Source organism: Crotalus tigris, unplaced genomic scaffold (genome assembly GCF_016545835.1).
Source record: "Crotalus tigris isolate CLP2741 ecotype Arizona unplaced genomic scaffold, ASM1654583v1 scf7180000018142.649072, whole genome shotgun sequence".
NCBI classification, from domain to species: domain Eukaryota; kingdom Metazoa; phylum Chordata; class Lepidosauria; order Squamata; family Viperidae; genus Crotalus; species Crotalus tigris.
The window spans coordinates 174,107-457,030 of record NW_024096844.1 but is presented as its reverse complement, the minus strand read 5'-3'; the positions used below and the strand labels follow the sequence as shown (position 1 = coordinate 457,030).

The 282,924-nt window shown below is 50.4% G+C and overlaps 4 protein-coding genes and 1 non-coding gene across 12 annotated transcripts; 3 read left to right on the top strand and 2 right to left on the bottom strand.

Moving 5' to 3' along the window:
• Positions 1–14,279: 14,279 nt before the first annotated feature.
• BRD3OS (BRD3 opposite strand) lies at positions 14,280–15,327 on the top strand. Its single transcript, XM_039348349.1, has 2 exons — positions 14,280–14,368; positions 14,529–15,327. Exon 2 carries the CDS (start codon positions 14,604–14,606, stop codon positions 14,859–14,861), a length of 258 nt encoding a protein of 85 aa, XP_039204283.1. The 5' UTR covers positions 14,280–14,368; positions 14,529–14,603; the 3' UTR covers positions 14,862–15,327.
• A 1,413-nt stretch (positions 15,328–16,740) lies between these two features.
• BRD3 (bromodomain containing 3) lies at positions 16,741–51,020 on the bottom strand. Of its 3 annotated transcripts, none has more exons than XM_039348347.1 (13): positions 50,871–51,020; positions 43,518–43,849; positions 41,552–41,689; positions 41,163–41,310; positions 32,843–33,075; positions 32,237–32,608; positions 30,283–30,411; positions 28,892–29,083; positions 28,313–28,378; positions 25,957–26,186; positions 25,348–25,640; positions 19,886–20,014; positions 16,741–18,553 (listed from the first exon to the last, which is right to left on the bottom strand). In XM_039348347.1, exons 2-13 carry the CDS (start codon positions 43,716–43,718, stop codon positions 18,435–18,437), a joined length of 2,250 nt encoding a protein of 749 aa, XP_039204281.1. In that variant the 5' UTR covers positions 43,719–43,849; positions 50,871–51,020; the 3' UTR covers positions 16,741–18,434. The 3 variants fall into 3 exon arrangements, with proteins under 3 accessions (XP_039204281.1, XP_039204280.1, XP_039204282.1); XM_039348346.1 differs by having other exon boundaries at positions 50,782–50,930; XM_039348348.1 differs by lacking the exon at positions 28,313–28,378 and having other exon boundaries at positions 50,782–50,930.
• Positions 51,021–55,319: 4,299 nt separating this feature from the next.
• Positions 55,320–75,752, top strand: WDR5 (WD repeat domain 5). The gene is made up of 14 exons (XM_039348345.1): positions 55,320–55,477; positions 56,330–56,467; positions 60,125–60,233; positions 61,629–61,702; positions 62,379–62,468; positions 67,355–67,444; positions 68,263–68,346; positions 68,510–68,565; positions 71,787–71,833; positions 71,931–72,006; positions 72,707–72,740; positions 73,063–73,137; positions 73,891–73,978; positions 74,884–75,752. Exons 2-14 carry the CDS (start codon positions 56,387–56,389, stop codon positions 74,982–74,984), a joined length of 1,005 nt encoding a protein of 334 aa, XP_039204279.1. The 5' UTR covers positions 55,320–55,477; positions 56,330–56,386; the 3' UTR covers positions 74,985–75,752.
• A 1,002-nt stretch (positions 75,753–76,754) lies between these two features.
• On the bottom strand, positions 76,755–76,879 carry LOC120310205. Its single transcript, XR_005557295.1, has one exon. It is a non-coding gene; the product is annotated as a U6atac minor spliceosomal RNA (small nuclear RNA).
• Positions 76,880–122,299: 45,420 nt separating this feature from the next.
• RXRA (retinoid X receptor alpha) lies at positions 122,300–216,509 on the top strand. Of its 6 annotated transcripts, XM_039348341.1 has the most exons (12): positions 123,576–124,063; positions 164,829–165,193; positions 181,118–181,365; positions 190,338–190,488; positions 191,021–191,200; positions 199,352–199,408; positions 202,851–203,020; positions 205,511–205,640; positions 208,376–208,508; positions 209,350–209,441; positions 210,834–210,939; positions 213,487–216,509. In XM_039348341.1, exons 3-12 carry the CDS (start codon positions 181,177–181,179, stop codon positions 213,632–213,634), a joined length of 1,356 nt encoding a protein of 451 aa, XP_039204275.1. In that variant the 5' UTR covers positions 123,576–124,063; positions 164,829–165,193; positions 181,118–181,176; the 3' UTR covers positions 213,635–216,509. The 6 variants fall into 6 exon arrangements, 5 of the variants coding, with proteins under 5 accessions (XP_039204276.1, XP_039204275.1, XP_039204273.1 ...); XM_039348339.1 differs by lacking the exon at positions 164,829–165,193 and having other exon boundaries at positions 123,577–124,063; XM_039348343.1 differs by lacking the exons at positions 164,829–165,193; positions 181,118–181,365 and having other exon boundaries at positions 123,580–124,063.
• The last annotated feature ends 66,415 nt before the right edge of the window (positions 216,510–282,924 follow it).

Genomic DNA, 282,924 nt, shown 5'->3' with positions numbered 1-282,924 from the left:
CTCTTTAACCGGCGTCTCGGCGGCTTTTTTTGCGAAGCAGCTCCGAGTTTCTTGGGACTTCGATAGTGGCAGTTGGGGGGGGGGGTGTTAGGGATTCATGGAGCAGAAGAGGGCAGGACGAAACGAAATAACGGTGGGAAACAAGGAAAGCGACGCGCATCTCCTGTCGGGACGCCCTTCAGACGCGCCCAGAAAAGTTTGGGTTGAGGAGGCCGGTCCGCGACGACTGCCTCTGCATCGCTCTCGCCCCCACATGCAGGTGCGAGATGGGCGGGGCATGGTTTACGATACCACGCCCACTGCATGCAAATACTGATTTCCCCCCCCCCACCCTTTATAAGCAACTTCTTCAGTAGCTGCAAGTGAAAGAACAAGGGAGCTATTGCAGTTTTCATCGGAAGCCAATTCAGAATTCTAATGCGAGACAGCGCCGCAGTACATAAAAGCGTTATTTATTTATATCCCACTTTTATAATTTTACAAATAAGGGGCAAACATATTCAACACACCTTTCTCCTCATATTTTCCCTATAATACATCTGGGAGGTGGGCTGGGCTGGGGGGGGGATGAAGAAAGAGGAGGGGGACCGGCCTAAAGTCTCCCAGCTGGCTTTCTTGGCCAAGGGAGCACCTGAACTTTTAGTCTCTCGCTTTTAGCCATTAAAACAGTCTAATGGAAAACAACAGAATAGGGAGGACCAGAGATCTCTTCAAGAAAATTGGAGATTTGAAGGGAACGTTTCATGCAAAGATGGGCATGATAAAGGACCAAAATGGCAGGGACCTAACACAGGCAGAAGAGATTAAGAAGAGATGGCAAAACTACACAGAAGAACTATACAAGAATGAGCTTAACGTCCAAGATAACCACAATGAGATGACCTCACTGACCTCGAACCAGACATCCTAGAATGTGAAGTGAAATGGGCCTTAGAAAATCTGAGCAACAACAAAGCTAGTGGAGGTGATAGTATTCCAGCTGAGCTATTCAAAATCTTAAAAGACGATGCAGTAAAAGTGCTACACTCAGTTTGCCAGCAAATTTGGAAAACTCAACAGTGGCCACAGGATTGGAAAAGGTCAGTTTACATTCCAATTCCAAAGAAAGGCAATGTCAAAGAATGTTCAAACTATCGCACCATTGCACTCATTTCACATGCTAGTAAAGTTATGCTTAAAATCCTACAAGCTAGACTCCAGCAGTATGTGGATCGAGAACTACCAGAAGTACAGGCAGGATTTCGAAGAGGCAGAGGAACTAGAGATCAAATTGCCAACATACGCTGGATCATGGAGAAAGCTAGGGAGTTCCAGAAAAACATCTACTTCTGCTACATTGACTATGCAAAAGCCTTTGATTGTGTGGATCACAACAAATTGTGGCAAGTTCTTAAAGAGATGGGAGTACCAGACCATCTCATTTGTCTCTTGAGAAACCTATATGTGGGTCAAGAAGCAACAGTGAGAACTGGACACGGAACCACTGATTGGTTCAAAATTGGAAAAGGAGTCCGGCAAGGCTGTATACTGTCGCCCTGCCTATTTAACTTATATGCAGAGCACATCATGAGAAAGGCAGGGCTAGATGAATCAAAAGTTGGAATTAAGATTGCCGGGAGAAATATCAACAACCTAAGATATGCAGATGATACCACTCTAATGGCAGAAAGTGAAGAGGAACTAAAGAGCCTCTTGATGCGGGTGAAGAAGGAGAGTGAAAAAGTTGGCTTGAAACTCAACATTAAGAAAACCAAAATCATGGCATCCGGCCCTCTCAATTCCTGGCAAATAGATGGGGAAGAAATGGAGGTAGTGACAGATTTTATTTTTCTGGGCTCCAAGATCACCTCAGATGGGGACTGCAGCCAAGAAATTAAAAGACGCTTGCTCCTGGGGAGGAAAGCTATGGCAAATCTAGACAGCGTACTAAAAAGCAGAGACATCACCCTGCCAACAAAAGTGCGCATAGTCCAGGCCATGGTTTTCCCCGTTGCAATGTATGGCTGTGAAAGTTGGACCATAAGAAAGGCTGAGCGCCAAAGAATGGAGGCCTTTGAACTATGGTGCTGGAGAAGACTCCTGCGAGTCCCTTGGACTGCAAGGCGTTCAAACCGGTCAGTCCTAGAAGAGATCAACCCCGACTGCTCTTTAGAAGGCCAGATCCTGAAGTTGAAACTCAAGTACTTTGGCCACCTAATGAGAAGGAAGGACTCACTGGAGAAGGGCCTAATGCTGGGAAAGATTGAGGGCAAGAGAAGAACGGGACGACAGAGAATGAGATGGCTGGATGGAGTCACTGAAGCAGTAGGTGTGAACTTAAATGGACTCCAGAAGATGGTAGAGGACAGGAAGACCTGGAGGAACATTGTCCATGGGGTCGCGATGGGTTGGACACGACTTCGCAATTAACAACAACAACAACAATGGAAAACCAACCCAAAAGGTCTGGAAGGGGAATCCCCCTTTCAATGTGGGTGCCAGAAGTCGAGGAAGAGGAGAGTTTCAAGAGGAGCCCAGCTTACCACACGAGTCACTGCCCAGAGATTCACAGGTTCATAAGTGCCAAGGCGAGATGTGGCTTAGATGCTGTGCTAGAAGCAAGCGCTGCGTCTGGCTTGGTGGTTCATCCGCTGCCTGGCAGTCCCTTCCACAAGATGTGACCTGGTCAGAGCCAAGAGGCCCTCTCGGCATGTGACACCCCTCCTGCAGCAGGGCGAGGGCAGCTCCGGACAGACTGGCACCATTCCTGAAGAACTGGGATTGTGGCTTCAACTATAAAACACCACGGCTTGATGCAATATGATCTTTGTCTGCAGTCTCCACCCTGCCTCTAAAGAGTTCTGGATTACTGGCTTGGGGTACTATGGTTGGTCCTAATAAAGACACAACTGGTTTGTGAAAGTTCATATCTTCATTCTTTTAACATACTCTGCTTTGTTTCTACATACTCATCTGTGCAGACATTTTTCAAATATTGTACAGTCTCAAATCTGCTTCCTCCTACTGGTGGCATGTAGTAGTTGCAACTCATCTCTTGGAAGATTTTAAGCCTGGTGCCCATTAATGACTTCTTAGCCTTTTTGAATAAATCGCCCCCTTGAGCCAATGAGGAAATTGTCATCACCCCCTCCCCCAACATAACCTCTCAATCATAGGAAATAATTCTTCAATTTATGCAAACACTTTTTTTGTTTTTTGTTTTTAAATTGTCATCAGGACATACCGATGCAAATAATTTATTTCCAGACTTTTCCCCATATATCCCATATTCTGGCCAATGACGTGCCACTGTATGGGTAGAGGCTGCTGCACAACGCACATGAAGATAAGCGATGGCGTATTCACATATGTACGCCGTTCTGTACTGAAGCTAGGTGGAGGAACATTTGAAAACAATTCAATCCACTAATAGCGAGTGATCTGATGTTTTTGTAAGACAGATATACAGCCATTCACTGTACGAAAAAGTCTCAAAAGTGTCCCCAAAACATCTCGCTCCATCGCCTCCATATCGCCCTGTTTTTGTTCCTTCGCCCTCCTGACACCCCTTTTTGTTCCATTGCCCCCTGAAAAATGAAATCGCCCCCTGGGGGGCAATATCGCCCAGGTTAAGAACCACTGCATTAGAGCTGCTTCCTCTGCAGCTCACCTTCTGGGAGGGGAAATGCTGTCATCTCTTTAGGCACTGTACATTCCCTGTGCCATTCGGATGGATCAGCAATGAACGGGTCACTCAACACGGAGTGAAACCTTCAATCCTGGTTCACAAAATAAAATTGCTGGTTTACTTTTGGAGGAGGTCTTTACAGCCTTTGCTGCCTGTCCACCCAAAAACTGCTGATTTGATATAACATACTGCTCCCAGATAAAACCTTATTACAATTTAACCAGTTGGTCTGGTTGACGTAACATATTAAGGGTCTGGTTGAATTCCCATAACGCATGGAGAAGCTTCCAGGGAGGAATGGCAGACGGATATCCCACAGGGAGTGGAAGACATTTCAGCTGAAAATAGCAGCTGGAGGCTTGATCCAGGCTACCAAAATCCCTGGGAAAAAGAGACATCTTGAGTTCACCCATGCATACTCCGGACAGATATTTTTGTGTGAGTAGACAGCAGAAACTGGTGCTTTTGTGGTCTTTTGCAAACGGCTGAGAGTTGCAAGATTCTACCAAGCTCAATGCCACTAATGTAGTCTTTTTATGGACTTATGGTTTAACCATACTTCGCTATTAAATCACTTTGAAGCTTACTTTTTTTCTTAGTTCTTTTTAAAAATTGAGAACTTTTAGAACTTTACATCGTCATATTTGTTGGGTGAGGTCTTTTTGAATTAATTTTTTTTTAAAAAAATACAAATTTAAGATTTTGCAAAGGTTAATTATAGTGCTGATTTTATAACGTTTTAAATTCATTAAGCTGCCCGGAATTGCTGTGGATAGCAAGATGGGCAGCATATAAATTTAATTTAAAAAAATTAAGGGTTCAGATAGACTTGAATTAGAACTCTGAAATTGGCTATAAGAAATTAGCTTTGAAATCAATTAAATTGTTCCTTCCCATGAGAAATGTTATGTTTATCTTTGGAAACAACTGATAAAAGGACTTTAAACCATGGACACCAGAGGACACAAAGAAAACACAGGCAGTCCTCAACTTACAACAGTTTGTTTAGTGACCACTCAGAGTTACAACAGCACTGAAAAAAGTGACTTATGACCGCTTTTCACACTTAACGACCACTGCAGATCCCCATGGTGATAGGATCAAAACTCAAGAGGCTTGGCCACTGGGTCACACAACGGTCGCAGTGCCCTGGGGTCACGTGATCCCCTCTTGCCACCTTCTGGCGAGGAAAGTCAATGGGGAAGAAGCCAGAGTCACTTAATAACCATGTGACTAACCGAACAACTGCAGCGATTCATTTAACAACTGGCAAGGGAGGTTGTAAAATGGGGCAAAGCTCACTTAACAAATGTCTCGCTTAGCAACATAAATTTTGGGCTCAATTGTGATCATAAGTCGAGGCTACTTTAAGGTAATGGGCTGAATGGGCTAAACAAGACTCAATTATAAATAAGTACAAGAAAGCAGATGTTGGAGGAACTAAAAATTGTTGGGTGAAAGAAGAAATAATACAGAATTGTTGTATTTGATCAAGCTTAATATAAATGGTTGTCATTTTTGGTAATGTTTAATGTATTTTGCTGGCCAGGACTATATGATAAATGCTTTAAAGATTTTATTTATTGTAAGAGAATAAATGGGAGGGATATGCTTAAATAGAAAGGGATATATAAATATGAAAAGATTCAAATTGGATTCAGCAGATATCAGTTTTTTTAATAGTTGCTATTTCAGATAACTCTTAATGGACTTTTGCTGATTAAGATGGAGAGGTAAGATTTTAAAGATTGGCTTGTAGAGAACACAATGAGGATAAGGAATGAAGAGATAGTTGGATTCACTTTCAGAGTCAGTCCCAAAGGTGCTTTTTCAAGAGGCAACTGGACTGTCTTGTTTTTCTTTGAAGAGGTTTCCCTTCTCATCCAAGAAGCTTCTTCAGTTCTGACTGGATGGTGGAGAATGAAAGGATTTATACTCCTTGCAGACAGTTGGTCATTTGCATTCTTTTAGAGAGTCGTTGAGGCCACTTGGAGGCTTATCTGTTTCTCCAGGGTCACCTGAACAGTGCAAACGGGTGTGGAGCCTTCTTGGAACTGTTGAAAGAACTGCGTTGTAGACTAGAGATAGACGATGTCGGATCCCTCCCCCTCTGTTGAGAGAGGGCTGCTTAGTTTGGACACAGATAGCCTCTTTGACTCCTCTTTCAAAGCAGGACCTTGGAGGCTTCCCTCTGCTCTTGCCACATTTTGGACAGAGAGGACCGCTGGTTTGAAAGAGAGGTCAAAGAGGCCATCTATGTCAAAACTGAACAGCCTTTTCTCAACAGAGGGGGAGGGATCTGACATCATCTATCTCCAGTCTACAACACAGTCCTTTCAGCAGTTCCAAGAAGGCTCCACACCTATTTGCATCACTCAGGTGACCTTGAGGACACAGATAAACTTCCAAATGGCCTCAACAACTCTCTAAAAGAATGCAAATGAACAGCTGTCTGCAAGGAGTATAAATCCTTCCATTCTCCACCATCCAGTCAGAGCTGAAGAAGCTTCTTCAAAGAATAAGAAAGTCCAGTTGCCTCTTGAAAAAGCTGTCAAAGCAAGAACATCCGATGTTAGCAGCATTGACATTCATAACCATGACAAAAGCACCTTTAGGACAACCATGAGCTGGATGATTGAGAATCTCTATAGACTTTAGAGCAGTGGTTCTCAACCTTTTTAATGCCACGACCCCCAACCGGTCGTAAGTCGAGGACTACTCAACCGGTCGTAAGTCGAGGACTACTCAACTGGTGCAGCACCGTTTGCAGAACGGGACTTTTGGCGGGCTCAGCAGGGCAGAGACAGCCTGGACAATTCCTATTGGCTTTTGAAAGCCAATAGCATTAGACTCTATTCAAGAGAGTCTATTCTATTGGCTTTCAAAAGCCAATAGAATAAAAGGGAGTAGCACAGCTAAGGAAAAGGGGGGAAAAAATGGCGGTCTGCGTTGTTTGGCGACCCCCGTGAAATGGTCGTTCGACCCCAAATGGGGTCCCGACCCACAGGTTGAGAACCACTTCTTTAGAGACAGTGATAAGTTGTTAGTTTTTATGCTAGCTGGGGTGATGGTGATGAAGGGGGAGGTTTATTTTTCTTTTTCTGCACTTTTGATTTTACAACTTGCATTAGCCCCCAAGGATTCACAGGCTCAGAGACATCTCGATCATCTTGCAAGATTTCTGCCATCTCATTCAGCATCCAAGTAGACATCCGAGAGCATCTGTCCTTGGGGGCTAACTAGCCTGCAGTCTGTAAGAGAAAAGCCCAGTGAGTCTGTGGTGGCAACAACTGCCTCTAATAGCACCTTTTCCAATAGCAAATTTTGTTAGAAGGCCTAAGTTCTTGCAAGCTGCAGCTCATTTCATCAGGCAATACATCTAAAGCCTACAGAGCTCTGATGAAATGAGCAGCAGTCGATTAAAGCTTAGACTTTTTAAAATTGTAGAACATAAAATAACAGGGCTGAAAGGGACCTTGAAGGTCTTCTAGTCTGTCCAAGGCAGGGGTCTTATATCAAGCCAGTCAAATCATTGCCCAGCCTATTTTTGAAAACTTCCAGTGATGGGTACCCACAATTCCGTGAGGTAAGCTCTTCCATTGATTAATTGTTCTCACTGTGAGAAAATTTCTCCTTACTTCTAGGTTGGATCTCTCTTTAACAAACTTCCACCCGTCGTCAGGTGCTTTGGAGAACAAGTCAATCTCCTCTTCTTTACGACAGCCCCTCAAGTATTGGCAGACAGCTATCATGTCCCCCCTCATCCTTCTCTTACATAGGTTATAGAGATACCCATCTTCCTCAACTGTTCTTCATGTGTTTTAGCCTTCAGACTCCTAATCATCTTTGTTGCTCTTCTCTGCACTCTTTCTAGGATCTCAGCATTTGTTTTTGTTTTTTTGTATTGTGTTGACCAGAACTGGACGCTGTATTCCAAGTGTGGCCTTACTATGGAGCTGTATTATCACTTCTCGTAATCTTGATGCTATCCCTCTGTGGATGCACCCCAGGATTGCATTGGTTTTTTTGGTAGCTACATACTTAAGTGGTGGTCCATCAGGACACCTAGATTCCTCTCACGGGCAATATTGTCTAACCAGTCTTCTCTTGTATCTGTGCATGAGACTATTTATTTTATTTTATTTTATTTATTTATTTTATTTATGAGACTTCTATACCGCTTTAAGTGCAAGCACTCTCTAAGCGGCGTACACCAGTAAGCAATGTATATATATATATTTACATTGCCCCCAACAATCTGGGTCCTCATTTTACCTACCCCGGAAGGGTGGAAGGCTGAGTCAACCTTGAGCCGGTGAGATTTGAACCGCTGACCTGCTGAACACAGTCAGCTAAAGTGGCCTGCAGTACTGCACTCTCAACTCTGCCAGGGTCCTTCTGGATCTAAAACTTATCTTCAGGTAGTCCTTGACTTATCATCACAATTAAGCCTAAAATTTATATTGCTAAACAAAACAGTTGGAAAGTGAGTTTTGCCCCATTTACCTTTTCTTGGCACATTAGTTAAGTGACTCACTGCAATTGTTATTAACACAGTTGTTAAGTGAATCCAACTTTTCCATTGATTTTGTTTGTCAGGTCAGAAAACCCCCAGGCTACTGCAACCATCATATGTGTCAATTGCCAAGTGTCTGCATGTTGATCCTGTGACCATGGGGATGCTGCAACATCATAAATCACTTTTTTCAATGCCTCTGTAACTTTGAATGGTCACTAAATGAAAGGTTGTAAGTTCAGGACTACCTGTCTGGCTACTCTCTCCAGTCTGGTGTCACTGCAAATTTGATGAGTTCCCCATCTATCCCCTCGTCCAAATCACTGATGAAGATGTTGAGGTGTCCTGGGCCTAAGTCAGAACGACCCACTGCCTGCCTCCCTCCAAGTAGATGTAGTTCCATTGAGGATATGCTGGGTGTAGCTTGGTCAGCAAATCGTGGATCCATCTGTTAAAAATCATGCAGACCGAGGAAGAACCATCAATCTGCAGATGATACTCCACCCTGCACCATCACTCAGCCCCAGGTGATGGAGGTGACCCTCAGAGCCTGGCCTTAAGATGGCCACAGTTGAGTTTCCTGGCTTTAACCTATAAAACCTGAAATGGCACCTTGGCACTTTCAGCTCTGCCTCCCCCAGCCAGATTCCGCCTGCCTCTCCAGGAGAAAGAGCTGGTAAGGGCCTGTTTGGGGAAAATTAAGGGGGTCAAAATGTGGGTGTTTCTCCTCTAGAATGCCCTTCCCAAGGGTGGGACTGATTCTCCCGAGGCAGCCTTCTGAAAATCAGTTAAGACCGAGTTATTCTGGAGGGCTTATAGAGGAAGCATCACATTTTCAGCTTGTTTCTTGGCTTAATTTAACTTTAATTTACTGTAAGCCTTTACTGTTATATTTTGTTATTGTCAGTGCTTTTTTTCTTTTTTAAAAAAAAAAGGTGCCGGAACTCACACACATCATACAACCCGCCTTGCCTACCCTACAAGGTTCCATCCAAAAAAGGTGCCAGAACTCCGTTCTGGTAAGGTGACCAACTTTTTTTACAAGGAAAAGGAGGACACAAATAAATTGAAGAAAAAAATATCGTAAATAAAAGAAACATTTTATTCATTGCAACAATAATACAGAATACGCTATAATATGATAAATGCATAATAAAAACATTTGTAACAATAAAATTTTATATTGTAATTATGCTTACATGCCTATTAATTATTATTTAAATGAGTACTGCACGGGGTGGGCGGCAGAGGCAGGTGTTGTGGGCCAGGCATGCAGGGAGAGGTGGTGGCAGTGCAGGTCCAGCATTGGATAGACCACCAGCTGGCCTGGCCCACGGAAGGTCAACTGCCCACTGCGCCCCTGCCCGCAGCTGCCCTGCCAGCACCGCTACCCTGTGTAGAGCGGGCCCTGCAGCTCCCAAAGCACCAACTGCGCCAGCTCCGGCCCTGAGAGGCAGCCCACCGCCAACACATCCCACCTGCAGCCACCCCACCAGCAGCACCGCCCACCCTGTGCAGCCCTGTGTAGAGCGGGCTCCGTGGCTCCAACAGCATGGGGAGCAGCCGCCCGCCACCGCCCCTCACACCCCTGCCCGCAGCAGCCCTGCCGCCCCTGCCTCTTGCGCCCGCAGCCATTATTGCCCTAGCAGGGCCGAAGATCAAGAGAAACTTACCATGGTGTCGCTGCTCCAGTCTCCTCCAGGTATCTTCGGGACTAACTAGGAGATGGTGTAGTTGGGTAGCAGGGAGGGGTGCAAAGTTCCTGCCAATTCGCCTTTGCTGCAGACAACTTGCATTTGCCGGCCGGGTGTTTTGGCGTGCTCAGCAGCAATTCCTATTGGCTTTTGAAAGCAGGAGTAGCACAGTTCATGCAAAAGTTGAAAAAAAAAACCATCAAAAAAAGGTGCTGGAACGCCCGTCTGAGCGTTCTGTGAGGGGAAAAAAAGCCCTGCAGATTAGTCTTCAAATATCGAAAAGGAGGACATGAAGGAGGACACTTTTGGAGGGAGGACAGAACTTACAAAAGGAGGACTGTCCTCCCTAAAGGAGAACGGTGGGTCACCTTAGTTCTGGGCGTTCTCTGAGAAAAAAAAGCCCTGGTTATTGTTATAAATCACCAAGGGCAGTATGCTGTGGTGATACATAAAATAAGTAAGTAAAAGTTAAGATGAAACTAATTCGCGAAAAAATGCATTTTCAGGCTGGTCTTAAAAGGGGTGGGTTATCTACCTTTCTAGGCCGGAGAGCCAGAAATCTGAAGGTACCTTAATATGAACCATTTGATCCTCTCCCTATTCTACACCGCTTGAATATTCTTAACATTGTCAATATGGTTTTAGTAAGAAAGTTATGATTTAAAGAGGTTAGTAGTATATGTTGTTAAATCATATTCCCAACATTTACAGTGTATCTATTTATGAAGCATTCTGGCTCTTCCATGCTCAGATTCCTGCAAAAATGTATTCTTGGGAAAGGAAAAGGCCCGTCCCGTCCCAGGTAGAAGGCGGGTGCCAGGAAATGGTCACAATCGGCCTCCGAATTGGCAGCTTGTTCACACAGAGGAAGAAGCAGACAACAGGAGCCCACCTGGCCAAGGGTTAATATGTGGTTAACAACATGAGCTACGTTAATTTGCAAATATATAGAATCGTGGTGTTTTATGTGGCTGTTATCTGCTTTTTTCCATTTCCAGATTATTGCTTTATTACAACAACATTATTGTTTGAATGCCACACAACTGAGCTCAAGCAATTCAGCAAGGCATTTGACAAAGTAGACCATAACCTACTTCTTGGTAAGCTAGAAAAATGTGGGGTAGATAGCATCACCACCAGATGGACTTGTAACTAACAAACCATACTCAACAAGTAGTCCTTAATGGTACTTTTGTTGTTGTTGTTGTTAGTTTCGAAGTCGTGTCCGACCCATCGCGACCCCACGGGCAACGTTCCTCCAGGCCTTCCTGTCCTCTACCATCTTCTGGAGTCCATTTAAGCTCATGCCTACTGCTTCAGTGACTCCACCCAGCCCCCTCATTCTCTGTCGTCCCCTTCTTCTGTTGTCCTTGATCTTTCCCAGCATCAGGCTCTTCTCCAGTGAGTCCTTCCTTCTCATTAGGTGGCCAAAGTACCTGAGTTTCAACTTCAGGATCTGGCCTTCTAAAGAGCAGTCAGGGTTGATCTCCTCTAGGACCGACCGGTTGGATTGCCTTGCAGTCCAAGGGACTCGCAGGAGTCTTCTCCAGCACCATAGTTCAAAGGCCTCCATTCTTTTGCACTCAGCCTTTTTTTATGGTCCAACTTTCACAGCCATACATTGAAAACCATGGCCTGGACTATACGCACTTTTGTTGGCAGGGTGATGTCTCTGCTTTTTAGTATGCTGTCCAGATTTGCCATAGCTTTCCTCCCCAGGAGCAAGCGTCTTTTAATTTCTTGGCTGCAGTCCCCATCTGCGGTGATCTTGGAGCCCAGGAAAATAAAATCTGTCACTACCTCCATTTCTTCCCCATCTATTTGCCAGGAATTGAGAGGGCCGGATGCCATGATTTTGGTTTTCTTAATGTTGAGTTTCAAGCCAACTTTTTCACTCTCCTTCTTCACCCGCATCAAGAGGCTCTTTAGTTCCTCTTCACTTTCTGCCATTAGCGTGGTATCATCTGCATATCTTAGGTTGTTGATATTTCTCCCGGCAATCTTAATTCCAACTTTTGATTCATCTAGCCCTGCCTTTCTCATGATGTGCTCTGCATATAAGTTAAATAGGCAGGGCGACAGAATACAGCCTTGCCGGATTCCTTTCCCAATTTTGAACCAAACAGTGGTTCCATGTCCAGTTCTCACTGTTGCTTCTTGACCGCATATAGGTTTTTCAAGAGACAAATGAGATGGTCTGGTACTCCCATCTCTTTAAGAACTTGCCACAATTTGTTGTGATCCACACAATGAAAGGCTTTAGCGCAGTCAATGAAGCAGAAGTAGATGTTTTTCTGGAACTCCCTAGCTTTCTCCACGATCCAGCATATGTTGGCAATTTGATCTCTAGTTCCTCTGCTTCTTTGAAATCCTGCCTGTACTTCTGGTAGTTCTCGATCCACATACTGCTGGAGTCTAGCTTTGTAGGATTTTAAGCATAACTTTACTTGCATGTGAAATGAGTGCAATGGTGTGACAGTTTGAACAGTCTTTGGCATTGCCTTTCTACATAGAGTGGGGTACCATAAGGTTCCATCTTAGGCCCAGGACTCTTCAATATCTTCATCAATGACTTAGATGAGGGACTTGAAGGGGATCTCATCACATTTGCAGATGACACCAAACTGGCAGGAATAGCCAACATCCCAGAAGGCAAGCTCAGGATCCAAAAAGATCTTGACAGATTTGAACAATGGCCCCTATCCAACAAAATGATATTTAATGTGGAGAAAAGCAAGGTTTTACACCTTGGCAGGAAAAACCAAAAGTACAAGTAGAGATTAGGCAAAACCTGGCTCAAAAACAATAACTGTGAGAGGGACCTTGGAGTCCTAGTGGACAATCACTTAAACATGAGCCAGCAGTGTGCAGCAGCAGCCAAAAAAAGCTAATACAATCCTTGGATGTATGAATAGAGGCATAGAATCAAAATCACGTGAAGTATTAGTACTGCTTTATAAAGCAGTATATCAGGCCACATCTGGAATACTGTATCCAGTTTTGGTCACCATGTTACGAAAAAGATGTTGAAAAAGTGCAGAAAAGAGCAACTAAGATGATTAAAGGCCTGGAGACTAAAACATATGAAGAACAGTTGCAGGATTTGGGTTTGGCCAGTCTAGACAAAAGGACTAGGGAGGACATGATAGCGGTATTCCAGTATTTGCGACGTTGCCACAAAGAAGTGGGGGTCACGTTATTCATCAAAGCACCAGACAGCAGGACAAGAAACAATGGTTGGAAATTGACCAAAGAGAGAAGCAACCCTGGAATTAAGGAGAAACTTCCTGACAGTGAGGACAATTAACCAGTGGAACAGCTTGCCACCAGAAATTCTGGGCGCTCCATTGCTGGAGGTTTTTAAGAAGAGACTGGACAGCCGCTTGTTTGGAATGGTACAGGGTCTCCTGCTTGAGCAGGAGGGCTGGACTAGACCAGGGCTTTTCAACCACTGGTACGGATACCCCCTGTGGTCCATTGGCACCTGGCAGGTGGTACGCAACCATCCTAGAAAAGTGGTAGCGGGGGAGGGGAATGAGCTGAACTGGTGGCAGCATCGCACAAGCCTGAGCGAGAGACGGCTGGAGCTGCAGGGCTGTCAGGGCTCAGCGGAAGCGCCAGGATCAGTGCTGCTTTCCAGCTGATTGGCGCTTCTTCGGGGCTGTCAGGGCTCAGTGGAAGCACCAGGATCAGCGCCAGGCTCCAGCTGGAGCTCAGCGCTGATCCTGGTGCTTCTGCTGAGCCCTGAAGAAGCACCAATCAGCTGGAATGTTGCAACATCTCCAGGGTCTTGTGATTTACATTCAGATCTTGACAACTGATTCATATTTATGACAGTGTCTCAGGGTCATGTGAAGTGACCAAAACCTGCTGCAACCACCCAGCAGACGGAGGGGGGGGGAAGAAACCAAACACCCCCCACCGCCCCCCCCACTGCCAATCCTCAATAGAAATGCTCAAAACAATGGAAACCTCGGAGAGGAGGAAGTGTCTTGCTCGGCTGTGGCTTGGGGGGCACTTTTTTCAGTGCCATCGAACAGTCACTAAGCAAACTGTTGTAAGTCGAGGACTACCTGTACTTCATCACTTTTTTCCTTTTTTTTTGGGTCATGAAGTTTTTGACCCCTGGCTAGGCGACTGGTGGTCCTCGGATGTTGCCATATCCTAAAAGGGCGAAAAGCCCTGGACTAGAAGAACCTCCAAAGTCCTTCCAGCTCTATTCGGATTGATGAAAGGAAAACCGGCCTCCTTCCCAAGCCGCCCGCGGAGACGCCGCGGGGCGCAGAGCCGGGAACACCCGCCTCCACTTCCGCGCGCTTCCAGTGGCCTGGCCGGGGCGGCAACGGCCGGAGTTCCGCCCACTGACGCGCCCCCGGCCCTCTCCGCCCCCGCGTAGCGAGGAGACGCGCCGACGCCGCAGGAGGAGGAGGGCAGGGGGCAGCCGGGCCGGCCGGCGCGTTGCCGCCCGCCGCCGCTTGCCGGAGACCCCAGGTAGGGCGGGGGTCGGAGACGCTCTCGGGCCGGCTGGCCGCGGCTTTGCCGACGGGGCTGCTCCGGCTGTGCGAGGCTGGGTGGGCCGCAGGGGGAGGCGCTGCCGGTCGGAGCTCCGGGACGCTCCGCCACCCCGTCCCCTCTTTCCCCTCCCTTCCAGGCGGCTCGCCGCGCGTTCCCGTCCCCGTCTTGGGGCTCCCCGCCCGGCCCAAGAGAGCGGCGCCGGCCGAGGGCGATGTCGGCCAGGCCCCCGCTGGCCGAGAAGGCGCTGTCCGAGGCTTTCGCCCGCCTGCGCTACCGGGACGCCTCGCTGCTCATCTGGCAGCAGCAGCAGCAGCAGCTGGAGGCCCGCCCGCCGCCCGCCACCTACCTGAGCCGCAGCCGCAGCGCCTGGTACTCGCAGTTCGGCAACCAGGCCGTCCTGGTGCGGGACAGGAACAAGCCGGAGGGCCTCCGCGACGCGGGCCAGTCCCGCTTCTGCGCCCTGATGTGACCCCGCCGCTCGGGGTCTCTGCAGCGCCGGCTTCGCGCTCCGGCTCCCGGACCCAGAGCGGCGTGCAGCATCTCGGAGCCATCTCGACGACTCTTCACGCCTTTGGCCCCTGCTTCAAGTGGCGGGCCGTTCCACCCGCTGACAGCTTGTGGCTCCTGACCTGCCCCTGGCGGTCTTCCGAGGTGGCTGTGCGGCTCCAGGCAGAGGCAGGTTCTGCCGGGGAGTTTCTTTCCCGATGGACCACCAAGGCTAAGGGTGAGCCAAGGGCAGAGGTGCTGGAAGGAAGGAGGGGAGCCCTGTGGGGTAGCAGTCCAGGTCCCTCCCCAGCTTTACAAGCAAAGAGCCCCCTGAAAGGATTCCCAGCCCCCCCCCCTCTTGCATCTGGGCCTTTCCAGGAAATTGGGAGGGGGAGAAAAGGAGGAGGGGCAGAGGCATTCTCTCTAGGCCAGTGGTTCTCAACCTTGACAATTTTAAGGCATGTGGACTTCAACTCCCAGAATTCCACAGCCAGCAATGCTGGCTGTGGAATTCTGGGAGTTGACGTTCACATGCCTTAAAATTGTCAAGGTTGAGAAACACTGCTCTAGGCCCTTCCCCACATCCCTAATGTGCTGGCTGTGGCTGACTGGAGCTGTAGTCCACACAGATTGGGTGAAGCAGAGATGGAAATTTAGCCCCTTTTCTGCAAACTCGGGGGTTGGGGAAGGCTGGACTCCACACAGGAGTTCCCTCTTGGACCACCAGTCGAATCTGGACCCAACCCTGGACCCCAAAGCCGTGCCCTGAAGTTTGTTTTGAACCCAGGGCAAGCTGGGTAATGTTGCTTCTTGGGGTATGTGCAGATTTTGCGCAACTCGGGGGCTCTTCTCTGGCTTCCCCTACTGGGCAGGATGGAGCTATTCCAGAGCGGCCTCCCCAGCTTCCTTCTGGGGACCAGCATGGCAGCGCTCGCTCTGGGCCTGCCTCTTGGCTGCTGGTATGGCTGCTGTGACCCCCCTTGTGCTCCTTGCAGGCCAGGCCAGCTTCTTGGCTGGGGGTGGACAATTGGAGGGTACGGGCAGAGTTCTCTTGCTGAAATCTGGCCTGAAGACTTGGGGCCTGCTCAGGCCAAGGCCTGCCAGGATTCCTCCACGGGTTTCAGTAGCAACATCTCCACATTCTTGGCTTTGGCCACAGCTTGCGCCATTGTCCGATCCGTGGGCTGCTGGTCCAAATCTCAAGCAGGCTTTTGCCTAGCTCAAGACTGCAGGCACACGGCAAGGAGGCCAGCTGGGCATAGAGGCCATGTTCGTACCGACCAGCTGGGGGAAACCTGACTTGCACAGAAAAGCAGACCAAAACCTAGAGCCTTTGGTCCCAATGATGAAGGCAGGTGGCCAAACTCTGCTCCAGGCGACGTGGTCGACAGGGCTGTCCAGGAGCCCCATCCGAGGACTATTTCCACGTTCTGGGCTTTCCAGACGTGTTTCCTTGGCACTGGTGCAGACACAGCGATGATTCTCAGAAACCAGCCTTTGCTCTGCTCTGCGTCTAACTGTACAGCTCAGCATCCGATGGGAGAACCAAGCTGGAATCCCTCCAGTTCTGGGAAGCAGCCGGCCTTCTCTGGCCAACCTCAGAAGCTGCTCTTTGGGCGTATTTGACCTTTGGTAAACAGTGGTCAGTCTCTGCGAGGCCCCAAATGTGATGCCAGTGAGGACCCAGGAGGACTGAATTTTAAAGGTGCAGCGGACAATGTTAAGCACCTTTCCCTTTCAACTGGACTTTGCAGCCAGAGACATGACTTTCAAATTGCATCAGTCAATAAAGAATAACTGCACGCACTTCTGTCCCCAGGCCTGTTACGGTGTCAAGTACAGAAGTGGCATCTGCTCTTAAATGGGTCTTTGTTGCTTTATTTTTTTTTCCAAACTGTTCTACTTTAAAACAAGATACAGAGAAAAAGACGGACGTGGGAGAAGACTAGGAATATACAAATAAAACATGCTTTATCTGGAAGTTACCAATACCTGTAAGTCCAAAGTCTATACAAAAAGAAACCCAAAGAATCCCAAACGATCCCATTCCCCCAAACTGAATCCACGTACAAGGAATAAGCACCAGAACAGGAAACTATCAAAGGTCCATAGCACCTGTTGGTTAAAAAGTCAGATACGTTTAAATTAAAAGGATTCCCAATTTTCTTTCAGAGCTTAGTTTTAAAAACAACACAAACCTACATTTTGTCTGCTGCTCTTCAAAACGCAGGATTCATTTTTAAGTGACCACTGGAGTTAATAAATAAAGTATTTCTATGTACATGAAAAAGATACTCAGTTCCGGGTGTGTCGTGTGCAAAGTGCAGGTCTCCAGGGCAGGCTGGAGAAACAAAATAGCTCCTAAAAAATGGATGATCCTTACAAAAACATTGTTTGCCCACCCTCCCCTTCCCCAAAGCATATTCTCCCACCGTACCTTGAGGTAAACGTTTTGATTATTTGGAAACCTGCACTCGCACAACACACGTGTTCTCCTGGCAAGGACGGAGCCCGGCCCGCAGTTCAGCCAGGGCACCACCTCGGACTGCCTGCTGTCGGGGGCGCCTTGCCCTGGATCTGGCAGCCCCTGCTGCTTGGAGGGGGACAGAGCGAGGGACCCCCCGCCCTTCCAATGCCAGGATGAGAACGGACGCCCAGGCTGCGGGGAGATCCCGAGCAATGGGGCTCCGCAGGCTCCCTCTGCCCAATGGCCAAGGAGCCAGGCCGCACGGCCCTCCTGCCCCCCAGAGGGTGGTGGGCGATGCCGTCCTGCACAGGCAGACCCAAGGCTGGGCAACCGCTTGCTGGGCCCTGGTCGCGTCCACTGCCCTCAACAGGGCAGCCACCTCTGACGAGTTTTTCACAACCAGAGCATGAATCTATATATTGATTAAAAAAGGTAAAAGAAATATCTAAAAAGGTACGCTTTAAAAAACAATCCACAGTACATGAGCTTTTTCCCTCTTATCTATAAAAAAAGATCAGGATCTTCATCCCAGTGGAGAAGGGGAGGTGGCTGCCTGGTGGGGGGCGGGGGGAGTCAGCAGACCAGCAGATTAGAACATGGCCGACCGGCCGGCCTTGCCGCACTGGCCTCCTCCCACTGCAGTACCGTTCACTGAGGTTGCTCCCCCCTCCAAAATCCCCCCCCCCATCGCCTTCCAGGAGAATCGGCTCTCTGGCCTGGCCAAAGGAGCCTGCCAGAAAGGGCAGAATCGCTCCCCCTCCGGGCTTCGGCCATGGTGCAGGCGGGGGGGGGGGGGTAATAGAGTCTCTGTCGAGTTCTTCCTTCCTTCAGCATTTCGGGCTAAAAAAGGGTTTAGAGACTTTAAGTGATGCAAACTGTTTGTCACCAAGTCTAGTCGGGCGTTTGACCTAATAAAAGCAGGAGGAGGAAACTCTTCCGAGGAGGGATCGTTCTGTAACATGGAGTCCTTTAAAATGGCTGCCAAAGAGTGGAAAACGCAGACTTGGTCACGACGGAAGAGAGGAACCGTTAGAAAAATAAAACGGGGGGACGGAGATTCCAGTCCGGACGGGCCAAGAGTCCCCCTGGTCATTCTGAGTCGCTGCTGTCGGAACTGGAGCCGCTGGAGCTGCTGCTCCCCGACTCGGAGCTGCTGCTGCTGCTGAGGTGAGACGGGCCACCGGATGGCGCCGAGGAGCCGGATTTTTCTAGCAAGCAGGAAAAAAAGGAGCAGAGGTGAGCGGTCAGCTGAGCCCCAGCTGCTTGCCCCCCCCCCCCCCGGGCTTTGGCCTGCTCCCCTCCCAGGTCTCAGGCCTGAGATACCTGTCCGTCTGTCCCTGGGGAGGGGGCTTCCCTGCTTCAGCTCAAAGCCCCTACAGAAAGCAGCCTGGGAGTCTGGCCTTGGGGAGGGGGGGGGGTCCTGGTTGATGCTTGAAAAAGCTGGCTCTGCTCAGGAGACCACCAAGAGATCCCAGGGCTGGGAAACCTAAGAGTTGCTGTTGCAAGTCATAGCCCAACTTTGAGGCAGCTTCATGTTTTAACACATTTTTGAAACTCAAGTCTTCTCTCCCACCGTTCCCCCCCCCCCAGCAGATTAATCAGTTATATCCAAGTGGCAGCTCAGACCAGCCCTGCCAATGGCTAACACAATGTGCTAGGATTGGGGGCGGGGTGTTTCTCCACAATGTAGCTTATAGGTCCACCAAGACGCTGAGAAACAGTGAAACAGCCAGGATGTGGCTGCCACGTGAGACTCAGGGAAGAGGGTGGAGGAGACGGGGATGTGAGACTGGGGGGAATCGGGAGATGAACCAGGAAGGTGGCCAACTCTTTCCCACTGGAGACAGGTGGAGGAGAGGGACCGGAGTTTGCCCCAAAACATCAGAAGAACGCAGCCCCCCCCCCGCAGCCCTTCAGAATCCCTGCATCTTTGCCCCCGCTCTGCTGGCCCAGAGCTTCTCCCTGGAGACACCTCGGGTGGGACCCTCTGTCTCCCCCCCCTTTGATGTGAAAGGCTGGGTGCCTCTGCTGTCCGCAGTGTTGGCCTGCTCGCAGCTTTAGCAGGGCCCTCCTTGACCTCTCTGCCCCATGCCCAGGGAGACATCCTGGCGCTCCTGCTGCCACCCCCCAGGCCCTGCGGCTCTTTGGGGAACCACCGGGCAGTCAGTACTGCCTAGCAGGGCTGGCCATGGCAAGGCTGCTTCGGCCTCTTTGGAGACCCCGAGATGCCAGGCAGGTCGAGTCAAGGAACTCGACCTGCCTGGACCTCCAGCTGGACCACTCGTCCCTCCCCAGAGGTTGGGTTCCATAGGTATGCCCTATTTTGATAGCAAGATGGAGGAAATGGAAGTCTAACAATATAAACCCTCTAGCGGGGGGTTAGAGCTGCCTGGGGCCCTTCTGCCTCTTGCGGGAGCCGGCTGGAAAGCCCTGCTCCAGAGCGCCCAGCACTGGCCTTCCCGGGGAGGGGCCTGGGGCCCAGAGCCTTGCCTGCCCTGGCGCTGGAGCAGAGATGAAGGGTGGAGGCGGCCCCCGCTCACCTTTCTTGGCTGGCTTCTTGTTGTTGCTCAGCTGCCCGCTCACGTCCTGCAGGCGCTTCTCCAGCTCCTTCTTCTTCTCCTGAGCCATCTCCTCCTTGGACTTGGCCGCCTGCTTCTTCCCACTCGCGGCTGTGGGGAGGAAAGCGGGAGGGCTCAGACGGGAGGAGAGCCCGGATCCCAATCTCCCGGGGAGGCAAGAACCGGGATGGCCCTGCATCGGAGGGAAGGCTCACCCGCTACAGGCGCTGCATGAGGCGCTGGGCTGAAGGCGATTCCGGACCGTGGTCCAGACGGCCAGGGCTCAGCTGCCCCCCGGGACAAGGCCAGGGCCACGAGGGAGACGGGAGGCCTCCGAAGGGGGGGGGCATACCACAAAGGGTGGGGGACCAGCTCAGGGCAGGGACCATTCGCCAGAAGCCCCTCAGGCTCCCCAGGCCTTCCCGGGGTCTTTCAGAGGCCCAGCCCGAGCGGCCAGCAGGAGATCAGGAGGGGCTGGAATCCGACCCCCCCCCTCCTTCCACGGGAGTTAATGGGGAGGGCCACCCCCTCGACAAAAGAATACAAATTACAGAACCCCCCTCTCCCCATGGAACCCATCCAGCAAAAAGGGAAGCCCCCTTCCCTCAGGATCGGCCCCTCCTGGAAAGAAATTTCCCCAACATCCGGGCGGCAGCTGCTCTCCTCCTGCCACGGAGAGGGTCCTTCCTTCTTCTCAAGCGGGTCCTCACCCCCCCGGGCTTCAGGGCCACAGGGTCTGTTGATGTGTGGAGAAAGGGAACGCTCAAGAAGCCCAAGCTGAATCACAGAATGTGTTGAACAAACTCAGACTTGATAGTTGGTTCTTGGGATGAGATATCCAAGTGGGCCCTGACAACGAGCATGAGAGCAGAACAGTGATATATGAAGGAAATGAAGTGTGTACGACAATCTACATTCCTACTGATTGTCGAACACACTTTACTTCCTTCCCACGCTTAGCCAGCAGAGAGGCAGGCACAGCACCAGGGGTCTCCTTCACTGGTGCTAACCGGCTGGCTGATAACTGACCAGGAATGCTTGGGGTCATTTCAGCCTTATGTGTGGACGTCTGTGTGCAGATGTCCAGCGCTCTGCTGCCCTCTTCTTTCTCCTTTTGGGTGCCCCAGCAGCCTCTTCTTCTGGCCCTTGCCCCAAACCTCTGAACGCGTGCCTCGTCCAAGAAGGCCCTGCCGTCACTTTGCTGTGGCCGAGGAAATGCCCTCGTTGCCGAAACCGTCTCCTAGGGTGAGAAGAGGACCGGCAAGGCCCTGGATCCTCTCTTCAGAAGTCCAGCTGTGCCTCCACTCCCCAAGGGGCACCTGGCATGGTTGAAGGAGGTGTGCAGAGAGAGGAAAAAGCGGCAAGTGCTTGTCTGACCACTTGAGCTCCAGGATGTCTCTGCCATGTTGGCGTTCTCTGCAACTCCAGCGTCCTTAAGCAGGGTACCTGCTTGCTCCAGGTGCCAGCACTGGCAGGGCCCAGGATTGGGGGAGAGGACTTCCAGACACGCTCACTTGGACACCCGTTGAAGGACCATTTCAAGCCCTGGTTCAGGGACCCAAGGCTCAGCTCCCCATTTCCAGGAGGCCACCACAGGACCCTTGGGACACCCCTGAACACTCAGGCTCGACGGCAAATCAAAGGGGAGAGCAGCTTTTGGAACGGGCCACCCAGGTAGTTAAATCTCAGAAGGGTCAACAGGATGGATGGTCCTCTCTCTTGAATTTAAGAAAGCCAGCAATCACTGGATTTGGGGGTAACCTAGACAGACACTGAGATCTTGATGACTGCATGCCCCAGTTGACCTTTTGGAGACCCTGAATGCTATCCAAGCCCCACCAGCGGTAGAAATGGGTAGCACTCTCTGGGAACTCGTGTGTGTAAATCTCTCTCTCAACTTAAGAGAGCAAGTACATGAGGTGGAGGTTCATTCTCCAAGCTTGTGGGTTCGTTTCCAAATGTCTCGTTACCAGGATAGGCAAATTCTTGAGCCAGCAGATGCCCGGCCGACGGATGTGTCTGTGGACTTCTAAGTCTGCCAGGACAAAGTGCAAGAGGGCCATGATGCCAGCCTCAGGATTTGTTGATGTGAAGCACCCATGGATTCAGAATGGTGGAGATGCCGCCTGTCTTCCGTTGGTGGACTTCAGCTTGGGCCTTCCTTCCAGGTCCACCTCTTCTCCTTGATTGGATCAGTAGGGTGGACACCGCCAGGAGCACTGCTTTCCCCTCTTCCCCCGTCTGCTTTAATCCAAATAGTTTCAACAGCTTCACCACGCTGGATTTCTGAGGAGGGCATATTTTGATCACCCCGTGGGACTTCCTCCCCTTCTTTCTCTGCTGGGCCTATTAAACAAATGTGTCCTTCAGCTGCTACAGCCAAATTCCTTTATTATTTATGGAGAGTATCATTTACTCAGAGTATTCCTCTGCTCACTCCATTAAGTGCTCGTCTGTTAAACAATTGCATTTTCCTTCTGATACTATGAATTCACGCTCTCTCTCCCTAATCTCGTCTTTACAGGAAGTCCTCGAATTACAACCATTTGTTTAGTGACTGTTCTAAGTTACAACGGCATTGAAAAAAGAGAATTGTGACTGCTTTTCAGACTTATGACCGTTGCAGCATCCCCATGGATCACATGAACAAAATTTGGGCACTTGCCAACTGGTTCCTATTTATGACGGGTGCAGCGTCCCGGGGTCACATGCTCTTCTTTGGAGACCTTCTGGCAAGCCAAGTCAATGGGGAGCCAGATTCACTTAATGACCACAAGATTCACTTAACGGATGCAGTTATTTGTTTAACAACAGTGGCAAAAAAGGTCATAAAATGGGGCAAAACTCAACAACTGTCTTCCTTAGCAACAGAAATGTCGGGCTCAATTGTGGTCGTGAGTCGAGGACTGACGGTATTTATTTGCTCCTTTGCGGACTTGTGTCCCGCCTTCCGGAGCTCAAGGCAGGGCCGAGTGCTCCCTCAGCAGCAGCCTGTGAGGTGAGGCGGAGGGAGGCGCGGCGATTGGGCCAAAGGGTCCCAGGGAGATGGTGGGGCTGAGGTGGGCCTGGGTCTCCTCAGGGCCTCCCCCTCTGCACCGACAGGCGAGGGGGGGTCTCCCAGGAGCCCACGCAGCTCCTGAGCTTCCACTGAGGGGCCCCAGAAACCTGATTATACCAACCCTGCCATCTTCTGCTGGACAAGACAGGCTCTCCTTGGAGGTTCTCACGTCAGGGTCTCCGTCCCCCAGTCCGACGGGCCTGCTTTAGTCCTTGCCAGATACAGCTGTCCTTGGGCCGGCAGTCTATAATCCATGGGGGAGGGGTGTGTGTCCCAGAATAGCCAATCAATCATTCGCCCCACGGTCACCTTTTCTCTTCCAAGTCCTCTTTCATGGTTGAAGGAAAAGGGTGGGCCAGAATCCCACTGGGGCCCCAGGCTCTTAGCTGCTTCCTAGATCTTCAGGGTGCAGCCGCTGCAGCTGGTCTCACCAAATCCACCTGCTCCAGCAGGAAGCAATGATGGTCAGGGCACTGCTAAGGCCTGAGGGATGTCCGGCCCCATCCCTGGTCCCAGCTTCGGCCTGACCGGCTTTGCTGCTTTGCAGGGGGAGAGGCTGCGTGCCTCTCTCTTCAGGATCTCTTCAGGATCCCATCCCTCTGCCCTCTTTTTTCCCCCTTTTCCAGCGGGGCTGCCTCCTGTGGCAAACTGGAAGCTGCTGCTCCTGAGCTCTGGCGGTGCAGAATCTCTTTTCTGCCTCCTGCGCTGGGCTCGTCTGCTTAATTTTCCTGATGGAGAAAGATTGGCTTCCTCTGAAGTTCCTGCTGTAGCACTTTCCTTCTTTAAGTCTGAAATCTCTCCCCTTCCTTAGCAGGCCAATTCCCTACTCTGGCCCTCTGCGCTCCTGGGCTTCTTTCCCAAGCAACGCCCTAACCCTGGCCCTTGCTGCAAAGATAGGAACACAAGCCCTGCACAAGCATTGCGGCCACCTGCTTATCCATCTTCACTCTCCAAGAGAAATAGCTGCACTTCCTCTGGCTAACCTTTCAGGCTCTCTGTACGGTCCCACCACAGGGAATCTGTCTTTAAGGAGCCCTGCTGAACTCTCTGGGCCAAGGCCGGGGCTCTCCTGCTCTTCTTAAGGACAACCTTCAGAAAAAGATTAAGGCTCAGTTGCATCTAGGAAACTGGCATTCACCCATCATTTAACCATGGGAGCAACTGACTATCATGGTATGAGGGAATGACCGGGGTGGGGGGGGGGAAGGAGAGTGACTAGGGAAGAATCAGATAAGGAGGGGGAGCCCACAGCTGCACAGTGGGCAGAGAAGGAAGTTTAGAAAGGATCCTCCCTAAAGTATCAGGATGTAAAAGGAGACAGCAGGTGACTTGTACCTTCAGACTTCCAAGGTTCTGTTAATGCAGCCTTAGAATAAAGCAGAATTAGCTCATGTTTCATGCTCTATCTGAGAAGGCTGGAACAACACACAACACGGAAAGCAAATCAGAACGGTGAGGGCTCTGGGGCAGCTGCCAGTCAGAAATCAGAAAGACCTTCTCTTCTTCCTGCACGTTGCCTTCTTCTCAAGAGCCTTCCCATTAGCGGGGAAGCAGAAGCCCACTACTCACCACCGGAAGGAGGCACAACAAGGAAGAGGGAAATGAAACCCACCAGGCGGTTAAAAGTAAACCATCCCCCAGCACCACCCGCTCTCACAAAGCACTCTCCCAGCTGGGCCGGTGGGGGGGGGGACCGTGACCCCGCAGCAGACAGGAAACCCTGGCAGGGTTTGGGCTGCCTGGGGCTGGTGGTGGAGACAGAAGAGTCGCCTGAACACGGAGACCAGCGGAGAGGCAAAGAGAACAGCCTATTCTCAGAGCAGGTGTGTTTCCCTGCTCTGGGTGTGTATGGGGGGGGGGGGAGCTCCCCCAAAGTAGCAGCCTGGGCAGTGGGGCTCTTGCTGTGATTTTCCCAGCTCGTTTGAACTCAGCATTTCTTTTGCTGGCCTCTCTCCCACACCAGAATTGCTGCCGATGGACAGAGAGGCCCTTATGAATCGTAAATAGATGAACTGTTTCACGGCTAGGAAAAATATAATTCTGATTTTCCCCCTTGTCCAACTGAAATGGCCGCAGAACCCCCGAGGCTTCAGGAGCCTCGGGAATGTAAGCCTATAGACCAGTGGTTCTCAACCTTCCTAATGCCGCGACCCCATAATACAGTTCCCCATGTTGTGGTGACCCCCAACCCCTTATACATCACCGGGTGCCAGGGCTGTGTCCAAAGAAAAGGGGGAAAAATGGCAAACAGTCTTGTTTGGCGACCCCCGTGAAATGGTCGTTCAACCCCAAATGGGGTCCCGACCCACAGGTTGAGAACCATTGCTTAAGAGGAAGCCGGGAAAGACCCCCCCCCCATTTCTACGGCGCGAGGAATCCCACTTACAAAATGGCTTCCGCTGTTTTTTCTGCAAGCAAGACTTGACGTATCTCTCGAGTTCCCGCAGGGTGGTGGGCTTCAAGGTTTCAAAATCGATCTCGATCTCGTCGGGATTGGAGTCCCTGAGGGAGGGCTCTCGCGACTGGATGATGTGCACCACCCGGCCCAGCTTCTCCCCCGGCAGGCGGTTGATGTCCAGGCTGAGCTGGCGCTTCTCGTCGTAAGTCATGGGGAGGCCTTCTTCCTCCTCCTCCGAGTCGTAGGTGGCTGAGGCCTGCTTCCCGGCCTTCTTCGGCTGCCTGTGGACAGGAGGGGAGCGGTCAAGGCCTGCAGCTCAGAGCCCCCCCCCCCAGCAAGGCCCCTTTAGAACCTCTCCCCAGCCTGGCAGCCTGAGAGAGAGAGAGGGGGGGGGCTCCCACAGACCCTTCTTGCATTCTTCATCCTGCTGGCCCCCGGGCAGCCTTGCCAGAAATGCCCCCGTCCTTTTGGCACCCCTTCTCCAAGGTCACTTGCCACTTTGTGTTGGCCAGCTGCAGAACTTCTTTGGGTGGTCCTGGGTCCTCCTCCCTTGCCCGCCTGCCCCACCCGGCCCCAGCCCCGTCCCGGAGCGCCTACCTGTTCACGGGAAGTGTGCTGTTGGCCTTCTTGGCAGGGGCTTTCTTCTGCTGGGGGGCTTTCGCTGGTGGGGCCGTCTTGGCTTTCTTCTCCTCCTCGACTTTTGCCTTGTGCTTCTCTTTCTCCTTCTCCTTCTTTTTCTTCTCTTTTTCTTTCTTCTCCTTCTTCTTCTTTGGCTTGTTCACCGGTGCTTGCGAGAGGGCAGCCAGCTGCTCGTGGACGGCCTTGAGCTGAGAGGGAAGGCGAAGGAGAGAAGCTCAGTCGATTAAAGACAACCTTGGCCCCGCTCAACCCCGGCCAAGTCCGCGCCCGGCAAGAGGATGGGGAGGGCGGCCGCCGTTCCCATCCCCCTCCCCCCCCCCCCCCGCTGCTCTTGGCCTCAGGCAGGCACCTTCATGGGACCAGCAGCTCCCAGCCTTTCAGGCTGCCAGGCCCGGAGCCTCACCCCAGGCCCAGCCCAGGCTGCAAGGGACTGGCACAAGCCGCTCCTTAGCGGCCTGCATGCGTAAGGCTTTCCCGCTGGGCCACAGCGCGGCTTACTTGCTGGAGCATCGCATGGGAGGTGAACATTGCAACGGCGCATTTTTTTAACCCGGCATGGACTAACTGTGAGCCCAGAGGCAAGTGGAGAAATTTGTTTCCTTTCATTTAATTTCAAGTGGTTATTGATAGTTTGTATATTGATTTTAACTTCTTTTGCTGGATTTGCTATTTTTTAACTTCCGTGAGATGCCCAGAGATGGGCAGTTGTACACATCAAATCATAAATAAATAAATTTAGGCAAATTTAAATCCAATCTCGCTGAAAAGAATCCTCTTCCCCCGAGGATCCAAGGATGGTCCCCTTCGGCCACGGCTCGCTCGGGTTGCCTGCAGCACACGGAGGCAGCCCCCTTCCCCCTGCGGCAGAGGGAGGGGCAGGGCTCAGGGGGGCCTCCCCAGGAGACGCCCACTCGGCAGCTGGCGGCAGCTGGCGGGGAGGAGGCGAGCAGCAGCCCAGGGCAGCCTCTGCTCACTCGAACCTCTTTCTTCTTCACCCAGAGAGGAAGAGGCAAGGCGGGGCGTGTGTGTGTGTGTGTGTGTGTGTGTGTGTGTGTGTGTGTGTGTGTGTGACAGGGAGAGTCTGGGGGGATGGATCTGGTCTCCCGAGAGTGGGTCTTGTCCACCGATCCCACCTCCAAAGACCGGCTTGTGCAGAGGATCGAGCGTGGGGGTGCCAACCTTCTCTTTCGGCTCATAAAGGGTCGCAGGAGCTGTATGGTGCCTCAGGCCAGTGGAACTGGTGACAGCCACAGTCAAGGCTTCTTTTATTAAAGGACCCAGATTCAAATCCTCACTCAGCACTGATACTCACCAGCTTTGGCAAGCTGCCCCCTTGGTCTACCTGCCCGGGCTACGTGCAGAGGCCACGGTGCTCGTGAATCCCCTGGGAGAAGAACAGGCCCTCCTGGCTCCCTTTCCCCCAGGGGTCCCCCAGCAACAGCCCCTCAGCGCTGCCCCCTCAAGCCTCCAATGAAACCCCAGTCTAAAACCTGGCATCCCTTTGAGAGCCAATATTCCTTTGCTTTGGTTTTAATTCAGCCCAACTCTAAAATCTGGATGGAACAGAAACTGAAAAATAAAGCATCTGCTGCACACTGTATATGAATGTTCAAAGAAAGACAAGGCAATTCTGAGGCACCGGGGAGAGAAGGGTCACTACGTTTATCCCCCATATTCATGAGGACTAGGCACTTGTTCACTGAAAACTAAAGCAAATTCCCAGAAAATCTGGTGGCAACCCCAGGCATCCTCAAGGAGCGAAAGCAGCGTTCACCCACAAGGGGTCACGCGACTGGCAGGCCCGATCCTAGCCACCCCCGGAGGAAGGCTGCAACTGGGAAGGGTCTGCCGTCGTGAGCCCCTCCCAAAAGGCGCAGGGCAGACGCTTGGGACGGAGCTCTCCTGCGGGCCAAGAAAAAGCCCTACCTGCCCGGAGCAGCCCACTCCCCTTCTCTGCCCACGGGGGGCTTTCGCAGTCGGTCAGCTTTTGCAGACCCCACACCCGGCCTATCCCGTGGGGGCACTTTCCCCCTCGCCCTTTGGGGGGGACCCGGGAGGGATTCTGTGAGGAGCAGCTGGTGGGGCAGGAAGAGAATCAGCTCCCCCCAAGTCCAGGCACGGGACAGGAACGGGGCTGACCCCCGCCTGCCTTTTATCTACCCACCAAGCCTTCCTGGGCCAGCACCACCAAAGCACCGACTGACTGCTGGGATGAAGCATTTCTGAAAGGCCTTATGAATTTTATGTATCTGCGCACAATACAGAAGGAAAAGCACTTTATAAAAGGGAAAAAAAGGAAAAAATAAACAAATACATTCCATCCATTCCAGTCTCGGGAGTCAATGACCTTGTAGCACTGCCTCAATGATCGGGAACAGTCCTGTGTGAACAAGAAGACAGGCAGGGAAGCAAATCGGGTGTCCACACCGCACCCCGAGTCAGGGGGGAGGGGGGTCCATGGAACCACACTTTGGTTGGGGAAGCCTGGGACACTTTGAGTCTTTGGTTTCAAGTGCCAAGTTTCTAGTCCTCACTGCTGTGACAAATGTACGAAAAGGGAGGGCAGTTGCTTTTCTACGACCGGTCACAGAGGAGGCACGGGAGTTATTTCACACAACCACCAAGGCGCCAGGAGGATCTCGGGGAGGTGTTGTGGCCACGTTTGCATTTCCTCTGCTCGGCATAGAGCGGCCCTGCCTTTTCCGACCGTCTCAATGTCCTCCTTAGCTACGGGAGGCTTTATAAAGAAAGCGGGACCGGCTGATCAGAAGGAGCGTCTCTTCAGGGCCCCGGCTGAGGGTCCCCGCACCGCCAGCGGCCTCCAGGGCCAGGCGCGGCGGCCCCTTCGCGAGCGGCCGAGCCCCCACCTGCTCCAACGGCGGAGGCCACCCACCTGCTCCTGCAGCTCTGCCAGCCGCGTGGCCCGCTCCTCTTCCGAGTCCGAGCTGTCCGAGTCCGAGGAGGTCCCCTCACTGCTGTGGCTGCTCTCCGTGCTTTTGCTGACCACGGGGGCCGTGGGCAGAGGGGGCGGCGGGGGGTCAGCAGGCTCGTCCGGCATCTTGGCAAATCGCATCTCAAAGACGTCCTGCGGGAACAGCCACGTTTGGAGAGGAGGGCAAAGGTGCCCCCAGAGCAGGCAGCTGCCCCAAAAGAGGCAACCTCCCCCCCCAGAACTGACTGGAGAAGGACGCCAAAGGCCGCCCGGGGCTCCTCTTCGGACGCTGGGACCCCCCCCCCCTGGAACCGCCATCTAGCCTTGGAAATGAGAGATTGGCAGGAACCTCTCGGAGATGCAGCCCCAACACAGCTGCGGCAGGCGCCAAGTTTGGGCCAGGTGCCCGACGCCTCTCCAGAAACGTCGTGAGAGGCCCCGGACGTCCTTCACTATCGAGACAAACCCCTTCCCTTGACTCCAGTGTGGTGAAGGAGGCAGGGGGCGGAGGAAGGCCCCCGACCCAGATTAAAGGTAACTTCCTTGAACAGTAAAGGCAGCTCTGATCCGATGTACAAGCAGAACAAATATGGCGGCGTAAATTATAAGCCATCTGTATGCAAATGTGCACAACAGCACATGGATATCCAACGTTGCATAAAACATAACATGCTATTTACAGATTTCACTGCGAGGGGAACTTTTTGGAGATTTGAAACTGCAGAATCCACACATTCTTTGGATAACAGGGTCAGGCCGAGGGTCCAGAGTGGGAGACCCCAGAGGCACACTTTCTCCAGGCACATGGCCATGGAGGAGGAAGCAACGGGGCTGAGTTGAAATCAAGAGCAAAGGGGACAACCCTGCGATTAAAACTGTTTACGCTCAAGACCAGCCCTGGTCATTATTGGCTCCAGGGGGGAGGAAAAGAGCCCGTTAGTCTCCACTGTGAGCATTGCCCGTCAGACACTGTGAATATTTTGTGATGGAGGCTGCAAGGAGCAAGAGGCAGCCGTAGCTGGAAGGGGGCCCCACGGGAGGTCTAGGGGCCAAAGACCCGTCCCCGGAGCTTGATCCAGCAGGGACAACTCTTAAGGCAGCGTCTTCAGGAGGAGAAAAATGGAGACTTAAACCCTGCTGGGTCAGGCAAGGAAGTGGCCTGCTGCATCTCTGCCGGAGTCTGGCCTCTGGACCTGCAAACCGAGGCAGAACTGACCAAACCGAGGCAGAACTGACCAAATCAGACCACAAGCCCTTCATTGACACCACAGACCCACTGCTGGCGACGGAGGCTGCTCTGCTTCACTCTAGCCTCCCCCTCTTTTTTTCTTCCTGCCAGGAAGCCCCCTTACCTGCAGCTTCCTTGCCATCGCCACCACCTCATGGTCAGGCGGATTGTACTTGTAACAATTGGAGAACATTAACCGAATGTCCGCCGCAAAACCTTGGGCGTCCTGATATTCCCGACCGTCCATTTTTTTCTGCAGGGGAACACAGAAAGGGGGCAGGATGAGATGGGGAGGGGCGAGAGACGAGGAGGGAAATGCCCCTCGGGCGAGACAGAGGACCCAGGCCACTTGAGGGCTGACTTCCAAGGAAAGCAGCGGGCAGGAAAACGCCCTGGAAGCCACGCTGGCCACCTATCCTGAAAGCCCCTTGAGGTGTCAGAGGGAGACAGGGAGGCGTGGGCAAAGCCTGAGCAATCAATCCCGCGAGGCATCAATTGCTGGGACGTGCAGAGCGCAGAAAGCCACAGCCTGGCTGGTCTTCCTCTGAGAGAGGTCTGGAGCAGACCTTCAAGGCAGGCTGAGGGCACCAGTCAGAGCCCGGAATCTGCTGCTGCAGCCCCAGACCTCCAGCCCAGAACTCAAGACTGGCAACGGAGGCTGGCTCGGGCCCCTGGGCGTTTCCCACAGGGACTCCAAGGCAGCCTTGCGTGCGTGTGGACGTGTGCTTGGCAACCAGACCCTCCCTCGCCACCCACGGAGCCCACGGAGGGCAGGGCATTGCAGAAGCAACACGGGGAGGCCTTTGGGAGAAGAGCCAGGAAGGCTCAACTCTGCCACCTACGCCCTGGTCCTCTACCGGATGGATTACTGTAACACGCCCTAGGTGGGGCTGCCCTTGAAAAGCATCCGGAATAGAGAGAGTGCAAAACAGGCCGATGAGGGCAGTTACGTGCACCCCAAGATCAGCACATGCTGCACCTCTGTCCTGCCAACTGCACCGATTGCCAGTTTGCTTCCGGATTCAATGCAAGGGGCTGGGAATGGCCTCTAAGGCCCTGCGTGTCCTGGGCCAGGTTATCCGAGGGACATCTCCCCATCCCATCAGCCCAAGGCGTTCCATCTGGCGGGGCCCCGGAGGAGAGCCTTTTCTGTCACAAGACTGACCCTCTGGAAGGACTTTCCCTGAAGTGAGGGTGGCCCAGCCTTATTGGCCTTTGGGAGGGGTCTGAAAACTTGGCTGGGCCGTTCAGGGTCGGGATCTTGAGGACGTCGTCTACAAGCTGTTGCTGCTGCTGCAGCTCTCCCTCGCTGTGATTTTTGGCTTAAATCGTTTTCCACTTGACTTATACAAGTTTATTTTTTGTTGTTTCCATTTGTAAGCTGCCCAGAGTCATGTGAGTGAGTTGGGCAGCTATATCAAACCAATGAATAAAGCCACAGCGGACAGCCCAACCTGGGCTTTTCTTCCCAAGCTGCCAGGGCAGGGCGGCCCCACAGCCCCGCTGCCCTGGCCCTCATCCTGGGGGGGGGGGGGCAAGGGCAGCACTGGTCTCAGGCCTGGCAGGCCAAAGTGTGGCACCTTCCCTCTTCTTGACCTTTGCCCAGCCACTTCGACCTCCTCCAGGGCTCAGGGGTCTCCCCAGGCAGTGGCCAGCAGAGGGGCAGAGCGGAGGCGGGTTGGCAGCGGGTGCAGCATCCTGGCAGAGGGACTCTGGCCAGATGGGCCAATGCAACTTGCTGGGCTCACACATGGCTTCTGGTTTTTACCTTGGTGATCTGGAATTGGAGCTGGCTTAACGATTGCACGATTTACTTAACGACCACAGCAAACTGGCCTCCTTAAAGACTGCCTCGCTTGGTGACAGAATTTCTAGTCCCAGCTGTGATCATAAGTCGAGGACCGCCTGCATCCGGGCAGGGACGAGAGGCAGGAAGGGGGAGCCCGGCTGGCCCAGAGCCCACCTGCAGGTCAGGCGGGGGGGGGGGGAGGCAGGCCAGCTCTTCCCCGGCTGCCTCCCGGGGTCTGCCGGGCAGGGCTGGGGGCCTGGCGGGGGCCCCGGGGGCAAAGGCGACCTGCCTTGACGGTGCTGAGGTCCATGGGGTGCTTGATGATGTCGTGGTAGTCGTGCAGCTCCAGGGCCTCGGCGTCCACCGGCTTGTAGAAGGGCCAGGCGTAGGCCGCGTGCTTCTTGGACAGCATCTCCCTCAGGATGCTGTCGCAGTACTTGAGGTGCTCGGAGAGCTTGCCCTTCTTGCCCGCGTGCTGGGGCACCTCCCCGTCTTCCAGGTCCTTCTTGGGCGGTTTGATGGGCCGGCCACCGCTCTCCCGCCGGGCCACCACTTTGGCCTGCTTCGAGTCCAACAGCTGTGGGGGGGATTCGCTCCGGCTGGCTGTGATGGCCGACGTGGTGGGCGTGGTGGTATCCGCTTTCCGCTTCACCCCCTTTTTCTGAAATCCAAGCACAGCTCATGAGGAGGAGAGGGCGGGTGGGCAGGAGGTCCCCAGGAAGCTGGGCCAGGAGGAACTTAGGGGGGCCCAGAGCAATGGCCATGGTGGCCACTCTACGGCCTGAGACCAACCTCCGCTGAATGAACAAGGAAGGGGTAGCGGGAGCAGCCCCCCATTCCCCCCTGCCCTGGAGGAGAAGCGCCTGCCTCCGCAGAGCGGGGAGGCACCAATTACCTTGACGATGGGTGGAGTGGGGGGAACGACCGCCATGATTGGGGTGGCAGGAGGCGGGGGAGGCGGGGGCACAGGCGTCGCAGGAGGGGCCGTGATGGGGGTGATGTTCGCGGTGATGGTTGGCACAGGCGTGACGGCAATTACAGGCGTCTGAGATACCGACGGAGGGATGCTCTGGAAGGGCGCTGGGGGGGATGCAGAGGAGACGGCTGTGGCTGCTGGGTGCTGGGCCCCTGCCAGGAGGAAAGCAAAGACATCTGAGAGGAAGGCCAGGCAGAATTTATGGCATGGGAATCCTCTGTAAAATTTTATTATATTGCATACGCTTAAAAAGTTCAAAACAGCGAAGAACACAAGCACAACTACAAAAAGAATGAAATTAAAATGTAAAAACGCCATGAAGAATTCAATGACCCATCAGCTGATGCCGAAGCTAGTAAGTTTAGATTCGAAAATGCAGCCCCCAAAATTGGGTTTGGCTTATCTGCAAATGGGCTTCTCTTAGAATATATAAGTGATACTCTTTTAAAAATAACCGCACATACTTATGGATAAGCTGAATCAAAATGCCATAAGAAATGTGCCATCCCATGGATACGCCCATTGAGAAGATTTAAAACCGAATCTATTCCTGGAAAACAATATTTACTGATACAAATTATGAAAACAATTGAAGTCCTTCAGAATATATTGAAAACAACACATTTCTAGGATCAGTTTATCTGAAGGTAGCACATTTGTTACGGTATTTTGGTTAAAAATTTGAGTGTCAGTTCATCTGCGAGTAGAGCCACGGTGGCCCAGTGGCGGTTAGAATGCCGCACTGCAGGAAGTTCAATCCTGGCCGGTTCAAGGTTGACTCAGCCTCCCACCTTTCCGAGGTGGGTAAAATGAGGACCCAGATGGTTGGGGGGGGGGTCAATATGCTGACTCTGTAAATCGCTTAGAGAGGGCTGTAAAGCACTGTGAAGCGATATATAAGTCTAAGGGCTATTGCTGTTGCTATATACAGAACAAACATGCTCTAGTTCAGTGGTTCTCAACCTTTTTAATGCCACGACCCCCAACCGGTCGTAAGTTGAGGACTACTCAACCGGTCGTAAGTCGAGGACTACTCAACTGGTGCAGCACCGTTTGCAGAATGGGACTTTTGGCGGGCTCAGCAGGGCAGAGACAGCCTGGACAATTCCTATTGGCTTTTGAAAGCCAATAGAATTCGACTCTATTCAAGAGAGTCTATTCTATTGGCTTTCCAAAGCCAATAGAATAAAAGGGAGTAGCACAGCTAAGGAAAAGGGGGGAAAAAATGGCGGACTGCGTTGTTTGGCGACCCCCGTGAAATGGTCGTTCGACCCCAAATGGGGTCCCGACCCACAGGTGGAGAACCACTGCTCTAGTTTAAATATTAAATACTAAGCCTTAGAAAGTTTTGCTTCTACTATTTAATATTAAGCGTTTGCATTTTTTGCTTACATCTAAGTCATTTCATCTTTTTAATTAATCTATATTACTCACATTTTCAACGTAGATAATTCCTCATTTACATTAATATAACCTATCACTACCTTCCAAAACTTTTTATATTCATCAGAATGTTCTAATTTTTCAGGATTCTTTTGATATCTTTAAGAAAAGTAGTTTACTACATACTTCTAACTTGTTTTTTAAGAAGTGTGATGGGTAAAAAAACTCCTTTATATATATATAAATTGTGATAATTTTATGATTGTTATTTTTATAAAAATATATATTTTAATGCAGTACATTGCACGGAAATGCAATAAATAAATGGTTAAAATCTTTTAATAAATGAATAAAGTTATCTGAATCACAAAGATTTTGTGTATCTTACAAACTAATTAAATTGTATTGAATATAAATTTTTATTCTACAGAATCAAATGCCTTTTTAGCAGGCAGAAAATATTTCACATTAGCAATATTGCTGTAACAATTTTTAGCATCAGTATTTGAAATGTAATATTTTTACATATTGTTTAATTCAAATGTAATAGTTTTGCAATTGGTCAGCATCAATTAATCTTATTGTACTGCCAAAATCTGAGCGTATGTCATTATGTTGCACCCACCTCTTGGGTTACTGTTAGATTAGAGATCCTAATTTACACACAATAATGTGAATATGCCTTAAGTCACGGGTCCACAACCCCTGGGCTGCAGACCGGTATCAATCTGCGACCTGCTGGGAACCAGGCAATGCAAGCGGCAGGCAAGCATGCGCAGAACTGTGTGCACAAAACCATCCCCTCGCCACCACCCCCATCGCCGCCACCACTACCGGTCCATGGAGCCAGGAAGGTTGGGGACCACTACCTTAGGTAAAACTCCTTTGGGATGCATTTGCAAAATGTGCCCCAAATGGCCAGTTCGGCATCCTTGCCATTAGGAATGAATGCTGCATGCAGCATCAGCAAGACTCAACTTTGTAAGCTCTATATCCTTTAATAAAAATAATGATGCAAATGCCTAAAATGACAAATGGTGGGTAGTGGAAATCCATATCTATGACAAACAGGAGGTATGGAATAGAAGTGAAAAACTAGTAAAGAACATTACGGGGGAGGAGAGGGGGGAAGAAAACTATGTTATGTGCCTGTCAAACTAAAAGAAAAAGAGGGGAAGGATAACAGATGTGAATGAAGATGGCTTGATCTTGTGCAGATGGGGAAAGTGCACATGTGAAATAAAGATTTAACTAAGGATGAAAGAGCCACAATGAGCCTCAGAAGTAGGAACTGGCCTCATGAAAGTTATTCTGATGGCAGACAAGAACAAGAATTGGTGGGTGAGGCAACAGAAGTATGCTACGCTAGACTGAAGGGCCACAGCAAAAGAACCTGCAATCAATTCTAGAAAAAAGCTGCTGGACCCTCTGAATGGAGGCCATCGGAGGAGGTAGCCTGTTCCATTAGACAGATGAGCCAGTGAGGGAGGGAACGAAAGGGAACAGCAGAGGAGAGACGATGGAGCCATTTAGAGACCCAGGAATGAGCCTCTGATTATCAAAAGGCATGTTTCCAAATACACAGTTGGGCCACCACTTTGCACATGGAGAAGGAATGAATTGAAAATCATTACTTGTTAGATTGCTTGTGATAAAAACTAATGAGAAGTGGTGAAGCTGCAAGAGGAAGGAGAAGAACAGAAGCTGGAGGGGGCCTTGCAGGTCTTCTAGTCTAACCCCCTTCTCAAGCAAGAGACCCTATACCAGGGGTGTTCAACCTGTGGGCTGCAGCCTGGTACCGGGCAACAGCCTGTTGGTCACAGGGTTGCAGGAATGGCTGGCAAGTGCATGCACATGTGTGTGCACCACCCACTCACAGTGGCACCATCACACTGGTGCTAGCGGCCCTGTTTGCAGATGCAAGCAGGGGCTAGCGGCCTGTTTGCGCACATGTGGGTGCTAGAGGCCCACTTGCGCATGCACATGGGCTCTAACCCCACCACCATGCACGTGTTTGTTTGCACATGCACATGCGTGCACATTTTCCTGCTCCTCCCTTTCCCTCCAAGTGCCAATCCAGAAAGGTTGGGGAACGCTGTCCCAGACCATCCCAGACAAGTGGCTGTCCACTCTCTTCTTAAAAACCTCCAGTAATGAAGCATCCACAACTTCTGAAGTTCCACTGTTTCTGATTCCGCTGTTTCTGAGATTCTAAACATGGAACCAGCCACTGTTTAGAAATGTGAGTAGATGACTTTGGAGGAAAAAGGGACGCAGATGAAAGAAGGAAAAAGGACTAGAGTGAAAGCAGAAACTTTGTAGGAAGAAAAAGTCCTTTATGGACCTGCATCAGAAGACAGACCATCTGAGACTTCTGGTCCTGCGCGGCAGCGACTGGTTGTGGGCTTGCGGACCGCTGCACCCCCACAGCCAACTTTCGTCCTGCCTGGAGACCCTAATGGGTCCAAGCTGCCCCGGAGAGGCAGTGAAGAAAGAAGGGTGCCCCGGCGACTCTGGAATGACAGCGGTCGTTCTGTTCATCTTGGGGAAAGCCTTCTAACCCGACAAGAGAAGGGCTGTATTTCATCGATCAGCCCAAGCTACTTGCAACCGGAGTTCAAAAGAACTAACCAACACTACAGTAAACAGAGTGCTTGAAACTGGGTGAGGAATCTGATTTTCCCTTTTCTATTTTACATTTAATTTCCTAGAAAAGATCCCCAAGAAACAAAATACCCCCAAGAGTGAAGGAGGGGGACTTCTGCCCCATCCTTATACTAACGGAAGCAGCGAATTAAAATTTCTATGGAAGACCAAAATATATGGCAGTGAAATAAATTTATAAACTTGAAAGCTAAAATTTAACTTTGGACAAGTTTAAGATTGTTGAATGGTTAAGACTCTCATTTTAAAGACCATTGTTCATATTGAAAACTAAATAGATGCTGACACCTAGTGGTGGATGAAAATTATGACAGCTATGATTTTCATAGAGAACTTGCCAAAAGCTGGGAAAAGCTAATCTGTGTTTGTGACCTTCAAAGCTTTAATAATAAAGAACAGCCGTGACAAAAAAAAAAGACAACAATCTGGGCTGCAGACAAAGAGAGAATTATAAACTTTAGAAAAAAAAATATTTTTTGAACTCTTCGGATTACAAATATCTATTTAACCAGGACTGTCGTTAACCGATGACTACCTGCACAGCCTGCTTCAGAGGTGATTGAAACATCCCCACACGCAAAGAAGCATTAATTACTGCTCGTCTCCATCCCCTCACAGGAGATCCTGAAGGGCAGGGATCTGATGGGAAGTGGCAGGACTGGCCCAGCAGAAGGCGCTCTCAGCTTCCTTGAGCTTCCCAGACCCACCTGAGCAGACCTGGAACTGGCCCACTGAGCCCCAATGGCTGCAGGTGAGCGCCTCATCCAACAGACGCTGGGAGAATCCTCCACCGCTGCCCTTCAGGGAGTCTTGGCAAACCTGTTTCCCTAAAAGTAACACCCTGGCTTAAAAAGGGGCCACAGGTGGTCTGCGACAGTTCGTTTAGTGGCTGTTCAAAGTTAGAATGGTACTGAGAAAAGTGACTTGTGACCATTTTTCACACATGACCGTTGTAGTATCCTCATTTTGATCAGGTAATCAGAATTCAGACGCTTGACAACTGACTCCTATTTATGACAGTTGCAATCTCCTGGGATCACGTGATCCCCTTTTGTGACCTTCTGACAGCAAAGTCAAAGGGAAAGCCAGATTCACTTAACAACCCTGTTACTAACTTTAACAAACGCAATGATTCACTTAACAGCCGTGGCAAGAAAGGTCATAAAATGGGGCAAAACTCACTTAACAACTATCTTGATTAGCAACAGAAATTTTGGGCTCAACTGTGGTCGTAAGTCAGGGACTTCCTGTATCTCCTAGAGTCTAGACGGAAAAGCACCATTGCAATAATGTAGTCAAAGTGACTAAGGCAGTCAACTGGCATCAAAAGTGAATAAGTTGACTTCCTGTTCCGGCCAGCAGCGTCATCAGCTGAGAGACTCGGGATGCTGAGCTCTTCAACAGAGTTTCTTCTTGTTTGGGGACCCTAAATTGGCCAGAAGCTGCCCCGGAGAGGTGACAATGAAGGAAGGTACTTCCAGGGACCTAGGAGAGACGGCAGTCTCTCCGATCGGTCCAGGAGAAGCCTCCCAGAAACCAACAGAAGAAAGGCTAGCTAACTCCATTGTCTAGCCCTAGCTGCAAGCAAACGGAAGTCAAGAAGCTCTACCAAAACTGATTGTAAACAGTGTGTTTGAAGCTGGGTAAGAACTAATTTTCTCTATCCTACTTATTTGCCTGGAAAAAAAAAAAGAACTCCCAAGAAGCAAAAATACCTCCGAGAGTGAAAAAGGGGAGGGATTCCCCCCCCTTTGGCTATTGGAAACGGCGAATCTAACTCTTTAAGGAGGAAAAAAGGACTAGAAAAGTGAAAAATGATCCAACACTGACACCTACTGGTAGATGTGGAGCTATAAAGCTTTTGTTTGTGGCCTTCAAAATCTTAGTAAACACGGCTGCTCAGAGAAAGTGATATTTACAGAAACTATGGATGCTTTACAAGATACGCTGCAATCCATTCAAAGGACAATGATTTTAAACCACAAAGAAATACAAAACAACTTTGAAAGTATAAGTCAACTTATCTCCAATTTAAGTTCAAAAAAATCCTCAGGAGAACATAGCAGAGATGATTGAATATAAATCAGAGGAAAAAGACTTAAAGATGGATTTTCACAGAATAGAAGAGTATGATTTAATTCAAGTAGAAGGAAAGACAACTGACACTTCAACATCACAAAACAAATTGGAAGGCAAGAGAAAGGATTTTAATGAAAAGAAGAGGGCAAGTGCTCAGGACAGAGATATCGATTTACTTTCTACATCTACAGGAACACCTACGATCGTATGGGAAAACCTTTGGATCCAGCAAAGTATATTGATCAAGAAAGATTCTAGGCAAAGAAAAGAGATTAAGAAAAAAGATGATGGGACATACCAGAGAGAATACTTAAAAAAGAAACATGTGTTTGAATATGGTTAAAGAAATAGAAAAAATTTGAAACACACCATTCTAAGAGGGATGAAATGTCTTAGATACTTAAACATGACTGAATTCAAGAAAAGTATATATATGGAAGTGAATTAGAGTTGAGGGATTAGATGACTAGATTTATTGAATAGAATGTCTAAAGATTAAATATATTCTTAACTATGATTAAAAGAATAAGAAATTTGAGAAAATAAATACTATTAATCTAGGAGGGACATATATTCTAAGTACTATATTATTTCCTATGCTCTGTTATTACTGCTTTTTTCTCTTCTTTTTTATTTTTTTGTTTCTTTTTCATTCTTTTTTTCCCATTCTTTTTTTATTTTTATATCCATTACTTAAGAAACGTAAAAATGTGAGATGGCTTATATGGAAAAATAGAATTAAGTCTGTCAATATAAATTTAACTAATCGCTGAGAAAACCTTGATAAGGCACAAATGACTGAAAAGAAATGTATTAATATGATGATTATTGTTTAGGAATATTGGAATACTTTAAGAAGGATGAAATGTTTTAGATATTTAAAGGTGACTGAACTCAAGAAAAGCGTGTATATATATATATATATATATATATATATATATATATATATATATATACACACACACATATATATATATATATACACACACACACACACACACATACATATAAAATGCTTTGAATTAGAATTAAGGGATTAGATGACTAGTTTTCTTGAATATAATGTTTAAAGATTAAATATATTCTTAACTATGATTAAAAAGAATAAGAAATTCTAGAAAATAAATACTATTAATCTAGAAGAGATATATATTTTAAGTACTATGTTAGTTCCTATGTTCCGTTATTACTGCTTTCTTCTATTCTTTTTTTATTTTTTACTTCTTCTTCATTTTTTGTCTTTTCCCCTCTCTTTTTACTCTTATATTTAATACTTAAGAAACGTAAAAATGTGAGATGGCTTATATGGAAAAAATAGAATCAAGATTGTCAATGTAAATGTAACTAATCGCTGAGAAAACCTTTATCAGTAAAAATATTTAGAATTTGGTGGGAGAAATAAACTAAAATAAGGGCTGTAACAGGATTGATGATGAGGCAATCCAAATAAATGGAAAGAAATGTATTAATATGATTATTTTTTAGGAATATTGGAAAAATATATACTAAATTGTCATTTATTAAAACAACAAGAATTGTATTAACGCAATGTTTGCAAAAAAGGATATTTCAGGGAAAGAGGAAAGTAAACAAAAAAAATATATGGAATACAGACTATAGAAATCAATTGTTAAGGACTGTTTTTACAAATGTAACCCAGACATCACTCTGTTTACCAACTATTGAATGACTTGTGTAAAAAATTAACAAAAAATATAATAATAAAAAAGTGCATAAATCATTAAAATATTAAATAAGACAAAAGAAATGTGAAAAGGGTGTTGTGAAAAGGAATGAAAAGGTTCAAACAAGAAGCCTGACGCAAAGGGAGTGGAGGGAGGCATAAGGAGGAGGGAGTAAAAAGGAGGGAATGCGGGAGAGCCGCCTTTTAAAGCTCTCGGGGGGGGGACGGGGACCGGGGGGAGCCATGTGTTCAGGAGCACATCCCGAGCGAAAGCTGCAGGTCCCAAAGACAAATGGGATGTGAAGAAGTCCTAAGTGGTGGAAGAATTTTCAGCAATTGGAAGGCGGCAGGCATAGAGGGCATAACTGGAAGATACAAGTGTGATTTGCTTATGACACGGCTGTGCATCTCCCAGCCTTCATCTCTGACCTGGGTTGGGGGTCCCGGCCGCCATCTTCCGAGCTTTGCCTTTAGGCACGGGGGGCAGCAGTTCCACTTCCTCCTGAGGCATCTGGGCCACTTTCTGCAGGAAGATCTTTTCCAAGGCTTGTGCCATGAGGACAATATCGTCCGTGGGCTGGCAGAGAGGCACAGAAAGAGAAGGCAACACGGAATAATACAAGGCAAACCGAAACCCAAATGTCCACACATTCATTGCTAACTTTTGGGACAGAGGCCGTTTGGCCTCAGAGGGTTTGGGTCCAAGGGAGAAAATTCAGAGCCAATACACCCTCTTGGTAGCGGCCAAACAACCTTCTGAACATAGCCTGTAAATGCCATGAGACTCCCCCAGAAAAACAGCAGACTAGATCCTTTACCTTGTTGTAAATGTAACAATTGGTAAACATGGTGTTGAAATCCTGCATGCATTCGCTGGCGCTCCAGTAGTAGTTGTGCTCCAGGCGCTTCTTGATGGTGCCCATGTCCATTGGGTTCTTGATGATTTTGTGGTAATCCTGTTGGGGAGAGGAAGCAGTCAATCTTTCACTGGCATCCCGGAGATGAGAGATGAGAGACTCTGTCAAGGGAAGCCCTAAATTCTGACACTGGTGAGTGATGGATGGAGCAATCAATCGATCAGAACAGTGCTGGAAGGGATCTTGGAGGTCTTCTAGTCTAACCCCCTATACTATAGGAGACCCTATACTATTTCAGACAAGGGGCTATCCAGACTAGGGGAGACACGATAGCAACATTCCCGTATTTGAGAGATTGCCACAAAGAGGAGAGGGTCAGGTTATTCTCCAAAGCACCAGAGGGCAAGACGAGAAGCAATGGATGGAAACTAATCAAGGAGAGAAGCACCCTGGAATTAAGGAGAAACTTCCTAACAGTGAGAACACTTAACCAGTGGAACTGCTTGCCACCAGAGGTTGTGGGTGCTTCATCACTGGAGGCTTTTAAGAAGAAGAGACTGGACAGCCACTTCTCTGAAATGTATAGGGTCTCCTGCTTGAGCGGGGTGTGTGTGTGTGTGTGTGTGTGTGTGTGTGTTAGACTAGAAGACGTTCAAGGTCTCTTCCAGCTCTATTCTGATTATTGTTATTTAATTGGAAAAAATCTTTTTCAAAAAATGGGCAGAAAATTCATAGAAACAGGGGAAGAAATGACACTATAAAATGAAAATATCCCCTTTCCCGAGTGTCATGGATGAAGCAGCAACACCACAAATTATGGAGCTCCAGTGGCGCAGTGGTTAGAATGCAAGTATTGCAGGCTAATTCACTGCTCCCTGCCAGATGTTCAATCCTGACTGGCTCAAAGTTGACTCAGCCTTCCATCCTTCCAAGATCAGTACAAGGAGGACCCAGATGGTCGGGGGCAACATGCTGACTCTGTAAACCACTTAGAGAAGGCTGTAAAGCATTATGAAGCGGTATATAAAGAAGTTGCTATTTTGTGTTTTCCTGCCTTTTATCACAAACAAAACGTTGAGCCCAATGGATAGTCGCTTTTGTTCAATGATGCCTACTTGGCTTTGTTTCATTTGAGAGGAGTATCAAAGGCCCATCGTTCCATGTGATCATGTTTGCCTTGGCTAAAATTCAACAATATTTGGGGAGGGGATTCCTTATTTTCTTCTGGGTTTCAAATAAATAAATAAAATAATTGTGGGAAGAGAAGGAAAGTAGGCTGACTGGCTATTCCGCTTTGGGAATCTGGACAGTTAAGGCAAAATCCTGCAGGATCTGAGCGAGTTATTTTTGCTGTTATGGTGTAGGCGATGCAATATTTGCTCTCCAAGGACGGGGTGGGAATCTCACCATTTAGCAACACGAGCACACAGAGAGTGACTAAAGAATTCTCTTAGGAGGCAGGATGCTGACTGCTGCCTCAAAACTCAAACTCCACATACACAGGGAAACAGTGGCTGTGTTATGGACCGATAACAGGAGACCTGCCCATCAAACACAGTCTTTGGTTGCAACCAGACAGGCAGCAAAACCTCCTGAATCTCGCTTTGCACCTAAGGCAGTGTTTCTCAACCTTGACAATTTTAAGGCATGTGGACTTCAACTCCCAAAATTCCACAGCCAGCAATGCTGGCTGTGGAATTCTGGGAGTTGAAGTCCACATGCCTTAAAATTGTCAAGGTTGAGAAACACTGACCTAAGGTGACACTTAATTTTAACTGTTTGCGGACCGCTTCAAAAGACACCTTCACACAATATGATCTATAGCATGTCCCAATTTTAAATTTAACCACGTTGCAAGTTAAACGTTAAATGTCTTGACGGAGACATAAAAAAGGAGAAAGCCACACACCCAGGAAACGTCACTCACCGGTAAGTTTAACTTAATGGCATCCACTGGTTGATAGAAGGGCCACGCAAACTGGTGCTTCCACAGGGTCTTCACCACCACGTTCTGCATATACTGCAGTTGGTTCGTCTTCCTCCCAGGCTTGCTAGGGTTGGTGACCTCTGGCGGGGGAGGATTGACTGGCCCCTGGGGGGCCTGGATGGCTGATGTAAGGGCAGACATGGTTCCCCGCCTCCCTGCTTCACTGAGGGCAGCAGCAGCAGCAGCACAAGGGGGGAGGAGGACGAGGAGAGCCGCCTTTTATGCTCCCCGCATGGGACGGGCATCCCATTTCCTGGGACCGGCTATGCAGCCTGGAGAGGGCAAAAAGCATGTCAGTTTCTTCTGTGGGAAAAAGATGGTATTATTTATTTATTTATTTATTTATGAGACTTATATACAGCTTTTAAGTGCAAGCACTCTCTAAGCGGTGTACACCAGTAAGCAATGAATATATATATATTTACATTGCCCCCAACAATCTAGGTCCTCATTTTACCTACCCCGGAAGGATGGAAGGCTGAGTCAACCTTGAGCCGGTGAGATTTGAACCGCTGACCTGCTGAACACAGTCAGCTAAAGTGGCCTGCAGTACTGCACCCTAACTGCTGCACCACCTTTATGGAAAACAAGATGTTTTGTGGACAAAGCATCCAACCTCTTTTTCCAGATTCCATGATTACTTGGCGCTCCAGATATAAAGTAAACCATTTGAAGAGTTTTAGTCTCCTATCTTGCATCCCCATCATTCCCTGTCTCTCTCAGAGCAGAGGAAGAGGCAATCAGCTCTGGGACCATAAGCCATCCAGGCTGATGATTCAAATGAACAGCATGACAGACACAGAGCCCTGGTGGCACAGTGGTTAGAGTGCGGTACTTCTGCTGGCTGCCAGCAGTTTGGCAGTTCAAGTCTCACCGGCTCAAGGTTGACTCAGTCTTCCATCCTTCCAAGGTGGTTAAAATGAGGAGCCGAATTGTTGGGGCCCACAGGCTGACTCTGTAAAATACTTAGAGAGGGCTGTAAAGCACCAGGTGAAGCGGTATGTAAGTCTAAGTGCTATTGCTATTACATAAAACAGTGGTTCTCAACCTTTTTAATGCCGCGACCCCCAACCGGTCGTAAGTCGAGGACTACTTGACTGGTGCAGCACCGTTTGCTGAATGGGACTTTTGGCGGGCTCAGCAGGGCAGAGGCAGCCTGGACAATTCCTATTGGCTTTTGAAAGCCAATAGAATTAGACTCTATTCAAGAGAGTCTATTCTCTTGGCTTTCAGAAGCCAATAGAATAAAAGGGAGTAGCACAGCTAAGGAAAAGGGGGAAAAAAATGGCCGACTGCATTGTTTGGCGACCCCCGTGAAATGGTCGTTCGACCCCAAATGGGGTCCCGACCCACAGGTGGAGAACCGCTGACATAAAAGGACACCTGCCGAACAGAACACTCCTAAAGGCATTGAGAGACTCCATCAGCGATATGCTTATTAAGTACAGTAAATTGCCACCTATCAACCACGGGTGACTTGAAGAAAGAGAGAACCTTTATGAACAACTGATAAGATCAGAGATTCCATCGTGACAATTACAAACATCAGGGAAAGGGGGTCTTTCATGGCATCCCCTCTTTCTAAGACCAGGGCTAGTTCTTCCCATGGGCAGAGGGAAAAGTAGCACACATCTGAAGTCTCAAACCCAATTTACTAGAACCTAACAGCTATGCCCCAAAGAATAGGAGGGGCCTTTATGGTTTAATGATGGTGGATTCCCACTACATCCCGAAGCACTTTGTGTTGGCCTCATCTAGTGTGTTATACAAAACCTCAGGTGAAATTTGAACTGGAGCCCTGTCAATTGTGCTTCTTGAAGAAAGAGCAAATAATCCTACAACCATCAATAAAGATAAAGGAATGTCTGCAAGAGAATAGCCAAGCTGAGCACTGAAACTTCCCTAATCATCAATATAACTAATGATATATAGTACAAAATGGCAAACAGGGTCCCATATTTTTGGGTCAGAATTATGGACACAAAGGTTCATAACTGATTTTGTTCAGCTCTTTATCCCTGGAGGGATTCTGGTATATGCAACGGGGTTCAAAGACAGTGGCTTGACCCACATACGTGGCAACCCATACTATGACTTGGTTTTCATTTAACATGCATACGGAAACTAAGCAACAATAGTTGTTCAAAATAGCTAAACATTCTTTTTTAACATTAGACTAATGTGAAGCGAAGTACTAGCAAAAGGACCGTATTAATTTAAAACCACTAACCATAAGCCTCTTGGGGCATTTCCATTCTGACAGTAAAATAAAATGACACAAAGAGCAAAGTGCAAAAATCAATTTCTGTACCATCAGCCATTTCACAGGAATAAAGATTTTATCTTTTCAAGAATTCACATAATAATTCAAGATATAATTTGTTTATCTATGGGAGATGTCCCAAAGAAGGCAACAGATAAAACTATTCCAGGAGTGGCTCTCTTTTTCTCCCAGTAAAAACTGCAAATTCCACCAAAGGCCTCCCATCGCTGGGGAAAGAGAGCTGCCCATATAAAGAAATGAATCACCTAGGAGGGAAAACTTTTCCTGAGGGTGGAGTTTCAGTAAAATAAAAACTTCCAAACAATAAACCACCTCAAACATTTCTGGCTATCCTGTGCCAATCCACCTGGCCAGAAAAGAGTGCAAAGTACCCAGATGGACAAGGCATGGCCTTCTGCCACTGATCTTCCAATCTACAGGGAAACCCACCACTTTGGGGTACATGGATCCACCTAAATGGGGAAAAAATTGGGACAGGTTGCAAAACTTCCCCCTCCCCCCTTATGGACACTCCCCAATTCCACGTTTTTCTGACATTCTGAAGCAGTTTTTCATCACCATAACAGTTTATAATTTGGTGCAAATTCCCAAACTTTGGAATAGATTAAAACAACAAGTTTCCATAGCATAGAATTTACAAGGTTACTTTTGGCTATAAAGGATGGGAAACTATTCAGTAAGTTCTACTGATTGCACACAACCCATCTTCCATTTCTCTGATTCTGTTACAACTACTTGTGTTTTAACAACCCCAAAGTATGTTGTTTTTCTGTTCTTTCCCTCCTGAAGAGGTGCAAGATAATAGGGGAAAAAAATGAAGGGCTCTGGAAAACTCATCCCAGCAGTCCCCCTTTAAATGTTATACAAGCTCAATAATGACATGAGTAATGCAGAAATTATGGAGTCACTTCCTATCGTCCCAGGGCGCCTCCGGGGCACCACTACCTTTCATTATCCAGGTCTCTGCTTCAAAGCAAAGCAAGATGTTGGCTTTCTTCAGTCGTCAGGTGGAGTCCAGATGCCCAGGCTGCTGCTCTTGGATCTAAGCTACAGTGTTAATCCTCTGACTCTCCTAAAGTGCAGTCAGTCCACGCTTTGAAATGTGTCTGAGAACTCAGGAGCTGCCTAGAAGCTCGTCAAAAGCGCCTCAAGGAGGCACTCAGAAAGCTTTTGCAGAAGATGGCTCCTCTGCATCACAGCTCTTAGGGTTCGACCAGGCGCTCTCTCTGCCCTTTGGATTTCAGCTGCCGTGCTGAAGGAAGAGTGGCCTCGCTGGCTGGAAACCAGAGCTGAAGGGTACCAGGAGAAGCCCACCTACTGAGCCCTGGAGCCACAGGACCAGGGACACCCCTGCTGCTGGAGAAGGACTCGCTTTGCCCTCCAACCTGCCAGACCCCTGAGCAGAGATGTGCAGGGAGGCTTCTGCAGCAGGTCACACAGGAAGCTTTGGAAGGCAGCAAAAACCTAGTGGGCTACTGCAAATGTTTCTCAGGTCTTGGCAACTGGGTTTACTTATAGGGTGTTATCCTGCTTTTACTTTTTAATTCAAGGCAGCATACATAACTTACTGCCTTCTGCTTTCTCCACAACAACAATCCTGTGAGATAGGTTGGGGAGAGGGGAGAGAGAGAAAGGGGGAGGAGAGGAATGCCTGCCCCAAAGTCACCCATCCGGCTTTCATCCCGAAGGGAGGACTACAATTTGCCATCTTCTGGTTTCTTTTAACTGCGGCATCAAATTGGTTCTCAATTACTTCGGCAAGAAAAACTTCTGAATCCCATACACACCAAGAAAAGGCTTACTTTTTTCCCAGAATGATACACCCTGCTGCAATTCTGCTGACAATTTTTACTGCTGTATATAAATCAAATAAGAGATAAAGCATAAAGATCAAGCAGCCTCCAAATAACGAGGGGTCTGGCAGGCACAAAGCCTGTGTTATTTTGCTCCTCAAGAAAACTTCCAGAGGCTCCTGCATCCTTTTACAAGATAGCCTTAAATCACACACACACACACACACACACACACACACACACACACACACACACACCCACCCGCTGTCCTCCATCCGGGGCTTCCTTCCACCTTGGGAGTCGGCCAACCACCCTGCTTGGGAGCTGACGCTGCTCTCCTGGCAATTAGGATTTTCATCATCTCTGACATTTGTGACTAGGGGTTATGGGAGTTGTAGTCCAAAACAACCATAGGGAATTGGGTGATTTACTCCGAGTTTCTTTCTCTTCCTTCCACAACCTGATCGTGGGGAAGGCAAGTAATTACAAAGACTGTGATTCCAAAAAGACATTCAGCCAGCCAGCCAGCCATGCGCCTTTATTAGGATCACTCATTCACGCTCCAACTCAGCAGAACTGTTTTTTAAAAAGCCAAAGTGGTGATTTTCTTCTTAGTGGAACTTTTTGCACACTTCCGTGGGATAAGCATAAATGTCCTCATAAATAAGGCTCCCGTAGCACAGAAACCGGCGTTAAGTCCTTCTGCTTTCCTGTGATTCAGGCAGCGGGCTGTTCAAAAACCAAAACTTCCTTCCACCAACCGGTGTGGCACACAAGTTCAGTACCAAACTAGGCTAACAAAGCACACCCTCTCTTCCAAAGTTCACCACAGCTTAGGAAAGGCAGGCCTGGAAAAGGGAGTGCCAGCATCTCTCCTAACATCTTCAACAATGTCTGTGCTGGCTGGGCTTCTCCAAGATACAGTTTAGTATCATCTGGGCAGGAATAGCAAATGTCACTTGATAACCAAAGCAGGGCCATCGCGGTGCCATTGTAATTTTATAGGCAAATGGATTTATTCATAGGTCTGCACTTCAGTATTGATACACGACCCCACCCACTTAGTTGCTAAATTTCTGCTCTTCAAGACCTTCAATCAATTAGTATCATAATCCAAAGACTATCCTCCCAATGTTTAGAATAGATATTAGAAAGTGGGACTTTCCAGAGAGTTACAGGTTAGAAACCAAACTTCAGACCTAGAATTCAGCCGAGGTGGCGCAGCAGTTAGGGTGCAGTACTGCAGGCCACTTTAGCCGACTGTGTTCAGCAGGTCGGCGGTTCAAATCTCACCGGCTCAAGGTTGACTCAGCCTTCCATCCTTCCGGGGTAGGTCAAATGAGGACCCAGATTGTTGGGGGCAATGTAAATATATATATACATTGCTTACTGGTGTACACCGCTTAGAGAGTGCTTGCACTTAAAGCGGTAGATAAGTCTCATAAATAAATAAATAAATAAAGTAACTTGAAGCCTTTAATTCTCTCCTTCGGCAATCTAAAAGCCTCAAACCCCCTCCTGAGAACTGGGTTAGTTAGTTCTGGTGGAGAAGAGAAAGGAAGTTCCTACCTGCTTTTTAAAAAGGCTGAAAGTGGAAAAACCTTCAATAGTGCACCGGCTGCCTTGGGTCAAAGTCCATAAGCACCAAGCAATATCCAGAGAAACACTGGCTCAAACCGTACTCTGCGCTTATCCGTAAGAGTAGCTTTCTTATTGCTCGCTAAATAAGGCAGGATTTACAATGTGCAAAACACGGCATTTATGATGAAAATTGCATCCTGGCCTTCTGCTAATATAAAGCACTCAAGCTGGCTTGCAAGTTAAAAAAAAAAAACCACAAAATATGAAGTCCATCCACCCATAAAATGAAAACCAGTTAAGAGTTCAAAGCCTGATGAAAGAAACGCATTTTCACCATTTCCCTAAAGGACACCTCCTTAGGGGACAGGAAGCCTCCTCTTCTGCTGGAATCATTGACCAGCTTCCCAAGTGCCTTCCTTCCTGCTGATCTGGGCAATCAGGCCCAATCCTGGCTTCACACCTGGGTTTAGGGCAGTGTTTCTCAACCTTGACCATTTTAAGGCCTGTGGACTTCAACTCCCAGAATTCCACAGCCAGCGTTGCTGGCTGTGGAATTCTGGGAGTTGAAGTCCACAGGCCTTAAAATGGTCAAGGTTGAGAAACACTGGTTTAGGGTCTTTCCCCAATCAATTATGGCACATTCAGCATGTTTGGCTAGCATAACTTTCACCCAGGTCTCTGTCTGGCTTCGCCATTTGAACTAATGGAGAGCTGCAGTTTCCACCCCGACTTTTCTGTCCAGCTTGAGAGCCGGGTCACCGGCAGCCGAGCGGAGGCACCCCCCCCACCCGCCTCCCTCAACCGACTCTTCACTTTTGACAGGTGTCATGTAACTTTCTTTGCGGGCTCTTCCAGCCTGCCCATGCCAGCCTTTTTTTATGTATATCAAGGCTAAGGGGCTGCAGTCCTTTGGCGGCTTTTAAGTGTTCGAGGGCGAGAAAAAAGCCCGCCGGGCAAGCACCCGAATGGCTGCCTGCCTCGCCCGGCTCAGCGGGGAACGCATCTGCTTCCTCCATCCCGGCGGCCGGCTGGCACCCGCCCGGCGGCCGGGCCGCGGATGCACCGACTCGGCGGCCCAAGGAGGGCCGCCCTGGCCGAGGCTTCCCCTTCTTGCTGCTGGAAGCCCCCAGCGAGAGCCTCTGCCGCCGCCGCCCCCCGCCCCGGCGCTCCAGGGCTGGCCGAGGCCGCGGGGAAGCCCACCGGGGAGGCCGCCCCAACTTCGGGGGAAGCGCAGCGGCGGAGACCGCGAGGGGCGCACCTTCCGCGGATCCCCGTCGCCCGGCCAGGTCCCGGGAAGAGACCCCCCCGAGCATACTAGGGTACCCCCGCTTGGCGGCCCGGCTTCGGTCCCCCCCGGAGGCGCCCCTCCGCCGGGCCCACCGAATGGCGCCGGCCTTTGTGTGGCCGCCGCGGCGCCGCCGGCGAAGATGGCGCGGAGGGAGTCGCCGCCCCCCGCCCGCCTTTGTCGCCGTCGCGCCCCTCCCCCGCGCGGCGGTTGGGGGGCCCGCGGCGCCCCTCCCCTCCCGGCCTGGGCCCGCCCGCTTACTTGGGCCCGCCGCCCCCGCCGCCGCCGTCCCCGCCTGGCCAGGCCGCCGGGCGGGCGGGCGGGAAGGCTGGCTGGCTGGCGCTGCGTACCAAGCCGCTCCTGCCGCCGCCACCGCCGCCGCTCCGGTCCGCAGGCGCCCGCCGAGGCCAGTCGGGCTGATGCGCGGACGGGGCACAGCGCTGCGCTCATGCGCCGGCCGCGCGGGCCGCCGGGAAGCGTAGTTCGCTGGCGCGGCCTGGCGCGGCGCTCCGCCCGGCGGGGACTACAAGCCCCAGCCTGCGCGCGCCGCCTTTCTTCGCCGCGCCGCCAACAAAGCGCTCGGCGGCCCGGCCAGGTGGGCCTCGGCTCGGGCGCCCGTCGGGGCTGCGTCGCGGGGACGGAGGCTGCCTGGCGGCTGAAGGGAGAGGGCGGCGCAGCCCAGGCACCCGCCGGCCCCGCTTCTGCTCCGGAAGCCTCCGAGGTGTAGGCCGCGAAGGGCTTCGCCAAGCGACCCAGGGCGGCCGGAACGCCTCTCCTCGGGCCCCTCCCCCTTGAAGGAGCGGCGGGGTCTCAGCGAAGACCTTTGCACGGGTCCATTCACACGGTCCCGGGTCGACACGCGGCTGGACTTCTGTCACCCGCCCTGTGTGGGGCTGCCCACGAGGACCACCCAGGAGCTTCGACTGGTCCAGAATGCGGCCTCCCACACGCTCAGTTCAGAACACCCTTGCAACCCCCCTGCCTCAGGAGGAGGTGTGTGTTGCTGGTTTGCTTGCAAGCGAGATACACTGGTGGGGTTGCTGCCTATAAGCCAGTGTTTCTCAACCTTGACCATTTTAAGGTATGTGGACTTCAACTCCCAGAATTCCACAGCCAGCATTGCTGGCTGTGGAATTCTGGGAGATGAAGTCCACATGCCTTAAAATGGTCAAGGTTGAGAAACACTGCTATAAGCCCTCCATTGCCACAGTGCCTGGTTACTTGAGGGACCCCCTGCCTCCCACAGCATCTGCTCAGCTGATTTCTTCCTGCAAGATGGGCACACTCCGTGTTCCGACAAAGCTGGCGAGTGTGCCTTCTCTGCAGCAGCAGCTGCTCTCTGATTCCCCCAGAGATCGGGATGTGCCCAACTCTGCTATTGTTGTGAAAAGCTGGCTCCAAAACTATAAATTCAGGTGGTCCTCATATACTGACCACTTGTTCAGTGACCATTCAAAGTGAACAGTGGTCCTGAGTGGTACTTCAGATGGATCCTCAAAATTCTGGCTGTCCCAGCACCCCTAATGCCACATGACTGCAATCTGGGCAGCAGCTGGCTTAAAACAAACAACAGTTGCAGCATCTCACAGTCAGACGATACCCTTTTGCAATCTTTCCTGGCAGCTTCCCACAGATGAAGTCAGTGGGGAAGCTGCAAGTCATGCTGGTAAGTTACTCTTACTTTCCCCCACACACTCCTTGTGCTCATGCCATGCTGGCCACCCGCATGCCCTCCCCATATGGCAGCAGCCACTTACCTACCTGCCAGCCTGCTTGTGAAATACCTGGGACTCACTATCTGTGCTTAGCAATGGCAACAGAGCATCAGGATCCCTTTGGTAAATGATGTCACACTTTAGGACTGCACCACTTGATGACAAATTCCTCTGAATCATTGTTAACGGAGGACTTCCTCAACTAGTATAATACACTTATTGTAAGGTCACAATAACTGAATCTTGCAAGTCTGAAAGCACTGCTCCCCCTCCTCCACTTTTCAGTGAAGGAGGGCAGGCCCCTTCTGAGATGGTCCCCTCTTTTAGACTCAAGATTTCATTCATCAGATCCTTGTCTAGGCCAGTGGTTCTTAACCTGGGCGATATTGCCCCCCAGGGGGCGATTTCATTTTTCAGGGGGGCAATGGAATGAAAAGGGGGCGATATGGGGGCGATGGAGCGAGAAGTTTTGGGGACACTTTTGAGACTTTTTCGTACAGTGAATCGCTGTATATCTGTCGTACAAAAATATCAGATCGCTCGCTCTTAGTGGATTGAATTGTGTTTTCAAATGTTCCTCCCGCTAGCTTCAGTACAGAACGCCATACATATGTGAATATGCATCGCTTATCTTCAGGCGCGTTGCACAGCAGCCTCTACCCGTACAGTGGCGCACCGTTGGCCAGAATATGGGAGATATGGGAAAAAGACTGGAAATAAATTATTTGCATCGATATGTCCTGATGACAATTTTAAAGAAAACAAAAAAAGGGTTTGCATAAATCGAAGAATTATTTCCTAGGTTGTGATTGAGAGGTTATGTTGGGGGAGGGGGGCGATGACAACTTCCTCATTGGCTCAAGGGGGCGATTCGTTCAAAAAGGTTAAGAACCACTGGTCTAGGCCATGTCTCTTCTTCCAGTCTCCCAGTTATTTTCACACGCCCTTCACACCCCTGGCTTCCTTACACTTGCCAATTTTTATCTTTTATCGTAATAGTAATTACTTTGCTATGAACTGCCCTGAGTTATTGAGTGGCTTACAATTTTAATAAATTATTATCATTGTAGTATACATGGTACACATGATTGTTATTCAACAGTTCAAGTCTACCCAACACTGATTTATTTCCACAATTGCTTCTTGGAAATACTCAGTCACTGTAAAGTAATACAATCAGAAAATTGTTCACTCTTTCAATTTAGGATTATTCACAAGAGGAGAAAATGATTGAATACATGTGAAATTATTACATTAAATGTAATCATTGAGGTAGACAAGTGGCTTAAAATGGAATATTTTAAGTCTGATGAATCAGGGAAGCCCCGCAGCACCAGCTGAACCAAGCACAGGTTGAGATAGAATCAGCCCCTATTAGCCTGACTTGGGTCCTGCCACAATTGCAGAATGCTATACCTATGATTCTCGACTTACAACTGTAACAAAACCTCCCCACTACAATCATACGACAGAGAATGAGATGGCTGGATGGAGTCCCTGAAGCACTAGGTGTGAACTTAAATGGACTCCAGAAGATGGTAGAGGACAGGAAGACCTGGAGGAACGTTGTCCATGGGGTCGCGATGGGTCGGACACGACTTTGCAATTAACAACAACAATCATAAATTGTGATCCTTAAGTGAGTTGCCCACATGGTTGCCTCGCCCAACAACCACTGCTCTGAGCCTCCCAGGTGCTAAGCAAACCGAGTGAAAGAGGCTGGCAGCTCCCCTCCGTGTGCAGAACCTGCACTTTGGGCCAGAGCAGGGGTTCTCAACCTTGGCAACTTTAAGACTTGTGAACTTCAACTCCCAGAATTCCTCAGCCAGCAAAGCTGGCTGAGGAATTCTGGGAATTGAAGTCCACAAGTCTTAAAGTTGCCAAGGTTGAGAACCCCTGGGCCAGAGAAAGGCCCAAAGGATCCATGCTTCCTCCTGCCCAGTGCACCAGGTTGCCTCCCCACCAAGTGGTGGTGGTGATGGTGGCAAACTAGATTAGAGCCCAAGGATGAGCTTCTTCCTTTCTCCAACTCTGCGCACAATCACCCCTGCCCTTTCTGGCCCAGGGCCCTGGTTCTGGGAACCAGGCAATCTGGGCAGGAGAAAGGAAGTGGCTTGTGACCTTCCCTGACGGTCCGTTCAGCAACACTGTCATTTCAAATGGTTGCTGAGCGGTCGTACGTTGAGGACTACCAGCGCTTCAAGTTCCCCCTGAAGACCGTTGAGCAGCATCGTCTGGCCTAGAATGCAGCAGGGCGGTCAGTAATGGACACTTCTGCTTTGTGAACTACCCTGCTGACCAGTTTTCTCCTGGGTGCGTTTCAAGCGACCTGTAAAGCGCTGCTTCGCACAGCGCCTGGTTACTTGAGAGACCACCAGCTCTCCTGGCCGGTCCGATTTGGCAGGACCCTTGGATCAAGCGGCTTCACCTCGAGGGACCCCCTAAGCCTGCCTCCGTCTCCGCTACAGCGCCCGGAAGGACGACCCCCTCCCCGAGATCCAGGCAGCGGGTCCCCTTGCGGGCGGGTAGGGGCCGCGGGCGCGGTTGGACGGATTCCTCTTCCTGTCGCTCAATTCAGACACGGGGGCTTCCCGCTCGGGAGCTCTGGAGTCCGGAGCCACCTGGGCAGAATCAACGCGTGTGCGTGTGAAGAGGTGAACCTCGCCTATGGAAGACTACGCTTCTGCGAACCAGCCTCTGCCGCCGAAGGCTGTCCGCGGTCCTCACGGCTCCTTGCGCGCGATTCAGCTGCAGCGGGAACTGCTCCTGCCGTGCGTGGGGCAAGGAGGGGAGAACCCTTTGCCCTCGCCGGCCTGCGGGCACTGGCCGTGAGGGGCCCGGCTGAGACTCCGGAGCCGCCCCGCCAGCCCCCTCTTCCCGCGAAAGAAACCGGGCAGCCCCGAGCGGCCGGCAGCGGGAATCCCTCCAGCCCTTGGAAGTTCCCGATGAACTCGGCTACGCGCCTGCGCCTCTTGACCCGCTCAGCCCGCCGTAGCCGCGAGAGGCGCTTCCGCCCGGCGTGTCCCGGCACCGCCGTACCGGCAGCCTCTGCGCTTGCGCGAGCAGGGGAAACGGAGCGCAGTCGCGGCCCCGTGCCTGACCGCCCGCAGTGCGCCTGCGCGAGGCCTTGCGCGGCTTCCACTCCCTCTTCCCTCCTCCCTCCCTCCCGCCGGGCGGCCCGCAGGGAGGCGGCGGCGGCGGCGGCGGCAGAGGAGCCCGAGGAGGAGCCCGAGCCGCCCGCGGTGAGTCAGCCGGCGGCCGCAGCCTCCGGGCTCCACGCGGCGGCGCTGGGCGGGCGGTCCGTTTGGGGCCTCCGTCCGCTGGCGGTCCTGCGGAGGCGCACCGCGCGGGGCGGTGTGGCGGGCCCGGAGCGCCGCTGCGGCTGCTCCTTCACGCGAGAAACGCTGCCCTCCCTCGCTCGCCCGCCCGCCCGCCCCAGATGGCGGGCCTCGTTGCGTCGTGGGCCCCGGCCGGGAGGCGTTCCCTGCTGCGATGACCGTGGAAGGGGAGGCCCGGTCCGGGGAACCCCCCAAGAGAGCCCTCCCCGGGCCTGGCCTGAGGACCCTCCCTGCGGCTCCCCCTTCTTCCTCTCCTTCCAGCTGTGGCGGGAGCCCCCCTGCCCCCCCCCCCGTTAGGACTTGGCGGACTTCAACCCCCAGAATTCCCCGCCCTCTGGCTGGGAATTGTGGGAATCGAAATCCACCCTCTTCAGCGCGGGGGGGGGCACTGAGCTGCTGGAAGAGGGCTGTTCTCCCCCCCCCCTTATCTCCTGGGGAGCCTGCAGCCGTTTGGGCTCTCCTGAATAATTTACAGCAGAGAAGTCTGCCACGTCCCCCTCTCGTATTATTGCAGTAAAAAAAAAAAATTCAAATATGCCACATACATGCCCCATGCCTGAAGGCCTGGCCCTGGGTTTGATTTCCTGGGAGGGACCGACAGAAGCTCAGCTGGGGTTGGGTGGCTTCACAATGTCCTGGGATGCATCGCCCCTCCACTTATTTCACGGATGGGTGAAGCTGCAGTGGGTCACGTTGCTGCTCCTAGATGCGTGTAAGTAAAATTCCTGTTCTCTTTCTGCCTCTTTTTCTTCCCAGAGACAGGCAGATCCCTCCTTTGAAACCGCCTAATCCTGGCTTGTGCTTCCCACCGTCATGGCTACGGAAGAGAAGAAACCTGATGCGGAATCAGCCAAACCACAGTCGGCTCCTTCCTCCTCAACCAATCAGAGCAAGGTGAGTGGGAAGCTTCTGGCCCATTGTTCTGCCTGCAGGTCCAAGTAGAGTTCCTTGGGAGTGTCTGAGGAGCATGAAAACCTGCATTTTGCTGAGAGGATGATTCAGAATACTTACCTCTCTTCTTGCTTGTAGGGTTTAGTTGCTCATGGAGCCATCATATTTGAGCATAAACGATATCGGTGCCAGGAGAAGCAGGCTATTGTTCCAGTACATGATAGGTTTAATGGCAACTGCAACTTTGTAATATTGAATTCCCATATTTATATTCTAGTAACGTTTTGCCAGAACTTTATTGATTTCAGCAATATCAAGTAATTATGTTATCATAAATCCAAGATACAAATAAAGAAAAATATGGGAAATATAAAAAATGTTCTATACAATGTAAATAAAGAGATGGATGCTGAGCATCTGAAAATGTGCCATATATAAAAATACACCCTTATTTCTATTCTAACTACTGATCAAACTTTTGAGATGCAGGTAGTTTTCAGGTTATGGCCATTTGCTTAGCAAATGGTACTTAGGATGGGTCCTTGTAGTTCCAATTGTTACAGGGACCTTGTGGTCACATGATCGTGATTCCCAATTGCCTGCTGGCTTCCCACAAGCAAAGTCAATAGGGAAACTAGCAGGAAGTCAGAGGTACGCCTCCTCAATTATCAACTGCAACTGGGACTGCTGGAATTGCCAGTGCTAAGTGACATGGTCACATGATGTCACATTTTATGACTGTCACTTAACGACTGCAGTTCTGGTCCCAATTGCTGTTGACTATCTGTATCTGCAATCAATAGAACAAAGCATAACTTAAATAAAACAACTTATATGTCAACAACTGAGAATAGAACCAGATACAAATGGACATTTTCTAGCAATGCAGCCTGCAATTCTTTTATCCGGAATTCTTCTATCCTCTGCGTTAAGAACTGAGCCCCTACCTGTAACTTCTCGAGTGTGCCTGACTCTAAATGTAGTGTTTTTCTTAAAGAAGTTCTTGGAAAGATGCAAGCTATATTTGAATAGCTTATAAATTTATCTTAATCAGGACAGTAAAATGTTTAAGAGGATACCACAGAGTATTGGATTTCTGACAGTTAATGCTTTGCCAGGTAATCAGAACATGCTGTTGCAAAGGAACTTAGTTCCGGTTAATCCAGCTCTGTTTTCCAGCTGTTTTACTGGGAGGGTACAAATGTCACTGCCTCCCTGCCAGGCAGCCTTTGGCATTTGTAGGTACATGGCTTCTGCACAAAAAGCTTCATTTATAGACATTTACTAAAACTGTCTTATAATTTGTGAAGGAGCAGATTTCAAAGTGACTTGGTACCTGCATTTGCACCATCTTGCTTTCACACACTTCAGTTAATTTGATAAATCCTAATAAAAGGATCCTGGAAGCCAGTTTGGTCTAGCACAGACATGTCAAACACAAAGCCTGTGGGCCGGATGCAGCCTGAGAATTGGTTTCATGTGGCCCGCGAAGCCATCCTGGAAACAGTGAGGGAACGGCCCCCGCTGCCTTGGCCCTGGCCCAGGCCGGCCAGGAGCCAATGAACAATTTTGTGGTGGCCATCTATGCTGAAACGCATTCAGTCTTAGCTCCACAAGGCCGTCCAGAAACAGCGAGGAACCGGCCCCTGCCGTGTCGCCCCCGCCCTCTGGGTGCATGCTGGACAGGTGTCACCCTTTATGAGAAATGAAGAAATGCACCATCACCTGGAAGTGGTCAGCAAATGGCCCTCGCCTACTTCACATATCCAGCTTGATGGGCTCTGGGGGAGGGGTTTCGGCAGGCAGCGGGGCGCTTTCATAGCGCCGAGAGGCTGAGCCGGGCGGCATGAATCAAAAAAAGAAGCGCGATGCCGCCAAGCCCCCAACCTGCCCGGTTTCGGCCTGCAGCGGGGTGCTCTCACAGTGCCAAGAGCTGAGCCGGGCGACGCGAATCTGATGAGAAGTGCAATGCTGCCTAGCCCCCAGCCTGCCCAGTTTCAGCACGCAGCAAGGTGCAAAGCTGGCGAGCTTCCCACTGCCCGGGTCAACCTCTCGGCGCTGTGAGGAAAGCGCCCTGCTGCCTGCCGAAATCGGCAGGTTGGGGGCTGGGTGGCATTGCGCTTCCTTTTGGATTTGCGCCGCCCGGTTCACCCTCTTGGCTCTGTGTGGAATGCGCCCTGCTGCCTGCCGAAAGCAGGCAGGCTGAGGGCTGGGCAGCCTCGTGTTTGTTCTTGGATTCACGCTGCCTGGCTCAGTCTCTCGGCGCTGTGAGTAGAGCGCCCCACTGTCTGCCGAGACCGGGCAGACTGGGCGGCATTGCGCAGGTAACGTTGACTCTCATGCGGCTCATGGCATCCCCTCCCCCAGAGGCCACCAAGCCAGATATGCGAAGTAGGTGAGGGCCATGTGCTGGCCACTTCCAGGCGATGGTGCACTTCTTCATTCCTCACGAAGGGTGACCCCTCCCCAGCTGCCTTTCTTGCCTGTTTTTCTCCCTCCCTCATCTCAAATATTTTCCCACCACTCTGTACTTAGGAAGGAAAGAAGAAGGAGAGGGAGGGTCTGAGAGAAGTCCTGCCTTAGTCCTGCCCTGCTGCCCTTTCACCATCCCCTTGCCCCCTCCTCCTGGCCTGTCCTGGGGTCTCCCATCCTATTGCTAAGGAAGCTTTGGATACAAAGCCGGGTCTCCTCCCGTGGAGATGGAATGGGCCTCTCTCTGACTCTGCCCTCGTACCCATCATGAGCAATCTGGGTAAGGACAGCAAGCATAGCAGCAGCAACCTTGAGAAGGAGGCAAATGCAGCTGGGTGCCCCCTTGGGGAAGTGGGGCTGGGCTTGGTGCTGCGGGTGCTGAAGGGCCAGGCTGGGCATTTGACCTCTGCTGCCTAGGGCTCTAGGCAGCCCACACCACCATCCCCCCCCCCGAATGGTCTGAGAGGAACAGTGAGGCTCCTCCAGTGGACCATGCCTTGGCCCTTGCCCTGGTCCCACCCCCTTCTGCCAGAGACCCTCAGATCTGTCCCACTCCTGCCCAGGCCCCCACAGGCACCCTTGACGTGAATGATGTAGAGCTGGCCACGCCCACCCAATAGGCCACACCCACTCCACGCCCACCCAGTAGGCCACACCCACCCAGGACACACCTACCCGGCCCCCTGAGGGCAACCGCAATGATGATGGGGCTCTCAATGAAATTGAGTTTGACACCCCTGGTCTAGCAGTTATGGGGCTGGATTAGAAGCCAGACTGAGACCCATTTTAATCTCCTCTCGTGTGTGGGAGCTACCTGGATGACTTTAGGCCAGTTGCTCTCCTTCAGAAAAAGGCACTGGCGAGCCATCTGAAAGCATTGCAGGAAAAACTTCAGGGACTTGTCTTTGTGGTCACAAGGCTGATGTGACGGGCCAGGAAATAAAAGATCTCCCAGTTATTGTTTTATTGGGATTATTGGACTTCGTAAAGCCAAGAGCTGTCTGCCAAGAGCCCAGTCCTTGTTCCTTTGCTGCCTGGAGGGAGGTACAAAGGGAGCTGGGCTTGGGGGGATCCTGGACAGTTATGAAGTACCTGGCAAGGGGTGGCCAAAGAACTGCCTAGGCCAGTGATGGCAGTGTGTAAAGAGAACAAGTGATTTCTTCACCTAACATGGTTTTCTTTTGCCAGCCTGCACCTGTGAAACCAAACTATGCCCTGAAATTCACATTGGCAGGACACACCAAAGCCGTATCCTCTGTAAAATTCAGTCCCAACGGAGAGTGGCTGGCTAGTTCTTGTAAGTATCCTTCTGCTCCCTTCTTTCTACAGCAGTGTTTCCCAAACTTGACAATTTTAAGGCATGTGGACTTCAACTCCCAGAATTCCACAGCCAGCGTTGCTGGCTGTGGAATTCTGGGAGTTGAAGTCCTCATGCCTTAAAATTGTCAAGTTTGGGAAACACTGTTCTACAGCATGTAATCCCGGTTGAGGGGGAAGTCAAGTGTGTGATTTTTTTTTTTTTTTACATTTCTGGATATTTGTGTGACAGCGTGGGGGCTTCCTTCTGAGCAAATTGTTATTCAGAACCCCACCAGTGTCCTTGGAAATGCAGGGGTCCGACTGGGGTGGCTCCAGAAAAGGCCCCTGGTGTATCCTCCTCAGATCTTCCGCAATCACCACCGCAGTTGAAGCAGCTGGTAACCTAGTATTTCTCTCCAAGGGCCCCAGTTGTGGAATCTCTCCTCTCTGGGAAGCTGGCTTGGCTTCCCATTTGTTCTCTTTGAGTATCAGGTTCAAATATTTGAATTGTTTACAGCAATATCAATAAGATGCTATATTTTAAAATGCAGGAGTTTGGTCATCTGCTTCTTATTTATATTTTAATTGTGCATTGTGCTTTCTTTTAAGTTATGCGTGACATTTTAACTGAAGCAAAGTTGTTCTTGATACAGTGGGTCAGTGTTTCCCAAACTTGACAATTTTAAGGCATGAGGACTTCAACTCCCAGAATTCCACAGCCAGCAACGCTGGCTGTGGAATTCTGGGAGTTGAAGTCCACATGCCTTAAAATTGTCAAGTTTGGGAAACACTGCAGTAGGTGATCATTTCAGAACATTTGTAAAACTGGCAGAATTGGGATTTCTTAAGGCTGTTTATAATGCTCAGTGTTGTATCACGCAAAGGTAATTTTATGATTGGTGTAAACATTTCATAATTTTGCACAATATATTCTGGTTCTCCATGCTCTGGACTGGGTGAAAGTGAGTGGAAGCCCCTGAATTTTGGAATTCTTTTATCAGCTCACTGTGAACGGATTTGTAGGCTGGACATTTGTAAAGATGAAAGTGAAATTTCTGTGCAGCTGTGTTCACAATACTTCATTGGTGACCCTGCTGGTTGGACCAAGCGTCTCTTGTCCTCCCAGTGGGAAAGACGTTGCTACTGCTGCTGCCCTGCCTTCCCCAACTCTCACTGGGTTGGGTTAATTGAGTGCCAGTTGCCATGTGACTGCAGGGACACTCTGAGGGCCATTATCTGTCACGAGTAGCCCTTTTTCAGCACGATCATAACTTCAGACGATGACTAAACAACATTAGATGAGGACTACTTGTTTTTGCAGCAAACAAAATTATGGGTGGCAGACTGACTTGGCCTTTGTAGTTGGTCATTTTCACTTTTTTTCTTTTTTCAGCGGCTGATAAGCTTATTAAAATTTGGGGTGCTTACGATGGCAAGTTTGAAAAAACAATGTCTGGACACAAACTGGTAAGTATAATACACAGGATGGAGATTTAACTGAGAGAGTCCCAAGATACAGGATCCCCTTCTTAGCAAACTCCTTCCCAAGAAGGCGTTGTAGTAAGCCATGAGGAGGAAGTTACAGTCTGGCTTAATTATTCAGGCCTATCACTGAGGTGGTCTCTGGGTCAGAACACTAGACAGAGGACACTTGAGGACAAAAAAAAAAAAACATTCCCACGGGAAGAGAGATTTCTGGATTAAACAATGTTTGACCACAAACACAGGGAAACACATTTTGAAAGCACTTCCCTAAACCTCTGCTGAGAAATAGTTGGACACATCAGGAGTTATCAAGTGAAGCATTTGCTGGAGGAGTGTGCTGTACAGAAACATCCTTCGGTGTGTGGGAAGATACACCTGTGCACCTGTCCCCTCCTGAGCAAAGGCTTCTGCAGGTCGAGCTGATTCTTTGTGATGTCTGCGTAGGTGTTATAAAGGAGACGACAATTTTGTTTTAAACTTCCAAATGTCACCTGCAGCCCTGAGGTTTCCTAGCAGCCTGACTTCTCATGAGCGTCTCCTGATCACCCAGGCTAGTTGGTAGTGCCAGCTGCTGGGGAGGGATAACATTTTCCAAGATGTTACCCCAAACTTTGGATGAAGGAGAAGTTATTGCAGAGGCACTTTTTCTGTTTTGCAGGGAATCTCTGACGTTGCTTGGTCATCTGATTCTAACCTTCTTGTCTCTGCCTCGGATGACAAAACTCTCAAAATTTGGGATGTCAGCTCGGTAAGACGTTTGTGATTGGGTGATTTCAATGTCCAAGAACTTTACATTTGGAGATGCACTTCATGCCCCGATCCCCAAAAAATCCCCCATTTTTTTTTTTCAGTCAGACTCAATTTCAGTGCTTAATTTTCTCTTCTCTGCCTTAATGAAGCAGAGAAACCTGAAGGGGGTTTCCTCTGGCGGTTCCAAGATCAGTTAACCTTTACCAAGAGACTTGATGATTTCACAGGTGTTTAATCTTATTATGTGTATATATGAAAACACAGAGGGGGAGTTTGCTGGCTGTCCTCCCCCCCCCCCAACCTCTCGTCCAGGAGGAAGTGGGAGAGTGCAGGCAGGAAGAGGCTGCTCCCTCTTGATTTGCTTCTGGCCTTGATTGGTCGGTATGGAAAACTGCTTCAGGAGAGTAAAAAGAGAATTATGAGCCAGGATACAACATCAATATCTGGGAAAACCCTAAAAAAGATACAGTCAGGTCCAGAAATATTGGGACATTGACACAATTCGAACATCTTTGGCTCTATAAATTAAAGCTGACAGTCTGCAGTTAAAGCACATTGTGTTTGTTTCATTCCAACTCTATTGTGGTGGTGTATAGAGCCAAAGATGTTCGAATTGTGTCGATGTCCCAATATTTCTGGACCTGACTGTAAGTAGCGAATTTGTGAGCACCTGGAAATGAATAAGGTGCTTGCTAGAAGCCGGCATGGATTTGTTAAGAACAGATCATGCTAAACAAACCTTACATTCTTCTTTGAAAAAGTGACTAAATTAGCGGATCAGAAATGCTGCGAAGATATTATATTTTGATTTCAGTGAAGCATTTGACAAAGGAGACCACAACCTGTTTCTTGGCAAGATAGAAAAATAGGATAGAAAGCATGACCACCAGATGGATTCTAATAGGCTGACCAACTCCACTCAATGTGTAATCTTTAAGGGAGCTGCATCTACATGGAGGGAAATAAGCAGTGGGTTACCTCAAAAGTTCTGCCTTCTGCCCAGTACTCTTCAACATTTAGATGAAGAGATAGAAGGGGAGTGTATCAAATTTGCAAGTGATAGCAAGTTGAGGGGAATTGCTAACACCTGTGGAAGATAGACTCAAGATTCAGAATGATTTTGAGAGAATTAAGCATTGAGCCCTATTCACTGCCAAAAATGCCAGTGCAGTCCTAGATTATATCAACAGAGGGAGAACTCAAGATTACAAAATAGTAGGTAGTACCACTTTATGCTGCACTGGTACAATTCTGGTCACCACAATACAAAAAAGATGTTGGGACGCTCAAAAGAGTGCAGAGAAGAGCAGCAAAGATTATTAGGGGTATGTAGGCTAGGCTAAATGGTTAAGGGAACTAGGTATGCCTAGCCTGTCGAGAAGAATTAGGGTGACATGATAGGTGTCTTCCAATATTTGAGGAGCTGTCAGAGAGAAGAGGGGATTGACTTATTCTGCAAAAAGCCTGAGGGCAGAATAAGAAGTGATGAGTATAAGCTAGATATCCAACCTGGAACTAAGGAGAAACTTCCTGACAGAACAATTAATAAATGAAACAATTTGCCAAAAAGGCCAACACAGTGCTAGGCTGCATTAACAGAGGGATAGAATCAAGATCACGTAAAATGTTAGTACCACTTTACAGTGCCTTGGTAAGGCCACACTTGGAATACTGCATCCAGTTTTGGTCACCACGATGTAAAAAAGATGTTGAGACTCTAGAAAGAGTACAGAGAAGAGCAACAAAGATGAGTAGGGGACTGGAGGCTAAAACATATAAGGAACGGTTGCTAGAATTGGGTATGTCTAGTTTAACGAAGAGAAGGACAAGGGGGGACATGATAGCAGTATTCCAATATCTCAGGGGCTGCCATAAAGAAGAGGAATTAAGCTATTTTCCAAAGCACCTGAAGGCAGGACAAGAAGCAACGGGTGGAAACTAATCAAGGAGAGACGCAACCTAGAACTAAGGAGAAACTTCCTGACAGTGAGAACAATTAATCAGTGGAACAGCTTGCCTCCAGACGCAGTAAATGCTCCAACACTTGAAGTTTTTAAGAAGAGACTGGACAGCCATTTGTCCGAAATGGTGTAGGGTTTCCTGCCCGAGCAGGGGGTTGGACTAGATGACCTCCAAGGTCCCTTCCAACTTTACTATTATTATTATTATTATTATTATTATTATTATTATTATTATTATTATTATTATTATTATTATCATCATCAGTGGAACAGCCTGCCTCCAGAAGCAGTAAATGCTCCAACACTGGAGGTTTTTAAGAAGAGACTGGACAGCCATTTGCCCGAAATGGTGTAGGGTTTCCTACCTGAGCAGGGGGTTGGACTAGATGACCTCCAAGGTCCCTTCCAACTTTACTACTATTACTATTACTAATTTGTCTTCTGGAGTTGTGGCTGCTCCATTGCTTTTTTAAAAAAATGGACAACCGTTTGTCTGGGATGTTTGAGGAAAACTGCTGGAGGGACCAGAAGAGATAAAACCAGAAATGAGACCATAAGAGAAAGAATTGGCATAGAACCAATCTTAAATTACATGCAAAAATAGCAAACGAGGCTGTTTGCTCACCTGGAGGGGATGTCTTGGGATTCCATACCAAACAAGGCATATACAAAAAGAGAAGGTCAAAGGACACGAGGCAGCCCCCAAAGAAGATGGAGAGACAGCAGCAAAGACACAAAGACAGCAGCATCAGGTAACAAAGGTTGAGGCCGCCAGAAGAGGAAGAGCCAGAACTTTGTTCTCTCTTGACACCTGAAGTGGAAAAAGGAAGAGAAGAAGAGGGAGGAGCAGGTGAAGGGGCAAGGTCTTTTGCCTGGGGCAGGGAATTCCATCCAGGTCCATTTCAGTCCTATGATTCTATGTTTCCCAGTGTAGCTTTTCTTTTCCACTCAGTTCAGATTGCACGTTAGCTAGAGAAGAATGCTGGCAGAGGAGTTTTAGAGATGCAAGTGGATCCTGTCCTTTTGGCAGTTCTAACGTAGCATCTGTTTTCTGCCCAATAGAAAAGGAATTCCGTCCCATTCTCGTGGAAGGTAAAGATTGGAAAGCAACCAGTCCAACCCTTCCTCGGTGTGGGAATCCCCCACTGCAGCATTCTGGTAGGAGGCCCTGCAGCAAACTCTGCTTAAGCCCCTTCAGCCAAGGAGGCAGCTGTTCCATTGATGAACAGCCCATAATTCTGAGAGTTTTTTCCTGATGTCCACCAAAATCAATTTAGTTGCCGCTTAAACCCGTTGTTTCTTGCTTCTACCTTCTGGTGGAGCCTCAAGCAGTTTTCATTTATTTTCTAAATCAGGGGTTCTCAACCTTGGCAACTTTAAGACTTGTGGACTTCAACTCCCAGAATTCCTCAGCCAGCAAAGCTGGCTGAGGAATTCTGGGAGTTGAAGTCCACAAGTCTTAAAGTTGCCAAGGTTGAGAACCCCTGTTCTAAATGATGGCCCCTTGGATACTTCACCACAGCTGTCATGTCTCCCTGTAGAGTTTCTCTTTTCCAATTAAACTTCTTTAAGAACCCCAATTACTCATAAGCTTTTCATTGCCGTCATAGTCTCCTCTGGACACTCCCCCTTCTGTCAATGTCCACCTTAACATTCTCTGAGCTGGGTGCAGCTCTCAGAGAAGACCCCTTGATCTTGAGGCTTGGCTTGTCCTCTGTTAATGTGGCCTATGATTGCATTGGCTTTGGGCTCAGGATGTCATCCACGGAGATATCCAGGTCCTTTGCCCATACAGTGATCCAGAATGGTTCTCCATCTCTGGGCCTTTTGATTTCTCCCACCCAAACATAGGACATCTCCTGTTGGCTTCTGCCACTTATTCCAGCTTGTCAAGTTCTTGAAGAGCACTATTGTCCTAGCATATTTGGTGAACTCTCATCGAAGTGATTGATGAGCCTGCGGAGCACACGGGCCCTGGAGAGAGCTCCTCCTGCCATCACTCCCACTGGGAGCAGCCTTTCTGGGGCTTTTCTGGGATGGGATGATGCAGCCATATCATGGCAGCCCGGCTCAGTTCACATCTCTTGAGTTATTTTTCAGTTTTTGACCAGAGGTGTGCATCAAAGGGAAAATGTATTTTGTTTTGAAATCACTCTGGATTAGCAGAGGTAGAATGAGTGATTGCTAAAATCAGGGAAAGAACTCATCTTCAGAAGTGGGGGGGGCTCCATCGCTGGAGGGCTTTAAGAAGAGACTGGGCAACCATTTGCCCGGCATGGTATAAGGTCTGTTCTGACGGGGGTTTGGACTAGGAGCCCTCCACGGTCCCTCCCAGCCCTGTTATTCCGTTATTCTTCTGTGTTTTGGCAAAAACAAAACCTACAGGGACTTTGGCGTGATTTTTACTGGGTGAAAAGGACAGTTGATGCAGATATTTACAGGTAGGGTTCTGATAGTGTTGCACTAATGCTTGTCCTGTGGGCAAAAAAACAAGATAGACACTAAAGAGTGGTATTCAAGAGGGAGGTGTCTTGCTTGCTTCCCCAGCCAGTCTGGCTAGGTTGGAGGAAGCACAGCCTTGGTTTGTGGTTTATCTGGAAGGGCAGCCTCCTTTATGGGGCCCTGTGGTGTGAGTGCACCAAGCGAAATACCAAATTGTGTGGAAGAAAGATGCCTGTCAAAAGGCCAAGTCAGCTTTATCTGCTAGTTCCTAGTCACAGAGGAGGCCTTTCCCGTCTCCCATTTTTCAGGAGGGAAATTTGGGCAGACCTGGATTTGCTTCACCTTCCAGCCAGAGCTCTGACAAAAGAGCAAAGTGTTTCAGCAGCCCCCTTTCAGCATCACATTATCATCTGAGTCCATTTTGATTCTTTCTGCAAAGAGCTTGGTATAAAAATGCATCTCTCTCTCTCTCTTATTCTAGGGGAAATGCTTAAAAACTCTGAAGGGGCATAGCAACTATGTCTTCTGCTGCAATTTCAACCCTCAGTCAAACCTCATCGTCTCAGGATCGGTAAGCATCTGGCTGGGCAAGACCTCATTTTAGGCAGAAATGCACGGTGACTCTCAGGATCTGCGGCCAGGTGGGCTTCCTTAGCAATCCAGAGCTGCAGCTCTGCCTTCAGAGGTCCCAAAGCGTAGCCCTCCCCGCCCCAGGCCCCTGGATTCTTCTGGGTGGAAGGGTTTCCAGCCTCAGGTGGGCCTTCTGATGCAGGATGAAGGTCTCCTATGAGTTCTGGGGTCATAGGGGATAAAACCTTATTAATTAAATGTAATGTATATGACAAATAGAGTGGGAGATACAAGATACCAGGTTTTACAGCAAAATAACCCTTTTAAAATACTCCATTACCTTCTATCTTATTCCAGTAGAATTTTGATTCGTCCTTTTCTATTTTCCTGAATATTCTAGCTCAAATATTCATTAGTTATAGCCTCACCCCTCCCATTTAGCCGGCAGCCGTTTCGTGCAAAGAAATTAAGCATTTCCACGTGAGCGTCTTCCTCCATGGGGGGAATTTGGCATTTTCAGTTAGTGCCCCCTCCCTAAATGGATGCTACTGGAAGGAAACCCGGGGGTGACCTGCCCTGGGAAGCACTTGGGGGGAAGGGCAGGTCAGTCTCCTGGGCCAGGGGGCGAGTCTGTGTGAAATGGAGGCGCTCTGGGCACCCCGAGTCAGAAGCAGCTGCTTTTTGCTCTTTCTGGGGCCGGGGGAGACAGGCCTCCCCCAGAGCTCTGCCTCAGAGCAGGATGTGCCGAAGCGGAAGCCCTTCCGTGTTTGGGGATCTGCACAACGCAGTTTCTGACCGTCTCCTCTGCTTCGTTTCCAGTTTGACGAAAGCGTCAGGATCTGGGACGTCAAAACGGGGAAGTGCCTGAAGACACTGCCAGCTCACTCGGACCCCGTTTCTGCCGTATGTTCTCTTTGGAGGAAGGGGGTGAACATTTCCTGGGGAGCCTTGGCCGAGAAGAAGGGGGGGGGCTTCCTCCCTCTCTGGGGCAGAAGGGGGAGGGCCCCAGAGCTGGCTCCCTCGCTTCCCTCTGCCCTCCAACAGCAGGGTCTCTCCTTGCCTTCAGGTGCATTTTAACCGGGATGGCTCCCTGATCGTGTCTAGCAGCTACGATGGCCTGTGGTGAGTAGAGAGCCAGGGAAGGCCTGCAGCCTGCAGCGCTGGGCAAAGCAGGTCCTGGGCAGAGCACAAGCCATTCTTCCATTGGGACAGGGCATAGCGGGCCTGGCCTAGGGGTGGGGGGGGGCACACGTTTCTTGAATTAACACGGTGACTCCACCCTTGATTTTAAGAAGGGGTGGCCTTTCTTGCCGTGTGGCGAAAGTCGTTGAAGGCACACAGGCCCGCTTCCCACCTTCAGCCTTCAATTGCGGGCAAAGGAACCCCGTCCTTGAGCCCAGAGAGATCGGACTTCTCCCGCCTGCCACCTGCTACTGCAGAGGTGGATCTCCCTCCCATATATCCTTTAGAATTTAGTTGGGGTCAAGCAACCCTGGCCTCATTTCCGGCTCTGTTTGGCTCTTTGCCCAGACACCAGTGCCCTGGAGATGGTCTGGAGCAGTGTTTCTCAACCTTGACCATTTTAAGGCATGTGGACTTCAACTCCCAGAATCCCACAGCCAGCAATGCTGGCTGTGGAATTCTGGGAGTTGAAGTCCACATGCCTTAAAATGGTCAAGGTTGAGAAACACTGGTCTGGAGAATTGGGGGGGGGGCGAGTCCTTTCGAAGGAGGACTGTCCGTTGTTCTTTTGCGTTGCCTTCCTTTCCCCCATGGGCTGCATGAAGCTGCCTTTTCTGTGCTATGCAGTGAGCCTTGGAAGGACAGCCCTGGGGCCCTGTGGGAAAGGACAGCTTGCTGGGAGGAGCTTTGGGGCCTGCAGTTCAGGTCTTGGCTTGGCCCAAGAGTTCCTTTCCCGAGGCTCAAGCCGTCTATTTGTGCATTCAAAGGCTTTCCCGTCCTTCCTTACCCAACCTGGGCCGGTTTGCTCTTTTGGATAACGGGAACCTGAAGACCTCCAGCCTCCACCGAGCCCCAGATGCATGAAGGCCCCCTCGGCGTCTCCCGCTTGGCCCTCCCCTTCCCACTCTGGGCGGTTCCCCTGGTGGAAAGCAAAACCTTGGCCGTTCTGAAGAGCATTTATTTATTTATTTATTTATGAGACTTATCTACCGCTTTAAGTGCAAGCACTCTCTAAGCGGCGTACACCAGTAAGCAATGTGTATATATATATATATTTACATTGCCCCCAACCATCTGGGTCCTCATTTGACCTACCCCGGAAGGATGGAAGGCTGAGTCAACCTTGAGCCGGTGAGATTTGAACCGTTGACCTGCTGAACACAAGTCAGCTAAAGTGGCCTGCAGTACTGCACCCTAACAGCTGCGCCACCTCGGCTCAGTCAGGCAGGACGAAGGGGGCTTAGGGCGGAGCGGTGGCTGCCCCCACCCCCCAGGATGGGGCCTATTCTTGGCCTGACCCTCTTTTGCCAGCATCTCCCACCACACCAAGGCTCCTCTTCTCTCCCGAATTGGCAGAGCCCCCCCATTCCTTTCTGAGAGCCCGTTGGGAGGGGACCATAAAAAGAAAGCACAGCAGGGTTCCTTTGTTGTGGAGAAAGCTTTAATTTGAAAAGGTCTCTTCACCCTGACGCTGAAGAGAAAACAGTGGTGCAGGGGGAATTTTTGTTATATCCAAAAGGCCTGCACAGAATTAGTAAGAACGTGGAAAAAGAACCAACCCAAACTTGCTCCATTAAAGCCAATGGGACTGGCAGGGTGAGTCGTCCTGCTCCTTGGAGCACCCCAGAAAGCCAGGGAAGCTAGCAGCAGCCGTGCCTCCTGGCCTGAGAATAGAGAGCTGGGCGGGGGGATAGCAATAGCAACAGCACTTGGACTTATATGCCACTTCACAGTGCTTTACAGGCCTCTCTAAGCAGTATATAAGAGTCAGCCTGTGGCCCCCAACCATCTGGGTCCTCCTTTTACCCACCTCGGAAGGATGGAAGGCTGAGTCAACCTTGAGCTGATCAGGATCGAACTGCCAAACTGCTGGCAGCCGGCAGTCAGCAGAAGGAGCCTGCAGTGCTGCCCTCTGACCCCTGCGCCACCCCGGCTCTTGTGAATGACAGCTTTGTGGGTGGGAGTCGGGCCCTGCAGAAGAGCACCTGGCCGCCTTCCTCTGCACTCCTGGGCTGCGCGCTCCTGCGTTCGATGGGTTTCCTCATGAGCGCCTGATCATCTGGTGGAAGGAAGAGGCAACTGGGGGAGACAGGCAGGGCCCATTCCCGAAGTACGGGGGGGGGGGCAGAAACATTTTAGAATTTTGAGAAAGGGGGCCGTGTTCAGAAGGGGCTCAGGCAGAATGATGGGGAGGAGGCCCATCCGACAGACTGCCCAGGTTCTCTCCTTAGAGCCAGCGCCAATGAAAGCAGGGTTGGCCTTCCCGTGGACTGGATCTCCTGGTCTGGTCTACCGCAGAGGGCTGATGTCTGTTGAGGGAAATGAAGACGGAGGGAAGAGGTGAAACTGCCATTGTTTGATGACAAAGGATGTCGTGTCCGTTGTCCCCCTCTTCCAAATCCTGGGCTGGAATCTTGAAAAATCAGAATCTCAGCACCCCTGAAAATCAGCCATGATGGGCTCGATGCCTCCTCCCCCTCCTCCCCCTCCCCCTCCTCCTCCTCCTCCTCCTCCTCCATGGCTTAGTGATAGGAGTGGGAAGAGTGGTGCTCAGGCCACACGGAAGCCTGGAATGTTTTACTGGCTCCTGGTTTCCTCTTGAGAAAAACCCAAAAGAGTCTTAAGGGGGCACCGCATGTACCCGGCCCCCTCCCCTCCCTTCCTGAGCATCAGCCTCAGCCTGCCTGAGCCCCCCCCTCCCTCCCTCCCTGGCCACCTTGCCTCCCTTGGAGCTCAGCCCCTCCCTTCCCCATTCCCTGCTTAGCTACCTTCTGGCCTCCCTTGCACGTGGGAACGTTCCTGGTTTCCATTTCAGAATAAAAGTGTTTCCGGAGGGAAATTCTGAACGCTTACTCTTTTAAAGAAGACCTTCGCTCTAAAATGTGCCCGTGCCTAGAAACCGTTGGTGGTCTTTTTGGTCTGCGTTTCCTGTCAAACCAAACGAAACAAGGCTACCAGACTTCAGGGTCTATTCCATTGCCATTCGGAGTGCCCGAATGGCTGTGTGCTCTCTCTCTCTCTCTCTCTCTCTCTCTCTCTCTCTCTCTCTCTCTCTCTCTCTCTCTCTCTCTCTCTCTGTGTGTGATCCATCCATCTTGTCATCTCTCCCCCCCCCCCCCCAGCTTTTCTGCATGACTAATGTGTCTCCCTTGGCATTGCAGCCGGATCTGGGACACGGCTTCTGGCCAGTGCTTGAAAACGTTGATTGGTGAGTTGGCTTCTCTCCCACCGGAATTGGCTCAGGCAAATCCCCATTTCACCGGGCGGGTACTGAAAACAGGGCTTTCTTTCATTCTCTCTTTCAGATGACGACAATCCCCCCGTGTCATTTGTGAAATTCTCTCCAAATGGCAAATACATTCTAGCAGCAACTCTGGATAAGTAAGAGCCAAAGAATTCCATTCCAAAGAAAAAGGCAGCAGGGAGGAGGGTACGGCTGCCCAAGTGATGTGGGGAAGATCCCAATGGTCTTCTAGCCCTGGATTGCTCCGGGCCAGCCTGGGCCTTGATTTCCTAGGCTGGGTGTAAAAACCTGGGGAGTCGGGTTGCCCCCAAAACCTCCAAAGGGTTTTGCCAAATTGTAATTGTAAAAGTGTCAGAAAGGGAACTATGGTATTTTAAGTGCATGACATGACTGGAGAATGACATTTTAAAAAATAGCTTCAGCTTTTTTCTTGGCGCTGCCGGGTCCTCCTTGAGGAGCAGCCCCTGGCCCAAACTGCCCCGCAGGTCGTAGAGGCCTCCGTCTGCACTTGTCTCCTCCCCTCAGGCAATTTGGTGAGCACTCCCAACTTCACTTCTCTCTTATTTTTCCAACAGCTCTTTATTTAGTTTCCATATTTGGGAGTAGCAGCCTAGGAGCCTCCAAAGTATGAAGGGATTAGGTGAAGAATAAATTCCCAAAAATAAATATTGGGGTGTGGTTTTAAAACTCTTTTTCAAGAAGGGGAAAAACAGGTGGTGTGAACAAACAGGTAGATACAGGAAAAAAATTGAGAGAGCTGGAGGTCAGCCGGGGGGGGGGCGGTTGTGGTGGGTTATTCTGTGGGCCTTTCTAACCAGAGTGTTTCCTTCTCTCCAGCACTCTCAAGCTTTGGGACTACAGCAAAGGGAAGGTGAGTTCCTGTGTTTAACTCAGAAGATGATAAACCCCGGGAAGGCCCTTGTCTGTCTTCAGACTGAGAAAGCACACCGACCGCTGACTTCGTCCCTTGCTGTCCTCCCACGGTAGAAACTTAATTCAACAATAATGTGAAATTAATGCAGCTGTCCAAGTCCAGTTTTTGAATATTCCCAGACTACTAAAATTTGGGAGACTGAAGGGTTGAGGAGGAGGGGGACATTATAAGACTCACCTCTTTGTCCAGAGGTGAGTCTTGGGTGAAAGTCTGTGGCTTTTCAGGTGAGGGAGGATTCTGTGGCGTTCTTTTTTTCCAGTGCCTCAAGACCTACACGGGCCACAAGAATGAGAAGTATTGCATCTTTGCCAACTTTTCTGTTACTGGCGGAAAGGTGAGGGTCTCTTTTCCGAGTTGCCCAGGAGGACCCCGTGTTTTCTTCATCCGTGCAAATGCCCTCTGAGCAACAGTGCAGAGCAGCATTCGAATTCAGGGGCAGGGCCTGGGTGAGGGAACAAGGTCGAGTAAGTGGCTCCACTCCAGGGAACAGGATCTGAGGGGTGGCACCAGGTCTGACATAAGGGAACTGGCCACATAAAGTGGCAGCTACGGAGCGCCTGGGGTTGTGGTGGACTTTGAGGCTGCTGCCCTCTTTGTGATGTGCATCATCCAAGATGAGAATTATTTATTTTATTTATTTATGAGACTTATATACCGCTTTAAGTGCAAGCACTCTCTAAGCGGTGTACACCAGTAAGCAATGTGTGTGTGTGTGTGTGTGTGTGTGTGTGTGTGTGTATGTGTGTGTGTGTGTGTGTATATATATATATATATATATATATATATATATATATATATATATATATATATATATATATATATATATATATATTTTTTACATTGCCCCCAACAATCTGGGTCCTCATTTTACCCACCCCGGAAGGATGGAAGACTGAGGTCTTGCTATTTTAGAAAACCAGCTCTGAAGCCAGATTTCTGACGGGGTGACTGACGGGTGGCTGGTAGATCGGGTGAAGGAGGAGGGGGGAGGAGAGTGAGAAGTGGCCCCTCCAATGGGATCTGCGGTTGATCACCGGGACCCACCCGGGCTCTCCCCTCCTGTTCTGAATGCCTCTCTTTCCTTTAGTGGATCGTGTCAGGTTCGGAGGACAACCTAGTTTACATCTGGAACCTCCAAACAAAAGAGATTGTACAGAAGCTGCAAGGGCACACAGGTAGGAGCGCCTGGGCTCATTGTGGTGCACAAGGCCCCCTCGGGGGCTCTCGGGCCTTGGCCTCAAACAGCTGCGGCTTTGGGGGACAGGTGTTCCCGGCTTTATGCCAAGCACGTATTTAAGGAGCTTCTTCTGGACCTGCTGCTGTAGCCTAGAACTTTGGGGCCCCAATCCTGCATTCCGGCTGCTCCCACTATTTGCCCCCAGGATCCCCTCCCTCCTGCTTGAGGGGTGCCCCAGGAGGAATCCGCCTTCCATCCTAGAGGGAAGGGTGCAGGGCCTTCATGGGCTTGGTTCCCATGGCTGGGGTTAGGGCTGCAAGCAGTCAAGGGGGTCTCCTTGACCCTTGGGCTGGGTGGGAATATTGAGGACTCCTTGAAGTAGTTGTGCCTCCCCCCAGACCCAGGACTGTTGGCATATGATCAAAGTTAGTGTTACTGGTAATAAAAAATGAGATGGTGCCACACACTTTTGTTGACTAGGAACGTAAGAACACAGTGCCCCTAGCCGCAAAAGTAACACACAGTTGGAACTACTGGTCTTATCCAGTCCCGCTCCTTGGTGGCTGTCCACCGCCCACCCACCCCTGGCCAGGGGGAGGATGAGAAGAAGCACCTTCAGGACAGAAGGAAAGCTTTCCTCCCCCTGCAAAGCTGCCTCTTGGTGTCCACGTGACGTGGTTCTTTGCCCCCGGGGAGTCTGGCCATAACAGGGAGGCTAATGCCAGCCAAAGGGGTGAGGCCAGGCCTGGGATTCTCCTAGCCCAAGGAGGGACCCAGCCCTTCAATGGGTATTGGCCTCTCCTCAAGGCTCCTTGAGTTGGCACCCCTGAGTGGGCTTATTCTTGGGGGGAGCCAGGCAGGTGTTGGCTGCTAACGGGCATCTCGGTCCCTCTTTCCCAACAGACGTCGTGATCTCCACGGCTTGCCATCCGACGGAAAACATCATTGCCTCTGCAGCCCTAGAGAACGACAAAACGATTAAACTTTGGAAGAGTGACTGTTAAGTGCTTTTGGCACCGGCATCATGTAGAGACCGTTGGGGTGGTGTCCATAAAATTGGAGGGTATTTTGTGTTTGTGTTTTTTAAAAAAGGAGAAAAAAAAAACCCCACATTTCAGCCGCGTTAGCAGGAAATCTGGAGTGATGTTGCAGCCTCGGCTGATGGAGAATGGAAGGCCCGGCCCTTGTGTTGAGACCCCCTTGGCTTCCTCAGAGAAGGCTATCGTCCCTGCTTGGAGTGGGGGTGTTTGGTTGCCCCCCCCCCAGCTAGAAAGAAGGTGAATCTTTTTAAAGTCCAGCTAAGGCAGAGGAGCTCCGTGCTTAACAATACGCCTCATCAGTGAAGACAAGATAAATGCGACCAAATAAATGTGTCCCTTGTTGCCCCCCCCCCCCGGTTCCAGAGCCTCCCCTCCTGTTTGCTCTGGTAGAGGCTATTGTGGAAAATCTTCCAGGCTTTTTCCCTCTTAGCCTCCCCTCCCCCCTCCCCCCCCCAAAAAAAGAACCAGCTCTTGTGACCCTTTTTTGTTTTTATTTTTTAAAACCATTTGGCAAATTTCACAATATGTGTACAGTTACTTAAGTGTAAAAAATTTTTTTTTACCTGGAAAATTTCTCTGTATGAACTTGTATTGCTAATAGTATGACTGTATCTTTTCCGGTGTCGACACTTCATCCTTTTCCTTTCTCTACGGTACTCTCGGTGTCCTACGCCTCCCGGACGGGGACCCCACGGCAGAATAAAAAGTGGGATTTAATGTGGTTGACAGCAGGATCGCTGCCTGGCGTGAGTGCTTTCAGGGTGGCATCCAACAAGCTTTGCCTGGATGCCAGTCACCTGGTTTGGGTGAACAAGGCAGCCACGGAGCCTGCGTAGGGAGGGTGAGGGCCCGGTCTCAGCTCTCCCCCCCTCCCCCCCACAGATTCCAGAAACCCCCTCCCTCTGGGAATGTTGGCCAAGAAGCAGCAAAGGCTGCAAGGCGGGTGGTGAGTCAAAGCAGCTGCCATGCTTAGAGCACCAGTGGCCTGCCCCCGTTTGGGCTGCCCTCCTCAGGCCCGGGGGGGGTGTGTGGTATGGGGTGGTCATCCCGGTGCTGGAGCAGGGGCTTTGTTTTCCCTTTTCCTCCCATGGGAAAAGCAGCAATGTTTGCAGCTTTTTTAACACAAAAGACGAGAGCAGGCTGCCCCTTCGCTTGCCATCGGGGCCCTTCGACCAGGCTGAGGCTCCAAACCGGCAGGAGCACAGCTAGGAAGGCGAAGCAAGCTAGGAAGGCGATGCAAAGCCACCCGCCAGCTCTTCCTTCTCCCTTTACTTAACACACTGCCTATCTTGCTAAGCAAAGCCGCTGGCTGTTTTTGTGGGTCCTTTTAAAGGGACTCCAGAGCTGTTTTCCTGATTCTCTGATTAGGAAATGAAAATATGGGGAAAGAGTGGAACGGGAGCCCCCAGCTGCCATGGATTTACAGAGGCCCACAGTAGGTTGGCAGCCTTGCTTCTGGTAAGGCTGCTCTGGCATCGCTTGGTAGTCTCCCATCCAGGCCCTGGCAGGCTCCGACCCTGCTCAGCTTTCCAGAGGTCGGGGGGGGGGGGGGGGCGCGTGGGCGTGGCTGATTTCAGAAAGGGAACCAAATGCAAATCCAAAAAGCCGGTATTGCTATACGCCAAGCTACGTCGGAGTAGGAGGGAGTCTTGCAGCTGCCTGCTGCGGCACGGGGCCCTCCGTTGCGGGGGGGGGGGGGGAGGTGTGTGAGGCCGGCGGTGCGGGCCTCTGCCCCAAAAGTGGTTAGATGCCACGACGTAAGTGGCAGCGCCTTAACCATATGCGTGTTGCACAGACCGCAAGGGCCTCTTCCATCCTTATCAAGGGGAGTGCTAACCTTCTCTCCTTTCATACAACACACTTCGAGAAGCCACGCTATGGCTATTTAAACCTCAGAGAAAGCTAAGCCTCCAAGTTACGGTTAGCAAAATGGGATGCAGGCAAAGCAATTCGGCTTTTAGATACTTTCTAATACTATGTGGTTAATCTAGAGCATACCTTCGGTGCAACGTAGCTAATAAATCTGAGGCAATTGGATTCTGTTCTCGTCAGTGACCACTTTCCCATGAAGCCCGTGATAATATATGCACGAGTTTATCCAATCGCAACGCAAAGCGCCTCTTCGCTTTGCCTCTTTTGCAAAACGAGCCAGATGTTGATGGACTCCCCTTCGGGGAGGACGCCTTGCGAGAAGAGAAGTCACCGCCGAGACAAAGGACCCCGGGGGCGTCGGCTTCGCCTACCCTTCTCCAAGATGGCGGCCGAGGAAAATTTAGGGCGCCGGGAACCCCGAGTTCGAATCCCCGCAGCTCTATTTCCTCGCCTCCCCTCCGGGCGGCAGCAGAGAGCGCCGGCGGCCGCTCCCCCCTCCCCGTCCCAAGAGCGGCGACGGGGCGTCCGCTTCGACCGGCGGCCCGTGCCCGCGGGGCCGCTTCGGAAAGGGGCGCCGGCTGGGGGTCCGCGCGAGGGCGAGTCGGGGGGCCCCGGCCTGAATCCAAGCCGACGTGGCTCCTAGAGGCGGCGCGGGGTCGCTGGCTGTCCCGGGGAGGACGCCAGGCGGCCGGGGGCGAAGGCTGCTCCGCTGGGCCCCCGGCCAGAGACCCGGGCCCGGGGAGCTCTCGGACTGGCACCGCCCCGCTGGAGGGGCCCGGCTGCTCCCGCCCACGCCCGGACCAGAGAGGCGGCCGGCGGCCGATCAAAGCGCCTCCCCGTCTTCGAGCCTCAAGGAAGACCGCAGGACCGTCGAGGCCGCTTTGTGCCCCGAGACCTCCTGGCCGCAGCGGGACTCGACTCCCCCGCCCGCCCCGCTGCTTCCCTCCCCCGGAGCCCGCGGCTGCTCCCGGCGCCCCCCCGGAGGAAGGTCGAATTCGGAAAGCAGTTGGGACGCCGCTTTCCTCCCGGCGCGGCTCCTTCGCCGGCGTGGCTGAGCCGCCCCGACTTTCCTCAGCTCTGACCGTCCGGCTGCGCCCCCCCCCCCTCTCGGCCACCCGCGCTCTCGGCCCGCCGCCGGGTCGGGCTGAAAAGCCGCCTTCCCTCTCCGGGCGCCAACGCGACGGTTTGGGGCTTTCTCCTGCTGGTTAGCCGCCAGCCGGGAGCTCCGGAGAGCGCGAGCGGCCTCGTCTAAGCCAGGGGTTCTCAACCTTGGCCACTTTAAGACTTGTGGACTTCAACTCCCAGAATTCCTCAGCCAGCTTTGCTGGCTGAGGAATTCTGGGAGTTGAAGTCCACAAGTCTTAAAGTGGCCAAGGTTGAGAACCCCTGGCCTAAGCCAACCCGAGGGTCTTGAAGGGGAGTTAGAGCCAAACCTCGGCTAAAGAGAATTCCTTTCCCGTTCGCCGGGAATGATCGCGGGAAGGAGGCCAGGGGCAGCAAGTGCTGGGGGGGGGGGAAGGGGCGCCACCCGGCATAGCCAGCCGGCCTCTGCTCGGAAGGCGCAGGCGGACCTCTCGTGGCGCCCGGTAGAAGGGAGGGGGGAGCTGCTAATTCCCTGCCCCCCCTTGGAAAGATCCAGCAGACCCCCCCCCCTTCCCCAAGCGGGCGTCCGGGCATCTGGAACGGGGGGGGGGGGACTCTTGTCCCCGGCCGGCGTGACAGACAGCGGCGCCTCGCGTGGGAAGCCGGCCCGGGCGCTCTTGGCGTGGTCCGACGGCCGTGCTTCGCTGCTGGTCGGATCCCCCTTGTTGACTCTAGTAAGCGCTCGGGGGGGGGGGTCGGTCCCTTCGATCAAGTCAGGCTGGAGAAGTCGGTGGGCTCCGCGGCCCGGCCGGTCCTCGCCACCTTCGGAGGCGGCTCTGAAGAATCCCCTGGTCCCGAGTGACTTAAGCCGAGGCTCCCTCCGACCCCGCAGAGGCGGCTCCCTGTCCGGGCTCAGCTGCTCTTTCCCGGGCTGCCCCTCCGCCGCCCGCTCCAAGCTCTTCCCTCCCTTGACCAGGGGGATCTTTGCGATAAGATCACCTTTATTGTCATTTTTTTTTTTTACGGTGGGCACAATGGCACACATCAAAAATGAAATTTAGTTGCCCGCTCTCAAAGTGAACCATACATAACATCCATACTATGAACAACGTGTGTTCAGACCCACATCCCTACATAGACGTAGCAAATAAATAGTAAATACTGTCCGTCTTGAATATATAGCAGAAGGAGGAAGCTTGAGAGTTCACAAGGTTCATGCTGTTGTTGTTGTTGTTAATTGCGAAGTCGTGTCCAACCCGTCGCGACCCCATGGAGGTTCATGCTGTATGGGATGAAATTATGGCTGAATCTGGATGTTCTGCTACGGGTACCACGAAACCTCCAGATCAGTGGTTCTCAACCTGTGGATTGGGACCCCATTTGGGGTCGAATGACCATTTCACGGGGGTCGCCAAACAACGCAGTCCACCATTTTTTTCTCCCTTTTTCTTAGCTGTGCTACTCCCTTTTATTCTATTGGCTTTTGAAAGCCAATAGAATAGACTCTCTTGAATAGAGTCTCATTCTATTGGCTTTCCAAAGCCAATAGGAATTGTCCAGGCTGTCTCTGCCCTGCTGAGCTCGCCAAAAGTCCCAATCTGCAAACGGTGCTGCCCCAGTTGAGTAGTCCTCGACTTACGACCGGTTGAGTAGTCCTTGACTTATGACCGGTTGGGGGTCGCGGCATTAAAAAGGTTGAGAACCACTGCTCCAGATGGAAAGCGGTGCCCGTCTTCGCTTCTTCCAGGGCTCTGGGCAAGCGGACAGGAGGGACGGCAGAGCTTCCTGGTAATCCGGAGCTGTAGCTGGTGGGGAAAGCAGGTCAGTGGTGCCACTTTGGCCTCTGCAGCTTCAAGAAGGGCACAGCTGCTCCTCCCTGCCCGGATCCACTGCCTGTTTTGCAGTGAGGACGCCCCACAGTAGAACGCAGCACCTTCTGGAAGCAAAACTGTCAGCAGCAGTTACTCCTCTGTGTTTCAGGTGTCAAATTCAAGTCCGTACTCCCAGGAGGAGCTCACTTCTTTCCCTGTTTAGGAGAAAACGTTAAATCCTTCTCACGGCTGGAGGGTTCCAAGCCAGAGAGGTGCTGAGCAGGAGTTGGTCATGAAATCAAAGAGGCAAAGTCCCCATCAAAGTCTCAGAGAGGCTGTCAACACAGCTAACGTGTGGCTCGCAGGTCACTGGAGTGGCTGCCACCCTGAGTTCCCTCCTTGTCCGTCTCTGTCCTTGGCAGCTGGGCTGGGGATCCTTTTGACCAGCAGATGCGCCACCTCCCACCATTGCCAGCAGCAGGAGCTGCCAGGGATCCAGATCCACTGCTGCACAGAGACCTCTACAATGGATCCCCTGCTCGCTCCTCCTCTCCTGGGGAGGGTCCTGCTTTCCTTCCTCCTCTGAGCACAGAGAAGCCAAAGGGCCAGAGCAGGATGGTCCTGCTGCCCGTTGGCCCCGGATCACCTCTTTCACCCATCTTGGTCCCCTGGCAGCCATCAGACGAGGTGGCTTCCCTGGCATTCTTCACTGGGTTTTGTAAGAACTGGCAAGTCCAAATAAAGCATCTGACAAAGTGCTTTCGGGCATGATAACGTTTCTCCCTGGCCTTCATCCCTCTGGCCAGGTCCTTTTTCCCCAGAGGCTCCCAGAGACTTCAGCTCCTCCAGAGTTCCTCAAAGGCCACGGAGTCTCCCCTCCCGATGCCTGCCACTCCAACCTGGGTTTTGTTTCAGGGATCTACACATATTTGTAGATGATAAACTGTCCCTTATTTTGTGTGTGTCTTTGAGTCAATGTTGACTCTGAGCAGCCTTAAGATTTTAGAAGTTGCTTGGCTGCCTTGTAGGCTGAGAGAGAGGGACTGGCCCAAAGACATCCTCCTGGCTGCATGCCTAGGAAGGTCTAGCACCCACGCTGTCACTTTTTCTAGCCTGGTGCCTTAACCATTGCATCAAAGTGGCTCTTGAGATACATTTACCCAGGCTTATGTATTATAGGGCGAAGATCAGGGACTCATAGAATTGAGTGCAGGAATCCTCTGACAGCCCCACTTGCAAAGGTCTCTAGCCAAGAAGAGGTCTCTGAATCCTGAGGCATCTGCTCTCCTCAGGAACAGCTCTTGCTCACATTCTTCCTGATGCCCACCAAAAGCTCGTTTCTGGTCGTTCCCAGTGCTGTTCCTTGCCCGTCTCCTGGAACGCCTCTGCTCTGGGCTGGAGAACTGGCGGCTGGAGGCCTCACCTGGTCATCTTTCCTCACCCCATCCTGCCAGACAAAATCTGCTCTCGGTTCCCAAGGGAAGATGCAGCCGGCACTTCTTCAGGACTGGAGCCATTCTGCCGGCATTTGCGAGACCCTAAGGACATCCTGCACTCCTCCAGGGATTTTGTTCCAGCTCTCCCTTTTGCAAAAGCTGTTACCCTGGGTCAGCCCATCAGCAGGTGATTCCCTCTCCTCCATTTGCACAGCTGCCCTCTTGCACGCTCTGGCCTCATGGTGTCACTGCTGCTCGTGCACGCTCGTCTTCCTGAGGCCAAAGGTGAGAGAAGGCGGGGCTTCCCCAGCTGTCTCAGCCCTGCTTTCTGCTCGGCCTCCTGCACTTGCCAAGGGAGGGAGGCTGCCTGCCTGCCTGCCTGCCTGGTAGTTTCATCAGTTGCCCCCCCCCCCTTTTCTTCCTGCTGCTCCCAGATTGCCAAAGTGCTGCTCTGCTAGCGTACTTTGCGGGAAGTGGTGACAAACACCTACCTGGTGGCCCAGGAGAAAAGAGAACTGGGAAAGGGTGAGGAATGACACCTCAGAAACATAGCTCTGGTTGCAAAGAAGCCCAGGGCCAAGAAGGCATGGTGTAAGGACCTGCCTCAGTTAGCTCTCCCAAGAAAGCAGAACTCTTGAAACTGGCATTGTTTCAAAAGGAACTTTTATTGAGAGAATGACAGCAGGAGAGTAAGGCAGGATCTAAAGTTTTCCTGTGCAAAATGTTACATTAAAAATGCCCTTTCAAAACTCCTCCCCAGTGTCCAACCAGTTGGTTTGATCTAGCCAATTCATAGGTGCTATGTTGTGGGAAACCAGAGATAAGACACCATTCTCAAGGCTGTCAGTTCCTCCGGGGCTCCATCCCACCCGATAAGGCAGATGATAAGGCAGATGGCTGCGGGCACATTCCTCGCTCCTTTCACACCCCAAGAAAGATACTTCAAAGGGGGTAGAACAAAGCAAAGGAAATTCTAGGCTTCTCAAACTGTCCCCCTCTTTGGCACAAACCTCCCCCCTCCCACCAGAATGACAGCCCCCGAAATGAAATGAAATGCGCAGAGAAAGAAATACATTGAGGGCCTGACACATGGAAGAAGCAGACCCTCTAAGGTGGCCAGCGAAGGTCTTCAGAAGATGCCAGGGCTTTTAATTGCTGCAAGCTCACCCCGTTCCCTCCATTCAGAGGAAGCCCTGGGCCTCCAAAACTCCCCCCCCACCCCCAAAGCCAATGGTCAAAATGTTCTTTGGTTTCCTGGTCAGGCGCTGACTTTGGCCCCCCTTGCAGTCCAGACCTAGGGGTGAGCAAGAGTCTTCATCTCACCCAAGTGCAGGAGATCCTCGGACGCTGGGGAAAGAAGGACTTGGCTTCAACTCCTCCACGGTCCCTCGTCTGCCAGCTTGAGGTGGGCTCTCCAAAGCCAAGACCGTTTATCTACCGGAAAGAAACTTGTAAAGCTATTTCCCTCTGCAAGATCGGTATTTCAGTGCATACCTGCGCTCTCGTTCACAGAACGTTGTGGGTCTCTGCACACCTATACACACACCCACACCATAGGAAGCCACAGAAAGGCAGTCCCAGGCCATTCTGCTCCTGGTGCCTTCTACAGGGCTCCTGGTGCTGCTTCTGCACCACCACAGACTCTGCTCCCGTTCTGTCTGGAGGGGCTTCTGCTGGCTGCTCAGGCCAGGACACCCTGAGACTGAGAGCTTCGGGTGGGCCAGCCTGGGGGGGGGGAGTCCCTGCTCTTCTTGCCACAGAAGAGCTGGGCTGAGCGCACCCCAGCAGCTTCCTGAAAGAGCCTCCAGAAAGAGCATGTGGGAAATGGAGATTGTCCAAACACTTCTGGCGGGCTGCTTCCTTGCACCCCGTGGGACCTCTTTGGTTCTCCTGCCCTATTTCTTCATTCTCCCCAAGCTACCCACAGTTTGAAAGGCAGGAAAGAGGGAATGAATGCATTGAAGAGCCCCAGAAATTGGTCCAAACATCTGCATGGTTGGCATGGCAGCCACCCCGCACTGGCAATCGGCAGCTGTCTGAGGGGTGGGGGGCAAGGTGGGCATCTGTCTCTCTCTAAAACTGGCAGGGCTTTAAGGGGAGGGTTGCCATGTGAGTTGCCATGCAGAGAAGCTCACGTACCTGTGCCAAAGCTCAGCACAACTGCATTCTTACATCATTTGCACAATGACATCGTGGTTTGCAAGACACCATTTGGGCGTCACTGAAGCTCAGGAGGGATGACCCTGGTGTCTTATGAAGGCCAGTCTGGTGAAAAGATGAGCAGCTGCCGGGGCAAGAAAAAGCATGGAGGCCTTGGTGTTCTCTGAGCGGCATCATTTGCTTTCAGATGTTTCACCGCCTGACTTGGGCTACCCCACTCGCACTGATGTTCTCTGGTCAGGTAGCCAAGCCTCTGCAAGCCAGCAACCAAGCTCGGAGAGCGCCATGGGCTCCACAGCCCAGCCCTGAGCAAAAGGTTCGCTTCTTTTGCCAAAATAAAACCTGCCAGCATGTCTGCGCCTGGGTTGGGGGTAAGTGAGAAAAGGGGAGGATTAGAATTAGGAGCTTCATCCCCCAATAGAGGAGTGAAGGCTCCTTCGGTGGGAGAATGGAGCAGCTTCTGTCTGAGCAATGCCACTACACAAGTGGGTCCACAGAAATAGTTTTTGTAGAGGGAGAATTTTATGAATTATTTATTCACAGATAAAAGCAAAAACATGTTTAAAAATCATCAACAATATTTAATTCCTGCAATAAAACTATCTCTTGAGAAATTGCTGGGGAAAAGTAATTTCATTAATTTTCAGAAGGGTGGGGTGAGCATGTCAACTCCTGATTTGCAGGAGATCCAAGAGAGGGTGGCAAAGTCTGGGTGTGGGGGGAGGGTGAGCAGGATTCTTGCAGGCTGGTCCTGGGGACTGGGAAGGAAGGGTTTTAGAGCAGTTGTGCCTGACTCCGTGTCTTTTCTAGATTTCCCATACTTTTCAAAACACAAGCTGCATGTTTCTCTTTCCCCAAAACATTTTGCTTTGTATCGTTGATCAGTTCAAAAAGTGGTCCTTGCTCAGGTTTATCATAATTGGTTGGCCCTCCTTTCTTCTACATGTCATCACCAGGCCAAAGAGCAAATCTGGGGAATGGGGTGTGGGGGTGTGCTCCTGGCACGCCCAGGAGGATTTCGTCCATATTCTTTCACAAGAAGCCTCTAATATCTTTGCAGCATATCTAAAACTAGTTCAGTACATTTTGAGAGGAGATACGGTTGACTGAATAGTAATATCTTAGGCTGAAATGGGAGTCCAACCCTTGATATTACTTTCATGCTAGTTTGAACAATTTTTCATAATAATTGAGCATTGTTGGCAGCATTTATGAAAAGATCTGCTCTGCTCATTGTATTTCCAGTCATCTCCTGAAAATTAAACATTCATTTCGGCAATCAAACCAACAATAATACATCTTATATCAGTTCTCTCTGAGTATAATGTTGGGAGTAAATTTAATGTTCTTCCGTTGAAATTCCCATGGTGGCATTTCTAGTGGTATATTAAGTTCTCTATCCTTTTAATCCTCCTGTTCTTGACCTGTTTGGTTTCTAAGTCATTCTTTACCAGCTGTCTTAAATATGGACCACAAATGTTCCAATGCTGGAAGATTCTCAGTCAAAGCTCTCTTTGATAATTATGCTGTGCATTTGAAGGCATTGAAGCTGATCAGATTAACTATTATTTCTATTAGATAAGAATTTCAGGGCATTTTGAGTTTGCCATTTACATCAATTGTTCTCTGCTGAATGAATTTCTTAATTTATAAAAATGATGTTGCAAGAGGGGAGAGATTTGGATGGATTCTTTTGCTGTATTTATCCCAGATGTTCAGTATATTATTTAGCATTGCACAATCTCCTATAGGCTGCTTGTTTCTGCTTGTGTCTACCCAGATAGGAATGCAAAGCATCTCCTGACAATTTTTGACACTCCTGGAGCTCTGGCAAGGAGCTTTCTGCTCCTCGTATGATCCGTCTGTAGACCTGAAACTGGATCCAGGTGGGATCCACAACAAACATCCTTGCAAGTCTATAGGTAGCTCAGGTGGAAAGGTGAATCCCATGTAGCACGCAGTTGAAACTGAGAATGCTATAAAGCTCATGTATTTGGATGAATGTGTGAATGGCTCAAACTGAACTGACACCGTCTCTTGCCTTTTATTCTCCCCATCCTCAACACATCCAGCTTCAAGGAGGGCTTCCTATGGCTTCTCCAGATGATCCAGGTCCTATAAAGACAAGGTCCCAACTCAATGTGTGGATGTTAGGGAGGGTAGGATGGTGGTGTCTGTCAATCCTCTCGAGCTGGACATGCATGTCTTCTGCTGGCTGCAGAGACGCAGCCTTTCACAAATTTCAGCAAGGTCAAGATGACCCCCCCCCCCCAAGGATGTTAGGGATGCTAATGTATTTCAATGGGTGCTTGAGGAATTCCATGGTTCCAGCAAGCATCCTGTTAACCTCTGGAATGAGGAAGTCCCTGGAGAGCCTGATGTGACGGTCCAGAGCATTTTCTCACTCTGCGGATCTCAAGGAGTTCTTGGTTTAGTGAGGCACTCAGGCAGTTGAAGTGATCAGGTTTGCCTTCTGCAATAAAGACCTCTCTGCCCTCCCTGGATCAACATCCTCTTGCAGAGGGGTAGGGAAGAAGATCCACAGACAGGCAAGCTGTTGCACTGTGTTTGCACTGCATTTTGCTGACAAAAGTTGGTCAAATTCTCTCTTTATGAAGGGGAACATGGGAGTGATTCTGTGATTTATTTCAAGCAAAGAACTCTGAAACTGTAGATAAACTGTAGGGCCCTTGTGTGGTTCTCTGCCTCTTTCTTGGCTCCTTGGGTGTTTGAGAGTGAGTATGTGGGGCTGGACCCAGAACATGGTCAATACTTCTGTGGGTAAAGCCTTCCAAGTGGTGGTGGGTGCAGCCTCTCCTGGAGAGGCATCTTGGGATCTGGCTCTTGTCTGTCCCCAACCTTCCCTTTATAGGGAGGAGGGCAAAGGCCATAGAATGCCCTCAAGGAAGCAGATTGTTTTAGTCAGGATTCAGGCATGAACATGGGAGGAAATGACCTGGTTGCTCTGATGGATCACTTTGACTGGACTGGAAGCAGGGAGCAAACTCTTGCTGATCCTACTTGACCTTTTGGCCACGTTTCATACCATCAACCATGGTATCTTTCTGGTTGACCATTGGGACGACAGTTCCAACCTTTCTGTGGAGGCAGTTCCAGCTATTGTGTGTTGGGGAGGGCGAGGCTGGCCTGGCATGTACTCCTTGGTAAGGTGCTGCAGAATATAGTTCTCTTGCTCAGTGGTGGGAGTCAAATATCCACCAGTTCTCTGTGTGGATGCCGCTTCTGGAAGTTCATTCTGGGCTTGGGCAACAAAAAATTAGCTACCAGTTTGGGCGAAGTGGTGCAAACCGGCTGAATCCCACCACTGCTCTTGCTGCTACTTTTAAACATCCACGTCAAACCACTGGATGAGATTATTTTTGATTTGAAATAAGGTAACACTAGGTTAATTCTCAATATGCACCCTGGGCCAGGCTAGAGTCCTGGATCCACCAGCTAAAAGGTCTGGACGGGCTAAAGCAAACTAAAGCCAAATCCTGAAATTGCACCACCTGCTCCATTACTGGCTCTAGGTGGAAAAGCAAAGGTTCCATCAACCAAAATGGTTGTCCCCTCAGCTGTCCCCTCAGAAAAGCAGGACTCTTGAAACAAGCGTTATTCAAAAGGATCTTTTATTGAGAGAAAGTGATTGCAGAGAGGTCAGGCGGAATCTGAAATTCCCGTGCAAAGCGTCAAGCTAAATTTCCCATTGTCCAAACCCCACCCCAATGCCCAAGTCCATCCGGAGCCAATCTGCTGGCATGAAGTTGTTGTGAGAACTTAGAGCCGCAAAGGTGATAACAAATCGTTCTCTGGTGCCGCAATCTTGCTAGCAGGCAGGAGTTAGCGGGAAAGAAGTCAGACCAGATGGCCCAGAGAGCCCATCCCCCCTCCCCCAAATCCCATGCAGATACATCAAAGTGAAAGAGCAAAAAGGAGAAACAAAGTAGGAACATCTTCAACCCCAACTTGTACTCCCCCTCCCTCCAGAATGGTAGCTTTCCGTTAGGGACCTGACATGCTGCCCCCCTAAAGGAAGCAAAGGTCCATCTGGAGAAGAGAAAATAATAAAGAGGGGACAAGAAAACAGTGATTAAATATTCATTTAGACTTATCCAGGTAGCAATCATGGAAACACTTAAGTAATCTAGGGGCTTTTACATGTTTCCTTTGTACCTGTTCATTCTGAGCCTCGGGGATGTTTTTCCATGCAACTAAGTATTGAGTGCCCCCTCTATATATGCATGAATCAAGGATTTTCTTGATTTCAAAGTGTTGCTCTCCTTTCACCATAAGGGATTCGGGCACTGGAGGGAGTGCTGACCTTAGAGAAGAAACCACCTCAGGTTTTAGCTTGGTAGGCAACCTAGCCTCTGCAAGGGCCTTGCATACAATGGGCCAAGTATTTTTTAATTGATCTATCCACTCTTTGAGAAATGGGATAGCTGGGGTTCATGAAAACCCTGCACCTCCTCAAGAGACAGTTCTGGTGCATGTCACTCAAAAAAGACATTGAGAGTTATACAATACAACAGCTCTTATCCCATTGCTACTTGAAAAGGCATGAAGCCTGTGCCGGTGTGTACATTGTTGTTGTACGCTACTTCACCAAATGGCAGGAGATCAGTCCAGTCATCCTGTTGGTAGTTAATGAAGCAATGCAAGTACAGCTCCAAAACTGAGTCTCATCGTTCTGTTCCCCCCACTCATTTGCGGATGGTGACTAAGTCCATGGTCAGTCCCTAGGAGGTCCAAAAAAGCTCTCCAAAACACAGAAGTGAACTGGACCCCTCCATCTGAGATGACGTGTTAGGGTGCTCCATGTAGATGGTAAATGTGGTGCAGGAACATTATTTGTCAGCCCTTTGGCTGTTGGGATCTTCTGGCAGGGAATAAAATGCACCTGTTTGGAGAACAGGTCAGTCATGACCCAAAGCTCTGTATTTCTCACACTTTTGGGAAGCTCCACAATAAAGTCCATGGAGATCTCTCTGCAGGATGCTGACAGCTTAGCTACCATTTGAAGCAGCCCTGACATTTTCCCATCTCCGCTTCACAATTGCAGCTGGAGACATAACTCTCAATGTCTTTTTTGAGTGACATGCACCAGAACTGTCTCTTGAGGAGGTGCAGGGTTTTCATGAACCCCAAGTGCCCCGCTAACTTTGAGTCATGACAGATTTGCATGGTTTTTAGTCTCTGGCTGGCTGGTATATACAACTTCCTACCTGCCCCGGCTAGTCCATCCTGCATGGAGCAGACATTTTTGTGGCTGCCAAACCACTTGTCTTCTTCCAGGACTTTCTTAAAAGCTGTTGTGGTAGCACTGTCCATGGGTGGTTTCTCTTTCTGCTATGCTCTTGTCACCTGGGCTACTAGCTCATGTGAGGGTAGGAGGGGTTTGATTACTTTTTCTTCAGAGCTGTTGTATTGCAGCATCTTTGTCAAAGTGTCTGTCAAGAAATTTTTCCCCCAGTAGGTAGCGTGAGGTGAAGTTAAAACATTGGAAGTTTTGAGCCCATTGTTATTGTTAGGGGACAACTTTTGAGGGGTTTTCAAAGCCTTCAGGTTTTTGTGATCAGTCCAGACCTGGAATGGGATTTTATTCCTCTCTAGGAAATGCCTCCAGCTAAGGAGAGCCCATCTGACTGCATAGGCCTCCTTCTCCCACACTGCCCATCGTTGTTCAGTTTCAGTCAGCTTTCTTGATGTGTAAGTTCATGGTTGTAACTTTCCCTCCTCATTCTCCTGCAGTAGTACCATCCCCACCATGATGTTGCTGGCATCAGCCTGGATGACAAAGTTTTTTGGGGGGTTGGATGTTTTAATACTGCTCGGTGGAAAAAGTCTTTTGAGCTTTTCTAATGCTACCTGGCATTCCATAGTCCATTTCAAAGGTTAGCTGGGTTTTGGCTTACCCCCACTTTTGTCTTTAGCAAATTGGTGATGGCGAGGGCTATGTGAGCAAAAAAGGGGATGAACAGTCGGTAAAAGTTGGCAAATCCCAGGAAACTTTGTAATTATTTCCTGGTTCAGGGAGGTGCCCACTCCAGTACTGCCCATACAATTTCCAGATCCATCTCAATCCCCTCATGAGAAATATAATAGCCCAGGTAGTCAATCTTTTTTATTGTAAAACTCACACTTGGACAATTTGGCACATAGTTTGGCTATGTGGAGCTTTTTCAATATGGCCCTGACCAGTTTTATGTGCTCTGCTTTTTTGTCTGTGTAAATTAGAATGTCATCAAGGTACACTAGGACCCGTTTGTATAAATGCTTATGGAGCACTTTGTTTATCAGCTGCATGAACATTGCTTGGGGTCCTTGCAAGCCAAAGGGGAAGCTTTGAATTGGAAGCAGCCTAACGGGCAGTTAAAAGTAGTCTTCCATTCATCGCCTTCCTTGATCCTGATGTGGTAATAAGCTTCTTGCAAGTCCAATTTTGAAAAAAAAAATCCCTTTGGCTAGGTGGGCTAGCATGTCCTTTGTGAGGGGGAGGAGGTACAGATTCTGCATGCACACTGCATTCAATCATCTATAATCTACACAGAGATTAAGACAGCCATCCTTCATCTCTCAGAATAGGACAGGAGCTACCATCCTAGGTTTGGACAGTTGGATGCATCCCCGGGCTAGGTTTGTATCGTTGAAAGCATGTAGTTCATCTAGCTCCCTAGGGGTCATTGAGTAAAGTTTTGGTTTCAGTTACTTGGTCCCTGGGACAATCTTTGTTGGTGGTCGGTGAGGAGGGAATTCATCTGATCCACACTCACTGAATACATCTTTCAGGTACTGGTATTCTTTCAGTATGTCTGGAACTGGCTCTCCCCTTGCAGCTGCTACTGATTCTCTCTGGGGGGCCCTCACTTGAGGGGTGTGATGCTCAGTGCACTGGGGAGGTTTCCCTCTCACTGGGAATTTTAAGAGCCCTTTCCTCCAGTCCACCTGGGGTTCCACTACTTTAACCAGGCTAGCCTCAGGATGAGAGGCCTTTTCATTCCCGGTGCTACTATGAAGCTTAAAGTCTCTGAATGGGTTCCCATTGTCATCTCCAGGGACACAGTGGGGAAAGTGGCCAGGATGCTTCCTGCGACTGACCCATCTAGTTGGCAGAAGGCAATAGGGGGTTTTAGCCTTCTCAGGTGGACTCCTAGCTTCTCTACTAGAGCAGGGCTGACCAGATACCTGGTACACCTGGAGTTTAGCAGGGCCTTTAGGGAAGCCTCCTGCCCAGTGTCATGGAGGTGCAGTTCTGTGGGCATAGTCACTGGTGCAATCAGCCCACATACCAAGGGATCATCTTCGTAGTCAGTGTCCAAGAACCCATGGTCTTCCTCCAGTCGGTGCTCTTCAGGGCTGTTTCCTTCATGTGAGGCTGCAACTTAATGGGTTTCCCACTTGTTGTGTGTTATCCCTTCTTCACTGGGGTTTTTGCCCTGCATTCGGCTTCTTGGTAACCTTCCTTCTTGCACTTGAAACAGGTGGTGGAACATGCCAACTGGGTTTGGGGTCTCATTTCCTCTTGTGGGGTGCTCTCTTCCAGACTTTGCTGGAGTGGTATTTATTCCAGAGGCTGAAATCATGGTTGATTTCAGCCTTTTTGGCTAGCATGTACCAGTCATGGAGACGTGCTGGAACCCCCCTCACAAGGCAGGTGTTGTACAGGTCATCATTCAGACCTTGAAAAAGCTCACCAGGATATCCTCTGGCCAGTTGAGGTGGCAAGCCAGGTCCTGGAACTCCTCGGTGTACTTAGCGAGCAGGTGATGCCCTTGCCTCACTGTTTTGATGTGATCTCAGGCTTTGCGATCGGCAAGAGGGTCTTCAAATTGCCGTCTCAGTGCTGTCATGAAGCAATTGAAGCTCTGGGGCATTTAGGTTGTGGAGGGTCACCATCCACCTAGCTGCAGCTCCTTCCAGGCTCAGAGTGACGACCCTGACCCTAGCCCCCTCAGCGGACATCTCTCGGCTGTATTCCTGCATGTAGGTGTGGATGTGGGCCAGGAAGAACCCGAGCTGCTGAGGGTCCCCATCAAATTTCACGCAAGGGCAGGAGAAGGTCTTAATGAGAACTCTTTGTATGGCTTCAATAGGCTGCAGTGAAATACAGGGTGAATTTTTCCTAAAAGGGGAAGAAGCTTTAATTCTACTGTGACTGGGTTTATAATCCGCACTATGGGAAAAGGTCCAAGGAACTTTGGTCCCAATTTTTTGCTAGGTAGTTTAAGTCTTAGATATTTTGTAGAGAGGTAAACTTCCCCCCCCCCCACACACAGACATGAAATGACCTCTGGGGAGTCCTCCTCTTGTCTACCTGCTCTTTGTAAATCTTTGAGGCTTTAGTAAGAGCCACTTTCACATTGTCCCACACAGTTTTCCAAGAAGTCATATTGATTTAAAGTCTGAGAAATTGGAGGTCCCGAGGGAATTCAGGCATGGACTCACTCCTATTTTAAAAGGAGTGAGTCCAGTGCTGCTATGTACTGTGTTATTGTAAGCCACCTCAGCAAAGGGGAGGAGGTCAGCCCAAGTAGTCTGTTGGTAGTCCACGTAGCACCTAATATATTGTTCCACCATAGAGTTAGCTTTTTCAGAAGCTCCATTAGTAGACGGATGAAAAGCTGATGACAGTCCCTGTGTGGACCCAATAAGCTTCAGAAAGTCTCTCCAGCAGTGAACTGCACCCCCCATCTGATATAATCCACTTTGGAGCACCATGGAGTCGGTAGATATGTTTGAGAAACATTCTAGCCAACTTCTTAGCGGTGGGAAGACCGGTGCAGGCAATGAAATGAGTTTATTTAGAAAAAAGGTCAATCACAGTCCATCTTGCCATATTTCCCCTACTTTCCGGTAATTCTACAATAAAATCCATGGCAATTTCTTCCCACGGTTAGGAAGGGTCTGCAACTTGCTGTGGCAAACCAGGAGGCTTGCCTGAATGTTTCTTCATTGTTGCGCACATTGCACAGCTTTTCACATAATTCTCAACATCTTTCTTTAGTCCTGCCCACCAGAACTGCCTTCGAGTCAAATGTAAAGTTTTTAGGTAGCCAAAATGACCCGCTTGTTTACTATTGTGGCTATGTCAGAGAGCTTGAACTCTGAGAGTCTATGATAGATACTGTTAGAGAATTTTAATTTCTCTGTTGGTGAAAATAAATCAGAAGCTCTCACAGTTGACTGCATTTAGCTGATTCAAATAACCACTTTATATTCATATCAAAATATTTGCAATACCATACATTCTTCTTTACAACAACATAGCACAAGGAAGACTTCTTACAGAGAGATACAGAGACAGACCTGAGACTAGATAGAAAAAATCCAGCTCCTAACTCAATAACTTTTTTGCACAGACTCAGTAGCACTTTACTCACATTGGCTGACTGAGTTACCACATGACTCTTCCTGCTCATGAATATTCCAACAGATATAGTTTCGATCCCTTCCAGGCTAACCCGTCCCAACAAGTCAGTATGGTCTTATTTGCTAGTAACCAGGGATCGGTTTTCAACCCCTCCTTCAGCTTCTTTGTAATTGGGTTATCAGGTTCAGCTGATTTTGCGTGTGAGGGGATCCCAGTTTTTGCTTGAGAAACCACCTCTGGTTGTGGAATAACGGAATTCACAATCTCCTCTCAATGGCTTTTGTATTGGGGCAGTCTAGATAGCGCATCAGTTAGGAAATTTTTTCCTCCTGGAATATATTTTAGTGTAAAGTTGAAACGGTTAAAATACTGCGCCCATCAGACCTGCTTAGGGGATAATTTGCAAGGGGTTTTTAGTGCCTCTAGATTTTTGTGGTCAGTCTATACCTCAAAAGGCACGTCACTTCCTTCAAGAAAGTGACACCAAGTAAGCAGAGCCCACCTCACAGCTAAAGCCTCTTTCTCCCAGACTTCCCACCTTCACTCAGTGTCCATTAACTTTTTGGAGGTGTAAGCGCAGGTGTCAACGCTGTAACATTGGGTGTTCCTCCTCTGACAACTGATGGAAATTGCAGCCATTTTTACTTTGCTTTTAACATGCTTTTTCTTCTGTTTAGAAATTAGATGTTGAAGGGGGGGTGGGGTGAATGCTTGAGCTCAGCTAGCCATAATAACAATGCAGGTCTGTGGGAAACTCAAGGACACAAACTGATAACGTTTTGGCAGGCTGAGGAGCTGGGAAGAGAGCCCGTGCTCCTGGCTAATTGGAGAATGTGATTTATGACTGCTTTGTGGGTGTGGGACTTGCATTCTGTTACTTTGCATCTGGGGGAAGGGAATCTAGTTTTGGGTTCAACTATGTAGTGCCGATACTTTGTTTCCTGAATAAAATGTTCTTTGAAGAAGAATTCTTGCCTTGATGTTCTTTTGATGAGTTTCATCTATAGGAATCATGACAGCTGTAAATTTCCACTGTCATTCCTTTGCAAAAGAGCAGCCCCCACTGCTACATTGCTGGCGTCGGTTTGGATGGTAAATTGTTTCTCAGAATCGGGATGCTTGAGAATGGGTTCTGCTGCAAACAATCTCTTTAAATTCTCAAAAGCAGTTTGGCATTGAATAGACCATGGGAGTGGTTGACAGGGTCGCAGCTTCCCACCTCTTTTCCCTGTCTTTAACAGTTTGGGGGGTTGCCACTCCAGTACTGCTTTCAATTTAGCTGGGTCCATTTCAATGCCTTCACTGGAAATTCTATATCCTAAGTAATACAGGCGTGTTTGATGGAACTTGCATTTTGAGAGTTTCGCGTAAATTTTAGCATTTAATAGCTTTTTTAGCACTTCGCGTACTAATTTAACATGCTCAGCCATGGTCTCAGTATAGATGAGGATGTCATCAAGGTAAACTAAAAAACCCTTATGTAGGTGATTATGCAGTACTTGATTTATCAATTGCATGAATACAGCAGGAACTCCTTGCAGACCGAAAGGCATGACACTGAATTGGAAGCTGCCTAAGGGGCTATTAAAAGCAGTTTTCCACTCATCTCTTTCCTTGATTCTTACTCGGTAATACGCCTCTCTTAGGTCCAATTTGGTAAAAACTTTTCCTTTCGCCAAATAGGCTAACATGTCCTTCATCAAGGGGAGGGGGTACATATTCTCCACACTAACACAATTTAACCCTTTATAATCCATGCAGAGCCTCATCGACCCATCTTTCTTTTCTTTAAACAGTACTGAGGCAGCTATTCGGGATTTTGCTGGTTGGATAAATCCCCTTATCGATGTATGATCTCTGCTCTTTCAGTTCACGAGGGGCCATTGAATACATTTTTGGTTTGGGTAATTTTGCCCCCGGTAAAATCTCAATGGCACAGTCTGTGGTTCGGTGGGGTGGCAAGATGTCACACTCCACCTCACTGAACACTTCTGCTAAGTCTCTATATTCCCTTGGGATGATTGGCTCTCCCGGCGGGGAATTCACAGCAGACTTCAAGGTTTCCAGATGCTGCACCTGGCTTTCAACTGGGCTAATGATTGGGGTAGGAGGTGACAGTCCAATTGCTAATCTTAAAGTCCTCACTCCGTTCTCCCACCAAATCATAGGGCACCATTTATCAAGCCAGGCGAACCCCAGAATCATTGCTTCAGTTATTTTGGAGATCACCACAAAGTGGATTAACTCCCAATGCTCCCCTATTTCTAGACACACTAGTTCAGTTAGGTGGATAGCCGGGGCTCCCCCTATGAGAAATCCATCAGCCTGCTCAAACCTCATGGGTAGAGGTAGCAATTTTGCTCTAATGCACAGTTTTAGTATGGTAGGGAGGTTGGTACATCCCAAATCAACTAAAATGTTCAAGTCCAACTGAGCCCCTGATTTAAGCACCATTATTTCGGCAGAAAAGGCAAAAGGTGGGACAGGCTGACTCACCATCAGGTCATCTTCCCCCCCCCCCATCATTGCTGTCATATGGATCTGGTGCGGGCAGGCTGGCTCTTTTTGCTTCTCCTGGGAGGAGAGGTGACTTGTACAACTTGCCCCTGGCTGGCCCAATTCAACTTCTCTTGTGTCGGCCGAGGTTGTCTCTTTGGCTTCGCTGGAACTGTGGTTGCACTTTTCGGCGGAGGGAAAGGGACCGGGCACTCTGCAACTTGATATCCAGGTTGTCCATACCTGAAGCACTACATCTGGGGTCCAGCAGAGGCTTAAACGGACCCATGCATTGTGGCAGGTGGAGGCCGTTGCAATGGTTGACACCTCACAGGGTCTCGCTTTGGTTGAGGTCCCGAAGCAGCAGGCTTATCGTAACGTGTCAGCTCAATATCCATGTTTGTAGCTAATCAACTAATCATGGAGTTGATTAAGATTGCCTCTGCAAATGCACATCTGGAATAGGTTGTGATCCAACCCTGCTTTGAAGTAGTGGATCAATAACTGCTCAGGCCATTGCTTGATTCTCCTTGCCAATCTTCGAAACTCTCTCACATATCCTCTTGCTGGCTGACCCCTCTGCTTCACATCATGGAGGTCTTTTTCTGCTTGTATCTCTTGGGATTCATCTTCGAATCTGGCCCTCAATCTATGTGTGAACAGATCGAAATTCCATAGCTCGGGTGCCTGCACTTCTCGTAGACCAGCCACCCACTCCGCAGCCTCCCCCTCCAGATTGATAGCCATGGCATCTATCATCTCAGCTTCATCCAATTATGCCCATTCATAACAATTAACGTGAGACCACACCTGGTTCAGGAAGATAGTCATCTTCTCGGGGTCTCCATCGGTGGGCTTAAGAGGAGGTAGGTCGGCTGGGCAGCAATTCCAAAGAGCCTTCAGTAAGCCAGGGAACTGTGGTTGGGGCTGCTGCAATCCAATGCAATCATTGGAAAACCCCTGGTGGAGGTCTTGGGCTGGGAAGACACCGATGGCGGTCAGGGCTGGCATGATGTCAATAGGGGTCAGGTTCCACTGGGTGCTGGTGGCGATCTGGGCTGGCTGGATGCCAATGGCAGTTGGGGCTAGCATAACACTGATAGCGCTCAGGGCTTGCAGGGCATTGGTAGCGACCGGGACTAGGAGAATGACAGTGCCGTTTTGGGCTAATGGGAGGCCTCCGTCGCTTGGGGTTAGCAGAACGCCTATAATATTCAGGACTAACCTGTTGTTGGGGTTGATTCAGGCTGGCCTGGCATCGGTAGCGGTCGGGGCTTCAGCAGTGGGGAGGTGGCCTGCTCAATTACCACAGGGCTGGGACTCCATTGGGGTGGCGGAGGTTCATGCAACCATTTGTCCTCTCGCCCACCTGAAAACACCTGGCGGGTGGCCTGTCTTCCTTCGCCCATCTCCAGCCGATCGAACTTCTCCTTCAGGTGTTCCATTGAGTTGCTGTGGATGGCCGTCAGATACTGCCACTCACCGGATTTGTCCCGGGCGGTTGGCCACTTTGCTTTCATCATCACAGGTGAAGGGAGATCCCGCAATGAAATCAGTGGGAACTCGACCTCTGCAGCCTTCAGTGTGCTCTTAAGCGGCAGGCCAGCATCGGACCGCCAGATCCCCCTGAGGACGGTTGCTTCCTCCTTCTGAATCCAGGACTTCACGGGCCTTTGGTCTCGCTCAAGTTGACAGGACCACGCTCTCCACGAAAGGAGCTGCCCGTGTTGCATCTGCTGCAGCCGCTCCAAGGCTCAAGATTGATTCCCCTTTCTTTTCCATCTCTGCTTCTTCCCTGAGTCTTTGTCAGCCTCCCAAAAGTTTGGGCAGATGACTGGGGCTCAGGACCCCGTGGATAAATTTGGAGTCTTGGTTTAATGTCATGGTTCCGATAAATGAGACCAGTAGAAAAAAGAACTCAGAGGCAATTACTTTCCTCAAAGAACACTTTTAATGGTTACATAATATCAGCACAAACAAAGGTGAAACCAAGAGTGAAAATTCCCCCCCCCCAAAGGTTACAAACTAAAAGATGAACTCCCCATCCCTTGGTGTGTCATAAATCACAATCCCCATTTAACACCTTTGGCAGGTTATTATTATTTTGACTAAACTATAAGAATGCATCTCCCTGCTCCCATTGTGTGGCAACCGAAAAACGAAGAAACATGGCTGTATTCAGAGTGCTTGAAGATTTGACATATACATTTTTATAGGCAGAAAATAATAATACAAGAAATCAAAACATGGGGAAATGGCAAGGCTAGGAGGCCTGATAACATCTTGGCAGGACTATTTAGACTGATGGGCAAACTGGTATCGGTGATTTAACAGAAATTGGTCAATAAATATTGGATGAAGGGATTATTCCGGAAGGTTATCTTATATTGATGTTTTTTATTCTAACTAAAGCAAATGCAGATAACCAACCAGTAAACTTAGTTTTGTCATGCCTTAAAACAGTGGTTCTCAATCTTTCTAATGCTGCGACCCCATAATACAGTTCCCCATGTTATGGTGACCCCCAACCACTTATACATCACCGGGTGCCAGGAGCGTGGCCAAAGAAAAGGGGGAAAAATGGCGGACAGCCTTGCTTGGCGACCCCCGTGAAATGGTCGTTCGACCCCAAATGGGGTCCCGACCCACAGGTTGGGAACCACTGCCTTAAAAGCTTTTCTTAAAGTGAAGGCCCAGCAGGGGCAGGCCAGCAATGTTAAGCTGTTTTGAATCTAGTTTGGATCCAGGTACTTGAGATGCTCTTTTTGAAAAGACCAAATACAATACAATGGTCAGTTGAAGAGACCCAGCTGTGGGAGTTTGAGCATGTTTCATGACTCTGAAAAGGCATCGGTGGAGTGGAATATGGAAAGTTGCTTCATATATTGAAAACCGTGGGGCTAAATGATGGAAACACACAGTATGTATGCATTTTTATGGATGTATATTACAAGCAAACATCAGCTGTTAAAGTAGAAGGGAAAATAAAAATAATTTGAAATACAAGGTGGAGTGTCCATTTCCTGTCTGACGATTTATCATATATTCTGAAACTGTTTTCAGAAAATCTTTAGATTGTCAGGATGATATACTGTAATCATTAATAGCACAGTAATAAACAACAAAAACTATGCAAATAACTCATTTCTTTTGGCAAAAGGTAGATACAGTTTACAAAGTTTAATCAGGTATATCAACTGAATCACATGTCAACAGAAAAAGGTTGGATTGAATCTTGCGTGCAACAGTCATTGTTGTTGATTCATTCATTTATTTGAGCTTATATGGCATTCCAAGAAAAACATTCTGAGTCTACAGTTGTCAGATTAAAATACAATTAACAAACAATAAGTGCAAAAGGCCTCTATTACATAAGTATAATCCGCTTCATGCTCCTTCACAGTCATCTGGGACAATGTCTCCCACCCACAGAGACCTGAGCTCCATCAGACCTGGCCCTGGGTCTTCCCTCCGTGGTCTCCCACCATGCCTACATGGATCTCTCCAGCCACCTCGTCCCCAGCAGTAACTGGGGGTCCTCAGGCAGGAACCCCAGTGACCCCCCCGGGGGGTGAGGGGTTGAGAAGATTTTGAAACTAAGAAGTACAGAATGGGATAATATGCACTAAATGTTATGGCCCTTCAAGGAAGAGGCAGATAATGTGAAGAAGATAGATAGATAACCTTTATTGTCATTTTTTACTGTGGGCACAATGGCACACATTAAAAATGAAATTTAGTTGCTTGCTCTCAAAGTGTGCACATATGCAACACATATTTAAACATACTATATACAGTACAACATATGTATAGACCTACACCCTTACATATAAGGAGGAGGAGGAGGAGCGAGGAGGAGGAGCGAGGAGGAGAAGGAGGAGGAGGAGGAGGAGGAAGAGGAAGAGGAGGAAAAGGAGGAGGAGGAGCAGGAGGAGGAGGAGAAGGAGAAGGAGGAGGAGGAGAAGGAGAAGGAGGAGAAGGAGAAGAAGAAGAAGAAGAAGAAGAAGAAGAAGAAGAAGAAGAAGAAGAAGAAGAAGAAGAAGAGAAAGAGAGAGAGAGAAAAGAAGAAGAAGAAGAAGAAGAAGAAGAAGAAGAAGAAGAAGAAGAAGAAGAAGAAGAAGAAGAAGAAGAGGAAGAGGAAGAGGAAGAGGAAGAGGAAGAGGAAGAGGAAGAGGAAGAGGAAGAAGGAGAAGACAACTTGGCATGGAAGGGTCAGAAGGGAACTGTGGGCCATCTAATCCAACTCCCGCTCAGTATAAAAACCATTACAACAGCAATTGTCCATCTCACAAATGTGGGACTCTTTCCTTGAGTCTCTAGTCAACCTGAGTACAGTTTTGTAGTGAAAATGGGGCATAGGTTATAATCTTAACAAACAAGCAACAATACAGCTTCTTGTAATGCAGATCTTTATGAGAGGGGAAAAAATTGAGTTCACAATTGATTAAGAAAATAAACATAGATACAAGAAAGGAAAAATTGTTTTTTTATGGTAAAGTATGGAGCAACCACAATAATCAGTAGCACCGGAAGTTGTCGCAAACAAAAAAAATCCAGCCACAAGAAAGGGGTTTCTTTTGCAAACTGGTGAGGCAGGATCGGTGTGTGTGTGTGTGTGTGTGTGTGTGTGTGTGTGTGTGTGTGTGTGTGTGAGAGAGAGAGAGAGAGAGAGAGAGAGAGAGAGAGAGAGAGAGAGAGAATTTCTGACTTTTCTCTTGAGAGCAATCAGAATCACTGCTGCTTTTCGCTGACTGACCCCGTCCTGCTCGGAGGCCTTGGGTCTGGCCCAAGCCACTCAGCCCCCATCAGCCCCCGCGCGTCTTCGGCAGAGACTCATTAATGCAGCCCTAGCAATGAAAATCAATCCTCTTAAGTGGAAATCGATAGCTGTAACTAATATTAATAGCGATTATGCCGTCTCTATTGCACTTTGCAGTTGGAAATGGGTTATTTTTAGCAGCCACTCAGCTCCCCTGGGGGAAGAGAAGGCTGGGGAGTTCGTGTGGTCCAGGGGGCTCCGCTGCCAGAGAGAGGGCACGAAAGTCAAAGGTTGGGGAGGGGGGTCGGCCACGGCCGCCATTATACCTGGGGAGGGGTTGCAAGGAAGGCCCGCTATGAAGGGGCACCAGGCACAGGAGCCTCAGGAAGAGATGTGGCTCTGGCAGCTGGAACTGCAGGAGGAGGTTTCATGCCACCCATCCGGGAAACTGCAGCTCCTCTTGGTGCCAAAGACCTGTCCGCAGAAAGTCCGGCTGCCCCTGGAGCCTGCAGGACCGGGAGACCCCTGTGTGTGTACGTGTGACTCTTTGCCAGGGATGACTTTGGCCTGGCCTCTTTTTCTCTGACTCTGCCCAGCCTGCCTTGAGGGGAAAAGGAGAGGAAGCCACCTTTTTATAGTGCCCCAGAGACAAGAGGGTAGGAAGAAGCAAGAGACGGGCTAAAGCACTCCTTCCAGCTGGCCCAGCTGCTGGCCAGGATCAAACCTTGTTTAACAGATTAACAGGCAGTCTGTGTGGCAAGCGGGCCTCTCTCCCTTCCTGCTGTGGGGCTGGGCTGGGGACCCCGAGCAATATGGACCCCGTCGAGTGGTTGGTTTGATTGCAGTCATTGGGAGGGTGGGGGGATTTATTGGATTTTGAATTTGGAGTTGTATTTCTGTAAGCCACCTGGAATCTGGAGTGAGCTGGGCTGTCACACCTGCCCTGACTTGGGCTCTTAGGAAGGAAAGACGCTGGACTCCATTTGAGGGAAAGGAATACTTCTACTAAAAGCCAAGCGGTTAGAATGCAGCAAAGCCAGAACTCAAGGTTTGCCCAAGTAGATTCCCCAGTTAACTTTCCTTTTCCTATTCCCCCCCCCCTTTATTTCCCTATTGTCCAGTTACATTCAAAGGAATTCTTTTAGTAACAGTCCCTGCATTGGCGGAATAAATGGCAAGCCATTAACATTCCCCTCCCAGGTCTCTGCCTTGGCTTGGGACACGGAGCCGATGTCTCTGAAAGGCACAATGAGTAGTTTCGGTTTCCCCTTCCCACAATTCCCTCTATGGCAGGCTGGCATCTAGCAGAGCTAAGCTGAAGCTCAGGAGGGCAGTTCTGACATATAAATTTGCTAAATAAACATTTAAATGAATTAATGAGCAGGATATTTGTTTATTTGTGTCAGAAGCATCACAATTAAAATAAAGCATATTATATGACATCAAATCTAAAATATAAAACGCCAGATGGAAATATGTACAAGTGTTCTGTCACTGCCGTGAAGTCCTTAAGTGTACACTGATCGCGCTACAAAGGGCGGGTATCCATGTATGTTTGCTCTCTTCTGATGCGATCTGACACCTGTCTACTCAGAAGAGACCCCCTCCAACTCTTTCTAGACCAGTGTTTCTCAACCTTGACCATTTTAAGGCATGTGGACTTCAACTCCCAGAATTCCACAGCCAGCAATGCTGGCTGTGGAATTCTGGGAGTTGAAGTCCACATGCCTTAAAATGGTCAAGGTTGAGAAACACTGGTCTAGACTACTCCCTGTAGTTTTCTTCACAGGGCCTTTCAGAGGTGCTTGCCGTTGCGTGCTCCACACAACATTAAGTTACATTCCTTATTTTCATCCAGGCTGCTCCCCAGCTTATAGGCTGCAGCTGTAATTCTAATCATCTAAGTCTTCACTTAATTACTCTCCGTGAAGTGAGAAGAACTACTTACTTCGCGTTACTTTTTTCAACGATTTAATTTTGACATGGCACAACTTGTGATTAAAAAAAGGCTAAACATCAAGAGGAAATTCAGTTATAGGCTTCCCAGTCCCAGAAACAAAGTCTAGTTCAGGTGCTTCTTATTTGTGATGCACCTGGAACTGCAAGGGAGCCAGAAGTGGCAAGGCCTGAACCTTCATCCTAAAAGGGGCTGGTGGGTGGGGGAGACTTCGACGGAGGGCCCATGCTGCTGTGTGGGCAGCCCCCTCCCCCCACTGAACTCGGCTGACCTCAGACTCTCCAGCCCAAAGAGGCCCTTGAGATGAGGGGGCCCCAAGGCAGGGGCTGGCCCTAAAGCCCCCCCCCCAACCACTCTGCCTGCCCGGGAGGCTTTGCAGTCACTCAGGTTTGCATCAGTGCGTTGACCCACCCATTCCATGAGGAAGGGGATGCTCCTTTTGGAGGACAAAGGGCAGAAAAGAGGCCAGAAGCGGTGCCCCCCTCCCTGCCACGTGCTCCCGGAGGAGGACCCGGTTGGGGGTGGAGGCACCGCTGATCTTCCCTGTAATGGCGGGGGGGGGGGCATGGGAAGAGCAGCAGCCTGGCACAGGGCAGCTAACCTCCCCCCCCAGCTCGCAACACAAGGGCCAGAAGAGCTGAGTTTGGCCCCCGTGACCCGCAACTGCTGCCCTCAGGTGCAGAAATCCCACTGAAGGCGGGCGGGAAGATCAGCTCTCGAGCTCCTGTGCCAAGAACGTGGGGCTCCTGCCCTGTAACGGGGATCCCCTTTGCCGGTTCCCAAAGGGGAGGGGGGCCTTGCTAGCTGTCCCCCCAGGAGGCCAGGCGGGGGCCTTCTGGGGAAAAGGCTTCTCCAGCGGTGGGAGCTGTCTGCGGGGGCCCCTCCTCGGAGAAGCTCTCTCCACTCTTGAAGGAATTTTACTCTGGTCGCCATTTTAAGAGTCATTGAGTAGATGTTTTAGAACAAAGTTTTCCGATCTTGGCAGCTTGAAGGTGTCTGGACTTCAACTTCCAGGTTTCCCCAGCGAGCGGTTGCCGAGGTTGAAAGACACTTTTAGAACTAGCATTCTGCTGCCATTTCATTGTCAGGGTTTATACTGTAGATGTTACATTATTGTTGCAGTTTCTTCCAGTGTTTCTCAACCTTGACAATTTTAAGGCACGTGGACTTCAACTCCCAGAATTCCACAGCCAGCAATACTGGCTGTGGAATTCTGGGAGTTGAAGTCCACGTGCCTTAAAATTGTCAAGGTTGAGAAACACTGGAACCAATATATTTATCTTGATTACCACTGATGACCACTAAGATGTAAATAACAGAGGTACAGAAGTGTTCAAGTTGAATAAATTACCAGGACACTTCATTGAATTGGAAAGTACAGTATTTAAATACATTCAATTATATTTGGAATTAAAGTATAGCATATTTCTTTTTAAAAAATCAGCAAAGTCATTCATATAAAAAAAAGGGGTTAACAGGACAAATAGGAAATACTAAAAAGTAAAATAAGATTGGATTCCTTATTTATTTATATGATTTATACAGCTGCTCATCTCACACATGTGACTCTGGGCAACTCACAAGATTAAAACCAACAAGCCCACCAAATATAAGAAGTGGTAAAGGACCTCATCTACCCACAAATGCTGGGGAAACAGCTGACAGGGTTGGGGCCATCCAATTTTTTTTTGGGTGGGGGAGAATGCTGTGGTGCCCATGTATGGGCCCAAACAGATGACAGGGTCCCATAGGGTGGACCCGGAGCTTGCCCCCTCTGCTAGATCTGGTGGGGCCTCACAAGTAGCTGTCCCTAGGCCAATTTTCAGCCATTCTTGTACGTAAATTGCAGATGAACAAAATTTCCAGACTGTCTGTAAAGCAACTGGAAACAAATTGTGGAGGAATATATTCACTTATGGTAAACCCTCCTATTTGACAGCCCTTGGTTTATTGGGCCTCTGAATTAATGAACATAAGCAGCCAGGCAGGGATTTTTTGTGTGCTGGGATCTGAAAAAGCAGAATGGCTGATGGGGAGCCCTGGAATACGGTCTGCTGAAGAGGGTAGAGCAGTGGTTCTCAACCTTTTTAATGCCGTGACCCCCAACCGGTCGTAAGTCGAGGACTACTCAACCGGTCGTAAGTCGAGGACTACTCAACTGGTGCAGCACCGTTTGCAGAATGGGACTTTTGGCAGGCTCAGCAGGGCAGAGACAGCCTGGATAATTCCTGTTGGCTTTTGAAAGCCAATAGAATTAGACTCTATTCAAGAGAGTCTATTCTATTGGCTTTCATAAGCCAATAGAATAAAAGGGAGTAGCACACCTAAGGAAAAGGGGGGAAAAAATGGTGGACTGCGTTGTTTGGCGACCCCCGTGAAATGGTCGTTTGACCCCAAATGGGATCCCGACCCACAGATTGAGAACCACTGGGGTAGAGGGACACCCCGGTCCCCCCATTCATCTCAATTCAACAGACTTGGGCCCCTTTGTGTCATCGTTTCAGGAATATTTCCTTACCTAAACGGAATGATCAAAGGCAGGCAAAAAAGCCATGGGAACAGGGGCAACTTGCTGCTCATTTCTTCCTTGTTTTCTTGACTTTGAATTTAGCTCAGACTTTTTCTGCTGATGAATTCTTTTTGTGTCACACTGTTTTGGCTGATGAGAGGAAACCATAACATAAAATTCATGGGTGGAACCAAACTTGTTCGTAGGGGAATCTACAAAGCAGGAGAATCTACAAAGACGTGGGCTGTTTGAGGGGAGAAAACCTATTTGTCTACTGTAAATAAAACCCAAGGCCTGCCCCGGACTAGTAAAACAAGCCTTTCTGTTTACAGCGAAGAAAAGAGGCTTTATGTATTTATGAACTCTTTCTAGGCATCCGAGTGTACAGCTCCAGGTGGCTTACAACAAATAAAATCAAACCTAACAGAAACAAAGAGCGAATAACAGGTCAAATATAGTAAGCAGCAGCTCCTCCCCCAGGTGTCCTTCAGTGTCCCATCTGTCCCTCCTGGGGGGCTTTTCAGCTGGATTGGGGAATCATATCCCCCTTGCAGAATCAGCCCGCCTTGGAGCTCTTTGTTGGGCTGGACCCAAAGGGCCTTTAGGGATTCCCCACCCAGCTCGTGGGTCGAGAACGGAGGGGGGAGCGATTTCCCTGCTCACTGCTTTCCCTCCCGAAGCCTTCCTGCCACCGGAGGGCAGAGGGAGGCAGGGGGGACGGGTGGCCTGCAGTGGAAGCAGCTGCTCAGACACACCCGGAGCGTCCTTCTTGTCCCTCAGAAGCTGGAAGAAGGCCCTCTCGCCCAGCTTCGGTTCCTGGGAAGGGCCTCTAAAACCGGTTCTGGCTCTGATCAAACGGTCAGGAACCCAGGGGCAGGAATATAGGCAGAGAATTATTTCGCTGGCCTCTCCCCGCTCTCCTGAGAGAGTCACGTCTGGGACAGGTTGGGGACTGGAGGCAAAGCAGGTGCCAAGCAAGGGCACACACACAAGCACACACACATCCCTGCCCCAGAGAGCAGATGTTTAGGAAGCCCCTCCCACTGCTTGGGGAGTCCCACCCCTTCGGCCCAGAGGTTCCTCCTCAAAGCCTCCTCTTGATTCTATTAATTAAACCCATCCCTGAGACCCCCCCTGCCTACTCACCAAGGGATCCTTTTTTTCACCACTGCCCTTAACAAAAGCAGGAGGGAATTTAAGTCCCCCTTTATCTTCCCTGGGGAGAAGAGAGGCCTTGCAGCAGGCCAGGCCTTTGTCTCTGCAAGCTTTGGAAGGGTCCAAATTCATTGTTAAGCAGTGCAGGTGTTCAAGTGAGACAACAAAGATGATTAGGGGGCTGGAGGCTAAAACATATATGAAGAATGGTTGCAGGAACTGGGCAGGTCTATTCTAGCAAAAAGAAGGACTAGGGGGGACATGATAGCAGTGTTCCAGTATTTGAGGGGTTGCCATAAAGAAGAGGTGGGGTTGATCTATTCTCCAAAGCACCCAAAGGTGGGACAAGAACGAATAGTTGGAAACTAATCAAGAAGAAAAGTAACCAAGAACTAAGGAGAAATTTCCTGCCAATGAAAACAATCAGTGGAACGACTTGCCTCCAGAAGTTGTGGGTACTCCATCACTGGAAGTTTTTAAGAAGAGATTGGACAAACATTTGTCTGAAATGGTATAGGGCAGTGGTGCGATTCAGCTGATTCGCACCACTTCAGCAGAACCGGTAGCTAACTTTTTGTTGCCCAGGTCCAGAACGGACTTCCAGAAGCAGCATCCACACAGACAACCGGTTGTTCACGTATTTGAATCCCACCACTGGTATAGGGTCTCCTGCTTGAGCAGGGGGTTGGACTAGAAGACCTCCAAGGTCCCTTCTAACTTTGTTATTCTGTTAAAATGAAAAGCCCACCTGCATGCTGCAGCAGCTGTGCTAAAGAGTATTGCAGAGAACGCCTTTGAGCAGCAAGACCAATTCACTTCCCTGGCCTTGTGGTGATGTGACAGTGCAGCTGCAGTATTACAGCCCTGCTGAGTGGAAGGTGCCTGCTGTCCCTCTGAATACTGATGCATCCAGAGAGGGCACAAAGGGTCCTCTTCAGGTTGCTGATTTTTTGAAGGGCTGCCTGCAGAGATACTAGCCTCGGCTTGAAGGGAGTGGGGAGGAAGCTCAATGTTTGAAGCCTGCAATGCTGGCTTAGCATGTGCCTGCAAGGATCTCATTTCAGAGGTCCATCCAAAGACACAGCCCCCCCCTTCTGTTTCTGGACGTCAGGCAAAGTTCATGGCAGCTACGCAGGGCAGTTAAACTTTAACCAAAAGGGTTGTTGCAGCACCCACTAGGCACTGGCAAGGGAACAGTGCTAGTCTCTCATGCACACACCCCTGGCTGTCCTGGCGCCAAGGATGGATCAGCAAGAACTGTTGCACCAATTTGAACAAATCTCTACTGGGATTTTCATCATTTGCCCAGATATGGCAGCCTTAATTCTTACTTCCCCCTCCCCATTCAGAGAACACTCAAGAAACACAGTGACGTTGTGGTCAAAAACCATAATGGTTGAATCCATGCCACAGACTTAAAATGGTTTGTTCAGTTATTTTATTAATTGAAAATTTATATGGTTGCCAACTCATTCACAGTGACTCAGGTAGCTTACAAAAATAAACTCTAATACAAAAGCTAATAAATTCCTAACCCTAGTTATTGAATTAATTAATGCATTTTCTAGGTTTCTACAACATGCCAAGCCACACAAAGAGGGCCGATTGTGATCATGTGGTACAATGGCTGAAACTTCCAGGACAGACCCGAAACCCTTTTTCCAAGGCCGACATAAGTTCAGATTGTTTTTAAATGAACATGAGAAAAGATCTACGGCTGTTAATTCTTTATTCCACTCATTTCTTAACTGTAAGGAACCACTTCAATCCACATTTTAAGAAAGCAGAACTCTTGGAAACGATCCCTTCCAACAGGAACTTTTATTAAGAGAAATTGATAGCAGGCATGATAGACAGGATCTGAGGGACTTCCTTACAAATTGATGTTTTAAAGTGTCCCTAAGCAAACCCCCCCCCCCCAAGTTCATCTGGGCGGTTCAGATCGGCAAATTTTTAGGTGTTAAATCCAGGAAAGATAACATCAATCCGGTTCCGTTGTGCACGATCAAAGATAACATCAATCTGGTTCCATTGTGCACCTTATTTTGATGACGGAGAAATAAACCAGATCCTGGAGGGATGTATCTTTTCAAACCCCCCCCCCCTTTCTAGCTGGCTGGTAAGGAGGAGAAGTTCAGAGGTAAGAGGCAAATTGTTATATTGTAATGGTTAGCAGACTCCAAGGCAAATAAACAAAAGATTACTTTGTAGTGAATAGAGGAAATGAAAGCAATAAACCCGCATGCATATCCCCCCTCCCCCTTGGGAGTATGGCAGCATCCAGGAAAGGGTAAGAATTGGTTTTAGATCAGAGGAGATAGATAGAAAGGAAATATAACTGAATTCTGACATCCTGCCCCCCTTAAAAATAAGAGAGATCCACCTGTAGAGAAAACAAAACAGGTATAAAAGTTAGTCTGGCTTGTTTGGATACTCTGTATGAAACTTCTTTAATAGCTTTGGGGCTCTGAAATGACGTTTATGGACCCACTCATTTTGTGAGGAGGGGAGATGTTTCCATGCTACTAGGTATTGAGTTGTCCCATGATATCTCCTAAGTCTAGGATTTCCTTTATCTCGAAGTGTTGTTCTCCTTCCACCATGATTTTAGGTATTTTGTAGACAAATATACCATTTCTCCTACAATGAATGGGGTGGGTTCAACTCTTTTTTTATCTGCTTGTGCTTTGTATGTTTGCCTAGCTTCGTCTAAGGCTTTTCTAACTATTGGCCAGGTGTTTTGTAATTGTTCTATCCATTTTTTCAGTGATGGGATTGCCAGTTCGTTTGGGATTAGTTCTGGCATGGGGTTGAAACTTTGACCGGTGGCTATTTGAAAAGGAGTATAACCTGTGCTGGAGTGGACTGCATTATTGTAAGCAACTTCTGCGAAAGGAAGCAGGTCCATCCAATTTGACTGCTGGAAATTAATAAAGCATCTTAAGTTTTGCTCAGGTACTGAGTTCAAGCATTTTGATTGGCCATTCCCCTGAGGATGATGACTAGAGGACAGTCCCTGGGTGGTTCCTAAGAGGGATAAGAATTCCTTCCAAAATGCTGACATAAATTGCACACCCCTATCAGATATAATGAGTTGGGATGCCCCATGCAATCTGTAAATGTGCTGCAAGAAAAGTTTCGCTAGGTTTTTGCAGTGGGAATCTTTTGGCAAGGGATAAAGTGCACCTGTTTGGAAAACAAGTCCGTAACCATCCAGATGACAGTGTTTCCATTGCTTTCTGGTAGTTCCACTATAAAATCCATGGCTATTTCCCGCCAGGGGGCTGAGGGATTTGCCACTGGCTGTAACAGTTTGGATAATTTCCCTTGCAACCTCTTGCAGTTGCGCTCATTGGGCAGCTGGCCACATAACTTTCTATGTCCTTTTTCATGGATGGCCACCAAAATTGCACCACCTCACACAAGTGTAATGTTTTTACAAGTGTAAACAGTGTAATGTTTTTACAAATCCAAAATGCCCTGCTGATTTTGTGTCATGGCAAAACTGCATGAAAGTGGCCCTCTGGGTGGTTGGTATATATAACTTTTCCCCCACCCAAGGCAGTCTGTCCTTGATTGTGCACATGTGTCTATTTTTCTTTAACCATTAATCTGTTTCCAAAGTTTTCCAGAATTCGATTCCAGCTTGGCTACTCAGCTGCGGTTTTAATTTAGCTTGGGCTCTGGTGATTACTGGCGCTGCCAGTTTTGATTCTGCCATAAGTGGCTCACATGCTGTTATATTGGGGCACACAAGATAGTGCATCTGCCAGAAAGTTCTTTTCCCCTGGCAAATGCTTGAGCGTAAATTGGAACTGTGAAAATGCTGGGACCAGTGGGCTTGCTTTCCTAGATGTTTTCAAGGCTTCCAGGTTTTTGTGGTCTATCCACACCTAAAAAGGGATTTTATTCACTTCAAGGAACTAGCGCCATGTAAGTAATGACCAATGTATCCCATATGCCTCCTTCTCTCACATGGGCTAGCACTGTTCTGTTTTGGTGAGTTTCTTGGATGTATACGCGCAGGGTTGCAATACCCCTTCATCGTTTTCTTGTAATAGTACAGCCCCCACTGCCACATCATTTGCATCTGCCTGTATTACAAAGGGCTTATCCATGTCTGGATGCCTCAGTACTGGTTCAGCGGAAAAGAGTCTCTTTAATCTCTCAAACGCCGCTTGGCACTCCATTGTCCATTTTAGTGGCTAGATTTCACTGAGGATTCTCCTTTCATTTTTAGTAAGTTTGTGAGGGGCATTCAGGAGATGAAGGGCAGCCATGGGGCTCCCTCCCACTTCACCCCTCCCATCCTGACTCTCGTGTTCGTGCGTTTGGGGTGTGGGGGTGTTGCGTGCCCGCGCCCCTGTTCCTGCCTTAGCTGCACCCAGGGCCGGCTGCTGGCGGCTTCAGGGGTGGCCCGAACATTGTCCCCAGCAGAGCGACAGGGATGACTGGAGCCTTACAAGTGTGTCCGTGTGCGTGAGCACGCATGTGTGGGAGACTCATGTCACAGTCCACGGGTGGCTCAGGGTTGGACTGTGGCTGTCTGTGCACAGCAAATTCTGCCTTGGCCAAGAAGCTGCCAGGGGAGACGAAGAAAGGAACTTTCACTGACAATAACCAGAACCTCTGATGGTACTCAGAAGCATCCCTCACCCTATCCCGGCAACCAGTGCAGTTCATGCAGCAGAGCCTGTGTCAGGTCTACCAAGGCATGCCCATTACTGCCTACATCAGCTATAGCTTCCCAGTGATGTTCAAGGGCAGCCCCAGGTAGAATGCATTGTGGTAGCCAACTGTAAGGTGGCTACATAAGCACATGAACCAGCCCTTGATGGATTGGAACCCTGACCCATCTAACCTACCAGTCTTTTCACAGTGGTGAAAAGGAAGCCCACAAACCTCCCAGCAGAGAGCCTTCGGAGACAGTCCCACCACCCCTGAGGTGAATTGCCATTAATCCCCATGGCTTCTGTTAACTGATCCGGCTCTCCTTTGATGCCAAACCAGTTATTAGTCAGCATCGCCTCTTGAGGCACTGAATTCTAAAGTTTAATTATGCGTTGGGTAAATGTCTCCTGCTTCTTCCAAGAGGCACATTCACGGGTTGACCTTTGGTTCTAGCATTTTGGGAAGGGGAAAGAGCTTCTGTTTGTGCAACGTATCCATGCCATGCATAATTTTGTATGCCTCAGTCATGTCCTTGATTGGTCATGTCAGGTCGAAAGGAGCTCATTTGCCTCTTTTCTAGGCCAAAAGGCCCCAGATGTCACCCCCTGTGCCACCCCAAATCAGCTTCATTGGCACCTTTGGATCTTCTCCAGCTCCACCAACTCCTTGAGGTGTGGCCACACTGGATGCGGCTGCACCATTGGTCCTATTGGGGCATTATGTGGTTGGCATCTCTAGTTTCCGTATTGTTTCTTGTTATCCCTAAGATACTGTTGGCCTTTTTTACAGTGGATGCAGACTCTCTTGACCCCCTTCGTGGAACACTCATGCTGCGGTGCATAGATAGATAGATAGATAGATAGATAGATAGATAGATAGATAGATAGATAGATAGATAGATAGATAGATAGACAGACAGACAGACCTTTATTGCCATTTTTACTGTGGGCACAATGGCACACATTAAATGAAAGTTAGTTGCTTGCTCTCAAATTGTACGTGTACATAACACACATTTAAACTGCTATATACAACATATGTATAGACCTATACCCTTACGTATAAGTAACATATAAATATTAATCACTGTCCATCTTGAATACATAACATGTATTCAACAAGTATGGAGGAAAACCTTGTGCTGGCGAGAGAAAATGCTGTTGGTGTGATACTGGGCAAATGTAATTTAGTTTTAATCCTATTTATTTACATACTTTTTAGATGTGCTATATTTTTATGACCTTTTAATATCTATTTTATTTGCTCAATATTGAAGGTTATATATCTACAGTTTGAAAGTGTTTCTGACACAAATCAAGAACTGTTCCTGAGATCTCTTTCCCGATCAGCTCAGATCCTGTTAATTAGCAGTTTGGATTTTTTGGCACCAGTGTGCATCACCATCTATTTCCTCACTTTGAATGACCTCTGTCGTTTTGAACATCTGCCATTTATCTAAATGTTAAAACATCTTCAGCCTGCCCACCAGCTAACTTCGTGGCCTAGACCAGCTGGGTAGAGCTGGTCCCTTATCCCTCACCCCGAGGAGCATCCAGGCTGAAGACCTTCTCAGCCCGGTGTCTGGCTGCCCTGGTTCCTCTGGAGCAGCTGGATCCTCTCCCCTCCCCTGGCCCAGGCCAAGCTTTCCGATGGCTGGCCAGCTGCTGAGAGAGCTCTCTGCTCAGTTTCACAAGGCAGTCCAAGATCAACATTGGCCGAGGGAGAGTGAGAAGCAGGGTAAAGAAGCCTGGAGTGCAGAGAGCAGCTCCAGTTTGGTTGTCAGTCTCTTGGCTCCACATACGTCCCTTAGCAATAATAATAATAAAGTTGGAAGGGACCTTGGAGGTCACCTAGTCCAACCCCCTGCTCAGGCAGGAAACCCTACACCATTTCAGACAAATGGCTGTCCAGTCTCTTCTTAAAAACTTCCAGTGTTGGAGCATTCACTGCTTCTGGAGGCAAGTTGTTCCACTGGTTAATTGTTCTAACTGTCAGGAAGTTTCTCCTTAGTTCTAGGTTGCTTCTTTCCTTGATTAATCTTCATTCGTTGCTTCTTGTCCTGCCTTCAGACACTTTGGAGAACAGCTTGATCCCTCTTCTTTGGGGCAGCCCCTGAGATATTGGAACACTGCTATCATGTCCCCCCTCGTCCTTCTCTTCATTAAACTAGACATACCCAATTCCAGCAACCGTTCCTTATATGCTTTAGCCTCCAGTCCCCTAATCATCTTTGTTGCTCTTCTCTGTACTCAACATCTTTTTTACATCGCGGTGACCAAACCTGGATGCAGTATTCCAAGTGTGGCCTTACCAAGGCATTGTAAAGTGATATTAATACTTCACGTGATCTTGATTCTATCCCTCTGTTAATGCAGCCTAGCACTGTGTTGGGCTTTTTGGCAGCTGCAGCACACTGCTGGCTCATATTTAAGTGATTGTCCACTAGGACTCCGAGGTCCCTCTCACAGTTACTACTATTGAGCAAGGTAACCCCTATACTATACCTGTACATTTGGTTTTTCTTGCCTGAATGTAGAACTTTACTTTTTTCACCATTGAATTTCATTTTGTTAGTTAGCGCCCAGTGTTCAAGTCTGTCCAGGTCCTCCTGTATCTTAAGCCTGTATTCTGGACTGTTGGCTATTCCTGCCAGCTTGGTGTCATCTGCATATTGCTCCCCTTAAGCAATATGCTTGCCTATTAGGCCCCCCCCCCAGGCAGTTTTAGCACTTGTGTCCAGGCCAGATCAATGTTGATGTGACTGCAAGGCTATGCAGCACAACGCAACATTCATGGTGGCCTAAGGATTTGTCCCTGTCCATCCCTGAGCCTTGCTGCAGTCCACTCAGACCAGGCCCCGTCAGCCTTTCATCTCCAAGTTTGTGGCCCCCTCTTCTGCCTAGTTTGGAGGCAATTTCTCTGCCAGGCCTGAATTCTGCTGCAGAATCAGAAGGAAGGGGGATCCTCTCCACCTGCACACATTCCTTGGTGGAGAATCCCCAGAGGCGTCACTGCTGCAGGGACGGAAGCTGGAAGATGAGGACCGGCTGATTGGGGAGCCCAGTTCCCAGCTCTAGCCGTCTTTGGCCAGCATGTTGCATTTCTATCCAGTCCTTCTCCAAGCACGTTTCTCTACCCCCCTTTTTTGTAGTTACAACAACACTGTGATGTGAAGGATAGTGGTTCCCCAGGAACCAGGGGCATCAACTGGGGGGGGGGCTTAGTCCACCCCCAGTACTCTAACTACCACTGCACCACACTAGGTGTTCAAACATCACCACGTAACTTAAGATATACTTTTCAGAGGAAGGATGCGATGAAACCATCATAGAAAAGAAAAAAGCAAGCTCGTGTGCTGGCCTCCAACAGAGGCGAGTCTGGAAGAGAAGAGCAGAGGAGAGGCGGCTGAAACTGTCCCCAGACCTCCCTCCAAGCCCATCAGGCAAAAGGAGTCTCCTTCAAGGGGGAAAAGCAGCCTGCCCCCCTGCTCTCTCAGTAATTCGGTCCATCTGTGCTGCAAGGAGGTTTTCCAGGAAAAAGAAAGAGAGGGAGGGAGGGAGGCTGCAACGGATGCAAAACGACCCTGTCTGGATGGTGGAGCCTCCGTGCAAAGAGGAGGCACCAGGAGCAGAATTAAAACGAGCTCTCTGCTTTGGCAGCTCAGCTTCACCCATCTTTGGGGCTCTCTTGACTGAAGGAAATCCCCTGGGGAGCGTGTCGGATACTGGGCTGACACCAGCGATGTCAGGGGGAAAGGGCTGCCCCTGATGGAGCCCTGAAGGGGAGCCAGCAATTTGTGCTTCCTTCCTCCACCTCGGTCGGATAAGCCGTCATCATCATCATAACTTCAAATAGATTGCAGTGGGGTTCCCCCCACCCCAAAGCCGGAAGGCGTTTCACCTTTCTTTTAAGAGACAGCTTTAATTTAAATTTGACCACCATGAGTCATTGTGTTCACATTTCTGCGGTTGATCGGTGGCTAGAAAAGACGAAGAAATTCATTCTCTTCGGGTTTTCATGTAAACTTTAGCTAAGATAAAAGCACTTGCCTTTTGTAATATTCATACCTCCCAGATTATGCATGCTTTTCTTAGAAAATCACTGTATTTGGAGGAAAGTAAATAAACAGCCACTTCAAACTTTGTGCTGGTTGTAGAAATGAGATGGGACAAACTTCGGGTTAGATCAGTGAGAAATGAATAAAATCCAACCTGACTGACTGACGGTAACCAAGCAAAAGTCTTGCTCTTGGTTCAAATACCCGCTGGGTTGACTGACCAGAGAGAGGTGAAGAGGTGGCCCTTGCAAATGCCAAGCCTTCTAGGAAAGAGACGATATTCCTCCCGGAGGTCATGGAATGAAAACATTGAATTATCAATATTTCGCATGAAAATACGCCTCCTGCAACGAAGCTATTCAGATTTGATCTTTGGTGCCAAAACAGAATATAGAAATGTTGGAAAAGATGCAGAAAAGGGCCGGGCAGATGGAGAGAGAGAGAGAGACAAGAGGGCTGGTGGAATCAACCCCGTAAGATGAACTGAAGGCCACTCAGTTCAAAGAGTTGAAGATTAAACCAATTTATGGAAGACTTTCCACTCTTGAATTGGTGACTCCGTTTCCCCTGAGGGAAGAGGAGGCAAATATGGCTGCTCTTGGGGGGGGGGGGAGAACCAAGCATTTGTGCTTTTCCTCTGTTGGAGAAGCCCCACTTGTTGTATCCCTGAGAACATACCGTGTTTCCCCGAAAATAAGACCTGGTCTTATATTTTTTCCTCCAAAAGAGGCAGTAGGTCTTACTTTCAGAGGATATCTCCCCCCCCAAAAAAAATCTGCCTCGCCTTGCGGTAGTGGTATCAACAGCCCCATCCAGGAGCCCCCATGGCTGCTGGCCCACTTCTGCGGCCGCTCGTTGCAGGCCGCATGGCCCACCGCGCTGTGCCACCACCACGAGGCAAGGCAGGTGGGGAGGAGATGGAGCTGCCCCAAGCACCCCATAGGTGCCCAAACCTTTTTTTGCCCAGAGAGAGACTGGAACTTTCGTCTGCTTGCAAATGGGGCAGTTGGGAACTGAGGGATTCACTCGGTTTCCAAGCGCCCCATAGGTGTCCAAACACTTTTCGCCCGGACAGAGAAATGACAGAGACTGGAAGCTTCGTCTGCTTGCAAATGGGGTGGTTGGAAACGGAGAAAATCCATTTCCAACCTCCCCATTTGCAAGCAGACGAAGCTTCCAGTCTTCCTCTGGGCAAAAAGTGCACATTGCGTCTGAATCACCTGCCTCCCCCCTCACCTCTACCTCTGCGCTGAACTCAGCTGTGCTGCTCCAAGGGCTGGTGGGCTGCTGCTACTGCCGGACACCGTTGGCATCCACTCACTCACTTCCACTTGGGCTGGTCATGCCTACCCACCCAAGCTTATTTTTTGGGGGGTAGGACCCAAGTTTATTTTTGGGGGGAGGGTTAGGCCCACCCCCAAAATCAGGCTAGGGCTTATTTTCGGGGTAGGTCTTATTTTGGGGAAAACACGGTAGAAGATAAAGTGAAGCAATGGCTGCTCCTCATGAGACCTTTTGCCAGGACCCTTGTGAAAGCATGGATGGAGGGAGACTCAGCAGCCCCCCTTTCCAAGGGAAGGGGCCTTGGGGGGCCTCCTCTGGCACTGATGTCTCACCACCGGTCTCTTGGCCAGGATCTTTCACCATCCCTGACCCAAGGAGTTGTAGCTGAAAAGACTATTCCAGAAATGTCAACTTTCTCCTACCATGTTTTGTGTGTTAGAGGAGCCATGGATTCCTTCAAAGGCCCTGCCTGATTTTTGAAGAAGGGGGGAGAGGACTGGAAAAGAGGCGGCCTGTAGATGCTTCTTTTTGATGCACTGCTGACAAGGAGTCCATTCAGTCAGTGACGCTTGTCAGCACAAAAAGATATTTATACATGCTGCAGTTAGTCCATATAGAATACTTCAGCCACATGTCCTGGGAGGCTTTAGAGATGGTGCTGTGGCCCTCTGGGTGGCCATTTCCGGTGGTTGCTTTTCCCTCTCCGTATTAATTAAAGATGTGCTTAGCGGGGAGAGATTTACAGCCATTGCCATGAAAAAATGACCCCAGCCAAGAAAGCAGCCTTCTCATCCAATTCCCAGGGAGTCAGAAGTGGTGGCTGCCTTGAGAGGCTCTTTGCCCTTCTGAGTGGAAAGACGCTTCCTTTTCTTCCGCAGAAGTCCTCCTTCTCTGAATCTCCTTCCTCTTCATTGAGCCCTCTGGGACATAATCAGACCATGTCACTGTGAGTGCCGTAGCTTTCTCTGACCACGATATTGTTGAACAGGACACAGTACAGTTTTTGCATGAACTGTAACTAATTTTCAAAAGGCATTTGTTAGATAGCATAGTAAGGTTAAGGAGCTGCTAATTCATTCTTTATATATCCCATTTACCTCGTGAGCATTATTGACCTTTGATTTCTTCTAAATCTGAATTTTACAAGTTCTACGGTGCCAGCATGAGTTATGAACTTAATGGGCCACACAGCTAGATCTTTAGAAATCCATGTGAAATCTAAATCAGTTAATTATCAGTTTTTAAAAATTTACATCAACAAAATATTTTTCTTGCAGGTGAGACTATCGTGTCTATCATCAACCCAACAGATTACTGACTTCTCTTTACTCAGCGTAAACTTTTATAATCACAAATTATGATGACAGTTCAATCCACAAACCTGAAGAGCAGCCCAGATGGCTTCGCTCCAGCTGACTGATTTCACACTGCAGGTTGGTGTCTGATCTGTTCTTTTAGTGGAGAAGAACCCTGACCTCTTCGTCTCTATGAAGCGAGTGTGATGTCATTCTTGAGCAAGATAAAGAACCTGTTATCTGCTCCTAACACGTTCTCGGCTAAGGTCTGCGCCAGGAGATCTCTCGTTCTTCTTCTGGTTATGATAGATCCCAGCTCCACCTGGATTCATACAAGGCCATTAAGACTCTGATAACATTAAAAATAGTGGAGTTGCCTCAACAGAATTTATTTTGAAAGCTTCTGCCCTGGTTACCTGGAGGTTTCTGAGACAGGTGTTGATATAAGAGAGATTCCTTCACAGTTATGTGGCTGGCATGCCAGTTTCCCTCTGTGCTTTTTCACTTATTCCCTAAATCATATACAATTTTCAGGGCATCATCTTTGTGGTTACCTTGGATTAAGGATGCAAATAAACATCTGAAGGATACTTTATATTTCCCATCTGGCCTTGGTGTCTCTTATTAGAAACCCTGAGGACATGAAAGGGGCCACAGCAGAGTGCCAGGGGGCAGTCCACACATTTTATACTTCAGCCAGAAACTCCCATCCCTAATCTCATTTTGATAACTGGTCTGTTTATAACATAATTGGAGAAAGCCAACTGGATGCCATTGGGTCTCAAGAATTAATTGAACTCAGTTCAACTGCTGCACAACTCCCATCAACTTTGGGTGGTTTACAAATGATTTAAAAGATTAAAAACAAGACAATAAAAATCTACCCAAGGTCAAAGGTGGACTATTCCTTGGTTTGCGTGGTGCCACTCCATTCTGTAGGATTTAAGAACTCAGTTTCGACAACTGTGCAATTAGGGGTTTGAAGTTATGTTCTGCTTCCTTGTGTCTTTTGATTCAGAGATTCCTAGAAAGTTTTCTCAGTGGGTAATTCTGAACTTTATCCTTGGTTTTGATGAAGAAGGAAGTGGCTTTACTGATGCCCTAGGATTTCATGGAGTATCTGGGGAAGATGAACATGGCTAATATGATTTTAGCTGCAAGTTGGACTTATATTCTTGAAGGTCTTCTTAGCTTTATTCTTTCATAATATTTCAAATAACTTTATAGCATATACACTAACTTTATATGACAGGGTATCCCTCAAGATAGGTAAATTACTGTCACCTCTTGGGAAAGCTTTTTATTTATGATAACAGTGGTGAGACTCTATATGCACACAAGTGGAAGGGTTTACAAATACTTACATGGGAAGAATGGCTGGCTAAACTGATGGAACTGGTGGAGATGGTGAAATTGGCAGCTTTGATTAGAGAAAAGATGTTGAACCAATTTTATTTGTACTTGGAAAATGTAGACTTTTGACACTAATGTGAGAAACTGAGAAATGACATTTTGATTTTGGGCTTTGATGATTAGAGATACAAATAAGATAGACTACAGTTAATTTTAGAGTAAGAATTGGATGTATAGTATTTTTTTTATCTATATCTGTATCAAAGAAAGTCACCTTTTCTTCTTTCTTTCACACTTTTATCTCACTTTTTGTCTGATTCATTCTTTTCTACTTTCTTTTTTCTTCCTTATTTATGTTTTATTCATGTTTTTGAAATTTAGTAAGATCATATGAAGAAAGCTTATGCCTTTTAACAGTCTCCCTTAGTCCTGATTCCCCCCCCCCCCCAGAGGAAGGGGCTCCCCTCCCCAGAGACTGCTTGGCTCGGCCAGTGAAGGATGGGAGGTGAGCAGTTCAGAACTGACACATGTAGAAACTACCACTGGTCACAATCACAATTAACAGACAGGCCGAACAGGGGGCGAGACCTGGCTCAACACTTGTGTCTGTGAGAGGCATCTGGGAGTCCTAAGTGGACAATCACTGAAGTATGAGCCAACCGGGTGTGGCAGCAGCCAAAAAAGGTCAGTGCAGTCCTAGGCTGCATTAACAGAGAAACAGAATCAAGAGCGTGTGACGTGCTAATACCACTTTATAATACCTCGGTAAGGCCACACTTGAAATGTTGCATTCAGTTTTGGCCGCCACGATATAAAAAAGATGTTGAGACTCTAGAAAGAGTACAGAGAAGAGCAACAAAGATGATTCGGGGGCTAAAGCCCAAAACATATGACAAAACGATTGCAGGAATTAGATACGTCTAGTCTAGTGAAAACAAGGACTAGGAATGACATGATAGCAGTGTACCAATATCTGAGGGGCTGCTCCAGAGAAGAGGGACTCAACCTATTCTCCAAAGCACCTGAAAGCTTAACAGGAAGCAATGGATGGAAACCTATCAAAGAGAACCAACTTAGAACTAAGGAGAAATGTCCTGACAGAACAATTAATCATGGAATAGCTTGTCTCCAGAAGTTGTGGGTGGAAGTTTTTAAGACGAGATTGGGCAACCATCTCTTCTTAAAAAGCAGGGGGCTGGACCGGAGAACTTCTGGGTTGATGTGTTTGATGATTCATCAGTAAGTTTTCTTGGTTGTCCACGGGAGTCTTCTCCAACAAAAGTTTTTGAACTTTTTGAACAATCCTATCCTATCCTGCTTCTTCAAAATCTAGTCTCCAGTAAAACCTTAGCAAATATTGGACAAGCACATTTGTTCTGGGATCAGTTTCAATAACTGTATAGCACTTAACACCAAAGATATCTGTGTAAAATATTGGGCCATAAAATTATTTAACCTTAGGAAAGCTTACATTACAGATCATTACATTTCAGGTAGAAAATCTGCTTTTAAAAAAAATTGTGTCACTTGTGCCTTTCACAACATTATTTATTGATGCCTTCAAGTCACTGCTGATTCTGGCAACTGCCGGGCCAGCCTCGGCAGCTTCACAACATAAAATAGTATATGGTTTATTTAAGAGAGGGCATTTGGGCCATCTCTTGCTACAGCTAGTCCTTGACTCACAACCACAATTGAGCCCAAAATTTGCTAAGTGACTTTTGCCCCATTTTACAACCTTTCTTGCTACAGTTGTTAAGTGAATCCCTGCAGTTCCTAACATAGTTGTTAGGGGAATGTAGCTTCCCTGTTGACTGTCAGGTCGCAAAAGGGGATCACGTGACCCTGCAACCCTCACTATTGTGAGTCAAGCGTCTGAACCATGATAAGTGTGAGGAGTGGTAATAAGTCAATTTTTTCCAGTGCTGTTGTAACTTGGAATGGTCACTAAATGAACCGTCAAGGGCTACCTGTATTAAACTGAAGCATTTGTTTTTCGACTCCTGATTTCAGTTGACAGAGCTTGGGAGGAATCGCTCAGAGCTCCTATGCTGCTGAAGGAAGATTATGAAACGGACTTAAATTATTTATGCAGACTTGGAAATGATTATCTCCTTTCCAATCAGGTGATTAAAGGTAAACATCTCCAAGTTCAGCTTGATTCCTGGTGACTTTATGGACACCCCACCCATTCTTCTGTTGGCAACCATAAAGGTGAGGTTCACCCTTGGCTCCTCCCAAGAACAGCCACTGCCCTGGAATTTTCTGGAGGTTTTCCATCCTAGTATAACTAGACTGGCCCTGCTTAGCCTGAGCTCAGGGTTTCTACCAGGTAAAGTTGCCCCAAGTTGCCGTTCTTTTAATCTGAACATTTGCTTCCTAACAAAAGAGAGCGCACCATTCATGCATTGGCTTGGGCAGAGGTTAAAGGCAACCCTTTTAATTCTGGAGATGCAGTTCAGAGACTGGAAGACCAATTCGTTGGGTTTGGACCTGCTCTTCTGTGGCTAAAATCCACAAGATTCCCCATGTAAGTTGAGCTTGGTCATTAATAGTACAAATGCATCTTTTCTGCTTTAGCAGTACTCCCAGATGTGAGGGTGATCAAGAAAAGGGAGCAGTTCCCCAAGTAGGGTACTTCAAAGGACCGTGAACCCCTAGTGTGTGGGATGAGTCAGCTTTTGAACTTTTTTCCACAAAAGGACAAGAAAAATCACGTAGGAACAATCTGATCAATATTCTGGGGAATTCTTTAATTTATAGGATAAATGTTTAGATCTTCTCTTGATAATTTTCAGATTGGTGTTATGTCCATAATTTTGTTTATGTATGAAGAAAGAGCTGGTCCATTCTACAGCTTTCCTCAAAAGGTAGCAGCGAAAGACAATCAGCAGGCCAAAGGAGGAAGTGTGTGCGAACAAGGGCACCCGGAAAAGCAGAAGAACATGTTGTCCTGTACAGGTGTGTAATTAAGCTTAGCGCTGTGTAGCTCAATGTCTTCAGCTGTTAGCTTCCTTGACTGACAGCACCCAAGAGCGGCAATTGCCCTGGAGGCTCCCTGACACATGGCTGCCTGCCCGAGTCTTCAACCCACCAGCTTCTGGGTCAGTTTCATCATCCAAACTGCATCGTGGAACTTAAACTCATGTTTTGTGTCCTGGAATGAGAATGGGCAGGTCTTAAACTTTACCCCTGTGACGTTATTTCAGTGATGTGAAGAACAGTTTCAGGTTTCCACCTCAATCTTCTCAAGACTCAACATCCATCCAGACTGCTAGACTAGAAGACCTCCAAGGTCCCTTCCGACCCTATTATTCTATGTTCTAACTTCCAACTTTCCCGTTGTTCAGGGGGTGGATTCTGGAGAAGGCGCTGGAGAGTTCCTTGTGAATCTCTGTGTAGCCTTCAGTACCACCGACCATGATGTCCTGGGTATTCAGGGTCCCAGTCTGAAAGGCTTGGGTGTCCCTTGACGAGGGTCCTGCTTTTCCTTGGGTGAGTGGTCAGTTCCAGGTAGTAGTCAGGGTTCAGCAGTGGGGCCCCTGGTTGTTCTCATATGGGGTCCCTTAAATCCATACCAATTGCTCCAAGGGGTCACCTGCTGATTTGGAGTGAGGCTTCATCACTGTCCTAACGACACTCACTTGGGTACCTTTTCGTGTTGTGCCAGCCATGTTGTCTGGTGACAGTGATACAAGTCCTCATTGTTGCAGTGCTAGACCGCTGCTCTGCCCTCTAGATGGGGCAGTCCCTGAGACATCACAGAAGCAGGGCTGCCGCTGCTTGGCACCCCAAGGCCATAAAATGAGCCGAGGTGGCGCAGCAGTTAGAGTGCAGTACTACAGGCCACTTTAGCTGACTGTGTTGAGCAGGTCAGCGGTTCAAATCTCACCGGCTCAAGGTTGACTCAGCCTTCCATCCTTCCGGGGTAGGTAAAATGAAGACCCGGATTGTTGGGGGCAATGTAAATATTTATATATATACATTGTTTACTGGCGTACACTGCTTAGAGAGTGCTCGCACTTAAAGCGGTATAGAAGTCTCATAAATAAATAAATAAATCCCTCGGTGGTCCTGCTGCAGCGTTTGGGTCCTTTCCAAAGTGACCTTGGCTATTAGCCATACGGGTCTAGCCGGTCGAATGGGAAAGGGGTGCCGCCCCCCCCCACTTGACTTGGCTATTCCTCTCAATCCTAGGAGGCTCTGCAACCGCCATCGCGATGGGGGATCTTGAGAATGTCTGGATCCTCGCGAGGTTTCTCGCAGATGTTTCTATAAACGTGTCATCCTCTTCGCACAACTCTGCCCGCCCACACGAGGCGCTTGCTCGGCAGGCGGCCCCCTAAGCAAGTCCCGTTCCCGGCTTCCCAGCTCCGTCTGCCCGCGTCTCTGGGGGCTTCTGCCGCCCGCGCGCGCGCGCGCGCGTCCCCTCCACGAACCCAAAACTGGGGCCGTGCGCGCTCCAGGGCCCGCCCCCTGGCTGTGATTGGAGGCCCGGAGCAGAGGCGCCGCTCCCCGCTAGAATAAGCGGGGCGGCGGGGGGGGGGCGAGTCGGGCTCAAGGCTTCGGTCCGTCCTTCCGGGCAGCCAATGGCCATCCGGGGTCGGGCGGCCGTCCGCCTCGGTCTACTTGTGGTTGTGCGCGCCCGCCCGCGCTGTTTTTTTGAGGCGACGCCAAGTCCAGCCGGGCCCGGGGTCCCTCCCTGCGCCGGGCTGCGGGCGGCCAGGTGGGGGTCGCGCCGGGCGAGCGCCGACAATCCCATCCCGGCTTCGCTTTTCAGGCCAGGAGCGAGCGAGAGCAGCCGCCGCCGGAAGACCGCTGCCCCGTGCCTCGCCCGGCGCGGGCGGTTGGCCACAGCACTGCCGAGAGGGGGACGGCGCTCGCCCCCCGCCCTCCGCGACGCCCGGATGGCTCCGGCGACTGGGCTTCCTTCCGCGCGGGACCCGCCGCCGGTCCCCCCCCCGTCCCCAGGAACTTCTTCCAGCCGATCGCGGACCGCCCGGGTCCGGGAGCCCGGCGGCTTCCACGCCGTTTCCCTCCCCCAGGAAGCCCCCGTTCTGCGGCTGGGGCCCGAGGCGTCGCCCACCCGGGCCGGAGACGCCCGAGCCCGTCCGGGAAAGCCGGTCCTCTGGGCGCGCGGGGAGGGCCGCCGGGAGCCCCCGCCCCGAGAACGGCCCCGCGCACCGCCCCGTCGCCGAGGCCGGACGGCCGTCGGGCTCCCCCTTCGCCGGGCCCCTTCGCCAGGCGGCTCCGGGCTTGGGGAGCGCGCGCGCGCCCTCGCAGCTCGCTCGCCCCCGGACCGCCAGCTGCGGGCGCGCGCAGGCAGCGAGACAAGTCCTGTACTTGAGTTACATTGTTGGGCGACTTTTCCCAACTCCCTCCGCCGCGGCGTTGCGGCCCCTCCGTGGCCTGGCTGGGCTGCTCTCGGCTCTGCCTCCGGCGGCCTTTCGAGACGCGCCTTCGGCTGCGAGGGGGCGCGGGAGGGAGCGAGGCGCCAGAGCCGCGGCGGCGGCGGCGGCAGGGGGGAGGAGAGCCCCGGCCCCCCCACCCGCCAGCGCGACGCGGAGAGACGCGGAAGGGCCCTTCCAGCCGGCCGCCCCGGGATCCGCCTCCCTGCGCCTCTGGCTCTCTCGGCGGGCGACTCTCTCGGCGGGCTCCGCACCGCCCCCCTCCCCGCCTCGGCTCGGCTCTTTCCCGCCGCCGACCTCCACGCCGCGCCGCTGGGCATGAGTTAAACCGCGGACATGGACACCAAACACTTCCTCCCGCTGGGTGAGTTGCTGCTGGCTTCTTTCTCTCGAGAAGGGCGGGGGACACCCGGGAGTTCCGCGCGCTGGGCAGCCGCCGCCTCTTGCCCCGGGCCGGACGGCGGCGGCGAGAGCGGGAGCGGCCGCCTCTGCCAGTTGCGCGGCCCGGCGCGTTTCTCCGCGCGGCTGGAAGCTTCGGTCGGGCGCCAGGCCTCGCCGCCGCCGCCGCCGTGCGGGCTCCGTCGCGGGGGTCTGCAAGTCCCGGGCCCCCGGCAAGGCGAGACCGCGGGCGAGAGGCCGAAGTGGCCCGCGACGCGGAGGAGCCGAAGCTTCCTGGACGCCCCGGCCGGAGGGGGCGACCTTCCTGGCCGAGGGTCCTCCCGGGCTGCTCGAGAGGCGCCGCCGGGACCTTCGGAAGAGCCGCCCGGCCGCCCCTCGGCGCTCCCTCTCCCGCGTCAAACTTGCCGCGCTCCGGCCTCGCCTGCCCGCCCTGTTCCCGGGCCGGCCGCAGTTTTCCGCCTGGCGGACCCTCGCCTAGCCGCTTTCCCCGAAGCCGGCAGCGGCCCGGCCTGTCCGTTGAGAGGCCGCCGGGGGAGGGAGCGCCGCAGGGAGAGTCAGGCCAGGAGGGGCCGCGGAGGGAGGCCACGGCCCGGTCGCTCCGGAGGGCCGCGGCCAGAGCTCAGCGGCGGGGCTGGCCTGCGCTGCGCTTTCCGCTTCCCCGCGAACTCTGCCCCCAAAGCCCGGGGCGGGAAGGCTGGAGCCTCGCAAGGCCCGGAGGCCGCTGGAGGTGTTGTTGACAACGGCGAGCCTCAGCGGGTGTGTTGGTTCTGTTGCGGGTGTGAGGCAGAGGCGCTCCGGAGTGCTTGTGTGTGTGTGTGGGGGGGGGCGGCGGTTCGGGCTCAGCAGGCATGTAAACAACTCCTTAGTTTGAAATCACCTCCGTGGCTCCTGCTTGGTTGGCCCTTCTCTGTTTTGGAGGCAAGAAGTGATTCCTGCAGAATGAAAGGCAGGTTTTATCGTGAAAATCCGCAATTCTATAGCTGAAGCTCCCCAGAGAATGGCTGTGCTTGTTGTGGTAGTTTGTCCAGAGCTAATCAGCTAATCACAAACCGTGTGATTAAAGTGTGATTCAGGCTGACACCGAAGCGGGAGAATTGGTTGAGTGAGAGAAAGAATTGAGCCTGCAAAGCATGTGGGGCAGAAGGGCCCCACGCCTGGGCGCAGAGAGGAGCTGCATTCGCTGACAGCCAGCGAGGTGCCTTGTTGCATTTGCAACCTATGGTTCACAATCTCTAGGACAGTGTTTCTCAAGCTTGACAATTTTAAGGCATGTGGACTTCAACTCCCAGAATTCCACAGCCAGCAATGCTGGCTGTGGAATTCTGGGAATTGAAGTCCACATGCCTTAAAATTGTCAAGCTTGAGAAACACTGCTCTAGGAGGCTGATGCAGGGAGGACCAGAGACCATCACACCGGTGTGTATTATTTCTGATCCAGGGGACGCAGGCAGGAGTTTGCTCTCTTAGTTGCAGATTTCGCCTGCGCGGATGCCCAGGGCCAGGGTCCAATGCTCCAGAATTGTCACTGGATGATAATATTTCCTGTCTCCATGGGGCACAACATGGTCATTATATTTAGCTTTCATTAACATAATTTTAATGAAGTGATTTTAACTTTTCCCCCACTGCAGTTGCCCTGCCACAGCTTAAGTGAGATTGGTCTCACTGCTGTAAGGCCCTGACGATTGGCTAATGGGCCGTGATGTCACAGAAGGATCATGTACCTTGCAACCACTGCTGCTGTTGGCACACGGAGCCAGGCTCCTCAGGGGCTGCCCCAAAGGATGCTGGGTAGGGAGCATCTGCCTGTCTGGTAATGGTGGCTCTGCTGCTCCCATTAGCCTATGGGGGAACCTGGGGGGGGGTGTTTTGCACCCCGTTCCCTGCTGGACAGTTGGGCATCCAGGGCCACTGTTCTGGTTACACAATGAATTACTGACATGTTAATTTGTTTGTCTGTTTTTCTTTTTTAAACAGAAATTGCTGCTGGTTAAACTTTTGTGGGTCTGTTGGTCTTGTACTCAAGCCAGCTGTGCTCCTTTCCCCAAGGAGCATCCAGCCTCCCAGCCAAGTTGGCTTCTTTGCACACAGTGCCAGGGCTCTGCCCCCTCCCTCCCTTTTGTGCCCAGGCAGAGTTGGCCGGTTGGGAGAACCTGCCCCTTGTCTTGCTGCAGGAGTGACCCTTGTCATCCCATTAAGACCTCCGGTCCAGTCAATTGGCAGTAGTGAGGAATGCAGCAGCTGCATTAAGCATAGGACCAGGGGTTGGAAGTTTGGCTGAGTCCCATGGCAGAGTCAGGAGGGTGTGTGTGTGTGTGTGTGTGTGTGTGTGTGTGTGTGTGTGTCCAGCTGGCTCCTGTAGGGAAAGCACCTGGGCAGGTGCCCTTCTTCATGGGGGCTGGACTTATTGACATGCTTGCTTTCCAGCTGGAGGGAAGGGAGAAAAAAAAAACCCATCTCCTGGGACTCCACTTGCAGTGGATTCTTCCAGGCCTGGCTTCACACAGCGCGCCTTGCTTGGCTGGGCTCCCTTCCAAGCGCCAGCGGGCCTGGGGGCCGGCAGTGACTGTGCCCCTCTCTGGGAGCCAGAAACTTGAGCAGGACAAATGGGGGGGAGCAGTGGAGTGAACGATCGGCCCTTGGGGAAGGGGCGGGGCGTGGCCTTCCTCCATTGCCCCGGAGGGGGGGGGGTCCAGCGGCGGACCCGTGCGGGTCTTTCCGGCTCCGCAGGCTTCCCGAGGAGGCCAGGGAGGGAGCGAGGCGGGGCGGGGCAGCCGAGGGTCCGCGGCGTCTTCGGGGACTGACGCGGCCTCCGCAGGGCGCCCGGCGGCTACTCGGCCCCGAAAGCGCGTCGTCCGCGGCGCCCTCGGTCAGCGCCAGGTCCGGCCGCGGGGCGCGGGGAGGGCGAGGCTGGAGAGCTTGCGGGGAGTCGGACGCCGAGCGAGGCGGGAACCGGCGGAGGGGGGGGGCGTATTAGTTGCAGCTGTCGGGCAGAGGCGGAATTTGGTCCCTTGTAACCGGGGTGATTATTTTGGACGGCTCGGCTTCTTGCGCAAATCCGGCCCGGGTTCAGGATACGGTGTGAATGCTGGCGCCGGCGGAGCCTTTGGGGTCAGGGGCCGAATCTGGCTGCTCCTGTGCGGATGGCATCCGGAGCAGCAGTTGGCTAGGTAGGAGAGAGAGCCAGGATGTTGTGTGTTGGGAAACTACAGTTGCTGGGTCCATTGTGTGTGTGTGTGTGTGAATCCAGCCCCTATATCTTGAGTCTATCTTCAAAAATGTTGGCCATTTCCCCCCAGCGTTAGTGTTGTCTGCAAATTGGATGAGTTCCCCGTCTATCCCCTCATCCCAATATTGAAGCGTGCTGGGCCTAAGACAGAACCCTGAGGTCCCCCACTGCCTACTTCCCTCCATGTAAATAAATGCACTTCCATTGAGGACAATACATTGAGTGCTGGTTACAAATCCATCCGGTGGTGGTGCTGCCTATCCCACATTTTTCTATCTTATCAAGAAGAAGGTTGTGGTCTACTTTGTCGTGTGCCTTCCTGAAGTCCAAGTATACTATGTTCACAGCATTTCACTTGTTCACTAATTTAGTCACTGTCAAAGAATGCAATAAGGTTTATCTGGCATGATCCGTCTTTGACAAACCCATGTTGGTTTCTAGTAATAATTTTGCTTGTTTCTCGATGTTCACAGATCCTTTGCTTGATTATCTTTTCCACAGTTTTCTCAGGTATTGATGGATTGATCTGTAGCATCATGGATCCCTTTTTGTTGTCACTTAGTTGTGTCTGGGGGGGGGTGCACGAAGGGAGGCTTAGCCAATCTCATTGTATCCATGTTGTACTTTGACAATATAAAGGTTGATTTGATTTGATTTTGGAGATTGAAACCGTCAGCTTGTTTTCCAGTCCTCTGGTAGTTCCCAGGTGCTCCAGGATATTCAAAAGATACAGTCCAGCAGTTCCGAGATCACATCTGTCCTGAGATCACATCTGTCGGCTCCTTCAGGACCCTGGGATGCAATTCATCTGGTCCAGTGACTGAACTCTTGTTTAATAAGAGTGGACAGAAGTCTTACCACTTTCTTGCCTATTTTGATTTATATCCCTAATCTGTCTTTTACGGTACTCTTTTGTTAGGCTGAACTATTGTTTTCCTTTTGTGTAAAGACAAATGCAAAAAATGGAAGTTCCACTTTCTCCCTGCTGCCCATAAGCTCCTTGCCATCTTCTCCCATGAGTGGACTGATCATTTCCTTGACCTTTTTCTTGGTTTTTACATATTGAAAGAAACATTCATTATTGTTACTCTTATTGACATTTGTTGCCAGCCTTAATTCATTCTGAACCTTAGCTTTCCTGACTTCATTTTTGTAGATTTGGGCTATTTGTTGGTGTTCTGCCTTAGTTATGTGTCCCTCTTTCAATTTTTAATACTTTTCCAGTTTATCAGAAGGTTCTTTAAGTAGCCATGCTGGCTTCTTCTGGGGTCTTTTATTTTACTTTTTCAGTGGCTTTTATAATCTCATTTTTCAGAGTTTCCCAAGTTTCTTGGATTGTTTTTCCCTTTAAGATCTTCATCTATGGTCAAACTCGCAGCGACACATGATGTGTTGTGACATATCTCAACTTTTTTTCCATTGCTGGCAATGGGGTGGGTGTGCTTTTGGCATGATGCATCCGGCCCATGGGCCGGCAGTTTGACACCCCTGTTCTATGGAATCCTTTCCAAGTTTGAAGTTTGTTGAAATTAATTCTTTTAAAGTTTAAGGCACTAGTTTGACTTTGTTCTATTGCCTGTATCTGCATTATGTTGAATTCCAATATTATGTGGTCACTGTCCCCCAAAGTTCCCACAACTTCAACCCCCTCTATCATTTCATCTGTGCTGGTAAGAATTAAGTCCAGTATAGCTCTAGTTCCCTCCTCTACCTTTTGACTGACAAGATTCATCTTCCACTAGGTCAGTGGTTCTCAACCTTTTTAATGCTGCGACCCCCAACAGGTCGTAAGTCGAGGACTACTCAACCGGTCGTAAGTCGAGGACTACTCAACCGGTCGTAAGTCGAGGACTACTCAACTGGTGCAGCACCGTTTGCAGAATGGGACTTTTGGCGGGCTCAGCAGGGCAGAGACAGCCTGGACAATTCCTGTTGGCTTTTGAAAGCCAATAGAATAGACTCTCTTGAGGGAGTAGCACAGCTAAGAAAAAGGGGGAAAAAAATGGCGGACTACATTGTTTGGCGACCCCCATGAAATGGTCGTTCGACCCCAAATGGGGTCCCGACCCACAGGTTGAGAACCACTGCAGTAGGTGCAGAGTTTGTCTCCCAGTTGATTTCAGGGTAGTTAAGTTCCCCATTACCATTGTAGTGTGCTTCCCGCAGACCTCAGCTAAATGATTAGCAAAAAGTTCATCTATTTCCTTTGTTTGGTTGGGCGATCTGTAATATACACCCGTGGCAATGTTATTCCTTTCTCCTTTTATATTACCCCAAATGCATTCAAGAAAGTTTTCATCCTCCTCCTTTTGCTTTTCTATAGAGGTATATCTATTTCTTACATACCATGTAACTCCACCTCCTCTTTTGTTAGATCTGTTTCTTTTGAACAAGTTAAATCCCTCCAGGACGGGGTCCTTCCTGTCCTGTCCTGTAGTTAGGAAGCCCTTTGCTCCCAGCCATGTCCCACTAATTTCTTTCTCTGCTGTTTCTGTTCACCGTGTTCCTCCCCATTGTGTCCTTGGGGATTTAACGGGGGCATTTTTAAAAAGGAGGAATCTGTTGGGAGACAGAAGCCATTGAGGCTTGCCTGGTGCTCCAATACCAGCTGCTCCCAGGAGCTGAAAAGCAGTTATTCTCTTGTGGGAATGTGGCAGAACCGATGGACTTGGGTAGGTTTGGGAGGAAACACACACAGGGCCACCGTCTCCCTCCTTTGTGCTCCAGGAAAAAAATGGAGCTGCTCCAGTGTTTTCTTCCTCTCCTCCCTGCAATCCTGCATCCAAATGGAATTTTGATAAAACTCAGGATGGGGAGGAAGGGGGGGGATCCAAGGACTTTTCTGTCTCCTTGTCTGCTCTGATTTTGCTCCAGCCATAGGAGACATGGCCGTCCTTTGCAAGTCTGTCCCCTCCCCACTTCCTGCATTGTGGTGCCAGGCACATCTGGCAGAAGCAGCAGCTGTGGTGTGGTCCGTGGTTGCTGAGATGCTTTCCTCCCCTGTGCCCCCTGTGCAGAGGTGCCCGCTTCTTCCTTGGGGTGTGAGCCTTGTGCATGGGAGATAGGCACTTGGATGGGTTGTTGGCAGGGGCACCTTGTTTTAAAACAGCCAGATGTTAATATTTATATTATGCCCACCTGGTGTGTTGCACCTGCAGATGGGCTCAGTGCTGGTTTCTTCCTTTCCACCTTTCAACTACAGATCCGGGTTGTGCTCTGCTGACTGGTGCTGCCCTCTTCGCTTTTCTGGCTTTTTAGTGGCTCACGCTTGTCTCCCAGTCTTCAGCCGAAGAAATTGAGCTCAGGATCTCGCAGTGAGACTGGATGGACACTGTGGAGCTGAGGGCAACGGTGGTGATTACAGACTTCTCTTTGTACTTTCAGACTTTTCTCTGTGGCCATGAGGACTAGGGTTTGCAGGGGTGCAGTGAGGGGGCTGAGCAGGTGAGGCTCCGTGGGGCCGTTGTTGCCAGTCCTTCCCCTAGAATAATGAGAACCTTTTCTACTTCCACATGTTGCAGCTTGACGTGGCAGAAGGACCCTCTCTTTTGGGGAGCACTGAAGTCCCCAGGGAGGCTGGTGTGGAGGTGATGCCCTTGAAGACACCTGGAGTGGAGCTTTCTCCCTCCCCTCCACCTGGGCCAGGAGACCCACCAGCTGTTGCCTTTCCTAGCCCCCCAGCTTGAAGGACTCATTGGGTCCCTGCCTTTGCAAGGAGGGGCTGGCCTGGCTTTGTGAGGGAGGAGGGAGGGAGGCTGTGGCCTTTCATCCCTTGGGCTGAAACGCCCTTGCGCTCCTTGGAAAGCTGGGGAGGGGGTGTCAGAGCTCCAATTTCCCCACCCTGTTTTTCTCAACTGGGCGAAATGAAGATTTGGGAGAGGAAAGCCCCTCCCTCCCCGTGTCCCCCTGAGGCCCACCACGACATGAGCGCCTGGCCCTGTTCCTAACACAAACGGAGCTTGCAGAGAGGAGGGTCTACGGACGACGGAGTACAAGGTCCAGCGGCTTTAGCTTCTGGTGTCCCTAGGAGCTGTCCTCGCTTAAGGTCACAAACACCGGTTTCCTCTAGCGGTGGCCATTGCAGGCTGCTGTCAAGCTGATCCATGAGGGCCAGAAGCATGTCTTCTCTCTCTTTTTTTTTGTAAAAAATTTTATTTTCAACTTTACAATACATGACCATCTTACAAATACTTCAGATAAAAAATAAAACAAATTGATGCACACCACATTCGGTCTTGCCCGCCCATTTCCCCCCAAACCGCATCCCACCTCAAACCAACTTACTTCTTTCCCTCTTTTTCTTCACTCACCCCGTCTCCTCCTTCACCTCCACTTTCCTACTTAACTTCTCACCTTCTTCTCCTCCCTCTTGATGCGGTGCAGGGGAAATGCCCGAGCAGTTCCTCTCTCAAAATTAAAACATTAATATTACATACAATAAGACTATTTCTACTTTATCTGAACTACTTAAATTTCAACCCATCCACCCCCCCTCCCCCACTCCCTCCCCCCCAGAGCAAAATACAGGATTATGCAAACATATTAAACATAATCTATTTAAGTTTACTAATTATACAATGAACAAAATCATAAAAACCCTTATCTCTCTTCAAACTTTTAACATCATAAGTTTATCAACAAAATCATTACTCATAGAATAAGTGAAACTTTGTAGTTCCATATTTCTTCTGAACATATTCTATCCATCTTCTCCATACGTTAAAATATCTCTCTTGTGAATGGTCCTTTAAATAAGCAGAAATTTTAGCCATTTCTGCTAAATTAGAAACCTTAAATACCCATTCTTCTAAAGAAGGCAGAGTATCCTTCTTCCAATATTGACCCACCAGTAATCTTGCTGCTGTTATTAAATTCAAGCATGTCTTCTCTTTTGAACAACAATGACAGCAGGAAGTTCTCAGAAGCTGAATTTCCTGCTCTGCAGCTTTTCCAGTCCTCTGGATGACCTTCTTGGCCAACCTCCTGGGAAGAGATATCACCTCCCTAAAATGACAGGGTTGTCGGCCAATAAAGCCAGGTAGGAGCATGGTGTGGCCAGGAAGAGTAGGAGAGCCGTTCCTTGGGCTAAGGACAGATCTTGCCCTGCGGAGAATTCTGTCTGGACAGCTGTGAGCCTGGAGAATGTAGAACGGAGGCCCTTCTCTGTCGCTGCTGCTTTGGGCCCTTGCCCAGGCCATCTGCAGCTGGACAGCTCTGCTCCTTAGCCCTTATCATCGCCCTCCCTCATTGGGGGTGGAATGGCCTCCGGGCCCTGCAGAGGCCTCAAAGGGGGAGGGAGAATGAAGGCATCCTTTGGAAACTGCCCCCCTTCCTTCAAGAGGGGAGCCTTTTTTCCTCCTCGTCCAAGGAAACCCCCTGAGGTAGGAAAGGGATGGATTAGCACTTCTAAACAGGCAAAGCACGCTGGGTCATTGGCCCAAATGAGAAAGGTGGCCCGGTCCTCCGCAAGCATGGAGCAGCATGGGCATCCTGGACCAGTTCAAAAGCCTCAAACCATCCCTCAGCCCAGAAGACCCCATCCTGGCCCTGCGGAGGAACGTCCGCTGCTGGGTTGGGGCCACTGGGATTCTCCAGCCATGGGAAGCTGGACCAGTCTTAGCACAGGTGAACAAACCCCAACTCACAAACCGTTTGTTCACTCTGTGTTGGCTTCAGTCATGGCAATGAGACCTTTGTAGTTCTGCTCGCTCTGCCTCCTCATCCCTCGTCTTAGCACAGGTGCAGACTTGGGGCTTCTTGGGAGCCTTTCACCCCTTGCGGTCCTGGAGAGGCCAGGAGGTCTAAATGGGGTGTCCACTGTGGGACTGTTCCCCTCCAGTTCTGGAAGGCAACAAGGGCAAAGCTGTCCTAGATACGGAGAGGGCTACACCTCCCAATAAGTTTGCAACGACTCCACGATATTTTCCTGAGCGGAGTTGAAACTTGATGGAAGGATTTGCTCCAGATCCGATCAAACATCCCGTAGCCTCTTTTTGCATAAGTGGCCCCCAAGATGGACAGGTGCTACTTGTGCCTTGTGGGGAATCTTTTGATAGGCAATGAATTCAAGGCATAAACAGACCCATTTCCTCCTCCTTTGTGAAAGACACAGAGGGCCAGGACCATCGACTGACCCATATCCATATGTGAGTCAGTTAAGACTTCAGAGTAGGGTTTGAATTTGGGGGTGTGTGTGTGCATGTGTGTGTGCACCTGGAGGCCTTGGTTAGTTCTGGATTTCCTATTCGCAGGGGGTGGGGGGCTGGACTCAGGGGATCCAAGCTGGCCCCAGTCTAGGAGCCCACTAGCCCCCTCCTGGGCTGTCAGGCCTGGCAGACAGCCCCACATTCTGGGGCCCCAGAGAGCTGTTTCTGGGGTGAGGGCGATTGCTGCAGCAGGGGAGCGGCAGTGCCAGGTGGGCAGGCATGTTAGAAGTTTTCTGGGGGGTTTTCCTGGGAGGGGTGGGAGGCTTCCTTTCTACAAAGTGAAGAGGGGCTCCTGATCATTCTGGATGGGGCTAGGGAGAGCAGCTCATCTAGCTGGCTTTGAAGCCAAGGTGGGACTGGAGCTCGGAGTTGAACCACTACACCGAACTGACCCCCTTAAGCATTTCTGGATGTCCAATTGAAATCTCACCCACCATCCCCGTCCTTGTAATAGAAACCCCTTGTCCTGTCTTTGGAAGAACTGGGGATGGACAGCCATTCCCCTCTGTCGATTTCTTCTCATCCGGCTGTTCCTCAAAAGTTCTTCCTTCCTCATCATTTCTCTCCTTCCTAAAATCTGATGCCCAGAATTGGATGCAGCTTTCTAGCAGTGAGCTGACCAGGGCAGAATAGAGGAACTTACTTCTCTGATCCTCAGCAAAGTAGTTCTGTTGATGTATCCTAGAAATTGCATTGTCTTTTCCTGCAGCTGCCTCATTTCCGCCAAAATACCCAACTGGATGGGTGGGATTCTTCTCAAGGTACCGAATCCAGTAGGATTTCCCCCATCCTATACCTATGTCTTTGTTTTCTACCCACACGAAGGTGGGTCCCTTTAATACAGTGGTTCTCAACCTTTTTAATGCCACGACCCCCAACCGGTTGTAAGTCGGGGACTACTCAACTGGTGCAGCACCATTTGTAGAATGGGACTTTTGGCGGGCTCAGCAGGGCAGAGACAGCCTGGACGATTCCTATTGGCTTTTGAAAGCCAATAGAATTAGACTCTATTCAAGAGAGTCTACTCTATTGGCTTTCAAAAGCCAATAGAATAAAAGGGAGTAGCACAGCTAAGGAAAAGGGGAGAAAAAATGGCGGACTGCGTTGTTTGGCGACCCCCGTGAAATGGTCGTTCAACCCCAAATGGGGTCCCGACCCACAGGTTGAGAACCACTGCTTTAATAGGTCCCCACTAAAATTCCTTTTACTGGTTTGTGTTCATCTTGTCAAGATCCTGAATCATAAGACACTGGGATTTGTTGCTGAGGACATTCAAATGACTCTTTGGCTTTCCGGTTCCCAGGCCTTGAGTGCAAGTTTGAGGTGGTGCAAAGAGTAGCTTGTTCAGTGTTGGTAAGAACATCAGCCGTGGATTCCGTTGCGTAGGAAGCCCTGCCGGCTGTTGAGTGACAAAGGCAGAGAAACTCTGCAAGCTCCGTGTAACAAGTCAGAGCAGCCTGGATGAGATCTTCCGGCTTTCCAAGTGTTGCCCAGGATTTGGACGCACAGCTCTGATTCTCTTAGAATAGATCAGAGTAGCAAAATACCAGCATGGCTTCTGGAGATGGCAGCATTGTGAATGGGATCTAGTAGTCGGTGGGCTTCAGGCTAAAGCCCCTTCCCACCCTCTAAGTCAGACATGTCAAACACAAGGCCCGGGGGCCAGATGCGGCCCACAAAGTGGTTTCATGTGGCCCGTGAAACCATCCTGGAAACAGTGAGGGAACGGCCCCCGCTGCCTTGGCCCTGGCCCAGGCTGTCCGGGAGCCAATGTACAATTTTGTGGTGGCCATCTATGCTGAAACGCATTCAGTCTTAGCTCCAGAAGGCCGTCTGGAAACAGCGAGGAACCAGCCCTTGCCGCGTTGGCCCTGCCCCCTGGGTACATCCTGGACAGGTGTCACCCTTTATGAGGAATGAAGAAATGGACCTTGCGGTCCCACCCCCTTCTGCCAGAGACCCTCAGATCTGTCCCACTCCTGCCCAGGCCCCCACAGGCACCCTTGACGCGAACGATGTAGAGCTGGCCATGCCCACCCAGTAGGCCACACCCACTCCATCCACGCCCACCCAGTAGGCTGCACCCACCCTGGCCAACCCCCCCCCCAGGGCAACCGCAATGCTGATGCAGCCCTCAATGAAATTGAGTTTGACACCCCTGCTCTAAGTGCAGCTTTGCCGCTGCTCGTCCAGCCCTGCTCTGCCCACTTCTCACTGGCCTTCCCAGGCCCAGTTTGCAACCACTGGCTTCTCATCCAGACTCAGCTAAATGGGGGCTTTGTAGCCATTGTGTAGGTGGCTGTTTTTTCACCTGTGAGAGTTGACTGGAGACAAGTGAGAAACTGTGATGGTGTCGTCCTACAAATATATGATTTCAGCATTGCAGGATGATGTGATTGACGTGGGTATTGTCATTTTGGCATCATCACGGCTTGCTCTGGCTGTTGCTGGAAGGGGACAGATTCCTTTCTTGCCTTGCCCATCAGATGGCCATCAAACCCACATGTTGAGGGTGGGTTTCGGATTTAATTTCGAAAGGCTGGTTTGCCCGAGGTGGCCCTAATGGTGGCAGGAAAGGGCTCCATAGGTTAATCCCCGCTGGAAGAGCTCCGGTGCCCTTTGGACGGCCGTTTCATTCCTCCCTGTGTTTGTTCCCGTGTTCGGAGGCAGCCCTGGGCCACGGTGTTCTCCTCTCCGCTGCTAATGGGTGACCTTGCTGTGCCCCACCCAGGACATTCCCAGCTGCCTTGCAGAGGAGATGCTGGAGGACCCGTTTTAGCATCGGATCAGATGTTTGTCTGCAAAAGGACACTGCAGCATTCCAAGACGCTGATGTGCGTCGGACTCCCAGGCTGGGTGAAAACAGACACATCTGTCACAGCAGTTGATGTATTGCTCCGTGTGAAGCAAGGAAGGTGGTGGTGGTGGGCAGGGCAGATCTGAGCGGGAGTGCCTGGCCGAGAAAGGTGCGGAAAGAGGACGGCCATCTCCAGGATAATCCCCAGTGTTTTGAGAGGCTTATTTAGACTTTGCGTGACAAGTACTCGGCTTGCTTTTAAGAGAGGCGTGGATCAAGGCTTGCCTTTTGACTTCTAGCAGAGAATTCTAAATGTGCTATCCCAGTTTTATTGCAGCTGAGGCAGCTCGAAGGTGATACAAAGCCAACGTGTGTCTTTGTGCCTCGTGAAACTGGACAGAGCTTGGAGTCATCCAATTCAAGTGGAACCCTTTATTGCAAAGGCACTTTAAGTCTTGCATCTCCCTGCCAAGCAGGCCATTCAAACCAGAAATCTTAGCTCTCAGCGACATTTTGCCAGGTGGACATTGCCAGGCAAAACCCTTTTGGAACAGAATAACAGAGTGGGAAGGAACCCTGGAGGTCTTCTAGTCCAGCCCCCTGCTCAAGGCAGAGACCCTCTACCATTCCAGATGAATGGCTGACCAGTCTCTCCCTCCATACCGATGACCGCAGTGGTGGTGGTAGCAGAGGGAAAGCTGCTGGGCTTTTGCTTCCACAAGGCAAGAAGACTTGGGTTTTGCCAACTTGTTAAAACAACCACTCTCCTGTCCTCCTTTTCTGCAAAGGAGAAACGACTTGCCTTGGTTGCCTTTTGTTTTTGCCCACCCCAAGCCAGACGGGGGGTTCTGGCATCCAAACTATGTTTATCGAATGTGGGAATTCCAGGTTGAGTTTGCATTCAAACAACCGCTCTTTGCCAAGTGGCACCTTCATGTTTTAGAATAGAAGAGATGCTGGAAGGGACCTTGGAGGTCTTCTAGTCCAGCCCCCTGCTCAAGCAGGAGAACCATCTCAGACAGGTGATTGTCTAATCCAATGGTTCTCAACCTGTGGGTCGGGACCCCCTTTGGGGTCGAAAGACCATTTCACGGGGGTCGCCAAACAAAGCTCTCCGCCATTTTTTCCTCTTTTCTTTGGCCACGCCCCTGGTACTCGGTGACGTATAAGTGGTTGGGGGTCACCACAACATGGGGAACTGTATTATGGGGTCGCGGCATTAGAAAGGTTGAGAACCACTGGTCTAATCTCTTCTTAAAAACCTCCGGTGATGGAGTGCCCACAATTTCTGGAGGCCAGCTGTTCCACTGGTTGATTGTCCTCACTGTCAGGAAGTTTCTCCTTAATTCCAGGTTGCTTCTCTCCTTGATCAGTTTCCAACCGTTGTTTCTTGTCCTGCCCTCTGGTGCTTTGGAGAATAACCTGACCTCCTCTTCTTTGTGGCAGCCCCTCAAATAGGAATACTGCTATCACGTCACCCCTATTTCTTCTTTTCTTTAGACTCACTAGCCAAATGCAAATCCTGCAGCCGTTCTTCATATGTTTTAGTCTCCAGGACTTTGATCATCTTAGTTGCTCTTTTCTGCACTTTTTCCAAGCTCTCAACATCTCGTTTGTAGTATGGTGACCAAACATGGCTGCAATATTCCAGGTGTGGTCTTACCAGGGTTTTATAAAGCAGTACTAATGCTTCACGTGATCTTGATTCTATGCCTCTGTTTATACAACCCAGGATTGTATTAGCTTTTTTGGCTGCTGCTGCACATTGCTGGCTCATAGTCAAGTGATTGTCCACTAGGACTCCAAGGTCCCTCTCACAGTTACTGTTTTTGAGCCAGGTCTCACCCAATCTGTACGTAAACCTTTGGTTTTTCCTGCCTAGGTGTAAAATCTTGCTTTTCTCCACATTAGAACTCATTTTGTTGGATAGGGTCCATTGTTCAAGTCTGTCAAGATCTTTTGAGCTTATCTTCTGGGGTGTCGGCTATTCCTGCCAGTTTGGTGTCATCTGCAAATGTCAGGAGTTCCCCTTCTATGCTCTCATCTAAGTCATTGATGAAGATATTGAAGAGTCCTGTAACACGAGGGCATCTGGAATCAGCAGAGGGTTCTGTAGATAAAGGAAGACCAATCTAGTCCCACCTTAGGCACAGGGCCCGTTAGGTGACCTGGGGACAGCCCTGAGAAGAAAGAACTAGCAAGTCTCTCCTGGATATCCTGCCTGGGAAAACTGCAGGGACCAGTCCAAGCAGTTGCCAGGAGCCAAAAACTGACTTGAAGGTGCATGAAGTCAACTGCTGGGAAGTGTGGGAGCCATGGGCTTTTGTTCTGCTTTGCGTCAGGTGCTGTGTGCGTCTTTGTGCTGCATGTAAGTGTGCAGATGGCACTTTTCCAGCACGAACTAGGATCTTGTGAGCCTCAACTAAAGGTGTTACTTTGGATTTTGGCCCCCCAGATTTTGTGAGAAGCCCTCCTGTCTTTGTAAAGATGCGTTTAACTCCTTGGCACTCTGCTCCTTAGCTTCTGACCTGGGGCATGAATTGGGCAGCTCCCCGACAGGCGTTTTGTTGCAGTGCCGTCATGGCCAGGGTCCTCAAGCCAGTGAAGGCACTCACGCCCATGCACAAAGTCATGCCAACGAGATCAGCTTACTTAACTTTTCAGGGGACTAATTAGTTCCTTGGCAAAGTGCTTGGAGAGCAAGCACTAATTAATTGGCATTATTTATGACGGCTCCCTGGGGCCTGTGATCTTCAGCTTCAGAAAGATATTTGTGCTGCAAAAGGCAGCTCCCTCCCTCCCTCCCTTCTGTTTCCTCCTGTGTTTTGCCTGGGCCAGCCTGGGATCAACCTGGGCAGGTGAAGTCTGGAGGCAGCAGCGTAACTCAAGTCCACTGAGACGCAGCCTGCTTGTCCGGGGAATGGAAGATGATCTATCTGCATCCTCTCTGTGGTCCATTAAATTGCAACGCTGTGTTGGGGGCTGAAGGGAGTAGAGGAGAGATCTTGTGACAGGGCAGTTAACCTTTAGTCCCGGTAGTCTAAAGTGGGTGGGAGGGGAGCATGCCGCTGCCACCGCCTCTTGGCTCTCTCGCCAGACCCGCCTCACTGGTGGGGGTCATCCAGAGTCAACAACAGTCCAGCCAGGGAAAGCTGCAGGCCAGGGACCTCAGAGGAAAGCTAAGGAGTGTCTCCTACCACGTGAGGCGCAGAGGGGATGGTGAGCCAGGGCTGGCAGAGGAGGAGGAGGAAGCGGCAGGGTTTTTTTGCTACCCATTGCTGGGCAGAGGACGTCTTTAACGGAAAGGATGCCGTTTGTACAACCAAGAGGAGAATGTAAGCGGTCGACTCTGCTGGGCTTTCATTACAACCTCGATTCTTGCACGTTTATTTTGGACATCAGTAACTTCCTGTAGGGCACCGTCTGCCACATTGCTGGAATGATAAGCAGCAAGACCAACGTCTGTGCCCTGATGTGAGCTCTCTGGCCTCCTTGCCTTGGCAGAGTTGCTCAAGAGGCTGTTGGTTGCAGGTTGAACTCTAAACCAAGTAGAAGTGGTGGAAACCAAGTCCGGTGTTTGTAGTGTGCTCTGGAAAATGATCCATCATGTCAAGAGTTGATTGGAGTCGATGCCCAGAGGTAGGCGGAGGATTGAGTTCCCTGGAGGTGCCTGTTGACCCACTGATGACCCGATAAGGGCGAACCGCCTGGAATCCTTGTCGGCATTGACAAAGCCCCCCTTCCCCCAGTTTAATTTGCCAACCTCAATTGAACAAAATTGCAAGATGAGTTTTCAGGTCCGTGCTCAAGAAAATCATTTGAAAAAATTTCAAGAGGCTCCGCTGAGAAATGTTACTACTCCTGTTGGGAAATTGATAAATGTGGAGAGTCCCGGAGTGAAGCCCGAGTCCTGGGGACCTTTGGATGGGTTTGGGAAGCCACTTGGCCAGCCGTTGCCTTTTCTGAGTTCGACTGATTCTCCTCCCCAAGTCTTTGAGCTGATGTTCCTCAAACTTTGAACAGCAAAATTAGCATGTGTGATGGAGAGTGCACGGGTGGTAGGATGTGGTTGGCACGCAAGCTTCACACTTTGGCCCGGCCACCCAAGCAAACTTTGCAAACCATCATTTGTACCATTTGCTGCCTTCAAATAAACCATAATCTGGCTTAAGGTGATGATGGCCTGAGTCACACAGTGGCTGACCTCTCGGAACACTCCCAGTGATGGCAGGAGTAGCAGGAGAGATGGCGGGAACCAGGATGGAAGAATGCTGAGGCCACAGAGTCACTTGAGAAGAGGAAGTGGGCCGAAGCCAGCCACCTCAAGTTCGGCCTGTGTTTTTTTCTCTCTTCCTGGAAGGGAAGCTGCTGAGTGAGGTCCTGGTGCCAGCGGTGGCTGAGGGCGAGGAAGAACACGGGGTCTATCTGCAGCGCATAAAGTGGAGGAGAGAATGCAGAATAATAGACCTGGAAGGGACTTTGGAGGTCTAATCCAGCCCCCTGCTCAACCCTAGATTATTCTGGACAAATGGCTGTCCAGCCTCTTCTTAAAAACCTCCAGCCATGGAGCACCCACAACTTCTGAAGGCAACTTCTCTTCCACTGATTAATTGTTCTCTGTCAGGAAGGTTCTCCTTAATTCCAGGTTGCTGCTCTTCTTGATTAGTTTCCATCCGTTGCTTCTTGTCCTGCCGTCAGGTGCTTTAGAGCAGGGCGTTTCAACCAGTGGGACGGGTACCACCTGTGGTACATTGGCACCTGGCAGGTGGTACGTGACCATCCTAGAAAAATGGTAGTGGGGGAGGGGAATGAGCTGAACCGGTGGCAGCACCGCACAAGCCTGAGTGAGAGACGGCTGGAGCTGCAGGGCTGTCGGGGCTCAGTGGAAGCGCCAGGATCAGCACCAGGCTCCAGCTGGAGCTCGGCGCTGATCCTGGTGTTTTTTTGCTGAGCCCAGAAGAAGCACCGATCAACTGGAATTTTGCAGCCTCTCCAGGGTCTTGTGATCTACATTCAGATGCTTGGCAACTGATTCATATTTATGACGGTCAAAGTGTCCCAGGGTCATGTGAAGTGACCAAAACCTGCTGCAACCACCCAGCAGACGGGGGGAATAAAAACTAAACACTCACCCCCACCCCACCCCCACTGCCAATCCTCAACAGAAATGCTGACAACCTTGGACAGGAGGAAGAGCGCCGCTGGGTGGGCAGGCAGGTGTCTTGCTCGGCTGTGGCTTGGCTTGTGGCACTTTTTCAGTACCATTGTAACTTCGAACAGTCACTAAGCAAACTGTTGTAAGTCGAGGACTACCTGTACTTCACTTTTTTCCTTTTTTTTTTTTTTTTTTTTTGGTCATCAAGTTTTTGACCCCTTGCTAGGCGACTGGTGGTCCTCGGATATTGCCACATCCTAAAAGTGGTACAATGGATGAAAAGGTTGAGAAGCCCTGCTTTAGAAAATAGGTGGACCCTCTCTTTTCTGTGGGAGAATGTTGGAACACTGCTATCATTCCCCCCCCCCTCCTTTTTTCGCTAGACCAGCCATGCCCAGTTCCTGTAACTGTTCTTCATATGTTTTAGCCTCCAGCCCCCTAATCATCTTCGTTGCTCTTCTCTGCACCCTTTCTAGAATCAGCACTTTTTTTGTATCATGATAACAAAAACTGGGTGCAGCATTCCAAGTGTGGTCTCTTGACTCCTCTAAAGAGGAGAGAGAACCCCCTTCATCCAAGGAGCAACACTGGTCCAGACCTTGGTGGGGAAGGTCTTCTCAGGAGCATCCCAGTGAAAAGCAGGACCTGGACAGCATTTCTGAACAGGCTCCTCACATAGAAAATGTTCAAAGGGGGGCTGAGATCAGCAGCCCAGGCGATGCCAGTGGACCAGTTAGTGCAGTGGTTCTCAACCTGTGGGTCGGGACCCCATTTGGGGTCGAACGACCATTTCACGGGGGTCGCCAAACAATGCAGTCCGCCATTTTTTCCCCCTTTTCTTTGGCCACGCCCCTGGCACCCGGTGATGTATAAGTGGTTGGGGGTCACCACAACATGGGGAACTGTATTATGGGGTCGCGGCATTAGAAAGGTTGAGAACCACTGAGTTAGTGTAAAGGAATCTAATCAGAAGCTGTCCCCACCCCACCCCCACCAGCTTTCTGGATGCTGTATTTCTCTGATTAAGGCAATCATCTCTTTCAGTTTGCTTGGTATGATGCTGCCCCTCCCACGTTCACCCAGGTGATTAGCTGGGCACCTGGAGGACTTAGACGTGCGCCTCTCCGGGGATGCTCTACTCATCCCTTCCAGAGACAGAGCAGCGGTTACTCGGCCACTCCCAGGACTTCGCCTGCAAGACCACAGATTTGTTAGGAAGAGGGCGAGAAGCTTGCGGTCTCTTACACCCTTCCTGTTGCTGCCTGTCTGAAGTGTGCAACAAAGCCACACGGCCAATCAGAGAAATTGTGGTGGCTCCGTATCTGACAAACGTGAAGCTGGCTTGCCACCAAGTTACAACGATGGCTTCAATCCGCTCACTTTGGTGGCTGTACAGGCAGTCCTTGAGTTATGACCGTTCATTCTGTAACTGTCTGAAGTTACAGCAGTGCACTGGTGGTACCGAGGCCTGGTCCCTGAAGGTCGGTGATCAAAATTCGGACTCTTGGAAGACTGCCCACCCTTGGGACTACGGGGGTGCTTCAGCTCCTCCTCCAGCCCATCTCCCCCCACTTTGCAAAGGGCTCTCCTGGATGGCGCAGTGGTGCTGGATCTGAACCAGAGGTCTGGGGTCTTCAGCAGGCTCAGACAGTGCCCCACCCTTGGGGCTCTACCTCAGCCCATGCGGTGGCACGGCCACCTCAAGAAGTGCCGCCTCAAGCCCCATGCCACGGCTGGCCAGCCCAATGCCACGTCACCAACCCCAGCCTGCCTGCTGGGCCAAGCAGACCTTTGCGGCCTTCCTTCCGCAGCTGATGAGGCATGTGTGAAGCAGCGCTTATCTTGGAGGCCGCTTGCACCCTTCCCCACGTGGCACACGTGCCCCTGGGGCAATGCTTGGGAGGAGGAAGGCCTGGCATGGGGACGGAGGGGCAGCAGGGCAAGGGGGTGAGGCCAAGAGGGCAAGGTGGCCAAAGGGGCGGGGGGGGGGGGCCAGCCGGGAGTGGTGTGATCAGGGCAGGTTCTCACGTAATAATCAGTGGCATTTGGTTAACAAGAGCAACAGGGAAGCCTCCCTCATTGCCCTGGCTGCTCTTCCTGGGCCATCCGTGGTCGTGCTCAGCCCCAGCAAGGGAGCAGGCAGGGGCCTCGCTGGGTCAGGACTGCCGGTTCTTCAAAGAACCACAGGACAACATGGATGCGCAGGCACTGGAGTTGCTTCCCCCAGCCAAAGCCCAGGCTGCGCAGTTCCCAGACAGGAGTCCCATCGGGCTGCTTGCTCGGATGAGGGCCGGTCCCCAAAACACAGAGACAGACCCCAGACAGGCCCATCAGCGCCTCCCTGGTCGGCTTCTGCCCCTTACGTTGGCCCTGTGATTGGCCCTCCAGGGTCATTGTTAGGTGACTTTAAAAAGGAAGAGTTTGTCTGGCTCATTAGTCACTTAATAGAGGGAGTGAAAGGTCAGCAGCTGCAGACACAAAGTGTGCAAACCCAATTTGAGCAGCACTTAGCACTCAGGTGAGAAAAAAGTAATCTGGGGGGGGCTGGGGGTGAACTTTAGGTAATTCACAGGAAGGCCTTGGATTCGATCCCTTTGCCTTCTTAACCACTCTTTTTTGCACCCTCCCAGTGGCAGATGGGCTGGGCGCGTTTGCTTTAGGAACACAATGCAGGATTATCTTACTTTTTAAGGGAAAATAGGAGCTGTGGTATCCACACACCTGTGCAAAAGTGCACAATCCTGTTTGCTGGGACTTTTTCTTGCTGGCTGCTGACGGAGGCAGAGTGTGGATGGGTTGGTGTGATTTATTAGACACGAATTTATTGGAGTGAGGGGTGGGTGGGTGGGTGGGTGGGATGGTGGATAAATTCTCTTTTCGCCTGAGCCTCTCCCACTTCTTGGATGCTTCCCAAAGCTGCCTTTCCCATCCAGGTGATGGATGTGTCTGTTTTGGGCTCTGCACAGGCAGGCAGGCAGGCTCTCCCATGCAAGCCTCGACTTCTCCGCGTTCCCTGGAGGCCTGGGCAGAAAACAGCCTTTTGGAAACAAGTATTGACTGGTGGGTCCAGCAGGGCACTCCTTAGGCAGAGATCACGTGACCTGCCTACCTGCGTTTTGCACCTTCCCCTCTGTCTCTTCCTCCAGTGAAGACCTGGGGTGGGGAAGCCCTTGAACCGAGATGGAGCCAGGACAATTCCCCAGCCTCTCCCGGATGCCTCTTGACCCCCCTTTGGGGGAAATCGGAGGGGTTGCAGGCGAGGCGGGGAGGGCAGTTGCCACAAGGCCAACAGATTGGGGACCTAACCACCCCCCCCATCCCGCCACCCACAAAGCTCCATCATGTCAGGGTCTGGAGGCTTTAGAAATGGGGGAGGGGAGGAGCGGGAGGGGGCATTGCAGATGCCCTCCCCCCCAATGGTTCCAGGGAGGATGGGCTGGGTGGTTCTGTGAAGCAGCAGAAGACCCAGGAATAGCAACAACTGGGTGAAAAAGCAACATGTCAAAACAGGCGAAGAAAAATAAAATTCATTGCTAATTAGGCCAGGTTAACAAATTATGTACAGATTGTGTAATCTTACTATTTTTATGAAATATTAGGATCTGAGATATTGAAGGAGCTCATGGATAAATTAGAGTGATGGGCTTTGTCGATCAGCGGGGGATCTCCAGAGTCACTGGGTGCAGGTGGCGAACGTATTTGTAATAATAATAATAATAATTTCATTTGTCTTACCAGTCTTACCAGTTGCATAGCTTTATCTTTAAAACTATAAAAATTAAAAGTTCAACATCAGTAATACCTGTGGAAAGTTTTCCAAAACAGAGATCTGCCCATAAGCTTTCCTAATAGCACTGGGACTATTCATACCAGATAGATCAGTGGTTCTCAACCTGTGGGTCAGGACCCCATTTGGGGTCGAATGACCATTTCACAGGGGTCACCAAACAAGGCTCTCCACCATTTTTTCCCCCCTTTTCTTTGGTCCCGCCCCTGGCACCTGGTGATGTATAAGTGGTTGGGGGTCACCACAACATGGGGAACTGTATTATGGGGTCGCGGCATTAGAAAGGTTGAGAACCACTGAGATAGATGAACCATGGTGTGAATTGCCAGTTGAAGGTGGCCATAACAGCTTCTTCAGGTGGGCACCAGGGGCCGGGCGGGGCGCCCGGAAAGTCCCTCCCGCTTTTAAAGGACAGGCTTCCCTCCCTCTCTAGGATGAGCCGGGGAAGAGCCTGTCCTTCTGCACCTGAACGCTCTTTGCAAGGGTCCTGCCTATGAATCCATAACTGACTGATGCAGGATGACAACTTCTGGTTGACGCTTTCATTGCAATCAGAGCGGTTAAGAAACGCAGCAACCTCCCCCTCTTCTGAGCCGATTCAGGCTGAAAGCAGCAGCAGCAGCAGCAGCAGCAGCTGAAGCAGCAGCAGCAGCAGCAGCTGAAGCACAAGGAGGCCAGAGAACGGAAAGGGGTTGGTTTTGGGGGGAGACTAAACGCCAAATGCACGATGACCCAGATCCAGGAGATCCATGCCAGCTGTTGGGGGTGCCGGGGAGGATGTTTCCTGGCAGGAAGGGGGGCTGGAGTTGCATCTCTTCCACCAGGGAGACCCTCAAAGCCCCCCCAGCCTCATCTGGCCCCTTTCCCAACTCCCAAAAGGACTGAAGATGTGTGGCCCTTGCAAAGGGGCATCCCGCAGTCCGAGTCGGCTCTCTTCTCAGAAATTCTGGGTATGGTGAAGGCATTCATTTAGAGAGCGACCTTGGCCTCGTGGTTACGGTTCCAGGTCAGAGATCAAGGAGCCAGGAGTGCTCGCCCTTCCCTTTCATGAAGGCAGCTGGGGGATCCCCTCAGCCCACCCCTGAAGCCAAGAAAACGGCAGGATTAGTCCAGGCAGACACCCGGAGTCAAGACTGACTTAAAGGCACCAAACTAACTCTGAAAGCCTCGGATGCTCTGGCAGATCTTTGCAGCTGGTGCAAAGGTTTGGCTGTTGCACTGTGGGTGTTCCCTGGTCAGCGCCACCCCTCCTCCGCCCACCTGGAGCCCCTGCCCCTCTGGGGCCGCTGTTCTGGACTCCCTCAGGAGGCGTTTCCCTTTCGGACAACCTCTCTAAGGGCACAGAAGCTTCCCAAGTGCAAAGGAAAGGAGGACCCCGCAGTGGGAACCGCACCGGAGCTGGGAGGAGAATCTGGGGCACTCTGGCCCCCTGGCAGCGCTGCAGCCGGGCCCCTTTATTCGGGTCCTCCCTTCCCTCGGAGCCTATTGCTTGCTCCCGCCATGCAGGCGGCTTTCCTGACTTTGGTCTCAGCAGAGTGCAGAAGAAGCCCGAGGGCCTAGTGGTTACGGTGCTGGACAGGGGGCAGGGACTCCCAGCCTGGCTTTAGTCATGAGGCCAGCTGGTTACTTTGGGTAGCCCCTTCCTCTCAGCCCTCAGGAGGTGGGCAGGCAGCCCCTTTGGGGAAGCAGGAGGACTCTTCTGGGGGCTTGCCAGGAGTCTGGTCATTGCTGGACGCACAAGAGGGCACCTGGGCAACCGCTTCAGCCTTCTGGGAGGACAGAAACATTGGCCGTCCTCTGCAGAGGCCGGAGCACCCAGCCTGGTGCCCTGGGCGGCGGAAGGGAAGTCCTCCGTCTGCAGGCGATAATATTCTGGATGTTCTCCCGGGGTGAGCCTGCCAGGCCTTTGGGAGGAAGCCTTTGGGGCGCCTTCTTCCTCTGAGACGGTCCGGGAGGATCCGGCCACTTGAGAAGCATCCTCTCTTTTTTCTCTCGGCCGTCAATATTGCATGAGGATATTAAATACTTAAACTCAGATGAGCCTTTGCTGTGGAGGAGAAGGGGGAGAACTCGGTTTCAAGTTCTGGTTAAGTATTTTTTTTCTTTTATTCTGCAGCTGTGTCGATTAGAAAAATGACACTGCTATTTAAAATGCTGTTCCGTGTCCCGCTTTAATTAAGGCAACAGCGTAATACCGATCTGCCCTCATTAATGAATTTTTAACTATCGCGATGAGAACGCGACGACTCGCTGGAGGCTGGGGGCCGTGGGCTGCTTCGGCGTAGGGGGATCCTCGCCTGAAGTTCCAGAGGGGATGGAATAAAGGCGATGGTGCTCTGCAGTCGGCTCTCTTGCATTTTTAAAAAATAACCCGGAGCTATTTGGAGGAAACCCCCCCCCCCAATGTCTGCGGCCTCTTTGTTGATGCCAGTCGGTCTTCCTAGCCTGCAGGAGGCCTGGGATTGCCATCCTGGCCTGGGATTGCCATCCTGCCATCCCTCCTTCAGGCCTTATAAAAATGGTGTGAATTGCAGAAACCTGCTGGGGGTGTTATTTTTGTCAGCTTCTTTGGAAGGTTTTTTGCTGCTGTCCTAGTTTTGTGGTGCCGGTTTTGCCCCTCCTCCTGGAAAACAGCTATGGTTGCTTTGGGGGGGGTCACCTGCTCTGGGCCTTGGAAGGCGAGGTGGGGGTTGGAAGACGGGGGGGGGGGCAACGGCCCCTGGAGTTCTCGGCTCCGGCATCTGCATCCAGCAGTGGCTAATGGTGCCCGTCAGGAGGAGTGGGGCCCCGGGGCCACACTGCCTGCCCATCTGTCCCAAACAGGCAGCCTTCAGGGCCACAGAGACCCTCCAGCAACGGAGATCTCCCTGTGGCCTCCAGCGTCCTGAGCCTGAGACTCCATGGGCACATGGGATGTGTGTGTGTGTGTGTGTGTGTGTGTGTGTGTGTGTGTGTGTGTGAAAAGGAGGCTCCCTTTCTGGCCTTTGGCCCCTCACCCTAGAGTGCTGCCCCACAGCTGTCAGTTGGGGCTCAGAAGGAGCATGGCAGGAGAGCAGGGATCCTGGCCATCTGTGCAGAAGGGAGTGGGCTGGTGGGCAGGACCCCCTCTGCCCCCCGAGCGAATTGGGGGCATGGCTTATATCTGTAGTGAGAGCTGTGCAGAAATGAAGCAAACTAGATGGAGGAGGGTGGAGAAGGAACAAAACTGGCCGAGGAGCCCCGTTTCTCTGGCTCCCTCCCATTTATTTATTTATTTATTTATTTATTTATGAGACTTATATACCGCTTTAAGTGCAAGCGCTCTCTAAGCGGTGTACACCAGTAAGCAATGTATATATATATATTTACATTGCCCCCAACAATCTGGGTCCTCATTTTACCTACCCCGGAAGGGTGGAAGGCTGAGTCAACCTTGAGCCGGTGAGATTTGAACCGCTGACCTGCTGAACACAGTCAGCTAAAGTGGCCTGCAGTACTGCACTCTCACTGCTGCGCCACCTCGGCTCTTGAGGGAATTGGAGGGAAGGCGTTAGTTTGGGTTTTCTCTCCTTAGGAAGCTTTTCCCCAGCTGCCGTCAGGGCCCTTGGAGGGGAGGAGTGCTCTGGGCCAGCGGGGCTCCCCATAGACCCCTGGGGGGGGCAGGTGGGTGTCAGCCTCCTGGCTGGTCTAGGTGGACTTTCCAACTGATTGGGCCCAGACGGGGGAGGCGGGAGTGGGGCCTGCGGCTTTTTTACAAAGAGTTTGGGAAGAGCCGAGGTGGCGGAGCAGTTAGAGTGCAGTACTGCAGGCCACTGTAGCTGACTGTGTTCAGCAGGTCAGCGGTTCAAATCTCACCGGCTCAAGGTTGACTCAGCCCTTCCATCCTTCCGGGGTAGGTCAAATGAGGACCCAGATTGTTGGGGGCAATGTAAATATATATATATAGACATTGCTTACTGGTGTACACCGCTTAGAGCAGTGGTTCTCAACCTGTGGGTCGGGACCCCATTTGGGGTCGAACGGCCATTTCACGGGGGTCGCCAAACAAGGCTGTCCACCATTTTTTCCCCGTTTTCTTTGGCCACGCCCCTGGCACCCGCTGATGTATAAGTGGTTGGGGGTCACCACAACATGGGAAACTGTATTATGGGGTCGCGGCATTAGAAAGGTTGAGAACCACTGGCTTAGAGAGTGCTTGCACTTAAAGCGGTATATAAGTCTCATAAATAAACAAACAAACAAACAAATAAATAAATAAATAAATAAATAAATAAGAGCAACTCCTGGGAGCCCACAGGAATTGCCATCTGCCACGCAGGTGGGCGAGGCAAACAAGGGGCAAAGGGGGCCACCAGCAGCTGAGCAGAATCGATACACCGGCCAGAGCTTCTCCGGCCAATCCAAAGCGGCGGCCAGCGTGAAGTTCAGACTCTGTCTGTGGCCTTGCCTTCTTGGGTGCTGGCCCTCACAGCTGGGGTGCCCCCAACCCCTTCTCCCTTGGGGATGAGCAGGCCATGCAGGTGGCAGCAGAGGAGCCAGGAGGAGCCGGGGAAAGAGACTTGGGACCCGGGCCGGGATCCTCTTGGCAGCCAGGCTGGGCTGTCCCTGCCCACCCTTCTCTGTCTTCGCCAGCATTTTCCTCCGGCTGCACCTTCTCTGCTTCCTGCCTTGCTCCTTACACTGCTCATCCCTTTGGGCATCTTGACTCTCCCCCATCATCCTTTCTTCCTGGGCTCCTCTCGGGGTGCCCACCGGCCTCTTGAATGCCACCCGCTCCTCCCAGCAGGCAGCCCGCCCTCCTTGGTCTGGCTTTTTCCCCTCCAAGAGCCAGTGGGATGCCAGGCTGTCCCTGGATGCCCATTTGCTGCCTCCTGCCAGCTTTGAGGCTTCTCCAGACAGGCCAGTTCTCCCAAAGTGGGCAGCATCTGGAGCCTTTTGGCTCCTTGGTTGAAATAATCGCCCTTCCCCACAGACTGCCGGCTTCCTCTCCTTTGCTTCCAGCATTTGCGGCTTTAATATTTCTTGGTTTCGTGACATCCTACTAAAGTACATCACTCCTTGCTGGGACTCTGTAATCAAAACCTTGCTGCGCTACATTTATTTTCTCAGCCATTGTTATTTATAAAAAATAAATCCCGGCTAAATAAATAAATAAAAATAAAGTCAAATAGAATAAAACATGACATCACCGGCACATAAAAGTGCATATCCTTTCCTGTCCCCAAGCCAAACCTCTTTGCTGTTTCCAGAAGGCTTCCTTCTGATTTATCAATTAATACCTTAAAGAACCAGGCGATGTAACCCAGCCTTGTCTTATTCCCTGCTCATAATTCACCTTATTGTGTACTTTCTCTAATGTGCAGAAAAATCAAGTGCTCTCACATTTATATTGCGGTCTGCAGACCGTCCCTGCCTGACATAAAGCCACACGGCTCTTCCCCGGTTTCGCCTCTTGTGGCTTCTTGTATCCCCCATCAGGATTCTGCCAAATGCTTCCTTTCCCAGGGACATTCACGGTTGCTGCGTTCCCATTGCAGAGGGGAGCCACCGTGGCTAGTCCAGCATGGATGCAGCCTCCCTGCACGCAGCAAGTAAACACCTGGCGTCCGTAGTTTAGCATTTCATTAGCACCTGCAGTCGGAGCTTTTTCAACCCTCTGTAAATTACAGAGTTTGTGACTTGCTCTTTTAAGGGCAATAGACTTGCAGTTTACAGTCCTCTCTGAGCAGTTTGCGGAGTCAGCACCTTGCCCCCCAACAGTCTGGGTCCTCAGAAGGAGGGAAGGCTGAGTCAACCTTGAGTCCGTCCGGATCGAACTCCTGGCTGTGGGCAGAGTTAGCCTGCAGTGCTGCACTCTGACCATTGCACCACCAGGGCTCCGTTCATCCAGCATTTTTGGACTATTTATAGCACTCATTTTGCTTCCATTCTTTGACATCTCATAGTAAGTTGTTCCCATGCACGTCTCTAAAAGAGCCGAGGTGGCGCAGCAGTTAGAGTGCAGTACTGCAGGCCACTTTAGCTGACTGCGTTCAGCAGGTCAGCGGTTCAAATCTCATCGGCTCAAGGTTGACTCAGCCTTCCATCCTTCCGAGGTAGGTAAAATGAGGACCCAGATTGTTGGGGGCAGTGTAAATATATATATATATACACATTGCTTATTGGTGTACACCGCTTAGAGAGTGCTTGCACTTAAAGCGGTATATAAGTCTCATAAATAAATAAATAAATAAATAAATAAATAAATAAATAAATAAAAGCCTACTTCCAGCCTTTGCTCCCTTTGTATCCCAAATGTCTTCACTTTTGTTCACCTGCTGGCCTTCTCGCTCTTCATCCATTTCCTTAACAATTTTACATTTCCGTCAGAATTTCTCTTGTGTTTTTCTTTGTCTGCATTCTGGGCAGCGTCTCTGTCTGCCTTCCTGCCAGGCGGGGCCTTTCCCCTCGTAGTTGTGGCCATCAAAATCTCTTGTGGGCATTTTTCTCCCAACTGCAGCTCTCCCTTCATTGTCTCCCGAAGCACCTTCTTCGTTCTTCCTATTAGCAGAGCCCCTCCTGCTCCCGGGACAAGCCCCTTCCCCTCCCCTCCGCCTTTCCTGCTTCCCTGGCTTTCCCTTTACTGCCCACCTTCCATCCCCCTGCTTTCCTTTGCATCCCCCTCCTGCTGCTCTCCCTCCTGCTGCTTGTGAGCCTTGAGTTCCCAGCTTGCCGCCTCCTCCCTTTTTCCATCTCCCTTTTTCTAGGATTCCCCTAGAAAAACGGTCAGATTTGCACCCCACGCCAACTCCTGAACTTGGGGCAAAGGTGCAACTGTGCTATACTTGCACTTTATTTCTGGTGTGGAGGCCAAGGAAGTCGGACCTTTTGCCCTCTTGGGAGAAACTCTCCAGTACAAGAATTCCTCAACTTACAACGGTTCATTTAGTGACTGTTCAAAGTCACAATGTCACTGAAAAAAGGGACTTTGCAGCCTCCCCGTGATCCTGTGATCCAAATCCAGACTCTTGGCCACTGGCTGGTGTTTATGACGGCTGCAGCATCGTGTGACCCCCCCCCCTTGGCCACCTTCTCACAAGCGCAGTCCGTGGGGGGGAAGCCAGGTTCACTTAACAGCCCTGGTACTCACTTAACAACTGCAGTGATTCACTTAACAGCTGTGGCAAGAAAGCTTGTAAAACGGGGCAAATGCACTTAACAAAGATCTCGCTTGGCAACAGAAATTTTGGGCTCAATTATCATCGTAAGTCGAGGACTGCCTGTATTTAAAAGTGGTAAAAATCAACCCTTATTGACCCTGATGATTAGCTCAACCTGCTGACTGCTTTTTCGTCTTTTATACATATAAATGTGTGTGTGTTTGTGTGTGTGTGTGTATGTATATGTATATGTATATGGAGGAGAAGAATTTACTGCTTTTTCTTTTCTTTCAGCACCCAGCCAGGGTGTTAAATTTAATTGACCGCTTTTTCCTTCTTTTTTTGTACACTATTTTTTTCTTTTTGGGTGTTGTTGGGGTTGAATGTATGCTTTTGTTTTGTTTCAATTTTGTTTGTTTCTTTTACTGTTTTATATTTTATTCTCTATGATAAAAAATAAACGAATAAAAATGGATCCTTCTTGCCACTAGTTTGCTGCTTCTTTGGCTAAGTGAGTCAGGGGAAGGCTAGTCTTATACCGTATCTTCATGAGCACTGAGATTTTGTAGTTTGATCCTTTTAGTTGCCGAGTTCACGCATTTCACAAGGCCACTGTGCACTTTAGTTAATGTTAGCCTTGGTTATTTTTTTGTGGCTAAGCACGTTGTATGATCACTAAGTTGGTCTGTTTATGGATTGTTGCATTGTGAGAACCAAGAAAGTGGTTCCCACCAAGTCAAAGGTGGGACATGACCGCTGGTGATCCTGGATCTGCATCTCTGGGTCCACGTTTGATTAAAAGAAGCCACTTTCCAGCTCTTGTTCTCCCTGGGCTAGGGATGCTGACGCTGCCCTGGACACCCCCCCCCAAGTCATTTGGGGCCCATGAATCTGGCTGTCTGATGAGGTGAGCATCTGCACTCCTCCGCCAGGCCTGGCCTTCTCCCAGGCCCTGCCTGCCTCTCATGCCACAGGAGCTGGGCTGAGCGAAAGGGAAGCTTGCAAACGCTGCAGAGGTATGCAGAAAATCCCCCCTCCCAGTTTGCGCACACACACACACACCCAGAAACACAACCCACCCTTCCAAGGGAAGCATCCACTGGGAAGGCACATCCAGCCTTTGTGCGGAAGGGGAGCCCAGAGTAGCCACAGAAGCCGAGGGCTGCATCCCTGGTGCGGCTTCCTTTGGAGATGCCGCTGTGGCCGTGCCAGCCCCCCTTTGCCCTGCCTGCTTTGCCTAATAGCACCGCGCCCGCGCTGTCCTCAAGAGTAGGCCTCCTCCAGGAGTGCCAGTCCGACCTCTGGGTGTTCTGGGGAGGAACGAGGGCCCCCCCGCCTTCCCTCACTCTCAGCGGGAGGAATGTAGCTCAGGGCTGTCCCAGAGCCTTGACTGCTGCTCTCTTGGCCAAGTTTCCCCACAGCTGTTTCTGTCTCAGAGCCTGTAGGAGGATCTGGAGAAATATTTGTAAGCCTCTTTTTGAAAATAGCAACAGGGACGGTCAATGAGCCATTTGGGAACTTGTCAGGGATTCGGCAGCCTCCCAGGAGCATCTTGCTCCCCCCCCCCCGCAGCCTTTTCAGGGGACGGCGAGGGGGGTCGTGGGGGAGCCAGAAAGGCCCCTGAGGCAGAACCGAGCGGCTGCAGGCAGCTCCGGCTTTTGCTGCTTTTCACCATTCTGACCCGCTGCTGGCTGCAGCCCCTTCTGCCCATCTGGGCAACCCTTTGGCAGGATCCTTGCAGGGCAAGGGTGCCCAGTGCGCCGTTTGGTGCTGCTTGGGTGTTTCCCTGTGGCTAAAACTGGGCAGGGAGTCACCTCCACCGGGGCTCTCGGAGGCCCAGGCCGAAGGGGGCCTCTGTCCTCCTCTGCTGCCCTCCACCCGCTTCCCAATCCATCAAGTGTGTTGCAGGCCCTCTGGCCACGTTGACCAGCGGCTGGTTCGCCAGGCGGAAGCGATTTCTCCTCCTGGGTCACTCACCCCCGGCCACTGTTTTGCCTGAAAATATTAATGCCACAAATTCGTGGCCTTGGTGGGAGATGGGGCCCTCGTTTGCCAGCAAGGAGGCCTTTTCTGGACTTTCTGGCTTTTTCTTTCCTTTAATTTGGGGCTGCTTTGGACTGTCTCTTCCCTGTGGACTTGGGCTGCAAATGCTCGAAAGGGCTTTTGTGTGGTGCATGAGGGTGTCATAGAGACGGTCCCTAAAGGATCTGCCAAATACCTTGCTGACTGCTGCAGCACACATTGCTCACAAATAAGGGGGGGGAGGAGGAGGGAGGGAGAGAGAGAGAGAGAGAGAGAGAGAGAGAGAGAGAGGGCGAGGGAGGGAGGGAGGGAGTGTGTTTTCCCAGCTTTTCCTGGGGCTTCTGGCATGAATGGAGACACAATCCTGACTGACTCCAGTGTCTTTCAGAAGCTAAGCGGGGCCTGCCCTGGCTGGCTGTGGGAATGCAGGAAACGTCTCAGAGTTAGTTTGTTTAGCTCCAAGCGCACACATAGGTGACTCTGGGTGCCCTACGAAATTTAAACAATCCACCCTATAATAAAAGCCCCCCTCCCCCCACCCCAGGATGGGGTTGCCTGGAAAGCCGCACCTTTCTTGGGGCTGTTGTGGCTCAACACAGCCTCTCAGCTGCTACTCCTGCGAGTGGGGACTCTGGCTGGGCACAAAGCAGCAGGAATGTGGGATCAGCCGAAGGAAGCCGTTCAGTAGAAGCAGCTTCCCCAGCTTGGAGCTTTGGGGTTCACGGGCAACTTTGCTATCCTAGGAAGGGTCGACCTCCTGCCTGGGGGGGGGAGGGTGTGGGCTTGGCTTCTAGGAAATCCTGCAGATTGTCTGCAGAATATTCTTGCGGCTCCTGGCATTCGGAAGCCCAGCAGAGGCCAGTGGTCACTTGTCTGAGACCCTCTCCAGACCATACTTCAGCAGGGGATGGGACAGATGACCATTAAGGCGTTCCCCCTTCTGGTCTTCAGGACTCCTTTTGGATGGGGGGGCTGTTCTGCTGGTGTCCCCTTGCTAGGTCTGCAGAGGCTGCCTTGTGCAGGAGGCGGCCAGAGGAGCTGGGGATGAAGGACTTGAGGTGCCTCTGCATCTGGATTGGCTGGTTTAAAAGAGGCTCTTCTCTAGCCAGCTGTGCTTGTTGCCTGCCCCCCTCGCCCCCCCCGTGACTGATGCGGTGGAAACAGAAGAGCATCCCTGGGATTCAGGGTAGAATTGGGAGCGGCTTGCCCTGATGGGGACTGGGAGGCAAGCGGCCTGATCCAGATGTGCCTGGGGAGCGAGCACATCCAGTCCTTCCCCTTGGCTGCTTGAAGGGGTTTCCCAGAGTGATGAAGGGGAGGGCAGTAATCCCTGGGGGGCGCTTTCTGGAGGATGTGGCTGTTGACTCTTCCCAGGGATGCCCTGGGGCCCCAGGCAGACTGGGAGAGGTGAGCAGCCATTCCAAGGCCGAGCACGGGGAGGGTAGCTCTCCTAATGGCCTGGGACCCCCACCGGCATAGGGACCCCTTCCCAACGGATCCGGATCATAGCCCCCCCCCTGGCCCTGGGAAAGCTTCTCAGAGGACCCCCAGGCTTTGGGCTGTGGTGCCTTTCCTGCAGGGAAGAGGGCTGTGGGGCTGGCTGGCTTTGAACCAAGAGCTTGCCCCCCCCCCTTCAGGAGCACCCCTTCCCTCTCCCAAACCATTTCCGGCCCGGCTTCTCTTGCTCCAGCCCTGCATCTGGAAACGGTTACTGCTGGAGGCTGGCCTTGGTGCAGAGGCGGCTGGTGCCTCCCCCTCCTGGTGCCCCTCGATTCTGCGGGCAGAGGGGGGGCCCTTCTGTAAGCCTGACCTGGTGGTTTGTGTGTGTGTGCCCAGGATGGTGCCAGGGCTGCTCCTGGCCACTCCCCCCCCTCAGGTGTGGCTGGGCTGTCTGTGGTGGTCTGGAGGTTGCCTAAAGTTCCATGGGAGTCTGTGGATCTCTCCTTCCTTCGGCTGGGGTGGCCGGGGGTTCGTGTCCAGGCGACACAGGGTCCCTTGGGAAGCCTGGCAGTCCTGGCCAGTCGGTTGCTGCTGCTGCTGCTCCTGACCCAGCTGGTTGTGGGGAGACCCGTGGCCCATTTCCGGCCCACGATCTGGTCTGGGGCCTTGGAAAGGGGCCGGGAGCATCCCCAGTGTTTGGGGGGCTGGCAGCTGAAACTGCCAGCAAAGCTCCTCTCCCTACTTCTGTGTTGGGAAAGTTTTTTGTTTGCTCCGAGGATTCCTTTTCATTCCAGAGGATGGTTGGGCAAATGGGCTGGCGTGGCGCTCTCTGCCCTTCGGCCCCACTGTTTCCCTTGGGACTTGGCACCGGAAGATTCGGGGTTCCCAACCCTGGAAGAAGCCCCAGCAGCCAAGGGGTTCTCTCTGGATGCAGCAGCCCTTTTCTGCCCCCTCAAATGCCCTTGTGGGCAAGTCAGGGACAGAAGATCCGATTCGGCCTTGCTGGGCAAACCCCAACTTCCTCAGGCCATTGACGGCCGGGGTCTCTCCCTCCCTGAGTTTCCCTTTGGGGCACCGTCTGGTCTGAGCCACAGCCCGAGAAGGAGGGCAGCCCCCCCTCTCCTGCCAGTGACAGCTTGGATCATCAGGCTGTCTCTGCAGGGTGCCCCCCCAAGACTTACTGCCTTTTTTAATGCCCCCCCCCAAGCAGAGGCCCCCTGAGGCCCCCTCCCAGACCAGGTGGGAACTTAAGGGTCCATGGCTGGAACTTGTGCCACAGGGACCCATTTTGTGACCCCCTCACTCAAGCGAGCAAACGGGGAAAGCTCCCCTGCACTTGGGGTGCCCGGAGCAAGGGGGCCGGGCTTTCAGGGCTGAGCTGAGTGGTCATCAGTGAGATGGATGCCTGAGCCCCTTCCTGTGCCCATCCATCTCGGAGAGCAGCCAGCTTGTCCTGCCCAGCCCTTCGGGGGGGGGTGGGGGCGCTTTCTTCCCAGCCAGACGAAGTGCGTGGCCCTCTTGCAAGGCTGCAGCCCCTGCATCTGGATTGGGTGGGTGGGGGTCAGGCCCACGAGGATGCCCCTGGCCCTTTCTCCACCTGATCCCCTGGTGTGCCCAAAGGCTTAGTTCAGAAGCGAGGAGGAAAATAGCCACCTTCCTCTTTCTCTGGGTAAGCAGAAGCTGCCAGCCTCTCGAGGAACTGGGCAAGCGAGTGCCAGTTGTGCCAGTCCCCGAGGGCAAAGGCGGAGCAATGGAGAGACCTGCCCTCGGGCCTGCAAGGGGCACTAATGTTCTCCTGGCCGTTGGGGTTGCGTCTCCTGCAGCCCCTCCAGCCTGGGTGGGGAGGGGGCTCATACCCACAGCCAGCCCTGTGTTGCCTCCTCTTCCACCAAGTGGAGCCCCCAGAAACGAGGCACCCAGAATAATAACCACTACTTTCCTAGCACAAATAATATTTTAAATAGAAGGACTCCAAAGTAAACTTAGCCATTCCTAGCTAGAGATCACAAACGGCCCGATAATCAAGAAGCTGATTTTAAGAGGGGGCTTTTTTTAGGGTATATTTTTTTCTGGGGTTTCTGGGAACTGAAATTGGACAGGGGTGTGTGTACTTCTTAGTGGGGGGGGCTGCAACTCTTAATCTGCAGAGCGGAGGGACTGTTTCCCTTTTGCCCCCTCCCTTCAGTGCCCCCCCCCTTCCATATCTCTTCACCAGTTCAGGCACTGCAGTGACTGCAGCCATGCATGTGTTCCTTTGGGAAAGCCCCTGGTTACTCGGTAGGTCCTCCTTTTATGTCCCAGGCAGAGGAGCTGTTAAAAACAGTGGGAGGAAGGCAGCTTGCAGTCCCTTCTTAGTAGCCTCAAGTTCTTTTTTTTTTTCAAGTCACAAATGCACAGAGTATGAACTACTGATGTGAAGAGTGGCGTGTTGGTATTAGTTGCTTATTTTGTGGGTACAACACGGATTGGGGACGGGAACGCTTGTGGTTTAGCTTGACAGGCTCTGTTCAGTGGCTGTGCCAATTCTGTCTTTGAATGAACTTGGCAATTCCTGCTCCTCAAAGCATCCGGAGAGGCTTGCAAAGCAGACTGGCCTGGGGGGGTTTTGGGACCAGGGGTTTTTGCTCCTCCAACGCTTTGGAGCTGTGCTCCAGGGAGGCCTTGCAGGCATCTGCCCGTGTGAATATTTAAGAATGGAAGACTTTAGATGGAGTGAAGTTGCAGAGAGTTAGGTTCACTCTGCTGTCTTCCTTGACATAGAATTTGTCAGCACAACATTTCCCTTTTTCTTTTTGTGTTTATTATTTTAAACATTTCCCTTTTTCTTTTTGTGTTTATTATTTTAATGCTGACCTGTGTAAAGGCTGGGTATTCATCTACAATATAAAATCGGTACTACTTGTCCAAATTTCACATTTGTGTAATTATGGAATTCTGGAAGTTGAAGTGTACACATCTTAAAGTCCAAGGCTGAGAATCACTGTAGTAGAGACTAAGTAGTAGTGGACATCCTGTGGCCTTATTTGATTTACTAGCTCCAGAAGAGTCCTAGAGGGAGGCCTGCAGGGGGGCTTGTCCCATCCTCTCTGGCCCTTTGGCGCCTCTGCTCTGGGGCTGTTCCCACCCAACCTCTTGGTCATTCTTTGGGGGCAGCTCTTGGGCAGAGACAGGTTGCTCCCTCTGGGAGGAGGTTTCGAAGTATTTATAACTAGATTCTGTAACAGCTTCATTCCTTATACCATCCCTCCTGTAAATTCGCAGGATTCTTTTTCCCCCGCCATGTATATGTATACATTTGAATTAGACAATGATGTTTCTCTGTGTCACATCTGTGTGTGTATGTGGGTATATGCATGATGGTATTTATTTGAGAGTTGAGTGCAACGAAATTTCATTTTAATGTATGCTGAATAGTGTACATTTAAAGTGACAATAAAGTTTTCATTGTATTCTTCTATTATGGGATGTGATACTTTATAGTGGCAAAGCATCCAGAGCAGTAGTTCTCCACCTGTGGGTCGGGACCCTATTTGGGGTCGAACGACCATGTCACGAGGGTCGCCAAACAATGCAGTCCGCCATTTTTTTCCCCCTTTTTCCTTAGCTGTGCTACTCCCTTTTATTCTATTGGCTTTTGAAAGCCAATAGAATAGACTCTCTTGAATAGAGTCTAATTCTATTGGCTTTCAAAAGCCAATAGGAATGGTCCAGGCTGTCTCTGCCCTGCTGAGCCCGCCAAAAGTCCCATTCTGCAAACGGTGCTGCACCGGTTGAGTAGTCCTCAACTTAAGACCGGTTGAGTAGTCCTCGATTTACGACCGGTTGGGGGTCGTGGCATTAAAAAGGTTGAGAACCACTGATCCAGAGGAATCTAACAGCAGCTTTTCTGTGTCCCGGACGCCATGAAAAGGCATCTGCTTTTGTGAGCGGCAGCTTTAGAATAGAATAGAGCCGGAAGGGACCTTGGAGGTCTTCTAGTCCAGCCCCCCACTTAAGCAGGAGAACCTGCCCTATAGCATCTCAGACAAGTTACTTTCTAGCCTCTTCTTAAAAATCTCCAGTGATGGAGCGTCCACGATTTCTGGAGGCAAGGTGTTCCACTGGTTAATTGTCCTGCAGCTCATCAGATGCCTGGGGTGACCGGATGGAGGGAGGGTGGCACTTGGGCTGAGGTAGGGAGAGGTGGGTTAGTTAGGCAGACGCAGGTCACACAAGAGACGGGTTACAATCAGCTGCCAGCTTTCATGCCAGAGCGGGACTAGAATTCACCGTCTCCCGCTTTCTAGGCACACATTCACCCCTAGATTAAACTGGCCCTCTTTATCAAGTGCCACTACAAAGCAAACATTGTGCGTGTTGGTTGAAACCGTTCCTGCTCAGCAACGGGGTTGTCATTTTTTTTTTGCAAAGTGGCCCCTTTGAGGCCGGTAATGGACTATCCGGGAGGTAAAAGAACTTCCGACTCCCGATAACCACCTGGCATCCTAAATTCTTTTGCCCAAAGTTGGTCCCATTCGTTCTGTGTCCAGAGGCGCATGGCTGGCGGATGATGGGGGAGGAGCAGGCGAAGGAGCCGCTAACCTCGGGTGTGAGATGCCGCAGTGGGTGCTGTGGCTGTGAGGGCAAAGTGTGGCCGTCTGGGTTTGTTGCAGGATCTGGATCCTGTGCTGGCATCCTTTGCGCTTGTGAGTCTCTGGTCTCTCTGCCAGTCTGGGCCTGCCACCCTGAGGCGGCACGGAGAGCCAGCAGGGGGGGCAGATGGGGGCAGGTTAGCCCAACCTCTGGACCAGCAGTTCTCAACCTATGGGTCGCGACCCCATTTGGGGTCGAACGACCATTTTACGGGGGTCGCCAAACAACGCGATCCGCCATTTTTCCCCCTCAGGGGGCGCTGCCGCCGCGCATGTGCGCTGCGCATGGGGCGCCGCCACACATGCGCGGTGTGTCCGTGTGACGGGGGTCGCCGTCACACAAAGGTTGAGAACCGCTGCTCTGGACAAAAGCGAAAATGAAGTGGATGCATTCAGAAACCCCCCTTCAAGCCAGGGCGAGAGGTGCATCTTAGGACAGTCCTAATCGCCCTCACAAAGCTCGATCCGTTATGACAGTTTTTGCCAGGCCTGACGCTGCTGACGGGGCAGCTGGACAAGGCAAAGGCACCTCAGAAATTAAGCGTCCTTTGGCTTCCCGGCTTTGGGCATAGGGTGGGGGTGGGGGGGAAGAGCGATGTCCCTTCGGACTCTTCTCCAGCTAGGAGAGGAGAGGTGGGATATATGGTGCTCCTTCCTGCACGCTGCCCACCTCCCTCTTCTGCAGGGCAGGCACAGCTGGTGGGTCTGCCAGCCAGGCAGAGGTGGATGTCATGGCAGGGCTGCCCTGGCCGATGCTGGCTGTGTGTGCCTGGAGACGCAAGAGTGTGCTGCAGCTCCAGGGGTGAGCAGCTGGCCCTTCACTGGCAGGAGGGTTGGAGAGAGAAATTGAATTTCTTCTAGACTTCCAGCTTCCTCAAGTGGTTTTGTGCTGGTGATTCTGAGTCTTTCGCTCTGGCCAAGCGGCTCTCGAGAGGCTGAGAAAAATAGAGAAGGTCTTTGGGCTGCTTCTTTTATCTTCTCCTCAGCCTGGCCAAGGTTGAGACCCCCAAGAGATGGATGGAGGTTGCAGGCTGACCGTTGTCCTCTCCCTCCTGTCCTGCTTCCTCTGCAGAGCCAACAGCCCCTTTGAACTCGTCACCCCTCCCCCTTTGAATAGAATAGAATAGAGCTGGAAGGGACCTTGGAGGTCTTCTAGTCCAGCCCCCCCCCCGCTCAAGCAGGAGAACCTATACCGTCTCAGACAAGTGGCTGTCCAGTCTCTTCTTAAAAACCTCCAGTGATGGAGCACCCACGATTTCTGGAGGCAAGCTGTTCCACTGGTTAATGGTCCTCACTGCTAGGAACTTTTGCCTTAATTCCAGGTTGCTGGAATTAAGGGGTGGAATGAATCTGGGTGAAGCTGCCTCCCTCCCTTTAAAGTGCACTCTCTCCTCAAGCCCCTTGGGATCTGAATGAAAGACCAGCATTGGCATTTCCTGACCTCTGCAGGCATCGGGGAGCTGACTAGATGTTTGCAGCTGGCTCTGGAGGATCTCCCGCCAGGCCTGCCCAGGATGATGGGTTCCAGGCCACACAATTAGGCCGAGTGTGAGGACCAGCTTCGCTGAAGAGCATAAAAGGCTGGTCTGGAGGGAATCCAAATGGGGCGCTTCACAGGCGCAGCCCAGCCCCAGACGTCGGGCGCCCCGAGTTCAACTGCTACGGAGGAGCCTTGCAGAGCTGGGGAGTCACAGTCAACAGGACGGATCAGGCTGCTTTCTTGAAATGGTTGAGGGTTTCTCCTGTCACATGGCGAGCATTAGAAGGACAAACAAACAGACTGCTTTTGACCCAGGCATTGTGCGGCAAAGTCAACAAGCCTGGCGCCAGAGGCCGGGGCCAAACTGGGAGCATGAGAAAAAAAAGGGGGTTGCAGCAGACCTTTCCCTGAATGGAGGACGGGCCACCCACCGGGACTCGGGTCTGGGGTCTGTGTTGGCTAGAGAAGGCCCGAAGACCCTCTTACCTGAGGGCAGAGCTGGGGGAATCATAGTCCACCCTGGGTGCTTGTAGCCGGCAGCTTCATTTCCTTGGAGTTTTAGAACTTCTCGTTGGTGTCCTAGTAAAGTTTTCATGAATTTCAGGAAAGTTTCTGAGAAAATATGAAAAGATCAGAGAATCATGGAAAATTTCGAGTAACATAAATTATTTATGTGCTCATTCAGAAATTGCTCGTGGCAGTTTATGGAATAGATTTTAAATAACTAGATTTTAAATCATGCGCACCCGCTTGCATGAAACGTGCAGCAAAAGCAACACGAGATGAAGTGTGCAGATTGAGCAGGAGGGGAGAAATGCCCACAGCCAGGGCACAATGTGGGGTTCTGTCCTCCAGCCCCAGTGACCACCTCCTGGGCCAGGAAAGCCAGAGCTATCCTAAAAGGAAGAAAGCAAGATTTTCCGAGTATTTTCCGGAGTTAAGGAATCCAGATTGTGTGCCAAGAAAAGAGCATGCGGTAGATGTGGTGTTTTCCCCTCCTTTGCTTGAATCTGGTTCTGCTCTTCGAGGGGGGTGGGGGGAGAGGCCCCTCCTTGCTTCAGGGGTTTCAGAAGCAGCTTCCCACACGGTCTGGGACCTTTAGGCTCCCACCATTGGCCGCGCGCCCACGTCGCCTCCAGCCAGCTGCCTCGGCCCATTCCCAGCCAGCTTTCTTCCCCCGCTGGCCCTGCCCCGGCCATTCTCTCTGGGCAACGGGCCCCTGGCCCTTCGCCCCGGCCCAGACGCCGTTGGTCCCGGGTGTTTTGCTCCACGGGACAAGAAGCCGGCAGTCAGTCGGGTGGCAGGCGGCAACAATGGTGCTGGGAAGGGTGACTGAGGGGGCTGCGATTGGTGACAAGTTATGGGAGAGAGTAAGATCTGCCAAGGTGACGGTGGCAGGCAAACGCTGCTTGCGCATGGCTTCTGGTGGTGCGGGGGGGGTGCAGGGCATTGGTGGTAAGTGCAGCTGCTGGCGGTGTGTGTGGGCGAACAGTGGTGGCATGCAGTGGGGGACAGCTGAACTGCCCGTTTGGCATCAGGCCAGCTGGATCAGGTGCAGGGTGGGGGGCAGCAGCCAAACGCCCTGTTCGGTTTTAGGCCGGAGTCCCGGTGCAGAGGCTATGGCAGTGGGGAGAGGTCAAAATGGGAAGCCTCTGCCCACTGCCGTGCTTAGCGACGATGCCTTGCCGTCCCCCCACCCCGCCAGAAGCCGTGCGCAAGCAGTGTTTGCACCCGTGGGGCATCTTCCCCTTCTAGGTTTTGTTTTGTATGCTCCCCCCCTCCCCCGTGGGCTGTAGGCAGTGGTGGTTCTGGGCACCAGCTCTTGCCCTTTGGGCTGCGGAGGCCACCTGGGCCAGGTGAGGCTCAGGGTCTGCCCAGAGGAGCGCCAGAGGGACAGCTGCTGACCCTCCCAGTGGGGCTGCCTGAAGGAGGAGTGGGTGCTGAGTGCCTGGGGGAGGGGCCTGAGGCTGCAGAGCGCCTCCTGTCCTGCTGCATGGGGCACTTCTGGGACTGGGAGGGGACCTCCTCTTCAGCCGAGCTTGGCCAAAGCAGTTTGTGGTTGTTGTCTTCTGCAACCGCCTTTTTGGCCCTCGATCCGATGCTTGGCCTCCAAATTTCCTGACAGTCCAGGCCCAGGGAAGAGCTGGCCCTACTTGGGTTCCAAGCCTGGCTGAGACCTGAAAGATCTCAAGAACTTGTGGCCAGGAGGTTGGTCTTCTCTGCTCCCCATCCTGGCCAGAGTCCACCTTGCATCCATGATGCTGGGTTCATAGCATGTGTGTGTGTGTGTGTTCTTGGACGCCCACGCTCAGCCATTGTTCCTCAAGAGGTGCTTGGCTTTTAAATCAATTCTGAGACCCACTTTCTCTACCCAGCCTTTTTCTCAGGAGAAGCTGCTCTTGGCATGAAATTGATGTTGAAATGTCCCCCCCCCAATTGGCCTGTTAGAGTAATGTTGTGCAGTCCGGATACATTAACTTTCACTCTATAAACATCTTACCATATAAACATGTTCAGAATATTTGGTTTTCTGCCAGCTGCCCTTGGGACAGCCTCATCTGCCTGTCTTCCTCTGAGGTTGGCCCAAAAAAGCCCAGTCCGGTGGGGGGCACTTGCTGGTCAGAGCCCCCCCCCCAGCACTTCTCCTGCTGCAAAGAAATTCCTTATGGAAGGGGCCCTTCCCCACATGCGCGAGCAGCCCCGGCCTTTATAAGCATGGATGGCATTGGGCGATTCACTGACAAGTAACAGTTCCCTACAATCTGTGTGTGTGTGTGTGTGTGTGTGTCTGTCTGTCTAATGTTTTTAAAGTATTTCTGAAAGACTTTTTTGAAACCTGTAAACCTGGAATCCCTCTCATTTTAGAGGCAGCAGATGTGGACTTTTGAACAGTGTTTGGAGGCACCGTCACCACGAGAGGCTGGTGGGAAAAGGGTGGCCAGGCAAAGAATTCCCCCATGTCTAAGAAGGCAAACCAATGAAGGGGCTCCTGCAGCTCCTGAACCATGCCCAGTTTTTATGGCACATTATGCAGTATTGCACAAGACTCAATCCCACCAAATGCATCTCTCTGAGACCAGCTCTGCTCTCTGAGCGGGAGAGCCTGCTCCTTCCCTCGGGAACCCTCGGCTGTCCCTCGGTGGTTGCAGCAGGATGCCCAGCCCCCCCTTCCTTCCTCTTGCGGAGAGCATTGGCGCTGCCCTTTCTGAGCTGCTGAAGGATTTTTCCCAGTGAGTTGCTCCGGTGAGAAGGGCTGTGGCCCAGCCCTTGGCATAAAAGGGGGCAACCAGAAACGCCTTTGGGGCAGTTGTAGGAGTGATTGGAGAGGAAGTGTGTTAAGGCGGCAGGTGAGGGCAACGGCAGGGGGAATGGGTAGGCGTGTGCTGTTGTGTTTCAGGCTTCCTCGGAATGTCGTTTCCTTGGAGCAGAACGTGCAAAAGGGAGGGGCAAAGGTTGCTGATGGTCACAGGCAGGAATATTTATGGGCTCCTTCTGGAGAGAGCACTTAGAGTAGTTTAACTTTCAAGATGTTCTGGTCTGCGGTTGTAAGCAGCTCAACTATAAAGCAAGCGAGTTTGCACAGGGATCAGCTACTGAGCGCAAGACCCACTGGCAACCTCTGGCTCGGCTAGCTGCCAGATGGAAGCCCTTGCCCTGTCCTGACTGGCACAATATGGCTCAGGACCCAGGGCAGGATGGGCCGCTTTGCTGCGGGTGCCCACTGGCCCTTTCAGTTCTGAATTCAATTCTATTATGGTTTCTCTCGGTTGCTGGTCTTGGATACAGGAATCAGCCTGGACAACAGGAGGCTTCCTAGACCTTCCACATCGACCCTAGCCAAGATCCTCCCTTCTCTTTCCTGCCCCAAATTGGCAGGGCTCGTGAGTGTGACTGCAGCTGCCTTCATCAGGGGGGCCCGAAGGAGGCAGGCAGAGACGGTGCACCTTTTCTGCATCTTGCACAATGCTGCTTACGGAAGGAACATTGGGGTGGCTCTGTTTGTTAGCAAATTGGAGAAATGGACTGGAAGGGACAGAATAATGCTGTAAGAAAATAACATACACTCAGACGGGATGGAGATAGCTGGGTGGGTAAAATGGTATCTGGAGCAAGATTAGAGCAAAGAGGTCGAGGGTTGACTGACTCTGAGTCTAAGGCTTCTTTCCCAGATCAGGGAAGAGCCGTTCCACTCTTCCTTAGAGCTGCTCCGGAGAAGCACAGCCGGACAGGCCGTCCTGCCAGCTGGGGAAGTTGCGATGGCCAGCCCTGCCTGCCTCTCCTCGCACACATCCCGGATCTTTGTCAGAGATTGGTTGGGGGTTGCATCCAAACTAGGAAATGCCTGCTTTGCTCCCCAGACCAAAATTGGAGCCCCTCCCTGGATGAATTCACCCGTGTGATGTTTCCCGTCCTTTCCTGTCCTCCCGAGGCCTCTGTGCCTGGGCAGCCCACGGGATGCCCGGATCCAGGACCTCCAGGCCTCCTCTCTCTTCTGGGAGCCCAGCCTTGTGGCAGTGGGAGGGCACTCCCCCTTGGCACCTTGGCTTGGATGTGGACAACTGCCTCCCGGTGTGGGCCTTTTTTCTTCTTTAAGCAAGATGCCACATTTGCCAGTTCAGTTCTTCAATGTCTTTGTTTTTAAGGAAGCGGAAGTGCTTGGAGCACGAGAGATCAGCGTCTGCTGCCTGCCGTCCAAATGCTCCAAATAGAGAGAACTGCAAGCAGAGCAAACGGGGCAGTTAGGGAGAGCTGACCAAGAGGGCCATGAACCACCTTTGGCAGGTCTCTGGCCTGCCCATGAGCTCACTTGGAACCAGCCTTTCTCCCCTCTCTGCCCTGCCAGGGACGGGATTATTTCCCTGGGTTGGCCCCCTCCACTTGTGGGCTCTATTCCCACCCTGAGCAGAGCAGAGCAGAGCAGGCGGTTCCTCCCGCTGTGCCCGTGGGACGGGTCCTGGCGCAACGGGCTGCCCTTGTGCAATTCAACACGAGGCGTCCTTGTCAAAGCTTGCAATTATGTTTGGGGAAGGAAGTAAGAAATCCTGGTATCCCAGAACAGGTCTAGCCACCAACTCATTCGGTAGTGCTGCAGGGGATTTGTGTGGGGGGGGAGGGTTGAGGCTGGGGGGGAGGGAGGGCTGTGAAGAAAGGGAGGGGCTTTCTGGAAGGATGAGCCGTCAGTGGCAAAAGCAGGCCGCCCATTCTGAGATAGCCCCAAAGGAAGCTGCCTGCAGCCCAGGAAAGACCCCAAAGCAGACACCTCGCTGTGTACGGGGAGAGGGGAGGAAGTGGGATTTTACGGATTCCCCACCTCGCAAGAGAGAGGCAGAATTTCGGTGAAGAGGAACTTCTAAGCGGTTGCTGGGGAAGGGCCTGACCGTCTCCCTGCCCTCGGAGAAGGAGGGGGGCACATGCGCGGGGGGGGGGGAGGACAGATGAAGTGCCCAGTGTGTGTGTGTGTGTGTGTGCATTCTCTCTCTCTCTCTCTTCAATGTGATTTTTATTGAAGATTTTTACAAGAATAAAAACAAATATAGAATAAAAATTAAGTAACAGATTTTTTTAAAAAAAGCTGAAAAGAATAACTGTGAAAGGCCATAGAGATAGGAAAGAATAATTAAAGAAGTGACCTCTGTTCATTACAGCAGTTACAAGCAAACTTGAAGCTTGCTCTGACATTACATAGTTGCCCTCCGTCCCTGATTCAACCTTTTAAATCTATAAATCCAAAAGTCACCAGCTTATTTCCCCTCACCCCATTTTCAGCAAAAAGTCCACAAAGGGCTTCCAGCTGTTTAATAAAACTCTTAGTTTTATAAACAGATCAAACAGATAAATTCCAAATTCAGGGGATTTGGGCCATGGACTCCCAGAAGATGCTCAGCAATTCCCCCCCCCCACCTGGCACAGATCCCCACTTTCCTGCCACTAATCTGCTGAGGATTTGAGCTGGAAGGAGCCCTTGAGGCCATCCATACCAACCTTTTTAAGCATGAATCCAAACGGGAGCCACCTCCCCCCCCCCAGTTCACCTGTCCAGCTGCTTTTCTGGCTCCCAATGGGAAGTTGATTTCTCCAACGTGGGTAGATCAGTTTGTCAGCCCTGGGCCCCGTGATACAAGCAATCCTCAATTTAGAACAGTTCATTTAGTGACCATTCAAAGTTACAACGGCACTGAAAAAAAGTGACATGACTGTTTTTCACACGACCCTTGCAGCATCCCCAAGGTCACATGATCAAAATTCAGACACTTGACAACTGATCCATATTTATGACGGTCGCAGTATCCCAGGGTCACGTGATCCCCCTCTGCAACATTCTGACAAGCAAAATCAATGGGGAAGCCAGCTTCACTTAACAACCATGTTACTAAGTTAACAATTGCAACGATTCACTTAACTGTGGCAAGAAAAGTTGTAAAATGTTGTTAAATGTCTCACTTAAGAGCAATGTTGGGCTCAGCTGTGGTTGTAAGTTGAGGAGTATCTGTACTTGTTAGTGAGCAAGGAGTGTGTGTGTTTGTGCGTGCGCGCCTTATAGCTTCTTGGAAGCTTCCAGCCTCAGACGGGCATCAGCCCCCAAGGCCAAGAGGGGAGCCCTGCATGGCTGCCTCTCTCCACCAGAGCACGGAGGACAGAGCCCGAGTGGGCCGAATCGGGAGTGCCTGCAAGGGGCCCATCCTGGCACGTCAACCCAGCGCTGACTCAGACTGAGCCATGCACCTACCCAGAGATCCAGCCACAGGTTTTATTCAGAGGCAAATTAACTCTCACACACAGGATTCCCCCTCCACAAGCGTGCACATAAGTGGTTCAGAGATTCAGAGGCACAGGCAGCCTTTGCCAACCAGTCATCTTCCCCACATCTTTCGGCCAGGGGTGCGACCCAGGCCTGCCACCCCAAACTGGCCCCGCAGCCCCCCTGGGACTTCCCAGCATGCTCCCACCTTGGTTGCCTTCAGAAGCCCAGGAATGCTGCGGGAGAGGGCGGCTCTTTGAAGCGAGAGCACTTCTCCCCACACGTTCACAGCCATGGGAGGCGTTGAAGGGAATGGGGTGGGGGTCGGGGAGCCCGATGGCTTTCTTTGCGACCAAACTCCATCTGCTCTTCTGTGTAGCCTTCACAGGAGATGCAGTGGAGAAAAGTGGGAGCGTTGCACTGGCAGGAAAGCTTTGGTATGGGGTGGGGAGTGGGGGGCAGTGAGGGGGTTCTCTAGGTCAGCTGCCTCTCTCTTGGGAAAAGGCACCAGAAAACCCCCGTCAGGCCATAAAGAGCAGGGTTCCTGCTCAGGCTATTTTGAGAGGAAGGGAGGATGTTCCCACAGGCAAATACATGCACACACACAATCACACCACCCAGCCCAGCGCTCGGCCACCCAAATTCGCTTATCTCCCGAAAGGAGCTAAAACAAGAGGGGCCTCTGGTCGGAAAGGGAAAGGGAAGTGGCCGAATGCAGGAGAACGTCTCTCTCCAGCTCTAGACATGAAACCAGGACAGAGATTTTCCCTTCTTGCGGACTTTCTTGTCATTTGAGTCTTTCAGTCCGGAGCAGAAAGCAGCCTGGTCGGTTAGCAGGAGCAAAGAGAGACGCCGTCCCCCTTTCCCTTTGGTCTCAGGGTCTTTTTCACCCAGTGCAGCTGAAAGAATTCCCACGGGAGATCGGGGGGGGGGGTGTCATTGGCGGAAGACATGGTGAAGACCCCCAGCTGAGAGCGCTTGAGGCAGATGGGACAGGCTCTCAGAGAAGAAGGTGGATCTGGGGTTTTGGCATGGTGGAACCTCCAGGTGCAGCCTAGAGAACCAGAGTCTTCAGCTGCTCCTGGCTGGACACAGGGCAGGGCCGGGGGATCGGATCCAGGTTGTCTCCTGCCTGGACTGCCTCCTTCTCTCCCTTTTCCTGATTTCCCTCAGCCCCATCTTCAGGCGGCTTCCGCCCACCTGCCCATCCTCCTGGCCTGCGTGGTGTCTTCAAGCCTGGTGCTCTGTCGCCTTCTCCGTGCAGGGACCTTGCAAGCCCAGAGAAATCCCTTTTGTGTAATGCAGTGTTTCCCAAACTTGACAATTTTAAGGCATGAGGACTTCAACTCCCAGAATTCCACAGCCAGCAACGCTGGCTGTGGAATTCTGGGAGTTGAAGTCCTCATGCCTTAAAATTGTCAAGTTTGGGAAACACTGGTGTAGTGGAAGGGGGGAATGGCCACCGGGAGGCAGGTGGTGCAAAAGAAGGACCCTCCCCCTGCCCCCCCCCCGGTGAATATAGCCACTGCCTCCCTCTCAACACGGAGGCCTGTTCTAGGGGAAGGAGCTGAGGCTTCTGGGGTGGCAGGGGTCCCGGGGTGGGGGCAAGAGCCCTCTGCTTTTCTGGCTTCGGGTTTTGCAAAAGAGGCGGGATGGAGATGGGTCAGTCCTCTGGAACTCTGTTCCCCCCCCCCAATTAATATCCTTAATCTTAGCAAATTGTGGTCTGACTGTAAAATGGAGGGAGTGATGCACATCGTAATTTATTTATGTCAAAATGCCACTTGGTTGGTGTGCACTGCCCAGGGGAGTCTAATGTCATTGTGCTTGCACTGAGCATTGTTGAACTTGTGATGAGCGCTTTTGTTGCTTAGCCACCTCGGGGCAGTTCAGTTTTCGTTGTAGGCTGTAACAAGCGTGTGTGGAGTTGATTGTGCGTACATTCAAGAAATAAACAGGGATGCCCCCAAACCAAACCTCGTGCAGCCACATCCTCACTCAGGCATCCTGGGAATTATGGACTTGCGTCCTGCAGGTCAGGGGCAGAGTTGGGGGGACAAGTGCCACAATTTCACTCTCTCGGGAGAATTTCTGCTCACCTGCATTTGGAAAAGGAGCTAGCCATTTTCAAATCAAGGAGAGAGGCAGGCAGCCCCTTCCCCAAAGAGACAGACTGCCACCCCTGCATCGCCCAAGTGCCATAGAGTAGTGGTTCTCAGCCTGTGGGTCGGGACCCCATTTGGGGTCGAACGACCATTTCACGGGGGTCGCCAAACAACGCAGTCCGCCATTTTTTCCCCCTTTTCCTTATCTGTGCTACTCCCTTTTATTCTATTGGCTTTTGAAAGCCAATAGAATAGACTCTCTTGAATAGAGTCTAATTCGATTGGCTTTCCAAAGCCAATAGGAATGGTCCGGGCTGTCTCTGCCCTGCTGAGCCCGCCAAAAGTCCCATTCTGCAAACGGCGCTGCACCAGTTGAGTCGTCCTCGACTTACGACCGGTTGAGTAGTCCTCGACTTATGACCGGTTGGGGTCGCGGCATTAAAAAGGTTGAGAACCACTGCCATAGATGGAGGGAGCCTCTCCGCCACATTTGAAAGCGAAGCCTTGTGGGAATTATCCCGCTGCATCTTTGACCTCTCCAGATCGATGCTGTCAATCTGAGCCCTCGCTTCCTGGTCCTGGGATGGAGAGCACTTTGCGGTGGCCGCTGTGGCTCTGCCTGCCCTGCTCCTTTCCTCCTGGCTGAGAAAGCCTGCCGGGCTCTGGAGCAAAGGCAAAGCACGTGACTTAAGTGTGGCAAGAATTTTGGCAGCTGGCAGAGAGCGGACGCTGGGCTGCCGGTTCCCACGGGGGAAAAATCCAGTTCAGGGAATCTCTGCTCTGTTTCTACTGGCTGCCTGGTCGTTGCCCGAGACCACCAACTCCGCCAGCCCGATTAGAGGATTTCCTCCTTCCCAATTAGGCCTGGAGCCAAGAGGGGAAGCGAGGGGGGTGGAAGGACACATCCCTTGGGATCAGAGGTGACGGTCCAACCCTTCCCAGCTGGCTTCCTTGCAAAAAATGGAAGAGGAGGAAATGTCCAAACAGCTGGGAAGAAAACAAGACATCTTTTTTTCTCACATGCAGTAGGGTGCAGCTGGGAGGGGGTAGAGTAAAAAGAGAAATAAATTATTTGTATGGTCAGATCAGGCCCCGCCTGGGATACAGTTTTCTAGTAGTAAATCTCCAGTAGCCAGAAACCGCCAGGTTTATTAGTGGGGATGGTGAAGGTGTCTCTGTCATCTTCACATAGAGTAGATCATGGGTGCAAGAAATAAACAGGCCAAAAATGTCAGGTGTTTCAGATATCTTGCATCCTTCAAGAATAAAACTGAATGCTTAAGCCAGGGGTCCCCAACCCCTGGTCAGTGGACTGGTACTGGGCTGCGGCATGCCAGCAACCGGTCTGCACAAACAAGCAAAGCCCCATCCTTGGGATGCAGCACACAAAACCACACACTCTCCGGTCCGTGGAAATACCTCTCTCCATGGAACCCGTCCCTGGTGCCCAGAAGGTTGGGGACCTCTGGTTTAAGCTTTTCCGGTAATTCAGGCACTGAGTTAGCCCTTAAAATGCCCGTCTCCAATGGGGTTCTCATCCAGGCCTCTTTGGGCAACTGTCCACTGCTGGAGTCGATTGCAAACGTAGCAACTGCCCTGGCTCAGGTGCCTGTTTCTGCCTGCCAAGCAGCTTGTGTGAGTCTCAGAAATTGAAACGAGGCCACCCGATCCTCCGTTTTCAATGCTGGGAGGAACAGCCGTTATCGCTTGTCCCATTCCTATTTTGAACTTCAGCTTCTCATCCACCGAGGCCTGTCTGTCTTTGTCTGCCTGCAGCGTCTGGCCGTGTGCAGGATGTCCCTGCCCCCCCCAGCCCCCCAATGCCTTTATGCGCTCTCTCTGAGATCTCAAGAGGTAGCCCCGATCTATGATCCAGGATGTGCTTGGTAATTGAGGTGGTTTCTTTGACGGTTCTGCTGATACTGTAAACCGGGGAACTCAGATAAAGAAGTGTCAGACCTGCCCCAGTTTGCTCTCTCGGGAAAGCAAGACGCGTGACTGCATTTAATTGAAGCAGAGGAACTGTTACTGAAAGAAACTGGCTGTAGCAAAGTCAGGAAGAATCTGGTGTTCCCGTGCAAAATACAAAGCTATTCTTTCCAACTCCCAATCCCACTCCCATGACCAGTTCCCCCCTCTCCAGCCAGCCAATGTGATGCCAGTGTGATGTTTTGAGGAACTCTTGAGATGTCAAACTGGCAACCTTCCATTTTCAGGGCAAATGGTCTTGAAGATCTTGGCACAAGCTGATTTGGTGGAGATCTGATCTTCTTCCGTTGTCCCTTCCCCCTCCCCATTTCCCACCATTTCATACCCAGGTGTGGGTTGCCCCCAAATGCCTCCCCCCTCCCTTCCCCTTTGATGGCAGGGACCCAGCAAGGCCGAGGATGGAGATCCTGGTGGGATCCCTCAAAGGCATCCATGGGGAAACAACTTCCGTCCTCTTATTTGAGGCTTGTGATTGCAGACGTTAGACCAGTGGTTCTCAACCTTTCTAATGCTGCGACCCCATAATACAGTTCCCCATGTTGTGGTGACCCCCAACCCCTTATACATCACCGGGTGCCAGGGGCGTGGCCAAAGAAAAGGGGGAAAAAATGGCGGACAGCCTTGTTTGGCGACCCCCGTGAAATGGTCGTTCGACCCCAAATGGGGTCCCGACCCACAGGTGGAGAATCACTGCGTTAGACTCAAGCAAGTTGAGTGGGAGGGATGAAAGACACGAGTTACTCTTTATTCCCACCTTGGCTGCTCTTGCAAAGAATTTCTGGAAATTTTCCTCCGATGCTTCAGATTAACATTTTCTGGTGGGGGAAGGGCTGCTAAGTCCCAAGCGGTGCTAGAAAAAGGCAGCTGCTTCTTTTCACAGCTCGGTCCTGCTGGGGCGCTCCGACTATCCAGGGCTGCACAGAGGAAGGAAGGGGCCAAAAGGGGGCCGAGTGTGGCACCGTCTGGGGGCTGGCATCTCTCCAGCATTGCCCTCGCCCTCCCACCAACTTCTCAAAGCTTCCCAGAATGGCTCTTGCTCTCCTGCCCGTTTCCAGCCTCAGCAAACAGACCTTGGACTTCATGCCCTGCCCGCCCAGCCCTTCCCGGCTTCCTCTGGGGTCGAAGTTCAGCTCCTCCCTCCCGAGGGACCATTAGGCCATTTCCATTCAGGTGCCGTTGCTGCAATTTGGAGGCTGCGACCTGCCGCCCGGGCCCGTCCTCCCCTTCTGGACGGTCAGTTCAGAGCAAGTCTCACCTTCCTGAGGTGAAGGGGGCTATTGGGTCATTTCCAGAGTGTCCTGCAGCTGTGGTGGCCACCCCATCCCAAAGCGAGCAGTGATGGGATTTGAGCTTCAGCATTTCTCCTTATTGATTACTGTTGCCGATATTTCTGCAAAGTTGACTTGAGGAAGGAGCTGCAAAGTCACAACTGAATTCCTTGGCGTGTCTTAATTTTATCTTCTTTTATTTCATCATTAGCTTTCACCCCCGTTTAGAGTGGGGGGAAAACCATGTCCATTTGGTGCTCAGCATATTCGGGTGGCTCATGTGAAACAGGAAATCCAGATTGTGAAGCCTCCCAACTTGTTGCTCACCAGAGCTCCTTCTTCTCACTGGGCTCCTGCTTGGTTCCAAAGACCCCCAAGAAGCCTCCAAAGCTGGCTTGGCTGGGCCTCGACTCTCCTTCCAAGGCAGCAAAAATTGGGCTTCCAGAGGGCGAGAAACTGGCCTGGCTGCCCCTCAAACAAAGCGGCTCTGGAAGTGAGGGGCAGCCATGTCCAAGCAGCTCCTGGGCAGCCTCAGAGCCTGTGCTGGGAGGGGGGGTCAAGCACGGGTCATCCAGGGATTCCAAGGCCCTCAAGAGAAAGGTCGAAGGAACCAGGTAGGCTGAGTGGTGATGATCACCCAAAATGTCAGGAACTGCTGTTTGGCTCTGGGGTGCAGAAACCGGAAGAAGGATTTGGCTACAGCAGTGGTTCTCAACCTTTTTAATGCCGCGACCCCCCAACCGGTCGTAAGTCGAGGACTACTCAACGGGTGCAGCACCGTTTGCAGAATGGGACTTTTGGCGGGCTCAGCAGGGCAGAGACAGCCTGGACAATTCCTATTGTCTTTGGAAAGCCAATAGAATTAGACTCTATTCAAGAGAGTCTGTTCTATTGGCTTTCAAAAGCCAATAGAATAAAAGGGAGGAGCACAGCTAAGGAAAAGGGGGGGAAAATGGCGGACTGCGTTGTTTGGCGACCCCCGTGAAATGGTCGTTCGACCCCAAATGGGGTCCCGACCCACAGGTTGAGAACCACTGGGCTACAGGAAGGTGAACTCTGTGGGACGTTAGTAAATAGTGTCACGTAGCAGGAAAGTGGAGCCATGGACCTTGGGCAGAAGTTCATTTCTTGGGGATGCTTCAATTTGGAGTCCTGCACCAAAGAGGGGGTGGACTGGATGGCCTCAAAGTGATTTTGATCCCGTGCCTCTGTTTATACAACCAAGGATTGTATTAGCTTTTTTGGCTGCTGCCACACGCAGCTGGCTCATGTTTAAGTGATCGTCCACTAGGACTCCAAGGTCCTTCTCACAATTACTGTTTTTGAGCCAGGTTTTGCCTAATCTCTACTTGTACTTTTGGTTTTTCCTGCTTAGGTGTAAAACCTTGCTTTTCTCCACATTAGAACTCATTTTGTTGGATAGGATCCATTGTTCAAGTCTGTCAAGATCTTTTTGGATCCCGAGCTTGTCTTCTGGGGTGTCGGCTATTCCTGCCAGTTTGGTGTCATCTGAAAATGTGATGAGTTCCCCTTCTATTCTCTCATCTAAGTCATTGATGAAGATATTGAAGAGTGCTGGGCCTAGGATGGAACCTTGTGGTACCCCACTGCTTACTTCCCTCCATGTAGATGTAATACCGCTAAGGACAACTGGCTGAGTATAGTTTGTCAGCCAGTTACAAATCCATCTGGTGGTGATGCTATCTATCTCACATTTTTGTAGTTTACCAAGATGTAGGTTGTGGTCTACTTCGTCGAATGCCTTGGTGAAGTCTATGTCCACAGCATTTAGCTTATCTACTAATTTAGTCATTTTAGAATGAAATAAAACTGGTTTGGCATGATTTTTTTTAACAAGCCCATGCTGTCTTTTAGTTATAACTTTGTTTCCAGATGTTCGCAGATCTATTTGTTTATTATCTTTTCCAGTATCTTCTCAGGTGTTGATGTTGGTCTGTATTTTCCTGGGTCTGTTTTTTTTCCCTTTCTTGAAGATGAGATCTACATCAGCTCTTTTCCAGTCCTCAGGTAATTCCAGGGTGTTCCAGGATTTTTAAAACATATGGTGCAATGGTTCAGGGATAACATCTGACAGCTCCTTCAGAACTCTGGGATCTGATAAACCGTCAGATCCCAATGATTTATATTTGTCAAGATCAGATAGGCGTTCTCTAAACATTTTCTTGCTTATCTTAATTTTTATTTTTGTTGCACGCCTTTGTTTATTCTGAGCCTTGGTTTTCCTGGCTTCATCTTTGCATATTTGGGCTATCTGCTGATATTCTGACTTAGTTATATGTCCTTCTTTCCATTTTTTGTACTTATCCTTTTTGTCTTTCAGTTTATCAGAGAGATCTTTGTGCAACCATGCTGGTTCCTTCTTGGATTTCTTTCTTTTTCACTGGTATTGTGCTGGACTGGGCTTTTATGATCATATTTTTCAGAGTTTTCCATGGTTCTTGAGTTGTTTTCCCCTTTAGGATTTTTATCCATGGAATTTTTCTTAGGCTGAGTTCGTTAAAATCTGCTCTTTTGAAGACACTGGCTGGATTATGTTCTATTGCTTATGTTTGCATTATATTGAATTCCAATATGACGTGGTCACCCTCGCCTAAAGTTCCAGCAACTTCAACTCCCTCTATCACTTCTTCTCTATTTGTAAGAATTAAGTCTAGTATAGCTTTTCCTCTAGTTGCCTCTTCTACCTTTTGGTTGACACAGTTGTTAGCTAGGTTGGTTAGGAATATGTTTGATCTCCCACATGCTCCAGAGTTTGTCTCCCAGTTGGTATCAGAGTAGTTAAAATCTCCCATTGCTACTGTAGTATATTTCCTACATACATTTGTTAGTTGTTTAGCAAAGAGTTCATCTATTTCTTCTGCTTGGTTGGCTGGCCTGTAGTATACGTCTATAGCAGCGTCGTTCTTTTTTTCTTTTATATTGACCCATATGGATTCTAGGAGATTTTCATCCTTGGTTTTGGTTTTGTGGATTTCTGTAAAGATATAGTGATCTTTTATATATAATGCAACTCCATCTCCTCTTTTGTTGGGTCTGTTTCTTTTGAATGGCTTGTATCCTTCCATCAGTGCATTCCAGTCATGAGTTTCATCTCATTACGGGTTTCAGTGATGGCAACTCTATTTGAACAAAAACAAGGTGCTCTGTTTTTCACCCCACGGTGGGCAGGGGGGGCTCCTTGGGGGTCCCAGCCGCTGAGGATGCATGTTGCCCTTTGCCAGAGATGGAAACTGCCTCCTCGTCCAGGCTGGTTGGAGCATCAAGGTTGGGAACCCAGGTTTGCTAAAAAGGGGCACAGCGCCTGGACAGAACGGGCAGCGCCTAGAAAGCACACAGTTGATCTTCTGTTCCTCATTAGCCACCCCGATCAAAATGTCTGTGTGGTGTTTACATGGTGTCTGTTGAACACGTGTGTGTCGGGTAGACCTTCTTGGCAAAGGAAGGGAATGTCCACTTTTAGCCGGTTTACTAGCCGGTGTTGATGCTCCCTTTCTGAGCCTTTGAGTGCTTGACCTAGGGTCAAATTGGAACCAGACTTTCTGTTGCAACGCCAGGTGGTTCTGAAGTGAGTCACAGCCCAATTTTATGACTTTTTTGCCACGGCTGTTATCTTCAGTTGTTAAGCGAATCATGCAGTTGTTAATTGATTTTGCTTGCCAAAAGCTGGCTGGGAAGGTCACAAATGGCAATCAAGTGTCCCCAGAACACCGCAACTGCCCTCAATACAGGCCGGTTGCCAAATGGCCAAATTTTGATCAGGTGACCCTGAGGATGCTGTGACTGTTGCATGAGGACCAATTGTAAGTGCTGTTGTAACTTTGAACAGTCATTAAATGAATGGTTGCAACTCTGAGACATCGTATTGATGGGAGTTTGCGCAAGGCCAAGAGATGCCCCCTTTAAAACTCACCCCCTTTTTGCAGGAAGGGGTTGGATGGGGAAGCTGGGTTTTTCCCACCCACCCCTCTTTCGGGGCAAAGCCAATCCCCACCCTGGAGGGGAGGCAAAGAAATGGTCTCTCTCGTGTAACCGTCCCTGCTCTGCATTCTCTCCTCCAGGGGCTGAGTTGCAGACTTGCTCTGCTTATTGTGGCTTCGTGTGCAAAGCGGAGAACGTCTAGCCCCTGAAGCATCCCAGGGAAACCCAACCATGGGGCTGTTCACACATCAGCTGTGCCTAAAATAAGCCGCCCACGTCACTCTTGGCTTCAGGCCCCAGTCGGTGGAAGGGCTGCCTGCTTGCCTGTGGCCTCTGCTTTGGGCAACCAGGGCTGGGCCCGGGGCACGGGGAATGGAATTGAGCCTGACCTGGGGACAGTAGAGCAGCTATTTGTGAGGCGGCCGAGGGCCCAGGCGCAACCCCAGGATGCCCGTGAAAGGGGCCCCTTCCGCCCCCTTGTAATCCAGGTGCGCATCGCATTCCAGGGCTGAAGGTTTGCACCCTCCCCATATTTGCCCTGCTGTTGAACCCCTGGGAAGCTCCCCCCTTGCCTTAAGGCTGGAAGAAAGCAGGTGGGTGAATGCGAGCTTTGCTTAGTTGGAGGGTGGGCACACCTGGGCGTGCAATCAAAACCGTACATGCTGAGACGGGACTCGCTGGCTTCTGCCCTAGATGTTATTCTCCAGGAAGGCTCCTGGAAATAAGCCAACCCTCTTATCATCGAGGTTGCCATCTTCTGACAAGGCAAAATTGCCCCTTGCTGTGCCTGGACATCCTGGCCCTTTTCTCCGCAGATGGAAATGGGATGCCAGCCTTTGGGCCTCCAGCTGGCCGGAGACGAGCTTCCTCTCGCTTCCCTTGAGCAGGAGGGGCAGGCACAGTGGCCGTGGACAACCCTCTTGCTTGCTGACTAGCACCGCAGGGCCGGTGGTCTGGAGGGTGGCGGCAGGTGGGGGCCCAAACATGGGCCAGCTGCAAGCAGCAGCAAGTAGCAGCCGGATCCGTAGAGGTTTGGGTTCAGGGTTAATCCTGCTTTCATCTAGGCAGCTCCTGCTCTTACCACTGGACCGGGCACCCCCGTGGCAGCCCACTCTGCTGCCCTTGCCCAGGGAAAGATGGCAAGGCTCCCTTGAGGGGCACCCCTTCCCACTGGCCAGGCAGGCGGTCTGGACCACCTCTGTGGTCTGGACAGGCAGCCGGTCAGCCAAGAAGCTTCCTCCGAGTGCCAGGTCTGGCAGGGAGGTTGGCATTCTCAGCTGCTTTGCAACTCGACCTTGTTTTCTCAGAGGACCGACTGGGCAGCACTTGGTCGCCCCCCCCCCCATCAGTGGGTTTGTCCTCACTAAATGTGCCCGGTGGGCAGGAGGGCAAGGCAGGCTGTTCAGTTGGCCGGGCATTGGCAGGCGTGGTACATGACGCACTGTACCTCCCCTCCCCCACACCTGATTAAGTAAGTTGTGTGACTCAGGCCTGTGCTGTGGTGGGGAGGAGAGAATCCAGCACTGACCCTCCCATTTGGGGAGCTGCAATTGATGTAACCAGGGGCTTTGCTGGGCATTCCAGAGCAGTCTCTGCCCCCCTGCCCTCCTGGCTGCTGCCTCTGTGCCCCTGGCAAGAGGTTCTGCTGGCCACTCAGTTGAAGACTGTACCTGAACAGCTGGGGGGGGGGCTTATGGGACCCTGGTTTGGATTGTCCCTCCCCCAAAGGGTTTTTAGGAAAATGGTTGCAGGTGGGTGGTTTGATTTGATCTTAATTTTGCAAGGCAGCATAAAAATTTGGTAATTTCACGTGCTGCGCAGCACAGTGTTGGTTGCAGAAAGTGGACATTTCCAAAAGAAGAACTGATTTGCTTGGTTACTGCGTTCATGCTTTTAAAATACTGAATTTTTGATGTGCCTTCTGGTCTATGTTAAAGTGACTTTCCTCCTGCCTTAAAATAGGTCATTTAGTCTGATGCTCTGCAGCTGCAGAGGGAGATTCTTGCACCATGTCAGAGATGACCCAACGGATCGTGGCCACACTGCCCCCCCCAATGTTGGAAGGGGAGATGCTCTACAAATGCTCTCTATTTCTACACATCCTCACTGATGCCCCTGCAGCGGGGCTGACATGTGGGTGTCGGTGGGGGCGTGGGGGGACCATTGCTGCTGCTCTGGGCTGATGTGGGTCACAGTCAAGACGGCCGGCTCCTCCCTTGGTCACCAGCCACCCCCACCCTGGATGCCTCCCTGGAGGCCCATCAGCACAAAACAGCAGGCAGGCAAAATGTCAGGCCCCGATGCAGTGTGTCTCTGTGTGTGCCTTTACAGGCTCATCTTGGGATGGGTGGGTGTTCTTTATGCCTGTGAAGACCACCCCACCCCCGCCCCACATGCTCCTTCAGCTGAGCCTGGACTGTCGACCCAAACCAGCTCCCCCCAAGCCCCAGGTGCCCAGGCTCTGTCCTCTGTGGGTGTGCGTTGGTGTATGTGTGTGTTACATACTGAGGCTGGATGTTTTGAACCCCTGAAAGGTACCCAGCAGCTTTTAGTTGCGTGGGGCGGAGGCAGGTGGAGCTGGCCTAGGGAATCAGCCCCCCCCCCCCGTCGAAATGCATGTCTCCCTATACATAGCCTGAGCTAACTGAATCGGAGCGAGGCCTGGGTGCTCTGAATGGAGACGACTGGGATACTGGGATTCTCCTTTGGGTTTCACTCCCTTCCCAGGGGGCCATTTTCACCCCCCCCCCAGATGGGCTGAGGGTCAGGAAACGCTGGCCTCCTGCTGGAGCTTCACGCGTGGTTCCTGCATTGGGCCCCACCGCCAAGAACATGGATGGAACCTCTCAGAATGTGCAAAGGGTGAAATTGGGGAGAAATTGTGGTGAAAGAGGTTTTCATGGCATTCTTGATTATGAGGCCTGTTGTGGCCTCTGATGCTTCTGTGCCCCACGTTGCTACACTGAGCCTCTCCCCCCATTGCAAAAATAGGCCTCTCTAACACGCCACGGACTCCTCTTTCCTTCCGGTTTGAGAGGAGGGTGTTTGGGGTCGGAAGGTGGGAGCCTCGGAAACGCCCCCCTTCTCAACGGGCTTCCTTTCTTTGCTCGACAGATTTTTCCGTCCAAGTGAATTCGACTTCCTTAAGTTCTCCGGCCGGCCGGGGGGGCCCTATGGCCACGCCTGCCCTCCACCCCTCCATGGGGCCCAGCCTCGGGGGCCCCTTGGGGTCACCCGGCCAGCTCCACTCGCCCATCAACGGCATGGGGCCGCCCTTCTCCGTCATCAGCTCCCCGATGGGGCCTCATGCCATGTCTGGACCGTCCACCCCCAGCCTCGGATTCGGAGCTGGCAGCCCGCAGGTGAGTCCCCGGCTGGCTGGCTGAGTTGGGGGGAGGGGGGATTTGGAGGGGCTGCTGCGGCCAGTTCCATTCCGAAGGCTGTGGGGGAGGGGGAGTTGCTTAGCCCCCCCACCCCACTTTTGCTTCAGGTTGCATGTGCCACCTGAGTCCTCTCCACCTTCATTTCTTGGTGGTGGTGGTGGGAGGACCCACTTTTGGTCTTCTTGGTGTAGATTTTCTGTGGAATATATTAAATATTAAGAACACGTAACTGGGAGGTTCTTAGCAAAACATGCAGGACTGAACGTGCCTTTCATTGGATAAGAATAAACAGGCACCATTGCTGCCCACTGGAGGACATGCTGTGTGTCCTTCCTAGGACTTTCCCCCATAAGTGGCACATTGAGCATCGTGTGGGGAGGTGGGGTTATAGCCTGACGCATCTGGCACCATCTCTCTCTCTTTCTCTCTCCCTCTGCACCCACTGCAGGGAAGACCTCCTTGTCTGGGGGCCTCTCCTGCAGATGTCTGGGGGTGTGTTGTGTTTCTTCAGAGAAAATGTGCCCTTGCTGAAGATGATGAAGGAGGCTGTGTGAATGGAGGCCTCCTGCAGTGTGCCCAAGCTGCAGCCCCTTGGCTTCCCACCCCGAAGCAGCTGGTGCAGGTTCCGGCTGCTTGTCCTCCCCCTGAGTGGGGGAGGGGCCCAAGGGGCCTGGGCTCCGCTGGAGGGCCAGGGGGCCCTTTCCTCCCCTGGGATATAGCAGGTCCTGCTGGCCAGGCGGAGCTGAGGGTGATGTTTTCCAGGGCAGAAACGCTGCCCTGCAGAGACCAAACCGGATGCCCCCTGTGCCTGGCGCGGTAGCTGGGCTCCCCTTGGCACATTCAGGCAGGGGAGGGGTGGCCCAGCAGGGGAGGCCAGGAGGCCCCAAATGTTGCTTGGCCTTGCTGATTCACAGAGGGGGGGGGGGCTGGGCTGAGGCAAGGGGGCTCAAGGCAGCGGCTTCCTGCAGGCTGAGGGCCCAACCCCCTTCCAAGTGGGGTCTCTTGTTTGTTGCAAGGAGGCTGGAGAGATGTGGGGAGGTGCCTGGTTGTGCCCTACATTTCCCCATCCCCCACATGATTTTCTGTGCCCTTCTGGAGGGAGAACCGGAAGTTCAGTTTGGCTGAGGTCCAGTGCAGGGCCTCTGGCCGAGACGGGCAACCTCACGCATGGCCTGGTTCAGCCTACAGAGATGGTGAAGAGCTCTGTTGTTGAGGGCAGGTGGCTTCTGAGCATGCACAGAAGGCTTTCCCAGATGGCCTGCATGGCAGTGGGAGAAGGAGTGACTTTGGGGATTGCTGCATTCAAGTGCTGTCCACCTTGGTCCACCCTTAAATGCTACTGTGGCTCAAGAAGGAGAAAGGGGGGGGCATTTCCTTAACCTCCCTGAAAAAGCAGCCTGGGGCATCCAGACACGGGGAGGGGGGTTTGATGTTGGGCAACTCAGGGCTGTTTAATGGAGTGCTGTTGTGTGATTGGGATGGCTTAGGGAGCTTCTGAGCCTGCTGTGACATCACAGCAGTTCAGCCAATGGCTGCGGGCCAGAGAAGCCCAGCGATTGGCTCTTTGGTTTGTCGTGGACTTTCCTTTCCAGGAGGAGAAGCTGAACAGGATGCAGGGGGGGCCAGCCTGGATAGTTCCTCCCCAGGGTCAGAGGGGGAGCACTGAGGTCGGGGGGGGGGCAGGTAGCCCAGGGGCTGTGAAAGTCACCCACCCTCAGGGGGTTCAGCTTTATTCGGTGGGGTCGGTGAGAGGGGCTGCTTTCCTCCCCTTCCCCCCCCCCGGAAGGGCTTTGCCTTCAGTCCATCCTCCGGCCTGGTGCTGCAATGCAAAGACCGAAAATGAACCAGCTGAGGGAGGCTGGACTCCCCATATCTTGACCGCACCCAGGGACTCCAGGAGGGGGGCCTGCCCACCCCATGGCCCTTTTCTTCCCTCCCCTCCTTGACTCGCCCGCCCTCCTCCTCCTCTCTGCCCTCCGGCAGAGGAACCCAGCATGGGGGGGGGGGAGGAGAGCGAGGGGAGATGGGAGTGGGCACCTGTCCAGGGAGAGGGTCTCCCTCCCAACCTCCCTCCCTCCCCTGGGCCCACCAGGCGGTGTGTGAATGAAGTGTGTGCCCCATCACTGGTGGGAGGCGCCCAGCCGCTGGCCATCCACCTCAGCTGCTTCATTGGATGCTCAGACCCAGAGGATGGTGAGGGGGGCTGCCTTGGCCCTCCCCTCCCCCCACGACGTGGGAGTTAAATGGGTTTCATCACATGGTACAATTGGGGGCCATCTTGCTGTTTCCCATTGAACTGGTGCCCATAATCTGTGCCCTGTGATAGAAAATGTTTTGGGGAGCATCTCCTGGCCTGTTTTTATGCTAAAAGGGCACGGTGGCTCAGCAGTTAAGACTCTGGACTTGTGGGCCGGAAAGCCGGCAGCCCAGGTGGGAGACCCGACCGTCACCTGATGGGGAGAGCTCCCATTCCTTGGCCCAGGTCCCGCCAACCTTTGTTTGTAAGCACGCAAATGAAGCACGTAAATAGATACCAATTGGAGGGGAAGGTAACGGCGCTCTGTGACGTCATGCTGGCCACACGACTGCGGACATGTCTTCGGACAGCACTGAAATGGAGATGAGCCCCACGCCGCATAGTCAGCAATGACGGGCGGAGTAAAATGCGCCGGGACTCCTTTCCTCTGCCTTTTGACCTGTCCTTTTTTATGCTAAGGAAGTGGTTGCCTGTGAAGTGCACACCTCTGTCCGTTATCTTTTTCCTTTGCAACGGGTATAATCGTGCAGAATAATGTTCCAATTTTGCTAACTGAGGGGGGGTCTCCTCTCTCTTCAGGACTGCTACCCCCCAGATGCTTCCTGCTCAGTTTCCAGCCTATCTAGGCAGCCTTATTGCTCAGAGCCTGACCTGCCGAAGATCAGTCTCAATACAGGGTGCATCGTTCTTAGAAACACAGGTGTGGCGGTCAGGGCCAGCTCTCTCGCCATTTAGGTAGGAGGTCTGAGGTCTCCTCTTTTCAGGACTGTTACCCCCCAGATGCTTCCTGCTCAGTTTCCAGCCTATCTAGGCAGCCTTATTGCTCAGAGGCTGACCTGCCGAAGATCAGTCTCAATACAGGGTGCATCGTTCTTAGAAACACAGGTGTGGCGGTCAGGGCCAGCTCTCTCGCCGTTTAGGTAGGAGGTCTGAGGACTGAACTGCTCATTTATGTAAAGAAGCTCATCCAATCTTTGGCTGCGGAGCTGACTGACCAGCCAACACCCCCCCTTCCTTTGCCCACTCACTCCAGGGGCACCACTGCTGCGCCTCTTGCTGTAAAGACCCACCCCACTTTGCATCTTAAGAAGACAGAATTCTTGGAATAATTCTTCCAACAGGAATCCTTTATCAAGAAAAAGTGATTGCAGGCGTGCTAGACAGGACTTGGGGTTCAAGCTCTCCCATTCGAGGTTTTAAGGGGTTCCCCAGTAGTCCCACCCAATCACCCCCCCTTCCAGTGATAGTTTCAGGTATCACAATCCCACCCCCTTTTCTCCTTTCTTCCGTCTGGATGGAGACTTCAGATAAACTACATGAAAGGTAAATAGCCTCCTTTGTTATGATAAGGTCTTTTGGTGCTAACCACATTCAAACCCTTTGAAGTTGTACTGAAGGAAGTGAGGGCCATAAAGCCCCTTTGTTCACCCCCCTTCCCCTTCATTGTATGACAGAATCCAGAGAGGGCAGAAATGGGGTTTTCTATAATTAATAATTGGAGATGAAGTATAATTGGATTCTGACACTTGCCCTGTTCGGGTCAGAAGCTCAAGCTTGGAGCAGGCGGGTTGGAGCAGCCCTGGTGGCTCCCCCATTGACTCCTTCACTGCCCTCTTTGCCCTCCACCCAGTGGGTTGGGCAGCCTTCCTGGCTCCCTCCCTGCCCCCTCGCTGCACCCCCCCAGTGTTGGCCAGACAGAGGTTTCCTCTCCTTTCTGAAGAACTTTGTACTACTACTCCCAGGGAGCAAGGGGAATCGTGCCACGTGCCAGACACATTTTGCTCGTTGTCTCCTGGAGTTGGGCAGCTCATCCATTTAAATAAATAGCTCTACAAGCAAGTTCCAGATAATTCCCTCTGACAAGAGCCAGAAGCGGGCAAGGCTCAGGGACACCAGATAGTGCCAGGGAAAAGGGCAGTTGCACATCGCCCAGAGGATGCACAGACCAGTCGTGCAAGCCAGACAGGCTGGCACCATCTTTGGAGATACCAGTCCATGGGGCGCAGTGTCCTTTTCATGGCTTTGACTGCACAAATACATCCACAATTGTCCTGCACATTAGGGACGCATCTAAAAATTGGGCTTCCACGTGCTGCGAAGGCCTCCAGCGTTGGATCCCTTTGAGCAAGACAGGCATCCGTGGGCCGGAGGGGAGGGGGGCACTGCTGGGACGCCTCTTCCTGCCCTTCTGCGCCCAAGGAGGCCTCTCCCCTTTGCCCGGGACTTCTTTTTGGACCACCTCTTCAGGTGGGCCAGCTGGAGGTCTTCAGTTCAGACCAAACCCGGAAAGAAGAATGAGAAATGAGATGAATCCAAGCCAGAAAGATCCTTTGGAGGACCTCCTGAGGGGAAACTGCAAGGGCTGCTGGCAGAGTGGGGAGCCTGAAGAGACCAAACCAGAAACCCCAAAATGTCTGTCCAGGAAGCTCCTCTCAGCCGGCCGTAACTCTGGGCTTTCCGGCTTCCAGCCCCCTCCCCACCTTCCCCAGCAGGTGGGCTGCCTGTCCCCCACACCCCATGTGTGAGCACCTCGCATCAGTGTCTGAAAGCCTCACCCTGAGAGGCCGCAGGGAAACGCTGCTGGAAATACGGACTCCCCCAGCCCCTCCCCCACTTCATTAGGGTGCTGGAGAGGGTCTTTTCTGGAAGTGGGTGGGGGTCTCTGCAGTGCAACCTGCTAGGGCTTTGCCTAACAGATGGGGCAGCCATGTGGCAGCCTGGCTGCTCTGGAGACCCTTCTGTTTCCCTTGAGGAAAGAGGGGTCCTAAACCTCCCCCCAGAGGAAGGGATCCCAAGTGGAAGAGCCCCACGGCCCAGAAGGGTCTCTCCATCTTTGCTCGGGCCCTCTTCCGGGGGGGGGGGAGAAAGATTTTGCTGATGGAAGGGGGGAGGGGGGCAGTTACCCCTTCTTCACAGGGGAATTTGAGGCTCCCCTGGGAGGCCTCTTGAGGGGAAGAGCAGCCCTGGTCTTGCTCGGGGTCTGAGTGTGTGTCGAGACTGGACACCCGTCTTCTCACCCCCTCCGCTGGGTCCTCCCCCTGGGCACCCTGGCACCGCACGAGTGGGAGAGGAGAGCTGCTGGCGCCTGGTGGGGAGGAAGGAAGCCAAGTGGCGCCAGGCTGGGCCAAAAGGGGAACCCCTGGTGCTTGTGGGGGTGTCCCCTCTGGAAGCTCTGACTCAGCAGCTGCTCCCGTGAGCATCAGGGCAGGCCGGGCAGAAAAGCAGCCCCCCCCCACATGTCCTTCTCTCTGTCTCCTCCAGTGGAGCATCTCCCCCGAGCCCCCTTCACCCCGCCCCTAGAGAGGCCTTCCGTGGAGCTTTGTGGGGTGACAGATGCAGGGAGGGTGGGAGCGGAGGGTCTCCTCGCTGGCCAGAGTCCCCCCAGGTCAGAAGCTCTTTTGTGCTCTTCACCCCACAGGCTCCCCTGGACTGGCATGCAGAGGGTGGGGAGAGCCTCCTGGGTTTAGTGGAGGGGGGGTGTCTCGTGTTCAGGCATAGCAAATGCATGCTGGTGCTTCGAAGGTTAATGAGACAATTGAGAGCCGAGATGGTGCAGCAGTTAGAGTGCAGTACTGCAGGCCACTTTAGCTAACTGTGTTCAGCAGGTCAGCGGTTCAAATCTCACCGGCTCAAGGTTGACTCAGCCTTCCATCCTTCCGGGGTAGGTCAAATGAGGACCCAGATTGTTGGGGGCAATGTAAATATCTATATATATATATACATTGCTTACTGGTGTACACCGCTTAGAGCAGTGGTTCTCAACCTGTGGGTCGGGACCCCATTTGGGGTCGAACGGCCATTTCACGGGGGTCGCCAAACAAGGCTGTCCACCATTTTTTCCCTGTTTTCTTTGGCCACGCCCCTGGCACCCGCTGATGTATAAGTGGTTGGGGGTCACCACAACATGGGGAACTGTATTATGGGGTCGCGGCATTAGAAAGGTTGAGAACCACTGGCTTAGAGAGTGCTTGCACTTAAAGCGGTATATAAGTCTCATAAATAAATAAATAATAAATAAATTGCTTTGGGCTTTAAGGATTATCTGATATCTCAGAATTCTGTATTGTTCCTACAGCATCTTGAAATATGTTGGTTCTTTCATGAGACTCGAAGGGGATTAGGCTGCTTCTCTGCCCTTCCCAGTCCTACCAAGGGCCTCGCTAAGACTGCCCTTGCTTGAACACTTGCTTGAATAATGTTCATTGGAAACCCAAACAGCTGCTGCCGCTGCTGGGCCCCACTTCCCACCAGACTCCAGGAAGTGGGGAAGGGCCCTGGGAACAGACACCCCTGTCTCTCTGGCAGCTGAGCTGAGTGAGCGGGGAATTTTGCAGGAGGAAGGAAGGAAGCAGCCGTGGGAAGAGCAGCCATGTCTTCACTGGGGATACTTGGCTCTGCCCAAGCACTGCTGCCCACGCCCACCACCCAGCAGCCAGGGAGGCACGTTGGGGCCCCACGTGTTTGCACACAAAGGAAAGCAGCAGGCGAGATCTCCCCCTTTGGAGCCTGCGCATCTCCAGGCCTCTGGCTTCCCCCGAGGGGCCGGGCTCCTGCTTGACTCCTGCAGTGAAAGCGCCCCAGAAGAGCAAGAACAGCAGCACTTGCACGGGACACCCCGCTTTCCTTTCTGTGCTTGCTTACCTGCTGATGCAAGCTCTTGAAGAGCTCTCGCCCTTGAAGAGCGTTCGGAGGCTGCAGTTGGTTCAGAACGCAGCCGCGAGAGTGATTGTGGGCGCGCCAAGGTACGCCCACGTGTCACCTATCCTCCGCGAGCTGCAATGGCTTCCTGTGGGTCTCCGGACGCAATTCAAGGTGTTGGTTATCACCTTTAAATCCCTTCATGGCTTAGGACCAGGTTACTTACAGGACCGCATTCTGCCGCACAGTTCCCAGAGACCGGTGAGGTCCCACAGATTGGGCCTCCTTCATGTCCCGTCGGCCAGACAATGTCGGCTGGCGGGCCCTCGGGGAAGGGCCTTTTCTGTGGTGGCTCCGACCTGGTGGAATCAACTTCCCCCCGAGGTTCGAACTACTCCCACCCTGCTGGCCTTTAAGAAAGCCATTTAAAACTCTCCTGTTCTGGCAGGCCTGGGGCTGATGTCCCCGGGGGGCCGGGATATGATCGGACTCGCGGTATGACTGTTTTATTTTATTGTTTTATCATTGTTTTAACTTTGTACGGCGTCCTGAGTCCTTTGGGATTGGGTGGCATATAAATATTTGAAAATAAATAAATAAATAAATTTGGGGTTCCCAGAGGATCCGGGCTATGGGGACTGCCTTCCGTTGGTCTTCGCCCTGCATTTCAGGAGAGACGGCATTTCCCAGAAGGTGGGCTGGGGGGAGCAGGAGAGGGTCCGCAGCTGATTGGCCGTGCTGAACGTTGCACTGCGCACTCCCCTGACCGGCTGGATTGGGGCTGCACGCTCAGCCCCAGCCCTGCAGGAGAGCTGCAGCCACAAGCAATGCCTGCCTAATTCAGCTGCTCCATCTTAATTTTTCTGGTTTCTGAGCTTTTGTGCCAGACCTCCCCATATCTGACCCAGTTTTGCAGTTTGGGCTTTTTGACTTGGGGGCTTTGCATAAGATGAACTGCCTGCTGTCCCTGCGTCCAGCACCAGGCCATGAAGCTGCTCCCGGACCCAGACCGGAACCCCCAGCCAGGAGCTGCCAGCCGGGGGAGTGGAGGGCTGGAGCCCAAGAGGTTTTATGGCGGAGCCCTTCAGGCATGGGTGGGACAGGAGAGGCCTGTGGGGAGAAGATCAGGTCACCTGCCTTGGGAATTTTGACTGAGACCAGGAGTGGCGGGATAAATGGAACCAACCTAATAAATGCGTTTTCATAGAAATGCGATTCGTGTTACTGAAAGAAATAAGGAATATTTAATACAAATCTACTCCTAAGCTCTTTTAGCTGAATCTGTCTGCAGTGTTGGTTTCATGTGATGGGGGGAAGGGGAAGAAGAATCCTGGCCTTTTGGCACGGGACCAGCCCAGTCAGGAGGTCTCCCTTCAGCCTGGGCAGAGCAGGGGGGGGGGGGCTGAGGTTTTCCCTTCCTCTTTTGTGGCGGGAAGAGCCGATTCTCACTTCCCAAACGGGCAGGGGAGCCAGGAGATCGGATTCTGCTGAGGGCCGCATTTTTCGAGAGACAACAGGGCGGTGAAAAAAAGCTCACAAGCCACATTAGATCTGGGAAAATTCCTTGGGAAAATGTGAAAGTGGAGATGCAAACACGCATTAGAAGAAAGCGCTTGAAAAGATGCACGGTGCCAACTGGGGTGGACATCAGGAAAATGAAAAGTGGGGTCAGCGCAGAAAGGGCAGGAAGTGTCTCCCCTCCCCAATTTGCATGAGCAAAGCTGTTCACAATGAAGAGGCTGAAATGGATGCCCCTCCTCAGCCTCAGCCCACTGAGAAGTCACTCCTCCAAGGACTCTGTGTGTGTGTGTGTGTGTGTGTGTGTGTGTGTGTGTGTGTGTTGCTGGGTGCTTTGGGATCAGCCAGGCCTCCCTCTTTAGGTGGGCGTTCCATTCTGAAGCTGCCATTCAAGCTGGCCCATCAGCTCCAGAAGAGGGGAGGGGGTCAAGGGAAATGGCAGTCCTGGCTGCCCAGCACTGGGACAGGAGCCCTGAGGACTTTGGGGTTTCGGGGTTTCTAACCACGGCCTCCTTTTCTTGCCCCCTTTTCCTCCCAGCTCAACTCCCCCCTGAACCCCGTGAGCAGCACAGAAGACATCAAGCCCCCCCTGGGCATCAACGGGGTTCTCAAAGTGCCAATGCACCCCTCCTCCATCATGCCCGCCTTCACCAAGCACATCTGTGCCATCTGTGGAGACCGCTCCTCAGGTAATGCCAACCTTGCTCTGTTTCTAGCTGGCATCACTGCCCTGCCAAGGTCTCTGCTCCCACTTAGTCTTCATCTGCCCGCTTGGCAGGGAGGGCGTTTTCCACTAACGGGTGGGGCTAGCCAAGGGCTCTCCTCCCTCCAGCATGAAAGCCCCCAAGCAGACAGCAGGTGGGCTCTCCCTGCCTGGTGGGACTGGGGGGGGGGATGCCAAGCTGGGCAGCTGAATCTCTCCCTTCTCCCCCCCTCCGGGGTTGGGGCCTTCGTTCTGCGTGGGCATCGCTCCTGTCCCCATAACCTTTGGCCGAGTGCCTCCCTGGGTGGCGAGAGGGCTCCTCTGAAAAAGGAACAGGCTGGCACTTGCCATCCCGCGCCAGAGGGCCAGCCAGATGCTGAAGGGAAACATCTCTTGGAGGCAGCCCTCCCTCCCAGTTGCCCTGCCCTGCCTGTCCCGCTTCCCCTTCCCACTGGGTCCTGGTGCCAAGCGGGACCTCCTTCCCTACCAGCCCCGTCTGTCTCCTCCCCCACCCCCAGGCAAGCATTACGGGGTATACAGCTGTGAGGGCTGCAAAGGCTTCTTCAAACGGACGGTGCGGAAGGACCTGACCTACACCTGCCGGGACAACAAGGACTGCCTGATCGACAAGCGCCAGCGGAACCGGTGCCAGTATTGCCGCTACCAGAAGTGCCTGGCGATGGGCATGAAGAGGGAAGGTGAGGCCAGCGAGCGCTCAGACCATGGAGGAGCAGTCCCAGTTCGGAAGGCTGCCCCTTGTGGGGGTCAAGGAATCATAGGATGGAAGGGCTAGAACAGTGGGGGCGAAGCTATGGCACGGGTGCCAGAGGCGGCACTCAGAGCCCTCTCTGTGGGCACACGCGCCATCGCCCCAGTCCTAGGCCTTCAGCTGGGTTTGATAAAACCTTTTCGCTTTAGGTCTCCGCCGCCATGTGCAAAAAAACAAACAAACAAAGGTTCAATCAGTCAATTTCAACTTCTCGCGGGGAAAAAAAAAGATCTTGCAAAGTTGGAATTGATTGATTGAACTTTTTAGTCCCACCCAGTCTGCCGTTATCACCGCAGCCACGGCCACCCAATGGGCCACGCCCAGCCAATGGGCCACACCCACCCGGCACTCGATGATGCGTAAGTGGGTTTTGGGTTGCAGTTTGGGCACTCGGTCTCTAAAAGGTTCGCCATCACTGGGCTAGAAGGTGATTTGGAGGTCATCTAGACCAGTGATGGCGAACCTTTTAGAGACTGAGTGCCCAAACTGTAATCCAAAACCCACTTATACATTGTCGAGTGCCGGGTGGGTGTGGCCCAATGGCTGGGCGTGGCCAATTGGCTGGGCGTGGGCGTGGCTGCAGTGGTAACAGCAGACTGAGTGGGACTAAAAAGTTCAATCAATCAATTCCAACTTTGCAAGAATTTTTTTTTCCCGCGAGAAGTTGAAATTGACTGAACCTTTTTTTTTTTTTGCACATGGTGGCGGAGGCCTAAAGCAAAAAGGTTTTATAAAACCCAGCTGAAGGCCTAGGACTGGGGCAACGACGCGGGTGCCCACAGAGAGGGCTCTGAGTGCCGCCTCTGGCACCCGTGCCATAGGTTCGCCACCACTGATCTAGACCAACTTCCTCTCAACTGGACAGTTATATTGTGTTCACATTTATCCATTGACAGTGCAGAATCAGTCCCCCCCCCTTTTTTTAAGACATTGCCTTGTACCTTGTTTATGTGCTGTTTGATATAAATGTCAGGCCTGCCCCACTCAGATCCCTACGCAAGAAAGACCCTCGACTCCATTGGGTTGAAGTGATCGGTTCTTTTACTAAGGATTAGTAGTTGCAGTGAAAGCAAGGCTAGGTCTGAATATTCCCACACAAAGGTTATACTTTCCCCCTTTCCGTGGCCCTCCTCCCTTTGTCTCTTTCATCGGTGTCCAAGTGTCCAGTAGGAAGCTGCTCAGATGTTTTAGGAACCACTTGGCGCGTCTCGGTGCAATTTCTCACTCCGCTCCCAGGCTAGGTGTCCTTGATGGCTGCTTCATTCTGGTGTGGTATGATGGAGGGGAGTCCAGGCAGGCTGGGCTGAGAACTGTAGTGCCTGACGCAGGACAGGCAGGGAGCCTTGCACGCTCGGAAAAGGAGGACAGCAGTAAGCAGAGTTTTCGTTAAGCAGGAGCACTGCCTGCTCAGTGCAAATCAATTCGCATCGCTTGTTTTATTCCTCACATCTCTACATTTTCCCATGATTTCATTTTGCATCAGTGTCCATCTCGTGACCGCAAGACATTGCGTTTTGGTGTCACTCCCATTCTCTTTGAAACATTTGGATGTGATCATAAGGGCTAGGGTTTTATATATATATATATATACTGCTCAAAAAAATAAAGGGAACACAAACATATGGGATCCTATACGTTTGTGTTCCCTTTATTTTTTTGAGCAACTTTGGCACCGTCCCCTCTCCTCTTCACGTCCTTGAAAGCCACCAGGAAGCAGCTCCCTTGTCTAGGTTGAGAAGAAGGCCGGGCCTGGTTGCCCCCTCGGCCAGTTAAGCCCCTTCCCCAGCCATGCATCTCTCCTGGGCTTGGGGGGCTCCAGCTTCCTGCAGCGCGTCCCTGTTTCCCCCTCCCTGTGGGACATTTATTTATTTATATTTATTTATGAGACTTATCTACCGCTTTAAGTGCAAGCACTCTCTAAGCGGTGTACACCAGTAAGCAATGTATATATATATATATTTACATTGCCCCCAACAATCTGGGTCCTCATTTTACCTACCCCGGAAGGATGGAAGGCTGAGTCAACCTTGAGCTGGTGAGATTTGAACTGCTGACCTGCTGAACACAGTCAGCTAAAGTGGCCTGCAGTATTGCACTCTAACTGCTGCGCCACCTCCTCCCTCTGTGGCCTCTTCCAGAATTTCTGACTGGGGTGCAGGGGTGGGAATTCCCAAGGAGAGCATTCAGAGGGGGGGGGTTAAGCCAGCTGCCTGCCAGATGTAGACTAGACATGTCAGCCCTTCAAGGTAGACAAGACTAGGTAATAAAGTCATGCGTGCTAATACCACTCTTATGGTAAGGGTGCAATAACAGAATCTTACAACTCTGAATGGGCCTCCCCTCCCTTTATGCTCCTGAGAGCTTCTGAGACGCTCTCTCAGATTACATTTCTGCCCAGGACTCGGATTTCTTTTATCTGACCATCGTCTTGGTAGCGGCTCTTCCTCGAGGTCATTCCCGCTGGTCATTGCAGGACAAAGCAGCCATGTCTGCAGGCCCTACAGAGCTTTTCGCCAATTGGATGAGTAATGGGGGGGGGTCCTTGGTGCTCTCTGAGCTTGGTTGTTTTCTTACAGACATTTCGTGACCCAACTAGGTAACATCATCAGTTCTAGAAGGGAGGGGGGTTTGCTCTCTATCTACTTTCCTTTTCAGCAACCTCTGCCCTGTGGCTGGCTCTATAGAAGGTGCTCAGCACAGCTGCCAGGTCCACAAAAGGGATACCTCTGGGTGCTCTCCCAAGCCAGTGAATCCCAAGGGAGAACTGGAATCGGGGCGAGACGGCTTCTCTGGGACCTCTGGCAGCCTTTGGGGTAGCTGCTCAGGCTGCTTGTGGGGACAAGCCCTGGCGGTCCCTGCCTTGGAGGTGTGGGCCGATCATCTGCAGGTGGACGGGGTGCAGTCTGGCTTTACATCTGGACCAAAGTCCCCAGAAGCAAGAGACATTCCAGGCAGGATAGGAGACAAATGCCTCTGCTGTTCTCTGGCCACTCCTCCTCTTCAAGATAGTCTACCTCTGCAAGTGGAGGTTCCATCTGGATAGGACTCTTCCTTACCTGCACCAGACTCGGGAAAATAAAACTGTCTGGTAAGCAAGCTATTCTTGGGAGCCATTTTTTATTTCCCTCTTTTCAGATTAATAAAGGGGTCTCACAAGAAGTAGGAATAATGGTAAATAAAAATGCAGCCAATTGTTCAAAAGCAAAACTTGTACATGTGGGGGGGTTTTTTTGATCATAATGCCCCCATGGAGGGGTGGGAGGTTGGGTGGGTGGGGGTTCCCCTTGCCTCCTTCGCCTTGGTTTGCAAGGAGATGCAGGGAGCAGGTCAGCCCTTCCTGCCTTGGGCTGACCTCTGGGGCCATGGGCAGTGCCCGGACCTCTTCCGGGGAAGGAATGCAACCTCGGGTGCAGCCCCACACACACTGATGGCTGCCAGCTCCCTCTGAACCCACCTCCAGGGGTCTCTGCCCCGGGCCAAGCAGCCCTGGCCCTCTGAAAGCCTCCCTTGCCATTCAGGACCGGGTGGGAGTGCCTGTGGAGAACAGCTCTTGGCCTCCCCTTGTTTGACAGACCTTCTGGGGTTTATTTTAATGAGTTATTTAAGCAGTTGTAAGCCACCAACTTCTTTTAATGGCTTGCAGCCATCTCGTTAGAGCAGTGGTTCTCAACCTTTTTAATGCCGCGACCCCCAACCGGTCGTAAGTCGAGGAGTACTCAACTGGTGCAGCACCGTTTGCAGAATGGGACTTTTGGCGGGCTCAGCAGGGCAGAGACAGCCTGGGCAATTCCTATTGGCTTTTGAAAGCCAATAGAATGAGACCCTATTCAAGAGAGTCTATTCTATTGGCTTTCAAAAGCCAATAGAATAAAAGGGAGTAGCACAGCTAAGGAAAAGGGGGGAAAAATGGCGGATTGCGTTGTTTGGCGACCCCCGTGAAATGGTCGTTCGACCCCAAATGGGGTCCCGACCCACAGGTGGAGAACCATTATGTTAGAACATCAGAGATATAATTACGGCAAAGTTTAAAACAATGAAGCTCTGGGTTTTAAATCAGTTAAATGTTAAGTAATTAAGAGGCTTGGAGAAATAGCTGTGCTCTGGGCATCCTCCCCACGGCTAGCAAAGAGGCAACTTGTTGCAGGCCGAGGCTGCCCAGAGAAAGCGGAAGGCACCAGAGAAGGACGACTGCAGGCACACGAGGACCCGCCAGACGGGCTGAGCCTCCACTCCCCACGGTCTTCTGCTGGCTGGTGCCCGAGTCACCAAAACTGGGTCTTTCTCCTCCAGGGGGGAGCCAGACGGTTTCTCAGCCAAAGCTGATCTAGGCTGGCTCTCTGTCCAGGATCCTGCAGGACCAGGAGGTGCCCCAGGCTGCCACCTGGCACTCTGCAGGGGTGGTGTGACCTACCTGGGCCATATCCAGGTCTAGACCCAGGTTGAAAAGGGTGAGGACAATGGAATTTCTGAGCGGTCGCCTTCTCCGCCAGCCTGGCTAAGGGTGGGATATCGGGCCTGTTTGAATTGGGGCAGGAAACTCTGCTGGAGAGAGCATTAATGTTTGTGGGCAAAGCTTTTAAACGGCCTTGATAGCCAATCCGGACAGGAACCCAGCCTACAGGTAGTAGCATAAACAGATTCTAGAACAGTGGTTCTCAACCTTTTTAATGCCGCAACCCCCAACCAGTCGTAAGTCGAGGACTACTCAACTGGTGCAGCACCGTTTGCAGAATGGGACTTTTGGCGGGCTCAGCAGGGCAGAGACAGCCTGGACAATTCCTATTGGCTTTTGAAAGCCAATAGAATTAGACTCTACTCAAGAGAGTCTATTCTATTGGCTTTCAAAAGCCAATAGAATAAAAGGGAGTAGCACAGCTAAGGAAAAGGGGGGAAAAAATGGCGGACTGCGTTGTTTGGCGACCCCCGTGAAATGGTCGTTCGACCCCAAATGGGGTCCCGACCCACAGGCTGAGAACCACTGTGCTAGAAGCTTCTCCATTGTTGGACTGTGTGATGGACTCGGTGGGAATGGGGCCCAGCCCAAGCTGTGTGTGAAGCAGCACCCAGATTGCTCGCAGTTGGGCTCCGATGCCATCTGGGCATCAGCCAGAATCACAAAAGTCATGGTCATCTGCTCAAAAAGTGTCCTCCAAGGAAGCCACGCGCTTCCACAGAAGATGTGGCGATGCCACTATTGGGCCTGCGCATCTCCACCAGTGGCCATAGTTAAAAGGACTGTCTCCTCCTTAAGACAGATGAGATGGATTCTGCTCAAGATGAGATGGATTCTGCTCCCTTCCCTTCTTGTCTTCTAGTTCCTGTCATCCTCACTGCTGCTCTCCACACTTGTTGAGGCCAGAGTGATGGTTTGTGTTTCTCCAGATTCTGTGGCCGGATGGGAAGGGGGGCTTGCCCCCTTCTAGGATCTGAGGCTTTATGTTCTGTGGGGCTTCCAGACATCGCCTATGAATTTGGCCCGGCTGTGAGCCCTGGCAACCTGAACCCACGGGAGGTCAAGGGACCCTCCCTGATCAGGTCCCTGAGATGCCTCAGCTGGGATCCTGTTCCTTCCACCCGCCCTTCTTAATTTCTAAGGGGGCCATTTATCCTCCCCTCAGAGGAGACTGCCCGCTCTCCCCGCCCTGCGCTGAGGATTCCTGGCTTGTTATTTGTTGTTCTTTGGCTGCCTTCCCTGAGCATCTGACACACCAGTATCTGATTCCTTCTCTTCTGGGCTCAACGTATCTCAGAAGCTCATCTTGCTCTCCTTAACAGTGTCTGAGAACTGCTGTGGCTTCTGGGCACGAGGTTTCGAAGCCGTTGCCACCCTTCTTCTGCCCTTCTTTGGCAGCTTTCCCTGCTTTGCCTGCCTCTGGTTTCTGCCCTTCTACAAGGGTGACCGGGGCAGAAGGAGCCCAGAACCCAGCACAATCAGCCCTCAATGGAGAGGCCGGGAGGGGATCCAGAAAAGCATGACAAATCCCTTGGCAAGCTGGAGGAATGGGCAAAAATGCTAGCGAATGCCATCGTTCTGGAAGCTCAGAATACTGGCATTGGCTGGCACTGTCCCCTCCGATGAGAAAAACACTAATGGGTGCCTTTGAGAAGGCTGCCGTTTGCTAGCTTTTTCCATCCCAGAGGGGAAAACACTAGCGAGTGCCAGCATTTCTGCCTTTCCAGTGGGGGAGACGTGGCAAATGCCAACGTTCTGAGGATGGCATTTACTAGCGTTGTCACCAGATTTGAGGCCCGCTCCCTCAGGGCAGGGCGGGTTTTTTTCTCCCCGTGTGGAGCAGAGGCGAAACCCCTCCTGGTGCTGCAAGAACAGACCTCAAATCCAATCTCCCTCCTGCTTGCAACCTTTCCTTTTCCTGCTGGCTTCTTCATTTGCAGAGAAAACTGCAAATGGCGATCAGATGATCGATTGCAGGGCGCTTGGGCTGTAAATCAGAATAGTTTGCCAGGCACTTGAAATGCAGTCATATGATGGGATGGCACAATGTTTTACAATGGCTGGAAGTACTTTAGGGGCCATGAGCCACCTGTTTTTGAGGCTCTTGTAATGGCAGACAAGTGAATAAATGAGCAGTCATAAGTTGGATACACAGGCTGAACAACCACGAGAAAATAACAAGAAAAAGTGCCCTCTCTTGATTCCATTTAGCCAGGCCAAAAAGTTCTTAGTTTCCCTAGTATACAATTTCTGACCTTGATTAACTATCAGAGCCTTTCTCAGAATTGTAAGGGCCTGCCTCAACCCCAGAACATTAAATATTCTTATCAGTACCTAATCGAGGAAGCCCACTGCAGAAAGATGGGGAGCTGAGAAGGCCGATTCTTCTCCTCTGGAATGTGCGTGAACGGTGAACGTAGACTTTGCTCTGCAGAGGACAGCCACACACGTTCCCAGTCCAGGAAATGGTTGTGGCTTCCATGTGGTAGACATTTGTGAAACAGAGAATCCACAGAGAGGCTGAGTTTCTCAATCTGAGAACTCAGAAAGAACCAGAAATGGCCTGGGTTTAAAAGCAGGCAGGCAGGCAGGCTGCAGAGATGCACCCGCCAGGCGTACAGAACTAAGAGCGCAGTCCTGTTCTAGGAATGAGTTTGACGTGACCCGGGGCATGCTGTGCACCACGAGAAGCAATACTGGGATGGGATGCAGGGTAGGGCTGTGCTCTTTATCCCAGGCGCTGCCCTCTGGGGGGGGGGGTGTAGAAGTCTCCTGCCAGATGTGAAGGCTACTACACTTTGAGAGGCTCTTTTCGTGCCAATCCGCCATGGGACCCTGTGGAGTCCAAGCTGAGGCAGGGCTGACAAAGGCCATCCATCAACTGTGTTCCTTTCTTTGGCTGGGCCCAAACTGGCCCCTATCCTGGAAAAACGAGTTTTATTTGATCGGAAACTCGGACAGGTGCTGGAAACCCCCCCGGCTGCCTCCTGTGTTCGCTGGAAGTTGTCCTGCTCCAGCACAGTGCCAGGATGCCCACTTTATTTTCTCCTTTTGGCTTGGGAGGGGCAGGGGGCTGTGGCCAGAGGCGCTTAGCCCCTTCCCCTACCCCATCCTAAGAAAGGCTAAGCCCAGAAACCCACCAGCATTCCTTGAATGTGTTTGCAGCCTCTCTTCAGCCCAGCCGGCTCCCTGGAACATTCGCCAGGGAACAAAATAGCACTAGCACTTTAGCCCCCTTCACACAGTGCTTTGCAGCCCTCTCTAAGCGGTATACGGAGTCAGCATGCTGCCCCCGTCAATCTGGGTCCCCATTTTACCCACCGCGGAAGGACGGAAGCCTGCCTGTAGATAGGACAGAGAGAGAGAGGAAAGGGGGCTTGGGGGGATCAATCGCCCTACGGCCGCAACGATTTCATCTGAGAGGAGTAAGGAAGAAGACCACCGTATAAAAAGTGGGCCAGAAATACCCCCCCCCCCGACTTTCTCTCTGGGAAAATGTACAAGGGCCATGTATTTGGGTGGTGCTGCCCCATCAAGAGCAGCAGTTTAATGACTGAAACATGCACAGCAGCGATAGCTGCCTTTCTTCTAATGATGTTTCATTTCCAAATCTCTACTCTATTGCAGGGATGGAGCACCATCCATCCCGACCCACAAGACTCCCTGGAAGGCAGGAGCAATCAGGTACTCCCATTTCAATCTTACTAGACCAGCTGTTAAGCAGCAAATCTCTTGGTGTCTCCAGAGGGTGACCTGGAGAGGCCGAGTCCTCCCAGAATCGGCCGAGTCCTCCTCGCTCCGTAGGGGCAGATTCTCTGGCGAGGAAAGGAAAAAAATGCCAGAGAGACTCCCCGGATGGAGGGTGAAATCCTAGAGGAGCTGCAGGGCCAAGAAGAGGCAGACCCTCGGTGCAGACTGCCCTGCCCGGGGACGCATCAGGGCCAAGGGGCTGTGGCTGTGGCTTGTGGTGGGCTGGAATGTGCCTCCCTGCAGAGCCAGTTCCACATTGCACCACGTAAGCTTTAATGCACTCGAGACAGTCAGAAGGATTCAAGGCAGCAGGCTGTGGGTTAAAATTCAGGCAGGCTGAGGAAGGCGGTTGTGGCTCGGAATCTGCATTTGCGACCACTCTGGCCCTTTCCTCCCAGGCAGAGGCTGGGTGGAGGATCCTTTGAGCAGCACTTGTGTTGCTAATGCGACAGTGCTGACGTGGGAGGTTCGGGCAGACGTTCTTGGTTCACGGGGCCCTTAGCAGTTTCCACACCACACCGTGCAATGCCCGAGGTGTCACAACAAACGCAGTACTTAACAGCTCCCTTTATTAAATAGTGGCAGCCCTGAGGATTTGGGAAGGGTGGCATCGGCGATGGTTGCATTCACATTATTAACCTGACAGGAGTGGTTCTGCCGTTCCTGAGAATAAACAGGCAGGTGTTCTGTGGGGTTTGCCTTAACTAAAGCCTCCATGTGCAAAGGCAGTGTAGCTCAGCATTATAGCGGGGCTGGGAACAGGTGGTGGGCAGCCTCTCCTCTTCTTCATTTCTGCTGAAGCCTTTCTTACTTGGTGTCCTGGGAGGGCTGGGGGTGGCAAGGGAGGCGGCTGGTGGGCAGGCAGGCCACTGTGGGACCCACCCTGAAATCTTCAGCAGCAGTGTCCCTGGCAGCAGTTTCCCCAAGGACGTGGGTGGGTGTGAAGTTCTTTAGAGCTTTAGCTCTTCCTTGTGTCTTGGCAGTGAGTGTCACACACAGAGAATAGGTCCCACGAAGGAAACGGTGGGCCATTCAGAAGGGGGGGGGGGCAGAAGGGCCAACAAGAAATGAGTGGCACCAAGAAAGGCACCGGCAGCAGTGCAAGAGTGGGCAGCAAAACTGGGTGCTGCAGAGTTTGGCCAATTCAGGAGACTGAATGCCTGGCCCTGCAGCAAGCAGAGAGCAAGTTTGTGTTTGTCTTTGTCGGATGGTGGCTGAGAACAGGAGGAGGGGAAAGTGCTGTCTTTTCACCCTGGGGTCTTGTGGTCTGCTTTAGAGAGAGGAATGCAGAGCAGAGCAAATGAAAAGCAAAGCCGAGGAACGGATCTTCTTACGGTGTTGCACTGGGCCTCCCAGCAATAGAATCAATGTCTGGGCATCCTTCCAGATTGGGAGCACCTACCATCTCTCTCCAGCACTTTCCCCCGAGGGCTGGGGGTGCCCTCCCCATACGTGTGCGTGGAGGGCTCTGCACCCTTTTGCCCTGTGGCTCATTTCCTCTTCCCAGGAGCTGCAGGAGCCAAGAGCGAAAGCCTGGTCAACCCCACCAGGTGGGCAGACGTTGGCCCCCTTTCCTGCTGGCCCTTTAAAGAAAAGACGTAATTCCAGGAAGGGGAAATTCCATCCCGTTTCTCACCAGGGTGTCAGTTTGCCATCCCGTTCCAAATTCTGGGCATGCCAGCAAACGCCAGAACAAATAATACTCAAATAACCCTCAGTAAATGACTTGGTACAAAGGATCCAGATTTAGTCAAGTCTACCTTGACTAAATTCACTGTAATTTGAGGGGGGGGGGCAGAGTCAGGGTGGAAGCAAAGGATGGTGGTTTGCCTTGTTACCGAGAAGAAGGTCCATCTGAAAGCCAGCTGGGTTTCGGCTGCACCAGTGTGTATAGGTGGAGTCCAGGGGAGGCGGGAAGCAGCCCTCCTCGCATTTGTTAGGGCAGCCCTTGGCCACGACCGGAAAGGAAGGCGCCGGATGGATGGGTTAGTCAGTTGTCCCTCTAATCAGGGGTTCTCAACCTTGGCAACTTTAAGACTTGTGGACTTCAACTCCCAGAATTCCTCAGCCAGCTTTGCTGGCTGAGGAATTCTGGGTGTTGAAGTCCACAAGTCTTAAAGTTGCCAAGGTTGAGAACCCCTGCTCTAGGTACAGCTGTTCAGGCCATTTTGCAGGGCAACTGTGAGCTGCCAACTAAACCACCAAGATCGGCAAGTCTTTCGAGTTGTACAGTAGCCAAATTTTGCACCATTGCTGTGACCATTAGAAGTCTTTGGAGCTAATTGTTTTCCCAGTGTGTCTAGTGTATGGTTGAATAGGTTTGATGGGCTGCTGTGTGGTGTATTGTTGGGCTTCAGTGTGTTGGGTCTGTGACTGTATATTTTATGAGCTAAACGGACCGCCAAAGGCAGGAGCTCAGCCAGGGCAAATCTCCCGTCTTCACTGCTTCTGGAGGGTCAGTGGGCGCCTCCTCGGAGCAAACCCACTCATTCCAAATGGAAACCTAGCACGGCTTCACAATGCTTTGAACCGCCATCAAACTGGGCTCCTGGGCTGAGCACCGGCAGGGTCAAGCAGTCCAGGCCTGGACAAAGTCAGGGCTCCCGAGGGCCAACACCACAGGGGCCAAGCGGGGCCTCGCCCAGGAGAGGGGGGTCCTGCCCCTGGGTGACTCCGGGCGTCCCCAGGGGCCACTGGCCAAAATGGGAGGGCAGTTCCCGGCCTTGGGGGCCACTTTTCGTCTCCCTGTCCTGCCTGAGGGGCAGGAGGGTTTGGCCCAGCCAGGTTGCGCCCGGAACGGAGCTTCTGGGTAAAATGGGCACATGAAGCCTTGCAGGGGTTAAGGTCCCACTTAAAACCATACAACCCCCCCCCCCCAAAAACAGGGGAGATTAGCTCAGTTTCGGCTGGCAAAAGGTTTTTAAGGCTGTATGTTCCCTTAAACTCCCCTAAGCCACAAGATAATCATTTTTATCCTTTTCAATCCCTGCCCCCCAAACAAAAAGATGAGACTACGTAGTCCTCATTTAGTGATTGCTTCATTCAGCAACTGCTTGCTGTTAACAATACTGATGAAAAAAGAACGTTATGACCAGTCCTCCCACTTGCGACCTTTACGAGTCTGTAAAGCTGACTTTACAGGAAAGCCGATTTAAGGAAAGGGAGATCATAAGCACAGCAGCTGTGTATTTACTTGCCCGCTGCTTTGTTTAATGACTGAGTTGCTGGTCCCAATTGTGTCACTAAATGAGGACTACTTGTCCATTGCTGCCCACACCCATAGAGCACAATGGTCCGCCTCGTTTCCAAGCCCCCTGCTTCAAAAGCTTTCAGCATCCAAATCTGATGGATTGACCCCCCCCTTTGGCCCTTCCAGCTGTCCAGGAGGAGCGGCAACGAGGCAAAGACCGCAACGAGAATGAGGTTGAATCCACCAGCAGCGCTCACGAGGACATGCCGGTGGAAAAGATCCTGGAAGCTGAACTGGCGGTGGAGCCCAAGACGGAGACCTACATCGAAGCCAACATGGGCCTGACGCCGAGTTCGGTAAGCAAGCGGCCCGTCTAGTCCCTGGATGGCCAGGTGGGAACTCCTGGGTCAAGGGCTCCAGACCCTCCTTTCCTGCTGAAATGATGTCCTTCCACAAGGCCTTAGAGCAGTGTTTCTCAACCTTGACCATTTTAAGGCATGTGGACTTCAACTCCCAGAATTCCACAGCCAGCGTTGCTGGCTGTGGAATTCTGGGAGTTGAAGTCCACATGCCTTAAAATGGTCAAGGTTGAGAACCACTGCCTTAGATAGCGGTAGCTCTACTCTCCCTTCCCTTTTTGGGTGGGGTGGAGGAATGGCCAGGACGGTCCAGCCATTCTCTTCCAGCCCCGCTGGAGAAGAGGAGCGTTTGAGAAGGAGCTTCCGGGGTGTCCAGGAAGCACAAACAGCCTTTCCACAACCCCCTCAAAGTCACAGGCAGAGCGTGCGGAGGTGGCTGATCCAGATTTCTCCAGGGCCGGAGTGACCCTGCAGAGTCTCCCGCTGCCCGGAGCAGTTGGGGCACTTTGCCCTGGATGGAGGGCAAGAAGCCAGGAAGTGAGAGGGTGGCCAGAGGAGCCAAGACAGGCTAGAAGGGCTGTTCACCAGCAGCCTTTCCCTGAGAATTCAGCAGAATTTCTCCCAATTTCTCCTCCTCGTTGTTTCTCTGGGGTGAGAAGGGAGCTGTAGGGGAGTAAGCGCTCCCGCCAATCCTGCCAAAGGGAGCCTGGCCCACCGCCAGTCTGCCTGTGACTTTCCTGGGCCAGCCAGGACTGCCGGCAAGGCACAGAAAGCAGTTGCTTCCCTCTGGCACCTGGACGTGGCCGCTGCCTGGGTTCAAAATCCCCAGGGGAGATGAGCAAGGCCACGGAGCAGAGGAAGCAGCGCCAAAAGAAGGCCCGGCTGCTCCCTGGTCCGGTTCGGGCATCTCCCCGGCTGGGAGGGAAGCCACGGGTGGCACCCGCAGGGCAGGGCAGGGCGTTCAGTCTGAGATGCTCCTCGGTCAAGCAGGGCCTGAGGACGGGGTGGGTGTGCTGAGGAACCTGGGGCAGCCGCAGGGACGCTGGTATCCCAGGGGCTGCCCTTGATTTTGTAGACTCGGGAGAACGACCCATTTGCTCCTGGGCCGCCGCCTTGTGAAGGGGTCTCCCGGGGCCAAGGCTTGCGGGCGGCATTGTGGGTCCTTCCCCAGTGATTCCAGAGCTGGCTGGAGCGAGAGGCAAGGGGTGCTGGCCTCAGTGACCCTAGAGGACAAAGCCTGAGAAGGGTGCAGCTGGAGACCCCCATCAGCAGGGGGGAGGTCTCTTGCTTCCCCCTCCGATGGCATCGCCTCTTTGTCTGGAGGTGACCTGGGCTCCCTGGCCGAAGAGTCTGGCCTTGGACCTCTTGGCTTGCCTAGTTAGCTAATACTGGGGGGGGGGTCTGCCTTGCAAGGGGCCTTGGGAGACTCTTGGGAAGGGCAGGGAAGTGGGATCTGCTGCACGGGTCTCTCTGCTGCAGCTCCCTGGGGTGCCCTCTCGGCTCACTGGCTTATAGCACTGATGGGAGGAGGAGGAGGAGGAGGAGGAACTGGGGGGGGGGCTGAAGAGGGGAGCCTTGAGGCCTGCTTGTGAATTTCTCCACCGGAGTCCTCCCGTTGGGGTTGGGTGCCACAGCCTTCAATCCTGGTATCCGGGAACTTCACCAAAGGGGCTTCTTTGGGGCAGGGGTGTTTCCCGTTGGAGCTGCACACCCTTCTCGCCCCCTTTCCTTCCAGCTCTGCTTCCTTCTCTCTGACTCCCAGCCCCTCAGGTGCAGTCCTGCTCCCCTTGGCACCTGCCTGGCTTCAGAGCAGCCCCCGAGTCCCTCTGTGCACGGGAATGGCACTGCAGCCCTGGAGGCAGAGGGGGCCACTTCAGCTCCAGACTCCTGCCTCCCCTGCCCCAAGGCCTCCATTGCTCCCTCCTTCAAGAGGCCAGGCTGGATGTGCACCCATCTCACTCCTTAACGCAGTGTTTCCCAAACTTGACAATTTTAAGGCATGTGGACTTCAACTCCCAGAATTCCACAGCCAGCAATGCTGGCTGTGTAATTCTGGGAGTTGAAGTCCACATGCCTTAAAATTGTCAAGTTTGGGAAACACTGCCTTAACGTCTTCGCCAAAGCTGAAAAGACCGAGGTGTGAGAAATGGAAGACAAAATGCTGGCAAGAACTATCTTGTGGGGATCTCACCTCCCCAAGACACCCTGACTGTGCTTGGGGGGGGGGGGAAACGGATGTCCCCGCAGCCCAAAAGCAGCACCAACCAAGGAAGATTAGGAGAAGGGCAGCCCCTTTGCAGAATCCAGGTTTCCAAACCTCCCCACTTGTATTCCAGGGGCAGAAGGGATTGCCAACTGCCCCCTTCGGTGCACGCAGGGCAGGAGAGGTTGCAGGGGGCTTTTGGCCTAAGGAGGGGGCCTGCAGGGGACGGGGAGAGTGGCAGGCCCTCTGACGCCCCACGGGGGGGGGGTCTCTTCTCTCGGCAGCCCAATGACCCGGTCACCAACATCTGCCAAGCGGCAGACAAGCAGCTCTTCACACTGGTGGAGTGGGCCAAGCGGATCCCCCATTTCTCGGAGCTCCCACTGGACGACCAGGTCATCCTGCTCCGAGCCGGTGAGTAGCGAGTCGGCCGGAGCTGGCAGGAAAGGGTCTGGGAGGGTCTGGGCAACTGAGGAGGCCTTCAGGCGCATTCGGAGGTCTTGCCACACTCCAGAAAGAGAAGCAGGAGGAGGGAAGGGGGGCAGGGGCCAAGTCCCCTGGCGCCTTTCCCTTCTCTGGAGCTGGAGACGGTCATCTGGACTGAGGGACGAAGGGAAGCCCCTGAGGCTGCCTGACCCCAGTCTCTCGTGGGCGGCTGAGAGGGAGCCTGTCTGCCTGCCCCCCTCGGGCCTTCCGAAGCTCCTGCTCCCTCCCCCCCCCCTCAGGGTGGTCTTCCCCTGGCATAAAGGGGAATAGATGCCACCTAAGGAACCAATTCTTCTTCACCAGAGATACAAAATACAGAATAAGGAGAATTGGAAGGGACTTTGGAGATCTTCTAGTCCAGTGTTTCTCAACCTTGACAGTTTTAAGGCATGTGGACTTCAACTCCCAGAATTCCATAGCCAGCATTGCTGGCTGTGGAATTCTGGGAGTTGAAGTCCACCTGCCTTAAAATTGTCAAGGTTGAGAAACACTGTTCTAGTCCAACCAAGTGGGAAACCCTCTCGCATTCCAGACAAGGGGTTGTCCAGTCTCTTCCTGAAAACTTCCAGGGATGGTGTACCCACAACTTCTGAATTGTTGCACTGATTTAATTGTTCTCACTGGCAGGAAATTTTTCCTTAGTTCTAGTTGAATCTCTTTCTAATGGTCCTCCATCCATTACTCAGGTGCTTTGGAGAATGGGTGGACCCTCTCTTCTTTGTGTCAGCCCCTCAAGTACTGGAAGAGTATCACGACACCCCAGCCCTTCTCTTGGCTAGACTAGACATAGCCAGATCCTGCAGTCGTTCACCGTATGTTTTAACCTCCATCTTTGTTGCTCTTCTCTGCATTCTTTCTAGAGTCTTGACATCTTTTGTGCATCATGGGGGCCAAACCTAGACACAGTATTCCAGTTTTGGTCACCACGATTAAAAAAAAGAGGCCAAGACTCTAGAACAGTGGTTCTCAACCTTTCTAATGCCGTGACCCCATAATACAGTTCCCCATGTTGTGGTGACCCCCAACCACTTATACATCACCGGGTGCCAGGGCCGTGGCCAAAGAAAAGGGGAAAAAATGGCGGACAGCCTTGTTTGGCGACCCCCGTGAAATGGTCGTTCGACCCCAAATGGGGTCCCGACCCACAGGTTGAGAACCACTGATCTAGAAAGAGTGCAGAGAAGAGCAACAAAGATGATACTCAAATAGAGGCTGGATGTCAACAATACTCTTATGCTGCACTGAGCAGAAGATATGGCCTCTAAAGTCCTCCCAACTCCATGGTTCTGCTCACCACCTGCCTGTTCTCACCCCCCCCCCCAATCCTGCAAGCCAAGAGGACTTGGGTGGTAATCAAGATGGAGCAAGAGAGGGAAAAGAACTGTGGTGGTTAATACTAGCAGCGTGTATCCAGGAGGAGAGGGCTATTCAGCTCACGTGCAGAGTGTAGCCTTGGGCAAAGCCCTTCCCGCCTGGGAATATGGGAAGCAGCCTCGTAGAAAGGCTGAGGACCTGAAGTGGCTCGGAGGAGGAGTTGCCGGCTGAGCTTCCCGCATCTTGGCAAGCAGGTCCCTGTTCGCACCTCTGGAATCATTTGAGGAGTTCAAATCCTTGTGACCTGCAACCACAGAAGCTTCTCCCCAAAGTTGTTTATTACTCTCGAAGGGCTGTTTACTTCCTCCGCACACATATCTGGGGCGGAGAGCGAAGGGCCCAGATCCAGCGACTTCCTTTAGACGCCAAATGTGGGGGGAAACTGGCTGTGGCGAGTCAAAGGAGCTGGAAGGCTGCGGGGGACAGGGCAACAGGTGTGGATGGTGCAGGTCAAAGTTGGGGTGATCTGGAAAGCAGGCCTGAGCCCGTCCACTTCGGCTTCTGCCTGCCTGCCTGTTGTTTATCTCGGTTGCGACTACTCCTTGGGCTGGGAATGGCAGCACTCGCACAGCCAGAACTGCTGTTTGGAACACTCAGGCAGCTGAGGGTCCTTCTGTGGACTTTGCAGTAGCAGCAAAGAGATCCCCCTCCATCGGCTGCTGCTTTCAAGGCTCCCTTCCCCCAAAAGCCCCCTTCGTCAGGGTGGACCCACCCAGCCTGCCTCGGAAAAGAACGCTGCTGGAATGGTTGAGCGGGAAGAAACTGGTGTCCTGGTGCCCTTTGAGATGGGAGCTATTCCCACTGTGGGAAAGGCGAGGCTGGCGTCCATGGGTCTCCCGGAACGTCTGAGCATTTACTTCTTTATCCCACTATTGGATCTCAGGGAGAGACTGGCTTGTTATTTATTTATTTTATTTTATTTATTTACGAGACTTATATACCGCTTTAAGGGCAAGCACTCTCTAAGCGGTGTACACCAGTAAGCAATGTATATATATATTTACATTGCCCCCAACAATCTGGGTCCTCATTTTACCTACCCCGGAAGGATGGAAGGCTGAGTCAACCTTGAGCCGGTGAGATTTGAACCGCTGACCTGCTGAACACAGTCAGCTAAAGTGGCCTGCAGTACTGCAGCCTAACTGCTGCGCCACCTCGGCTCTTGTTATTCAATTTCATTCTGCCCCAGAGCCAAGATAATTAGTTTCTTCCTGACATGAAGCTCTGGGGCGCAATGCCCCCCCTTGCAAGGCTTTGGCTGACTCCTCCCCCCCCTTGCTTTTCCCCAGGTTGGAACGAGTTGCTGATCGCCTCCTTCTCCCACCGATCCATCGCGGTCAAAGACGGGATCCTCCTGGCCACAGGCCTCCACGTCCACAGGAACAGTGCCCACAGTGCGGGAGTCGGGGCCATCTTTGACAGGTGAGGAGCAGCGGCTGGTGGGAGGGGCGCCCACGGCCTTGCCCGCTCCCCTCTTGTGCCCGGGACCCAGCCGTGGCCTTTGTGGCGAAGAACGAGACCACGACCGGCCCTTGGGATGCCGGAGGGTCTGCGAAATGCCCTCAGCCCCCCTGCAAAAGGGGCAGGGAAAGGCCGTTGGCTTCAAAGCAAGGCCAACTCACGCCACTTCCTCTCCTCTTTTTTTTTTTTTTTATTAAAAAGTTTTATAAATTTTACAGAAAATAAGAGACAATACAAAAACAAAAAAACAACATATACAAATAAAAAACAAACATTACCCAACAAAACCCCCCTTCCCCCACCCCTACCCAACCCCCCCCTTCCCCCCCCAGGACCTCCCAGAGCAAAATATAGGCTTAATTAAAAAAAAGTTAAAAAAATTTATAAAAAGAAGAATATAAAATAGAAAATATATATATATATAAAGTTAAAAATTATGAAAAAACTATATAGTATTTTTTTATATCAAATTTAAATTGTATGAATTTTATCCATTTATCCCAAACAGCAAGAAATTTCTCTTGCATTTGTCCCTTTAAGAAAGCCGAAATCTTTGCCATTTCCGCCAAATGAGACACTTTAAGAAACCATTCTTGCAATGTAGGCAAAGATTCCTTCTTCCAATATTGTCCTACTAACAGCCTCGCAGCTGTAATCAAGTTTAACATCAATATAACCTCCTTTGTATCACAATCAATAACTATACCTAACAAAAATAATTGTGGAGTAAATTTTACCCTCCTTTTAAAAATTCTCTGGATATTCCACCATAGCCACTTCCTCTCCTCTTGTGGCCCTGCAGGGTATTGACCGAACTTGTGTCGAAGATGCGAGACATGCAGATGGACAAGACCGAATTGGGGTGCCTGCGAGCGATTGTCCTCTTCAACCCAGGTGACTGAGCTCCCTCCTCCGCAAGGGAGGACAGGCAAGATCCCCCCACCCGCCCACCCTTTGGCAATCTGCCCTTCACCCAACACAAAACCGGCCCCAGAGCAGGGAGAAGGGGGCAGCCCTTTTGGCTGTGGCTGGGCGTCTTCTGTCAGCAGGACAGCCTTTCCTTGCTCCGACGCTGCGAGGAAAGGAGCATTCGTGAACAAGGAGATCTGAGCAGTTCCCACAACTGGCACTTGGCATTGCCATCATCAGTTGGCGTGGTCGTAAAGCGAGACGTCCTCTGACTGCACTAATGACAGCAGTCCTGGCACTCCCCATTGTGGTCGTTAACTGAGAATCGCAGGTCATTAAGTGAGTGCCCACCCAGTCCAAGCCGTTCCAGGCTCGATCCCTCTTGGCCCCCTCCCACCTCTGTAAGGCAAGGCACTGCCTCCCGCTGCCTGTCTCCCCCCCCACTTCTGCCTTTTGGCTTACAGGGCAGCCAGCGTGGCTCCGGGGCTGCCTGCCATGTCCTGGGAAGCCTCAGCAGGCCAGCAGGCCTGTGCCCACCTGGCTACCTTTGCTCCCCCTCCCTTGCCTGCCCTTTTGAGTCTGGAAGCCCCCCACCTGCCGAGGTGCCCTAATTCCGACTCTTTTGGCTTCTTTTTCATCGTGCAGTCAGGCTTAGGGGCCCTGGGAACCTCTCCCGGAGAGGGCCCTGGACATCTCTGTGGCTGGGAGTGCCCGCATGCCAGGCTGAGGGCTTCCCTCTACGTTGACCATCCAAGCGCTCTTCTGGGTTCAGCTTCAGAGCGCGAGAGCCTCCGGGAGCTTCCGTGGAGAGGTGCTGTCAGAGCGCATTAAGGCCAGGGAACTTTCCAAAACCAGGCCATTACGGCAGGAGACCTGCAGAAGGACCAGTTCGGCTGACAGCCTGGACGTTCAGCTCCTTGGGCCCTCTTAAGCTTTGGGGGGGAAATCCCACTGGATGGTGTTTGGGAAGAAGGCTTTTTGTAAGATGTGAGTGTCACATTAGATACGCGAAAGAGTTGAAGCATCTGAGAGAGTAACTGAATTTGTCAGGTTATGAAATCCTGACCAGTTGCGGAGCAACACGGAGCGGAACGGGCTGAGGTAGAACCAGGTTCCATCCAGATCATTTGGATGTTCTCTCGTGCGATCCCGTCTTGGCTCTCATGTCAGGTTCTCACCCACAAAACTCTCTCGGGCGGCCTCAACTTGGTCCTCGGTGCCCGCCGGGGCTGCTGTCCTCTCAAAGCAGAGACTGGGTTGCGTCTTACGGCTGCGGTGCCTGTTGCTAGACAGCCTGCGTTCCCTTCACATGGCCCTGACCTCCCTGGGGGGTCCTGAACGGTCTCAGGCTGTAAGCCTCCCCTCCTTCTCTCGCAGACTCAAAGGGCCTCTCCAACCCTGCTGAGGTCGAAGCACTGCGGGAAAAGGTCTACGCCTCGCTGGAGGCCTACTGCAAACAGAAGTACCCTGAGCAGCCAGGGAGGTGAGTCTCTTCTCGCTTGGGGTGTCTTTTGCACAGCCTTCTCATAAGCAGAGAGCCGGGTGCGAAATAACCTTGTGAGCAGGAGGACGGCCAGCGCTTGCTCGGTCTGGCACCAGCTCCCCGAATTCCTCTCGGCTCGCGTTCTGACCCCATTCCAGGATCAACCTAGGCAGGGCACGGGAATTTCCTGAATCTTGCAAGACGTTCATCTTCAGTGGGTGGTCTTTTTTTTTTTAACCAGAATCCCCCCCCCCATTTCCTCTGCACGATGAAATCAGAGGAACCGAACGGTAATTAACGACTGAGGCTGGACGGGGGCCAGGATCCCATTGCTGCTCTCCAGACTGGCTGCCTCCCAAGCTGGAGGCTGCTGCTGTGAGCCGGTTGACTCCGCTGGCCGAGAGGTTTGCCTTCTGAGCCCCCTGGAGGGCAGGAGCACGACTGGGCCCCCCCAGCCTCTCCGAGGAACTTGTGGCTGGGGAGGGAAGTCCCCTGCGCACAGCCAGAGAAGGAAAAATGCTCCCCGCCCCCAGCAATGGGTCAGTCTGCTCCCTGGGAACAGTTTCGCTATGGCCCATCTGGGCTTTGTGGTGCCAGGTCTTGTGAAGTGGACAGTTTCCCCTTAACCAAGATAGACCTGAGGCGTTTGCTGCTGGGGGGGGAGGTGTGTGTGTGTGGGGGGGCTGTTGGTGGCTGCTTTCCTTGGGAGATGGGGACAGTGACAGTCCCAGTGACAGGGACAGAGGAAACCAGCCAAGCCAACATCGGCCTCTCCGCCTTGCTCTTCTCTGGCCACTCTATGGGGATGTGACCATCCATGCAGCCACCCCGGTCCCCTCCCGGAACACACACACACCCCGTTTTCCTGCAATCTTTCAGCCAAATGATTCTTAAAAGCTGGTTGTTTCATAGTTGAAATGTTTCTGTACATCTGTCATCTGTTTTAGTTTAAATATGAAGCGTTTGAGCTTGAGGGAAGAGACTGGTAGGGCTGGGTTTGGATTTTCCTGGCCCTGCGCCCTCCCGCCCGCTCGACTTGCCAGCTCAGCATCTGAAGGAAATGCTAGTCAGGATGCAGCCCTCCCCGTTCTGCCCCCCCCCCCAGCCAGGAGTGCAGCAGCCCTCAGCCCTTGGAGCACTCTGGGGAGGAGCCCAGACCCCTCGTGGAGGTCCTGAAGGGAAGAGCAATGGGGCAGGAGGGACTGAGAACACCAGAGGGGCTGCTGGAAAGCGGATGCAGCCTGCTGGAGCCCACAGTCTCTCTCTGCGTGTGCTTGTGTGTTTGTTGTGGCATTTCCTGAATCAAAGGAAGCAGCAGTGAGATCTGGAAACGGGGGGGCCAAGGGCTTGGCCAGGGTGTTCTGGGAAGGGCGCACTGTCTCTCACGCGCCCTGGAGACGGTCATTTGCACGGTCACCTCTCTGCCTGGTCATTCAAGGGCCCTTAGCCGATCGACACGAAGCCAAACCCGTGTCCTGCACTTGGGCCACCCACTGAGCCAGGCACCAGGTTCATGAACAGAAGGTCTGCGCACACCCGGAATCCCAAACCAACCATCCACATCGTGGCTCACTGGGCAGGCTGGGTCATTCCACAGGCTAAAACCGGGACTGGGGCCCAACTGGCTCCCAGCCACAGGAGCCAGATGAACCACGCAATGGGAAAACGGTGGCCAAGGGGCCAGTGCAGCTGATTTTAACATTAAAGAGCCAGCTAGAAGGAGGGTAAAATTTACCCCACAATTGTTTTTGCTAGGTATTGTTACCGATTGTGATACTAAGGAGGTTATATTGATGTTAAATTTAATTACAGCCGCAAGGTTGTTAGTAGGGCAATATTGGAAGAAGGAATCTTTGCCTACTTTGCAAGAGTGGTTTTCTAAAGTATCTTATTTGGCGGAAATGGCAAAGATTTCGGCTTTTTTAAAGGATCAATCGCAAGAGAAGTTTTTTGTGGTATGGGAAAAATGGATATATTTTATACAACACAAGTTGGATATAAAAAAATATTACTTAGTTTTTCAATAACTTATATTTAATTTTAATATTTTATAGATTGTATTATTTTTTCTTTTTCTTTATATTTTTTATTATTACTTTATTTTCTTATATCTCTTTTCTTCTTTCTTTCTCCTTATTCTTTTTCTTTTTAAATATTTTTTTTCTCTTTTCTTTAATATTTATGGTTTCTTTATATATATATATTATTGTTAATCATTCTATTAGTTGTTTAAGTAATGTATTTAGACTTATCTATGGTTTATACTTTTTTTAAGAATTTAAGAAATTTTAATTAAGCCTATATTCAGCTCTGGGAAGGCTGAGGGAGGGAGTGGGAGGGTTGGGGTGGGTTGGGGAGGGTTGTTTTTTTCTTGTAAAAATTTTAAAAATTTTCAATAATAAAAAAAAACATTAAAGAGCCAGCAATAGAATGAAGAAAAGAACCATTAATTGCCAGAGAAGGAGGCTGCCTGGCGGGAGGCCCTTGAAAAGTCTCCTTCTGAACAGACAGGTGGGGGCTGTGGTGACGCCCCTCCCTCTCTTCTAGGTTCGCCAAGCTGCTGCTCCGCCTGCCCGCCCTCCGGTCCATTGGCCTGAAGTGCTTGGAGCACCTCTTCTTCTTCAAGCTCATAGGGGACACGCCCATCGACACCTTCCTGATGGAGATGCTGGAAGCGCCACACCAGATGACTTAAAGGACGCTGGGCCGGGCCAGCTGCTCTCCTCAGCCCAGGGGGCTGCCTGCCACTGGGACCTCCGCTCTGAGACCCATCCTGCTGCCACCTCCCCCCACCACCACCATGGAAGGGAGGCCGCCTGCCCCATCCATCCCCCACCACCCCACCCAGGAATGTTGGCCGGGCTGGCTTGGCCCTTTGCTGCTTCCGCAGCCAACCTGCGTCTGAGGACAACCAGCTTTTGCAGGTGGAGAATGGTTCGAAGAGCAACTGCTGCCTGCTTGCACTTGGGGCCCTGCCCCTCCTCCATCAAGGCTTTGGGTCCCCCCCCCAGGTGCAGAAGGCTGAATTTACTCCAACTCCCTTGAAGGGTTTCAGGATTCTGTGACGCCGCCTTTGTTTAAGAACAAGGGATTGTGGGACACAAGGCATGTGTTGCCGGAGGGCGTAGGAGAGGCCGGGAGGGCGGCCCGCTGCCCCCGTAGAGAGATGGCACTTCTGGAGCAAGGCTGCCTCCTCAAGCCAGGGTGGGCAGGGCTACCAGCCGGCCTTTGCGGCCCCTCGGCTGCCCCTGCTTGCTTATGTGGGCAGACAAGGAGGGCAGAGTGTCTTTGCTGACAGATGGCAGGCCGAGCCACCCTGCGCAGGCTCTGGGGCAAGAGACCCCTCCCCATTCTTGCACAGAGCAAGAGAGCCGCCCCCTTTTTACTGGGAGGGAAGGAGGGGGGTCTTCGGGGCTCACAGGGGAAGCTCTGGCTTGTTGGGGGTTGGTGGGCATCAGGCTGCCCTGGGCTGATGCTTTGCGAGCGCCAGCACCAAGGGGCAGAGGGCAGGCTCTCTTGGGGGCAGGGGGAATGCCCTGGCTGTCTTCCCAGGGTCAGAGAGACGTGGAGCAGGAATGGGGGAGAAGGGGGGGGGGCTCAAGTTGGGTGCCAAGGCAGAGTCTGCCCTCACTGGAGCCCCACATCTGCCCAGGCAACTGCAACGGACACTGCAGGTCTGTCATTGAGGGAGGGAGGCCTGTGGCCTCTGCAGGAGTCCCTGCCCTGCCCTGCTCTGCCTAGAAGAGGGGTCTGGGTAGCGAGGCCCACCCCCCACTCTGAAAATAAAAGCTTGTCTCCCTTTTCAGTTCACCCCAAAAAGCACTCAGAGCTGCTTCCTCTGGGCAGGTTCGGGTGCTGCCACGGCTTGGCCTGCTCCTCCGTCTCCTGATGCCCAAATCGGACCGTCCAAGTGCGGCTGGGGGCCCTTGGAGTTGGGGGCAGCGCGTTGAAGCCTGAGCCGCCGATCCCGGCTGCGCCCCCCCCACCGGCCGGGCACCGGGAGCGCTGGCGGCGGGGGGGGGGCTGAGCTAGGTCATCTGGCCTGCTGGAGGGAGGGAGGGGCCGGCGGGGACGCCCGTTTCCCGACGGACTTCAGGTCAGCTTCTCTCTCCCTTCGGCGGACCGGCTGCCGGGCTTCTTCGCTCGCCCTCGGTGCAGCGGTGGAGCCCCGCCCGGCCCTGCTCGGCGGCTTTGGCTGCTGGCGAGGAAGCGGCAGACTTTGCTCCGGCCGCGCTCCGCGGCTGTACGTCGAGGCTCCGTTTCCAGTTTCGGGGGAAGAAAGCGGAGGAGATGGAGGAAGCGCGGCTCACAGACTCCCCCCCCCCGGGACAGCCCAGCGAGCTTGCCGCGGGTGGCTGGGCGTCCCATCGGCGCTTGCTTGTCGCTTCTCCTCGCCCGCCCCCCCCCCCCAGTTGGTTACCCTGCCCGGGGGGGGTGAGGAAGCCGGGTCCCCCCAGGCGCGGGAGACGCAACCTTTTGAACGGGGGTTTTTCCTGACTAGGAAAAGCTCTGCCTTCAGGAGACAGCTTGGGGGGGGGGGAGTTGCCCCGTCCCCCCCCCGTGTTGCCAGACGAGGGATGCAGGCACGAAGCGGAGTCGTGTGGGGCGTCCCTGGGGGGCTGCAGCCTCCCCCCCCCAGGAGTTTCTGCTCCGGGGCAAGGGAGTGCGCGGGGGGGGGGTGTGTGTGTCGGTCTCCTACACTTGAGGTGGCGCGATGCGTGTGTGTGTATACTTGTATGTAGTGTAGATATATGCACTGTACAAATCTCCTCATTCACATATGCATAATAACCCACCCGCCTTTGAGGGTTCATTTTCTGCTCTCCGTTCTCCGACCTGCTTGCTCTCCCTACTTCGCTTGCTCCGGGGGAGCGGGCGTCCTGCCACCCCCCCCACCCCGGAGCCGATGGCAAAGAAGACTGGAGCTCTGTAACCGGAGCAAAGGGGGACGCATCTATTTTCAGATGCCGGAGCGCCCGGGGCGGGGAGGAAGGGGGGCGAGCCGGGGCTTAGCCATTCCCGGCCTTTAGACGAAGAGGCCCGCCGGAGCTTGTAGCTGAAGCAGGCGATAAAAGGAAAAGGTGGAGAGAGAGAGAGAAGGGGAGCGAAATATCTAAGTGTCAATAAAGCTAAATATCTATTTTTGTACAAATGTAATTTTATCCCTTACGTATGCTTAATTTGGGGAGGGGGACCGCTTTTATAGGATTTGTCCTAAATCTCTCGTTAATATGCTCAGCCTTAAGACCCCCTCTGCGAAGCAAAGGACAAGCTTTCTTTCGTGTTGCAATCTTAAGAAATCACTTTGCAGCGAAGGGATGTCCCTTCCCTCCCCCATCCGGAGACACGCAAAACACAGCAACGTCTGGTTGCGCCCCCTCCGAGAGTCTTCTTCTTGCAGCATTAGCTCTACTGTGAAACCACGGCCCTATGTTATTGTTCACTAAAAAAAAATAAAGCTAATTAATAAAAAAAAAATCTGCTGGAAATGCCAGTATTTTGATGAAATGTATTAGGGTTGTTTTTTTAAAAAAAAAGCTAAAAGGAAAATATACGAGCGTGTTAAAGCACCGGCGTTCTGGTTCTCTTTTCTTTCGGTCGTTCCGCGCTGGCTTAAATTTGCCCCTCGGGAACCCCGTTTCAGTGTGTGTCCCAAACTTGACCATTTTAAGGCATGTGGACCTCAACTCCCAGAATTCCACAGCCAGCAACGCTGGCTGTGGAATTCTGGGAATTGAAGTCCACATGCCTTAAAATGGTCAAGTTTGGGAAACACTTAGAGCGAAGTCCGAGAACGTCTGTATGACAGGACACGGGACCCTGACCTGGAAACGGCGTGGAGGGTGAAGCCTCAGACCTCGGCTGTCACTCTGCTTCCTGTTGCTGGTGGTGAGAGAGCGGCGGGGCGGGGGGGGGGGTCCGCTGCACCCAGTCAAGCGGCAACGGCTGGCCCTCCTTTTGATTGATGGAGAATGCGGGGGGGGGGGAACATAGCGGCTTCTTACTCGCTTGGCCTCCCCGGGGTTTTTTCTTTCGGGGACCTCTTTGCATTGTGCAGCGGGGGAAATGACTCCTTCCACAGAACCGGTTCAGGATGGCAGCCGATGCCCCCAGCAGCAAAGAGCCCGAATCCCCTCGAAAGCCTCTGCTTGACGGACTTCAGAGAAGGGGAGGGGGGTCGGCTGTGGGGCTTGCCTGTGTGTGGCGGTTGCAAGAGGTCCCTGGAAGGCCAGCACAGCTCCTTTGTTGGCCCAGACCTCAGAGCCCCCCCCACCAAGGAAGGGGAATCTGGGAAGGCAGAGAATTGGGTGCTGTACCTTTTCTCCTCACCAATACTCGATTGATGCAGTGGTTCTCAACCTTTCTAATGCCGCGACCCCATAATACAGTTCCCCATGTTGTGGTGACCCCCAACCACTTATACATCACCGGGTGCCAGGGGCGTGGCCAAAGAAAAGGGGGAAAAAATGGCGGACAGCCTTGTTTGGCGACCCCCGTGAAATGGTCGTTCGACCTCAAATGGGGTCCTGACCCACAGGTTGAGAACCACTGGATTGATGGATTACATACCTAGAACATAGACTCCCAGGGCTGGAAGGAACCTCGGAGGCCTTTCATCCAACCAGCCCGCTACTCGAGGCAGGAGCCTTATACCATCCCAGCCAAGTGGTTGCCCAGTCTATTTTTACAAACTTCCAGTGATGGAGCACTGGAAGGCTTCCTTCGTGTCTCCCCTCCACCCAATCTTCCTTCTCTTCCTTAGGCTACTAGTCCTACCTAGTTCCCTCACGCATTCATCCTCCTTTCCCACCTGGGCTCCATCTGGGGCTCCTCTGCCCAGCCGGTTGCAAAGGATCCGGGCATCTTGCAGCAAGCTAGGAAACTTTCAAGCTCACTACGGGGTGAGCCCAAAGCTCCTTTGGTCCCAGGCATTCCTGTCAGGAAGGAGAACCAGCTGGGCAGCACAACAGGTGTGTTGTTTTGCAACTGCTGGACCTTTCAAGGTTGCTGTTCCTCAGACAAGAACAGCTGGGCAGGGATGATTCTTGCTGCCACCCAAGCCCCCCCCCTAGTGCTTTAAACACTATTTCACAGCATGACAGTGTAAACATAGAAACTGAAATGATATATAAGATTTATAAAGCCTTTACAATATATGCAGAGGAACACAGAAGTGAATAAATTGGGATTTAATTAACAGATAAGTTTGTCTAGGATTGTAACCTAAACAGTAAATGACAAATATGTGCCAAGGAATTCAAAGTGGCAATTAGCAAAGAGGCAACAGTTCTGCACAAAGGATCCACTGGGTTGAGACCTCATATTTCCCCCTTTTTAGACAGCTGCACCACAAACTCCATTTCATGAAAAACCCCAACGCTGCAAAATGTGCTCTGGGCTGCTTTTCTCCATTTGAGATCCCCAATTTTTCTTCTTCTTGCACGCCATCCAGGCATCCTAGTACCTCACTAAGAATCAACCAAGAAAAAGATCACTATCCATTTTAGAAAAAAGAACCATGTAGAAACAAAGGAAATGAACTACAAATCCTTGCGGCCAGTTTGGAGTAATTGGATTGCAGCTGCTCAGTAAATCAATAAATGCAGTATCAAGAGACAGCATTTCCACTTCAAACATAAGACAAAGCCCCCCGGGCCGCCTTCCGGGATGAACAGGGCTCTTTAGCAGGGGTTGCCTTCGGGCAGGGTCTGGCAGAGTCCTCGGACGGAGCATGGAGATGGGGCGCAAAGCGGACAAGCAGGTCCTTCTAAGACAGTTCCCCAGACACATGGACTTCAACTCCCAGAATTCCCCAACTAGCCGTATGCTGGCTGGGGAATTCTGGGAGCTGAAGTGCACTCTTAAAATTGCCACGGCTGGGAAATGCTGAGAGCGATCAGTTGCAGCTGTGCTGGGATCTCTTTGGCCCCAGCCAGGGAGGGCGAGTGCCATCAGTTGGCGGAGAAGCGTTGGCTGTCACATTCACGCGTTTGACAACATTTAGACGTTCACCTGGCCCTGAGAACTTCACAGTACCGGCGTACAGTTTAGAAATACATTGTAAGTAACAATAACGTCCATTTCTATTTTTCCCTGCATTTCCCCCCCCCCCGGAAATGACCCATCCCCAGCCTCGCATCTTCCAAAGCGGCGAGGGGGGCGTCCCACGGAGCCCCACCTTCGTGCCACGGCCTCCCCTGGCATGGACGGCTGTAAGGAGGACGGGCCACCCGACGGCGGCCCTAAAAGGGGTGGCGCGTGGCCCCCGCCCGTCGCGGGGCCCAGTGTTCGTCCTCCGGGGGAAGAAATGCATCAAGAGCCCCAGGACCGCGGCTGCGCCTGGGCTGGCCCGAAGAGGGCCGCCGAGGGGGCAGGAGGGGAAGGGGCAGCCCGCAGCTGCAGCCCGCTGCCGACGGGACCCGAGGGCCCAGGTCGCCGCGCGCGCTCCAGCCCCGCCGGGCCGCCCTCCCCCCAACCGGCCGAGATTCCTTCGAGGCGGGCGAGGGAAGAAGGCGCCGGGGGCCCGGTGGAAGCCGAGCAGCCCAGGAGGCGGTGGCGGGCACGGCGAGCGACGGGCCGCGTGGGAAGCGCGGAGCCTTCCCTGCCCGCGATGGGGACGCCGTCCGTCCGTCCAGGGGAGCACCGTGGGGAAGACCTCCCCCCCCCCCGCGGGGACCCCGAGAGCAGGGCGGGCGCCGCCCAGCCCGGCAGCGAGCGCGCCTTCCAGGGCGGCCCTCTGCTGCCCCCCGGCGCTCCTGCACCGCATCTCGCCGGCCAGGAGGGAGGGGCGGGCGGAGCCAGAGGTCCCGCCCCCCGGAGGAAGGCGGGGCCTGAGCGGGCAGTGGCGTCATGGAGGGCGGGGCAGCCGCAGGAGAGGCCCCGCCTCAGGAAGGGGAGGCGGGGCAGCTCCTTCACCCTCCCCCCGCGATGCCCCCTCCCGGGCGGGCTTTTGGTAGCTGCAGCCCCTCCGGCGGCCCCCCCCCCCGCGCGGGCTGCCCAGCCCCCCCCCCCCCCCCGAAAGCGGCGCCGCGTCCCGCCCAACCTGAGCGTTGCTGCCTGGCCGGAGGCCGGCAAGGAGAGGTCGGCCGGCCGCTTGCCGCAAGGGCGGCAGAGGGAGCCCGTCCTCCACGCCGCGCGCCCTGGCCCAGCGCGGGCTGCTCTTCCCCAGCCTGCTCGCGCCTGGCTCCCGGAGAGGCTGCCCGCAGCGGAGGAGCCCGCCCGGCCACCCGGCTCCCCTTCCCCGGCGCCCGGCCCGCCTTCGAGTGCTGCACCGGGAGAGGGGAGGAGCGGGACGCCCCCATTCAGGGCTCGCGCACCGCAGCTGCCTCGGCTGCCCAACGTCTGAAGCGCGGTCGGGCCACGCGTGGCGCAAAGGAAGAGGAAGCCCCCCCGAGGGCGCCCTTTCCTCTGCGGGCAGAGCCGCGTCTCATCTCCACGAGGAGGGGGGGGGTCACCTGCCTGTCTCGGGGTGCAGCCAGCCCGACGGCAGGCTGAAGGGCCCCGGAACGGAGCGGGGCGACTCCTGGTGTGCTCAGCCTTCGGCGACCCGTTCGCTGCCTTCTGGGCGTCCCTCCTGGGGCTGTTTCTGCACTGCGGTCCCAGTTCTGTCGTCTGAATTGCGCGAAGCACTTGCAAAGGAGAGGCCTTCAAACGTGCAAGGGTGTAAATCTTCTGGGGGTGGTGGGAGCGGTTCCCCTTCCTCAACCTGGCCCGGTGGGCCCCAGATTGCAAGGGGGAAGATGCTTCTGTCTCCACGGTTCTGCCTGGGGAAGGTTGTCTCCGTGCAGGGCTGGAGCGGACTCTCTTGCTTCTGGTGGGACCCCTAAATCTTGCAAGATGTGGGAGCTTCTATCTAGAGCAGCGGTTCTCCACCTGTGGGTCGGGACCCCATTTGGGATCAAACGACCATTTCACGGGGGTCGCCAAACAACGCAGTCTGTCATTTTTTCCCCCTTTTCCTTAGCTGTGCTCCCCCCTTTTATTCTATTGGCTTTCGAAAGCCAATAGAAGAGACTCTCTTGAATGGAGTCTAATTCTATTCGCTTTCAAAAGCCAGTAGGAATTGTCCAGGCTGTCTCTGCCCTGCTGAGCCCGCCAAAAGTCCCATTCTGCAAACGGTGCTGCACCAGTTGAGTACGACCGGTTGAGTAGTCCTTAACTTACAACCGGTTGGGGGTCGCGGCATTAAAAAGGTTGAGAACCACTGCTCTAGAGCAATTCATCTAGTAGGACAGAATCCGAAGGTTGCTTTCCCTTTTTAAGGGAGAAACAGGCTGCTGTTAACCAGAAGAACATTTAATTCAGTTCAAACTGCAGGGACTTGCTCCTGGAGGAGTGTCACAAATGGCCGGGTCAACATTTGCCCAAGAAAGGCAGCTAATAAAAGCAGCACTTTGCTTGAGTCTGGTTTTGGTTTCTTATTTTAATCTGTGGTTACATTAAATTCTTTTCTTGTTTCATATGCAATTTTTTGTGAGCTTTCTGGAGCATCTTAATAACTGAAAGATGGAATGAAAATGTTTGATAAATCAAACAAATGCTGAAATTCTCCACAAACCACAAAGTGCTTTGTGCAGCTAGTGCAAATGAACACGAAGCAGGGAGGGGAGGACCCAGCAAACAAAAAGCTTATTCCCTTATTCTGTCACAGTTTTAAAGGAAACGAGAAGACGCCAAAACATGAGCAAAGAAGAGGTTGCATAAGGTTAAGTTCTCAGCAAGGGCAATTCTTTGGATTCCTTGGTGCCTAGACCTAAGCACCATAAATATTACCGTAGTTTAGCGGAACATTGGAAGATTTAGAATAGAATAGAGCTGGAAGGGACCTTGGAGGTCTTCTAGTCCAGCCCTCTGCTCAAGCAGGAGAACCTATACCATCTCAGACAAGTGATGGTGAGCCTTTTAGAGACCAAGTGCCCAAACTGCAACTCAAAACCCACTTTTGCATTGTCGAGTGCCGGGTGGGCGTGGCCCATTGGGTGGGCATGGCTGCAGTGGTAATGGCAGACTGGGTGGGACTAAAAAGTTCAATCAATAATTCCAACTTTACAAGATCTTTTTTTTTTTCCGCAAGAAGTTGAAATTGACTGATTGAACCTTTTTTGTGCACATGGTGGCAGAGGCCTAAAACGAAAAGGTTTCATAAAACCCAGCTGAAGGCCTAGGAGTGGGGCGACAGCGTGCATGCCCACAGAGAGGGCTCTGAGTGCTGTCTCTGGGACCCGTGCCTATGGCAAGGTTCGCCACCACTGGTCTAGTCTCTTCTTAAAAGACTTCAGTGATGGAGTGCCCACGATTAATGGAGGCAAGCTGTTCCATGATTTTTTCTGGCTCTTTATGCATCTTTATTTGCATGGTTTAACACAGAGGTGGAGTGGAGTGGAATTATTTGTTCAGTATCTGAAATCCAGCCCTGGCAAGTGGGCAGAAGAATCACAAAGCGGCTGAGCTTTCTGGTGAACGAGGCAGCCCTGGGAAGGGGCTGGGACCATTCCAAGGCTCTGGGCAGCTGTTGTTGAGGACGCGGGGGAAGAAGGCCGATGTGCAAACTTTTGGGTCTTCCAGAGAATTTACAACTTGTCCTTTCTGTTTCTTTCGGGGCCTCCTGTGAAGAGTCTCCAACTCCTGCAAGTGGACCTCAGGGAGGTGATATGATACTGTGGGGAAAAAACGTAGGATTGGAGCAAAGTGTTGATTCTTGGGAAGCTTATGGAGCAGATCTGAAGGAAATCCCTCTAACTTTCCACTTCCTTGATTGAACTGTATTTTCTTTTGTTTGGCTTTTTATTTATTTTTTACTCTTCTAGCCTTTGCATTGGATTGTTTCCCCCCAATGGGAATAGTGTGATGCCTGGAGCGCAGGCTGGATGGAGTCCAGGCTGCCTTGTCATTAATGACCTTGGCTAAGTGGGGCAGGAGAAGATAATGGGTCTTGCCAATGTGCTAATCTAATCAATCAGTTCTTAACATTTACACAGAAAGAGGTGAGCGCAAAGCATGGACTAGCAAGTGGCCAGGAGAGCAGGGCTTCAGTTTTCCCTTCCTAGATCAGAGATTGGGTTGTAGCGAAGCTGCAAAGGCAGCCCATCTCTTCCGGACTTCTGGAGCACCGTCTGCCCTGATAGCAACACCAGGCTTGGAGGAAGTGCAGGAGGAGTGGGAGTTTCATGCTGATGGGAGTGACTTCCAAATGGGAGGGGTGCAGATGGCCCCCCCTCTGCAAAAAGGGGCAGCTTCCAGCCCCTCCCACAGAAAAAGGGGGAGGAAACTGACCAAAGAGTTTAGTCACCTTGCATTGCCTATGTAGAGGTCTCCCAATTGAAAGCTGGGTCCTTGCGGGAATTCTTGGACTGGAACTTTCCCCCTAATATATTCTATTGATCTGGACTCTCGGATTCTGGTCCAGGGATGCTGGCTCTGTCTAGTCTAGGCTACAAAATTGTAGAGACAGAAGGGGAGGTGGCGGCGAAGAATGGCCCTTGGTTCTTCAACTAATTTAATGAAAATAAGGACTAGAGGTTACATGGTGGCAGTGTCCCAATATCTAAGAGGCTGCCACAAAGAAGGGCGGCTCAACCTATTCTCCAAAGCACCAGAGTGTAGGATAAGAAACAATGGATGGAAACTAATCAAGGAGAGAAGCAACCTGGAATTAAGGAGAAACTTCCTGACAGTGAGGACAATTAACCAGTGGAACAGAAGTTGCCTTCAGAAATCCTGGGCACTTCATCACTGGAGGTTTTTAAGAAGAGACTGGACAGCCATTTGTCCAGAATTATATAGGGTCTCCTGCTTCAGCCGGGGGCTGGACTAGAAGACCTCCAAGGTCTCTTCCAACTGTTATTCTATTATTCTCAAAGGGCCTGGTTAGCTGAGAAATCCTCTGTGTTTGAGACAGAAGAGGAATAAGTTCTCGAACTAAAAAGAGGCATCTGAGGGGGTGGACTAAGAAGCCCTTAAGGAAGAGGCTTTTTCAATTCCAGCAGAATCTCATCTTCTCCGTCCCTCAGACAGATGTGTAGATCTATATTCTCACTTCTGCTGTAGAAAATCAGTTTCTAATAAATTAAAGACATCAGTTTACATCTATTCCAACAATATTTTTATTAAAAATATCCACTGAATTACCAGCTGAAAGCAATTTCTGAATATTATTTACATTCATACACATTATATATTCTTTACATATAGTTTTGAGAGAAATTGCATGAGAAAAAACAATTACAAATTAATGCAGAAATGAAAGAATCAGTGAAACACGCCAGGATGATCCAGGTTAGGTAATGAGAGCTAATTGTCTGACAATTGTCTGGACTTGGTGGGCTCCCAGCATCTTGTGTAGAATCACGTCTGTATGAACGTATCATCTATTTTGTAGAAGATCTGGAAGAAACTATGCAGCAGCAGTTTGTTGTAAACAAACAAAATCGTGGGCGCTCCATCACTGGAAGTTTTTAAGAAGAGACTCTCAATGCTGCTAACGTCGGATGTTTCTGCATTGACAACAGAGGGAAATGGAGCCCTCTTTTACCTTTTGCTTTTAGAATTAGATGATGCTGGGAGGGGGGATGTGAACAAGAGTCCAGCTAGACCAGTGTTTCTCAACCTTGGCAATTTTAAGGCATGTGGACTTCAACTCTCAGAATTCCACAGCCAGCAATGCTGGCTGTGGAATTCTGGGAGTTGAAGTCCACATGCCTTAAAATTGTCAAGGTTGAGAAACACTGAGCTAGACATAACACACCAAACCTAGTGTGAGAAACAAGGTTATTGTAACCAGAGCGGATAAGGAATTGGCGGCTGGAGAGCTGGAGAGGAAGCCCACTGTTTCAAGCTAATTGGGGAATGTGATTTATGACTGTTAATTGGAGGAGGGAATTGTGCTTTGATACTATGTGCTCAGGGGAGGGGAATTCAGTTTTTGGCTTCGATTACACACTGTCGATGTTATGCTACTCAAAATAAAGATTCTTTAAGGTAAATAATGCCTCAAAGTTCTTTTGAAGAGTTTCATCTGTCGGAACCATGACAAAGACTGGACAGTCACTTGTCTGAGATCGTATAGGTTCTCCTGCTTGAGCGGGGGGCTGGACTAGAAGACTTCCAAGGTCCCTTTCAGCTCTATTCTAATGCTTGAAGACTGGTCTACTTTGAAGGGCTGACACCTTAGGACCTCTTGTTGGTTGTCCTAACCTGGTGCTTTCTTGGTTGGCCTGCAGGTCTTCTCACTGATTCCCAACCGGTCATGAGCCAGACTGCCACGCCAGGAGAGGACTGGCTTAGAGCTTCTGAGATTGGCCACCATCATACAGTCAGGCACACAGGCTGCCCCAAGTCTTAGGGTTGACCTAAACTGAGAGCCGGTTTGGTGTAGTGGTGGAAGTGCTGGGCAACAAACCAGGAGTTGGTGAGTTCTAGTGCCGCCTTAGCCATGAAAGGCAGCTGGGGAACTTTGGGCCAGTCACTCTCTCTTAGCCCTCCCCTGAAGGGTTGTCGTTGTGGGGAAAAGAGGAGAAGGAAGGAGTATTAGGTATGTTTGCTGAGTTTATATTTAAAAGGCAAAACCACCACACTGGAATAATAAGAATTCAGAAGATCCTTTAGAGAGCTTGAGGTCACCTCCTTGCCCAAAGTGGGGTTCCAAATGGAGGCATGGCTGGCGCCTGTCCCACCCTCCGCAGGCGCCTCTGCAAGGGAAGGGAAAGCACAAGAAGGGCTCCTGGTATTTTATGCTTGATGTTGTTATTACTATTTGAGGTTGGCTGATGTTCTTAGCTTGGTGAGGGGCCAAGAGGCGCTGTGGGCTGCCATCTCTTTTCTAGCTGGGCAAAGTGGAAAAGGGGCCCAGCAGCGTTGCCTTCTTGCACCGAGATTGGCCTGCTCATTTGCCCAGTTACTCAGGAGTAGAGCAAGGCCGTCCAAACGCCGTGGGAGAGGGTGGTGCCATGGATCAGCACCCTGTGCAGGAACCCCTCCTTCCTCCCTCCTTGTGCGCTCAGCGATTCAAGGCTGGCTTGACACCGTCAAGAAAGTACACATCTGGATTCCTTTTTCCTCTTGATTCACAGATTCCAGAAACCAATCCTGTAATATCTGCCCCCCCCCATCAGACAATCTGCTGTTCATAGTTTCCCAGTTGCGTCATCCAGCTCGACTGAAGCTGCCACTGGCTGGGGAGCCTCAGAGCCACAAATGCAGTTGCTTCTCTTCAGGAAGGAGACGGGCTGGGGTGGCTTCCCGCCATCTGGAGAGAGGAAAAGAGCCACACCTGGGCAGTGGCCCCCTCGGCTTCTGCATCTTCCCTGCCAGCCCCAGCAAAGTCAGCGCCTGTCAGAATCCAATTATATTTCATCTCTAGTTATCAATCATAAAAAACCCCATTTCTGCCTTCTATGGATTCTGTCATACAGTGAAGGGAAGGGGGTGAACAAGGGGGCTTTATGGCCCTCACTTCCTTCGGTACACTTCAAATGGACTGAATGTGTGTATCGCCAAAAGGACTAACCATAACAATGGGGCTATTACCTTTCATGTAGTTCTCTCTGAAGTCTCCATCCAGCCGGCAGTAAGGAAAAGGGGGTGGGAGCGTAATGCCTGAGACTGTCGCTGGAAGTAGGGGGTGATTGGGTGGGGCTACTGGGGAGCCCCTTAAAACCTTGAATGGGAGAGCCTGGACCCCAAGTCCTGTCTAGAACGCCTGCAACCATTTTCTCTTAATAAAGGATGCCTGTTGGAAGAATTATTCCAAGAGTTCTGTCTTCTTAAGATGCAAAGTGGGGTGGGTCCTTACAGTGCCCAGCATCCACCTGGGAAGCGGAGCCCTTAAGAGAGCTCTGGTGAGGGGGGCAATGGAGCGTAGAGCCGGATCTGGGTGATCCCATTTGAACACTGGATCTGTACCGCACAAAGAGCATTGCCCAACCTCCAGAAGCGATACGCTCTGGAGCCGCACTCACGGTGCCGAGGCACAGTCCTCCGAGCCAAACCAGCCCGATTAAACCTGCAGCCATTTAATCCCAGCTACGAGGAGCTTTTATCCACATTTCAGTCCTGCATAAATGGGAAGCAAAGGCTCTCTGTGGGGTGAACCTTCCAGGTTGTGAAAACCCAAGGTGGAAGTTGGCCAGCTACGAGGGGAACGAGACCGACTGACCGACTGACTGTGGGGTTGCCCTTTGTCCCAGAAGATGAGAAAAAATTGGGCTCACCTCTGGCTGATGCCCAGGTGGACGGACAGCACCTCAGTGGCCTTGCTGGTCCCCTTGGCAGGCCGGAGCTGGGTCTCCCCAGTGGCCCAGTGGCCAGAGACCCTGGGCAGAGGGATTCAGCCCCCCCAATGAGGCTCTGGGGGGTCTCCCCTGCAGTGTCCCTGCGTGGGGTTCCCTGGCTAATGGGTGGGTCACGAGACTGTGTGTTTCCCCCACCAAGTTCCGTCCACACAGACACATCAGGGCAGAGGTGAGTTAAAAGAAACAGGCAACTTGCCGTGAAACAGCAAATACAATTTAAAGAAAAGAACCGTGAAGCAAATGAACTCCTTTTGATTTTTTAAAAATGAAATATTTAAAAGCCTAATCAAGAAGGAAAAGTAGGAAAGGAAAAAAGTGAAGAGATTTAGAAGCCTTATATAATATTTTATTTATTTGTATCCTGCCTTTATTATTTTTACAAATAACTCAAGGCAGCAAACACACCTTCCTCCTCCTGTTTTCCCCACAACAACAACCCTGTGGGGTGGTCCGGGCTGGGAGAGCGCAAGTGGGCCAAGGTCAGCCAGCCACCTCCCGTGGCTCAGGGGGAGCTGGGACTCTGCCCCCTCCAGCTTCCTGGCCTGGAGGAGACCAAACTGGCTCTCCATCAACACTGCAAAGTAACCCCAAGGTGGTTCTAGGTATTAGGATACTTTATGGCAATTGAGAACATCAGATCACCTTAAAATCAAGATAATGTGCAATAGCTGATTATAATGGCCAGGGTAGCATAAATCAGAAATCCAATCCAATCTAAAAATTCTACCTGAATTTAGCAAGTTATAGTGAGACAAAATTTTAAAACATTACATTAAAAGAGGCAAATGTGTACAAGCCCATATGTGCAATTATAATCAAGGAAGGTTTTCTGGGTCAATTCCTTAAAACCAGTGGTTCTCAACCTTTTTATAGCTGCAACCCCGGTCGTAAGTCGAGGACTACCTGTATTTCCCTGCCCGGGAATGCCGCGTATGCGTGGTGCCGCCCCCTGCGCCGGCCAAGGCATAGCTGGCAAGGGGCGGCGGCAGGCAGGCCCAGGCGCTCCCGGGCGGCAGCGACAGCGCAGGGCGACCACCGGCTGGGCCACCAGCTGGCCCAGCCCAAGGCAGGTAAGGCAATCGCCGGGCCCCACGCCTACCAGCAACCCTCCCTGCGCCCGACGGCCTCCCACCTCCCATCCCAGGCCCTCTTTTACTTACTTTTTAGTTGCTCAGCAAGGAGGGAAGCTTTGCATAATGTTCGCCTTGCAGCATCGTTTGCAGACTGGGGCTTTTGGCGGGCTCAGCAGGGCAGAGACAGCCTGGACAATTCCTATTGGCTTTGGAAAGCCAATAGAATTAGACTCTGTTCAAGAGAGTCTATTCTATTGGCTTTCGAAAGCCAATAGAATAAAAGGGAGTAGCACAGCTAAGGAAAAGGGGAAAAAAATGGCGGAAAAAATGGCGGACTGCGTTGTTTGGCGACCCCCGTGAAATGGTCGTTCGACCCCAAATGGGGTCCCGACCCACAGGTTGAGAACTGCTGCTTAAAACGAACCTTCTCTTAATAAAGGAAGGGAGCGAAAGGCTGCCCACACCGAGGCTGAGTGGGGCAGGAGGGGGCTGTGGGGGGTCGAGAGCCTGATGGACAGACGGCTTCTGCTCCCTCTGACCGCTGCTGGGGGAGGGGCTTGTGCTGCTCCTGCCCCAGAGGGTGCAAAGGACTTGCTCTGCCCCCAGGTCACCCCTATGGAGACCTTTCCTGAGCCCCACTTTTTGCAGCTGATGGAATGGGGGGGGCACTCTGGCTCTCCCCATTTCAGTGCAGAGCTGGGTCTAATTCTTTCCAAGATACCCGATGCCATGCCACTGGGTGCCCAAGACTGGTGTGGCAGGGGCCCCAGGAAGGAGAAGGGGCCCAGGGCCCTGCCACCTGCAAGCCATCTTCCTCTGGGTACTTTAAGTTTCCACACAGAGCTAAAGGCGTCGCGGGGGAGATTTGGGTGGAAACATTTCCCTAAATGATCTCAGGAAACCAAAGTCAGGGTTGAGCTGCCTTCCTTGCTTCTCTCAGAGACTTTTCCCCCCTTTTTTAAGAAAACAAAGCACGGTGAATTTCAAGGAACCCGGAGAGTGGTGCCATTTGGCAGAGACAGGCCTCTCTGTGCTGCTGGCTGGCTCACACGCTCGGCCTGTAACATGGATGCTTGACAACCACACGATTCTCGGTTCAATGGCATTGCGAAGCCAAGCTGGCAACTCTGAAGACAGCCTTTGCAAGCTGCCAAATGTTCAGAAAAGCCGTGAAACAACAACCGGAGCTTGTGAGGAAGGGAAGGAGCAGGAAGCTGTTTTAGGAAACTTTGCAACCGGACAAGCTGTCCAGCTCGCTTACTCCAGTAAGACAGCTGCTGCAGGGCTGGTTTCTTTTATATCTTTTGGTTTGCACACAATAATCTTTTCAGGGATTAGATGGCTCCAGGAAAGAGGGCAAAAGCCAGCCATCAATTCTCAGCAGCATAAGATGTACCGTTTCCTTCAAATCTGAACGGCACAAGCAATAAACTGATTAAGAACCAGGGCAAATAAATGCCTTTCTGCAGGGATAAGCAAGACACCCCCTTGGGGAGCATTCTGGGCATGGCTGCTGTGGGCGAGAAGGCCTCGGATCTGCCAAGGGGGCCTCTGAGGAGAATTAGCGTCCTGCAACTGAAGGAAAGACTCACATGACCAGCGAACTAGCCTTGGTTTGCCCCCTGGGAGAGCAGGGGTGCCAGAAGGCCTTCAGGACCAAAACATCTTCAAGAAAAGTCTTCCATCCTGAGCTCAGTGTCGATCCAGTGGAAGCCCTTTGGCTCCAGAGGGGAAACCCACCAGATATCAGAAAAAGAGTCTCCTGATAGAGCTCACAGAGGTTGTGACTGAAATTCCTCTCCATCCCTCACCGCCTCCATTCTCACTGAGTGGCCTCCTTCTCCAGGTCACGGCCGGACCACTCCTGGGAATTATTTCACAGAATACCAGGCTGGGAAAGGCTGCTGCGGCATGGAATGAAAACCACAAATGGTCCTGGGGACGTTGTAAAGCCTCTCACTGGTTTAAGGTATTTCCAGAAGTGATCTGTGCAGCTTTCTCCTTGACTTCCATGCAGGCTCTTAGTCCGGCTCTCACTATGGTCCGTCAATAACAAACTCCTTGAATGGTTTGGATGGAAAAAAACAACTGTAACCAAAAATTCAAGAGGAATGGAAATGTGTTTTGAGTCAAGCTCTCCAACTCCTAGGCTCCCTGCAGGCTTAAGGTTTCAGGGCTCCAAAGGTCTAGGGAAGCTCTACGTTTCGGAAGCTCAAGTGGAAACACCACAAGAACTCAGCCATTCAAGGAACGTCAGGCAAAAATGGGGACCTGAAAGAATAGCTGGTGAAAGTTTCATCAACATTACTTGCAAAGGAGGCTTTATGTTCACATTCTAGAGGTAGTTTGCCTCTCGCTCCAGAATTCCTGACTTCCACCAAATGTTCCACGGCTGCAACTAACGTTTCTTGGAGTGTCTTGTGCGGCGAGCAGCCATCTGGCAGCTCAGAGTAATCTCCGTCTGCCTGATTCGGTCAGCCTGCAACTTTCGCTTGGACGCAAACCTTCCCATCGCAGAGGCTCCCCAAAACGGTTTTCTAGGGTTTTCCATTAGCAACTCATTTTGATCACTGCCTCGGCAATGGGAGCTTTGCCTCCTGCTGCATTAATAAGTTCTAGACTGCCGATTCTCAGCTGTGTCAGGGCACAGGAGGGCACCGTGAGAGGAATGCAAAAGCGCATCGGAGAATTAAGCAACTCTGGGTAGAATATTCAGTGACCCCAGGAATTTGTAAATTGATATACATTTACAAGCAAAATGTTCTACAGCATTTTACACCTTCTAAGTTTAATATGTGAAGTAGAATTTAATTGACTTTCTGTTTTCTAATGTCTCCAAGTCTTGTGAAGCTGTTACCTGATTTAAAATACAGCAAGAAGACTTGCTTGCAATAATCTGCAGGTATAAGAGAAAATAGGGCACACAAATTTCAAATATGCATTAGTGTTCATGCACTATCCTTTTTGTAAATCGGGTAGAAACAAGGCTAAATGTTTGCTTTTAAACATCCAGATGTTATAGACCAGAAACAGAGATGTGGATCTTTTAGCCTAGAGCTGCTAAGCAGCCAGATGCTCCCGGCTGAACAAATGTGGCTTCCAGTCAAGTAAATGGTACAGCTGGATTCCCAGATTTGGCAGGATCCCCAGAGCTCCCCCTTTGCACAGAAATCCTGCTCCAGGAAACTGGTGGCCTCTTTTTTTAAAAAATCTGAAGTGGCTTCTCTCAGCCCTTATCCAGAAGCTTGGAGACATCTGAGGTCCTTTCCAGTGAGGGCGACAGAAGCGGCCCCGCAGACCTCCACAGCTCAGGTCCCATCTGATGACCTCCATCCTGCTCTGTGCACCTTCAACTGTTGAAGACCATTGGTGAATGCTGCATTGCTACAAAGAATCAGATTCTGACCTCAGATAACACCAGGGGAAAGCGCCTCTGGGCAGCCATTGGAGCGGAAAGCCCAGGGTGGCAGTCCCAGGGAAGTGCAGCTGCCGTTCGTTTGCTGCTCCTACAGGAATTGAGCGTCATCCGGTGGAAACGGAGGTGTTGCAGTGGTCCCCGAGCACCCTCCTTGTGTAGAGTGAGCAGAGTGTGCAGTTGTGCCTGTGTGACGTGCGTGAAAAAGAGGCAGGGCTTCCTTTGCGCAGACATGGGCATCAATGTGCAGAAGCCTTGGGAGGGAGCGAGGGGGGAAGACGCTTGAATTCTCCATGCTCTGCTGAAGGCTGTCCAAATTTTCCCTTTCCCTTTGTGACAGGCGACGACCCATCTTGCAGCAAATCCCACATTTCAGAGTCTCAAGGTTTCCCAAGGTTTCTCTTCCCCCCTTGCTTTTTGGCGGATTCTTGATGCCAACCGGGCAATGCAACACAGGCTATGTTGTGGTGTCACCAGTCGGAGCTTAACTGGGCCACGATGCTGGGTTCCACTTGTTTCGGGGCTGTTGGGCCCAGTGAAACATTTTGGCAGAAAACTCACGCTCGGTGGTAGAAGCATCACGTGGGGCCCTTGGGGACCCCAGGCCTTCCTTGCTGTTCAGAGCTGAAGCAAAAGCCCCTTTTCAGGGGAAGCAGGTTCACAGTCCATCTGCCTTTCGATGAAACACGTTTGTCTGCAGAGGGGCAACCAGACGCTTCTGATCCTTGTGATTTGGTCATTCCTGGCGGCAGACGTGAGGACAGGCAACACCAGGCAGCATGCGCATTTCCCAAACTTTGTGCGCTTCACCCAGACCTGGCCCGAGTGCACCTGGCTCAGACCGAGGAGCTGTGAGGTGGGAGGCAGCAGAGAGCATGCCGGGGCGTTGGCCACGGCACCAGTGCCAAGTGGAGGGAGGATGGCTGTTTCAGGATGCCGGGTGTGAACTCATGCGCAGCAGCAGAGAGACATAAGAGAGGTGAGCTGGTGAACAGGCCGTAGGGAGGGGGGAGAGCACTTTCTTCTGGCCCTTCTTCACCATAAGATCCTCTCGATCCCTCCATAGGCTGAGTAAAAAAAAAAGTAAAAAAAAAGTCCCAGGTTTCCTCTCTCGTCTGTCCCCCGGAGATTTTGGGTTACTTGAAGGCTCCCACCACCCGGCTCTTGGGAGGATCCATAGACTCGTCTCCGCTTTGGGTGCCTGGAGAGTGATGGCCACAGCAACGGAACCGCTTTTATTTGTGCCGCCTCTTATTTTAAACCAGATGCTTTCTACAGTATCATAAGGGCTTGTGTTTCTGAGCAGGAGTATTTTTTTTACCATCCACGTGGCTCCTATTTCTTGTGAACTGGTGCCTTTCAGTTGCTGAAATCCCATCACAGGAATCATCCCCTCCCTTCTCAGTTAGGTCCGTTGAATCCTGCATATCTTGAAAAGAAGCTCATTAATACACTGTAGCAGTGTGATATACAACACCCTAAGTGTAAGGACCCACCCCACTTTGCATCTTAAGAAGACAGAACTCTTGGAATAATTCTTCCAACAGGCATCCTTTATTAAGAGAAAATGGTTGCAGCCATTCTAGACAGGACCTGGGGTCCAAGCTGTCCCATTCAAGATTTGAAGGAGTTTCCCAATAGCCCCACCCAATCACCCCCTACTTCCAGCGACAGTCTCAGGCATTATGCTCCCACCCCCTTTTCCTTACTGCCGGCTGGATGGAGACTTCAGAGAGAACGACATGAAAGGCAATAGCCATTCTTATGGTTAGTTCTTTTGGCGATACACACATCCAGTTCCTTTGAAGGGTACGGAAGGAAGTGAGGGCCATAAAGCCCCTTTGTTCACCCCCTTCCCTTCATTGTATGACAGAATCCAGAGAAGGCAGAAATGGGGTTTTCTATAATTGATAACTAGAGATGAAATATAATTGGATTCTGACATAGGTTTTTAGCCTAAGACCTTTACTTCAAGGTTTGGATTTCCACCTTCAGAACTAACCCCTGATCATGCTCGACACTTTGCCAGTCCTGTCGAGCACAACTCTTTCCTGAGCAAACTGACAAACATCTGCCACCTCCCTGCTCTCCTGCTCCCTAGAACGGGCAGCCTGGTATTCTTCCTGCTGTCTGCTTACTCTCAAGGAACGGCCATGTCATCACCCCGAATCAACACATTTTCAGAGACCTCCTTGCAATCAGCAGTTTTTCGGAAGTTGACTCTCATTGTTCATAGCTGAGGACACAATTCTGTGGACCCTTTTGGCTTTGGTTCCTCTTCTCGCTCTCCTCTTGAACTCCAGGGCCAGACCCCATTTGCTCTCCCTGACGACATCCTGAGTGGAATAGATCCTTTGTGTGCAGAAGATCCTTGCTTTGATTCCTGGCATCTCCAGAGATGTCTTGGAGAGATCTCGGATGAGGATGATGGCAGCATTTTTTAGGATAACTGGAAGAGGCCACTGAAACCCCCAAAATCCCACCCCTTGCTCCAGATTAAAGTCTCCAGGGCAGATGGGGGCTAGCTTGTGCTTGAACACATCCAATGGAGGGAGTTCACGGCCCAAGCTTTGGCACAAGCCCTTTGGCGCCTTCAGACAATCTGGATCACCTGCTTTAGGAACCAGAGAGGGCTCAGCTGGAATTTATTTATTTATTTATGAGACTTATATACCGCTTTAAGTGCAAGCACTTTCTAAGTGGTGTACACCATAAGCAATGTATATATATATTTACATTGCCCCCAACAATCTGGGTCCTCATTTGACCTACCCCGGAAGGATGGAAGGCTGAGCCAACCTTGAGCCGGTGAGATTTGAACCGCTGACCTGCTGAACACAGTCAGCTAAAGTGGCCTGCAGTACTTGCACTCTGACTGCTGCGCCACCTCGGCTCATAATTGCTAACAGATGGCTACTCTGAAACGCTGTCAAGGGCACAGAGGCCCAGGAACTGTCCAATCGGTGACCCACTCCAGGGGCTTTTTGGAGCAAGGGAGCTGCCTCCAGCTTTGGCAGGGGCAGAAGGGGGCTTCTCAAGCAGGAGGTTGGGAGGGGGCAGAAGGGGGGCGGCTCATGAGGCCATCAACATTTGTAGGAAGGCCAGATTAAGGAGCCAGGCTGGAATGTCAGTAGAAAAGGCAGGTTTTGTGGAAGAATAACAGACACTGGGGGGGGGGGGAACAGCATTTGGGGCTGGGGACACCCAGGTGGAAAGGAAGCATCTCAGAGGGGCCAAGGGCAGCCAGCAGATAATTGGGGCGAGGTTAAGAAGAAGAAAGGGAGCCAAGAGCAGCACTCACGACCAGCAGCAAGGCTGTTGGTGGGGCAATATTGGAAGAAGGATTGTTTACCTACTATAGAAGAATGGACACTTAAAGTGTCACATTTAGCAGAAATGGCTAAGATTTCTGCTTATTTGAAGGATTATTCACAAGAAAGATACATTTCGGTTTGGAGAAAATGGATAGATTATATTCAGAATAAATATGGGACTAAAAAGTTCCATTTATTTTATGAATAAATTTTAGAATATTATTATTGTTATTATTAATAATAGTTTAGTATAGTGGAAATTTCATGATATTGTGTTGTTTATAAATTGGGATTTCAATTGGTTTATATGATTAAGGTTATTCTCAAATTGTTTACTTTGTGTTAAAAGAGAGTTAAAGCACATTATATTTGTTTACCTATATAGTTGGTTAATGTTAGTTAGATTATGATTATTCTATTTATTATCCTGTATTCAGCTCTGGGAAATGGGGGAGGGGGTGAGGGGGGGTAGGGTGGGTGGGTTTGGGGTATATTTTGTAATTTTTTGTAAAACTTTTCAATAAAAAAAAAAGAAAGGGAGCCAAGAGCAGCACACAGAACGGCTGAATTGCCTTTGCTGTTCTGGAGTGCTAGGAAGTGGACTGGCCTTGGAGGCATCGCCCACCGTTCGCAGCTTCCTGCGCAGGTGGCAGCCAGGAGGCCCACGGCTCCTTCCACCAGCAGGGATAGCACACGGGACGGTGCATGAAACCAGCTTCCACCCACCCTGAGAAAACGACAACTTTGCTGAAATTCTGCAGAAGGAAAACAACAAAATCCAAAGCAAAATTCTTTCTCCGGCACACTTGGTGCAAAAAGGACAACACGGGATTATTTGTCCTTTCCGTAAGTCACACTTTGCATGAAAGTGTGCCTAAAAAGTCCGCAGTCAGGATCACCTGCTGACTTTGACTCCCAAGGCCCATCCCCGCCTCTGGCTGCCCCAGGCGCAGACGGCCGGCGGGCACCACCTCAGCTGGGCACCTCCGTCCGGGGGACAGGCCTGCTGCCGAGACCAGCTAAAGCCGTTTCTGGTGGAATGTCAAGCGCAGCTTCTGGTGCGAAGGGAGGCCGGTCGCCTGCAGGATCATTCCTCCCTCTGGTCACCTGGCTGTTTCCTCCCCCGACCTGTTTCTGCTTTGGGGGCTGGAGGCGAGACCCTCTTTGGGGAAGGAAGCTGCAGCTCCTGTTTTCCCCTTTGAGAGCGGAGGGGGACCTCTCTCATGAGCAAGTGGCTCTCCCAGGATCCTTGCCTTTCCCCTCAGCGGCAGAGAGCCCATCCCACCTTCCTCAGCTCCAACCTCTGGAGCTCCAGGGATTCTCTTCCAGGCCTGTAAGAGGTGCCTTCAGCCCTCTTGGTCGACCTCCGAAGGGGCCCGAAAGAAGCTGAAGGCCCTTTCGCCAAAGTGGAAGCGAGGCTGCGATTTGCCCTAGTTGAGTGTTTCTCAACCTTGACCATTTTAAGGCAGGTGGACTTCAACTCCCAGAATTCCACAGCCAGCTGGCTGTGGAATTCTGGGAGTTGAAGTCCACCTGCCTTAAAATGGTCAAGGTTGAGAAACACGGCCCTGGTTTAAAGTGTCTCTTTGCCAGTCGCGGCTGGCATCGTTGCTGCCCATTTGGGCAACGTGGTTTTCTGGAAAGAGGGCAGGAGAGGAGAAGGCGGGCGCTCCGGGGAGGACAGCACGGCGGCTGGCGCAGCCGGTTCCGGGATCAGCCCCTATCCTGGGCTGGATCCCCCCCCCCTCCCCACGACCGAAGCCGAAAGCGCCGGTGCTGCCCCGGGAAGGGTCCGGGCGCCCCTTCCAGCTCAGCCGGGAGAAGCGGCGCCGCCGGGGGCCTGCAGGGCGCTCTGCCGCCGCCAGGGGGCAGGGCAGGCCTCCGCTGCCGGGCCCCGGAGAGGAGCGCCCGCGGGCACCGGCGCCCGGGCAGCCCCAGCGAGGAACGGGCCCCGCCGCTTGCCCTCCCCGGCCCACCTGCCCGCTGCCCCCCCGGGAGAAGGCGCTGCTTGGCGGGCGAGGGCCGGCCCGGCGCCCGCGGGGCTGCGGAAGGCGCCCGTGCGAGCGGCCCGGCTGAAGACTTCCAGATGTGCGGCGATGAGGTCATCCCGGGACTCGGCGCTCCCTCCCCCCTTTCCCAGCTGGACTGAAGCGGAGCTGCCGGGGGGGGGGTGGCGGGCGGCGGGCTCTGCAGCGCGGCGGGCGGGGAGGGGTGGACAGGCCGAGCAGAGCCGGGCAGCGAGAGAGGCAGCCGGCCTGCTGTGCTCCCCAGGGCGGCTCAGCGGCTCCTTCCAGCCCCCTAAGGAAGCCCGGCCGATCCCCCGGGGCTGAGGGCTTCCGGGGGCCGGAGAGCAGAAGCCTTTTAAAGACAATATATTCCCAGAAAAGCCTTGGTGTCTTCCTTTGGGACAGAAGCAGAAATGCACACCTTTGCTACTCTAAAGTCACTGTTGCCCTGGCCTTCCCAAAGGGGGCCTGGACAGGGCTCTGCCAAGGCTGGGCCAGGTGTGCAGGGCCAGGTGTGCATCCCGAATTGGGGAAGGAGCCTTGAGGCTTAGGTATGCCCAAGGGCCCCTCCCCACAGGACGGAGGAAGGAGCAGTGCCCGCAGAAGGCTGATTTGGGGATGTTCAGGAAAGGTGGGGGCTCTTTCAGGTGGGGGGGGGGAAACGTCAGGCTCTTCTATTCCTTGAAATGCCTCCAGAGCCAGAGGACAGAATCTTGGTGGATGCTGGCTCTCAACTGGCACTTCACCAGGACCATGAATGAGGCCTTGTAGGTCATTCTCATCTGGAAGAAGATGGACAAGGCCACTTTGGAGCAGCTAAGGATGAGCGTAGGCTGGCTCTTTGGTAAGGACGGGGCAAAGGTTGTGACGCCTTCCAAAGCCACTTAGTAAGGCGTCTTTGGGTTATGTGGAAGACTCCATAAAAGACATTCTGCATTGCTGAAGCTCATGCTTTCAGGCCCATCAGACGGGACACGCTCTGTCTGTCCTTGGAGAGGAAAAGAGACTGTGGACCAGAAGGAGCAGCAGGGGCAATGCCCCACGTCCTCTAAGAAGACCAAGAAGACAGTTGAGGTCCAAAAGAATTTAAGCCCACCTATTAAGCTATGCCTATTCATGTGTGAAGGGCGCCATTTGTCAGGGGTCAGGGATGCAACATACTGTTTGCAACATTTACAAAACTTGAGGGGCTATACACAAAGGGTAGCCACAGCCATCTCAGCCCAGATTTTAAGATGAAGTCAAGACAGCTGGATGGGCTTCTCACTTGCCCATCTCTCCGTTCCACAGGAGATGGTGAGAAAGAAGGGAGGAGTGCTGCTCGTGGCTGGGTGACTCTGCCAGGGACACCGATGGGAAAGAATCGGGTTCTGGAGCCACCGCCGGAGGTGCCTGGGGGCCCTTCGCCAGCAGGAGAAAAATGTCTTTGGGGAAAGCACGGAGGTGGCTTCGTTAGGAGTGCTTGAAATTACATCCTGTGGGAAGTGGAAATTGTACCCCCAAGTAAGGACCCTCGGAAGAAGCCAGAATGTGGCTGAAGGCTGCTGCTTGGACCGTTCAGGGAGAGATCCGCAGGAAGGTTGGCTCGTAAAGTTCACTGCTCTCATTGTTCATACGCTGACAACCAGCATGTCTGGAATAAACAATTCGAGCCTGAGCTATGAGCAGAGAAGGGAAAATATGACTTAATAGGTAGAAAAGGGCTTGTGGGGTGACTCCCACGGCTGGAATACAGCAGCTGAAGGAGGCCGTTTGTTCCAAAGGAAGAGCTGGGAGACGGGTCAAAAATACCCAGTCCTGAAATCCAAACGGATGAAGTTGGCAATTTTGTAAAGAATTTCTGGGTTAAAATGAGTAGAGAAAAAATAAAACCAATACAGTTATTACTGTCTATTCCTGCCCACACAGCCAAGGCGGAAATGTGGATGATGCCTGCTGCCCAAAGCAAACTGCTGATCTTTCAAAGAGGCCAGAAACCCCAGGCTGGGAGGCTTTAAGAACCCATTTTAAAAGAGTAACAGTTGGAAGGGACCTTGGAGGTCTTCTAGTCCAACCCTCTGCTCAGGCGGGAAACCCGGCTTCATTTCAAATTGTCCAATCTCTTCTTAAAACTTCCAGCAACAACTTCCGAAAGCAAGTCCTTCCCTTGATTAATTGTTCTCACTGTCAGGAAATTTCCCCTTAGTTCAAGGTTGGTTCTCTCCTTGGTTAGTTTCCATCCATTGTTTCTTGTCTTGTCCTTTGGTGCTTTGGAAAATAGTTTGCCCCTCTCATTTTTGTAGGATCCTGAAATATGGGAACACTGTGCTATCCTGTCTCCCCTGGTCCTTCTTTTCATTAGACTAGAATAGACATACTCAATTCCTGCAGCCGTTCTTCATATGTTTTCGCCTCCAGCCCCCAATCATTCTTCTTGCTCTTCTTTGCACTCTTTCCAGAGTCTTAACAACTTTTTTATATTGTGGTGACCAGAACTGGATGCAGGATTCCAAGTGTTTGTCCATTTAGGATTCCACTCACAGTTACTGGCATTAAACCAAGTTTCACTAGTTTGTACCAATTCAAAAATAAAACTTTATTTTACCTATGTTGATTTTCATTTTGTTAGATAAAGCCCAGTGATCAAGTCTGTCAAGGTCTTTTTGGATCTTTCTTCCCTCCAGGTGGACATAGTTCCATTGAGGACTCCATGGTGAGTATAAATGGTCAGCGAGTTACAAACCGACCTGATGGTGCTGCTGTCTATCCCACATTTTTCTAGCTTGCCAAGAAGTACTTGTGGTCTACTTTGTCAAATGCTTTGCTGAAATCTAAGTAAACACTATCTACAGCATTTAGCTGATACACTAATTTAGTCATTTTGTCAAAGAATGAAATAAGATTTGTTTGGCATGATCTGTTTTTGATGAACTCCTGTTGGCTATTGGTTATAACTTTATTTGCTTCTAGGTGTTCACAGGTTTGTTGCTTGATTATCTTTTCCAAGATCTTCTCAGATATTGAAATCAGGCTGATTGGTCCGTAATTTCCTGGACCCATTTTTTTTAACCTTTTTTGAAGATGGGAACCATATTAGCTTTTTTCCAGTCCTCAGGAACCAAGTTCTTGGTTCTCCAAGAACTTTGTTCCTGAGGACTGGAAAAAAGCTAATATGGTTCCCATCTTGGTTCTCCAAGAACTTTAAGAGATACGTTTCAATGGTTCTGAAATCATGTCTGCTAGTTCCTTTAAAACTTTGGAGGTAGTCCATTGGGACTCAGTGATTTGAGCTGACAGATGTTCTCTTACCTTATTTTTTGCATATTTTAATTTGCATTCCTAGCTTGTCATTCACAGTTCTGTTTTTGGTAACTTCTTTTTGCATGAAGACAGATGAAAATATGAATTAAGTCATTCTGCTTTCTCTCTACTGCCTGTTACTTCCTTGCCATCCTCTCCCATTAGAGGACTGATTGCTTCTTTGACTTTTTTCTTGTTTTGTATGTGTTGAGAAAAACCTTTTGTAATTGTTTTTGACATTTGTTGCAAGTTTTACTTCTTTCAAAGCCTTAGCTTTCCTAATTTCATCTTTGCAAGTTTGGGCTATTTGTTGGTATTCTTCCTTAGTTATGTGTCCCTCTTTACATTTTTTATACTTACCCTTTTTTTTCTCTGTTGGTCTGAGAATTCTTTGTGCAACCATTCTGGTTTTCTGCATGCCTGGTTTAGCTCTGTCAATCAGTTGAGCATCTCAGCCAAGTGGGAGCGGACGAATGCCCTGAGACTAATGGATTGTATGCCACCCGCTCAGGTCCGCTCTTCGCAACCAGTTGACGGACGGGGTCTTTCCCTGCAATGTTCCCCTAAACTGGCTCCCCATGGCTGATGTCATCCAGTCCACCCACCTCGCTGCTCCCCTCCCTTCTGCCCTTCTGAGCACGAGGGGCTCCTTGCCATATCGTGCCCAATACAGGATGACTTGGACCGGGTCATTTGCACCTCAAGTGGAAACTCTGGATTGATTTCTTCAGTGATCTTTGTGTTTGTTTTCTTGGCTGCCTGTAGCCTTCTCAGGGCCTTCTCCAACACCGCATTTCAAAAGTGTCAAGGCTCTTTTTGTTCTGCTGCTTCAAAGCAGAATTTTTGCTGGCTGTAGCAGAGACCCCAGCTATAGATGTTACACGTGTGTGTGTGTGTGTGTGTGTGTGTGTGTGTGTGTTCTGGATGGGTGCTGGCCACCTGTGGGTTTTCTGCATAATGGTATTTATTTATCTTGCGTGGCTTGTAGCTTGTTAGTAATGCACTTCAGTGACTTGGCCTAGGTCTTCTTTTGTAGCCTGTCTTTTATTGGGTCTTCCCTGACAATCAATCCGTCTGTATTGATTTGGCTATTGGTCTTGCTGGGTAGCTGGTTAATTATTCACCAGCAACAACCCACCCTGGCTGCACTTTCTCTGATCCTGGGTGGCAGGTCTGGGTTGCATTCAGACAAGGTCATACATGAAGCTTTTATGTGAGTGCTTTCTTGAGTCAGCTCAGAAGACTCAAGCTCAGAAGCAGAAGCGGAATGAGATGGAGTCGTTTTGGGACCAATCCCTGCGGGACAATTCAGCGTGGGGTAACTCAAGAGAGGCTTGTCTCGTGTCCCTCTCCTGAGTCATCCTAAGCCTAAAGCAAGGCGAGGCCTGCTGCAATTCACGCCTCCTTTTCTTGAGTTTTCTCACATTGAGTTGTCCTAAGGCAGGCTGGCTGTGGCAAGTTGACTGGGGCAAGCTGGCCGCCGCGAGTGGTCCTACACCCAAGTGAAGGAGCCAGGAGAAGACCTGGAAGCCCATCCATGCCTTGCCTGAAAGCAGACCCATCTAGCAGGGAAGGCTGGGACATTTTTCAGCTTAGCCCCTTGACCTGGATTCCCCGGAATGGAATAACAGTTGTTGGGGGGGGGGCAGAAGAGCTGAGGGGGCAGAATTATGGATTTCTGGACAAGACCCTGGGAGGAACGGACAGTCATCCCTGTTGATGAGTAGATCTGCCTTCTGAGCAGAGGTTTGAAGGCAATGATGTCTCAAAGTACTGCAGGCCACTTTAGCTGACTTGTGTTCAGCAGTTCAGCGGTTCAAATCTCACCGGCTCAAGGTTGATTCAGCCTTCCATCCTTCCGGGGTAGGTAAAATGAGGACCCAGATTGTGGGGGGCAATGTAAATATATATATACATTGCTTACTGGTGTACACCGCTTAGAGAGTGCTCGCACTTAAAGCGGTATATAAGTCTCATAAATAAATAAAGGCTCCACAGGGAGAAGCTCAGAACTAACTCCTTGATCCTTGACCTGCCTGGTCCTGCCACCCCCTTCCTGGATTCACATTCTGATTCCACATCCTGGACTTGCCCGGCTCTCCGGCTGCTTTCCCCATTTGGGTCTTGAAGCTGGAATTGTTTGCTGACGTGCTGAAAGGCAGCTGGGCCTCTTCTGGCCTCTGCATCCAAGTGGGATGATACGCAGGGCAGGTTCTTTGTTGAACTGGCATCCCGGTCAGTCCCAGAACTGACTTATTGAAAAAAGATGCAAATGGACCCGGTGTAAAGATCAAAGCATCCTGCGCTGGATGAAAACATCTCGCTGGGAAATGAAAAATACTTGGCATCGCAGAGAGGCGCCCGAGGCCTCGGGGTCTGCGTGTGGAAGAGCCGCTCCAGGCCTGCTGCCAGCCTCGCCAAAGGCTGGTGGCTGCTGCAGCCCAGCTGGGTCTCTTTCCCACCTCTGCTGCCACTAAGGATGTTGCTGGGATGGTCTGCTAGGGGACACGTCCGTCCCTGGCCATTATCTGCAGCCTTCCCCATTATATTCAGTTGCCTGGAAGTGGAAAGAGAGTAACATGCGGTTATCAAACAGGAGACTTAAATCCACAACAGTAATCGAACCAAAATTTTAGAATGATTTCCCTAAAAAAACATGATTGTTTTTCAATCTAATCCATTTAGCACTCAATACTGAGGGGTGAGAATGGGACACAGATAAAAGCATTTTTAAAATGTAAGTAACTTTTTAAAATTTAACCAATTTATACTATAATGTTGGTGTCATAGCTTTGCTTTCAACAGGAGCCCTTGAGCAAGACTTTCTCAGCACTTCTGCAGATGTGCTCTTGAGCGTAAGCAGAGTGCAAAATAATATCGAGTAATTTAATAAACATTAAGAGAAAGAAAATGCTCATAGTATAGTTGTCTTGGATGCAGAGTAACTGTTAGCCCAGCTACTATTGAATGTTAACAGATATTTTTTGTATTTGAAGTGAAGGTTGGATTTATCAGAAATACGAATAAAAAGTCTGGCTAGTCCTTGACTTACAACCATTTGTTTAGCAACCGTTCAAAGTTACAACAGCACTGGAAAAAGTGACTCGTGGCTGGTCCTCACACTCACGTCCAGGACGGAGTTCCAGGGTCGCAGGATTCGAGTGGAGCGCTGTGCCACTGGCTGGCCTTCAGGGCCGTCGCGGTGTTCTGAGCGTTCCTGATCGTTCCTGATCGTAAACTGGGGCTTTCCGGACCGACCAAATTCACGGGGAGGCTGGCATAGAAGATCACAAATTGTGACCGTACGACGTCTGGCTTAACAACGGTGGCGATTTGCTGAATCAGAGCAGAAAGCTTGCAAGATTGGGTGCATCATGTGATGTCTTGCTTAATGACCACAACGCATAACAACAAATTATGGTCCCGTTAAAGACTACCACCCCTAATTCTCCTCGCTTGAAGGGAGGGAAGCCGGAGCAATGGGGAGAAATGTGTGGGGACTCCCTTGCAGGAAGACCAGAGTCCCCATTTTTACTCTGAGGGGCGTCTCTGACTTTGGCCATGTGGTTGTTCAGTGTCCTTTTTTTTTTGAAAGTATCCAAAAAGAGATATTTCACTTTGCCCCTCCTTTGGCATCCTTTCTATAATGATTCTATTCCACTTTTTCTCCAATATTAGGGCAACTCTTCTCCCGCAGCGAGTTGTCATAGACCCCCTGTGGTGATGCCCCAGATAAAGGGGTACCGCTGACTAAGGAGGGTACCCCTTTATCTGCCCCCATCTCCCCTCATGGCCAGGGAAGCAGAAACCTCGTCCCCTGGGGCTCCAGATTGGATTAGCCCCCCCATTGCCGAGGGGTTTGATTAGCGCACGCTGGCAGCCTCAAGGAGGGCGATGTGGTGGGCGAAACCCTCGCGGTGACGCAGGCTCCTCTCCAAAGCCACCAAACAGAGACGGCCTTCCATAGGTCAGAAGAGCAGGAGGGCCACTGGACCGAGGACTTTCCAGCTATTCCCCAGCCGTTTAAATGGGAATATTTCATCTGGCATCGAAATCAGAGAGCAGAATTCCTGCCTTGCATTTCTGTCCTGGCTTCCCTTTGATACCCGGGAGAGGCTTGCAAGCCAAGCTCCCTTGGTTTTTCCCCAACAACAGCAATCTTGGAGGCTGACCGGCCCCAGGCTGCCCCCCCTGTGGCCTCCTTGATCAGAGGCCAGCTGTTTTGGCCAGCTGGTCCCAGACGGAGGAGTGGGCCAAGTGACAGGACCTGGCCAAGAGCCTTTTCCCCCTGTGTTTTCAGAAGAATTAGTCTTGCATCCCACCAGGGCATCTCAAATAGGAATACCAGCATGCTAAAATCTGAGATAGTTGAAGGGTGATTATGATCAGGCTCCAAAATTAAGTGCAAAGTTTAAATTGCTAAGAAAATTAGAAAGGGTAATAGGACGAAATAGGATAGTAAGAATATTTTTAAGATTTAGAAATGCACAGGGCTGGTTTCACCCCCAGAGCCAGCTAGTCTGCCCAGGGACCGGGACGAAGCCCCTTTGCCTGCTGCACTGAGGACTTTCAAAGGACGTCACCCCAACCAAGAGCCAAAGCCTAAGGACCCCCCCCCCCCACGGGAGCTGTGCTGCCTGGGCTCCAATCACACAGTCAGTGACAGAAAATGCACAGTGGCATATAGAGACCTGAAGGATCACAAAACAAATTTAGTCCAGAGACACAATTTTAAATTTAAAAAATGAGGAAACCCACCCTACATCAAATGGGGTTGATATATATATTTATTTTCCAATCCTCCAGAGTTTAGTCCTGTCTAACTGAGCCAACAACTAAAAGAATAGATTGTAATTTTATGGGATGTCACGTACATAAAATCAGAACAAGGCGGGTGGAAAACCTGGCAGTTTCGGAGGAGCACTTTGAGTGAAGCCCACAGCCTCAAGGGCCAGCAAGGGCCTTTTGGTTTTCAAAGGGGGGAACGGCAGGGAGGATCCCCCCCCCCCACTTGCTGGGTGAAGGAGGCTGTGCTTTGCAAAGGTGACCGGAGGGCATCACTAGGCCTAATTTAAAATAAATTGGGAACAGCCATTGCAGATGTTGGCTCTGCTTGAGCAGGACACGGATGAATTTGAGGGCAATGGGGACTTATTATTAAGGTTTTATAGATCGGGAACAGGCTTTAGTTGTGCCTGGAGATGCTTCCTGGATGTTTTTGTTATTAGTCTTATATAAGGAATGTGGTCTCCACCAGCTGTCACGGCAGCCCAGAAACATTTCCAGCTGGAACTACGCCTAGTCTGCTTCTAGAACGCGCCCTGCATGCTCTATGCGCACCCATCCACCCGTGTGCATCCACGGTGAACCCGGCTGTGCATCCCAGGGCTTGGCAGGAACAGCCCTGCAGGAGCTGGGGCTGAAATCTGACTGACCTCCAGAGCAAGAAGAAGAGGACAGAGTCAAGGGGTTGGCTACCGCTTGTTGGCCAACCTTTCGAAGGACTGGAGGAGCAGAAGTCCAATGGCTGGAGGTCAAGGGGGGGGAGGGGGAGATGGCAAAAGCTGCAGAGGAAACCAGGACAGGCTACAGCCCCTCCCAAGGCTTGGGGCAAGTTGCCTTCCTTTTGGGCCCTGTCTTCTAATGAAACAGGAGAACATTCTGGACCGATGCCAGTTAGCTGTCCAATTGATGGTGATGCTCTCTATCCCACATTTCTTGCCAGGAAGTGGGCTGTGGTCCACTTTGTCAAATGCTTTGCTGAAGTGCAAGTAAACTCTCTTCACAGAATTTCACCGGTCCACAATTAAGCTTTCCTGGTTGCTAGGCCCGGTGGAGAATCTAGGATACACACACACTCACACAACCTGATTCGTATCAGGCAACCCAAATGTTGACCTTTCCCTGCCTCCTCATTCTATTCCATCTCCTACAGTAGTGGTTCTCAACCTTTCTAATGCCGCGACCCCATAATACAGTTCCCCATGTTGTGGTGACCCCCAACCACTTATACATCACCGGGTGCCAGGGGCGTGGCCAAAGAAAAGGGGGGGAAAATGGCGGACAGCCTTGTTTGGCGACCCCTGTGAAATGGTCGTTCGACCCCAAATGGGGTCCTGACCCACAGGTTGAGAACCACTGCCCTACAGAGTTTCTCCCCCCTCCCAGTTTGCTGCTTGTGGAGAGGAAATCAGGGCTGGAAATGGATCTCTGGGGGATCTCCTCCCTAGCAGTTCCTTTCCCATTGCAATCCCGGCTTCTCCCACTCGGTTCCCAAAGTCTGTGCTGGCGCCTGGGCGGAAGAAGGAGAGATGCTCTATTTGACATCAAAACAGCATCGGGTGAGCGGATTCTCTGGCCACAGGACCTGCTGCTCAAGAGGCAGGCTAGATCCACGTTCAGAAGTAGCCAGGCCGAAACATGCATGGCCAAGGGGAGGTGGCGAAGTAGGAACGCTGGTGGTGGAATAACAAGTTACTGCCATCTTGGTACCAAATCACTGAGGGATCCATTTCTGCTCTGAAGGCTGGCCACATTTACTGCTGCAAAAGCCACGTGGAAACCCTTGGGGGTGTCCAACCCCCTGCCCAGTAATAGACACAGCAGAAAGTGCGGCCATGCTGTAGTGACAAGCTGGTCAGTCCGAGTTCCTCTTTTTCAGCCTCCCGAGTGTCCAGCAGAGGCCCTTTCCCAAACCCTCACCGTGTTTTCCATCTCTCAGAAGACCCCCAGAAGTAGGACACCACAAGCACTCTCTGGGGCTTGGCCGGCCATTCCATGGGCAGAGGGTCTGCAGAAGCCAGAGGGATCGTCTCTACTGTCGTTGAGGCCAAACTGGCCCTGCTGATGGGGCAGCACGTCCAGCGGCAGGAAGGCCAGGCCTCTGACGGCTTCCTAGGGCAGCAGTTGCTGGATAGATGCCCTCTCTGGCTTCATGGACGACCACACTGGTGAAGCATCCTAGATAGTGTCCATGGGGGGAAAGGGGGATGAAAGAAGAGGGAGAAACTCTGCTTAAAATTGAGTGCTTGGGATGGGAGGGGGCTTCCCAACTATCCAGCCTCTCATCCAAGGTCTTCAGCAGCCCCTTTCACTGGGCTGACAACTTGTATACAGGCAGTCCTCAAATTACAACACAATTGAGCCCAAAATGTATGTGGCTAAGGGAGACATTGGTTGAGTTTTGCCCCATTTTCTGACTTTTCTCACCCCAGTTGTTAAGTAAATCACTTAGTTTTCAAATTAGTAACAGGGTTCTTAAGTGCATCTGGCTTCCCGTTGACTTTGCTTGTCGGAAGGGGATCCTGTGACCCAGGACGCTGTGACTGTCATATATAGTTGCCAAGCAACCAAATGTAAATCACGTGACCATGGGGAGGCTACAATGGTCATAAGTGTGAAAAGTGGCCCTAAGTCATTTTTTCAGTGCCATTAGCATTCAGTAACTTTGAATGGTCACTAAGGGAACCGTTGTAAGTCGAGGACTACCTGCGTTCAGGGAGATTCCCTTGACACAGAGCCTCCCCTCCCCTCCCTCCTCCTCGACAGAGTCCCCTGATCCCGATCCTTCCCACAGGTCTTCCAAGGCTGCGCTGGGGTCTCCCCTTGAAGACTCTTCCCTGCAGGCTGCGGACAGCCTTTCCTGAGTCTGCCCAGCACTGGACGCAGGAGAACGTGGGGCCTGGCCAGAACATGGAGTAGTTGCTCCCCGCAATCTGGACTTTGGGCTCCTGTCATTTGCCCTCCCGGAGCAGTTGCCTTTTCCACAGCCACCCGGGGGTGCCGCCCCCCCAGCCGGCCCAGAGCCCCCCCTCCGTTCATATTTTATCTTTATGGAGAATCTCACAAGGTATTTTGTCGAAGTCCTTTCTGAGGCCAGGATGCACCACCCCCAGGGCCTTTCCCGGATCCACTAAATTATGAATAAAGAAGAGGACGTGTTGGAGTGGCACACTTTGTTTGTGACAAATGCACAGCGACTCCTGCGCGTGACCTGCTGAGCATTTATGGCAGGGGTGTCAAACTGCCGGACCGTAGGCCGGATGCATCACCCCATTCCCGGCAATGGCAAAACAGTCCCGATACGATGCGCAACATCATGTGACGTTGCAAGTTTGATGTGTCTGGTTTATGGGCATAAAGCTGGATAAACCTTTCAAAGTCTTTACCCAAAAAAGATCTCAAACTAGAGGCTTTTTTCCTAGCTTTTTGCATCATACTAAATCCATTTATTCCTGTTTTTATGTGCTGCGTAATATGACAAGTCATCTCCTGGCTCCATAAGGTTCATATACTGGTCCTCGACTTACGAACACAATTGAGCCCAACATTTATATTGCTCACATTTCTTAAGTGAGTTTTACTCCATTTTATGACTTTTCTTGACATAGTTGTTAAGTGAATCGCTGCAGTTGTTAAGTTAGTCACATGGTTGTTAAGTGAATCTGCCTTCCCCCATTGACTTTGCTTGTCGGAAGGTTGCAAAAGATCACATGATCCTGGGACACTGCGACCGTCGTAAATGTGAGCCAGTTGCTGATTGTCTGAATTTTGATCACGTAACTATGGGATGCTGCAATGGTCATAAGTCACTTTTTTCAGTGATGTAACCTTGAATGGTCACTAAATGAACTGTTGTAAGTTGAGGACTGCCTGTAGTACACCAAATCTGTCTCATTTTAGTCTGGTGCAAATCCATGAATCTTTGGGAAAAAGCCTCGTCTGGTAATTTGGCAAAGCTGGCCAGTCGAGAGACGACAGGATCTCTGAACAGGGATGGCTGCCCTGGAAGGGGCAGAAAAGTCCCACCTGGCTCCAAAGCGATGGGGAAAGGGCAAAGAAGGACAGGTGAGGTGTGCAGCACAACTGCCCAATCCCCCGGATGCTGCCGAAACTGTTGGGGTGCGATCCAGAAGGGCCCCCCCGGTATCCCTTGACCTGGGGGCTTCAGATGACCATCCGGCCTTACGGCAGAGTTTGTGGACAGGCACCAGTTACTGCCCCTTGGCTGGCTCCTCACTCTTGTTTTCCTGTGGTGACCCAGATACAAACACTGAGCGGAAAGACTTTATGCTCATTCCATCAGTAGCACCGTGCAATTTTTAAATTTTGTTTCTGTGTAACTTTTATTGGATCTTTAATTGGTGATAACCCAGGCTTTTAAATCATCTTATTATACAACTTCGTCTAAATGTATGCATCCAGCTCAGTGAGCTAAACAGCGATTAGCTGAAAAAAGAGGACAGATCATGTTTGGCTTCGCTTCCACAATCCAGCCTTCTTCCCTTGCAAAAGAGCTTCCTGCGCTCCAGGAATGGAAGCCAAAGTTTAGGAACATTATATACATTTTTGCAACAGCGAGGGTGGGGTGGGGGGCTGCCACGTTGCCGGGAGTGTGGAGGGTGGAGTTTGTGAGGGAGGCCTGCTGGGTTCCGGGAAGTGGCAACACTCGGGCTGCAGTCCTCGGCTCTGCCTCTGCCGGAGGGAGCCCAGCACTCCTGCGGAGCCCAGCGGAGGCCTCCGTGGCCCTGGAGCCCTTTGGCTGCTGGTGGTGCAAGGAGAAAGGCTGGCCAGAGGCAGCAGCTGCTGAGTCCAGATGCAAAGCTGCTGTGGCATGCCAGCCAGCGCTCGTAGCTCCCAAAATAGGCATGCCACTCAGAAACAGAGTAAACAGATTTCTTTCTTTCTCTCGTAAAAAAAAAATGACACAGAGAGAGAGAGAGACAGAGAGAAATATACTACTTTAATTTCTCTGCTGTACTAAGAGCAATTTATTGTAAGGATTAATTTACTTCCTCCAGGCTTCTCCAAAAGGGCCTGGCTAGGAGCGTTTCATGATGCCAAGCATCTCTGACCCAAGTGGAGCAAGCCCCCTTCCATTGCGGGATGGCACTTGGTTCTGTGCTTCATCACTAGAGGTTTTTAAGAAGGGACTGGACAGTCACTTGTCTGAAATGGTATAGGGTCTCCTGCTTGAGCGAGGGGCAGGACTAGAAGATCTTCAAGGTCCCTTCCAGCTCTATTGTATTCTAATTCTTACATATTTTGATTAGATGAATTAGAAAACAAGTGATGAAGGTGCTGGTTGGCTAAAGTTTTCAAGATATTCCACAATAAAGATTTATACACAGGCGAGTATATTTGCCTACAAGGGAGGGAGGTGTCTAATGATCACGATGCCTCGTAACTTCTCAACAAATTACAGTAGAACAATGAAAATGGTACCACATGGAAGTGTATAAATTTATCTTCACTTTGAGACTCAAGATTATTACCCAATTGTAATTTATTGTTCTTTTATTGCATGTACATTTGTCTTGGTCAGATCTACACATCATACAGTTACATCTGTGGTTTGTGAAAGTGTGATTGCCTAACATTTCTAAGGAACGGTTGCGTGATATTTTCCCTCAGAAGCCAAGATGCCACAAAACTGTGTAAACAATAACTTCTGCTACATTTGTGGTGAGGTGACATTTGCATCTCAAAAGTGCAGTATGACCGCAGTGGTAAAAAAGGCATACCACCTATATCTTGGATGCAAAATAGGGGATCAAGATAAGCGTTGGGCTCCTCATTATTGATGCATTACATGTGCAACTTATCTGCATCGTTGGCTAAACAAGAAGAAAAAGTCCATTCCTTTTGCAGTTCCAATGGTGTGGAAGGAACCCAGCAATCATAGTAGCAACTGCTCTTTTCGCATGGTTCCCCCAACTGCAAAAGAGATCTCAGGAAAGAAAAAGTGGACCATGGAATATCCAAACATGCCATCCGCACTGGATCCTGTTCCCATGGTGAACACTTACCAATTCCAGATCCACCAGAATCCTACTCTCTAGACTCGGATGATGATAAAGACATTGACGTCAACGGACCCAAACTTTAGCCCACCGTCTGCTCCTCCTGAACCACATCCAATTTCACAGAGTGAATTAAATGACCTGGTCAGGGATTTGGAATTTGGCTCCATATTACAACAGTGGGACCTTGTCATTTAATCTGATGTTAGAGCTTGTCAGTTTTTCGTGCAAAAAGCATGAAAATGTTACATGAAAAACCAATAAATGAATGTAAAGTTATGTTATTGGTATCAATAAAAAGATAAATTTATAATGATTGGTGTGGCACCATTCTCATTGCTGCATCACATTTTGCAGAAAAGGTATGGAGCATAATCACACATCCCCCTCCTAATTTTGAATTATTTTGATGCAATTTTGATCTGAAGCTGTATCTTGGAAACTGGAACGAATTAATACTCCAGACTTAATTTTCCTTTATTAGTGACCTAATTAAGCTACTTTCATTGCCAGGGCTTTCTCGTTGTAGACCATTGGTACAACCATTAATTTCTTTCTCCACAATCGCTTAGCTTCAATCTGCAAATCATGGTATTTCGTGATGTCAGGCATGTTGTGGGCCTGTTTGGATCCGAAAGTCCCACAGGATCTTAACCTATTTATTTTCAGGAACGTTGTCAATTTGGTGTTCTCAGTGATTCCTGCTGCATTCGAACCCAAACTTCTGGCAAAGCTTCCAATGTACAGTATGATTTTGGCAACTCGATCATAATGTTGTAGATCAGCGGTTCTCAACCTATGGGTCGCGACCCCACTTGGGGTTGATCGACCATTTCACGGGGGTTGCCAAGCAAGGCTGTCCGCCATTTTTTCCCCTTTTCTGGTGGGTGCCTTACCTCCCTTGGGCTGGGCCAGCTGGTGGCCCAGCCGGTGGTCGGCCTGCTCCGTCTCTGCTGCTTGCCAGCTATGCCTCAGCTGGCGCAGGAGGAGGCACCACGCATGCGTGGTGCTCCCGGGCAGGGAAAGTCCTCGACTTACGATCGGTTGGGTAGTCCTCGACTTACGACCGGTTTAGTCCTCGACTTACGACCGGTTGGGGTCGCGGCATTAAAAAGGATGAGAACCACTGTTGTAGATAATCAGTCTGCGAGATTTTGCTACAGCCATTGACAAGGGGATCCACTGTTTCATCCTTCTTGTTTGATGGAAGTCAGCACCCACCCACCCTCCTAGAGAAGGAAATATTGAGGGGAATATTAAAAAAGCAGAATATTATAATTCCCCAAAGGAACAATGAAAAATCTTAGGTAAAGACAGCCCCAAGTCTCCCTGCCCCAAGCAGAAACTGAGCAGAAACCAGCTTTTAGAAATGCAGATTCAGTAATTGATTCAGAAAGACTAAGGCCCCATTCATGAGCAAACAAATACTACCGGCAGAAGCCCATTCAAGACAGGATCTTTTGAAATCCCTTGGAGCAAGATTTGACAGCTAACAATAGCAGAGTGATAGGATTAGAACCAGCAACCCCTCACCCCCAAAATCCAACCCAGGACATAGACATCAGCCACAATAGAAGTTGCCCAACACTCTTTTAGAACACAAAAGCCCACCTCCACCCCCTGGAGCATTCCAAACACAAAACCCCAAAGAATGTATAAAAGCCCACCTATCCCAACCCCACTTGGTCAGCTGTTGGTTCTGTTCTTCAATAAACTAACCTTCTTTCCAAACAGCCTCCATTTTAGTCCCAGTTTGGAAGTGGACCTGATTTTTCTTTCAACATGTTATTGTTGTTGTTAATTATGGTTTGTTGTACAGACCGGATTTGGCATTTTTATCTACCTATTGAACCCTTCTCAAGGATATAGGAAAGACAGATGCTGCAGTTTGATAGGCTTAAAGGTCTCATTGAGGTATATGAGCTATTCTGAGTAAAGCTGCCTTTTGCAATTGACTGAGGCTGAATTTGTCAATGCTGACTCCAGCATATTGCAGCCAAGGCACCTATTGCTTTCAATACTATCTTTGTTTTAATCACAGCCGCAAGGTTGTTAGTAGGGCAATGTTGGAAGAAGGAATCTTTGCCTACTTTGCAAGAGTGGTTTTTTAAAGTTTCTTACTTGGCGGAAATGGCAAAGATTTCGGCTTTCTTAAAGGATCAATCGCAAGAGAAGTATTTTGTGGTATGGGAAAAATGGATAGATTTTATACAACATAAGTTGGACATAAAAAATATTATTTAGTTTTTCAATAATTTATATATAAATTTTAATATCTTATAGATTGTATTTTTTCTTCTTCCGTTTATTTTTTATTTTTATTTTATCTCTAATATTTATGCTTTTGTTTTTCCTATATATATATTATTGTTAATTATCTTATAAGTGGTTTAAGTAATGTATTTAGACTTATTTATGGTTTATATATATATTTTTTAAGACTTTATGAAAATTTTAATTAAGCCTATATTCAGCTCTGGGAAGGTTGGGGGAGGGAATGGGAGGGTTGGGGTGGGATGGGTAGGGTTGTTTTTGTAAAAATTTTAAAAATTTTCAATAAAAAAAAATACTATCTTTGCTTTCTTTTGCCACAGTCGTTCTATTTCTATTATTTCTATTTCTATTATTTCTAGATCTTCGTATTTTGTTATCTTCTCCAGTTCTTTCTCTTCTCTTCAGCTATCTCCAGGTACTGCCATATCCACTATCCAGACTTTTTTGGATTTTTAATCAACAGTTGTTAAGTCTGGTGTATTTCGCAGCAGGCGCCTGTCCTGTTTGAATTCTAAAGTCCCAGAGCAATTTAGCTTCTTCATTTTCTATTACTTTGTTTTAAGGTCCCACCAATTCTTGCTTACAGGCAAATGGTGTTTCTACAGATCTTCCAATGCACCCTTGTTGCTATTTTGTCAGGCTGTTGTTTGTAGTCAGTCTATAAGATCCTCTTGCAGCAGCTAACCAGGGCTCCACTATTTCTTCAACTTCTTTGCAGAGGAAAGATTTGCTGTCTATTGCTGTCTTCTCAGTTCTGGCTTTGTATGCATTTGTTGTTGGTCTTGTGCAGCCAAAATTAGCTGGGTTTGGCATTTTTATCAGCCTTTCAAGTCCTTACGAACGAAGGCAAATATACGCGTCCCAGGATAATTTTGCAAGATCAAATCTGGGTTGGTCACCAGGACCAGAGGTTTAATCTTCCAAGCTTTCCGACTCATGCTGGATAGGCTTAGAATGACCAAGCTGCACTCTTGGTTATACTAAAGAGCCCGGAGTTTCTTTTGCTGAATGGGATGCCAAATGGGATGGTTGACACAGAGGCCTGTAGCACATTTGATGACAAGGACATTTGAGACACAGCCAGCAGGACTCCCAAGAGAAACTGTTCTTCTCCAAGAAGACAATTTCAGGAAAAACAGCTTATTATTTTAACTTTTCTTGTCCATTTGTAAGTAACTTAGAGGCAAGTTCTTCTTCTTGCTTCAGTACATTAAAGGCAAACAGCTGACGGCTCTGGAGGCATCCCTAAAAGACAGCACTGAGCACACGGAGAGCCAAATTCTTCTCCCGCTCAACAGGAAATAACTCTCCTTTCCTTCCCTGTAACCCCAAAAGGCAAAAAATTTGTTCCCATGCTCAGCATTTGCAAAAGTAAAATTCCAACCATTGTGCCTGTTGGGCTTCCTGCATCCTTTCCCTTCTCCATTTCCTCTAAAGACCCCCCCCCCAAGAAATACAGTCTTTCCTCAAGGATTGTCTGGCCCTCCTGTCTCCCTCTGGCTTGACCCCCAAATCAAGATATTCATTTATTTATTTGTATCCGACCATTATTATTATTATTTTGCAAACTACCCAAGATGGAGAACATAGGCAACACATCTTCCTTCTCTTATTTTCCCTGCAACAACAACCCTGTGAGGTGGGCTGGGCTGAGAGAATGGGACTGGCCCAAGGTCACCTGATGGGCTTTCATGGCTAAGACGGGACTAGAACTCACAGTCTCCCAGTTGCTAGCCTGGTGCTTAGCCACTAAACCAAACTGGTTCTCATCCCTCAATCTACGGAGGGGGAAAAGTATTGGAGAAGACGACTATTTTGGCCACCACAGCTTGACAAGGTCATTATGAGTCTGAAAAGATGCCGGACGCTACATTGAGCTAATCCAGTTGGTCCTGATAGAAGTCTTTTTCTGCGTCAACAGGTGAGCCATTGCCTTTTATGGAACTTGGAGTTCAAGGGCCTTGATCACCAGGAGACAATCTAGGAATGCAGTTTTTTGCTCACTCCTGGAGCTGGATTAAAAGGCAGCCCTGAGGCACTGATCCACAGACACCGAGGTCTCCCAGGCCAGACAGGGTCTAAGGGGCAGACTGTGCAGAGGCCTCACAGAGTGGCAAGGTGTCAGAGGCAGGTGGGAACAGCATACACTGAGCTGCTGGCCCTGGGCACAAGAACATCTGTCCAGTTTTGGGCTACATCCTCCCAAGTCCAGATGGGAGATTCCACAAAAGGGTCACAGGATACAACAGGGCTAAGATCCGGTGGGACTTCCAGATCCTGATAGACAGGCAAGTACCAGCCCATCCAGTAGATGAGGTTGTTGTGGTTCTCCATCTCGGGGGCTTTTTAAGAAGAGGCCAAACCACAATGTCTTGTGGGTGTCTTCCTGCACATTCTCCTTCATGGCAGATCTTAATCAGAGACCTGAACAGCCAACATCCAGAGATGCCATAGCTTTCCTGCATTGTTAGGTGGTTGAGGAGTTTTGGGTCCCTTCCAAATAGAGTAACAGAATTGGAAGGGATCTTGGAGGTCTTTAGTCCAGCCCCCAACTCAGGCAGAGAAATGGTTCTCCAATCTCTTTTTCAAAACTTCCAGTATCATTTGATAAAACATAATAAATATATACACAAAAAAACCCTTCAATGTCACAGCATCCACAACTTCTGGAGGCAAGTCATTCCGCTGGTCAATTGTTCCCTCAGGAAAGGCAGGCTAGGCAGGCCAGCGGCGTCTCCCAGATGCCTCCTTGCAGAAAGGCCGGGGAGAAGCCCTCCCGCCAGACAGGGATGGCGCTCGGCGAGGGCCACGGCAGCCGCCGCCCTTTCCCCCCTTCTGCGAGGGGACCAGAGGCAGAAACGGGCGGCTCTCCCACCGGAGACGCTTGCCAGAGATCCGGAGCAAAAAGGAGCGTGGGGGGGGGGGACGACGGAGGGCAGGGGAAGCCGGCGGGGGTCGTTCAGCACCCAGCCAGGGGCCGCCCCGCCCGAGCCCGAGGCGGGCCGCCGCTCCGGCCTTCCCCGAGAGGGAAGGGCGAAGGGAGGGCGGGGACGGGAGGGACGGAGCGCAACTGCCGCCTGCCGATCCCCGAGCCCGGGAAGGCGGCGGCCGAGCGAGTCGGCCCAGCTGCTTCCACTCAGCCGCCGAGGGAGGTCGGCCTCCCGAAGCCCAAGATAGTTCGGCACGCAGCGCCCGCGGCCCTTCCGACGGCCCGGCCCTCCGCGGGCAGCGGGGTGCGGCGGGCGGGTCAGCCGGTGGCCGCAGGGCCTCCCCCGGCAAGCGGGCGGCCGGCCCGAGGGAGGGAGCCGAGCCAGGCCGGGAGGGAGGGACGGGACGGGACCCTGCCCAGCCCGGAGCCCTTGCGCCTCGCTCCATAAGGGATCCGCTGGAAAGGACCGTCCGGCCGCGGAGGGGTTAAGTGGATCCCCTCCTTTCCCTCCCCTCCCCTCCCTCCTTCCTCTCCTCCCCCTCCCCTCCCTCTTTTGCGAGCGCGCCCAAGAGCTGGAATGTTTGCCTGCGCCGCGCTCTCCACGCAACCACCAGCCTCCAAGTGGACCCTGTCGAGAGCGGCGTTGCAGCCTCTGTCAGGGAACATGTGTTTCTTGTAAGGCGGTTTTGGGCCACGGGAACTTGGTCGGAAATGGTTTATCTCTGGCTCCCTCTCCCTCATTTCCTCACTGTACATACCCCGCCCCCCCAACACACACACACACACACACACACACACACACACACGCACGTACGTGTGTGTGTGTGTGTTCCAAAGCGGGTGTCCAAGAGGCTGAGATGGGAGCCCTCCAAAAGCAGACGCAGCTTTTCCTCGCACTTGAGCGCGCGCGCATACACACACACACACACACATACGTGTGTTCCACGCGCGCATACACACACACACACACACACACACGTGTTCCAAAACGGGTGTCCAAGAGGCTGAGATGGGAGCCCTCCAAAAGCAGACGCAGCTTTTCCTCGCACTTGAGCGCGCGCGCGCGCATACACACACACACACACACACACACACGTGTGTTCCACGCGCGCATACACACACACACACACGCGTGTTCCAAAGCGCGTGTCCAAGAGGCTGAGATGGGAGCCCTCCAAAAGCAGACGCAGCTTTTCCTCGCACTTGAGCGCGCGCATACACACACACACACACACACATACGTGTGTTCCACGCGCGCATACATACACACACACAGACACAGACACACACGTGTTCCAAAGCGGGTGTCCAAGAGGCTGAGATGGGAGCCCTCCAAAAGCAGACGCAGCTTTTCCTCGCACTTGAGCGCGCGCGCGCGCATACACACACACACACACATACGTGTGTTCCACGCGCGCATACACACACACACGTGTTCCAAAGCGGGTGTCCAAGAGGCTGAGATGGGAGCCCTCCAAAAGCAGACGCAGCTTTTCCTCGCCCTTGAGCCGACCTCGGGCGGGCGCAACAGAAGCCGCCCAGGTTGCCTGGCGAGGGGCTTTCGCTGCTCCAGGAATTGGAACTTTTCTCCCGAAGTCGCGCGTGGATCGGCCCAGCCGCGAAGCCTCTGCTGTGCTGAGCCTCGGCTCTTGCACCCCGTCGGCCAGCCGCGGCCGTCAACCTTTCAGGAGGCAGAGCAAGCAGCGTCTGCAGCCCCGGGGTGGGGTGGGGGCTGCCGGCTCAAGTCCAGCTGCAAGAGAACCTGGGGAACGTTGCTCAGGTCAAGCGTGCCCTGGAAGTCTGCAACAGGCCTGAGAGAAGAGGTGGGAATTCTCAGGGCAGAGAATCCCACGCTGAGGTGCACGGAGACAGCCCAGGCTGAATCCTGCTATCCCGGTGGCTGCAATTTCAGTGAAAGATAATAATTTTATAAGAAAAGACAAATGTTTCCCTACAGCTTGGCTGCAAAGGGCCTTTTAAAACTCACCATTCAGCTTCTGAGTGGAAAATTATCTTTTAAACATTTTTCTTAATTTAGGTTTCAGCAAAAGAAAAAAAAAAGACTTGGGTTTAGGGAAAGGGGAGGTTAAAAAAGAAAAATCAGAAGTACAAAATAAAAAAGGAAAAAAGAGAATAACTTCTTACTTTTTTGATACAGAAACAGATATAAAATATATTGATCTCTTACTTTAAAATCAATAATACACGGTATTTTTATAACCATATATACTGGGAAATCGCAGAATTAAATGTTCATTTCTTCATTTCCAGCAAGAATTCCAACAGTGGTTTCCACTTAGGAAGTCTTTAATCAGGGTAATCAGTTTCATTGTCTCGGCCAGTTCCATCAGCTTCAACCTCCATCCTTCCACTGTGAGTTCCATCTCTGGGTATACAGGAGCCTTACTGCTGTCCCCAGAATGTCCAAATTGTCTGCGGGGGAAATAGAAATTCTCCCGCCATTTTTCAAGGGGGCTGTTTTAGAAGGGGCAGAGGCACAACAGTAATCAGATGGATTCAGTTTGAACAAGGCTTCATTCCTACTAACAAAGAAAAGTTGGGGCGACGTTCAAGAGGGAATGGGCTCCCCAAGCAGGCAAAACGGATAAAGGATCAGGGTGGAAATGGTGGATCAGAGACTTGATGAAAGACAGCCACTGAACACATCTTGACTTTGAATGAGTTTAAATCTGCAGAACTTACGTCCAAGGCTAAGGGGGAAGCTCGTTCATGCTCTGAGCCAAACTCTTTAACCTTACATACATGGAATTGTAATATATATTAACATTTCACCTAGATTAATAAAACACAAGAAAATATAAATGTTAAAATCACCTATATTCAAGGCTATCTAACCACTGAAGTGCAGCATTGTTTATACCAGTGTTTCTCAACCTTGACAATTTTAAGGCATGTGGACTTCAACTCCCAGAATTCCACAGCCAGCAATACTGGCTGTGGAATTCTGGGAGTTGAAGTCCATATGCCTTAAAATTGTCAAGGTTGAGAAACACTGGTTTATACGAAAAAAAGAGTCGGACACTGGACCAGTATGTATTGGTATATATCATCATTATCGTCATCATTAGTCTCTATATTATTATCTATATCAGTATTCGAAAGTGATAGAAGAGAGCGGAGTGCAAACGCCACAGAAATGACCAGAACACAGATTAGTTGGCTAGGACCGATGACGCACTTTAGGAGCCGGGCGCAAGCGTTAGCTAACCTTATTTAAGGCGTCTTCTCTAACTGGCTTTTAACCCTGACGATGTTGGGAGTGCCCAACGAAAGCTTGGTTTTATTAAAGTATTTTCTTACTTGGATCCTCCTGGTGGTCGTAAATTATTTATATTTTTATTATCTATCTCTGTGTATTTGCTTTCCAGATACAATTGAAGGTGCTGGTTTTATCTTTTAAAGTCTTTTGTGGCTTGATTCCTGAATACCTGCTTCTTCTGGCATAGCCCAACCAATGGAAAAGGAGAGAAACTGTCATTGACCCCACATTTTTGGGGAGGGGCTGAAGACGGGGGGGGGCTTCTGGGAAATGCTTCCTGGTTGAGATCATCCCACCCCGCCTTTCTCGTATTTGAGAAGCTTTGAAAGACCGAGTCGTTCCAGCAAACCTTCTTCTGGTTTTGTGAAGCCGTCTGTATTCTCTATTTTTGTTGCTTATTGTAGTTTTTGTTTGGGAAGGTTTGTTTTGTTGTTTCTAATTTTATTTTAGTTGGTTTCATACTTCATGTAAGCTGCCAAGAATCCTCTGGATTGCAGCAGAGTAGAAACTTCTTAAATAAATACTTCAGTACTTTATTGCAGTCCCTAACTAGAATTTAATAAGTTAACAGCATAAGAAAGAGTATCAAATAGCATACTTTATGACTAGTGTAAGGACCCACCCCACTTTGCATCTTAAGAAGACAGAACTCTTGGAATAGTTCTTCCAACAGGAATCCTTTATTAAGAGAAAATGGTTGCAGGCATGCTAGACAGGACTTGGGGTCCAAGCTCTCCCATTCAAGGTTTTAAGGGGGTCCCCAGTAGTCCCCACCCAATCACCCCCCTCTTCCAGCGACAGTCTCAGGCATTACATTCCCACCCCCTTTTCCTTACTGCCGGCTGGATGGAGACTTCAGATAACTACATGAAAGGGAATAATTTACCCTCTTTGATATGTTAAACGCTTAGAGTTAACATAAAAACACGACATGAGCTCTTTGAAGTTGTAAAGAAGGAGGAGTGAAGGCCATAGAAAGCCCCGTTATGCATCTCCCCTTCTCTACCCCTCCCGTATGGCCAGAATCCAGAGAAAGGCAGAATTGGGAGTTTCTATATGATAATTTTAAAGAATAGACAATATAATTGCGATTCTGACATCCCGGAGCCCCTCTTTAACAATAAGAGAGATCCACCTGAACGAAAACGCAAGTAAAAATTTTAGTTAGGCTTGTTAGGATACTCTGTGTGAAACTTCTTCAATAGCTTCGGGGCTCTGACATGACGTTTATGGACCCACTCATTTTGTGAGGGAGGGAGGTGTTTCCAGGCAACTAGGTATTGAGTTGCTCCATGATATCTCCTAGAGTCAAGGACTTCCTTTATTTCGAAGTGTTGTTCACCCTCCACCATGATTGGAGGTGGTGGGGGGGGGATTTTTGGCCGTAGAGGGGACTGATGCTCTCTTTTCAGCAAGCTGCAATGAAAAATTGGGTGTATTTGCCTGAGATTTTTGGGTAACTCTAATTCTACTGTTACTGGATTTATGATACTTTTAATTGGAAAAGGTCCTATGTATTTTGGTCCAAGTTTTTTACAGGGCTGTAGGGACTTTAGGTATTTTGTAGATAAGTACACCATCTCTCCTATAATGAATGGTGTAGGCTCAACCCTTTTTTTATCGGCTTGTGTTTTGTAAGCCTGCCTAGATTCATCTAGTGCTTTTCTGACTATTGGCCAGGTGTTTTGTAATTTTTCCATCCATTCTTTCAGCGAGGGGATCGTTGGTTCGTTTGGGGTTAATTCTGGCATGGGGTTGAAACTTTGACCGGTGGCTATTTGAAAAGGAGTGTAACCTGTGCTGGAGTGGACTGCATGATTGTAGGCAACTTCTGCAAAGGGGAGTAAGTCCGCCCACTCGGTCTGCTGGAAACTAAGAAAACATCTTAAATATTGCTTAAGTACTGAGTTCATTTTTTCAGCCCCCCCATTTCCTTGAGGGTGGTGGCTAGATGTCAGTCCCTGAGTGGTTTCTAAGAGGGATAAAAATTCCTTCCAAAATGCAGACGTAAATTGCACCCCCCTGTCAGAGATGATGCGTTGGGGTGCCCCATGCAATCTGTAAATGTGTTGGATGAAAAGTTTTGCTAAGGCTTTTGCAGTGGGAATCTTTTGGCAAGGGATAAAGTGCACATGTTTGGAAAACAAGTCCGTGACCGTCCAGACCACAGTATTCCCATTGCTTTCTGGCAATTCCACTATAAAATCCATGGCTATTTCTCTCCAGGGGGCTGAGGGACTTGCCACTGTTTGCAATAGTCCTGGCACTTTCCCTTGCAACCTCTTTGCCGTGGCACATTTTGGACAACTGGCTATATAACTTTCAATGTCCTTTTTCATGGATGGCCAGCAAAATTGCCGTTTAATTAAATGTAAAGTTTTTACAAATCCAAAATGCCCTGCTGATTTTGTGTCATGGCAAAGGTGCATGAAAGTTACTCTTTGAGTTGTTGGTATATATAACTTTTCCCCTATCCAAGGCAAACCGTCTTTCATTGTGCACACATTTTTGTTTTTCTGGAACCAATCATCTGTTTCCAAACTTTTTCTGAATTCAATTCCAGTTTGGCTGTCCAGTTGTGGTTTTAATTTGGCTTGGGTTCTTGTGTTTACTGGTGCTGCCAGTTGTGACTCTGCCATTATTGGCTCTAGAGTCTGTGGTTGTTTTTGTTTGATTTTTTTTTTTTCCCTTTTTTGCATTGGGTCATTGCGCGCTGTCTATAATGGCGGCATAGCGAGATAGTGCAGCGCCAGGAAGTTGTTTCTCCTGGTAAAGTTGAGCTTAAATGTGAATTGGTGAAAATGCCACGGGACCAGCGGCGTTTGGGATGAGTCTTCCTGGAAGTTTCAGGGCTTGCAAATTTTTGTGATTCAGTCGCAACACCCGGGAAAGGGCATTGTGTTTGCCTTCAGAACTAGTCGCCATGTGAGTGGCCCACGTACCCATAAGCCTCCTTCTCCCATACGGGCCAGCGCTGTTCTGTTTCCGTGAGTTTCTTGGATGTATATGCACAGGGTTGCAATACTGCATCATCATTTTCTTGTAATAGCACAGCCCCACTGCCACATCACTTGCATCTGCCTGTATTATGAAGGGCTTGTCCATGTCTGGGTGCCTTAGTACTGGTTCGGCAGAAAAAAGTCTCTTTAGTCTCTCAAACGCTGCTTGGCACTCCATTGTCCATGTTAGTGGCTGGCTAGGTTTTAATGAGGATGTTCCCTTCGTTTTTAGTAAGTTAGTGAGGGGCAAGGCTATCTGTGCAAATGAGGGGATGAATTGGCGGTAAAAATGTGCAAAGCCCAGGAAACTTTGTAGTTGCTTTCTTGTGCGGGGTGGTGCCCATTCTAATACTGCTCTGACCTTCTCTGGGTCCATTTCAATGCCCTGTGGGGATATGCGATAGCCTAGGTAGTCTATCCTTTCCTGGTGGTAATTCGCATTTTGAAGTTTGGCATATAGGTGAGCGGCTCGCAGCTTCTTTAAAACCGCTCTGACAAGTTTGACGTGTTCTTCTTTTGTTTCGGTAAAGATAAGAATGTCGTCCAAGTAAACAAGGACCCCCTTAAACAGGTGATCCCTTAGAACGTCATTGATTAATTGCATAAAGACTGCAGGGCCCCCTTGTAATCCAAATGGCAAGACTTTGAATTGATAGCACCCCATGGGGCAGTTAATTGCAGTCTTCCATTCGTCCCCTTCCTTGATTCTTACTCGATAGTAAGCTTCCCTTAAGTCTAGTTTAGAAAAAATTTTCCCTTTCGATAGGTGTGACGCATGTCTTTTCATGAGGGCAAGCGGGTATGTTTGCTTTGCACTGATTGTATTCAGGGCCCTATAAATCACGCATTAAACGTAAAGGCCATGCTTTCTTGCTTCTAAAAAAGGAACCGGGGCAGCCAACTTTAGGCTTGGCTGGTTAATGAAACTCTCTCCGGTGTTTTTTATAATCTTTCATTTCCTCCTTCTCCTTTGGGCTCAGGGAGTATAATCGGGGCTTCGGGAGTTTTGCCCCAGGCTTGAATTCAATGGTACAGTCTGTGGGTCGGTGGGGGGGAAGCTCATTCGCCCTCTCCTCACTGAAGACTTCAGCAAGGTCCCTATATTCCTCTGGTATTTCTGTTAATCTTTTTTCCTCTCCTATGGATGCTTTTTCTATTCTTGATTCTTGTAGCCTCCCTTGGGGTTTTAAGTCCATAGGGTCCCCCTTCGGGAATTTGATTTCTGTCGTCCTCCAATTTACCCAGGGGTTCCATTTTTTCAACCATTCCATCCCTAGAATCATTGGGCATTCCATACCTGGGGTCACCACAAACGTTAAGTCCTCTTCATGGTTGCCCAGGGAGAGATGTATTGGCAAAGTGGCTAGGGTAGCTGGCACCCCCCCTGCTATGGATCCATCTAGCTGGCCAAATGAGATTGGTTGTTCCAGTCTCCTGGATGGGATGCCCAGATTCCCCACTAGTGTTGGGCTAATGAGGCAGCGGGTGCAGCCAGAGTCTATTAAGGCTTTCACCTTCACAGCTTCGGGCATGGGGGGGATTAATATAGTCACTGTTTTGAAGATGGGTGTGATGCATCCACTTACCAGGGGTTCGCCCTCCGAGCTGTCATCTGAGGCATCCACCGGCCCTGTGGTGTAGGCTGGAGTTCTTTCCCCTTGGTGAGCAGAGGTGGGGGTTTCTGCAATTTCCATCATTCTCATGGCCGTTTCTTTTGGCTTAGCTGAATACTTTCCGGGTTTGTTGATTGGGGATCTGTCTGGGTTGTGCTGGGGGGCCTTTGAGCGGCATTCTACAGCTCGATGCCCTTTCTCTTCCGCACTTGAAACATCCCATTTGCTTCTTGGCTGTATCCGATGATTTCACCGGTTGGTGTGTCAGCTCAGGCGGGGGGCGGCTCCATTGTTTTCCTCGGCGGTGCCTCTTCAATATGTCGATCTCTGCTTCCTCTGCCAAGACGTACCAGTCCTCAAGTCGATGTGGGTCCCTCGGGGCAGGCAAGCATCATATAGATCATAGTTTAGTCCGTCTTTGAAATGGCCAAGGAGGATGTCTTCTGGCCAATTCAGTTTGCTGGCAATGGCCCGGAATTCTTGTGTATACTCAGCCACTGGGCGTTTGCCCTGCCTCATCGTTGTTATTCTTTCACGGGCTTTGCGATCAGCCAGGGGGTCTTCAAATCGTCTTCTCAAAGAGGACATGAAACGGTTGAAGTTACTGAGTTCTGGGGCATTGGAGTCATGCAAGTTCACTACCCAATCCGCAGCTGGTCCATCCAGGGCAGATTGCACGATCCGGATGCGGGCTTTGTCGCTGGGAATATCCTGCCCATATTCCTCCATGTAGCTGAGGACTTGGGTTAGGAAAAACCCCAAGCGTGTTGGCTCCCCTTTGAATTTCACTTCCAATGGTGGACGTCTTGGAATGGATCGGTGCCTCTGTTGTGGGTGGTAGTGCCTTCCGTCCAGATTGCCATCTGTGGTCCGGTAGGGGGTGGGAGCTCCTGGATCAGTAGATGTCCCTGGGGTTGCAGGTTCCATGTCCTCCTCGGTGTCTCTCCCTTTGCGGCTCCAGGAACTGGGGCGGCCGTAGGGTTCAGTATTCTCCTCTCCTAGGGAGCTGAGAGTTCTCTTCATCAGGTCAATAGCTTTCTCTAGGATCCAGTCTGAGTACGGTGCCCAGCTTCCTCCCTCTTCACTTGCGTGCAGGGATTTCTCCATCTCCTGCTTCCATTCTGGTTGCTTGGTCCCCCGTCTCAGGGTCACCTTTCTTGATTCCTTTCCCCACTCACTTTTCTTTCCAACGCCCATCGACCAGCGAGGCTTGTGGTCCTGTGTCTCCACCACTTCTTCTCCTGAGGAATCTGGCCTCTCGGATCCCAACATCTGGCAAGGTTCCAACTGGGTCAGCGGCTCTCTTTCCAGGGAGTTTTCCCCCTCTCTTGCTCCATTGTCTGACATGGTAAATTTTTGCAAAATCCCCCGGCAAGGGTCTTCCTTCCAGGTGGATTAATTTTGCAAGTCCTGTCTAATGTAAGGACCCACCCCACTTTGCATCTTAAGAAGACAGAACTCTTGGAATAATTCTTCCAACAGGAATCCTTTATTAAGAGAAAATGGTTGTAGGCATGCTAGACAGGACTTGGGGTCCAAGCTCTCCCATTCAAGGTTTTAAGGGGTTCCCCAGTAGTCCCACCCAATCAACCCCCCTTCCAGTGATAGTTTCAAGTATCACAATTCCACTCCCTTTCTTCTTTCTTCCGTCTGGATGGAGACTTCAGATAACTACATGAAAGGCAACTTCCCTCCTTTGGTATGTTAACACTTCGAGGTTACAATAAACACACATTCAGCATTCAGCTCTTTGAAGTGTAAAGAAGGAAGTGAGGGCCATAAAGCCCCTTTGTTCTCCCCCTTCTCTCCCTCTTATGGCAGAATCCAGAGAAGGCAGAATTGGGAGTTTCTATATTTGATAATTTAAAGATGAAATATAATTGGATTCTGACACTCTACCTGCCAGTCCGGAATCGCTGGAGGACAGTGCCACTAGGAGCCATAATGGAACCGCTTCAGAAGCCTGTGCAGCACAAGGCATTGAATAGGCCACCATCACATCATGGCAAAGATAGGCTGTCTCTCAGAATTTGACATCAAGCACCCTGTACGTTGGAGCTCCTACGTTGCCAGGGTGGAAAATTACCTCAGAGTGAATCAGGTTCAGGATGATGGACTGAAGGGCATGACACTGTTGTGTGTTTGTGGACAAGAAACTTTTGATATAGTGGAGAACCTGCTCTAGCACCCTTTAGTTCATACACAGAACTAAAAAGAATGCTCAAACAGCATTTTGAGTCCAAGCTGTCAGTCATAGCTTGGCGACATGCTTTCGAGCAGCGGGACCAGCATCCAGAGGAGTCTGCTACTGATTTCATCATTGCGTTAAGACAAGCTGCAAGGCCATGTGATTTTAAGGACCTGGAAGAGCGGTTACGGGACCGGCTCGTCTGTGGTCTGAGAAGCTGCGATCTTCAGCAGAAGATATTCACTAGAGAAACTGTTTCCTTCCAAGACATTTTGAGGAAAGTAACGGTGGAAGAAGCAGCGGGAGGAGCTGTTAAGGCCTTGCGGCTATCGAAAAACCTTCCAAATCCTGGAACCATCCACCAAGAGGACGCCGAGCGAGTTGAAGACTCCAAGTCAGAAGGCAAGGTTGATCGGTTACAGCAACCGCAAGAAAGAAGGCCCCGCAGGCTACTTCCTTTCCTTGATGCATTGGGTGTGGAGGCCGTTACAAGCAGGCCGACTGTCATTTCCGCACCACAACTTGCTGGGCATGTGGCAGGCAAGGCCATATTGCCGCCGTTTGTTTGGGTTGCACAAAAGACCGTTCTGTGGAAGAGTTGCCTCAGAAAGGTACTGGGGTCCCTAGTCAGAACCGGATGGGTTTTTGCACGATGAGAAGAAGTGTGTTTAGAACAGGGGCCACCCGGCCTTTGAAAAAGAAGCTTCATCTTGAAATTAAACTGCAGGGGGTTCCCTTGGACATGGAATTGGACACGGGCTCTGCTCTGTCCGTAATTTCTAAGAATACACTGGGACAGATTTGCAGTAAAAGTGGCCATCGAGTTAAGCTCAAGTCGTTGAATATCCTCTTGACTGGTTTCCAGAATTCCCAAGTAAGCATCAAGGGAGAGGCCACACTTAATGTAAAATTTAGGAATTTTGAGGGTCCGTTAGATGTCGTAGTTGTCGAGGGCAACCGCACGAGTCTGATTGGACTCGATTGGTTTGATGCACTAGGCATCCAGATGACTGGGATAAACAGTCTGCAAACGGCAAACCTTGCAGAGGTTTGTAAGGAATTTGCTGATGTTTTCAACCCAGAGTTAGGGGCATACAAAGGGCCTCCTATTGCAGTGATGGCAAACCTTTTAGAGGCTGAGTGCCCAAACTGCAACTCAAAACTCACTTATGCAACGTCGAGTGCTGGGTGGGTGTGGCCCATTGGCTGGGTGTGGCCAGTTGGGTGGGCATGGCCCACTGGGTGGGCATGGCTGCGATGGTAATGGCACACTGGGTGGGACTAAAAAGTTCAATCAATCAATTCTAACTTTGCAAGATCTTTTTTTCCCCATGAGAAGTTGAAATTGACTGATTGAACCTTTTATTTTTTTTTGCACACAGCAGCGGAGGCCTAAAGTGAAGAGGTTTTATAAAACCCAGCTGAAGGCCTAGGACTGGAGCGACGGTGCACATGCCTACAGAGAGGGCTCTGAATGCCGCCTCTGACACCCGTGCTATAGGTTCACCACCACTGTCCTATTGCCTTAAGACTAGATCCCTCTGTGAGATGTAAAACCCCCAAATTTTGATACTCACAATACGAAGACAAGTCTGGTTAACAAAACAAAATTTTATTGGACAATAATATAAAAAGAATAAAAAGAAAAGAGAAGAGAAGAACAGAGAGGCATTTGCAAACGCGGCCTCCTGGATCCTTCCCTATGGATTGGGTTCCAGGAGCACAACAAACAGTTTCCAAGCTTTGCATTTTATACTTTTTACAATACACGTCACATCTAAGAAGCTCTTTCAACTCCATGGCAATCCTTTGAAGTTGTTTTTACACTTAATAGTTCATCCTGACAATTTCCTTCCAATTTCCATCCATCCGGGTCATAATTCATTATCTTTGCTGATTACCATTTGTGGTCACTGTACATAGGCAGGAAGCAGTAAACATTCCTTCTCATACATTGGCATTGCATTGTTACATTTATACTACATTAATACATTTGTGTTAAACATACAGTCTCATACATTGGCATTGCATTTCTACAATTATATTTCTACAATTTACAAAAGAATAACTTTTATTTTCCTTCAATTCTGCCCTTTTTTTACCTGAATTATTTTTTGTACTTTTTATAGTTCATAACTCCCTATATTTTCTTTAGATTCCTGTGCAAGCAAGTTTTCATATTCTGAGTCTTCTTTCCCCAACATTCCTTAAAGTATTGGGCCCATGGTCCTTCCTTCTACCAAAGAAGGTACGAAGGAAACAACAGTAGCAGAAGAAAAATTTTGCAACACATAGTCCAGGTTCTAGGAAGACAATTTACAGGGTAGTCCAATCCACTGAGGTTTTTCTCCTACTTAGATGGAAACAGTTCAACAGGTGAAGCAGGTTGAAATTTCATTTTCAGGCCATCCAGCTGTGGAGCTTTTCACTGGAGAGGATATGATGGGACTTTCCATGCACTCACGCTTTGATTCCTTAAATCAGGAGGACTTGGCATGGATGAGACCACTCAGGACTGGTATTTCTAGGTGACAGTTCTTTTCACCTGAACCCACTCTCCAGGAACAATAGCCAGAGACAGGTGGTAAGGCAGCCTGAGCCTGTACTGAAATAGAAGACAAAACCTGCACCAGATTATGCAAATACTGAGTAAATTCTTCTCTTTGTTGACATTCTTGAACCTTCATGTAACAAAAGCCTCCCATACATCATTTCAAAGAAACAAAAACAACTTTCCAGTTGAGGCCTATATTAACATGGCCTCACCACTAAATGTTGTAATGCTTTTTTATTATTATTTACCTGTATTTATCACAGATTTGTTTAATTAAAGTATAAATACAACCATCCTGTTTTAGAAAATATCAATCATCCCTTGTGGCCCCCCCCCCTTCAGTGGCTGCTTCTGTGTTCTGGCCTTTGGTTTTTTTTTTCTTTCTTCTTTTCTCCCATCTTGCAACATCCACCTCCCACTTTAATACATTCTTATTCCTTCAACATTCTAAGGCTTCTGTTAAGGCATACAATTCACATGTTTGGGCTGACCATGTTAATGGCAAGTCTCCCTGCTTAATGCATGCCATTCACAAGTCTGTGCAAACCAACTTAAAACAACTTTCCTGTTTCTTTTTTCTATTATCCATTCCTTCCTTCCCTTCTGCTACTCTAGCATAACTTCTTTCTTTTCTTCTTCCACCAGTACATCTTCTATCAACTTTACATGAACCAACTCTTTCCCTTTTACTATTAATCTATCCTCTTCATTTCCCTTCTCCAAAAGTATTCAAGACTCCATAAACATACTTGGAGTCAGTGTATATTTTCTCCTTCTCCCTTATTAACAACCTCAGAGCCTGCTGTAAGATCCACAGTTTTGTGCTGACTAAGGGAGGGAAATTCATCTAGCCTCCACTCACATTTTCTCCTCCCCATTTACTATCACATCTTCATTATGTCTCTCTTTTTCTTTTTCCCAACTACTTTCTATGAACAAGTGTGTACCTCCTTTAGGCTTCCTGATTAAAATTGCCCACACTTGAGAAGAAATGCTAACCACCAAGACATCCCCAAATGTCAATTTTTAGACAAAAATGCCACTGGCTGCCTCTTCCCCCACACCACTTCTGGGTTAAAACCTCCTCCAAGCCATTACTTTGTCCTTATTTACAAACAAATTACCTAGCGAAGAGCCAATAAAGGAGAGCTCACCAAACTCTGTTTGCATTTGTTAACACAAGCTCTTTTTCTAACAGTTTTGATACAAATCTTTAATCAAAACAGGATAGCTATTTATAATCCTAAAATTTTTCTCAACTTCTTTGTTTTAACTTTACAAAAAAATAAACAAGCTTAATAAGATATTCTGAGTTACTAAAATAGTTTTTTAATCAAACTCTAGTATTGTTTTTAATATAAAATTAGTCAAATTCCAATTTAATCAAATTCCATTCAGATGGAAACAAATTTCCATTAAATTTCCATTAAATAGGGAAAACATTTATAAATCTAAGCAAAACAATTCAGAGTAATTTCTTTTGGTTGATAGGTCCAACTCTAACTAAACAATTTAAACTCAAAAATTTCCCCCCAAAAATTGTCCAACATTTACTGGCTCCTCTTTTGAGTAGAAAAAAATTACAAGCTGAAACTGCAAAAGTGGGCATTATATTTCACAGCCACCCCACCTTTCTCAAACTGGAATTCTAAGCAGAGAAAAAGTTAAAAAGATCAACACCCCCCTTTCTCCTTTTTTTCTCTTTTGCTTTCAAAGCAACACATCCAGAAAAAGTAGGGGGGAGGGAATTTGTGCCTGCAGACAGTTGCAAAAGGGAGAGAGCAGAACTAATGGGCAAGAAAATGGTATAGGATTTTCTGCCTGAGCAGGGGGTTGGACCAGACGACCTCCAAGGTCCCTTCCAACTTTATTGTTCCTGCTAAGTTTGGGCTGTTCTTAAGAGTAGAGAGAGAGAAAAAAATAAACAAACAAACACATCTTTCTTTACTTTGTTTGTTGGCCAGACAAACAGAGTGAGGGTGTTTCTTTTGGTATCTTCTTTTCTCTTGAGGTTAGTAACAGTCATATTTACTTCACACACAAAGACTCTGACACACATATACATACCAAGACAAGGAAAAGAGAACAGAAAACTGTGATTGGGAAAAAGGTCTTCTCACTCACACACAGAGACATACACACATTTCTCTCATTCCCCTTATTTCCCAAACAGTCCTTAAGTTCAAACTCAAAACTTCCTTTTCTAGCCTGGCTCCACATGGGCAGAGTCTGGGAAACCCATTCACAGACATAAGGCATCTGCTGCTAGCAAGATGGGTTTTCCTGTTTGAAGCTACTCAATTTTACAGTTTTTTTCTTTAGGTTTACAACAACAACTTACAACAACAACCCATCTTCTTGAGAGTTTCCCTGATTATGGTTCCCTGAGGTTCTCGATTTGATGGCCACTCAAAACTCTTAGCACCAGTTTGCTTCCCTTCAGGCTGGCCTCCCCCTTCTCGGGAGTAAGGGACCTCAACCTTTCAGGTCTGCACTCCTCTGGACTTACTAGTGTTCCCAGAACATAGCCCATCACACTCACACAGCCATTATTGCAGAAAACCTCCCATAATTGCTCTCCTGACCACCCAGGTACAATTGCATGGTTCCCTTCTTTGGAGCAAAAGTGTCTTACCTGGGCCAGTGCACCAGGTTACCTGGTCTGAGCTTCAGTTGTTGACCTTCCTTTTCCTGTTCTTTGATTTTTGTAAACCAGAGATGTCAATTTAGTTTGGCTCGGAGGCTGCAAGGGGAAACTAGATCTCAGATAACTCCAGGCAGTTGAAATCGACAGGTGCACTCCTGGATTTTACTGAGAACAGTGTCCCCTAAAGGCTCTTAATGCCCGCATTCTCCACCAAGATTGTGAGATGTAAAACCCCCAAATTTTGATACAATATGAAGACAAGTCTGGTTAACAAAACAAAGTTTTATTGGAGAATAACATAAAAAGAATAAAAAGAAAAGAGAAGAGAAGAACAGAGAGGCATTTGCAAACGCAGTCTCCTGGATCCTTCCCTATGGATTGGGTTCCAGGAGCACAACAAACAGTTTCCAAGCTTTGCATTTTATACTTTTTACAATGCACGTCACATCTAAGAAGCTCTTTCAACTCCATGGCAATCCTTTGAAGTTGTTTTTACACTTAATAGTTCATCCTGACAATTTCCTTCCAATTTCCGTCCATCCGGGTCATAATTCATTATCTTTGCTGATTACCATTTGTGGTCACTCTACATAGGCAGGAAGCAGTAAACATTCCTTCTCATACATTGGCATTGCATTGTTACATTTATACTACATTAATACATTTGTGTTAAACATACAGTCTCATACATTGGCATTGCATTTCTACAATTATATTTCTACAATTTACAAAAGAATAACTTTTATTTTCCTTCACCTCAATAGTACCGATCAGGATTAAGCCTCGTCAGGTGCCATTTGCTCTCAAGCAAAGGATAAATGCGGAGCTGGACAAATTACTTCAGCAGGGCATTCTGGAACCTGTGGACAGCAGTCCGTGGGAAACCCCCATTGTCACGCCATTTAAGGCCAATGGAGAAGTCAGAATCTGTGCTGACTACAAATGTACATGAAATAAAGCTCTTCAGCAGCATTCCTATCCAGTGCCTATAGGCAGCCATATTCTGGTATCTCTACAGGGAGGGCGTATTTTTGCCAAACTAGATTTGGCTCAGGCCTACCAGCAGCTGCCGGTGGACGACACCACAGCCAAGGCCCAAATGATTGTAACTCACCAGGGAGCTTTCAAGGTTTGAAGGTTACAGTTTGGAGTGAATGTAGCCCCTGGCATATTTCAGAGCATGATAGAATGCACGCTCCATAATATTCCAGGGGTCTGCCCATACTTCGATGATGTCCTCATCACAGGGGAGTCAGTCAAAAACTTGGCAGATAGGCTTCGGGCCATTTTGCGGCATTTCCACAAAGCGGGGCTGAAATTCAAACAAGAGAAGTACAAGATTGGAGTCACTTCCATGGAATTCTTGGGCTTTAGAATTGATACTGCAGGCATCCATCCTGCTGAATCAAAGCTTAAAGCAATTCAGCAGGCACCCAGTCCAAAAACAAAGGGAGAGCTTCAAGCCTTCATGGGGCTTCTCAATTTCTATTATGCCTTCCTTCCCCACAAGGCCACAGTGGCGGAGCTGTTACACTGGCTCTTGGACAAACAGGCCCCTTGGAAGTGGACAAAAGTCCACAAAAAGAGTTTTGCAGAGGTTAAGTCTTTATTATCTTCCAATGCAGTGATGGCTCATTTCAATGAGAAATTGCCCATTAGCATAGCTTGTGATGCATCCCCGTATGGGATCGGGGCTGTCTTAAATCACCTCAGAGCTGATGGGACACAAGTCCCTATAGCATACTACTCCAGGACACTGTCTGCTGCTGAGCAAAACTATGCTCGAATAGATAGGGAAGTTTTAGCAATCGTGGCGGGCATCAAGAAGTTTCACGACTTCTTGTATGGCCACCGTTTTATGGTCTTTACTGATCACAAGCCACTTTGGGGGTTGTTCACAATGAACAAGCAGACACGCCAAATCATTTCTCCTAGAATGTTGAGATGGTCAATATTCCTGTCCGCGTATGATTATTGCTCGGTGCACAAACCGGGTAAAGAGATGGGCCATGCAGATGGCCTGAGTAGGCTGCCCTTAAGGCAATTAGAGCCTGATCCAGCACTGGCCAACCACATCCTGTCCATCCAGGATTTGCTGGAGTCTCAATGCAGGGATTGTAGCTGCAGAGACAGCTACTGACAACACGTTAACATGCATGTTGAACTGTGTGCCCACCGGATGGCCTGACACGTGTCCTGCCCCTAATTTCCAGAGTTTCTGGAAAAGGAAGCATGATCTTTCTACCTTTAAGGGTTGTATCCTGTGGGGAAGCAGAGTAGTAACTCCAGCCTCACTGAGGACTAGAGTCCTCGATTCCTTGCATGAGTGACATCCAGGCATTGTCTGCATGAAGGCACTCACATGCAGCCATCTCTGGTGGCATGGGCTCGATAAAGACATCGAGGCCCAGGTCCACAGGTGTACCACTTGCCAACAGTCCTGGCCTGAAATGCCACAGGCTCCTGTCCATAGATGGGAAACCACCCAAGTTCCGTGGTCGAGGATCCATATCGACTACACCAGCCCCTTTCAAGTGCAGCTCTTCCTCATAGTAGACAATCACTCTAAGTGGCTGGAAATCGTTCCAGTGTCCAGCACGACAGTCGCCATCACCATTAGGATGCTTCAAGGCATTTTTGCCACACATGGCCTCCTAGATGTAATTGTCTCCGACAACAGAGCTCAATTTACTTCATCGGAGTAAATTTCTGAGGGTAAATTTAATTCGCTATGCTACTTCGGCACCGTTCCACCTGGTTTCAAACAGGCAAGCGGAGTGAATAGTTCGCATAGCTAAAGACTCCTTAAAAAGGATCACTCATGGAAATTGGCATCACAGGTTGGCAGATTTTTTGCTCTGCCACTGCACCACTTCATGCACGTTTACTCCGATGGGGTCGCCGACTTATCACCAAGTTAGATAGATTACATCCAGACCAGGTTGCATCACAAGTGTCCCAGCCGTGGGCACCGAGGCTACTGAAAGTGGGTGATCCAGTTTGGACTCGCAATTATGGTACGGGTCTATTGTGGGTGGTAGCTGTGGTTGCCAAGGTTACCGGGCCCCTTTCCTATGAAGTGGCGTTAGAAGATGGTCGCGTGCTACGACGGCACATAGACCAGCTTTGTTGAAGATTACCTAGCCACCCTTCTGCTCCTTGCTCTGCTCTCGGGGTGGGGGAGGAAGCCCTCAATCCTCTTGATCCTGGTTGGGAAGATCAACTGCGCAGTGACTGCAAATCACCGCAATTGTAAAAAGAGGGATTTGCCCATGAGGCGGCTCCTGACTCGGGCACCACACCCATGGAACATTGCTCGGAATCAGCTTTTCAAGACAGTCCTACCATGGGCTTTGCTCCTACAGCGGAACTCTGACTTGGGTCAACTGTTCCCACGAGCTGTTTACGCCGATGTGGGGTGGAATTCCCCTGATCCACAGCGGAATGCAGGGTTGAGCCGACCGGAAGAGGCCAGCCTGCATGATTCATTTTCACCCATCTTGAATGGGTCACAAAGTCCCGGTCTGCCGAGCCTGGCAGGCGATTGGAGAAGGTCAGAGGCCCACCAAAGTTCTTAAGGACTACATGAGGTTTCTGTCAATGTAAGCGGGACTGGCCTAGTATTTCCTTAGGAATTAGAACATCCAAATTCCATATACTATAGTTTAGTGTCTGTGAACTATTTGCAATTGGAAATGATGTATGTATGTTCCATTGTGAATGTAGACCTATGATGTTGTCCACTGTTGTTTGATATATTGTATTGGAAGGAAAGGCCTATAATGTTGTGTTGTTGTGTGTTTTGCTGTACCTTGTAAGGAAATGTTTGTAGTATTATACAATAGCTAGTATGTACTCCTGAACCAAGAGGGGAGGGGTGTTGTGTTCTGGGCTTAATTAAGAGCAGGTGCAGGGAGCTGCACCAGAACAGCCAGCAGACCACATGGTCTGCCTGGTCAGACTTGCTGTCTGCAAGCAATGACTAGCATGCAATTTGAGCGGGAAAAGCCATTGCAATGATTGGCTGGCGACGCCCCAGGGAAAATGTATAAAAAGGGGTGGAGCCATTTTGTTGTTGTTCTGTTTTACTTGAATAAAGAAATACCTGTTCATGAGTTCTGACTATTCATGCCTATCAATGCGAAGAACAAAAAACATAGGTAGAATGCATATTTTGCATGTTGAATGTCTTGGCTTCAATCTCTAATACCCTCATTTCAAACAAGGTAGTATATAATACACTTTCCTATAACTGAAAAAGAATGATTTCATCACAATAACAATACAGTACATAATTTATTTTTGTTTGTCTTGATCTTTTATATTACTATTACATCCCAGAGTTCTGAAGGAGCTGACAGATGTTATCTCAGAACCATTGCACCACATCTTTCATAAATTCTGGAGCACAGGGAAGTACTTGAGGATTGGAAAAGGGCTGATGTGGTTCCCATCTTCAAGAAAGGGAAAAAAAACAGACCCACGAAATTACAGACCAATCAGTTTAACATCAATACCTGGGAAGATTTTAGAAAAAATAATCAAAAAAACAGATCTGCAAACAACTAGAAGCAAACAAAGTTATAACTAGTAGCCAGCATGGGTTTGTTAAAAACAGATCATGCCAAACCTATCTTATTTCATTCTTTGATAAAGTGACTAAACTACTTAACTAGCGATATGCTGTAGACATAGTATACTTAGATTTCAGTAAGGCATTTGATAAAGTACCACAACCTACTCCTTGGTAAGCTAGAAAAAGGTGGAATAGACAATATCACCACCAGATGGATCCATAGCTGGCTGGCAAAACATACTCAATTAGTAGTTTTCAATAACACCACACCTATATGGTGAGAAGTAAGCAGCAGGGTACCACAAGGTTCCATCTTAGGCCCAGTACTCTTCAATATGTTCATAAATTGACTTAGATGAGGGAATTGAAGGGGAATTCATTAAATTTGCAGATGACACCAAACTGACAGGAGTAGCCGACACCCTAGAGGACAAACTCAGGATCCAAAAAGATCTTGACAAACTTGAACAATGGGCCCTATGCAACAAAATGAGTTTCAGTGTGGAGAAAAGCAAAGTTTTACATTTAGGCAGGAAAAACCAAAAGTACAAATACAGATTGGGTGAGACCTGACTTAAAACAGTAACTGTGAAAGGGACCTTGGAGTCCTAGTGGACAATCACTTGACTATGAGCCAGCAATGTGCAACAGCAACCAAAAAAGCTAATACAATCCTGGGTTGTGTAAACAGAGACATAGAATCAAGATCACACAAAGTTTTAGTACCGCTTTATAAAACCCTAGTACAGTGATGGCAAATCTTTTAGAGACTGAGTGCCCAAAGTGCAACACAAAACCCATTTATGTATTGCCAGGTACCGGGTGGGTGTGGCCCACTCAGGTGCAGCTACAGATTGGGTGGGCATGGCTGGGGTGGGCACCTTGATGTTGCTTATGGGGAGGGACACCTGTGGGAGCCGGGCAGGGTTGGGGGAGATCCAGGGGGTCTCTGGCGGGTGGGATGGTGGGCTCCCCCATGGTGGCTCCAGGCTGGTTGGCCTTAGGCCAGTGATGGTGAACTTTTAGAGACCACATATGCTGGGGTGATGGCTCGTGCCCACAGAGAGGGCTCTGCGTGCTGCCTCTGGCATGCATGCCATAGGTTCGCCACCACTGCCCTAGTAAGACCACACCTGGAATACTGCAACCAATTTTGGTCACCATATTATAAAAAAGAAGTTGAGAGTTTGGCAAAATTCAGAGAAGAGCAACTAAGATGATCAAAGGCCTGGAGACTAAAACATATGATGAACAGCTGTGGGACTTGGGTTTGGCTAGTCTAAGGAAAAGAAGAAATAGGGAAGACATGATAGCAGTGTTCCAGTATCTGAGGGGCTGCCACAAAGCAGAGGGGGGTCAGATTGTTCACTAAAGCGCCAGAGGGAAGGATGAGAAACAATGGTTGGAAACTGATCAAAGAGAGAAGCAACCTGGAATTAAGGAGAAACTTCCTGACAGTTAGGACAATTAGCCATTGGAACAGCTTGCCTCCAGAAATGGTAGGTACTCTATCACTGGAGATTTTTAAAAAGACATTAGACAGTCACTTGCCCAAGATGGTATAGGTTCTCCTGCTTGAGCAGGGGACTGTACTAGAAGATTTCCAAGGTCCCTTCCAGCTTCTATTCTATTCTATTCTATTCTATTCTATTCTATTCTATTCTATTCTACTACTGAGTTTAAATTATACAAAACCATCTTGATCAATAATACTGCCTTGTGTTACTGCTTTCCTTTCAGAGCAATCACAGCCTATTTTTTCCCCAGTCATCTATCCAGAAATTAGCTATTTCAGAATCAGTTATTTGCTTCTCATATTTAATTTGCTGAACTTTGGCAAATTAATCTTTTTCTTTTTTCATTTATTCTGTGTATCTTAACAAATGCTGAGTGCGTACATCTCAAATATTTGTCTGTCTGTCACCTTTTAACTCACTGTAACAGTACCGAAAAAATGTTATACGTGTTTCCCTTTGTTTCTATACAGTGATAGTTTAACTTGTAACCTGCCCTTGTTACTAACTTGAAATATGACTATTAGTCCTTCCTGTTTTTGTATCTGCAAGGAATACTTTGTCAAGGCAATGAAAAAGAATAATTATGTTAATATATTACTTTATAAGAATAATAAACTAAAAGAATATTCCCAGTTAATGATCTTTGAAATGGGTGAAAAAGAAAACAGAAACTTCATCTTTAGCCAACTGCTGACATCAGAAAAACAATAGGAAATTGTCTTGTGCAAGTCACAGTAAAATAATAAAGAGAAAATTTAATCTGGCAATGGGAAATTTTCATATGGTTTGTGATTACATATAACACATGCCCTTAGTAACAGGAACAATAAGGCAAATTGAACAAATCTGTGCAACAGTAGGGCCAGGATTTTCTGATGTTTTTATTTTGGTTGGTGAAAATTTATTTTGTTTTACAATATTAAAGCTATTTTATAGTTCACATGATAATGTGTGTTTCTCACTCCAACTATGTTTGAATTTTCTTCAAAAAGGGCAGTTTTTTGCAATTGTGTTTAGAAAGGAGCTCAACAACTTCACAAAAAAGGCAGAGACCCCACAAGGCTCTAATATCTACTTTAATTTAGTGAATCACATGCTCAGTGTAAGATGCTAGAAACTATAACAACCATGACAAATGCCTACTGTATTTAGTTCTGTTTAAATATTCTGCTATAAGTGCCTATCAGTTCTTAAGGTACTCATAAGCTAGGTGTTAACCATTACCATTTCCCCTAATGTTTAACTAGAATCTGCTGCATTCAGTCTATACTTGCCCCATTTTTACAGTTTAAAACTAACTGCAAACAGAGTAGTCTATCCCAATCCCAACCAGACTGATACAGAATGGAAAAGCAGAGTTTATCTCAAGCTGTCCAACAAAAGCATAGGTAGAAAATTTAGTCCCCCTTATCCTTTATGGTTCCAATGACAGACTCTTCAAAATCACCAGATGTGCTCAAGCTTGCTAAGTTTTTTCAAAAGGTTCAGTTATGTGAGTTAATATATCACATTCTTGGTCTGCCTCTCCCATAGTTCTGAGAATTGGTTTATTTCTAAAAATGAGAACATGGTTTATAAAAAAAAGAAGAAAACTTAGGCTATTCAACATTCTACCACTGCTTTCTCTAAGTGGTCATTTGATTCTTTCTGATAGAGTACTTACAAATCTTATGCATTCATATATGACAACAGATAGACCTATATAACTATATTTCATTGCTCTTAAAAATTAAATAGAGAAATCCAGAGTATTAATGTAGCCAAAATTGAGACATCTTCTCTTACTATCCAGGTAGAAACAATAAAGAAAATTCATAATCTTCCTAGTTCAGATCTTATTTCATGTAAAACAAAAAATACTCATTAAAATTGCTTTCTAAAATGAAAAGAACCAATGTGAGTTCTATTGTATACTATAATATTTCTAGGCTGAGCCTTTATGGCTAAGCAAATATTACATCACCTCTATAAAACTGTTTATTGTGTGTTTCTGGGGTAAAGATAAAAATGTATATGACAGTTTTCTTATATAATAGTTCAGCCTTATTATGCAGTATAGTATGGTGATGATATTTGTGTTGTTTTTATTTATTTGCATTTGAAATATTTATTTTGAACTAAGTCAAGCTATTTTAGAAAAAATTATGTTAATACTTTGTTGTTGTTGTTAATTGTGAACTTGTGTCCGACCCATCGCGACCCCATGGACAACAGCTTCCAGGCCGTTCCTTCCTCCTTCCATAGTTCTTCAGGCACTCTGTCTATCAGATCTAATTCTTTAAATCTATTTGTCACCTCTACTGTATATTCCTCAGGAATATGATTTAGTTCATACCTGAGTGGCCTAGTGCTTTTCCCTACTTTCTTCAATTTAAGCCTAAATTTTGCAACGAGAAGCTCATGATCTGAGCCACAGTCAGCTCCTGATCTTGTTTTTACTGACTGTATAGAGCTTCTCCATCTTTGGTTGCAGAGCACATAGTCAATCTGATTTCTGTGTTGACTGTCTGGTGATGTCCAAGTGTAGAGCCATCTCTTGGGTTGTTGGAAAAGAGTGTTTGTTATGACCATCGTATTCTCTTGACAAAATTCTATCAGCCTGTGCCCTGCTTCATTTTGTACTCCAAGGCCAAACTTGCCTGTTATTCCAGTTATCTTTTGGCTTCCTACTTTAGCATTCCAATCCCTCATGATGATAAGGACATAATTTTTTGGTGTTAATTCTATAAGGTACTGTAGGGCTTCATAGAACCGGTCAATTTCATCCTCTTCAGTACCCGTGGTTGGGGCATAGATTTGGACTGCTGTGATATTGAATGGTTTGCCTTGGATTTGAACTGAGATCATTCTGTCATTTTGGGGATTGTATCCCAGTATTGCTTTTCCTATTCTTTTATTGACTATGAAGGCTATTCCATTCCTTCTGAGGGATTCTTGCCCACAGTAGTATACCTGATGGTCATCTGAGTTAAATTCACCCATTCCTGTCCATTTTAGTTCACTGATTCCTAAGATGTCAATGTTTAGTCTTGTCATCTCTTGTTTGACTACGTCTAGCTTGCCTTGATTTATGGATCTTACATTCCAGGTTCCTATGGAGAAAAGATCTTTACAAAATCAGACTTTCCTTTCACCACCAGAGATATCCACAGCTGAGTGTCCTTTCGGCTTTGGCCCAGTCACTTCATTCTTCTGGCTCTACTAGTACTAGCCCTCTGCTCTTCCCCAGTAGCATATTGGATACCTTCCGACCTGAGGGGCTCATCTTCCAGCATCATATCTTTTTGCCTTTTGTTACTGTCCATGGGGTTTTCATGGCAAAGATACTGGAATGGTTTGCCATTTCCTTCTCCAGTGGATTACATTTTGTCAGAACTCTCTGCTATGACCTGTCCATCTTGGGTCGCCCTGCACGGCATAGCTCATAGCTTCATTGAGTTACACAAGCTCCTTCACCACGACAAGGCAGTAATCCATGAAGGAGATGTTAATACTATACCTCTCCAATAGGAATTAATGAATTCCCCATTCTTTACTTCAAGATTTCTTGAAATACTTTAAACTGAGATAAAGTAACAGATCCATCAGCATACTATGAGAAAATGGAACTGATTTTACATCATTAAACAGAATATCTTGGGCTAGCCATGCCCATGTTTGAAATAGAACAAAAACTTGGAGATCATTTAGCTCAGGCATGTCAAACTGCCAGCCCGCAGGCTGGATGCGTTACGCTAAAACCGCGCCCACCCCATTGCTGGCAATGGGGGAAAAGACGTGATACGTCACGCAACGTCACATGATGTCACGAGTTTGACATTCCAGATCTAGCTCAATTAGATGCACTGCAACCCCCTGCAGGTGCTTGTCCCATCTCTGATTAAAATTTTCTATTAAAGGATTTTCTTCTATCTGCAAGTCAGTCTCCTCCATCATTGAACAATTTTTATTATTAGTATTATTTTGCTAGTATTCAATTACAATTTACTTTCTTGTAATTTGAGTTCATTGTTTCTTGTACAATAATGCAACTAGCTTAATAGAGTACTACTTAAACATTATTGGCATTGACAAAATCACCATCAACCAATTGCAAAAGGCATCTTTACTTAAAACAACTTACATTCTGTAAGACTATCTCTAACACCATCAGGCATCCATATCTGTCTATCCCAGATCCTTGGGAAGGACTCAATAAATGGATTAAAATGCCAACTTCAGTCTAAACATCTGACTGCCTGTGTAACAAACCATTCATAACAGCAGAATTAGAAGAATTGCAAAGGCCTATTCAAGGCAAAAAAATAAAAAAATAAAAAATAAAGGTTTGTTAGAAGTAACCAGGGGAATTTGCAATAAAGGAAACTAGCATACCTATTGAATTGTTTTCATTCTGAAACCAGGCACACTGTCCTTTGTCTCAGAAGAACAAAGCTGTCTAACTAAAAAGTAGAAGAATTGAAATGAAGAATCAATGAGTATCTACTACAGCACAAAAACAACAGAATAAGGCTGGCTGCATTGAAGTTTGTTCCATAGAAACAGCTAACATAAGCATTTAAAATGCCAATACTGCAATATTAAATATAAGCACCAGCTTACTACAAGAAACAAAGCAAGTAATGTACCACACAGCTGCAGCCATAAATGAATATCTGGAATTCAAAATCAACAAAGAAAAAAAGCCAGACAATGCATCACCAAAATGGAAGATCAGGTTGGAAAATAAGATCAGCGAGCTGAGATCAGATGCAAGCAAGCTAGAACAAACAAAAGAAAATAAGCTGATGAACAAAAAGACCAAAGCATATCTGATTAAGAAATATTATTTGGAAACAAGAAACAGTGCAAGAAAACACTGGAAATAAAGCAGCAAATAACTATAGCCAAGAGATCAGCAGAAATTAAAAATTATAGGCAGAATCTCCAATATCAATCCAATCAGAAATATTTTCACAAATTCATCAATGGAGAGACTGCAGTGAATCAGCTATCACCTGACAAAGAAAAAACAATGCAGTTCTGGGTACAGATATGGAATAATTGAAAGAAATACAATGCAGCTTGATTAAAGGAAGTGGATAAGAAAAAAAAGCTGAAATGGAAGAACTTGTAACAACAGCAGAAGTGGTGGAGAAAAGAACAAGGAAGATCAAAAATTAGGAGATGGAACTGCATGGATTTTGGCTGAAACTTCTGATCAATCTACACTCACTTGTTGCCCAGCAGT

Coding starts and splice junctions, on each gene's coding strand:
- BRD3OS (XM_039348349.1), top strand. CDS start 14,604: ATGTCGGCCAGGCCCCCGCTGGCCGAGAAGGCGCTGTCCGAGGCTTTC.
- RXRA (XM_039348339.1), top strand. CDS start 124,036: ATGGACACCAAACACTTCCTCCCGCTGG. Junction 181,366..190,337: donor TCGGAGCTGGCAGCCCGCAG/GTGAGTCCCCGG, acceptor TTTTCCTCCCAG/CTCAACTCCCCCCTGAACCC. Junction 210,940..213,486: donor TACCCTGAGCAGCCAGGGAG/GTGAGTCTCTTC, acceptor CCTCTCTTCTAG/GTTCGCCAAGCTGCTGCTCC.
- BRD3 (XM_039348347.1), bottom strand. CDS start 43,718: ATGTCTGCCCTTACATCAGCCATCCAGGCCCCCCAGGGGCCAGTCAAT. Junction 41,690..43,517: donor CCATTAAGTTAAACTTACCG/GTGAGTGACGTT, acceptor TCTCCCCAACAG/GATTACCACAAAATCATCAA. Junction 30,412..32,236: donor TGGACCTCAGCACCGTCAAG/GCAGGTCGCCTT, acceptor GTTCCCCTGCAG/AAAAAAATGGACGGTCGGGA.
- WDR5 (XM_039348345.1), top strand. CDS start 56,387: ATGGCTACGGAAGAGAAGAAACCTGATGCGGAATCAGCCAAACCACAG. Junction 56,468..60,124: donor CCTCAACCAATCAGAGCAAG/GTGAGTGGGAAG, acceptor TTCTTTTGCCAG/CCTGCACCTGTGAAACCAAA. Junction 71,834..71,930: donor GTGCTTGAAAACGTTGATTG/GTGAGTTGGCTT, acceptor TCTCTCTTTCAG/ATGACGACAATCCCCCCGTG.